The following is a 288358-nucleotide window of genomic DNA, read 5'->3' as shown; positions in this document are numbered from 1 at the left end:
GTAAAGGTACAGATAAAACTCATAAATGTACACCACAGAATTAAAGGTATGACTTTGCAGATTATACAGATATTGGGTATTTTTATATATGATAGGCACAAAATATTTTGCTTATAACTAACTTCCTGGTTAGTCATTCAGATAACTAACACTAGTTTGAGGAAAGGAACTACACATCTGGTGTTTGAAAGTAAAATAAACACTATATGAAGCCTTTGAAACAGAAAACATCAGTCCAATCTAGTTCTACATCAGAACTTAAGTAATATTTGTCTCTTTCAAATAAAAACAAATATTCAGGATTTGAATATTTGTGATATTTCAACACTGACTTTTCCTATCAATTTTCAGTGCTATTATCTCATGTTCCTTGAAAGATATTTGGCACTGATGGCCCAGAAGTCTGAATTTACCTTTATAGATATGACTGAGGCAGCAGGATTTCAAACTCGTTCATACTACTATATAAATTCATTGGAGTGCAAGTCAAGAGAAAAGCTGCTTCTCAGAAGTTCAACTGAATATTGGCAGTAAAATTCACACTTTAAGATTTGCCAGAAAAGCAAAAAAAAACGTTCATGCTGACATGCTTGGCAGTTGTTGGACTTCTGTCTTTTTTCTTCAGCAACATTTTGGTCAGCCCTCATCTATACTGTTTGTTTTGCCTATGACTGAGCTAGATATCTTGTTACAAGTATGCAGTGATGTATCTGTTCCTAATCCCAAACTGACAGTGTTACCAGTCACAAAGTCTCATATTTTAACTGAGTTAAAATGAAATACATATAACCAAGCAAAACTTTTATGTTCGACTTAAGTGGTTTTATCATTCTTGAGATTAATTGATGATTTATTGAAGTCTTAAGTGTAATAAATTAAAGTATCTCTGGTTTCCCTATTTTTTTCTGTATACCAGAAACTTCTATTTAATTTAACTAAGTAATTGCTGCCTTATATGCTTATTTTTCTCCCTTCACTAATTTCATATTATTAGAACGTGACTTTCTTGATGGCTCTGAGGAATACATCCATTTATCAAATGTACTGTGAAGAAAGTTTCAGCTTTCTATCCTTACCTTTTACTAATAGGTCTCCAACTTAATCTGAAATTACTGTCCAATGTGTTTTGTGACAATGGCAAACTACCAAATGAGACTCTTTCTCACTGAACTTTGTGAGAATAAAGAAGACAATTATTTCTAATCTAGACTGTCAAGATTCTGCTTACAAATATCTCCAGTCCCTGAGGACTGACAGTTTCCTATTAATGTTTTAAACCAACAGGGTACATCTCTTTAATTCTACAATGCATTTGACTTTCAAAAGGAAACTACATGTTCAGGCCTAGTCCATTCTTAGCTGCAATAATAACCATATGCCAGCATTTCAAGTACTATGAATATAATGGGAAACTATGAGAATATATTAAAAACCTTTGCCTTAACTACAGTCCAAGGATTCAGAATAAAAACTGTACACATTAAGAAAGCATAGCTGTAAGGACCCACAGAAACACTCATATTCCTCAGATTTAAAAGAGAGTATTTGTGCATATTTCACTCTAAAGGAAGACTTAGGAGTCACAACTTTGAAATACAGAATACAGGTAGTTCTGGGAATAAAGAATTCTCACTACAGTTGAGGTCGCTATTTTTCTCTACTTGAGTACAGGCACATGAAATAATTTCCTATGATACTGAATGCAAAATAAAATGCAAAGTAATTACCTACTGTTACTGATTTGCTTTTTGAATTAAGTTGTGATTATAGGGGAGAGGTTTCAGGTCTTAAACTAAACTTATCTTACAAGAAGAGTCTAGAGAAAGTAATGAGTTCAATACCTATACACTTCGAAGTTAGTGCTAGAGTTAGACACACTGTAGAAAAAAATCTAAATTTATGAATTCTAACGAGACAAAAATCGGAAATGCTCTGTAATTAACAAGATTAACAAGATTCAGGACATCACACAGACAAGTCAGTCTAATTCTATTCTTAGAAATACTTCGCTTTCATCTTTCTCTCAGCTGATCAGTCACAGCATCAAGGACTATTCTTGATGAAAAAATATATAGAAAAAATCTCACAACCCTACAAACCTGGGAAAAAATGAATGCCAGCCTGAAGATGCTGAATAAACCTGTCCATAGAAAATGCTAGAATTCATGAAAACAAGAAAAATGTTAGTAATTAAAACAGTATTTTAAAAAAGAAGAAAAAAAAAAAAAGTTAATGCTGCAATAAAGAACATAATAACCTGGTTTACAATATCTTTAGCAGCAGTCTATCTTACTTTGCAGCAGTCTTTCTTACTTTCTTCCCAGGTAACTGTATCTTAATTGCAACACCTTGCTAGATACATTTACCAACTACCAGTAACATGTTAAATCAGCAAATAATACGATAGTCCTTTGCTGCTCTGGCTCCAATAAGTCTGTTTATTTAGTCCCATAAAGAGAGAGCTGCTCACAGATGAAGTTTAGCTTTATTAACAGGGTTGGCTATCTTCTAGAAGACCTATCTTTTACATAATCCGTCCACCTTCCCCCCGCCCCCAAAAAAAAAATATCTTAAGCTACTGTCACAGTCCATTCAGTGATGGACTCATGATGGTTCGTTTACCTTGATCTCGAAGCACAAAATTAAGGCAATCAAAATGCCAAGGGCTTATAATTCAATCAAACTGTAACTTTATTATTTAGCCCGTAAAGCAGCACACAATAGAGAAAGTGGAGGAAAAAGGAAAGGAAAAGAAAGGGGGAAAGAGCTACCACCACAAGTCCAAAGTGTCCCTATGGTCTCAGGTCCCGAACAGAGTACTGCTGGTCCTCTGTCGTGATCCATGATCCTTTGGTGGGGAGATCTCAATGATGTTCAGTCGGGAACCATCTTTTATGCTTCTTCACCCCCTCTCTCTCCCATGGATTGAGGCCAATCTTTGCCTTTGTTTTGCAATCCAGGCTTAACTGCACAGGCCCAAAAAGTCCCCTCTTCACTTGCCAGAACTCATCTGTGCCTGCGCTGCCTCACATTCAAGGGTCTCTTACTTGTCCGCTGGGTGACCTCAAGACCCTCTGCAAGCCTCTATGAATGCTGCTCTTTGTTGGCCTTAGTAACAGGGAGAAGGTGGGGGCAAGTTTGGCTGAGGCAGCAGGTGAAATCTATCTTCTGGACAGCCGCTATTGTTACCTGTAGTCTCACGTCAGAGAGTCCTGTACAACGCCTTTCTCTCAGGTCTCTCTCCACGTCCTTGTACACTTCTTTCTATCAGGGCATCTGTTCTCCAAGTCCCTGATGGCAATGTTGAGGCAAATACTGTTCTTCAGACCAACTCTCACAGCTACGTCATCAATAGCTGCTAGTTCTACTGGGAGAAAACCTACAGGGACTTCAACATCTCCAGCACTCTACCTGTCCCACCAAAAGAACCTTCCATCATTAAACTTCTATAGTACAGATACTTCTAGAATGTGCCTTATTTCATCCTAAATTAGTTTCACAGAATGAAGCTTTCATGCTGAAACCAAACACAAAATATTTGGAGAACTGTGAGCTAAAGCTTTCTACTGGACTACAAAGGAAACCTACCTCTACTCTACTTCTGCTGCCTTAGATGGAGACATTTAGGACTAGATGAGACAAATCACAACCCAACTGTTGCCAGAGGGCTCACTGTCCATGAACCTACACAAATTAGAATCTTGGTTGCAGATATTCCTGACATCTCAGTAGCAAAAGCAACTCATTTACCACTTTTTGTTTGCAGGGCTTCTATTTCATCCCCATGAAAACCATGAGAGAGCTATCGAACACTGACAACTCCAAGCACCCTCTAGAATTGGATTTCATTTGTCTGCATATTCATGAGTACAAACAGGAACAAACTCACCTCTTGCAATATTAAGGCACTTCTGTATTAAGAGAGCTCTTTGAAGTTGTATGGCTTCAAATGGATTCTAGCTATGCACACACAGTTTCTTATGCCTTTCTGCTGTTTTCTCTTTTAACACCCATTCTGCTTTCAAACAGTCATGTTTTTGACTGTGGTCTAGGTTCTTTTAAATGTCTTCCTGCACTCCTGTATATTAATTATAGTATAGTGTATATATTTCAAACCAAACATACTGTTGCCATCAGAACAACTGTCCTACTGTGTCCTCTGCCCCAAATCTTCTTTCATTCAATAAATACTAAATACTTAGCGGGACAGTCCTTTTTACAAGTATTATCAACAAAACCCAACCAACCAAACAAAACAAAGACAAACAAACAAACAAAAAAGAAAATACAAAGCTAAAAACAAACAAAAGAAAAAAATACTAGAGAGCTTTGATTCAACTAGTTTCAGAAACATTCCAATCTATCTATCAAAAGTAAAGTATCAATTCGTGGTTCTTCAGCTCTTCATGTCAGCAGTTCTAAGTACTTCATCCTAGAGAAGTAATCCAAGCACTGTCTATATTAGCTACAAAGCATTTATATTCCATGTACTATGTGATATATCCAGCTTATAGGAGCTGTCATCCTTTCCTCCTCCAGGGTTCCATCTCTTCTGACATTCTACACAGTAAATCACACCCCTAAAAGACTACCTGTCCACACTTAAAAACAATGTGGTAAAACTAATTTCTGTAGAAAAAGAGGAGTCTGTGGATTTTGACTGAACCTGTGCAAAGTTACCATTCTCATTAGCTTAGTTTGTCAAAGATTTTTCATGAGTTATGGAATTAATAGAGTCAAGTCACCCAGCATCATTGTGGGAATTATATGTAATTGTCATTTAAAGATTAAAGAGATTGGCAGATTCAGAAATTTAACAGAACTTCTGTATTTTAATGGAAGCTTCCTGATATTTCTAGCTGTAGAATTATGCCAACCCAACATGGCTCTGTTACTGTGAATTTGTTACCTCTCCTAGCATACTCCTTATCTACCAGTGTTCTTCAAAACAGGGACTGTCCTTTGCTCATTTGTATGCAGCCGCTAACACGTCTCCCTAGAAGGCATCAACAGCTTCCTTGTGTCCCTTGAAGGCCATACTTTCTGCCACAGGAATAAAAGACAAGACCAGCTTATCACAACTCATTACATGATATTGAACTAACACAGACTGAGACCAGGATTGGAGGAGACAGGTGTCATTTACAATATTGAGACACTCGATATCACCAGTAGAACTACATAATTTTAAGCATTACCCTGATCAGTAAGTGTACAAGAAATAATAAAGGATTTTTAATTCTGAGATACAGGATTTAGAGAGAAAAATCATATTTTTATAAAATTAAGAGACCTCACAGCTTCTACATTATTACAAGTGATTTGTTAATTGCTAAGAACCAGACTTTGGATACACCAAAGTCTACTGATATTTCCAGTAGCTTTTCAAACCTACGTTATGTAGGCAAATAATATGTACTGCATATTGCATTAGGTGTAGATTAATTTCAGCGTTAAATCCTGTCCTTGTGCTTATACCACACTTATTAGGAAAGGATAAGGAGGGTTTTACTGATTCTATGCATGCACATAACTTCACATCTATTTAGGAAAGTCTAACTTTTGCATGGATTATCTGCAGAATTTACTACATAAATGCAGTTCTTTACTACACAAATGCAACTGCTACATACAGTATAAGTTCGCTCAGCTCTCACACCTTATACATGAGAAAAACCCTATACATGAGAAAAATAATTAAACTTACTACATCACTAAAACTGTCTAAATCATAATTGTAATTGTGAAGAAGTACAATCCCAATTTAAAAGCCCAACAGCGGGTGTCAATCTATACATAAAACACTTGGTATAAATACGTGTGTAAATTGTTTAAAGCGTATTCTGTGAGATTAGAAACAACCATTTGTGAGTGCCAGGTAAACACTGTTGTTAATGAGTATGTCAAAAGGACAAAATTCATCATAATCATTAGCCCAATATCTAGCAACTCCAGCTGTGCTCCAGGATGATACCAATAAGTATTATTGTGTTTCAGATTCATCAAGGCTTCAAAAAGAGATGAAAGGCTACCTATAGTTCAAGAGGTGAGATGACAAATACTTTCTCAGTTCCAAAAACTAAATTTTCCATGGAGTGACAGGCACCTAATGTAGTCAGTGGGAACTGAGTGCCTGGGTGCATCCTGGCAAATACCATCAGCTTTTACACAACAGCTGCACAGTCAGAGTGCTTGCTGTCCTCTACTTGCAGCATTACCACTCAGTCTTCCCTTTGTATGCAGTTTCTAAATCACTAATCAACAAATGACGTAAAGATGAGGAAGATTTTAACTCCTGCCATTAACTTGGGAAGTTGTCGTAGGTGTTCTTTATACACTGTTACTGAATAATAAAATGATGCGGCCCAAAAAACAGCATAGGAGACAATAGTATAAATAAAACCAATAAATACCAAATTACAATAACCAAAATGTTAATTGTCATCAGTGACAAAACAGCAAAGCTAAATTATTGTAAAATTAGTTCTTTGTGTCTTTAAAGAACTATTCTCTGTTAACGTATAGAAAGCAGTACAGGAAAAGTAAAAAAAAAAAAAAAAAAAAAAGAGCAAACCCATATTTTTCTGTTTGGCCAACTAATTCTGAAGAGGGGAGCCTGGGTTCCAGTCACTACCCCAAAGATTTTTTTCTGTTTTTAATATTCAAAATTAACCTCCACATAACAACTTAACCATAATACCTACAGCAATGATTTCTCAAAACACTGTGTTGATATTATCACGTTTTATTCATGATGCCATCCCCAGGCACCAATGAGGCTGTAGTGACAAGTTTTGGCTGCAGAAAGCCTTCTAGCTTCCCATAGCAGCACCAGCATCGCAAACATCCAGTGCCACCCACAGCCAGCAAAGCAAAGGCAAAACTTTTGCATTGGTGCAGTCTGGTTTTCTTGTCCCATGATTAATATGTCCTTGGGGAAAGAGGAATGTGTTTTATTCTCAGATAAGCAAATGTCAGTGGGGAAGCAATTGCATTTGACATTAAAAAAATATTATTTCAGAAAAACTGCATGCTGTTCATAGAAATAGTTTTAAACTTAGCCGGGGTGTTTCCAAAAGAAAAGCAGAGATCACACATGAAGCATCTGCCATGAAGAAACATCATAAAGCAGCTCATAAATTATTAATTTCATCAGTGATTACCAAAGAATCTCCACAGAATGCCTAATGCCTCCAGAGTTGACATTTCTTCTCCACTTTCTTCCTCTCCTTATTCATCCTTTCTTCCTTTTATCACCTTCCCTTTTCTGCATGTGTCCTGATCATCTCAGCTGTCTTGTCAGATGGTGCAATAAGGACATGACATGAATCATGTAAAGTTAATGTCAGGGCCCTGAGAGCACCAACTGCTTTCCCCCTTGCCAGGGCTTTGTTCTCTCCGCATCCCTTCCCACTGTTTCTCTGTGTGTGGAGATAGGCTTTTTCTCATCTGCACTAACAATTACTATCCAGAAATTATGTAGAGTTAGTAATTTTCACCATTCTCTGGCTATACTTTCTATAATATTTTCTCCTTAATTATTTTGTTCAGTGCCATAAACACGATTAAGTGGTTGTAGTCCCTGAACTCCAAGGAAAGGCAGAGAGAGCTGGGACTTGTTCAGCATGGAGAAGAGGCTGAGGAGGATCTTATCAATATGTATATACCTGATGGAGGGAGTAAAAAAGACAGAGTCAGACTGTTCTCAGTGGTACTGAGTAAAAGGACAAGAGGCAATGAGCACAAATTGAAATACAGGAAATTCCACTTAAATGTATGAAGAACTTTTTTACTGTAAGGGAGGTCAAACAGTGGAATGGGACACCCAGAAAGGCTGTGGAGTCTCCATCCTCAGAGATTTTGAGACCTCAGCTGCAGAATAGACTGAGCAACCTGCTCTGCCTAACACTGTTCTGAGCAGAGTGGTGGGTCTAGAGACCTCCAGAGAATTCTTCCCACTTCCCATCCTATGATTCTATCATTGCTATCACTTGTTATCACTCTTTGCTGAGGCATTAGATGATCTTCCTATACATTTGACTAAAGCATAAACATTTGACTAGACCATAGGCGATACTACTATTTTCAGTCAGCAGAATTTATGTAGGTCAAATATGGTAAAAGATCCAAGAAATTTTAATTTCCAGTGTAGAGTGTCCTTTATGCATACAGATACTCCGACAGAAACTTGAAAAGACTACAATTCTGACTTGTACATTTCAGAGATATTTTTATGGTCCCTACAAAGGGACACAAGCCTAATGAGATTAGTGTCTATATATTATGTTACACGGTATATCCAAAGTGTTATTTTTCTACAATCAAGTTAACTTCTCTCTTGTTAGAAAAAAAATATTTCTGGCAATAATACTTCTACAGATAACATCATACATTATTTGTGGACATAGTGGCTCCAACACGATAAGCTGAAAGTTCCTCTACATCTTAAAGTTTTGGCCTCTGGTAAATACTGACAGTGCATTTCATGTTTCCTTTCCAGCTGTCAGTATTTTAGATCTCCTTAGAATCACACACAGTTCCTGAACCCTCAAGCATCAGAAACTGTCCAAAAGTATGCAACTGAAACAAATTGATTTCAGTCTTTTCTACTGAGAACACATAGGGATGCCATCCCAACAGAAATTACTTTCTTCAATGTGAAAGCAAAACAAAACTCCATTTTAGTTGTTCTTTAAGGATAGGAGGGTAACTCTGGTTTATTCATACGCCCTTTCAGTTACCCACTTCTGATTTGTGTGTCCTGACTGCAGTATAGAAGACATTAAGAAAGGGAGAACAAATAGTTAACATATGCTCAACTATAATTATCTTCCATGGGAGTGTTCCAGAGAAAACCTCTTCTTCCTTTCTTTTTTGCTAGAAAAAAAAAAAAGATGGATAAGCTCAAGTGAACAAAATACGTTTCTGCTTTCTTCACCTCTGTGCATAGACATAGCAGCAATTCTGTATGGGGCATGAGAGTAGGGTGACTTTTGCTAAGAAATCTAATTCAGAGAGAGAAGCTATTTCTGTCAGATTTCCTGTATCTAAGACTAACTGGGCGCAATGCCAAAATATGTCATTACCCTGAGATCAGTACCCCACAAAGGCTTTTTTTCAAATTCTGCCCTTCATTCGGGAAGAATGTGATTCAGCATTGCAAACATTTTTCTACAGTTGGAATGGCCTTTTTGACATAAAGGCCCCAGAAGTTCTCAGAAATATTAATTTTAGGGTTGAGAGGCCATTTATCTGTCTTTTCACTTGGAATACAAAACACAAGACATACAATAATATCCAGATATTAGATATACAGGCGTGCTTATGTAGGTCTGTGCATGAGTAGTTAAATTTACAATCAGGGTTTTTGTCACAAGCAGTCATGCAGTAATACTGCCAATTTTTTTTTTTCACATCTTTAGTCTCACTCAAGTGACTTCTCAATCAGAATGGGACTAGTCCTAAATCAAATATTTGCATGTCAAGAAATAATAACTTCGTGTTCACAAATACTGCATTATATAAAGATACACCTAAAACCTGGGGCTTAACATTATAGAAAATGTGAGTAAGAAAGGATCTGTTTTCTTAGGCAGGGAACAATAGATATTTCATGTTGTTTGTACAAAAGTCTGTCTTCTGCTGATACGAATACCAGGCTGCAAACCTATTTCTGATCAAGTTCAGTAATTAATTTTAGTAACAAGCATGCTTTTTATCAGTTTTAAGAGCTTTTTCCAACCTCAGTGGTTTACATTATGTTAAACCTAGATAAGGACGGATATTTTTAATTTAAAAATGTGAAATTCTTGTATTTTTCATGAGAATATATGTTATTTATGATACTTCCAATTTCTTTTCATATAGTCTGACTTGAAATACATTGAATTGTTTCTAAAATATTCTCTATTTTTTTAAAGGTCATAAAGACACAACAAAGGATGAGTATGTCATCCTGGTTGAGTATGTGAATGTTATTGCTTTGTTCTATGTAATTTAATCATCAAACTTATTCATCTCATGAGACAGTAATTTTCCTTCAAGTGCAATTATATTTCACAGTATGCCTGCTGATTAGGCAGAAACAGAAATAATTAATCAGAAAATTACAAAAATAATTAATAATCAACAACATGTAAAGTAAAAAAAATTATATTCAACAGCCACTAAATAATTAGACCCCTTCATTTTCAAATGTATCCACCAAAGCTTAATAGGAAGCATGTACATATGTGCCAATAAAGAACAAAGATCATATAACCAGCCATTCAGAGTTTACATTTTGAATTGTGCAAAAAAGATGGGTAATTTTTTGCTTGTTTCTTTACAAGGCACAGTTCTAATAGATGATGTAGAAGAGAGCCTCTTGTAATATAAATATGTATTTTACTGCAAATTATGTATCAGCCTGCAACAATAAAATCCTAAAATGGAAAAATTAAAAGACATTATTAAAATAGAAATGGCTATTCTTACATCCCATGTAACAGTTCCACAGAATACCAAAACTCAAAACAATTTTTAGAAAATGAAAGCCTGGTCTTGCAAGTATATGCACATATACACATTCCTATTAGTTTCTATTAAGTTACTCAATGTGTTACATTAAACATGCACAATGATCTTTGCAGGATTCAGGCCTAAAACTCTATTCCTCCTAGTCATTATGTGACTTAGATGAAGAAAAGTTTTTTCTCATGGCCAAGGGTTTATAAATCAGAAAAGCCCAGCAGTATATTCAAAGTCATGATGAGAGAGAGCAAACAAAAACTATCATTGCAAGACACTGAAGAGTTCATTTAGATTAAAAAGTAAAATGTCAGATTCCCAACAGTTTGTCTTTCAGAACAATATTCATTTCAACATATGTAAATTGAGATGTCATCATACATACTGAGGTTCACCAGAGTCTTGATTCAGTTGCTCTAGACTGTTAGGTAACTATCAGATACAATTATGTTTGTAATCTTGCAAATGGTCACTGGCAATGCTGGAAATCCTCAGCACAGAAGTGCTGTTGAACTGAGTGGCTGTTCAGACTCTAGAGGAGACAATAGCAATCGAGACAACACAGTGATAATAGAGCTCCCCATCACAGGTTACCGATACTTGAATATAAATGAAATGTACAAATTAACCATGTCAGGTAGCTAAAAACACTATGGAGAAGTACAGAAAAATTATAGCTATACCAGCTCAGCAGTAGTAAAGGCTTCTTGACAAAGATACATATTTTTCACTGGATTCTAGAGACTAAATAAAGCAAAACTCTATGAGGAATAAAACGTGATAAGCCTGAAAGCACATCCTGCAGATGAAGTAAGATTTTATCAACACCAGCAAACACTTATCTTACACATATTTTTCTCATAGGTATAACCTTTTTCCATGAGATTTATCTATTAGCCTCTGCATAGTTAATAAACATCTACATACCTATGTATGTTTCCATTTCCCCATACATAGATATGGTCTCATGTCTTCATTGACAAAGAAGTTCTTAAAAGCCCTGAAAGTAACAAAATACTAATTCTCAAGGAAGAGTAAAGCAGTAAAGCAATATAGGTTCATCTCACACTGATTAGATAACATGGCTAAAATTAATCACGAGATTGGAAAAAACACAGAGAAGTAAAAAACTCAACAAGTTATCCCCCAAAAGAAGTAAAATACTGACTTACAAAGTAAATTTGAAACTCTTGACTTTACAAATGAATGTATGTCATAATAATCATTGTTACAAGCTATTGTTTCCAGTGTAAAGATACATGACATGCAATCAATCTAGACTTTTTACATGGATACCTGCACAAAACAACTGTGTACAAAATCTGTGTATTTACACATTGCATAATCAAATTAAATGCATGTAAGATTAGATCAGGCATTTAAAATAGCAAGAGATATTTTTAACTGGAAATATGCATTATATTTATGAAAATGCAATACAACTGAAAACACTTTCCATATCAATCATTCTTGTCATACTTCATTTCAATACTTCATTAGTATTGTTAATACTAAAAGATCAAAATTACATTATTAGTTTGCACATTGTAAAAGGGAAGAAGCAGTGTCCACTGCTACTGAGTGAATTACAAATATATACAAACTATTAGAAGGATGATATAACTGTGATGTGATGTGACTGAAGGTACTTGGAAGCCTATATAAATCAGGCTATTATTCAGAAATTCACTTCCAATATATTTATTTCAACTCTAGCAATACAGAATCAAGTTTTGTACTCTTAAACAAGGGTCTCAAATACCAGTAATACCGATTAGAGTAATAGAACTAGATCTTACCTTATGGAAAGATCATAGAAAATTAAGCCACATCCTGCAGTTAAAAACACAATGTACTCAGAATCTATAGATTCAGAATAATTTGTAAGAAGTGTAGAAAAAAGATCTCATCCAAAATCTTTGAAGAAGGGTGTGCAGAGCTCATAAATTGTTTTTAAAAAGCATTAAGTTCTGCCACAGATAGTACTATGAAAGACGCTATCTAATTTGTATCAGCTTCTGCACCTATCCAAAATAAAAAGTGACACTAAATGGGGCTATCACAACCCATATCATAAAACTGAAACATGGAGCAGTTCTACATTATTTAGCAAAAGTGTATACTACCCAGTTATGTAAGAATTAGTTCTTGATTTAATCCTTTAGAAATTAAGGACACTGCTGCCTAAACTCAGCCTTCTGAAACTTAGCCTAAGCCAGTTGGCCAAACTGCTTCTATACACAAAGGAGAAAGATGAGAATTTCTCAGTTTCAATCATTCCCATGAGAGATTTTTCTCTTTTTATTTTTCCTAATATGTTAATAACAAAAATACGATTTCTACTATGGAAATAACAGAGATGTCACCCCAAACCTGAATTTTTTTGACAACATTTAACCTTTTACTAGTGATTTTTGTGTTTGAAAAAGAAAATTAAAAACATGTGAAGCACCTTGATATTGGAAAAAGCAACACTTGGTCTGACTCTGGTCTCATTAACTCCTATAGATAAAGTCTATATTCTGAGCAAAAATAAAACTTCATGAAATGTGTCTTACAAAATTTGCATAATTCTTTAAAGATAGATTTGGGATTATTTAGCAGTCTTGATTTTCCAGTCTCCTGCTAATTTCTCTGCACAACAAGCCTCTTAGAAAAGACTAAAAGCATCTCTTCTTCTTCATTCAACACACTTCATAGCTACATTGCACCACAACAAAGGTGCATTCCTGTAATTAATCTGCTTTATACTATCCAGAAAGAAGCAAAAAGAAAAGTAGAAGTACAGTACATTTTAGGCATGGAGGAGGGAAAAAGGAATTATCCAACTTATTTCACTTCAAGTGTTGTGAGGTTTTTTTCTGCACTATGGAAGTGGCAATCAAATTAGTCAGGATTTAAACAGCATCAGAGCTAATTCAAACTTTCAAAATACAAAAAAAGTCACTCAAAATGTCAATGTAATCAGTCCTTTCATGAGCTTCACTGATCACATAGCTATTTTTTCAATATCTGTTGCATCAAAGTACCTACCTGATTTACTTAAATAATCATCAGCAATTAGGAAGATAACCTATATTAAATCTGAAAGGGCATCCAAAAAAATTGCATTTTTCACTGTGATCTATATGAGATATCTTTGTCAGCTGTAAAATCATATGACAGTGTGACTATTTTTCTGTACTGACAAAAACCCAGTGTAACTAATTTAACTCAGCAAAAGAGGTATAAACGGTATCTAAAAAAATACTCTTCTGCTAGTATAAGTCTTGCTACAGTTAGAGATGCATCTAATACATATGTTCTGACAAAGGCATTTCCATCAGACCCTTTCTAAAACCACAAACTTGTTCAGAGCTATTAATCTTAAACCCCTCAACACTTTGTTCTTTGAATTACCCACCTGCTAAATGTGATCTTAAAGCTGAGATAAAATTTGATACATTTTCAAAAATATTCATCTGCAAATGTATAGGGGGAAAAAGGGTACTGCTGGCCTGTCTGCACTTACTATCATTGTACCTAAAATAACTGGCAGGGGCACCCATATGCAAAATTCCCAATGTATTTCATTGTGTTCATTATTAACAGTTTTGAATAAAATCTGCTCCATATATCAGTGCAGACACCACAAAAACTACTTTTATACCAGAATGTAAATCGTACATATGGTCCTACATGTCTGTATGAAAGAAAGTATAAACCAAAGAAGTAGAACCCAAAACACTTCTCATTTTCCTATATAATTTAATCAGTCCCCAAGTTAGACCACCCATTGTGTTACTTCCTTATATGAAAATAATTAAAATTACAGTGCTACAAATTTGACTAATTGCATTAATATGTAACAGCCTGAATCAAAGTCTCAAGCTACATCTGTACTTCGAGAAGGGCAAGCAGGACGACTCAGGGAATTACAGGCAATTCATTTTAAGTCCCTGGGATGGTCATGCAGCAAATCTTCCTAGAAGCTGTTTCAAAAGACATGAAAGACAGATGTCTAGGAACAGCCCACAGAAATTTATTAAGTACAAGTCATGGCTGACCAATGAGATTTCCATCTACACTGAGATGGCAAGTTTTGTAGAGAAGGAGAGAGGAGTACCCTTGTAGCTAGACTGGCGAGATACATATTGGGAAACTATAAAGAGGCTATTTATCTGAGTCCATCTAGGTCTTACTCTATCTGATAGGGAAGTCAACCAAGATTTTTGTAGATCCATCTCAAGATAAGAAAAGCTTCTGAAAATGATACATAACTCTACCTTACTCATATGCAAAGTGTCACGATGAAAACCCATGGAGATTAGTTTAACTGAATTCTGTGCTTCCAATGGTCAGCACTCTTTCAGTATGGAAAAGGCTCTCAAATATTCAGTAAATACAGTGGAAATATGGACTATGTCAAGCTGCAATATAATTTATTTCTCTGTAAATAAAATGACTCATCTTCAGGACAACTTAATTAAAAGTATTCAGCAATATGTTAATCTTTGTAACTTTTATCTCAAAAAAAATCATGTCTGAGCATTACTGTATTTTACAATAGCTACTGGTAAGACTAACTGGAACCACTCTGGATTGATATACTAGCTGAGTTCAAGAGTTACTAAATGAGAATTTCAGATTTTGTTTGTAATAGTTACAGTCTCGAGAAATTAATATGTTCCACATTTACTTTGTGGACATTTACTTTGGCAACTGTTCATATTATCTGTCATGAAAAACAGTTTATTGTGTAATTTCCTAGGCACAAAAATGCAAATATTAACATGCAATTCCCTCCACTTTTAAAGTTAACTGGGTTTTTTTAAATTATATCTTCAATTTATAAGTCTAATGCACTCTACCAGTAATAGCTAATATTAATTTATGAGTGATATGTTAATTCATATTGTTAAGACTATAAGACTGGAAAAAATCTTTAATATTTAGTTTTGATATTATTTGACTGTTTCTCCTGATCAATATTATCAATGACTTACAGTTAAATAATGTAGCCTGTACACCCATCAGGACTGAGCTTGTTTACTTAGGCACTAAAATAGACAACTGCAACTGTAGAACAGTTTCAAGTAAACAGACTGAGAAAACAGGCTAGAGACAGTGTGGCAAAACAATACAGAAAATCAGGTTTGGCTTTTAATCAACAGTAAGTCACTGAGAGACACAAACAATCTGAGTGGTATTAGCAGTTCAGGCAATATTAAAGAGAAATCCCATTCCAGAAAATTGAGAAAGTACCCAATAACATTAAATATTTGTTATACACTTTTGTAGTTGAATTCTGTGAACTAATCAAGCCAGTAGATTGGACATATTGTTAATGCATTTATTCAACATTCAGTCTACGGATTTTTGTAAGAAGAAAAAATAACAATTTCCCTGTTATAATTACTATGTTTATCTTATGTTACCGAATATTCCACCACAGTTTTGTTTTGTTTTGTTCTGTTTTTCCTGGAAAACAAAACTTTGGAAAAAGTCTTAACTTGCTAAATTCAATGTAATTTACCTGAATAAAATTAACTGAAACATTAAAACAATTCAGTTTTGATGTCTTCAACAAAGAAAAGCACAGAATTATTAACTGGATTCTTGGTGGACCTCTGTTATTTAAAACATTATAGGGAAAAGAAATAGAACTCTAAAACTAACAAAATACAAAAATTTTAAAAGATACTGAATAACTGAAATAATTTGTCCTTGTACATGGAAACTTTACACTGGTATCAAACTAAACTAAATTTCATTCTTAGTTCCATATATATATTTTTTCATCGTATCAGCAAGGATACATATATTTTATTCCAAAACAAAATTATTTAAAGTGTTAGAATAGCAAATGAGTTTTAACTTTATTTCTGCACAGCGCAGAACTTTAAATACATAATTAAAATTGAGAACAGGATTAGCTTATGTCGTGAATAGACCAATGACAACCAATGGGAGAACAAGGGGTAATGGGTACAAATTGGAACACAAAACGTTCCACTTAAATTTGAGAAGAAACTTCTTCTTAGTGAGGGTGACAGAGCACTGGAACAGGCTGCACAGGGAGGTTGTGGAGTCTCCTACTCTGGAGACATTCAAAACCCACCTGGACGCATTCCTGTGTAACCTCATCTAGGTGTACCTGCTCCGGCAAGGGGATTGGACTACATGATCTTTTGAGGTCCCTTCCAATCCCTAACATTCTGTGATTCTGTGAATAATGATGTTTTCCTGGATTACAGGTTTCTTAATATGCTAGGACATATAGTTTTTAAAATTACTAATCCTAAAAGACAAACAATCCTGTATTATCTATTTCAATACTTAATTTTACTTGTCTTTTTTTTTTTTACACCCTCTAATGTATTTTTTTCAAATTAATCTTTATATTTAATGATGAAATTGCCTCTTCACAATGGATAATTCTCCAATTCTACTGAGCAATAGCTGACTTCGTATATAACAATGCCTACAAGAGTCAGTCACATTCACTGATTTTCTAATCGTAGGCTTAAACAGAATCTTACTAGCAACACTATAATGATTCTCCATTTCTACAATATATTCCTCATTCTTTCTGTAAGTAAAGCACTTCTAATAATAAAGACTTTCAAATGATACCTATTGTGTGAATCGTGCAAACATTCAATACTATCCCCTTAACACAAAATTATTAAAATATGCAAGAAAAACTAAAGTAAGATTACTGTTGTTAATAAATCTAAACAAGATTGCATTTGCTAGATGTCTGTAAAGAAATTATATGAACTATACAACGTGAAGTATTATTGTCAGTTGCCAGAAATATCCCTTTTGAAAAGTAAAACCATTGGATTTGAGGAAACTAAATGCTCAAAATCATGTGTCTAAAGTGAACCTGGCTGTGCACATTTCAAAATAAAGTTAAATCAGATGCTTCCATGCTAATTGGGCCTTGTCCCTCTAATGCAGTATTTTCCAAACATCTCTCTAATAGGTTTCATTTCTGCTCCCTGTATGTAAACAGTTACGTGTATGCCAGCCATATAAGCAAGAGAAACATCTACTCTCTCAGCTTCCAAAATAAAGGTGCCATCCTGAGTCAATGTATGACTTTCGCTTACAGCTGTAAAGGCAAGACACATCAATTAAAATGGGTTTACCATATACTAGCAAAACTGACCTACCATATTCTTACTCAATAGATTTGTTCCTTATCTTTATCCTTATCCTTATGTCGTGTTTGCTCATTACCTGCTACAAGTGAGATGGTATTATATCTTTATTTTATTTAGTAATGCAGAAATAGTGCAACTATGAAAAATTACCTGCATTTGACTATTGCTCATAAACTGTCAGCAGAATCTCTCACTAAGGGCCTCTTCCCACCAACATTATTTACTTCTTATGACGTCAAATGAGAAAATATGTCCCTGAGTTCAATCAGTTGTGATAAAAACAGAATTAAAAGATATAATATTATAAAACTCACTTTAAAACACAGCTGTTCTCCTAACATAGCATTATTTAGCTTCTAATTGCTAGATCTAATTAGGAAATTAATTTTTGTATCAATATTAATTTCAGTATTTTTAAATTTTGTTTAATTTAGTTATGTTCTTATTGAAAAAGTAAAATCAAATTATTGGAAAAAAACATAGAGCTACAAAATGGTTTTAATACCAAATGACCCTATTCCTAATTGAAAAAGAAAAGCAGTCAGTTGAAACTCTCTCCACTGGAAAACTGTGATTTTTAGTCACATTACATTTTCTTATAGTTCAATTTTCACATAAAATATTACCACTAAATCTACTTATTGCTCTGCATATTACTGTTCATGAGTATGACATTGTGCTTATCACCATACGCAGTTTTCAAAATCTTTCTAGAGGCATTTTTTCCAGGCTTTCATACTGACACAAGGTTTGGGAGCTATACAAATTCCAAATATGTCAGTACCCCCATATATAGCCTATAATGTAAGAAAAAACTGCATTCCAAAGCCATTACTTAATAACTGTTTGCTCATAACAATAGTCCAGATTTACTCATGCTAGAAATGTGATAGCATCTTCTGTATTATTGTTTTCTAGATGAACTTATGCCTCCATACACTTCTTCTAGCCTGATACTCAAGATCCTTCTGTTCAGAAAACAGTACCTGTTGGTTTTTTTTTTTAATCAAACCTTTTCCGGATTATCCTCAGAGGCAGAGTATCCACTTCAACCTATGCCAAAAAGGGTGCAGCAGTTAATCCACTGCATATTTAACTATAATCACATTATCTGCATTTTCAACATTGTTTACATTTGGAAATTTACACATTAAAAATGCATAAATAAATATTTACTTTGACATATGCAACTGCTGCAATCACAAATTCTTTTTCTTTCAATTTGCACATATATTTCTACAGTATTCCTACACTTTTTCTAAGAGTTAGAGAAATAAACTGAAGAGCTTTTTCTTCTGTAAGAAGTGTAATGACATGTGTCTTGATATTCTGAATCAATATTTCAAATTTTTGCCATAAATATGTGTGGTTATATTTGCATTTGTGCATGCATATGCACACTTGTACAAAACAAATACAGACAACCAAATTCTATCTTTAGATTCAAGTCTGAGAGCAAGACTCAGGTTTTGCTAGAGTCTATCTTCTAAATGCAAGGACATGGCATAAGTAGCTTTCCCTTTTCTTATGCAGGAAAATATAATTTCAGTGAGTTCAGCTTGTAGAAATAGTGTCAGTGTGCTGTTCTACAGAGAAAGAGAAAATAAACAGAGGGCTACAATGGTGGCCAGTAGTCAGCTCCCAGACTGAGAGAGTGTGTCCAGTGGGTGTTTACTCAATCACACAATGTGAACACAATTTCACTTGAAAGCAAATGAAAGAGACACATGACAAACTCCTTCATAACTCAGTGTCTTAGGATAATGTCATAAAGCTTGAGTTTAAATCCATTCAAACTAAGGGTCAAGACATGTAACACCTGTCTTGCCCTTAACAGTTCAGATGGCTCAACCCTGTCTTCAGGCTTTTGTGGAAAACGAGAATGAGATTTCCTATTTTCCACATGCATTCTATAGGAAGTCTAAGTGACTGTACTGTGATTACAAATTTCATTAAACATCATCATGGTTGAAAAGTAGATGTGGTATTTAAGATCATAAATCTTTGTGAACCCTGCCCCCATTTTTTAAAATCATTGTGTAAACTGTTAAATTAACTCAGCAACAAATGGCATTAGCCCTTCCCAAGTGGTTTCAGTGTCAGTATTCGTATGCTGCAGGTATATTTGTCATTTCCATAATCAAAACAGTGACAATGCTGCCTTTAAAATGAGATTTGTTTCTTTTTTTAATTCATTGATTTAAGTATACAAAGAATCAGTGTAGGCATTCCTTTCATCACAAGTAACACAAGGACTAATGGTTCAATGACCAAGAGATTGTGACATAGCAGCTGTGCTTTTCAGATTAATCATTATCTCATAAAGCATATATATAATACAATTTTGTTAATCTTACTGAAGTCAATGATAAAGCACACATTAATTTCAGTGAAACCAGGATTTCTGCTAGGGAATCCATCACAAGAATCCTAAAAGCTGTCTTTTCTCTTGCAACACTGTAAAAGAATGACTCAAATCTAAGACAGGTTTGTAAAAGACAAGTGACTATTAGAGGTAGAGTGAAAATAAATATATTCAGGCAGAAGGACTGACATAAATAAGCTTATTTCTATTGCTTCAATGGGTATTTACAAGAAAACCTCTGTGTTTGTATTGTATTTTAATTTTTGGTTGCAAAAGGAAAAGGTGGCGGTATTTGTATCCACAAGTTAAGTCAAATGGAGTTCAATTTTCAGTTAAAACTCGTTCCATGATGCTGCAATTCCATGAGTTACTACTGTAACTAGGACAAAAATCTGATTACTGAATCCTACAGAAGTCACATCATCTTTTAATAATATAGATGTCCTGAGGTAAATGTTTGATTAAAATTTCAGCCACATCGCAACCAAATAAAAAAACAAGCTCATGAAAGACTCCATTCCAACCCTAAATCAAGACAGGATTAATCAGTTTTGTGTTCAGAATCAAATACAAAATGCTTTATATTCTTCATTAAAAATCTAGCTTACATTTAAAATGTGCACACACTCCACTTAAAAAACAATTATATATCACCTCAGTCACATACTACTGTATGTGCTGTAACTTCTTCCACATTCTCAGCTGAAACCTACATATGTAAAAATCAGATTAAGTCTTCCTAATTTACAGAGTTTATACACTAGTCATTAAAACTTCCCTTTTTCTAGTTTCCTTTTACCTTTTATCATTAATTTAATTTTAAGGTTTTTTCCTTATATTTAACTTATATTCAATGGTAGCATACAAATAATGAAATACTAATTCTTTAATTTATTAATCAAAATATATACCAAAAAAAGTATTTACAGATATATTAAGAAACAGAAGTTCTGATCTGAAGACTGTGCTCAAGTTGAAACTCTATTTTTTACCTGAGGTGTAGGTACAAGCTTCAGTGAGCTTTTTGCTTAAGTAAGACTTTGAATATTTGGCTCAAAGTGTTTAAATAATGGACTATGCTAATTTCTTCTTTTCAAAGACATTCAACTTTTTATAAACTATTTAGCCAAACAAAAATGCTGTTCATGTATGAAAGTGAATTAGAACAACCATAGGGAACAAAAGTATTACAATTACAGTGCTAAAACCACTATAACCTTATTCCACTAAACTGAAAAAAACTAACATTTATCTTATTATTAGGTTATTGAGAAAACACTTATTTTAAAGAAGCAAAGCACTGGAATGCTGATTTTTTATCTTTTTAGAATTTACAGGAATTTCATCAAGAACAGTCTTAGAATTGTGACATCTTTATCAATGAAAACAACAAGAAAAACTTTCCTGCATTTTATTTAGGATTTTAACAAAACTAATTGTCCCTTCTTACTCTTGGCCTGGCACAAAGGCCAAGTGCTCTGGGCCATGTTCTGTTCATATTTTTAACCTGCCATCATTGCAACTTCATATTGACTAGCAGAGGACAATAAAGACTAGTATTTGGTCCACTGTACAAATGTTTAATTTTCTTTTCAATGTTATAATAAATGTTTATCTGTAAAAATACAGAAGCTATACTTTTCAAAGACAAATGTAAATGTGTTGGATTTGATAGAAAGGTTTTACACACAAACATTCATTGAACACACTGAGCAAAAAGGATAAGAGGCAGAAAAATAAAAATTAACTAGAAAGCTTTGTTTAAGAAGAATGCTGCAATATTTACAGAAAATTACAGGAATCTTATTAATTTAATTAAGTTAATAAAATAAATATATGGAAACTACTCAACTAAGTACATTCCAAAGAAAGTATCATTAAAAATAAAGATGTAACATTCTAACAATGCAAAATAGCTCTTATGAAAGGTTGATCTTATGCATATTGGTCCTCCAAGCAAAGAAAAATATTGATATAGTCCCACAGCTGTTTACCTTGTAATGAAGAAAAATGAGCATCATAATGTTGTATAACAAGTATACTCCAAAAATGAACACATGTTTTTACATAAATATTTGTGGTGCCCTCTTATTCATAGTCAACATTCTTATTTTCTTAGTTCACTTGTTTCTATTTTTTCCTCTGTTGTGATTTAACTGGCAGGCAGCTACACATCATCCAGTGCCATTCACTCATTCTCCTTGCTACTGTGGGATGAGGGACAGAATGAGGAAAAAAAATCAAACTCGTGGACTGAGATAAAGACAGTTCAATAGGACAGAAAATAAATTGAAAATAATAATGATGAAATTATATACAAAACAAGTGATATACATTGTAATAACTCACTACCCATTGACCCGTGTCCAGCCTGTCCCTGTGCAGCAGCCCTCTGGCCAGGTTTCTCCCTAGTTTATAGACTGAGCATGACATCATATGGTATGGGACATCCCTTTGGTCAGTTGGGGTCAGCTGTTCCAGCTGTGTCCCCTCCCAACTTCTTGCCCACCCCCAGCCTACTCATTGGTGGGGTGAGAAGTAGAAAAGGCCTCCGCTCTGTATAAGCAGAGTGCAGCAGTAACTAAAACGTCCCTGTGATAGCAACATTATTTTGTTCTAAATCCAAAACACGTCCTTGTATCATCTACTTGGAAGAAAATCAACTCTATCCCAGCTGAAAGCAGGACATCCTCTTTGTCTGTTGTTTTTATTTCCATCTCTGAGTTCTTTTAATCTCTCTATCTGTCTATCCCATGTTTTCCTGAGCAATTGACTTGCTACACTTTCCTTCTTCCTTATTCTCTTTCTCCTTTTATGTTCCCATTCCATTTTCTGGTAACTCAATCACATCATTTCCAAATACACCATCAAGAGTAATACACTGCTGTCTGGACTTGCTTTTATTTCAGCTCAGATTGCTGTAGTAAAGATCACCTCAAAAAGGTGGTAAACTAGATGTATGTAAAGTGGCAGCACATAATCTCAATTGGCCTTACACAGTGGGTAGTCAAATGGAAGAAGTAGGTTGAAAACAGCTTCAGACACACTAAAGACTAAAGTAGAAAACTAAGCTATAGAAGATGATAAAACTGGTGCTGTTAGAGTAGGCAACCACCTTCTAGATCAGGGGTATCAAACTCATTTTCACCGGGGGCCACATCAGGACTGTATAAATGTAATTTTAGGACTATACTGTCCTAAACATTTGGCCCTTTGAAGACAACCACAAGGCTGAAGTGGCCCTCGGTGAATGAGTTTGACACCCCTATTCTAGATGTTGCTGTGTTTTTTACAGTTATGACCTCCTGTTAAATATGGAGCAATTGGACTTTAATGCTAAAGCCTGTGTGAACTCACTAGTAAAATCTTCAGTGCTGATGCTACTTCATGAGCAGCATCTGTTCTGTGAATAAGCAGGTGACTTCACCTTTCTGTGCTGTCAATCTAGCACCTTTTGTGAGCTTTGAATTCCCTTTAAAATACAAAAGTAAAGATTTCTCTGTCAAAATTAGTTCGACCTGACAGATGATTTGAGTGAGAGATTTCAGAGATGGTGATACCTCATTGCCCTTCAGCAATCTCTGTCTCATCTGTGCTGAAACTGAAAGGCATTGGCATATTTAATCAGATGTTCTTGAAAAAAAAGAAACATAAAAGCCATCCTTTATCTCAATCACTTCCAAATATAAATAAAGATAAATAAAGCACTACAGCATCCTGATTAGTAGGTTTTCCTCTTATTTTCCTGTTTTTAAAGTATCTACTACTCGATTTGTGACTTACATGCTTGAGCACATATTCAGTATGGTATCACTAAGGAGATACTTAAAGGACAAATTAGCTGTTTTTTATACTTTTAAACAATAAGGATTTCATGCTAAAAATGATAAAAAGTTGCTTATTTATTGTAACTATTATTTAAAAAAAAAATGTGAAAATGTACCTGCATATAAAAGTCCCATTAATTACCCTATAATGATTACATTAAATTTAATACAATAAATTTAATGAATTAATGATTTAATGACCTTACATAATGATCATGAGTTAAGAGATGTAATCAAAATTTTTCATATGTGCTCTTCTCTATTCTTTTTTGGAGCTATACATGTGAAATGATCCTGTTTATCATTGTTTTTAATGAGAAAATCTATATGCTCTTAATGATCACTAATATGATTTCTAATTTCCATGGATAGATTCAGATATGTTCAGATTTTTTTTAATGACAGGTCTTAAGGGTCTGCAGAAAATATATATACATTAATTCAGCATAGCACAAAACTTCAGTACAACACATTCTAACCTTGCCAGAAAATAACAAGAAAACCTGGGTGTTCTCTTGAGCTCACTTCTGAGACTCAGCCTGCTATATACCATTCTGCTCTTTCTCTACCGTGACATTACCAGCCAAAAAGCAAACAAACCAAACAAGAATTTGTATGAGCTCATAGATGAGGGTTCCTGGTTTTATTCAACTATTTTGTCAGAAAAGAAAGGAATACTGGATTCATAAACCCCTCTGGTCCAGACTCAATAATCATGAGAAAACTTCTTAAATCTTTTATTTAATCTTACTTACCATAGAGCCGTGAGTTCAGTTTAAAATATCTAGCTTATTTTCCTCATGTTTTAACAAAACTTTAAAGACTTACTTCAAGAAAAAGCAGCAAGCAGTTCTACCCCAAAGCTCTGACCAACTCATGATCACATTTCAGAGGACAATAAATCTGCCTTAACTTTACCTCACCAATAAGCATTTCTACTAGCACATATTTGTCATCTTGCACTTCTGGTCCTTGAATTTCTTCTCCTGGTTCACTTGTTTTAAAGATACCTGATGCTAAAACGTAATGAAAAATTTTGCTTTGAAATTCCATGCTCAACAAATTCTTTAATAAAACTCTTCATCTCTAAATAAACTCCTCACCAAAAAATAGTGCTGACTCTAAGTATTTATGGAATTTTACCAAAAAAACCCTTCAGACTTAGATTCTGCTTTTAAGCTTAACTGGAAGCCCCCCCACTCCCCTCCCCCCCCCAATTATAGATAGAGATATATAATTAAATATACATTTATTTGTGGTGGATTGACCTTGTCTGGCTGCCAGATCCCCACCCAGCCACTATCTCCACCACCTCAACAGGACCGAGGAAGAAAATAAGATGGAAGTTTCATTTAACACAGAGAAAAAACAATACCTCCAAGTGGTTCTGCCCATTCACCTTATTCAGTCTTACCAATATAACAAATAGTTAGAGAATTATGTACTTAAAGACTTCAGTAAAATAATTATTTTGTTAATAAAACATTTTTAATAATAGATATGAAAAGTTAGCATGCTGCCATGTTCCTTCCAAAGGTACTTTCATAAGAGATTCTGCTTTAGAAAAGACACTTGATGACTGAAGAATTTCACATACTTTGTTCAATTAAACATAAGTTTTAGAAGTGGTGGTTTGAACCACTAAAACAATCGCATGTCCTTTTGAAGAAAGCCTGGCTGGCCAACATCCATGCATGACCTTACTAAAGAGTGTCAGATGCTTCATAAATCTTGGAGGAACAAAATGTTTTGCTCAATAGATGTGTCTGTTCAATCTGCAGAAAATATATATAAGAAGGCAACCATAGAAAACCCTGAAACACCATGGTGTATAATATTGGCATTTGCAAATCTGAAGGAGAGTTTCATTAGACTGGGACATAACTGTTTCTCTCTGCTTATAGTATTGTACTGAAAGAATTACGTGACTGAAACTCGATGTAGCACAGGTAAGAAAAATAGGAATTTTGGCAGAGGTAGGTTCCTTCACTATGGCTTCATTCTCTGCCAAATGCCTTTGCCCATAAATTTGCAGATTTCCAAATTCAAGATTATAAAAGAAGTAATAATTGCACAGTGGTGGACAGAAATATCTTACTTTACCTTCAACTAGACAAAAGATTGAATATTTTCATTTAAAATCTACTATTTAAACAATTGTCCATATATCTAGCTAGATCAATATATCTATACACAGTAGTTTTTCCACAATCATTCATAAGCTTTGGCTAGGACAGAACATATCAACTTGTCTTTTTCTAAACATATTATATCTGTGACTCATTACATTCTGTGCTGCATAGAAATTTAATTCAAGATTTTAATCACTTTCAAATAGCTAAATTTAATATTACTCTACTTAATTATAGTATTTGTATAAAAATCAAACAGACTTGGGAACTGCTAATAGAATTTTGAAAATGGCAGAAAGCAAATTATTCATTTCTCAGCTACATTTACGTCCAACATTATACTCAGATCCGTGAGTTAATCAGCATATTTTTTTAGATCAGACAGTGTCTAAATGGTAGTATTACAAGAGGCTGAAAGACAGTTCCATCTCCTAAGTTACCAAACACATGAGTATGGGAACTTTCCTGTTTGTTGGTATTGAAGTTACCCATCATTAAGAATGGAATCATTTATATATATAATGCATTCTGATTGCATATTTCTTATTTTAATAAGCTGAAGTTATTACTTAACTGGTTCCATTACAGCTAGAAACATGCTCACAGTATTGATTACTTAATTTCCCTCTGAGGAAATAACCAGGGCCTTCATCAACAGATAAAATACATGTAAACTACTCATAAACCCAATATCAAAATCCATCAATTTAATCCTTTTATGACTTCTAATACTGTAATATAAGTCAAAAATTTTAAAGAAAAACTTAAACTGACAAAGACCTAAGAACAGAATGTCATATGGTGACATAATGATTTCTCTAACAATTGCCGCAATATAAACCATTACTAAGATAACAAAGGTAAGATACAAAGAAAAAAGATGCATGCTAACAATCAGATCTACTCTAAATATATCCCAATGAACAGTCAACTAATTACCATAATATGAGAGCATTACAACAGACAAAAGAATTAAATTTGGTGTTTTATATCTGTTCTACACAGTAATTCCCAAGGGTGGCTGCTTTAGGATGTACCTAAGCATCCAAATGAATTCTGCAGCATGTAGACTCTTTTGTTGTCCCTGTCAACACCTAGTGAATTCCAATTACAAATTGTAAAAATAAATGGTATTCATTGTTTTTTCATTTGTATTAGAGCTGTGCTTATTTCTTCATATTACAAAATTGCATACCCTAACAGATTCTGGCATTTAAACTGAAAAATAAATAAACAAATGAATAAGTAATTTAGTCACTTATTTATTACTGAGAGGAAGTTTGATGAGAACATACCAACTGAAAATATCTTTTCCTACATCAAACCTACATGAAGTGTTTCATGCTCTTTAGTTAATTTAAATGAATAATCAGAAGTCATGCACTTTCGGTTAATTAGCCATTAAAAATAATAATCAAGGAACTGTGTGTGAAGTAAAAAAATTAAAATGAAGCTGCAAAACTAAGAGAGGTTAAAAGGAAAAGTGACATTTTGCCCAAGGTAATTTAAACAGCTCTTCAATAAGGGTAAAAATTATAGATACTTTCTTTTTCTTCATATCATGACTAAAACTCAACATGTAAATAGCAATAGTAAAGGCCTTTTGAAAATGCACAGACACTATCTCTCCAATACTTCAGATATATTTTCATAAAATAATAAGTTCAGACTGGTCAACACACAGTAGCAATACCTCACCATAAGTGATAACTACAGTAACTTTTAAAACACAGAAACAGTCATTTGTTACAAATTAGAAATAATAATGCTTAAAATGGTAAAAAAGAAAGAACAGCAAGTACAGCAAAAGTTAAATTGTAATCAAAGACAGGAACTTCTCAGTAAAACTGATGTCACTGTTGCAGTACAAGAGATGAGAAAAAGAAGACAGTATACTAAAGACTGAAAAAAAAATAAAAACCTGAATTCCATTTCTGCTTTTTCACTGAACCTGTACAGTCTAATGTAATACCAACAAAGTTACCAGTGAACTGCATGTTTAAATATTTTGCTTTGCAGCTGAGGCCAACATTCATCTCTGAAGGTAAATTGCCCTAGTCTTCCTCTGCAGTCAAGAGAGAGAAGCAGGCAACTCCAGGAGGGACAATTCATTCCTTACAGCTGCATATTGTCTGTAAGAAAGTAGTTCTATTAAATGTATTATCCATTCATATAGTACATGAGTATTTCTTCTCACCTGAGACAGAGCCATTTAGTAGTAGTGCAACAGTTCTACCATGGGGAAGCTACCATTCCACCTCCTCCACACATACTATGGCTCTAGTATTTGTTAAAATACGAGTACAACTATAAGGGTTTCTGGAAGAAGTTCACATCAGTCTTAGCAATCAATATTTCCCAGTTAAGGCAAGACTGTCTGAAAATGCACAAATTTTCAACGTAAGCTCTTAAACTTCAAGGTAGATAAGTTGATGACATGTGACAGAGGTTCATCATCTGACAAGCTCATCACTTAAACATTATGATGTAGGGGTGAGAATTCCAGTACATTTTCCAAACCATTCTTGTCTCAAAAACTTTGAAGTGTAAATGTGGTGTTACATTGATTGAGCAATACAGACCAGCATCACAGTCAATACTGCAGGCAGACAGTCGAGCACATTAAAAACTGGAGTCTTGATGGAACATACCCCTCAAAGAAGAGTTTTCACAGACGGTAATCAGGTTCTATAACTACTTCAAGGAGGTTTAGATCATATCCAGAATGGAGATTCACCTTAACATCCTGGCTGGTGAGTGTGAAGCTGTGTTTGATGTATATGCATATGGAGTAGAGCATAAAGAGTAACTTGGACACAAAAGAGCATGAGTTTCAGAGCTGCCAGACAAATGAAGGAATTGACATCATAAGGAGTTGAAATGATCATTAGAAAGATAAAGTTTCTGTTTTCTAGGCAGAAGCTATGTACAGCTCACCTGAAAGAATTCTGAGATGTGACTTCTATAAACTAATGCCTATGGACTGAAGACTCTCAAAGCTTTCTGGACTGCTTGAAGCCGATCACAATAACTACTTTTACTGACCAATTCCCTAGCTGTGTTAAAAGGATAACTTTTGCTTTCTGCAGACATGCAAAAACAGCTCTCACAACCTTTATGAACATCCTTAGTACTACTGATTGGCATCAAAACAGCCACTTCTTGGAAAACCATGAACCACTTGGATTACCCAGTGGTTCGATTGACCAACATTTGCAGTGTTGTGAACCAGATCACAATACTTGCTTCATCCAGCTGTTTGAAGCAGCATCCTTGATTTAAGTAATCCTCTTTCTATATAAGTCATTTCATTAGAAGTTCTGTAACTGATCAAATTGTGGGAGTACCACAATGCACCCTGAAATCTTGTTTGACATCCTAAACTGACACAACAAAGTGAAGCATAGACTTTTCTGAATACATCCCAACCTTTGTATTTCCTGACAGCAGGATTGAGACTGCTGGGGTCTTTATTAAGTTGCTGCCAGTGCAGAAAACTTCAGGGACAGGTTAGAAACTATAAAAGCCGGACCCTGACTGAAGGATCTGGGAATGGCTACCCACTGTCAGACTGAAGTTTAGGATGAAAGGCTCATTCTAAAATGACTAGATAATTTGGTAAAGCTATCCAAAATGTGGAAGGCAAGCGGATAGTAACATTACTGAGAGGGCCTAATTCTTTGTCAAATGGAGTGTTAATTAATGTGCCCTGCACATGTCCCCAGCAGGGAAAGTCAGTGTACCTGCTGAAATTATCTAATCTCTGTGGCTTTGGAAAAAATACAGTCAAATTAGTTTCTCAATTTAAGTGAAACTGATACTATCTGCATCAAAACTTAATACAAGTTCTAAGAGTAAGAATTTTCTTTAAATTAAGGGAAAAAAAAAAGAGTGAGTGACAGTTCAGATGTTAAAGTTTGAACCTTCTTCAGTCTCCTAGATAAAGTGTCACCAAAAAACAAACAACACAAAGAACATGTTGTCTAGAGTTTTCCAATTAAGAACACTAACTCTCAATTTAAATCCTATTATGGTACCCGATCTTTTAACTAGGGGAAAAAGTCTTGTAATATCTGTCATAAACCTACCAGTTGCAGAATATGAAACTGTGCAAAAACTTTAAAAATGAGGTAGCTGAGTAAAATAACCACCAGATTAACTCTGACTAAACTAATAAAAACCTTCAGATCCAATAAACAATGTACCATGACAAGCAGACAAGTTTATCACTGTGTGTTATAAGAAAAGCTATGAACCTTGACTATTTAGACTGAATGTTGTCATTCATAAGGATGTATCTAATCATAGAAAAAACATTTTCTTTCAACTCAAACAGCCATCCAGCATCCATGCCTTGATATGAAAAGAACTGAGATTTCAGTTCTGAATCTGTCTCACATGTTGTCCAAATTTTACAAAATCACTGTCTTCAGAGGTAGGGCAAGTCACTGTTGATTCTAGTGGCTTCTGTGTGAACCAACACAGGATTAAAGACCTCTGGCATCCTTCTGTAAGGATGCTCAGTATGTACCTTAACTCTCAAGTCCTCTTTCAGTGTAGACAGTGAAATGCAAAGATCTGACAGAAACATCATGAGAATAAACCTCTTGAAAGTCCACAGGCATAAATTAATTTCTCTTATCAAGTCATGTTATTCTGAAGACCACGCAGATTTCTAGAATCTAGAATTGGACTCAAAGTTTGATCCATCTCTGCCCAGAAAGTAACTGTTGTACAACCTGCTCCTGTAAGATCAGTTCTAGAAAATTCCTCTGGAATAAGGTCTTTTTGATCTACTCATCTGGAGGTGGATTTGCAGGATTCTGGAGTCCATGTAGGGGAGCCAAAAGTACCATAATAACAGGCAAGGAGAATTTTTAGGGTGATGAAAAGAGACAATGTCTGTAACAGGTTGTGTTTTCTCAGAAGATTTCAGAAGAAACTCCAGAACATACCTACAATCACACATACATAACAAGGGCAAGTGTAGAGTCTTGCATCTGGGCAAGAACAACCCCAGGTTCCAGTATAAGTTGAGGAACGACCTGTTGGAGAGCAGTATAGGGGAAGGGGACCTGAGGGTCCTGGTGGACAGCAGGATGACCATGAGCCAGCACTGTGCCCTTGTGGCCAAGAAAGCCAATGGCATCCTGGGGTGTATTAGAAGGGGGACGGTTAGTAGGTCGAGAGAGGTTCTCCTTCCCTCTCTACTGTGCTCTGGTGAGACCCCATCTGGAATATTGTGTCCAGTTCTGGGCCCCTCAGTTCAAAAAGGGCAGGGAACTGCTGGAAAGAGTCCAGAGCAGAGCCACAAAGATGATTAAGGGGGTGGAGCATCTCCCTTATGAGGAAAGGCTGAGGGAGCTGGGGCTCTTTAGCTTGGAGGAGACTGAGGGAGTAACCTCATTCATGTTTATAAATATGTAAAGGGTGAGTGTCACAAGGATGGAGCCAGGCTCTTCACAGTGACAATCAATGATGAGACAAGTGGCAATAAATGCAAACTGGGACATAGAAGGTTCCACTTAAATATGAGAAGAAACTTCTTCACGGTGAGGGTAACAGAACACTGGAACAGGCTGCCCAGGGGGGTTGTGGAGTCTCCTTCCCTGGAGACATTCAAAACCCACCTGGACACATTTCTGTGTAACCTCATCTAGGAGTTCCTGCTCTAGCAGGGGGATTGGACTAGATGAGCTTTCGAGGTCCCTTCCAATCCCAAACATACTGTGATACAAGTCTCAGGTGCCTTATCACTGACATCTAGTGCCCTTTCAGATACCCATGGAATCTGAGACATACAACAGGTGGGCTACAGGAATTTTGGAGCCCCACGTCACTCTGTAGCAGCAGCTGGAGCACAGGTAGGATACACTAGAGGATTTTAAACAGCAGTAGTTGTCTATAAGAATCTCAGAAGTCTATGCAGGCAGCAGAAAAACCTGTTCTTATAGAATACTCAAGATGTGGAAAGATGTTTCAGTAGCAAAGAAATAAAGATGAAAGTTTTACACAACACAAAACACAGAAAAGCTGCTTGATTCAGCCAGCTGACTGAAGGGAACTGAAAGGGAAGTATGTGCCATGTCTCTTTTACAGTAGCATAAACCACGGGAACAGGAGGAATTCTTGGGGCATGTTCAAACTGCATTCTCCACTACCTGTACGTAAGGAAATCATGGCAAGAAATGTGGATGTACTAAAACTGCTTGCATCTAAGAGGGAATGGTGGATGACTGAGGCAGGGCACTTTGAGGAGATGCCTGGGCTTGACCAAAAGGTCAACATGAGCCACAGAGAAAATCACTGTGACCCAGCTGTGATGTTGAGAATAAAAGAGGGGAGCTGAGATGCGTATTTTTTACACTATGTGTGTAACATACAGAGGAGACAGAGGGGAAATGCATCCCCACAGCAATTGCTGAGGCTAAAAGGTCCAACAATTGCACTATATACATTCTCTCAAAAGAGAAATAAATTGTCTGAGACAAATAGAAGATAATATAGTATAAGGTTTGGTGTTCAATATTTTGCAAAACTGTTATTAAAAAAAAAAAAAAAAAAGGAGAATACGTTAATATGGTTGTAAAAATCAGGTTCCAAACTAAAGAAATTATTTAACAGAAAAACCTACTCAATCTGTAATGCCTAGTACAGTGGGTTGTATGTAAAGCAAGAGAGAGCACCATATTTAAAGAATTAAACAGGTTGAGTTTATAAAAGTTTCTACAAATGGGAAAGTAAAATTTTCTGTAGTAAATAATGTGCTGTTTTGCAGTCTGTGTTGGAAAATAATATAACAAAATACAGTGCAACATTATTTTGAATCTGTAGTTTTCAGGAACATCGCTGCTGCCAGATAAACACTTTCAACATATCAATAGATCTGCATGGAACAGTTGCTTAGAAAGACCAAGAAAAAATAATTGAATCATTCTGAAAGTTAAGTGAGAAGGACATTTTTTCTAATCCCTGGAAGATTTTTGTATCACAAAGGCTTTCCCAAAATGAACTCTCTGAAATGTAAAGATTCTGATCCTTTAATAATTAGAGGAAGGATCTTAAACATAGAGTAAAAGATATTTTATCATCTCTGGCTTAGATGGAACATTTCCAAGCACAAAAGAAATAAACTTCTGTTAATGTCCTGGGAAATGAAGAGCTTTATCTAAGTAGGTAGAACTAATTTCCTTCATTTTACTTTATTTCTCTGGTGATACACTACAAGCTCAACATGTGATTTACCCAATTTTTTTATTACAAACTGAACATGACCAAAACCAAATGATAATTGGTAGAAACAGGTGATTCAAGAAGAAAGCTGCCTGAACTTATATCGTCTATCTACTCAAATATAGTTTTAAAACCCGTTTCACACTTGTAACCTTAATCTTGTCTTTACTAATTAACACTTGCCCTTTTTATTTTGTTGATCTTTCCTCTGCAGTTGTGACAATCTCTTCATTGATTCCTATAGCCTGGTGCATTAATTATTCCATTAACGCTGAAGTTTACTAGGACATCCTTTTCTTCAATACACACATGGCCTACAAAAATTTTCTAGAAAATTTTCTATTAAATATTGTTCTCTTGCTCTGTGTAATACAATTGCATATTAGTTGAACTCATGGTTCCAGGCGGTTGGAAACATGAACCCCCTTAATGTATGACTGACTACACTGAGGGTACATCCGTAAGAGAAAATTAAATATATATTTTAAGGAGTGTTCCTTTGGAAGCTTGAAAAAAATCCTGCTTTTGATAACAGGTCATTCTTCTTATATTCTATGTATAATCATAGGGTGGAACTTCATAATCTGATGTGTGTGATTTAAATGAACTTTATAAAAAGACAATGATAACTGAAAGATTGTGCAATTTTACTGGCCATATTAAACAGTTTGTATTTTCTCTTACCTGTGAACAACATCTAAACAAAGAAAAAAAAATCTTTCATTAATTAGGGCAAGCTTTTAAGAGTAAACCTCAGTATGAGAAATTTAATAGGTGACTTGATTATCTCAACATTGGGAAAAACACTGCCAAGAGGCTAAGAAGTATTTTTCTTTTGTAAAGAAAGTATAAAAAAACAGAAAGACAAAATGTATTAATTTGACAAAATGATGTAACCTGGATCATTATTAGTACTGCTATTTAGATTTTAATAGTTCGTTCTAAATCTTAGTCTGTTTCATTAAACTTTAAAACTCATTCATAAATATGCAGGATCACATCCTTAATGTGCCTGTCTGATATGATAGATGAGTCAACAGTGAAATACATTGTCCTTCAGACTTAAGCTACATTCTCTGCATACTGTCCAAAGAAGCTCTGGTGATTCCTAGCAGAAATAAAGTATAGTTGATTAAAACAGTTAGCAAATGATCAGTTTTCTTCATTGCAGTCCACGAGATGTTGTGTCCAGTTTTGGTCTCAGTACAACAGTGACATGGGCATACAGGAGCAAGGCCAGTAAAGGGCCACAGAGATGAAGAATGTATGTATGTGTAATGAGTATGTATGTGTTTATGAGAAGAAGCCAAGAGAACTTCAATGGGGAGCAGTGAAGGCTCAGGGGGATCTCATCAATGTGTAGAAATTCCTCATGAGGGGAGTAAAGTAAACAGATTCTTTGCACTGGTATCTAGACACAGAACAATGGGTACAAACTGAAAGAAAGGAAATTCCATGTAAGCATAAGAAACAATCTTTTTACAGTGAGGGTGGTCAAACACTGGAACTCATTACCCAGACAGAATGTGGAGTCTCAATTCTTGGAGATATCCAGAACCTGACTGGATATGTAGCTGAGCAACCTGCTCTAGTTGATCCCCCTGTGACTAGAGGTTTGGACTGGGTGACCTCCAGAGGTCCCCTCCAATCTCAGAAATTCTGTGATTCTATGTGATTTTCCATGAATGGCAGATTCTCTAAGCCCATACCTTCTTTTCCATTTTTTCCTTTTCTTTGTTCTCTTATTTCTTCTATGATTTCTCTCCCTTTCAATATAAAACATTCTCCTATATCCAGATTCCACTAAATCAACAGAAAAATACATTGTTTTAATCTTCTGTGTTGAGTACTACAATCTTCTTCCCAACAATTACATTTTCTCATTAAAAAACAAAAAAGGTAAAGCCACCATCTTCATCCCCTAGCATTACACATTCTTTTTCCTTGAAACTCCTCACCTCTTCCCATTACTCCATAAGTTTGTGTCTTTTATAGCTTCTGAAGATCATCCATAACTCACAACCTGTCCAAACATTCAAATAGTTCCCTTTCTACATCACTAATGACATCAATCTTAATATTTAATTTTCACTATTTTTTCATTAATTTTCACTCATTAAATCTTTTCACTTTTTTGATATTGCAACTCAACTGAAAATTACTTGCAGTTTCACCTTTTCTTACTAATAATTTCTTAATAACCTTTTATATTTTGAAATTACAAATGACACAACAAACTTACATGTTTACATTACATGTAAACATTTTCAGCTACTTTGTGCTATTTATAGTTGTTATCAAGAGTTCGGTGTTATATCCAGTCTCTCACCTAAAACGATGAAGCTTAGTACCTGATCTGACCCATAAGAAAGTATGTAAAAAGTAACTGATCTTCAAGTCCCACATTTTGTGAGCAGGATGCCTTGTCTTGTAACACAAATAAAAGGGGACTGGACAGAAAGCAGCATTTACTACATTTACAGCTAAAAAAAAAAAAAAAAAAAAAAAAAAAAGAAAGAAAACAGGCAACACTGTTTTAAAAGAGATTTTGCGATGTAGGCTTAAATCAGCCATTCCACACTGACAGCAGTGTAAACCTGCTTTAAAATGCTTTATAAACTACCTTCTGTGTCTTCTTCCACAACAAGGTAATTTTTAATAAATCATCTGTGTATATCAAACAGGAACCTGAAGCTGCTTCTGTGCAATATAAGGGATCTAACATAATTTAAATGGCATAAAAATTAATTAATATAACAATTCTTTATGCAGTTAATATTTAAATGCTCAATATTGAACAGCTTTCATCCTTATTTTTTGTGTGTAATATAATAATATCCTTTGTTGTTTCGAGACCAAAAGAATACATTTTAGTCACCTGTTTCACCTGTAAGTGGCAACTTCTTATATATATAAGAATATTGTGGCAAGCAAAATGTTTTCCAGGAGCATTTATTCTCTTTTTTTTATTTCATTTAAAAAAAAAAAAAAAAACTGGGGCAAGTCCTAGCACAGTGTGTCAAGTTTCAGCCAAGAGCAAATATTTATGTCTGCATGCCACTTTAAAACATCTTGAAGTCATAAAGGTTGAATTTGGAAGACGTCTGGGGCCACCTAGTGGAATTTTAGGTAAAACCGTGTAAAGCCTGGTGTTCATGTACATGAAATTCAGTTTGCCAGAAAAAGGTGACCCACTCTTCATTTTAACTTCTTTTTCCTCAAATATACAAGGTAAGTTGGCACAACTTTTGTTGGCAAAGTTTAAGGGAAAAAAAGAAAATAAAATAATTAAAAAAAAAAAAAACTATCCAAAGAACTTACTGTTAATGTAAAATACAAAACTAAAGAATGATCCTCTGAGGATAGATTTAGAAATTTCATCCCTAGAAACATATAAATCCATGGTAGACAAGGAAAATATATTGTATAGTGTAAGGCATGGAAACAACAGGAATTAGATACATGACCAAAACAATCTTCTTCATCTGCAAATCCTGTTATTTTAATTTTCCAATGGAAGCTATAGAGCATTCAAGAATAATTCCATCAAACAAGCACACACTTCCTTTCCTTGAAGAAGCAATTCAGATCATATGTCAGAGATATCCTTCAATTTATATTTTTTACCTTAACTCTTGATTTTGACTTTGGAATCATGTGTGATTTCCTCATTACAGAAAAACTGAATATTTCAATGTTAGGTTGATGGCAACATTTCACATACTGTATCTGCAATCTGAGAATTACCTTAGTATTGTATTTACTTCTGGGTGCAATTTAAACACTATTTACTTCAATGTGCAAACCTTTCTATAGGATTTATCATTATTATTTGAAAGATCTCCACAATACAGTCCCAGATAAATTCATACAAAGCTTTGAGATTGCAGTCTACTTACATACAGAGAGAATATACACCATCATCAGTGCTGTCTGCAAGCTTTTCCATTAAATAAATCCTAACATGAAGCATGGAGAAGTAAGGTATTATTACCTTTTCTGCTTCATATCCAACACTTCGCTCCCCCATTCTCGCACAGTTGGACTGTTGTGATCTTCCTGTGTGGGAAGTATCACAACTCCAAAAGGCGGCTTTGCTTGAATTTTGTTATACATGTTACTTGAGTAATGGAACTTGTTGTAAGGACTGTAGCCATAGTACATTGTTTCATATACTCAGGCAGGGTGACCAAAGGCACATAAAAGATAAATGTGAATTATTGTTCCGGTTTATTATTCAGGTTTATTATAGGAAGTTTATGGAATACAGGACAGAAGTCGATAGGAAATCAGGCTTCGATAGTTCATGGAATTAACTACTCAAATTTGCTGTTCTCAGCTCTCCACTGTCTTAGAAATCTGTGATGCTTTGTGATTCTGAGATTTTTTTTTTCCTAAATAACCCTTGGATTAAGAGTCATTTTACCGTATTTTCTATGATGTATACATGTTGTATCATATAACTTTTCCAAATACAATATAATGCTTTTTTATTTCACTAGCCTAAAACAATTATGCATTACAATACATTGTCACTTTCAACTTATTTCCTTCCTTAAGAATACTTTGGAAAAATTAAACCTACTGTCATGCCATACAAATTTAATTTAAGTGCATAGTATCTAAATCAAGATAGAAATTGACCATTTCAAATCACATCTGCTTAACCAGAGTTTCACTACATTCAGCTTTTAACTGAACATAGATATCTGGGAATTTGTTTATACTGTTAGAGTAGAAAACTTAAACCCAAAAGTAAATGGCTGATTTATAACATACTTACTTGATATTATGTGGCTTATTATAGATAAATTGCCATCTGGAAGGCACACGGATAGTACTATGAATTATTGGATTAATCTGCAGAAAAAATAAATCATACATCATTAGCTGATGCAAGATGTTTAAAATATTTTCTTCTCAGAAGCATTCCTTAAATGTAAACACTAGTCCCGCTTTCAAATACTGTCTTTGTTCAGTGCAATATGTTACTTGTCAGTATTTTGGAAAATCTGGCATACTTGAGGAATCCCAAGGTTTTCACTGTTACGTATCTTCTGTCCTCAAAAACCTGTGCTATGCTCATTCACCATTTATCCAAAAGACTTCTCTGTTCCGAAGTGGCTGACCCAATTTAATCAATCAGAGATGTTTCTGTCAAATGGCCTGACAAGCTCTCTCTCCCTGCCTCCACAGCACTTCCAATACTTGCAAAGGCAAGAAGTGAAAAACTGAGACTTGGAATCAAAACAAAATCCAAACCAGGATAAGCAGCAAAACGTTCACAGTGAGTAGGCTAGTAACTGTAAAACCTGTTTTCCCCACCTTCCCTCCCATATAAAACTTGTCCTTTGATGCTAAAGCTGCCAATGCTACATGAGAGAAAAAAAAAAAAAAAAAAAAAAAAAGTGAAAAATCAATGAAAATCAGCAAATGTGTAAGGCAAGGAATTCATTAGACGTAAAAATCTATGATCTCTCTTACAATGTTCATGTTGTATTTAGCCTTGAATCAGCCTCACTAGTTGTATCTATACCTGTAAGCAAAAAAGGTCCAGGGACTGGATGGCACAAAACACAAAATGGCTCATATCCACACCTGAACACTCTTCATAGGAAGTTCTGTCCTCCCCATAGCAAATGTTAACCTCAAAACAAGGACACTGTTTGAAACAGTGGCAAATGACATTTGCCAAAAATGTGTCAGGGACTACAATAACAGATGGGAAATTTTGTTCTATCACTTGCCAGGCCTCGGGACCAAGTCCTGGCCCTGGCCATGCTATTGTAGTACTAAGGTGGCCACTGAGTGTTGTTACAGTTCTATTAACAGATGGGGTGTACATTAACTACTTTTGGCAATTATGCAATTTTGTTTTTCATTTTAGTCCTCTAGTTTCCATTATGGCTACCATTTTTCTAGCTTTGAAGAGTGTTTATGGAGCACAAGAAAACTCTTAAACCAGCCAAATATTACAAGACAATTTATCATGAAATCCTGGTCCCACAGGCATCCACAAAAGGACATGTTACATTTACACTAGTGAATGAAACAGTTACAATACCTATTTCCCAGCCCCAAAACCATATAGAATAATCTGTCTAGTCCATAATGTTAAGCTTACTTAGTCTTCTGAACAAGATTCATGCCTATCGAGAATGGTCTTCGGTCTACCCTAACTTCCAGACTGCGACTGGGAATTGGAGTATGAACTGGCACAAGCCAAAAGCGTGTCACAGTACAAATAACTGTGTTCCAGTACCCAAACATATTCTAGGAGACTGTTTAATGTACTAACAAAGATGCAGCCAAAGGGAAACATACTCTGCTGCTGTGGAGTATAACTATTGCCTAGAGATCTGTTCTGTTCCTGGGCTCGTTTCAATAGAAGAGAAGGTACAAGAAGGGGAGAGCAATGAACACCTACGTCTCGTCACGACACATGGACAGGACACAGCTGGAGTGACTACCCCAGCCCAAGAACCGGTGTTCCCAGATACTTAAGACATCCACTCTATAATTATTTAGATCCGGTCTCTTTCAGTCTATATGCATAAACTCACAATTTCACTCTAAATATGATTTGAGAGCAAAATAATAATAAAATACAGAAAAACTGTCACTTCCAGAGTCATATTTTGTAAATCCTCTCTATTGACAAAGCGATCTTATATGGTACATCACAAACAACTGTACAAAGCGAAGCACTACTGTTTAAATGAGACCCAGATGTTTGTTTCACTAAAATAGCCTCGATAATACAGATCAAATAATATAAGTTTACTGGCAGGTTTTTTATTCACAGTAATTAAAATGTTAATTTAAAAAAGTATTACTATGGCATTTTACAAACTTGTAGTTTAGTAATTTTTGTCAAGTATGTATCAAGGCAAGAACCAAAATTTCAATAAATATATTTTTTTATGTCAAAGTTGCTTGGGAATAATTTATTTATTAATTTATTTATTCTCAGTAAGAATGGTACACATTCAGTGAAGCCAGCAGACTAGCCTGGTTCATTTTCACTGTATTTTCTGATTAAAGCAATGGCAAAGCCAGAAAATAACTACTGTAAATCTCTATTTCAAATCAAAATCCAATTATAATTCAAAATATAGAAAATTAACGAAGGCCTTTCCCATTTAACTGTTACAAATCCAATCCTGTTTGTCTTCACTGCCATATGAGAGGATGCAAAGATCTCATTCAGAATGATAATGACAAGCTAAGCATGCCCAAAGGAACTCCATATTCAGCGTGACCACGCTTTACTACATTTAGGTTTACAATCTATGACATTTACATTCTAATTTTGAATGTTTCTTATCCTCTGTAGCAGTTCAAATCCAAATAAGCTAACTTAACACCTGTGTCATCTAAGTCAGTCTCTTTGACTTCATACTTCATACTTCATACTTCATAAAAATAGGAAAGACGTGCTTACCTGGCATCAGTTTCAGCTGAGAGATGAAAACCATCCAAGATCAGATAAGAAAGAAAAAAAATCTTTACAGTGAGAGTCGGAGTTTGGACGGGGTGACCTCCAGAGGTCCCCTCCAGTCTCAAGAGTTCTGTGACTGTGTGATTAATCAGTAAACGTCATCTACACTTTACACTGTCTGAACTTCTGCTTTTACAGCCTACAGCAAAGAATGCAGAAGAGTAATAATAACTCTTAATTCCTAAAAATACGGAAAATATTGCTGGTAAAGTGATGTTTAAATAGTTACAAAACATGGAAAAAAGTTAAGACAAACTTCAAGAGTAATATTATCTTTGTATCCAAATTTTTACATAATGAATCTCAGGTAAATTGATATTATTATCATATCATATTCTTCCCTTAAATAGCATATTTTAACAGATAAACATAAATTATACATGCATAAAGTAATGAATGGTTATTTTTTCATAGTAATTTAAACAGGCACTATTCATAATTAAACACTTACTGTCATTTCTTTGCTTTTCCCCTCAGGCTTTTTAACTTCCATTTTAATGTAACTGTAGAAGAAAAAAAAAAACACAGTAGATAAAACTTGTTCATTTGTGTCCAAATGGAACAGACAGTCTGAAAATACTTTGGCCTCACTGTGAAATCCTTAATTTAGGATTAAGAGAGACCCTAAAAAGGACACAGGTACCATCGCTTCAATTTACCAGAACTGGAAACTAAATGTTATGCACTACCAGAGAATCTAAACTACTGTCAGGTGTAAGGCTCCCCGTGTTTAGAGGCTTTAAGACACTTCAAAAGGGTTACTCAGAAATCTCACTCTTTGGCCAGGAATTGCCTGCAGAGAGCCAGCAAAAGATAGATGCTAGCCACAGGTAACTGTATGAAATACACAAAATAATTTACTGAGACAAGCAGAGAGAATGCCCTCTATCAGCTCTCAGTCCTGATGCCAAAACTGTCCCTGAGGACTGCTGTACATCTTCTCATGACTGCAGCTAGTGATGGCAACACCCATCTTCAACACAGCAGCCTGAGGACTGACATACTGGCACAGAGTAAGTGTGATTTAAGTCCTGGTCTACAAGTTATTTTTTGTGATGCATGCTCTGTTGTATTGCATTTGTATGTATATGTAAGTATACAGAGAAGGAATTTTGTGGCTGGATTTACTCCACAGTTCCAGTACAGATTTCTGTAAGTGGTCAGTTAAAATCTGATATTTGAAATGGTTTTGGCTGTCTAACAGGCTGATCCTTGGAGGTATTACATTCTGCCATCTTATTTTTCAATGAAGTCTGACCAAAATTTCTGTGCAACCTTCAGTGCCATAGCACAGCTAAGCAACTGCTCATGCTGGATATGTAAAATAATCAAAATAATTTTGTTCAAGTTGAGACCTGCCAACTATTTAATATTGTTCATGAAAACAAGGAATTCCTTAATTTCACAGGGAAGTGATTGATTCCTCAACACAGTTTAACATCAGGTTAAAAATTCCCAACTTTCAAATCCACTGGAAATGCCAAAAACTAGCACAGCACTGCCAAAAATTGTACCAGCAAAAGTAAGAGAAGCACAAAAATGAGATGGAGCATGAGGAGACAGAGGAAAATCTTGTATTGGTTACTAACATGTCAGTTCATCAAAGCAGGTACATAACTTTGAGAAGGGCCGTGGTTGGGTTTTCTTACAGCCCAAATCTCAGAGACAACAGCCCCTGGTGTTACTATTATGGTGTTTAAGGTTTATTTGCTCAGGCCCTCCCTTTTCCACATCTCTGCTGCTACTGGCAGGACTGATGTATGAAGAGAACTTCAGAAATTTCAAGAAACGATGTGCATCAACTTCCGTTAAGAACAAATATCTCATAAAAAAATGAGCTATTCCATCTGTTTTCTAAATACTGTATAAAGTGTGAAACTGACGAGACTCTTCAATGTTTCTACTGTACTCCAAGGTTCTTCTGAGCAACAGTAAAACTAGATAAATCTTACTGGTTTTGACTAGCTTCTCTCTTGACAAAACAGAAACATAACAGAATTGTCCATACTTCTGGGAAGATTATTCACTATTTGCACAGAATTTCAGGATAAAATATGTAATATCCAAAAGCTCAATGATCTCTTTTGCTGAAGAAGAAAGAAGGCAGAAGAAAGAAGGCAGAAGAAAGAAGGCAGAATATTCTGCTTCTGCTTATAGTACCAACGTTACCTTCTCAGAGCTGGAACAACTAAATTTTGTTACAGAGTTACACATGAGACAGACAATTTTAACATCAGCACTGAAAAGCTTTGCAGGGTGACAAATTAATTACAGTATTAAAGAAAGAAAAAAAATTTTGATTAATATTATTACCCAGAGGAGCAACTTGGCTGAATAAACCTCAGGTGCCTTCTTCAGTAACCAATTTGCCTTTTCACTGTAAAGTGTGGTCAGGAAGCCTATTTTCACGCATCCTCTCTTCACTCTCTGTTTTGCATTTTCAAGCACGTTTTGGCTGATACACAGTAATTCACAATGATAAAATCCCAGTAAGGCAAAGGCGGTTTATAACCACGCTGGCAGTAGGCAAGAGGGCCAGGGCAGCCCTTTGCCTCTGCGGGTGGCATATAAGCCTCTTCAGCTGAGATGGTTTAAACTGCAAAGGAAAATCTTTGGGCCGAGGACAAAGACCTGGAAAGTACAGCCACTAGCAGGTTTTGTAAAGGTTTTCTGCCCTTCCTGTGCTGGCCCTTTCTCATCCCAGCAAGCCCAGGGTGGGCACCATGCAGCCCTGCAGCCTCCCCCCAGGTGCAGCAGGGAGGCACAAAGTGGTTTCCCACCTGCTCCTGTCTGGCCACCCAGCCCACCTGCTCAGCCCCAGGGAGGTTCTGGGGGCAACACCTGCAAGTGGTGAATGCCTGGCCCAAGGCAGAAAGAGTGGTGAAAGGAGGGAAGCAAAGGAAAAATAATAAAAATAAGAATGATGGTAGCCATTGTAACCAAGTCAGTTTGATGTGGAATGTTATCTGCATAACTCGGTCATTTCAGGTTGTGTGCATGTGGGCTCTGCCAGGGTGAGATTTACAAAGCTGGTGGGAGTGTTAAACCTCCTGAGGTTAAATGTTAAATGTCCTGAGTAACACCAAGAAGGGGAAAACACTGTTCTGGGGTTGATGTCACTAGACTGCTTCTCAGCTAACAGAAAACAAGCTTTTAAATTCAATAAGACCTACCTGAAATACAAGGCTTTTTTTTATTTGCATGAGTCATTCCTTCCTCCTATAGCATGTTTTTGTTTCATGTTTTTTCCTGTAATGGATGCTGAAGTGTTTCTCAAGCATTGAGGAGGTCAGGAGGCTTTATGGAGCTACAGAGACAGTGAAGAACAGAGGAGCTTAGCTGGAACTCATGCAAGAGGAGCCTTTCCCTTCCCAGACATTTACCACAACTTTAGAATGTCACTCATGGGTTCCTTATTTTATCTAGGTTTTCTTGACACTTCTACTTCCAGTAGGAAAGGCATCACAGAAAGGGATGCAAAGGACCAGAAGTCCTTACATGAAAGACAATCTCTAAATAAAGTTATTTGGCTAGTAAAACAGTGACAGATGAAAAACTTGATTCTTATTTTATAAACAGTGAAGAAGTGTCTGGTTAAATAGAAACACAGAAAATGGAAATGCAAATAGACTAAAAAACACGTTTTTATGATAGTATTACACACCACATCATAGACACAAGTTGTAGTGTGAACAAGAAAGGAACAGAAGACCAACTAGGAAGACCGAGTCATTTCTGTCATCAGATACTAGATATATCTGATTATTGGTAAGGAAGAAAAATCCTGGTTAAAATGCTAATCTGGCTTTGGAGATGTGGAATCAAATTGCGAATTTTCTATAGACTTCCTGTTTACCTGCTGTATATCACCTAATTTCTGCCTTATTTCTCTAGACAAAATATATATCCTAGCACTCGCTTGACACATAAAGAATTCTGAGCAGAAATATGTTAAAGATGAGGGCCATTTCACTACTTTAAAATGATATTGTTTTAGTTACACAGTTACATTATTATTTCTGAAGTTAGTAATTTTATATAAATATTCTCATGTATAAAAAAACCCAGACTATAGGACTCATACTTCATGTCACAATTTCTGTGATCATATATGTACATAGAACTAATCAAACTAGGTAACAAAACAATATTATTCATTCATAATTTTTAAATGTATAAAATATCCAGTTGTCCAATGATAGTTTGTTTTGATTTTTTTTTTAAATCTTCAAGTAATAGATAATTCACAGTACATCTTTCCATGGTGATAATGTTTATAGCCTAGTGCTATTTAAAATGCAAGTTTGGAAAACACAAGGTGGTATGGTATGTTATGTTGCATTTTACAGTGAAGTAAGTGAGATAGTAAATAAAAGAGGTCCTGGTTCAAAATAGTATAAACACAATAAAGAATTTGCATTCCATAGTTAGCCCAGGACTAAAGAAGTGACACTGCACATCCTTAGCTAATTCTCTTAAAGAAGCTTAGTTCTTTGTTTTTGTCTTTGCTGACAAATGCAGTTCCAAGCACAAAAGCTTCCTCGGCAGTCAAGCCAGAGTAGATCTGCCATACAAGAGGAAGATCTCAGGGGGAGATGTTGGAATAAGTGTTGAAGGAAAACCGCAGTGATACATGACACCTATGTGGCAAGAAATTTTTTCAAGCTGTCAGGATCTCAGCTATCTGAAAAGAAATGGGATGGGGGCAGATAGGCAGGTTTGCCCTACGCTAGTTCCCCAGTCTTCTTCTGGGGGTGATATTTCATTTATTCCTTCAGAAGCAGCTCAGGAATCTTGTAAGGAAAATGGTTCTCTGGATGGTTGCTGGCCTTGTATCCTATGTGAAGGATTTTAGTTCGGATAGCCAAAAGATGTGATACTCTTTAAAACCCCATTTATGTCAAACCCTGCATAGAAGTTTCACATATGTGGTAAAAAGCAATCAAATCAACAGCTGTTTCTTCCCTCACTCATTCCCACTGCCATCTCGTCCTTGATAAGATGTAGCTATTGCAACAGTACTGTTTTCCAAATGTCATACTTTATGGAATTACTTATGCCAATTATGAACTATGAAATCCACTTCCTCCTAAAATAACATACCTGGAGCCTCCACTTCACAATGTAATGATCCAATGGCTCTTTCTCTGTGAAATCTAGGACCTTCTCAAAAACTATTCTTGTACCTTGTTTGAGAATTAGTCTTTTATGTTGCTTCAGACATGCTGTTTGAATTGATATACAAGGAACACAGCTTCCAGCAAAGGAAGTTTTACCTCACATCAACAGACATTGCTAGTTGCTTACAGCTGGTAATGGATCGGTCATATCTGTTGAACAAAAAAAGATACATAGAGAATATAATGTAACTAAGACACAGAAATATACACAATCTGTAAACTTCAAATGCAAATACTATTTTTAGCCATTAAAGTGCAGCAACATTGAGATCTATGCACAAATGCAGATTGTGAAATAAAAATCAATCTATGGCTGCAAAGCAATCAAAAAACCCAAAACACATCCCAATTCCTTTTGAAAGAATCTACATGCAATCAAAACTTTGTGAAAGTATTTATATTAGATTTATTTGGTGTTTAGGGGTAGCATTCAATTATTAGCTTTGCTTCCACAAAAACCACCAGACTTAGAAAGGGGTGAATGGGAGAATTTTCTCAACCTTTAGATGTGAAAGCAAAAGTTTAATTGAAAAAGTCTGGAGAAAAAGTGTATGGCTAGCTTAAAACATAGATATGTATTATGTAAAACATAGCTAAGTACTCATAGTAAGCATGAACAATGGAAAAGTGTTCACTGGGATCCTGATCTGTGAAGGACAGACTTTAAAGATTTGTTTGGTTTTATCTGGACTTTTGGCCCAGTTCATTTTATTAAAAGGACCATTTTGACCATTCACACCAAAATCTAAATTTGGCTAATAAAATCATTCAGTTGCAGAATGTCAGTCTGGATGGATCTGTATTTTGAAGCAACCACTGTCAAGTTCAGGAACATTTTCAGAATTAAAAAATTTCAGTGCAAAGTAGGAAAAAATTATTGCCTGGCTGTAAGTGCCCATTGCAGAATACACTTCTTGCATCACAGAAAGTCCTCAGATATGCATGAAGCTCTTCACAGCACAGCGCAGGTTAAGTTTACTTACTGGTTAAACAGGAGAGTTCTATGAAAGCTGAAGCTCTGCATTCTCAGTGGATGAAAAAAAGCCATTACTTTCAGGTGTGCTTCATACTATATAGTTATTTCAAGTATAAGGCAAATTATTACAGCCATCATCTAAGAGCTGGAAAATATCACAATAAAGTTACTCAATTTTTTTGCTCTTTTCTATCTGAGTGACCACTGTTACATTTAGTCTGAATGGTATTCAATTCATTACCTGAAATCCTTTACCTTGTCTCCTATCTGACCATTTTCCATAGTGAGCAAACTGATTCTGGACTGTGCTTCTATGTTCTGCTTTCAGTTAAATGGAGGCTATTGGTTTACATTAAAAGAAGCTGAAGATGTTCATTCCAACACGTTAAATTTCACTTTCAATTCCAAAGTATTTTAAGTTCACCATGCTTACTTCAGTGGAAATTTTCTGTATCTAAATGTCATAAGCATAGTTTACATAAATAATGAAACCTATCAAAGGTAAGGTGAAATTTTCAATTGCTTCTTAAAGAGAGATGTCACGGAAGCACCCCAAGGTTAGTTTAAGGGACAACAGGGTCCAAAACAACTTTTAGTAAACCGGTGAGAAACAGGGTTTTAGCACTCCAGAAGTGACTTAAATACAGGTTCGGATATCAGTGGAGGAAAATTATTAAGGGGCAGCAACTAATACAACAGGCGGTCCACAGAGTGCATGCACATAGCTTCACCCAAAACAATTCCAGAGGTGTCTCTGAGTCTGGGAGGAGTACACACTTGCCTGTACACAGTGTGGGATTATTTCAAAGAGATACACGTACTCGTAGTGAGTATGGAAAGTGTACACTCGCAATTCTGCGAGGGTAAATTTATAATACACTCACAATCCTGCAAGGGTTAATACCCGTGCAAATGTGCACGGAATATTACACATGCTTATGTGGAAGCACGGGAGGAAAATACACTCGCGATTGTGTGAGGAAATAATTTATACACATGCTCGTATTGAGCATGGAAAGTTACGTGTGCAAATGTGCCCGGAAAGTACACGTGCTTGTATTAAGCACGGAAAGTACGTGTGCAAATGTGCACGGAAAGTTACACGTGCTTATGTGGAAGCATGAGAGGAAAATACGCCCACGATTATGCGAGGATTAATTTTACACGTGCTCATATTGAACATGGGAAGTATAAATACACTCGCAATCCTGCGAGGGTTAAGTTTTACTCACACCCGTGGTGGCAAGGCAAGCAGAGTCTCCATCCCGGGGGGGGGGGGCTCTCGGCGGCAGCATCTTGCTCGTGCTCCGAGAGACCCACAACAATGGGCGAGTCTCGACGAGAATCCCGTTTTTTATAGCCTGATCAGATCTGACTGTAGGCATTCCAGAAGCTTCTCTGCACCCCCACACTGGCTGTGGGTGCCCCTGAAGCCTCCAAACATCCCACACACTGGCCACAGGTGCCCAGCGGCTCACTGATGCCTGGGCACTCCCTTCTCCTAATGGCCCTGGCCAGGGTGCTCTGGGGCCAAACAAAAGAAGCTGTTAGCCTCAAGTAGCAGAGAGAGAGGGAGATGTGCCTACTCCTTCCATATTGAAGGAGGGAGGGGGAGAGAGGGGTGTTTGCATCCTGACACGAGAGGCCATCAGAAGGGTGAGTTGCCCAAAATATTGTTATGCCTCGGTTCTGATTCAGATTAGTACCTTTCAGAAGCTGTCATTATGGCAGTATTGAGGCAGCAACTGAATTAAATCTGTAATCAAAAAGTTGTGTAATCATAATCAGGCTTGCATAAATTCTTTCTCTGCTGGAAGAACAGTCACAGGCCAGAGGAAACATGTCTTAGAAGGTATCTGAGCATTTTCAGTAACGTGTTCATTGTAAAACCTACTTTACAGTCACTTTCACAAGTGTAAATGAAAGAACAGACATTGCAAAATAAGGTCCTTTGTTTTCAGACCTATATTACATGCTACTGAACCTGGTGTAATGTGAAGCCTACACATCTTGTTTCTTCACTACGCTAAATAAATAAATAAATAAATAAATTAAACTTTACTTGTTTACTTGTTCTTTAGATTTGGAGCTTATCAGAAATTTCCCAGCATCAGTCAGAAACTAATGGATTCAACAGGACCAAAGCATTCTGCAGGGATATGCCAATTATATTGCACCCTGTAAGGAAAATCTTCTCATTCTTGGCCACTCTGACCCCTCCCCATTTCCTGACTGCTTGGCTGCTAAAGCCCTTTATCCAGCCAACTCCTGTGTTGCATGATCTCTTGATATCTTTGGGGTTTCTGCGAGCAGACCAGTTGGCAGAATTCTCAGCTACCATCCAAACTTGCAAAGGAGCTGGTAAGGCTTACCAAAACCAGATGAGGATGTAGGAGCAAGAATACGAATATGGTTTCAATAATTAGCACATGCTCCACTGAAGTTTGGTCCCCACAGTCTGCTTAGTTTGACAGCTGAAGTGAGAAGTGAAGCGATAGAAGCTAAAGGCTTGGAAACTTTCACAGCATCTACAGTTTCAAAGACCTGACTGTCACCTTTCTGTATCTTATTGATTCACCCTCTAGAGCTATTTATTCTTCCTTTATGCACTTAATGGTTGGATTTTCTTCAGGGAACTTTTGTTTCTTAGCATATTGGATAACAACTAGAGGTTCCAAGCTTGCAGTGGAGCTCCATGATTACACAACCTTCAGGAGAGATAGACAGCTTATCCTACCTTTTTTTATAGCTAATATGCAGAGTTCAACTCATCTTACCTGGAGAGTTGAGATCCAAGAATAACAATCATGAGAGATAAAGGAACACAGGTAAAAAATACTAAAATTTATTGTGCAATAGCCAACTTTTGTGTAATAACAACATGACACTAGACACATGAACTACCTGTTTGTTTATGCACATCATGACTATTTTACCTTTCCCCTACCCTATTGGATTTATTTGGTTTTTTATAACATGCAAATTCCCCAGTCTTGGGCAAGATTTTAATAGACTTTAGTAGATGTTCTAATGGAGGAAAAAGCTAACCTTTTGTAAACAATGTCTATGAAAAAGAAGAAACCAGAAATTTAATTCTTTGTGAAAAATTGTATGTCAAAAAAACAAACAAACAAAAAAAATGCACCTACACATTTCCATTTACAACCAGGCACTTTTTCCTTTCAAAAGATTGTAACTTTGTGCCCTGGGTTCTTGATCTATAAAAGTGAACTACTCCTGAAGAGCACATGAAAAAGAAAATCCCAGTTAAATCAGGTTACAGAGGAAATGTTAATGTCTACCAGTGTCCACACATAGCCATGCGTGAAGTGAGCCTTGCTTTGAGCAGGGGCTTGGACCGGTGACCTCCGAAGATCCGTCCAACCTCCTCTGCAATTCTGCATCTTACTGCTAAGGGCACACAGTGCATGTCATGTCTGCCATCACAAAACCAGCCTGCCTGATAGCTTGTGTAATGGGGCCATTGCGGGAACAGGGGGATGAAATGGCCCCTGATATCCAGACTGAATGATGGGCTGGAAAGAACATTGCCAACCAGGCTCTGCCCATCGTTCCTCTGACAGAAACTGCTGTTGTTATCCCAGCAGCAAGAGAGCTGGATGGGTGTCCACACTTCAGTCACCCCATTTCAGTGTATTAACCACATCCACTGTGAAGAGAGAATTGTGTTAATATGCAAGGTGTGACCAGGAGTGGGTGAAGTGCAGCAACCTGTCCCATTTTGCCTCTTCTGCTAAGTGCTGGCAACCTCTGTCAGAAAAATTGAACAGGCAAGAGAAGTAACATTTGAAATTGCTGCAGCTAGATCTGTCAGAGCCTTTTCACAGGTTTTTGAATATAGACATGAAGTGTAATTTCTAGCCTGTGATCCCAAAGTCACATGCAGGTTTTCTCACAGTCATCAACTTCTGCATGTGTAATTCCTACTTCTAATATTTTCAGTTATTTCACATGGCATTTGCAAGCAGTTCAGTTCCAAGACATATATTTGCCTATAACAGCAGCCTATAACTGCCCTTTCTTTGGCAGACACCAGCTAGTTTGAGTTCTCCCATGGCTGATTTATAAATGATTCAGTAATGCACCATGAAAACAATCTTTTAATTATGACAGATTTAAAAGAGTATAGTCTCTCTTCTTCCATGCAAATGGATGTAATTGTGATGTTTCCTAATACAAAGCAAATTAGCAGGATATTTTTTCATCTTTTCATTAATAGTCTCTGTCGCTTCTAGGACATAACTCTATTTACTCCAAAAGCACCCAAAACCAGATTACGCTACTGACCTATAGTTTAAGGCGAAGCACAGGGAGGAAAGGAGAATGTTTTGACGAATAAAAGGTAACTTCCTTTTCGTGAACTGTGCTGTAAACTCTCTGTGCCTACTCTCAGAAGACAAGAACCTCATTCCAAGTTTTCAAAAGATGCAATATATATTTCAGTGAGTTATATTAGTAGAATTTCAACTTGTACATCTACTAAAACTCCTGAGAATGACAACATTTCTGAAATAACTTTAATTAAAGCAAAATGCTATACTGAAGAGTTCCAAGCTTTATTCTGATCTTTATCACAGCCTTGCAATGATAATGTTCATAAATCTGACGATTTCCTTGTGCCTTAGTTTCTCCCACATGTGAAACTAGATCATTACCTAATGTGCAGGGATGTTTGCAACCTTAATTTTCAGAGTCTGTAGAACACTTTTTGTTCTTCACCTAGAAACTGAAGTTTACTCTTTTTCCTCTGTCTTCACATGCTAAGTCATTCAGTATAGATCATCAGATAAATACTGAGATTTTCTGCTTTGAGATGAGCAGACCATTAAAAATCATTTGGTTAGCAGGTCCACAATTTTTTCTCTGCCATTTCATCAACCAATAAAACTAATATGCCTGGAACTGGTTGTTAGTTTCAAAAAGAGAGCATGTGTGTATTCAGGATAGCCTTTTACTATCCACGTGTTTTACTATAGGTACATACTAAAATCATAAAAGGCATGTAGGAGGTGACAACACAATTGTAGAATTTAAATTTTAAAAAGTTATATTTTCCTCAAGGATGCAATGTTGATATATACTTATGTTTTTATTGCCAAGTCATATTATCAAAGGATGTACTTACCACAATCATAATTGTTATTAGTAAAGGTGATTTCCAGAGGCCTTGGCCAGATAGGAAGCACTGTACTAGGGTTACAGGGCAAACAGGGTAACTCGATCCATGTCCTGCAAGGCTTAGACTCTAAGATGGCCCAGATTTACTCTAGAAAGTGTTTTTGTGCTGGTGTAGGACATTGTCTACATCAGAGATACAACAACAGATACAGGGAATTGCTGTGACCTTTCTTCACTCGGAGATTTAGTAATTTACTTCCAGGGGTTTGAGTGTCTGTTGTCAGAACTCTTTTGGAGGAAAACATAAAACTAAAGAAATGAACATGTGGAAGTCTGTGTGGAGGTTGTGGAGCTCGCTGAAGCCTTCGAAGAAAAAAGTATCCTGTCTTATCTCTGGCTATTCTTTTGGTTCAGTCTAACAGTTCATGCCAACCAACACTTACTTCCCAAGCAGGAGGACATATAGTAGTGTGGGAAAAGGAATGGGGCAGCGGCAGAGGAAGAAGAAATGATAGGGTCATACTCATAGTCCTGAAACACGGGAGCAATATCTGAATAGACTAGGAAGAGGGACGATTTACAATAGAGGTCTGTGGATGTGTGAGGTGCATGCACAATACGGAAAGAGCTGACTGCTCATGGTCAGATAAAGCTAGTTGGAGTCATGCTCATTACAAGCAAATGTGAAACACTACTTGAAACAACTGCAAGATTTCTTTGAAATTACTTTAGAAAACAAGTATTTAAGTTGGAACAATTCATTCTGGAAGAAATAAATCTATATTTCTATGAAATATAATTTAGCCTCTCAAAAATATTAATCAGAAACTAAAAAAAATTATAAATAAATAAATAAATAAATGGCAAACCAAACAACCCTATGCCTGTTTCCACTCCAGTATCCACTAGAGACAGTCTGTAGAGATCGAAGATGGAAAAATACTATGGAGATCCCAAAGTAGTTATATAGTTAGATATATATATATCTAAGCAGCAAGCAAGCGCTGCACTTGATATTGATTCTAAAAGGCCAAACATTAGCAGTTTGTGTTTCCTTATTTTTGAGTGATATTATATATGTGGGGGTGTAATCCTTTTGCAGTGTAAAGGCATATGGCTACTCATATCTCAATATTTCAGAAGTTATCCTAACGTGCTCACAACAGATTTCATTCAAGGCACATTTTCCTGGCTGCCTTTGGCCTATGTTGCCCCGAGCCAGGAGCACAGCACAGCACCAGTGCCTGCATCACCAGCCGCGGGAGACTCAGCCTGTTATTACTTGATTTGCCCTCGGTGCTGAGCCAGCCCAAGGGTGCCCGAGCTATAAATAAGAGCTGCAAGGGATTTGGATAGGAAAATCAACACATTTTGTGCAGCTACTGGAAGTCAGCATAATTGTGCATCCTTGATGCTGAGCAGGCATAGGTAGGAGGCCAGACCAGCAAACAGCTGACTGAGAAGACGACTAAATCCTTTTTTGCACAGTTCTGCTTCACACTCATGATCAAGCACTGTTTATGTCATGCTGGAGTCTTCCAGGAAAGAAGTCATAGCATCATGGCAGCAGAGAAATACGGCCCTGGAAGGGACCAGGAGAAACTACCTGGCCCAACGGCTTCCAAGAGGAAATGTGTGCCAGCCACAAAAGTATCTTATGGGCCTTTTGGGTTCCCAGCCACCACTGCTGGAAGTGGCAATTAAGAGGCAAGCGGAAGACAGCAACAGCATAGACTGATGTGGGGAGGGCAGGATGGAACAAAAAGGAAATAGCAGGGACTGGTGGCAGACAGGGAGGAGCAGGAGTCAGAAGCAGTACGGCACAGAAGAGGCAAAGGCAGCAGCAGGGAGGTTTAGCTACAGCAGTGTTAGGAATCACTAGGTTAGTCCACCCATCTGCAAAAGGGCCAAATCCGTTTGTCTTGCTTTTAAAACAAGGCCAAAATATCCTATATTTTGAGTGAAGAACATGGAAATATAATAAAAATAATAATAATTAATATTATTATAATAAAAATAATAATATTTTTTAAAGATAACACTGCTTCACTAGAAAACCTGTTTTAAAGCTTAACTGTCCCTTTTGTTAGATTTTTCCTGGTATCCAAACTAAACCTTGCTGGCTTCACATTTAGCCTATTTTTTCACGCAACATCATCAGTGGGCATTGGAAATGATTAGTTATCATCTCCTTTATAAGGAGCTTTTACATCTTGCACCATCAACTTCCTTACTTAACTATTTTCTAGATTAAATGGAGCTCTTAGTCTTACTTTACAGGTCATATTTTCCAACACCTACACAAGAGAAAAGCAAATAACTTCCTTCCATGTCTTTATATAACAGTACTTCTCTGAATGAAATTACTTGATAAACCATCAAATCTTCAAATCTTTTGCAATTTAAGACTGACGTTAAGCCTGAAACCTCCCAATCTTTTCTGCCTTTCACATATTTTTGGGGCATTTGGTGACTTTTTCTTACATACAATACTCTTCCCTTTCTGTTATTGTATTTCACTGGTTGATATCAGGCATTCTTCCATTGAGTAAAAATCAGTTTTAAACATGATCCTGTCTCCTACAGTTTTTACAATCCTTACTCTTTCATTACATGATTCTAAATATAAGTGTAAATATTGAACAGAATTGTGTTCAGGATAAATCTCCCAAAACTCTGACTTGAAATGTCCTCTGTTTTTTCCCCAAAGCACTGATAATGTTTCTTTGACACCAGATTTTAAAGTGCACTCCCTTCCTGGGAACTAATCAAAGCTGTTCCCTATTTGGCATGTGAGCACCGACAAATATCACATCTTACTGGTTTGCTACATCTACCAGATCGGAAAAAAAGTAAAAAATATAAAAGTGGATTTGACATGATTTGTTTTTGACAAATCCACAATGAGTGTCTCCATCACTTTATTATCTACTTGGTGCTTTTACTTAATTGTTTAACTATTTGCTCTGGTATCTCAGTTAAGCTCCCCAATATATTACTTGGTTTTCATTTTCCTTTTCTGTTTCCTTTTCCTTCCTCTTTCTCCTTCTCCTTCTCTTTCTCTCTCCTTTTTTCTTTGACTTTCCCTTTTTCTTTTTTCTATAAATATTCTTACTATATGAGAGAATCTCTAGGGCTCTGAGACCCCTTGATCCTCCATAAGCTTTTGAAGACAATCACTAATGGTTCAGTGATTGCTTGGGCAACTTTCTTAAGTGTTCTGTACCAAATTTCACCTGACCCTGCTGACTAGAGTATTTCTAATTCATCTAAATATTCTTTAACCTGCCCTTCGTCTCTTCTGGCCTATGATTCTTTTCCCCTGTTAAAATTAATTGCACCAAAGATCTGATTGCAATTAACCTTGAGACAGTAAATCTTTCAGCCTTCCCTTTATCATCACAACAGACAAAAGCTTTTACCATCAAATTAAAAAGAAATACGTTGTCTGTGTAGCACCAGCACCTCAGTAAAGCATTTTCATGATGCACCACCAGACATTTGTCCTCTGGGTAGTACAAATGCAGTTGTCCTCTCCAATAATGCTGCTGGATTTGCAGCCCACCTTGACCTTTCCCTGCTGATTAGCACTGACTATTGCACCAGGACCACACGATGCCTTCACACTCCTCCACAATGGCATTTTTCCCCAGCAGACACTTACAAGGGCAGAGATACCACACACACAGAGTGATGTCGGAGATTCTTTGCAGCATATACCTCCCCTGGTAGCCTAAACCCTTTCAGAAAAGCCACCATATCCAGATTTTGTTTCACACACACACAGGATTTTTTTATTTCTTTTGTATTAAAAAGTTATGTTATAAACACATTTATGCTCTGAACATACCTTTCACTAAGGGAAGACCCCTTGTGATCTTCCTGTCCAAAAGAGAAACAGCACTATGTTTGCAAGACCTAAGGCAATGAGCATGTCATAACTCTTCCAGAGACCTTTCAGGCAGTGTTCTCCTTTTCACCCCCATCAGTCATCTTTCCCTGAGAGCTTCAGGCTTGCCTTCAGATCTTCCTGAATTCCATCAGATCTTCCCATGTCCCCACCTGCATTCTTGCACTCTCCATGCAAAAGGGACCTTTTTCTTTTTCCACTGTTCCCTAGCTCACAGATTTAGATGAAGGGTTGAGGATCAGCTTATAAAAAACAGTACAGTCTTAGATAGAGCTGGATTACTGGGAAATGTTTGATTTTACATTTACAAGCAGGAAGTCTGCAACCTTTTTAACACATTCAATATAGTATGTTCCAATCTGGGTTACAGAGCACACCCACAGTGCTTCTCTGTCAAGCTTTTACTGCTGAAACTAGATAAGCAAGACACTCTGTGCATGGAAGTCACTTAAATGGTCTCTGTCATGGCTGTGCTTGTGGTTTTTTCTTTCTGCTGCCAATTGTCTCTCCTGGAGGTGCTACCCTGTTTCCCCAAAAATAAGACCTAACCCAAAAATAAGCCCTAGCATGATTTTTCAGGATTTTTGAGGATGCTCAAAATATAAGCCCTACTCCAAAATAAGCCCCAGTTACCATTTATTTTAAAAGCAAATTTAAATTGTGTCCAAGCAGCTATACATTTAAAAAAGTAATAAGTTTTGGAGCTAAAATTAATATAAGACCCTGCCTCATTTTGGGGTAAACAAGGTATTTATTGCTTTGCAACATAGGCTGGGAAAGGCACACATCACAAGTGGTAGGCAAGGAAGAAACAATGCCATGGAACCATTATTCTCTCATGCAAGAAAGAGAGGTAAGAGGAAATTAAGCTTGCCTCTGACATAGTGATTGTAACTGCCAAATTGGGAAGAGGAGAAAGGAGAGTTATTTTCTGCAGGCAGAACACTGATGTTTTTTCCCTGAATGTGACTCATGAGTCAGTACCACACTGGTTGGCGTGACAGAGCAGGCATCTGGATCTGCCATGTGACAAAAAGTCACCCATCGCACATCATGCTCTTCTAGTGGAGGTCACACCTCCTTCACAACCTCATGTAGCCTCTCTTCATAACCTTACACAACAGCCATAGCTGGTCAGCAAAGGAAAAATCTGAGTGGCAGTTACATATAATGGGGATTTTGGGGTGGAAGCTCCAGGGATTTGATGGGTGGGATTCACCCGATCAGACAGAAATGTCTGCATTTTAGCTTCTCACCTTGGTCTCACCTTAGGGAAATGGAAATAAATGAGGAGTCAGAACAAGGAACATTCCCATCCCAATTTAGACATGTAAAATAGGACAGATGACTCATACCCTGAATGCACTTTTTTCTCCCCACGGACTATGGAGTGAGCCAGTGTGACTAGCTCAGATGCACATCTCTACAGTGCTGATGTCTAAAACTACAGGAGATAACTCCCACCCAGCAAACTTGAGCCAAGGGTTCTAGCAAACCTGGAGCAGTTGGGGGAGTAAGAGGATCTGGACACTTCAATTTAAAAGTCTATGTTTAGGTATTGGCCTGTGTGCATGGAGCGTAAGCTCTCACAGCCAGCAGAAATCTCCTGTCAAAGCTGTCAGTGCTGATTAGCAGGGGCTAAACGGATCATGGTGATGGGCTCAACTCAGCTGCCTCACACAGAGGTACCTAATGCCCTTTGAGGCACCCCAAGACATCCAGCAAATTTATCCACTGCCCTCTGTTCAAGAGATGCACACATTTGACCTTAGCTAAGCAGAACATCTACCAGGCTACATTGTCTACCGTAGTGGTGCTCCCAGCACAGTAAACCCTATGGACTGTCACAGCAGGTGAACCATCCTCTCTCAGGAGATGGGCCAAGAAGTCAGGGATTGAGAAGATGCAAATCAACCTGTAAGAATAAGCTAAAAAACTATATAATTTGAAGAAATTTTTTCACAAAGCTGTTCAGGCTAATTAAAGGTAAAGTAAGTTCACCAAAAGACACAAGTAAGGAACTGCCCTGTTAATTATGCCCCATGATTGATTTCCCTCAATCCTTTTTACATGAAATACTACATTCTTCTTTTCTAGACTAATTTCATACATAATACCTTAGTTAATATTGATTTCTGCTGTGTGTTTGTCTTTGATTTCTTTTCATTTTCATTATATACCTAGCAATAAACCTAGTCTGCATAATCATCACCATATTCCTTAAGATATTTAAAAATTTCAGAACAGGTTTAAATATTCCCCCTATTCCTCTCTGTAATCTTATGACAAATTATTTTCCCCTGTCTGGTCACTATTAAAAGTGGACTTTTGTGAAGGCATTTATCTGTAGCCTCCAATCACACATATACATCACTTGTTTAAACAGCAGAGAAAGCCATTTTTTGCCTATATCGCATCTGAACTTAAATAAGGTAAAGAGTAAGGGAAGCAAAATGCAGCCAGTGAGAAAAGGCATAAAACGTTGTAAAAATGCAAACATGAAGCATGCATCCAGCAAAAAAAGTGAGATGCATTGGATTCCATCTTGCCTGGCTCTGTTGATGCCTCTTCCTCGCTCCCAGGAGAGCCAAGACAATGCCAAGTAGTTTTAAAAATTCCACGTTCATCCCTGGTTAATGATCTTGACAAGGGGGCAAAAGGGTATGGGTCCAGTGCAGGATTAAGTTAAAAAAAAAAAAAAAAAAACCATCATTTACATTCAAATTGCAGAGAAGTTGATTCACAGAGATACTTAGAGAAAGTTTTCTCTTGTAGAATAAGAGGTGTTCTAATGGAGCCTTTTCACTGCAGCCAGCATACTATCACCTGGACATCATAGAGCAGATGAGTTGTTCTGTGAGCAATAGGAGTAGGAAAGGCTGATTTCCTGTAGTATCTGCTACTATTATCTCAAGTCCTCAGTGCCTAAAAAGGATAAGTTCTAATCAAATCTTTCCTTGTGGTTAGGATTTTGTATAATCTGGCTCCAAGATGACTCTTTGGTGTTTAACAACAAATGAGTTCATGTGCAGCCGTTTCCTCAGGAGGGACTGAGGGAAATCTTTGTTCATTACCCACTTACGTTTTTACACAAAACGTTTAAAAACTTCAGATACCTGAGGCCTTCTGTCACATCTGGTTGAAAACGGCTAACAGGTTCAAAAGTCATTAGGAGGAGATACAGCATGTGTTCACATTAGTCTCGTTCTTTGAAAACCCATCTAACACTGATGGCAGGAGGAGCAGCCAACACCTGAGGCAAGCACTGCTAGATAATGATCTGCAAGTGGCACCAGAAACCAATTTGGGCCCATGTAAAACTGGCCAAATGTAAGGGCCACAAAGCACCAGAGCAGATATCATCCCTTGTGTCCGCTGATAGTGGACATGCCACTGAACAGCCTGGTGTCAGCAAACTCAGGCTCTGCTTCCTCTGAACTGTAAGTTCAATGTACACTGACTTCTCATCTGTTAGCGACCAGCCTATTTCAGTTTAATTTAAAACAGTGAAGCAGATTTGTCTCATAAGTTACATTTGTGGATCTTCCATTTACTCAAAAGCAGATGAGAAGTCAGTTAAATTGCTTATGACTCAAAACAACTGCACAGGCAAATGAATTTCCGAGATAATACAGTATGGAATATACAGTAAAAGTATATCATTAACTTTCTTTGTGGGTCTGACTAAATGCAAAAGGAAGCTTTAAGAAGAAAACTGAGGACACTATGGAGACCAGGACAGTAGTTTCAAAGAGTATTTTAAAAAAAGATATTAAGTGTTAAGCATGGTGTCAGCACATCAGCTGTAATGCATTTATGCTTTTGCAGTGCAGTCTTATGTGATCCAGAATTTATCTTCCACTTTCAGAAGCTTCTAAATGGTAAGATGTAGCCAAAAACCAGCATGTAAAAGGAATTGCCTATACCAAGGTCAACTATAAACTTTTCTGCTAACACAGTCAGGGATATTTAGAAGACATACTGAACTTTATCTAAAGTCACAAGTTACTATGTTAGTGGTTTTTTATCCAGGGGAGAAGGGAAGTGATCAGGGGGAAGAATCAGGCAATGCAATTAAATGAAACAAGCTGACATGTAGATGTTCAGGCTGCTTTGTAACAAGAAAGACAGTATTTTGCAGTTTTATACCTTCTTTTATTTCAGCGTGTGCTACAAACACAGTGAACTGAATGTATTGTTCAATTTCCCTCTTCCAAAATGTTTGCCTATCCTTATCATTCTGATCATGCTAAAGAATAAAGCAGGAAGAAAGTTCTATTCATGGCTCTTTAGATATGCAACAAATCTTTTCTTCACTAGATGGCACCCATCTACTCCTATGAAGCAATGTTGAGCATGGCAAAAAGCAAAGGTTTCATTTTCATAGAAGAATATAAAATGATTCTTTATGTTGAATGTTTTTACTGCTTCTTTGTGTTCTGAATCATACCCCTAGTATACTTTCAAAGGTAAAGCTTCACAGCATACATCTACTTCAACTATTTTATCTTCATTATTTGTGTCACAACTGATCATAGCCCAGAAATTTGCATGAGATGTTTCCATTACATCAGATGAGACTTTGAATAACAGTGGTCAGAATAATTTATAAACATCAAAATATCTCTCTCTTTACTTCTGAAATAAGCACAAATCTAGAATTTATGAAGATACTGTGCCAAATCCTTAGCAGGTATAAATCAATTTGGCTTCACTGAAGATAACTGATGCCAAGTGAAGATCTGCACCTGCAATTGAGATGCTGGCCTGCAGAGCAAAGCTTGACTTGTTTTCTTTTTCCTAACTTGAAGGCACGATAATTGAACTTATTTGGGCACACTTCTCACTTCTTAGTCAAAACTCCCACCTGGGCATTGGACTTAAAATCAGTGCATGTCTCTCTGTTATCAATCAAAATAATCTTTTCACAAAGAAGAGAAGAAAGCTGACTAACAACTTCAGAGCTGGAAAATCCGTTGTTCAGTACCACATCAGGGGCTGCACTCAATATCATGGTACCTCTGATGCAAGCAGAAACAAAATACTGCTGAGCTCCTTCGCATTGCCTCTTACTGCCACTAGATGATAGTATGGTGACACACATATCCTGGAGCTGCACACCACACCTTCTGTTGCTGAATTCTTGGCCTCATTCACACTTTAATATGTAAAGAATATACAGAAAGGCATCAATACTACATAGCCAGTCTTTGAATAGCAGTGCTTAATTATATCCCTAGTGATTTCATCCATTAATATACCCAAAGAGCAGTGGATGCTATTATTTGGCCATAGACACAAACTGGGCTTTATTTAGACACAGACATCATGCTAAATTGGTCACTTCCCTCTATTTTTGTAGCTACCCATCGAGAGCTATAGTGAGACATTTTGACAGAAAGGGCAAGATAATTATATTGCCCTAGCAGGAAGCAGGAGAATGGCTGGAAGTAACATTTACATTCTGCCTCATGGGCATCCCACTCACTGCCGGTTCTGCACATCCATTCTCTGTTTCTCCCACCTTTTGCATTTCATGTTCTCCCTCTTGAGCAGACTCAGCTCCTCATGCAATTGAAAACTTCCTGGCCAGGAGCAGACGTGCATCCAGAAAAACACCTTGAGCACACAGCTATCGTTCTCTCCACAAACCCTTTCTTTCCCAATTCACATACTTTTCACTCTCCCAACATAGCAAAATTAAAAACAAACTCTTCTTTCTCTCAGCTCCTCTGTAGAGTAAATAGTCAAAACCCAGTTTTTTTCCCTAAGTAAATCTTAAGACTCTGGTTTCTTTTTACCCACAAGAACAAGGTCAGTTCTCCTCTCAGTAGGCTGGATTGCCTCTCTCTGACCAGAAATTTGCACCCCAGGGCGAGTAGCTGGCTCCAGTCCTGCACAATAACTGGTGGTTTCACAGACACACTTGCATTCCCAGCTCCTCCAGTGGATAAACAGCCCACCTACTGGTCCATAATCAGTTTGAGAGACATGAATGCGTTGGCACCACAAGGCAAGCCAAAAATTGAAAACCAGAATTTCCAGTGAAAAGAAATTGACTCTTGGCACAAACTCACGCACACATTTATACTTGGAACTAAGTGAGCAGAATGCTTGAAAACAAAGGCTAAGGGAAGCACTTCAGAAAGCGTAAGGGGTAGATTCATGTATTACCAGTGTTTGCATTGCAGGCTAACTTTCTACTCTAGGACTTGATTCAGCCACCAGCATCACAAGTCACTGAGTTTCCCATAAAAACTAGATCTGGATACAGACCTAGGGGAAACCTTGAATTTCTGCTTTACTGGATATTTGGTTACTTTGACATCTTTTTGTTTTAATTTGGGATGAGAGTATGTTTTTAAAACTTTCATATTCAAAAATGCTTGTATTTGTTTTTTTCCTATTTAGTGATTGAACACCCGTAATAGTGCATAAACTGCTAGTTACATGGCATAATACTTAAATGAATCATTTTCAGAATCAGTAAGAATATTTTATACTAAATATTGGTTGAACTATCTATTGCTCAGAGTGTTCACAGTGTCATAGCAGTCCCAGGAGCAGAAACCGATGCAAGTGTCAAACTCTTTCAGTGTGGCAAAGAACAGAACTCTCAAAAAAACAACTTGTTCCCATTGGAAATTAAAACATAGAGAATACAGTAAAATATTTCAAGTACTGAACACTGCTGCAGACATGGTGCAAAACACTGTAACAGTAATATAAAAATACCATCTATGGGTCAAAATGAAGCTACAGATCTCAGAAATGAAATTTTGAAATATTTCAAAAGGAAACATCTTGAAAAACGTCTGTTTCTAAACCACTTTGTCCATTCTGAACCTTCATCATATTTTACAATAAAAATTGTTTTGATTTCATCATGTTTCACTGTTCGTCAAAAACTGTAACAAAAATGTCCAACTAGCTGCTATTTTATAATGCATATTTCAGCTGGCATTTCCTGAGCTTGTGAAAAATGCAGCACTCCGCTTTACTTATATGAATAAGGATGCTCTATATTCCATGTATAAATATTTATTTTTACTGTTCTTCTCTGTGACTTAAGAAAGTTTAAAACTTACAGCCAGGGAGAAATTCCGCTGCTATCCTGCCACCTCACATGAAATTGTATTTTCAGGGACAATCATGTCAGCTCTCAGTGAGGACCAGCTAGTTCACGAAGCATGGTGAACCAGGAGCTGAGCAGGATAACAAGGTAGGTGGGAGCAGCACCTTCCACCAAGTAGCCAGGATGCAGAGTGACAAATCCAGGTGGTGATCAGGGCCAGACATCGTCCGGCACTCTCCTGGGATGTCCACAGCAACACAGAGCTCTCCCCAGCAAAGAAGCTCCCTCCCCTTGGACCCAGTCAGCTAAATGCTTTACCTTTGCCAAGTCAACTCCTGGAAGGGGGATGCATATGGCCCTGACATCAGTCATACAACAACACAGCCTTAGAGTCTAAAGGTGTGGAATATAGTTGAATGAAATATGCCTTTTATGTGAAGAAGTCATTCAAGAGCATGAATAGGTGACTATATATATATTTAAAAAAAAAAAAAAAACAATTGTTGCTTTCTTAAAATGCAACAACATGCCCCTTAATTAAGAACAAAATAAATAAGGGCCATAGGGAAATATTTATAAGGAAAAATCATCCATCAAAAGTAAATATCCATCAAAAGAACAGTCTGGGAATCCTCAGTGCACGCTTGCCAGACAGACATGTTCCAAAGGCTTCCATAGAGCCACACAACATGAGTAATGATATTACAATGCAAGTTTTAATGCACACAGAAAACAGCCCAAACAAAACTAACTTCTCATTTGATTCTTTCCCAAAAAAGTAGCTCTAAATTCCACTGAGAGTAATGGAAATCTTACCATACACATCAGCAAGTTCTGTGCAGACTGAACACTACATGCAACATTTATTTCTGCCTCCAGCAAGGGTCCACCTATGAGGTTCAGCAACTGGAGGGTGAAAGAAATTATGAAGGGCTCAGTCATTTCCAATCCCTCCATCATTTCTTGCCCAGTTCCTTGCAGGGGTAAATAGCAGACGTGCAATCTTTGCTGCTTGCAGAACAGCTCAAGACCTTACACACTCACCTTGTTCCCCTTGCCCAAATAGTGAAATAAGGACCACTGCAGCCAGTGTACAGGGCTCTGACAATATAACTAATTTCTTTTCTGTCTTGTATATCAAGGGCTGCAAAAATATATTCTGAAGAACACAAAAACTGGGGGAAATGTTTTTTTCCATTGGCTTTATTTTTTATCTTAAATTTTAATAGAAATCGAGACTGCTTAAATGCTCTACACATCAAGGCAATCTTAATAAACATGGTATGACTTCCAGCTAAAATAGGAGCATTTGGCATCTGAAAAAGCCTCCCACCTCCTCAAAAGGCATCTTTTCACATTTCTGAGGAAATCAAATGTTACAACAGAGACTTTTAAAACCTGGGTAAAAAATAAACGTTTAGGAACTTCAGGACATAAATAATGAGGAAAGTTCCAGATACCTGGAACATGGGTTTAGACTGTTTTAATATAGCTACAATGATTTGACAAAAGTATGTTGAAGATTTAAATGGTTTCTGAGGATTTCTATAACAGGCAGGAAACAATCACCATATTCAAAAGGCGCTATTCTAAACAAACAAATTGCTCCACTGGAATTGTTAGCTCTCTGCAAATTCTGCAAAGAGCCTTTGAATATTAGTATAGAACCATATTTGCATTATTTAACAGATTTCAATACACAGTTGGAAGAATGCCTAACATATAGGAATCATACCTATCTTTATTAGCAAGAAAGTAAAGCAATCAAAGGACCCTTCATTTCTTAGAGTGATTGTTCTGGACCTGGGCTGATATTCAAACACTATAGGAATTCACGACTGATCTTCAAAATGAATAGCAAACATATATATATATAATGGACCCAAATCCACAGAGTAAATATAGCAAGAAAAAGTGTTTGTTCTTTTAGGTATATAATAATAGCAAATACTGTCCAACTGTGGATATGAACAGCATCATGTGGTCACTGACGGTTTATACACTACAGCACTGTAGAGCCAACATAAGTTGGTCTTGCCTTGCCGTAGGGAAATCTCTGGGACCACATGTCACATCCACTGTGGATATCCTGTAGACCAATCTCTCATAATGATGATCATACACATATTTTGATTACCAGGTTATACAAAGAATCATTTTTCCTTAAAATCATCTTAAAACACTGCAAGGTATTCCTGACAAAACACAGTCAGAGATTTTGTAGTCATCTTTCTATGCCTAACAGCAAGGTAAGATGTCATGCAACTGGCTCCTAGGAAAATTCAAAGTAATTAATAATTTCCTTTGTGAAATTATGTTGTTGTTGTTTTTAAAATATACATCACATTTTCCATCACAATCAATTGTAAATTGGGTAAATAAATTATTTGTGCAAAATTACTTACTACTGCTATATACATAATCAGGAAAATTTTGGAAACTTTTGCTGTTTTTCAGGGAGTCACTCTTACAATTTGAGTAAACATGTAAGTTGTTTTCCTACTAAAAGAAGCTATGAGCCAAAGTATTTTTATGAGATTTGTTGTCTATTTATGAAGTCTGCCTTAAATTGTGGAGGGCTGCTATTTTGTTTTGTAACCAGATGCACCAAGATTACCTTATACAAATGTGAAATGTGTTTACTTTAAGAAAATATTTGAGGCCTGAAATAGTTCATGCACTGAATCATTCTCTAACTAAAGAATACAGAAAACTAAAATCTTACTTTTACCTTTAGCCAACCAACCCCAAAAACCCATGTGGCTGGGATTCCTCTTTCAGTACTACATTATAAGAACTTTGTCCTCCCTTAGCACTAAAACTAGGCTTACATAAGTGTCTCCTTGTCACACATCTGTGAACAGTTTAATAAAGAAGCATAACAAAATTGGTAGGACTCCTGATTTGTTGGTTTGCTTTGGCTATTTTTGGAAAACAAAACAAAAACAAAAACAAAAAAAAACCACCAAAACAAACAAACAAACAAAAAAAAAGTTGTAACACCATCACATCCAAAAACCTTACAATAATATTTGTACTTATTAACTGGAGTATACAAAATATTTGCCTTGTTGCTGTCCCTGTAGCGCTACAAGCAATTAACATTTATAACTACAAATGTTACTAAGATAATAGAATATCAGGAATCTACTTCTTCACAAATAAACACTCTAACAGCTAGAGGCCAAACTCTGCCTTCCCTTACAGTCATGCAATTGAATTACTTAACTGTTGCGAGGGTAGAATTTAGCCCCAAACCACATTTTTATCTAAATACATCTGTTTACCTACAGAAAAAAAACAAGCTATGTCTTATCACTGCTCTTCCCTTCTGAAGGGTAAATACTGATATTTGAAATACCTACATTGTATTTACAGCTGTACAATACCGATGTCACATACTTGCAAAATGTCACTTGTACTCTATAAACATGGGGTAACTTGTTCAATCAGCTTAAAACCTTTTCTTAAAATAAAGAGCAGACAAGCTTAGACATTTTCTTTGTCAAATTCACACACAAAATACATAGTAATATGACATGCAACATCATTCCACCCTCCAGATGCCACCATCTCCACACAGTCCTCCTCATCATAAGCATTATTGGGCTCCCCACTGCGCCATTTGTTGAAGGTTTGCATGGGCGATCGGTCAGAATAGACAAAATTTCCCTCTTTCTCTAGGTCATTAATCCCAATGAAAACTCTGGTGAGCCCGGCTTGGTTGATGTACGAGGCAATCAGATTGTTGGCAGTCTCATCCTTGGGCATGCTCAGCGTCCCTCCTCTTCCGTGGCAGTAGAGCTGGGCTTCCTTGTACCTTTTCTCTTCCTTCACCAGCAGATATATCTTATTATCTGTCTCACGCACTCCGGCAACAGCTGCGGGGGAGGGCAGTGCTGAAAAGTGAGCACTCGCATTTCTATAAACCAACTTACTGTACACCCCAAAATAGCTTCACAAATCAAATGCGGGATGGTGAAGCTCTCTATGAGCAATTCCACCGGTAAAATGTAGCAATGAGAAAGGACAATATTTATATAAAATTAACCTACCATTTTTTATGAATTTTAATTCTGTTGTCAGCTGGGCCACTTGGATATCCATTTCGCCAATAGCCTTCCTTAGCTGGCTGCACTCACAAGGGATGCCTGTGAAATGATACAAATACACCAAAATCAAAAAGCTACCTAATTCAATAATTATCTAAACGATTTTATGAAAAGACCCAGCCTGGCAGCCCTGCAGAGGGCTGTGTCACAAATAACAGTCAGAAACTTTAGCCTTCACTACCCTACTACCCTACCCTACACCATGGTTCTCATGGGTGTCTGGGCTATGCAGAACCATGTTCACTTCCCATGAAACTTCAGTCCTGCATTAGTATTGCTAACCTAAACACCAACAGATATTCCCTGAAAAAAATATACAGGTTTTTTTAAAAAAGCTTTGTCAAAATTTCCCATTTTGACTAAAATTATTCTCTTCAGTTTTCTCCAAAGAGCACTTTTTCCACAGCAAAAATTTGCATGGCGTATTGTTCACTTGTTCCTCACAAGGAACATAACACAGCAGATCCAAAAGGCCAGTGTTCCAACCATGTAATGCACATAATTACCTGCAAAATGTAGTTCTGCACTTCCAAAAGTATAGAATTCACTGTACTTCTTCCAATAAGACAATAGAAAACTATCTATTAACCCCTAATTGATTTTGGTTTGACAAAGATAATGTGAATGAAGATACTAAAAGGATAATTATTACATCTATGACCTCAAACCTCAAAACGAGGATCAGTTACAGTATTTCAGTTCCCACTAATCTCCCAGAGTGATCAAACCTCTGAGACATTGTTTCAACAAATACACAAGTCCAGCAACTATGGCAGCTTCAATAATTTTAAGCAATTTGAAAATCTTTCAGTGAAATGTTACAGGGCCTATAAAAATACTCAGTTGTTCATGATTTCCCCCAGTATGTAAACAGACATGTATTTTTGGTGATGATGAATACATCTTGTAAAATCCTTCATATATGCAATATGTGTCATGGTTTACCTGGGTCACCATTAGGACCTGGTGGTCCTATGTCACCATTATCTCCTTTTTCACCTAAAAACATGAAAAATAATAGAAATTTAAGGCAGCTTTTTTAGTCAACAGTTCGTTTAGCACTTGTTTTTCTCCACTAACATTCAAATATGGAAAGCAGAAATATGTCCAATCAAAGATAAAGATTTTTCTGTCCTAGCCATTCCACAGCAAAAGGCCAGCAAAAGCTACAAAACTTGAACACAAATAATATGTACCAATATCCATTTTTTTACATCAATGAACTTCACAGAACCAACAAGTTTGGATACTCTAGGGGGAAAAGGGCTGGATATGCTACGCTGGAGCCTAAATCTAGACTCATAATCTAGATACTTAAGTAAACATTGGTCCACATGACTTAGTCAAAATCACATACGAAGCCTACAGGGTAAGCAAGACTAGAATTCAAGTTGTCTAGCTCTTAAAAGTCTGCCAAAATACAATGCAGCTTCCCATCTACTTAACTGTCCATATTTGTGTCATGGTGCACAAAGTTCCCTATTTAGCTTTAAACCAGGATTTTCACTCACCTTTAAGGCTTTAAATATTCTGCTGTCAGAACAAAAGGTAACTGGCTAGACATCTCAGTCATGTGGCTGACTACAGTGTGAGAAAGTTCCTATTATGGTAAACCTGAGACTCATTAAAAAAGTTTTTCAAGCCACTAAACTTTTCTCAAATATAAACGATCACAGGTGTTTCATCTGAAACACAAATGGAGAAACAAAGCATACCTTTTGAACCAATAGGACCAATTTTTCCATGCCGTCCCACGCTGCCTTTCTGTCCTTTGTCCCCCATTTCTCCTAAACAAAACAGAAACACAAAAGACATAAGACAGCAATGTAGTCTGATTCATTCAGATTCCAGCATGTTTGCAGAATCAGTTTTTACAATGAGTAAAATATGCTGTATCCCCAATATTATTTGAACTCCAGAAGTCCAGTTCACTCCTTATGAATAACTTACGTTTAACAGCCTAGACAGTGATTTAATCTTTGCAAAGCTATAGACGAGGCAGGCAGGTATAAATTAAAACGGATCTTGGGTGAGAGCCACTGGAAAAGTTTTTGCAAACTTTTCTCAGATGATCACACCAGAATTATGTTGAAAATGAGGGGGGATTCCATTCAAACATGGATCAGTGGATTAAAACTATCACGGAGTTGAGAAGGCCTGAAGGATTCAAGCACAACTGACAGTTTCACCGAATACTGTAGCTGTGCTGTAACTGAGGGCCAAATTTGGGCTTAATGTCTTATTTATACAATATAAACACAGTGGAAGCAGCCACATCCTCACTCTTTGTTCTTACATTTGAATATTATATTAATGAAAAATGAAAATTAATGGAAGTCTTACATAGACATATATACATATATACAGACACATGCACACGTTCAAAGTCTGACTCAAACCAGCAATGTTGAATGTTACTAAATTTAAAGACAGTTTTACAGAATACTTCAAAGTGCAGTTGTAGCAAAGGAGCTGCTAAAAAAATAATTTTCCTCAGCTGTGTTTTTACGAGTAAAAGGCAACTATCCACCTCTCAAGGTCAATTGTAATTGTCAACAAATCTGCATGAACTATCCACCATCACCTGTGTCTGTCCATGACGCATACTCAGAAATCTCATGTTAGAGAGCTTGATTCTCTTACTTTGTCTGACTGACCTCTTTTCTATTAGTTCTACTTTCCTGTGTGGTATAAAGCGAATATTAGAATGGCTTCAGGGGAAAAAGAATTTGCACTGGAACAGGCAGTTTCTTTGTCATCACTGTCTTCACAAACCAAGCTGAAGCTCTGTTACTAATAAAATGTGTGCCACAGTCCAAGTATTGTTGTCATTGATATGAGCTCCTCCGGAGCTCAAGAAATAAAACAGATGAAACACACTTATTATGTCATATGGCTTTTCTGGATGGCACTTCTCAAACATCATGAAAAATAATTATCTTAATGGTGTGAATATGAGAGAAGAACTTTAGCCTGTAATAGCAACACTTTATTCAACGCCATATCTACCATTCTCATCTACAAGTTAAGGGGATCAACAGGTGACAGAAATTAATAAGTACTCGAATAAATACAACAGGCTTACATGTGACTGAAGGTATTGGCTTAAACTAGGACATTTGTAATCAACAAACTTCATGTAGTCTAAGCTTGTCTCAACTGCAATTAGCTCTTTATAGAGATTGTTATTTCTAAATGACACTGTGGTTCTGGCATGGGTTTACAGAAGATTCCCTGATTTGTTTTAGGCAGACTTTCTGAGACCTGTGAAATGAGACCTGGCATTTTGTTGCACTCACTATGTTGTGAATGTGGCAAAGTTTGCCTGATGCTGCAGCTCCTCTGGCCCAAGGAGCCTCAGGAAACAATACCACATCTCAGAGTACATCAGCGATACTTTTTCTTGGGTGCAATGCCCAAGGAAATCAGTGCTTTGACATCAGATTTAGGTCTCTTTGTATCATGATTTCAAGAACAAACATAATCTGGAGATGGTGCAGCTATGTCATATGAGATAGGCTTCCTACTGTACCACACAGTATTAATGGAGAACAGGTATGGAGGGACTGCGGGGCTGAGAAGCCAAATATCTTCTGAGGTTCCCATCCTGCAGAAACCCAAGACTGGGCCTGCTTTAGGAAATACTGATTCAGTTTTTTCCATGACTGTCCCAGCTTAGATTGTTTTTTGCTCAAAGCAACATCCAATATGCACTGTTCCGCTACACAGTATCAAGGAATTAATAAGGCAAGTTGGGAGGAAAATCTACCATAGGGATCCAGTAACTGAACCTGTGAAAATTGTCACAACTCAGGCCCAGTTGTGGATCTACAGCAACTGAAGATCTGTTGTTTTCTGTTGTTACTGCCACTGGATGACAGTCACATATTTCCTTTATTTTTAAAATATTTCCATATTTTTAAAAGCTGGATAATTTTATGACAGATTTCATTAATACCTTTAACTTAAAAGTGTAATCAATGACAAGTTTCAGAACATAAACTGATCGCTACTGGCCTAAGAGATATCCTCTATATTACTCCATGAAGTTTCAAGCAACCATAACTTGATGGCATTTGTCAGGAAGAAATAATTTCCTCTGAATTGAGAGAAGCCAAATGTGTATGGCTTGTTGGTCTAATTAATTACTGGCAAGTCCTACAACCAATGACTTTGCTTTGTTTCCAAGAAGGATCAGATTCAGTCACTACTGGACATGGACTCAATTAGGAAATTTTAACAAAACCAAAAAAATATTTTACTCTTGTGCTATATATTCCTACTGAAAGAATAGAAGTAGTCCACTCAGATTTATGGACATTAAATAAACATATAGATATAATGCATAAATAAAATATAATACATAAAATTACTTCCCTTTCTCAAAAATACTGCTCAGAAAATGAATGACTACTCAGTAAAAGCCAGTAAAAGCTACATGATCTGCTCAGAAGTAGAAGTGTGTTATCTCAAACAACGAAGACATACATTAAGTCTCCTGTACTCATTAAAAGAACTGTTTGGATTTGGTTTCATCTTACTGTGACTTCTACTCCAGGGGCTTGCTTATTCTGCTTCTTCTGCAGAATAAATCACAAGGTTTCAAAAGAGACCCACCTGCCTTGAGGGTTTCAAAAGTTTTACTACCTTTTGTAAAGTCCTTTCTAGTGGCCCTACGATTGCCAAAAATGCAGTCTGAAGAGTCTTAATGAAATCAGGAAGTGAGAGCTGGAAAGAAATGAGGACAGTGAAGGAAATTAAGTCTCCATAGACTAAAAGTAGGAAATCTAACTGAAAGTTTGAATGGAGAATACAAAGCAAGTAATCTGTCATCTCTTAGATGAAGGTGATATGCACTAGAACCAATTACAGAAGACAAAGGATTTTGGAAGAAATCGAAGAGAAGGAAACTCTAAATTATCTTCTTGGTGGTCTTTTCAGGCCCACAAACAAGAGAAGAAATGAAATACCAGTGATGAATGGTGGGCTGTACAACCAGTGAAAAATGAGGGCTTTGGCTCTGTGCAACACTATAAATGGGGGGTCTTCATGCAGCAATCTGTTCAGAGAGGATTAATTGGATAAGACAAGAAGGTGTAAAAGCACTTAAAAAAAAAAATGTGTCGAAAAGAAATCCAGTAGAAATACAAATTCACCACATCACAGACAAATTGAATTGTGTCAAATAGAAGAAGAGAACAGTAGTTTACTAGCCAAACTTAAGGGTTTGAAGACAAATCAGATAGATATTCTTCATCATTTGACATAGTGGACATCGCAGACACCTACCCAACAATTATTGCAGAAGCATACCAAACCAGATCAAAGGCCTCTTGAATCCAGTGCCATCTTTGACAGCAGTCAACAGAGGATGCTTAGAAAAAGAATGTTAAGATATAGACCAAGCTTACACTGTCTTTCCCCCACTGTACCTGCTTAGTCTTACAGAAGTCAGTATGCCCAATGCAAACATTTAGCCTGATTTAAATGAGAATAAACAGTATTTTTAAAGGATATAATGATGTTATGGTATGGTGGTAATCTACATTCAGGATACTTACCTTTGTAGGACTATTGGCAAATGGAAATCAGAAAATTCTGAATATGCCAACAGACTGTTTTGTACTAAATATTCTAAATTATGCACACGACTGAAGTTTGGTGGTTGGCTAGGGAACAGTGGTTACAACACAGTTACATTTTATATGAACAAACAAGGGATAATCCCAGGTGACATTTTATGTAGCTGGGACAAATTAATTTCACCCAGCATTAGCCAGCCACCTGATAGTTAGGCTTTCAGCTTAAGCTATTTACCTAGGCTACCTTGGTAGGCAGTGGAGGAGACTGAGACAAAGCAATGATCCATTCCACTCATGTTAGACAGGTATTTTAATGACAAAGTACAACTGTAAAAGCTTTGCATAAGAAACAGGAAAAAAACAAAAAAAAAAAAAAAAGGGGGGGAACCATTATCAATCCATACTAAGTAGGAATCAAAGAGGACAGAAGATTCACAAAGGAAACTAAAGACAGTAAGAAAAAATCCAATCTAGGAAGGCAGCAGAAAAGTGTAAAGGATTTTAAAGTACATTCAAAACAAAAGAAATAGTATGGCCCATTCCTGAGTGGCAGAGTTTATATTCAGATACACACAAATAATTGCTATTATGAAACATGTCTTACCAGTCTTACCAGAATTACACTGACAACTTAATACCAAGCTTGTTCAGAACAGTGTCCCTCTAGCCCAACACCCTGATTCCCACCGTGGCAGCAAGAGGTGCAGCACAGGGAGACCACACAACCCAGCCACCATCTCCGGTCCATTGCAGATGGAGCTGAGCTGCTGAATCAGTCCTTCAGCAGCTTCAGTGAGTAGTTCAGGTATGATGGGATCTGGTGAGCAGCAGGTCACATCACCCACTGCTTTCATGATTCCATAACTTTGATTATATCCACGTCAGACTACTCCATACAGATGAAGAGTCTCAGCCCTTTCAGCTTCTCCTTATGAGGCAGCTCCTCCAACCTCTTCACATTTGTGGTGCCCATCTCTAATCTCCCATGTCCTTCTTGAGAGACAGAGGCCAGAACCACACTCATGTCAGGTGCATGTCAGGCTTTTACACAGAGCAAAATCAGCTGCAAGAATGAGCTTCCTGTTTTGTCCTTCCTGATGATGGACAGTTTGCTTTGGGGCTGCTGATAGTGGTTTCGGAGCAGTTCTTGAGCTTTACATGACACTGCTGTTTTTTGGCATCATTAATTATGGACTAAATTATGTATTCCTGATGTCCCTAGGTAATACATTTATTTACACTGAAGCCCATCTGCCATCTTTTCATCCACTCAGTTTAGCATGGATTTTCTCAAACTCCTATTGAGTTCAGGTAGAACTGAAAGACAGTTTTGAACCAGATAACCACTTTGTGAATCCACAACTGCCAATGTCAGGACTTTTACATGGAATCCTGCCTGCAGCACTCCTTAGCGAGCAATCAATTAATGCAAAAGTTGACTCAGAAATTTAAAGGATTGATTGATTATATATTAATGAGCAATCAGTAATACTAAAATATAAATTAAGATATTATTACCTCTCTTTAGAATTTGATTATACAAATGACTGAGCACTCTGGCTCCCATCCAGTTACATTAATGAGTCTTCTCTCATACTTAAGAGGCTATGCCTGTACTAGTAAACTAGATGCCTGGGACTGTTCCCTGGCAGTAGGAACCAGGTGGCCAAGAATGGTACACTCCGCAATATTAAATTGTCTTACGCTTCAAATCAGGGTAATCACTTGCAAGCTGTTCATTGTGTTAGCTCCCAAAATGTGCCCAAGAATTGTCTGGGAAAATGTTAGTTGGCACAAGCCAAAACTATGCTAGGGACTGTGCTAACACTGCAAAGGTAGAGACTGCTGAGTTCCATGTCCAAGAACAGTATGTGACTCTGCTTCGCATACCAGTATAAATGAATTAAGATGCATAAAGGCTGAAAGTAAAATACTAAAATAAGATATTTTCAAATGGTTATGGCTCTAAGAAAAATCATGGGATCATAGAATGGTTTGGGTTGGAAGGGACCTTTAAAGGTCACCTAGTCCAACCCCCCCTGCAATAAGCAGGGACATCTTCAACTATTAATATATTAGGTTGCTCAAATCCTCCCTTTGCAACATAAAGTGTCTTGAAGAAAACACTTTTAATGTGCCTTGCCTTTGATTATGCATTCCAACAGTAAATTCACCCTCTCCTCTTTATTTTGATTATCGTAAGCAGAACACTTGCTACTTTGGGAATATTCACAGTATTGTATTGTTACTGAAATACCTCTGTGGAATTTGTACACATGGAAATTTCAGCTTCACAGATAGGATCATGACTCAGTCAAATAATTGAGTTCACTCCCAACACGGGAGTGCACAGTGCAGCAACTAGGGCAAGTGGGGAAAGTTACATCTATTAACTTCACACCCCAAAAGTTGCACTGCAGTATACTCTATTTTTGTCTGAATCAGCCATTTCACATGATCCAGCACTCTGTGCTTTATATAAGGCCAATGCAGTTTTATATTCTGCTGATATGCTATGCATCATAATTGACCTATACAATTAATTAAAAGCAATGAGGAAAGTAAGTGGAATTTAACCTTAATCAGTGCCCAAAGACATCAGGATGTCTGATCTCACCCTGAAACATCAGAACACTCAGAAGTACATTCATTTCCAGTATGCACCAGAAAGTTCTAATATTTATCATCTTCTGAGCTACCAAAATCTGAAAATATCATGAGGAAAGCATAAAAGGATATGATAAAAATATTTGCAGGACTTTCACATCTTGAGATGTTCGTTTCAGGTCAAATATACCATAAGAAAAGCATTTCTTTTGCATGTTATTTATTCATTGATTGTTATATGCCTAAGGAGTTCAAAGAAACTAAGCACATTGTCTTGCCTGACAAATGAAACAAAGAAAGGGGAAGGGGGAAAAAAGAAAAAAAATATGACTTTGATTCTGATAATGTAAATTAACAGCAAAAGTAGAAAACTCCACAAATGTTGCAGAAGAATTAGTTTCCCTCATGTAAAGCATCACTTACTCAAAAGCAGAAAAATACACTGAAATGTAGCAGTTTCCATCAAGAGAAGGAGACAAATATTAGCCCAACAAGACAGGCTTTGATAGAAATACAGAGGGTCAAACACATGTTAACACAGTGACTGCAGTTTAGGCGACTGCGCAGAAACAGAGCTGCTGTGATCATCCACGTGTGCTCTTAGAAAGAGGCAAATGCGAAGTGACACAACAATTTTATCCATCTTTCATCATCCACTAAACTATGTTAATTAGTATTTATTTTAACCAGGAGCTTGTCTGTAGAAATTTATTACTATTCTAAAATAAAGCTGTTTACCAAATATTCCAAGAACATACCTGCATCAAGTCAAATCTGGATGCACAAAGGAAAGTGGAAAAAATATGTTGTTACAGAAGCAGTAAGAAATTTTGCCCACACTTAATTTCAAAGCACTTCCTGGAAAAATACCAATATAATATGTGTTAGTATTACATTTTCTTTCATCTCTTGTCTGCTTCAAGTATGTTTTCTTGTGGTGAGTTTTCAGTGTTTCTTCTTTCAGTCTCTTCAGAATTTCAGACTTTTGGAGGTATGGAAAAGTGGAAAATTATAATTATTATTAATCAAGCATTCCTTATGAGAATGATTTTCCAAGTAAATGCAATTTTACAGCATGAAATATATTAATGAAATGTTACATCATGGATTGTTCTGACTGAAAAAGTGTACATCCATTTCTCAGATGGTCCAAAACATTTTGAATGGATTTGACCAAATGCCAAGCTAGAGAAACTTGCACGATGGGAGATGCTCTCAGGCTCCCCCTGAGAAAGCAGTATGACCAGGTGCCCATCTCAAATACTTGTACAAAAATGATCAAAGCCTGAGAAACAAACAAGAGGAACTGGAAGTCTATTTAATGACACCAATCGCCCATGTATGGTGGGAGAGCCAGAACAACAGGAGTGCCGCAGTGGATGGATGTTGGCTCTTTAAGAAGCACAGGCAGCGAAGACAAGGCAAGAGTTATGCTCTGCACAGTGGGCACCTTGACTGCATGGAGCTTTGCTTCATAACAGGTGACTGGTCTGTTGAAAGCATGCAAGTCAGATTTAGAGGGGCAGCCAAAACCGGGAACATCACTGTCTTATCAAGAAGTGGGAGACTAGCTATTTCAGTATCTTCTGGGAGAGCAGCACCATGAGGAGCAATCAATGCAGAAAGTGTGGCAGGGACAATTATCTAATGCAGGAACTGTGTTTCCAGCTAGAGATGGTAGTCTCTTAGACCTCACATACCCTCTGGTTGTGAATATGACAGTCAACAGCAGCCTCGGCTAAAGTGACCATGACTGCCTCCATGAAATGACCGGTTCAAAATCCTGAGGGAAGTGAGCAAGGCAAGCAGCAGGACAAAGGCCCTGAACTTCTAGATTTTGGCTTGTTCTAGGAACTGGTAGGCATGATCCTACTGGAGGCTGCTATGGAGTGCAAAGCGGCCCTGAAAGAGCTTCTCAGTCTTAAGGCACAATTTGCTTAAAGCGTAAGAACTGTCCATTGCAACATGCAGGAAAATCAGTAGATAAGGCAGAAGGCCAGTTTGGCTGAACAGGGAACTGTTGACTGAGACCAAATACAGAAAGGAAGTATACAGGAGTTGGGTACCAGGTTACCAAAAGGTAACATAGAAGTATTCCTTGGGTGTGCAGGGATGAAGTGATGAAGGTCAAAGTTCAGCTGGAGTTATGGAAGGACAACATGAAAGACATGACAGGGAAGGCAGTAGTAAGAAAGAGACCAAGGATAACATGGGCACTCTGCTCAGGAGAAACGCAGCCTAGTGACAAAGGACACAGGAGAGGCCAAGGTACTTAGTGCTTTCTTTGCTTTAATCTCCACTGGCAAGGTCTGCTCTCTGGACTCCCAGTTCTTCATGTCTGGTAGCAAAGATCTGGGGAAGGCATGCTACTCATGGTAGAGGATGACTGAGTTAGGGACTGCTTCATCTGGATGTACACAAGTCCATGGCACTAGCCAGAAGGCATTCAACGGTGCTGAGAAGTCTAGCTGATGCAAGGCTGCCAAAGTCTAATCACCAGCTGATAATGAGTGCCATTCCTCAGTCCTTACCAGTGACAGGGAGGAAGAAGTGGAAGGATCATCTCTGAGACTGCAAAAAACCCCGCGCTGGCAGGAGTGGTTAATGTGCTGGAGGGCAGTGCTGCCAGTCAGAAGGAGCTCGACAAGCTGCAGGAATGTGTGGACAGGAATATCATGAGTTCAGCCAGATGTTTAATTCCTCACCTGCAATGCATTGATGAAGGCTGGCCAATGGCTGGCTAAAAAACTCCTCTGCAGAGAAGGACCCAGAGATTTCTGTGTACTCATACAACAGAAGCAAATTGGAGCCCAGCTGAGGAAGATAGTTTTATTCAGCCTGGAGCAGAGAAAGGTAAGGGAAAGGCCTAACTGCAGTCTTCCACTACCTACAAGTGCTTTGGAGAGAAGATGTGGCCTTCTCTTCTCAGAGACACATAGCAAAAGGACAAGAGGCAACAAATACAACAAGAAAAATTTCAGTTGGCCGAGAGGAAAAAGTCTTCCACAATGGCACTGGGGAACAGACCTATGAAAAAGGATGTGGAATCTCAGTCCTTAGAGATTTTCAAAAGTCTGTGGGACAAGCCCCTGAGTAACCTGATCTAAATTTGAAATCTGCCCTGTTTTACGCAGGAGATTGGACTAGATGAGCTGTTTATGACCTTTTAACCTAAATTATTCTGTGATACTTCTCTTCATGCTGCATTACCTTGTGAGAGCTGAAAGTCTAGTTTCCAATATTTTTTACAAAAGTCATCCTTGAAGGGTACATCTCCATAAGGGAAATAAAATGACTGAACACACATACCCCACAGTTTTTCTATGTGGTGTAGGGGAAAGAGCTCCAGCTATGGATTTTGGTCCCAGGGAAAACTACAGGTATCAGGCTCCCATAATGGCCCAAAAGAACTACACAGTGGATCATACATCATCATAAGGAAGTGTAAATTACCATTGTGACTGCTTTGAAAGGAAGCTTGTAAATTCAGTTTAGTAAAACTAACTCCATCATTCTGAATGTCAAATGTTTAATTTCAATACTGAAATAAAAGGTTTTGACTACACCAATATGATTTTTTTTCAGAATGTGCATCTCCCAGAAAACTTAGGAAGGTCAAATTTCCTCGTGCTCCAGGAGAAAAAACAAATGTGAAGAGAGAATTTCCTGAAAGACAGAAATGCAATGTTTCTCTGAGCTGTATAACTGAATACTGTTGAGAACTATTCCTCTCAAGAGCTCCAAATATTTTTGAACTACAATGCAAACAGCATTACCACCATCTTTCCATAAATATTACTGAACTGTGATGCAAGAAATGTGGAATCACTCATGGCCATCTCTGCCTATTATGGCTTACTGCCTTCCCTCAAGGGTTTTAATTATGGTATTGTAAGTGTTCACATCTACAAACATAAGAAAACAGGGAAATTGAGCCTCATTATTTTTCCCTCTGATCTAATATTTTTTCATTTGCAAAAGGCAAATTATGAAGAAGACATTTTGATGTCTTTCTTCACAGAGATCTGTCTAAAAAAATCAAGATTTTTTTTTTCCAAAATGAATCGTTTTGACCAGAAAGCAATAGTCTACAAATGAGTGCATGTGGTTTTATTGGTTTGGACTAGAATAAAGTTTCTTCACAGTAGCTGGTAGAGTGCTATGTTTTGCATTTGTGACCAAAACAGCATTGACAATACAGGGATGTTTTAGTTACTGCTGAGCAGAGCTTACACAGAGTTAAGACCTTTTCTGTTTCTCACCCCACCCCACCAGCAAGTAGGCTGGGGGTGGACAAGAAGTTGGGAGGTGACACAGCTGGGACAGCTGACCCCAACTGACCAAAGGGATGTCCCATACCATATGACACTGGGCTCAGCAATAAAAGCCGAGGCAAGAAGGAAGAAAGGGGTCATTCAGAGTGATGGCATTTGTCTTCCCAAGTCACCATTAGATATGATGAACCCCGGCTTTCCTGGAAATGGCCTGCCAACGGAAGCTCGCACACACAGCTTTTGCTTTACCTATTAAACTGTCTTTGTCTCAACCCACAAGTTTTGTCACTTTTACCCTTCCAATTCTCTCCCCCATCCCACTGGGGAAGGGTGGGCAAGCAGCTGGGTGGGGCTGAGCTGCCTACCAGAGTTAAATAACAGTACACAAAAGGGCCCAAAGATTATTTAGACACCCATCAAAGGAAAAGAGCATGCTCATCATCATTGCCTCACAAGAAAAGGCACTGTTTGGTCAGGAATGACTTCAAAACATCTTCAACAAAGTTACCTTTGTCTCCTGGAGGCCCAACTCTGCCTGGACGACCTGGAGCACCTTTCTCCCCCTTTTCTCCAGCCTCCCCTGTCAATACAAAAGGAAACAGAAGAATCTTATTAAATCAGGACTATTTTCTGCTGGTGACAGTGACAAGAGTATCAGCCTCCCTACTGAAAATAAAAACCTACTATAAGAAGAGGGGGAAAAAGTAAAAGCAGATGGAGTCTGACTTAATAGCTTTACTTAATGCACACAGAACAGTTTTCCACAATTGGCGTAGACACTGACAAAACCAAAGTCAATACATTACTGAAGTCTCATACAATGGGTCTAGTTTTATAGATGTTGCTCATATCATCAACGTCCAAAAAGTCCAACAGCACAATTCACAAATCGGAATAGAATAGCATAGCATAGCATAGCATAGCATAGCATAGCATAGCATAGCATAGCATAGCATAGCATAGCATAGCATAGCATAGCATAGAATAGAACTATTTCAGTTGAAAAGGACCTACAACAATTGCCTAGTCCAACTGCCTGACCAATTCAGGCCTGACCAAAAGTTAAAGCATATTGTTAAGGGCTTTGTCCAAATGCCTCTTCAACACTGACAGGCTTGGGGCTTCAACCACCTCTCTAGGAAGCCTGTTCCAGTGTTTGACCATCCTCTCAGTAAAGAAATGCTTCCTAATTTCCAGTCTAAACTTCCCCTGGCGCAGCATAGAACCATTCCCACAAGTCCTATCACTGGATACCAGGGAGAAGCTTAAGTAGAAGCTTCAGGCATTATAGAAGCTTAAGTAGAAGTATCGAGGAGATACTTAAGTAGGAACTTCAGAATTAGGGTCCAACTTGACATATAAACTTCTGGCTCTGTGTTCACCAAACATTCCCTGAGTATGTGCTAAGGACATCCTTAAGGCCCAAGTGAAAATGGCTTAACTGTAATCTCAAACTGAAAAAAAAAAAAAAAGCCATTTATGGAGTAAGGATGGATCAGGCCTATAGGAAGGCATTGCTACATCCCTTATTTAGAGGATCATTTTTAAGCATGAAAGAGTATCTCCTAATCCATATTCTCAGTTATATACTGTGCCTTTTAATCTCTGTGGTACAAACCACTGTGCATTGTACTTCCATGTACATGGATCATGCACATTATTATTATATTCAGCATATTTAAACATCAGTTTCTGTAAATATTTGCCTCCCTGGTGCCTTTCACTGGAAATTTAGGGATGCTTACCTTGTTTCTCTCCCTACTATTGTACTACAGTTGTAGTTTGCCATTGATAAAAAATTAAAATCTCTTAAACAAACTGAAGTTTAAAGAATGATTTATATAGCCACCTTTACAAAAAAAAATATATATTTATATGAAGGAGAAGAAAGCTCTATGGCTTCCACAGAAAATAAAAAGCAAACATCTAAAAGCCAGAGCTAGCACAAGAGACCTGATGCGCCAGCACTGTGTTTCTGCAGTGGAAAGCGAGCATTAGCTGCTCTCCGGGAAGCTGAAGGGAGCTCCAGAGCATGAAAGTCAACAGTTGTCGTGTTCCCCTCAAGCTCTGCTCTCTGGCATAGCTGGCAGCTGTGCTTCAGAAAGGGACCATAGAGACGACATGTAAAAACACGCCAAAACATGGTAAGTTTCAAATAAGCAGCCTCCAGTTCTCTGTTTCAGACACAGGTGGCTGTGAGCTGAACTTGATCCCCCATCTGTTATATTTTCCTTCTTCAGGTTGCCAGCAGGCTCCAGACCACCTTCCCTGATTTCAGACATGCAAAAATAGGCCATTCTCTGACCTTAATGAGGACAAACTTCACATAATCCCCAGTGAATAATATTGCTAGTATGAAACAGGCTATTATTTGGCACATTTGGGAACATCACTTTTTTATTATCAGGTAACCAATAGGATTTGTGTGATTGCCTTTCCCCCTTAAGGCTGGTTATAAGTTCTTTGCTTCCCAAAGATAAATCCTGACAGTGACTTTTCCGTGCTCTCTAGAGGCTGAGAGCAGGCTATTACAGCCTATTGCTTTACACGTTCTTCAGAGTGAAAGCTGTGCATTAGGGATCAATAAAATAGATCACTCTTGCTTCAGGCCATTACACTTGCCTGCATTTATTCCTATAATAAGATGACACTGCATTCCTTAGTGTGGGTGTTTAAGAAACTTTCCCTGGGAGAAGATTACCCCATTACAGGCCCAGCTATGGACTACTCTGCATTTTTTGGTTTGCTATTTTAAGCAGCAAGGCCTTGGCCAAGAGTGACCAGCAGTCCAGTTCAGCTTTGCTGTAATTCTCTATTTTTGCTGTATGTACCCTGAGCACTGTGCAAGCTAAGGAAGCAAAGCCTGTGCAGGTGTCATGGGCAACAAAACAGTTTTCTGTCAAGGAATTTTAATCCATTTAATTTATCACCAACTAACACTAACTTCTAGCTTTTGATTCCTGAATTAGGAAAAAATAACAAATTAACTTAAAGAAAGACATCGCTGCACCCTCCTTCTGATCTCCAGCCCCTGTGCTGCACATTACAACCAGTCCCTTGGGAGCAGGACACTGGGTTCAGTGCATTGTGGTCCCTACCCTGTGGCTCCGGCGTGTCCTCCTCCAGCAGCCACTGTCCCTTTGCAGCCGCACCTCTGGCTCAGTCTCCTCTCCATCCCTTCCTCCAGCCTTGCTGCATGCAAGAGCACCTTCTTTCTCAGCACAACCCAGTTCTTGCCCGCACAGCTGAGATGGCGCAGGACGTGCCCAGCAGTACTCCACAGCGTCATGATGGTCCACATCCCCAAAAGAAATGTAGCCTGTGTACTGAACTGAGCTCAGCAGGACCACGGGTACCAGGCACAACCCTGACACTACTACAAGTTCCTTATCCTATTGTCTCTGAGAGAGATCTTTCATAATTAGAATTACATATCTGAACATTGCTGTCAATTGGCCTCCTTTTCTGAATTCTTCGGGATAGGATTATGTTTGCATCCTGCCTACCTTGAGCTGTACCATCTACTGTAATGAAAATAGCACACAAAATATTAACTATGTGAGCTATTAAGCATTTCTTGGCTGGTGATAACTCTCTTTCATTACTCATGTTCTGTGTCTGAGTAGATGCATCATGTGGGCATGAAAAAAATGGTTTTATTTTATTTATGTAGCATCAGCTTTTTAATGTATTGTATATCATTGAGACTCTTAAGACAATTCCTGCTTTAGATTCTAGAAGGGAGAGAAAACAAGGTGGCAAACAAATAATTAAAGCTTTGAAGGATTGTTCCATATTGTTTCTTTTTCCGCAATAGTAGTAATTTCAGTCTCATGGGCCTATCAAAAGGAATGGGACTTTGGGAAGAATATGAGTGAGCAATGCAGTGAGGCTTCATCTTCCACCCCTTCTTCACACATAACACACTTTTCCTATTATTAATGTTGTTGGTTTTCTAAAACAAAGATCAGTCTGCTGTCTGGATTCTCAGAGCCATGGTATTTTTCCCTTCTATATTTCATCTTACTCTTCTATAATGTTGAAGTTATTAAAAAAAAAATAAAAAATAAAAAAAATCAGTCTCTATGACCTAAGCTTCTGACCTTAAACTCATTTGTGCCTTTTTCTATTCTTGGTGTCTTTACTGGCTTTGTTCATCTCCCAGTTCCAACTCCATTCTTATCTCATCCCCCTTCCGATTTCCCCTTTTATTCTGTGGATTCCTAATTGGCTTTGTGTCATCTTCTTATTCCTTTTTTTTTCTGGTTCTTTTTGTTTTGTTTTGTTTCTAGTTTCTAGTCTCTCCACTCAGTCTCATTCTTTGTGCCTTTCTTTTCTTTTTTCCTTTGAGCTTTTCCTGTTCTAAAATTATTTCTCCATTACACCCTCCCACGTTTGGGTACTTTTCCTTAGTGTCTCTCCTTTACCGCCCCATTTCAGCTCAATTTTCTGAACCACCTCTTAGGCTTAACCCTCTCCTCCTGTTTTTTCCCTTTCACATATCCATGGTCTTCCCCATTTCTTCCACTTCTTTTCTGTACCTGTTTTTCCCAAATCCCGCCAGGTTCATGTCCAGCAGTGGAGCAGGGGTTCTGTTCCTCCTTCATGGGAGGTGTTGCCAGCAGCTCAACAGAGGAGGAGATGGGGCAGATCTAAAAGCTGCAGTGACCAAATCCCACTGCGTGGGAGACGAAATTTGGGCATGCAGCCACATATATGCTCAGTTTAAAGGAAGCCTTGGACACCAAAATGGGTTGGAGTTGTGCCAGTGGAGGACAGTAGTATCTCATTACCAATCCTCTGAGCCAGTCCCCCTGATAGCATTGCTGGAGCACTGATAGCTTTTTAGGGATTTCACATTAACTGGGGCTGTATCAGGCCATTTTGTGCTTCACTGAATTTGTACATCAATCTCTCTCACTTTTGGAAGGCTCACATCTCATGAAGCAGAGTGAAATCATTAACACAGGATGGTTTTCAAGCCTCTGTTGTTTCCCGGCTCAGGACTGCCTTCTGACAAAGGGCCAGCATCCTGTACTGTTTATACATTTTAAAAATTTCTACTGTATATAACAACGGTCCTTTCATAAAGATGGTAATCATGGATGCTAATTTTGACTGGTTACACAAATAAGGAAACTAAGGCAAAGAAGTTACAAAACTCGTTGAAGCCTGTCAGCTTCTCTGGAATTAAAAATCATTTCAAAGCTTCAGCCCCCAATGCAGTGGGGTCCGAACCTTTGACTGATCTTCTGTGTGACTTTAGACAACACACCTTGACTGTGTTCTTCTCTGTGAGTCACATCAACAGTGCTATCTTATGCCTATTTTACAGCAAACATATCAAACAAATTAAGCAACTTCACTCAAGGCTTAGTCAAACCTCAGAAGACCTGGATATAATGTTGTTCTTTCTAACCAGAACATCTGCAGAAGGTGTAAATACTATTAAGACTTCAAAGGCCACTTACTGAAGTTAAATTTAAAAAAATATAGATTTTATTTTGCTTCAGGCATCTAAAGCTGCACCTATAATAATAATAAACAAAACAGGAGCACTGGTTTTGGCCCTGAAGCCAACTGGCCAAGCATGACTCACACCCTTACAGCCCAATTCTCTTGCTTCCATCACGGGGCAGCCACATCCAAACTGGGAAACATCTGGAGAGGGCAGTTTACACCACTGCCAAACCTGTGGCCAGGCTGTGCTTGCAATTTAAGCCTATAAACAACTGCAGGACAGAATGGAGCCTTTCCCTCACCAATCTATGAAGCAACCCAGGCAGCCCCTGCAGTCCATACTATGGTCCTCAGGGAACCCTGTCAAGTCCCGTGTTGTGCTATATAATATTTGTGGCATCAATATTGTTAGGTGAGTTTTGTGATACTACAATGCATAACTACCAGAAAAACTGGAAGGTTAATTAAGCAGTTCTTAAACAATGCCTTTTTTTTTAAATCATTAATTATAAACAGGTGGTTTTCATAAGGTTTTTTGTCCTTAGTTAACAGGTATTTCCCTGTGCTCATAGGTGTTACAGTCCAGTAGAAATACTATAGCTTCCATAACAAGAATTACTGTTATTGGCTAAACAGGCCAAGGATTTCACACTATAATGGATACTGTTGTTTTAAAATGCTAATTATTCTCAGCTGTTGATTTCCTATCTAAGGTACCTTAGATACTAAGGTACTAAGGTACTTAGATACTAAGATACTTTTTGATACTAAAAGATCAGTAATTTATTATGCCATCGTTTTGGGGCAATAGTTTGAGGGAATATTTGTAAAAATGTTGCTTTCATCAACAGAAACTACAGAAATGTCAAAAATCTAACTAATTTTTTGTTTCTTCTAAAAGGCACTTGAGCATTTAAAAATCAAGGGAAGACAAGCATAAGACTGGATAATACAAAAAATTTCCCAATACTACCTCACAAAATGGAAATGAAAACCTCCCCAGATACAAAGTAGGGCCTGATTTACCAGTCATGACTATAAACACAGAGAAAGCAACCAGGCAGCAGATCAGAGTAAGAAGCATCACAGGTCAGAAGCAAGTCTGGGAAACTTGGCATGCATTCTCTGAACTGTGTTCATTTTAACAGACATAAGTTCGTCTTACAAACCTTAAAATTCAATTTTTAAGGAAGCTACAAATTGGACAAATAAGAGGACAACTGCAAGGCACCTTCTTTGTTTCTCTTAGAAACAGTCAGGGGTGCAAATGAGCCTGTTAGAAAGAAAGGATTAGCATTTGAATGATGGAGTAGACTTCCACATTACCTTTGAGGCCTGGAACAAGAATTTGAACAGAGCAGGACTCCTCTGCAATATGTTGAGGATATCCAGACCTTAGCAGTGACAGGAAGGCAAGGCTAATTAGAGTCCCCAAGAAAACCAGATCTCTCTTCATAATGAGCACTTACAGGTCACTGACTCCTAGACAAAAGAATGAATAAACAGTTATAAGAATTCCAAAGACTTTCAACAGTTTCTGAACTGCAGCATCCTACTATGAATACATTTTTGCATGCCATAATCCACACATGATGAGCAGGATGTGCACAAGTCCTCCGAGCAGGTTGTATGTTCCACAGGCACACATGAAACATGCAGCAGCGTGTTCAGCAGTTTGTTTTGGTGTTAGGCTTGGTAAGATAAAGCTCAGAAGAAATTTAATTAAGAAGAAGGAGATTAAGCGATGCTAATAATAGGCAATTCTGTGTTCATGATTTCTCATTGGAGAGAAAGGTCAATGGAGAAAATCCAGTTCATAAGCTTGCATTGAAAAATGTTAGTACTAAGTTGCCACTTAGAAAGAGCACACACTGCTCTAGAGGCAATTCAGCAGACGATGAGACCAACCCAAAGGCCTGAAATTTCACTTCCCATCTACCTGAGCAGTGAAATTGTGCCCACAAATTGTCTGATACAACAGCCCTTTTGTAACTCATTGAGGGTGAAAGGGAGATAATATTTCACTATATCATGCAATAAAGTTACATCAGAGCCTTCAATAAATCCTGAAGAGATTCATCTCTGAAACTACCTTTGTCTAAGCCTCCAAGTGAAATGGCTTGCTTGATATTAGGCTCTGAAGAGATCTCTCAGAAAATAACAGTACAGAAATGGAGTTTGTGTGGAAGGACCATCGAAAGTCAATATTTAGGGAGTCTGTAGAAATACTCTTTGACAAAAGTGTTATTTATGTACTTCTGATATGCTTTTCCAGTCTTTCTGTCACCAAGGCTCCGGACTACACAAACAAGCTGGAAGTCATATGAGGGTTTCAAAAGAAAGTCATATATCATATATCATATTTTATAGCCATGATACAGACATGTGCATTTTACATCTAAAGCAAGAAGATTGGGTTATATTACTCTTCATGCCCTATTTCCTCCAAAAATAAGCCAAGTAAGATTAGGCACAGGTGTGGGGTCCAGTGGGGCCAGTAAGTGGGTCTGTGTCTCTCAACATGCTGGGGGTCTAGAAGGGTGGATCTGTTATTTTGGTGATGGCCTGAAGGATTAAGTGCACTTCAGCAGGGACAGGAGATTAAGGAGCTTCGGGGTGAGAATAAGCTGTTAAAGCAGATACCAAAACATAACGGAAGGAGCAAGATGGACAGACTGCCCTTTGCATGCAACAAAATTCAATTTGCCTGTACTATTAAAAAGCCTTGCTCTAATTTTAAATTCCACCATCAACTCTGATACATTTAATAAATGCCTTAGCAGTAAGACTAAGTAGATGACTTTGGAGTTCAGAGAATAAATTATCCCTCTGAATTGCTGTCTAGTATGTGCTTCCATTATCCTCTAGGAGATAAAATTAGTAGACTGCAGTGGGATGGGGTCAGATGGAAGCAGATTTTCTCTCACTCCTCATGTGGAGAGGGAATGGCATGCGTTATGGGGGAGATTGTTCTGCCTCACAACAGCCTTGTTGCACCATGTCTGTGGCAGGGCAGTGGTGCTCCACAACACACTCCCCAGTTCTCACTGATCGTCCAGGTTCAGGGCACAGACTACACTATGTTGTAAGCCCCTTTTGACTCCCCAGTTTTCCTTCCAAAGGAGAGCAAAGTACAGGAGGACCACGGTTCAAAACGGTGGGGTATAAGCTTGTACCTGGGAAGAGCTCCAGGGTCAAGGGATCACTTTATATGGTCATAGTCTAATGGACTACAGTGAGGCAGGAGATCCCAGGGAAAACCATTGGTTCTGGGTAATCCTCCCATGGAGGAAGGGAAGAACAGGGACTATCTGTGGATTTTCACAGCCATGACATGCTATGCTCCTGTACCAGAAGAGGTGTGAACTACTTCATAGACAAGCTTTGTCAACTAGAAAGAAGACCCAGGAGAGTACAGACCCAAAAAAGGAAGTTTCCACCAATTTGTAATGTAACAATTTTATTTTCAAGACTTCTGTTTCAACATCCTATTACCTTTTAGTGTAGAAGGTGACAATATAGACAATCTTGGAAGATATGCATTTTGTATTCTCACCATCACTCCTGTCAGACTACTAAGTACTAATGTCATTTACAAAATCTCCTCTCCTAGCTTAGGGTGCTGGTTCTGGACAACACTCAGCCATATACAGATGCTTTTTTTTTTTTTTTTTTCCCCTTTTCAAGAGTGCTTAGTTCCCAAAATTTTGCTTATGCTACCACAACTAAGATGACTGCAGCTCATTTGTACATGTCTGAATCAGCTTTAAAATACATAGCTCAGGTATTGCACAGAAACCCAACAGAGTTACAAACCTTGGCTGCTCAAGTATTTAGGTCCTATTAAGTTTTTTCACAATTGCAGCAACATCACTCAAGGATTCTCAAGAATGCAGTCAAAATTGATTTTGCCACCCAAAGATGAGGAATCAGAGCTGGAGGAGAAGGCACATCTTAAAGGTGGACACAGAAGACAGCAGTAGTGGTGGGGGTGACGGGAAGAGTAATGGAAATTTGTACATAAAGCTTTTAGTGCAGAAGCAATAATGAGCCCAGCTCCCAAGGGCTCTGACAGACAAAACTGGCAGGAAAATGTTTGCTGTTACTGTCCTCTGCTATGTTGGGCTGCTGCCTGCTTGGTCCATGCACAGGACAGACCAGGTCAGGCCACTGGCCAGTTTACAGCTATTTTCTAAGGTTATACAAACTATTTGACCACAGTCTTCTATAGATTTGAAGTATCAGATCTCTGTGATATCTTCTCCCAAATATCCTCATGTGCATCCCAAACAAATCACTTCACATACATTAAGCTTGAATCTGGCCACATCTCCCAGAAGGAGATTCCTAACGTCAGCATACAAGGCACTGTCTCTTGGTGTACTTTGTGACCTAGAGGAGCTCACAGTATCCACAGTGGATGGTTCTGTCTCTTTTTGCCAAGTCCATGGTTCACAGTAGTCAGTGAGAAAAAGAGGGAGCAACAGAAACTAGCCAAGAGGAAAGGCTGAGGAGAAGGGTGTTTCTCCAGATCTTCCTTTCCAAGGCTTTTAGGGCCAGACTTGTCACTAGAACAATTGGTGCTGGTGGACTGGGAAGTGAAGGGGTTCATTGCAAGAACAGGCTTCTCGATGCCAAGTTAGATATGAACTCTTCCCTATGTGGGAAAGCACTGAGTTGTTGCATCAGCCAGTCAGGAGGACGTGGCAGAGACTCAGGCCTGGAAGTCTCTTCCAGAAACCTGAATGTAGGTGTTTAACCTTCAGCAGTGGTCAGCTTTGAGGAACAGGGAGTGAGACCATCCTGAATGACAACCGCATTGATGCTCTGTGGGCTGAGCAGACAGACACGGGTCCTGCCTGCCTTGGCCTGCAGCTCCCACCCCACAGCCCAGGAGAGCACCTGGCCACCAGCCTGCAGGACACCGCAGGCAAGGCACACCACCTTTTCAGTGTAGCAGGGGCACTTCAGGATCCAGAAGATCAGACAAAGAGGCTTTCAAGCCAAGTGGTTCAGATACACAGCTGAAATCCTGGAAATGAGGCAGTTTCAGCACCCAGCTGAGCACCCAGCAGGCTGATGATAAGGACTCTCAACAGATAAGTCAGAAATGGGAATGAAATGGCCTGAGACAGAAGAAGGAATTGAAATTAGGAAGGTGCTCCAGTCTCTGCATTAGTGAAAAAAGAGGCAGCATCACCTCCTCTGGCTGCATTTTATGAGGTTTTAGATGTATCCAGACTACAACTGAAAGATCAAAGCCTCCAGGTACTTTAAATATTAATCTGCCTTTGCAAACTCCTACACAGCTCAGAGATGAGACAGGTATCCAGCAGCAGAGAACTGTCAGGGCTGCTGGTGGTTCTGTTCAGCAGCCAGATATGAAGGATTTTCTGGGGAAAACAACACTTTCAATGAAGCTTCTACACATTCCCCCTACCTGCTGCTGCAGGGCTTACAAGCCTCAGAGACCCAGGGGATACATCTCAACCTACCTCGACTCACAGAGAAAAGGGACTCGTTCTGCAAAACAGAGCTGCTTAGTGTCAGTCAGGTCACAACACCTGGACCCACAACAAATACTTGGGAAACTACCCTGGTCTGAGAAGAACCACTAACAGAGGAAAACTCTGAAGAGTTTGCAGATTAAATATTTCAGAGAGTCTGCAGATGCAGTGAAGGGACACAGTAGTAGTAGAAATCAAACCAAAAGCACTTTGGATATCACTTTCTCCACCTTTTCCTGCTTTAAGAAAGAAACCTTCTCTTCTGCAGCTAAAATTGCCTTATATGATTGTGGCAGGATGCAACCCCCCCTCTCTCCCCCTCCCTCCTTCAATATGGAAGGAGTAGACACATCTCCCTTTCTCTGTTATGTTTGAGGCTAAGAGCTTCTTTTGTTTGGCCCCAGAGCACCCTGGCCAGGGCCATTAGGAGAAGGAAGTGCCGAAGCGCCAGGGAGCTGCTGGGTGCCTGCGGCCAGTGTGGGTGATGTTTGGAGGCTTCAGGGGCACCCACAGCCAGGATGGGGGTGCAGAGAAGCTTCTGGAATGCCTACAGTCAGATCTGATCAGGCTATAAAAAACAGGACTCTTGTTGAGACTCCGCCCATTATCGCGGGTCTCTTGGAGCACGAGCAAGATGCTGCTGCCGAGAGCCGCCCTCCCCGGGATGGAGACTCCGCTTGCCTCGCTGCCACGGGTGTGAGTAAAATTTCTCCTCGCAGGACTGCGAGTGTATTTACACTTTCCGTGCTCAATATGAGCACGTGTAAAATTAATCCTCGCATAATCGCGGGTGTATTTTCCTCCCATGCTTCCACATAAGCACGTGTACCTTTCTGTGCACATTTGCACACGTACTTTCCGTGCTTAATACAAGCACGTGTACTTTCCGTGCACATTTGCACGTGTAACTTTCCGTGCTCAATACGAGCACGTGTATAAATTATTTCCTTGCACAATCACGAGTGTATTTTCCTCCCGTGCTTCCACATAAGCATGTGTAATATTCCGTGCACATTTGCACGTGTATTAACCCTTGCAGGATTGCGAGTGTATTATAAACTTACCCTCGCAGAATCGTGAGTGTACACTTTCCGTACTCACTACAAGTATGTGTATCTCTTTAAAATAACCCCACACTGTGTACAGGCAAGTGTGTACTCCTCCCAGACTCAGAGACAGCTCTGGAATTGTTTTGGGGGAAGCCACGTGCATGCACTCTGTGGACTGCCTGTTGTATTAGTTGCTGCCCCTTAATAATTTTCCTCAACTGATATCCGAACCTGTATTTAAGTCACTTTTGGAGTGCTAAAACCCTGTTTCTCACCAGTTTAATAAAAGTTGTTTTGGACCCTGTTGTCCCTTAAACTAACCTTGGGGTGCCTCCGTGACAATGATTGAAATAAGAATTTGATCTTCACGTATGTATTACAGCAGCACCTTTCGTTTTAAAATCCTGGAAAACTCCCTGCCTTTCTGACCTATCTTCAAGTTCTTTCAGACCCAAATTCATAAAGGCATTTAGAAAACTAAATCCCATTTAAACTGGTGTCAGCTTGTTTTTTCAAACACTGTCTTAGCCCTGCTATTTGGAATATCTTCAGCATAAGTAAAAACAATGCCAGAAAGAAACCTAGAGATGTTCGGCACTTGTAAAAGTATGAACATATTTTCGCTGTCTACACAGGGGCCAAGAGTCAAATTCTCAGCACTTATAATGGTGGCCACTCAATTAACATAAGCTGAAAGCTTTGGAGAAAAATGAGAGGGAGAGGAAGAGGAAAAGGCAGCATTTATATGGCCTTTCCTAAAAAAAAAAAAAAAAAGGCAAAACGCCTCTACTGCCATTAGGAATGGAAACATACCAGTGCAACAGCACAACAATTTCAAAACAACTTTTGAGATCTGTCAGCTTTAGGGAATCTGCCTCAGTTGCCAGGACAGAAGTTTATTAAGCCAGGCTTCAAGTGACAAGTCCTTGAGAGATCATTGGAGAATCCCCAAGGCACCACAGGCTCGCTCAAAAACGCTGGGGGACTGGCCAGGCCAGCTGGCACCCAGCACTCCTCTGGCAACCCCGCCTGCCCCCAGCTGTGGATGGGAAGCCTGGAGATCCCTTCAGCCAGCAAACACCTCGTGCATGAAGGCCCTACATGTGCCAGCAGCTGCTCCATAAGGGCTGGTGGCTTATTGCACACCATTGTTTTGGACCTAAAAGCAACAACACAGATTATTTGCCTAGTTGAATCCAAATGACTGAGAAATGCAAAAGGGAAATGATGCTCAGTGGCATTAATGCTCAGTCAGCCAACAGATATGGAGTGGCTGTTATCCTTTGTCCTACGGGACTCCTCTTTGAGCTGTTTTTATTTCACTGTAACCGAGTTATTTTCACTCTTACTATTTTTAAAACCATTCTTAATTCTCAGGGACCTGAACTGAACTATCTATATTCTGTATTGAGTGCATTCCTGGTACAGGCAGGCACACAAATCTGCAGAGCCACACAGCCACATTTGGTGGGTGATTTTCCCAAGCAGGTTTCAGTCAGCACTACAAACACATCAACAACTTTCAACAGTTTTCACTCCCTGACTTTTCAAGTCCTCGTCATCCACATCCTGACACCTCCCAGAACGATCTGGCAGCCTGTGTATCCTCAAATGCCCCGGCAAGCCTTAAGCTGCATCCTAATGCATGCAACACATGCCCAAGAACTCATGCCAGTGAAATGCCAGGCTGGGACACAGACCTCATGTTATTTCAAACATTTTGAAGAGATAAAAGCCAAAAAAAAAAAAAGTCCCATGCCTGTAAGGGGTAAGAGCAGTACCCAGTACCCAGTTCAGGTCAAGGATAGGTTTCTGGGGGAAGTGGGGAGAGGCAGAAGGGACAAGACCCCAGCGCTGTGCATGGAAGCTGCTTTTCACCCCTTGGCCCAAGGGCTGTCATCCTTCCCCAGAGAAGATGCCTTTCACACTGGAGATGAAACCTGTGTCACCGACCTCTTCTTTCTCCATTATAGCCTTGCTGATCATCCTAGCCTACATGTTTTGTGTAGCTATGGTTTTACTTTATGTAAGCATTTTCTCATTTGTCCTCACAGCTCCCTTTTGCATTACCTTGAGTAACCAAGAGTTCACCATTTAGCTGGAATATAAAAATCAGAATCAATGATAAAGCTGCCTAAGCAATGGGTGATCATTCTTGTAACATTGCAATGCTCTGAAATTAAATTCTACATGTTGATTTAAAGGTTAAGGCAACAGGCTTGAAGGATTTAAAAAATAATCCCTAAATGTTAATACCATAGAATTTTAAAAATGAGGACCATAATTGCTGTGGCTACGCGATCTCTGTGAAATCTATGGAGCATGGAGTAGCATAAAGCAGACAACACATTTCATGTCCCAATGATGCTGAAAAACACAGTGAGGTCTGCTGCAGAGGGCAAAAGAGAGATTCTAAGCTGATGGGAAGCTAACATTACCTAAAAACCTAATTGATTGGAAGTCATTGCTTAGTCCCCAAAGTACACTTAATTCTGGCTCAATAGAGCTATTTCCTCAGCTGATGTTTGTGAGGCATAAGGCACTATTAGTTCTGACTGTACAGTGCAGATGCCCTTGTCATACATAGGAATAGTAGCCTTACTTTTCATCAAGAAGCGTGTTTTTAAAAATTGAGACAAATTTCTTGCTGATGTAGCTCTGTTGAAGTCAATGAGTTTATGCCAGAATTCACTTGTTATCATCTCTGCTTCAAATATAAAATCAGGGCTTCATCAAGGGTGAAATCAAAGTAGCGCGAGAAGGGGGCAAGTATGTTTTCAAAAGCTGTAATCAGAGGGAGATGAGACCCATGTGACTATGACCAGCTCAGCCTACATACCTACGAGGTATGTAAAGTTAGGTGAGGGGAGTCCCACCATGGCTAATTAGCTAAGCTAATCTACGGGAAGGCTATCAGCAGCCTGGCTCCCGTGCTGCAGTCCCATGCTCCCCTCCCCTTCTCCGTACTGTCACCAGCCACCAGCTGATCCCATCATGAGCTAGCACGGGCTGCTACACCAGCAGAAAGCTATTCTTCTTTCTGTAACACTATTTTTCGGTTGATTTAGTTCTTTGGTCCCTGGTGAGAGTAAAATGGCCATTATTCCTGTGAAAAATGTTGCCAGCCAGGCAAAGAAATGCCCTTGGCAGCAGCTGAGATGGCCTTCGGTGAGTTACAAAACTCTGCCCTCATGTGCCAGCAGCATACAGAAAACAGAAAGATGCATAAGTGAAAGAATTAAAGGGACTAAATTCACCAGGCACAAAACCCAGCACATAATTAGAGTGGGAACATTTTAAAAGGATGAAAGATACGGCTGCAATGGAAAATTATATCCAGTGAAAGATACAGAGCATAGGAGATACAACACTACAAGGCATTTTGCAATAGCATGCAAGCTACCAAGAGTCATGGAAACGATCCAAGAGTGTTATCCTCAGATGACAAGGACATGCTTCTTAGAATGATAACTGCAATATAACAAAACACAATGGTACATAGGCATGCATGATAAAAATCTTGCATTTGAACTGGGGCAGTGTCAATGCAATTTCAACAAAAGCTCATTTTTATTCTCAAGCTGGGGATCTGCAGAGAGCAAATAACACTCTACATGTGCTCGTATGCTGAACCTTTCATACCAGCTCCCATGAACCTGGAAAAAGGAGGGAAAGAAATTATATCGGTGACACAAATACCAACAATATCTTCAGTAAAATGGACAAGCCTCAACACAAGAGAAAACTGAGCAAAAATCAAGCCTCACAGGAAATACAGCCACAAGTATTGACTGGACAAGTGAAGGGTGAACTTGATAGCAACAGTACTGTTCAATGTCCTTTCACTCCTGGAGCCCTGAAACACCTTCCCAAGTGCAGATAAAGGAAAGAAGACAAAAGGAAGGGGAACCTACCAAAGCAGGTCCCCAGATAAAATGTACATTGGGCATATAGAAACGCTTGTAGAGGCAAAATGCAATGGACAAAACCAGGTTTGTATGGATCTGATGTGACTGAGTAAAAGCACATGTGAAGCTATGTGGTTCCTGCAGATGACCAGACACGAATGACATTCTCAGAAGCATTTTTATACTAGTATGCTACAGCAGACTTTTACTGATCAGTCTATATCATTGGCAATGGTCATGATCCCACTTATAAGGAATGCCAAATGGAAGCCAGCTGAAAGAATATCTTTCAGCACTAAAACATTTCCCAGTGCAGTTCTTATACCATGACATGTACATTTGTCTTTGCCATATACAATGCACTGGTCTACAAATATTTAAAAATATTAAGAGTACAAGTGATTGCATGTAGGTTTGAATGCTTTTGACAAGCTTGTCTTATTTTGAAAAAGAAATGTGAATTCAGAAACAGAATGTGCAGAATATGATTTGCAAACAAGGGTGTTTATCTGAATTCATGTAAACTGAAGGTGCTGCTTCCCTTATCCATATGCCAAGAAGCTTCTGCTACCAAAATATTCTTGAGGATGACAATGCTTCTGAGATTTTTTTTTTTTAAATTAAAATCCTTCCATCTAACCAACTTTTTTTTAATAATGTACCTTTCTAGGGAAGAATATTACTTACTTAACATAGCTTGTTATAAGTACTGGCATCTCTACCTGTTTTGGTACTCAACAAATTCCCTAACAGTAGCAGCAGATTAATCTTTCGCACAGCTACAACATGACCAGAGGCCAGTTGTGCACAAATTAAGGAGCTGCACATTAGCCAAGCAGTGGCACTTGAACATCAATGTGTATCTGTTCAGCATTTATAGGACACTTACAGAAACAACAACTAACGCTACTGCTCTGATTATGCAGCTGCTAGTAAAAGAAAAGGCTTTTGAGGTAAAGACCACACTGACCTTGCCCTGGCTGAAATCCCGGCATCTGCCAACTGACTCAAGCAAAGGAAGAATGAACTACATACGAGCCTTGCCACAGTTATTCAGTCCTGCCAAAAAGGTACAGAGGAATCATCTCCAAACTCATCAGAAACTCCATGTATCCAACACTGTAGTTGCAACATTTAATATCATCTTCCCTAAAATCAAGGAACAATGTGAATGCAATCACATGCAAACTAAGTGTAAATGGGCAAACACATGTTTAGAGAGTTGCTTAGAAAGAGTAAAAGCAATTATGACCAAAACCAGTAACAAAGCACGTGACAGACCCTGGCATCGAGTGCCAACAGATTTGTTTTACACAAGAGGAGGCACACATGTTGTTGTAGCTGATACAGCAGCTTCCCTGGGAGGATCAAGTTGGTGTCACTTACACAAACTTGACACATGCCATCCAGAAACTAAGCTCAGTATTTGTAAGACATGGGATGCCCAGCTGGCCTCTTTTCAGATGGGAGGGTTTCCAGTTGACAGTACAACTGACTCAGCAGCTATAGAGCGTGCTCTTCTTCAACAGTGTATTAAGTTCTCATCATAGCCACAACACTGTGGAAGTAGATGTAGCAGTGGGCATGGTCTGCATAAAAATCAAGGGTCATTTAAAGCACTTCCGGTGCTTTACCTAACTCCACAAAACTTGTGAAGATAATGCAGTTGCCTCCACATATGATACATAAAGAATTTAAACTTAAATAGTCCAACCTGAATAATTCTGAAGATGTGGCACTCAAGACATGAAGATATTTAGAAACTGGTAGAAATTCTCACATTCCGCGTAAGGAGAATGTCACAAGGACTTCTTTAGACAAATCAGGTTCCTCTTTGTGATTTCCTCAACAAAACAAGCAAAGATTATCTGTGAGTGGTCTGTAAAGAAATATGCCTTGTCCTTTCAGGAACTGCCCTTGAAAATTCAAAAGAAAGAAGGTACTGAAAAAAACCCTATTATTTTTCCTTGAAGATTTAAGCTTTAGGATTATGTTCAGAATTATTTAAACAGAGTAGACATAAGGAAATAGCTATGTATGTTATCTAGGGATTTTGGACTAATTTTGAACTATTTAATTATAAATTACTGTTGTATGTTCATGCATTCATGAAGGTTTTATATAACATTTATAAGCAGACAATGACTATAGAGTGTTTGGCACTCCACAATTAAATTAAAGGCAATTCTGACATGAAGGTACTAAACAGCAAAGGAGGAAAACCTCCAATAAAGAAGTTTTTCAGCTACAGCTCATATAACAGCTCTCATTACATCCTCTCACCTCAGCTCTGCATCAGCTTTAAAATGCGAGTTCATTACACAACTAGAGGGAAACTTTGCAAATGCATCTGTGGATGCTGCTGACAGATCCACCACCCTGGAGTCTCCTCAGCACACACAAACAACAGTTCTCTTGCTCTGCAACAAGTTCTCAGTAACTGTTTTCTTTAACATTTCTTCTACATAACTCCACTAACCAGTCACCCATTATAGACCCATTTTCTCATTAAAACCCTTCTGCCAAGAGAGCTCATTGAGAAACATTTTTCTTTTCCTGTGTAATAAGGCATTTTTTGCTGTTTCCTGTGCTAGGTCTCCATTACATTCTTGTCTGATGTTTTTATTTTGATTGGCTGTAATTATCATGCCATCCAACATTGCCAGCTCCTTCAGATGTTATTTTTTTAAAGCTCTTTGGTTTAATTCCCAAACATTAGATGATCTCTTATAAATCCTTCTCTGATGACAACCATAAAATTCTACTTGTATTAAATAATGTCCTTACAAAAACTTCCAGGCTTTCTTGTCTTCCCTTGACTCCAATATAATCAGCAGCCTTTGGTGTACAAGACCCATTTAAAGAAAGAAGTGCTTGTGAAGCCTTTAAAGATGGATGCAAGATTTTTTGGTGACTCCTTTTATGAAGGTGAACGATTTATGAACCCTTCAGTCTCTGCACAGAGCCTTCTTCGGCCAGCCAAGCACTGCCTCATGTAAGCGTCATTGTCCAGCCCTCACAGCATGGAAACGAGCAGGCTGCCCCGAGCATTCAGACCAGATGGAGACCAAATTAACCCCTGATCCATGGTCTCTTGGAGGTCCATAGACTATTTCTAAGGAGTCCACTAAAGATTAATAAATGCATTACTATTATGAGCAAGGTTCAGTATCTGATAAAATCATCAGTACCATTACAGGATAATCTGGAGGGACCCACAAGTAAGCCTGAAAAAAAAAAAAATCACTCCAGCTGAACCTTAAAGTGCTATCTGTAGTATTTCATGTTGTTATTATTCAAGCTTATTCTCCAGTTAGCAACTCATACTAACCAGACCAAAACAAAATAATCACAGAGTAGGCCATACTTAAGACCAGATGGGCGCAAGGAACCTTTGCACAGCTACAGACACAGCTTCATTCATCTCTCAAAAACCAGCCAGATTTGAAGCGGTTTCTCTTTCCACTATCTTTTGCCCCCATTCTTCACCCCTAAACCTCCAGATGAGAGCTGTTTAAGCCAACACTGGTAACGCTATCAGTGAAATCTATATCTGTGGCCTCTTTCCAAGTCCAAACAAAGCACCCAAACCCTTCTCCTAACAATTCAACCACCTTAAGAGGCAGGAGGTGCCTGTGGTTTTGTCAGAAAACTTAACTTGGGTGCCTAAGCTTTTCTTTCTGTACACACTAGAGGTGGCCAACATTTTGCCTGAAGAGAGTAACTATTCCCCCTACCCAGCCCATTTCTGTCCATTAAGGAAATGCCTCCAAACTCCTTCAGTATCCCCTAAGCACGGCGTCAGCAGGAATGATAATAGAAAACACTGCTATTCCCTTCCAAAACATGGTGGGGAGATGCCTCTCTCTTGCAGACCATCTTCTTATGGGAGTGTTCATGCCAAAAGAATAGACCTCTGTGGACAGGTTAGGCTTTGTCTTTTTTCTTTCTAAAATCAAAGCTGTATCAGCATCAGAAACTGTCTTGGGAGCTGTGGACACAATCTTCAATGTTCAGTGGTCCCACTTCCAAATTACTGTGTTGGTTAGTGATGAGGACACCTTTCCAGCAGATGGGAAATGGAGGTTTGAATCAGTGCAATGAACTGGACACAGAACTCCCGCTTCCCAGGTAAGTCCTCCTGGCCAGTAGATTATTATTTGACAACTGTGTAGCAGCAGCCCATTTTTCAAAGAGAACTGTAAAAAACTGTTTTTTCAGAGCCAGTTTACAAAGTCTGCATGCCTAAAGGACAACTGGGCACGTATATTCAAGATGAGGTGCCAGCTTCTGGAGCTCACGTTCCTGCAGGCACCTGGCACGGAAAGCGGTGGATTTACCCACTCCCGCATCCAGCAGAGGGAATCCCGGAGCATCTCCTCACAAGCATTTTCCAGCCAGCTGCTGTGGCCATCACACACTTTGCTCACTGTGGTGAGGCACTTTCTTCAGCACTTAGGTCTCCTCCATTCACTCCATATAGCATGTAAACATTGTGGATTCTTGGTCTAGAGGCAGGTGTCTAACTTGCAGCATTATGAAATTATTTATTCAATACCACGTTTCATTCAGGTGCTTTATTGTTGGACTAGATAATCTTTAAAGGTCCCTGCTGACCCCAACCATTCTATGATTCAGTGTAGGAGAAAACCAATATAAACTCCTCACCATCTGTCTTATTGCTTTGTTCCGGCCTCTGGGACACCTTCTGGACCTCCTAACCAATCTTCTGATACTGTTTTGAGGAAGCAACATCCAAACAGTCACAGTGACTAAGGATCCTTGGATCCTAACAAACAAGTGAGAGATTGGTCCAGTGATGAAGAACTCAAGCAGACCACCTTCAGTTCTCTTCTTGTTTAGAAACATCTTACACAACTATAAGCAAATCAACCAGAACTATTTTTTTAAGGCACTTAGATGGGTAAGATGAGACCTTGCTGGATTTTCTAAACCACAGCTTTCTAAAGCTTCAGGCTCCTAGCAGGTTGTTTTCCATTTCACCTAAGAGTTTATCTAGCTTTCAAAATCCAGCCATGCTGCCTCACAGCTTTCAGTTCTCAATATATAAAATGGAGCATTTCTTACACAAAAGTTGGCAGAAGCACTAACAAAGTCTTAAACTTTTAAAAATACTCTCTCCCTTGCACAGGTATTTGTGTAGCTAAAACCATCAAAAGGCTTTAAGCCTTTCACTGACACATCAAACCCTTCTGAAGGGTCCCGCTCTCAAAGCCCACAAAGAGGACGGTCTATAGCTCACATGCAGGCTAGAAGGAAGTGCTCAAACTTTAAGAAGGTGCCAGCTGGTTATCAACCAGGAATCCAAGGGGCTTTTCCTACAGTGCATGCCTTAGGAGCTCAGTCTGTGACCTCTTCCACAGGACCACCTTTCCCAAAATACATCCTAACGCCCCTGTCATCGAGGGAAATTAAAATAGTGAGACCCTGACCACAGGGCTTTACGGGAAACATGGTTCAGCTGTGAAGTTCAGCCAGTAGTGAAATGCAATGCAAAGCACAAAATACACTTCCCAGGAGACACCATGAGGATATTTTTGACTAAACTCTTCTGGTTTTCAGCCAAAATACTTTGACAAAAGAACTAAGCTACCCCAGAAAGCTGACACTTTTCTTTAAAAAGCTACTTTGCCAAAAGCCTTCTGACTTCAAAAGGATTCTAGTTCAAGAGTTTTTGGACAGCCCTAAAGATGACTAAATAGAGCTTTAGAAAGAGTGTAAAATCACTCAAAAGTAATTACAAAAAACAGCCTTCAATGTAACATACAATTTATAAATCACACAATAGATTCTGCTGCTTCCACACTGCAGTTCTCTGCTGACTGTAGGACTACAGCATGTTTAAAATGATATTTTGACTACAAATTTACATTACATATTCTCTTTCCTGTATTAATTAAAATGATAATTTCATTTTAACAGATACATCTAAGAACTTTCTGAAAGACAGTCCAAACATTTATAAAATAAATACTCAACTTGGAAGTATTACTTCTTGTCTACAACTTCTGCATACCTTATTTACACTGCATCCATAGCATAATAAAATTTTAGGGATATGTCTAACAAGCTTCACAGATTTAAAAATTCTAATATCATTGTTAGAAGTGAGACCTTTAAAATCAGTGCTTGTTTTATATTCTCTGATCATTGTAATGCCTTAAATGATCATGATCATGTAAAGGATCATATAACTATGAAATTTAAAAGATCTTGGCTACAGAGAAGGAAATGGCAAGAGCTTCCTGCTAAATTGTAAAAATCTTTCAATACTCAAGGATCAAAGTTGTAGTATTTCCAGCCCAGAGGTTCCTTCTTTTTCACTGTGCACCAAGTGAAGCTGGGTATTTCTGTTCTCCGCAGTGATTTGATTTTGCTAGAAAACAATCCCCCTCCTAAATTTCACTGCCTATATTGAGCACATACATATTTATGCACAGAGGTCAGAATGGAAACTCAATGGTCCCTTTATGAAACCTGCTTTTCATATCTCACACCTAAAAAGCAGGGACATGGCCTTCTGGTTACTGAAGTACAGCTTACTCTCATATTCCAGCTCATTTATACCAAGATTTTATATCCTTACATTTCATTAAGTATTCCTGTATACTGCTTCCACCTTGATTTGTTTTTCACTGAGTTTACTTTTAATTACCCAGTGGTATAATTTTAGTTCTTGGTGGTTCTACTGTCATCTGTTTCTTTTCTGCAATGTCAGTCTTGGTCCCTTGCTTTGCAGCTGCATTAAAAGCTCTTTTTTTTTAAGTAGAAAATAGCCAGCTGCTTGGGAATAAAAGTAGAAGGATGGAGAAAAGCACTTAATATTTCCAAAATTAAACTGAGATATTATCTGTTACCAGTAACCACAACCCACTAATGAAATGCAATAAGTTTCTATTGTAGGAAAATTTAAAATTCATATACTGTTTTGTCCTTCCCTGCTCAAAGGAAAGTGAGCTCTTCCAATGGCATTTATACATTTTAAATACAAGCCCCACACTAAACAGGAATTCAGTGATCTTACCCACACGGGTGCTTCTCAACAGAAAGGTCCAACATTATCTGACAGAATCAAGCAAGTTCCCACTTTCCTTACCTTCCTGCTACGTGAGGATTGTCAGTCACATTCTGCCACTTGCAAAGCAGCCCCCTAACGCACACCCAGACTTTTTCCTCTATGGGCTTCTAAAGAGTAAAAGTACAAAAGTCTCTTACCTTACGGTTGCTGAGAAAATGGGAACTGCAGAACGGTCTGTGCCTGCAGGGATACTGCACAGATGAACCTCATTGCTGCTGTTTACAGAAGTCTGACAGTTTTTAATTTGAAAAGAGGTTGTCTTTTGCTTTTCCACAGTTCAACAAATCAGACAAAACAGTTGCAAGTGTTATCTGTAAACAGCTTCCTGTTTGAAATAGATCAGCTGTCCTGCAGGACAATAATTAGGAAAGAAGTGTGGGAAAGCTGAAGAGGTCCATGATGTAAGCTTTTTATTTTGGGAATGTACTTTTTTGGGAATGCACTCTTACTCTCCCCTCCTCCTCTCTAGCAGAGAACCCCTTTTTAACCATTTACATCTATTCAGCTCTAAGCCCTGCATTCACACTGCCCCAGCACAGCACATTTCTTGCTTTGCTTCAGCAGATATGAAAACACACAAAATGCAGCACTGAATGCGAGCATCTTATGTGGATAATTAACACACTCTCCCGTTACAGAAATTCTCTCCATTCTTGCAATGTGCCATAGCATTCTTGACTTGGTAAGTAAAACATGCAACTAGTTCAGAGCTGAGTCTTAATGCTCCACAAGAACATAAATGTTAAATTATCTGCATGGCAGGCTTCTTCATGAAATCTTGGGGCTTTTGTTTTGTTGTGTTTTTTTTGGGTTGGTTGGGGTTTTTTTTGGGGGGGTGTGTGTTTGGTTTTTTTGTGTTTGTGTTGGTTTTTTTTGTTTTTTAAACACCTTCTGATATCACTTTCTGTGCCAACAGGAGAGGGAAAAAAAGGAGACAGAAATCCTTCGCTGTAGCTTCCAAATGCTTGGACAATTCTGGTTTTCATCTTAAACAGCTAGGCTAGTCTGAGCCCTAGGTAAACCACAGTACTCCACATACACAGGAGCAGGAGAAAATTTGGGTGAGCTGATAGTGGGAAGTGGGATTTTGAGAACACCCCCCACTCTTTGTTACAGCAGTTTATACTTCAATAGATATTACTGGCTTCACTGAACTTCCAGGGCAGAGTACCGCTTATGACTAAACCAATTAATACCCTCTAATGAATAGCTAGTGTATTTGTAAGGCTGTAGCTCTGATAAGCTTCTTCAACAAAAGAGGCTCGCAAACTATCAGTCCCCACCCCACGCTCACGCCACTGGCCCCGCTCCTAGTTTCTCCAGCGAGGGTTTGAGGGGTCGTGCTGCAGACCAGAGCACCCAGTGGGACGGGAGCCTGCAGAACGCCCAGTATGTGTCCTCTCACAGAAGACCAGGATGGGAGCTGTGGCAATAGCAGGAGGTTCCCTTTCCATCTTCCACAGTCCTAAGACCAGAAAAGTATCAGAACACCAAAAAGCTATTAGACTGAGGGACTAGAGTAAGTTGTACCAAGACCGCATGCGTGTGTGTTGGCTTTTCTACCAACCTTCTGATCGGCTCTCGCAGGAGATGTAGGTCCACTATACTGAGGATTCCAGGCTGCGGTACAAGTTGGTGACACACGGTACTGATGCACCCTTCTCCTGCTCTGCTCACAACATATCGCATCCTCTCTCCCAGTCTCCCCAGCCCTGGGGTGTGCAACCTCCTACCCCACCACAGCTCCCAGTTACCCAGCCCCACAGCACCGCACACACTGAGCAGCTTTGCTGGAAAAGACAACAGAAACGGGTACTGCAGATACCAGAGCACCGCAGACAGAAGTAGTGGTGCCTCATACTTGGGAGTTGCTGTGGGCTACCTTCATAAAGGCAGACTTTTCCCAAACCACCCTGTTCCCATGGTGGGCTACCCTACCTAGCTACCCTCCCCCACCGCTGCTAGCTGCTGTATTTTAACACACACCAAATGGTCATGAAAAGAACTAATGATCACTTTCAGATTACACCAGTAAAGAAAGGACAAAATGGTAAAACGTGAACTGTTTAAGTACCACACACCTCTAAACTGAAAGTTCAGTTTTATGCATGCAAGCCCCAATAGTTCAGTGGGAGCAGAAGGCAATTGCAGGATCAGGCCCTTCCAGCACTCTGTTGGCAGCAATTTGCCAAGAGAAATGTTTGATGTAAAGAATGCAGTAAAGTGACTGCAGTCCAAGCCTTTGAAGATCATATTACGATGGCAAAGGCAACATCCATTTACATACATATCTACCCTCCCTATAAACACAGGCAAATAACTTCGAGGCCAGAAACAGAATTCAAGGGAGAAATAGAGCCATTTCAGAGAAAGTAGTAAAAAAGGTAGGATTAAACACTGGGGAAACAGAAGTGAAAAATAAACACAAATGACCAGAGTTCAAAAGGAAAGGGCAAACGCTATAAATGCAGTGAATGTGTTTTCTCTAAGAAAGGGGAAAATGAGCAAGAACATCGTTTTCTTTCACCTAAGAGAGAGAAAAGGGCACGCTCCCTTTACAGAAACACGTAAGCATCCTTCGCCCACCCAGAAAGCCAACTGGAAGCTGTGTGGCCACATGGGTGCATCATCTAAACTTGGTTGCTGTGGGCTAACTGGGGTATGGGGTGCACAGACTTCACTGGAGCAGCTCAAGCCATCACCAGGTCACAGTAACTGTTGGCTATTAAGTTCAGTTTTTCATTTTGTTAATATGCCTGTCTGAAAAAACTATTAGCAGTTTGAGAGCTAATTCACAAGTTTTTCAGCCACACTTGCTGGATGGAGAGGCAGAGCCTTCAGAGACTGGGGTTTACAGCAAGACACATGAGCTGCATCAGCTCCCTTGGCTTGACCCACAACCCAACACTCACCCAGTCTTTAAGTTCAGGTTATATACCACATTGACACAACTGTAAGTGGAAGTTGATTGAAACAGTTCAAAAAGCAACCAAAAACCTGCAGAAGAAAAGCAAATTGGTTCTAGAAGGACAAGAACAAGACTTCTAACAGAAAAAAACCCCATATTTATAAATTTCAGGAGCCTTCAGGCAAATTCTTCTACTCTTTCCACACTCACTTGGGCATTATCTCTCTATCTAGAAGAGGACTGAATATAATACCTGTGCAAAGAAACAATGGCTACTTAAAAATGAAAAGATGACAACACCCTAATGCTCTCCTTCATTTGGCAAAACATCCAATGGTATCAGCAACATTCCCAATTACATTTCCCCAGGGAATGAAAATTGCCAATACCCGAATTCCTTAATAAATCAGTATGAATTCAATTGCTGGAGCTCAGCTTATTGCAGGCTGTCACAAACGCTGTTCCAGTTGTTGAAAATAAGGGCTGCCTCGTTAACGAGCCCTCAGCAAGCCTCCCAGGGCAAACTCCTGAATGAGTTAAGGAGATGCAACGGCTCCATGACTGCTCCATGAACAGATTTGCACACCAGCACACTGTGTGCACCTCTCCCCTGCTCCCGTAATGACTTGTCTGCTTCCTTTCAGCTTCGCCTAACAGTAGTTGTTAAGCCAAGAGAATAGGAAGCAACTTTACTAAACATCAAGACGCACCTGGGAACAAACAGTCTGTGTCACTGCCGCTCTGAAGATACCCCCAGCGCCTCCCTCCTCAGCGCAGCCCTGGGGCAGCGACACTCCCGGAGCCACCCCGAGCACCCTCGGGGCAACACGCAAGATGTATCGCGGGAAAGGTCAGTGCACAAACAGCAACGCAGGTTTGACTTTGTAGCTGTGTAATCTAGCCTTCAATTCCATCCGCGGCATCGCACTAATATTTTTTTGCATAAAATTTCTGAGCAGCATTCACCACAGCAGCTGTATGGAAACTGCTTTTTCTGTTACTCCTCACCTCTAAAATTGGGATAATCTCTTCAGTGCCTGGCTTTAATTCTATCTTTGCTGCTCCAGGGGCAGATCAAAACTGAGCCAGACATGTCAGCACAATAACCAATACTGAAAAATATTAGCTATTAATCATTTAGCAACACCTAGCAGCAACCGCCCGTTGCCAAGCTTAAGAATGATTTTCCTGAAAAAAAGAAACAGTAACTGGAGAGTAGAGAAGGGGAGGGATACCTGAACTTGCAGACTGTAACAAATCCAACAAACTTTTTCCTCTTGATCACAAGACATAAATAAGATCCTTTACATGTATCTCTCTGTAGGGAACAGAGCACTAGTACAAAGAGATGTTCGTGTCACTTCTTGCTCTCAGCAGAATGCAGGTTTTTCACATGAGCAAAGCCACCTCGTTACAAAGGGGTCAACCACTCGCACTGATCAAATGCTGCAGTCAGGCCGTCTGGCAGACAGGAAAACTCACGCTCCCCCAGCGTAACCACCAGACTTTTTTGCGAGACTTCACGACTTTCTGTAATCAATATCTTATTTTTTTGTCATTCTGGTACACCTCTAGAGACCTAGAGAGCACACCTCACAAAGAGGAAAAGCTCTAGCTTTTTGGCATTGCTCTGGCTTTTAGATACCACAGAGATTCAAACTTGGGCCTCCTGCTTATAAAACAAAGGCATAGGAACAAGATTCCTTCAGTCTGTAATGCAGGAGCAGCAGGATTTCCTTTTAGCACTGCTCGTGTGAGGATCACTACATTAAAACTTGCCAGATGCTACCACTTACACTTAAGGGGGGCTAATCAGACATGACATTATCATGCATCAAATTATCATACTAATACAACACAGGTCGAGAACTTACCACCCAAAACTTCAAACAAGTTCTGCCACACTAGATTTGTAACACATTTACATACCTTCTCAAAGGGCAATCAACAGGGAGCAGCTTTCCTCACAAACAAAAATACACAAAGACATTTGTGAAAGGATTCATATGGAATAAGCAACAAAAGCTTTAATATCAGGTGCAAGTCTCAAGAGCACCTAACAGGTGGAAAGCCCCAAGAGCACCTAACAGGTGTAAAGCCCTCTTCTCATTTTGGGCTACAACAGGAAAGAATCAGTCTTTTTATACTCCTCAGTATGTGTATGTCCACACTGACACTGCCCATGTACTACTGCTGCACAGGGCCTTGGTACAGAATGCCCCATTGCTTTTTTGCGCAGACCAGCTGATGAACTGAGGAATCACGCATTCAGAGTTCAACTGCACTAGCACATGAAAGGTACAGGAAAAGTCTAGTATGGTCTCATATGGAGTCTGTTTGGGTTAAGGTAACATTTGACACCAGTATTCCCACAGCCTCATAAGCACTTGACCAGATGGCATCAACTGACTTTCCAGATTGCAGGCACTCACTGGATGCGCTTGTCAAGGGACAGAGGGAGTTGTCTGACTGTATCACTGACACCAACACACAAGGGAGCCCATGAATAAAGGTAAACTAGGACTGAAGTCTTTTGCAAAGTACACAGCCTGGTATTTTCATGACACAAAATTCCACCTTTATTTGCTGCTTAGTTGACGTAAGAACCATAAATGGCTTTGACAGCCTTATCCTTTCACTCAAAGAATTTGCTCATGAGGCCATCATGGGCCTTTGCATTTCTTACAGTTCAAAGGGCTTGCAACAAGAGCCAAGAAAAATCTATAGCCAGCTGGCAATGCCTGGGAACATTTGCAATCTTCACATGCAGTTTACTAGATTTCTCCTCCCCACTCACCCCCTCCCAGTGCTTCAAAACTAGAAACGCTACTGACATTTTTATTACTATGAAGAGATCAAATCTGAGTTACATTTCACCATGAAAGGGGAAACGCCATCTACTGAAGACTGCTGTCTGAGCATCACCTCTTCTTGCAGATGTTACACAGCCCCAGCAGCCTCACCAACATCTAACGAAAGGTAGTTGACATCTGGTACGTCTCCGTATATTCCCCAGACTACTGCTTCCAACTCCCACCAGCAAACCGCTACTTGCACAGGCTACCATCTGTGATTCTTGTAGCAGCAAGATTAGTAACATGTCTGACTTGAGATTTGAATTATTTTAAAGGGGCTAGGGTGGTGGTGTTTCCAACCTGAACAATACCAATTTTAACAATGAAAACTTGAATTCTGAAGTTCTCCTTCTGCTGTAAGATCTTTTGTAATTGCTCTCCACAGAAGTAGCCAGGATTCGGGGTTATTATATACCTACAACTCCCCTCATCCAATTTGAAGGGAAGCTGATAAATTAACTTCTGCTGAATCATCCAAGGCGAACAATAAATAGTCAAGCAATAAATAACAAATGAAGTTATACTCCAGAGGCAGAAGTTTGAAAAGGAGAGAGAAAAAGGCCTTCAGGTAAGCCAGCTTCTTTAAAGAAATAACCTGTGTTTTTGTGCAAACATTCAAGCCTTTTCAGTAAGCAGCAGGAAATTAACTGCTGATTGCAGCAGCGCACATGTGTTTTCCTTGTTCTCTTTGCATGGTCTGCACCAGAAGTTACAGCATACTGCTATCTGTCCTGCCAAACAGAAGTTATGGCATGACTTAAAAAGCTTCACTTTTTCAATGCAAAAGTGACACAGAACTTGTTTTAACCTTTTAGTTCTTCACAAATGAAGAAAATAGGTATCAAATGGGAAGCAAACAAAACCACAGTAAATGGGAAAAGGAAGTAAAGGTACAAAGACCCTCAGTGGCACTTGTTCTCCCATCTACTCTCAGGTAGGAAAATGGAAGTTATTAAGGGCTCCTGGTACACAGGCTATTATCTACTTAGCTCTCCACCTAGTAGGCTGTCTCAATAATTAGGTGCCTTTTACTGTATTAAGCACTTAACTCCTAAGTAACAGAATAGCCTGTTCAGTACAGTGAAGTACTAAATACATATAAATTGCTCAGAACATATGCTTACCCAACTCCACACTCCCCTCTGAGCGAGAAAAAAAAGGTTACTTGCTGAAAGTGTTTCTAAACATAGATATCCAAGTGAACAATGCATTATTTTCAGGACACTACCACGCAGCCTTGGCTGCTGGGATACAGCTGGTCCTTCCCCACCTCTCCCCTGCATCACCAAGCATATACTGAACTACGTTAAAACACCATCTAGAAAGAATGCAAAACATGCCAGCCCTCATGGCTTCACCCAGGCATATCTGTCCCTGCCTATTAACCATGAGGAAGGTTACCCCAACACTGATATGAAGATATACATACTGCTAATACATGGAGATAGAAAAATCCGTGATTTCTGAAAGCAAGATTAATGCTTAAAATACTGCAGTTTGTGTCCAGCCAGGTAATCAAGCACTCAGAAGTGAAAATGTCTCCCCATTTCATGCTGATAAAGGTGAGAAACTAAGGGACCTGCTTTTAGGTAAGAACTTGTTTGGTAATTTTACCACTTAAAAGAGCAAGAAAGTTACCTCAAGTTCAAATTATACCTCGTCCAAAATATTTCCCCAAAATTCAAACCCCTTTTTCAGATGTCATTGCTCCATGTTTCAGAGGTCATACCATCTGCTATGTGGAGTTCTTCAAGTGTCAGGAACATGCAGGTCTCCAACTGGTATTCTTGCGTGCAAAACCTGGGAGTTCCACTGCTCTACAGTAATTCTACACATTCTCCCCAAAAAGGTGAGTGTCAACATACTTATTTTTCTATGCCGATTCTTTCTGCAGACTCTAGACTCTTCTCCAGAGCCGTGTTGCAGCAGTGCCAAGAACAACCTAAGAGAGGTACCATTAAAATGCTGGTGACTTAACACTTTGATACACAAACGTCACCCATCCAGACAGGAGAGATGTCCCATGAACCAGTAAATCCCCATCTATGTTTATGGAATTTGAAATTTAAATGAAATTACTCTGTTATATGAACAGTTGTTTATTCAGCCATTTTTTGCACTTTACAGCTGGAATTCTGGAAATTCAAACACCACATCTTTGCCTGTGAGCTTCTTGTAGACACCAGAAAATGTTTCCACCTGTGAAGACAAACAATCTTGTTTATACATGCTGTATAAGGAAGTAAAATCTATGTTAACATATTTCAGATACTACACTATTTCCCACTGCATCTTGACTATAGAGTGAACTCTCAGGCAAATTATTTTCTTCTAGATTAAGGTAGCTGAGCATTTACAAAGAAGACATATTTTCTGGAGAATATTTTGAATTTATTTCATAGGAGACCCAGAGAGCTGAGCTGTCCCCACAGAAAAAACCTAAGCAAAGAGATTGGGGACTTCAGGCTGTATCAAGCACATCTGTTTAAGCTTAAAACTAAGTGCTTCACTTAAACAAACAAAACCAAAACAAAACCCACAAGCAAACAAAACAAAAAAAAACACAGTAAAACACTCTCTGTTCCCAAGAGGGAACCAATATAGCTACTTTACAACCCAGGGATTTTGTGAAATTGAACTAGAGCTTTAGTTCAAAACTGTCTTGCTCATCTTCAGCATCATACTCCAAATACAAACGGAAGCATCTCCCTCGCCACAAGCCGAAAGGCAGCCCATCGCTCCCTTGCACACGCAGCCCCTTAGCTCTGTCAGAATGCCACCCCAGCCCGTGAGAAAGTAAAGCTGTTTCATTTACCTTGTGTTCAACATTGTTCTGTTGTGCTTTGTCCAAATGCACTTTTATGAGCCTGCTGCCGTCCAGTTTTACACGGATTCTCTTGCCCACAATTTCACTTGGGAAGACCAGGTCTTCAAGAATGGCATCGTGCACTGCGGTAAGCGTGCGGCTGAAATACCACATTTGTATCATTAAAATACGTCCTCTCGCCAAATTTTCCAGTTTGCCAAGGCTTAAACCTTTCACAGCATGCTTTACCTGAAAATTCAGTGGTGTGTTTCTTGACAATACCACACCTTTTCACAGGTCATGCAAAAATAAAAGCTAAAGTCTACACAGAGTGCAGAAACTTAATGACTGCATGAGGGGAAAAATGTCAGTAGCCAGGTTTCTGACCTTTTAGATCACATGTTACTTTGCATCAACAGCCACAAAACATTATTTTATTTCTACACATTTAAGGAATATTTTACTTAACTCAGAACCAAGTTATCCCAACTGCAATTTTGACAGCCACACTCACAGGAATCATTTAAGTGTGCAAGTATTCTTACTTGCACACTTAAACTGAAGAGTATGTTCATAGGAGACCCAGTCTTGAAAACACTGGTTTATTCATCTGCCTGAACACCAATGTGTTACAGGAAAAGTCTACCTGGTAAGTTTAGTTCATGCTTAGAAGACTGATATCAACATTTTTCTTCTTGAACTGTCCAGAAGTGATCCAAAATAAGAAAACTTAACCCAGGTTACTTTCAGTATGAGTCTAAATGACCAGTAAGATGTCCAGCTTCCCTGTCTGCATTTTCAAGACGGTATCACTAGGAACCAAGTCTACAGCCAATGTCTACAGCTGCATTTTAATTTTAGAAAGACTGGGATACATAAGGGAGACAAACATCAATCACACCTCTATGCTTTGCAATATATACATATCACAGTTTTACAACAATACTAGTCTGGTCTAGCCTCAGGCTGAGGAAGGGACAGTCCTGCACACTCTCCTTCCCTTTCACTCAAAGTGTCAGCCTGTTAATCATATACACCGATGCCAACTTCTCCATCCCCTGTGCAATACTAGTTCTTATGTAATACAGAGTCCTCCAAAGGCAGGACTGCAGCTAGATAAGTACTCTGAAATTGCACTTTTAAAATCCATGCCTGAAGAATTCAAAATACAATAACAGACATAACACAGGTATAATACTGGGGCTGGGAGAAGTTAGAGGAACATGCCACATGTCAGAGAGAGGACAAACTTTGAAGACACAGACTACATAATGATATAATAAGATAGAGAACAGTATAGAAGAGGCATTGACATCCACACAGATACAGCAGTGTTGCACATCTAGCCATAACAAATCTAGATGAGAGCCAAGAGACCATTTAACAGAAATGACTACGCTACTGCTGTTAAACTCATACCCAGCAGGACTTCACACCTACAGCCCTCCTCAGCTTCTCTCCCCCTCATTGCACCCTTTCAGTGTGCCAGACCTGCCTTCTGTACACCCTTGTAAGCACAACGTGGTAACAGAGACAGCACGTTGGTATTTCTTAATCCAGTATTGCTGGCTAAAAATTCACTACAGCTGTAGTTGGAAATAGAGATGGAGTTTTAAGAAACGCACCACAGTGCCCCAAGACAACCTTTTTACCGCACCCTTTAGTAGCCACATGGCAGATACTATTTCAAGCAGTAAGAGAAAGGACAAGACCATCCAATCACTTGAATGACTGCTCAAAAACTGAACATTACTTGACTAAAGTACCAAGTTACAAAAGAAAGCTGACATAATGCATCAATACTATCTACTTACCTCCTGGGACGCTTTTGCTTGTTTTTTGTGCGGCTTTTTCTTGTTGGCTTGGGCAGAATCCTCCTCTGTTAAGAGAAAAATAAAAAAGGCATTTTTCAGTATCAAAACCAAACCCCCACACATGCAAAACACATTCCTGAAACACTGAAAAGGGAGACTTAAGCATGCCCAAAGCCACAACAGCATTAGAATCTGATATTATGTGCAGAAGGTGAAGTCCTGGTAGTAATTTATTTCTCATCTACTGATCCTGTAACCAGTGCACTGAAATAAAACATTTTTATTTCACACCTCCTGCCCCCATGAATACAACCAGCGTAGTTTACTATGTTGTATTCACAAACTGAACACACCTCTTTGGGAACAGAAATTTCAAGGAATTTTACAATTTCTGATACATTGAGCTTACTACTCTGCTTCGCACCAGAGACAATCTCAGTCCCAGACAGCTAGGTGACAACTGAGATCGAAATACTACTTTAAGTGATGAGATATATTACACAATCCAGATCAAACCTTGGCTTAAATGTTTCAAAAGCAGCATCTACTGGTATTTATACCAGCTTATTTTCTACTTCCTCACCCTCAAGGGTACATGTTTTAAAACACTGTTTCAGATACAGTTGTAGCCACCTGTGGTACTTTCTACAAACACATCACAGCTTCTCCATGACTGTACTCATGATGGGGTTATTGTAATACAAACTGGGCCATGTCATATTCAAAAGCAACATTTCACCTACGGCAGAACTACCCATATTCCCTTCTAAAATGCATATTACTAAACTGACAGGGAATTCTCAAGCACTTAAGTGAGCCAGAGGCACTTTATGAAAAAAAAAAAAAAAAAAAAGTCTTCTTGGCCACATAAAAGATCCAGGGTAGGACGCTCTGGCTCTTAAAATTATATTACAAAGAATTTTTCTGTAAAAGAGCTTTAGTCTAACAACTGTCCACTCTGCAGACAGATCTCCAGTTTGTCCAGCTCTTGGTACTGCCCAGAGAGCCCTCTATCACCCTTTTCATGGCTTCACTCCTTCCATAAATTTAGAGCTTGAGTACGCTTTTTCCTTCCTCTTCTATTAACTTGAATTTTAAGTGTTTAGACTACGCAAGTGTAAGTAAAGCTCCTATTAATATTTGCTCCCTTTTATTTTCAGGCTTTGCTTCTCAAACTTCTGAAGTATTAAAGAGAGTCCAGAACAAGAAAGTTATATTCTCCTCCAAAAAGTTTCACATCTCACCAAGTTTACAAAGCCTTGGCTGCTAGCTGAAATCATTCAGCTTACACTCGCAGAAAAACATTCATTACATTTCCTACTGGTACGAAAATACATATTCTATCATGGTTACCTTGAACAGACAAGACAAGAAGGGTAGTAGCACTGGAACAGGTTATCCAGAGAGGCTGTGGAATCTCCACCCTTGGACGTTTTCAAGACTCAGCTAGACAAAACCATGGCTGACCTGATCTAATGTTGGCAACAGTCCCATCTCACACACAAGGCTGGACTAGATGACCTCCAGGGACCCCTTCAAATCAACGTTTTTATGATTTTAAGTGTTTTACCTGAGCAATGAACACCACATGCTTCCCACTGAATTTCTTCTCCAGCTCACGAACTAGCCGCACCTGAATCTTCTGAAAAGATTTTAGCTGAGGAACTGGTACGAAGATAATGATGGCTTTTCTGCCACCACCCACTTCAATTTCCTGAAACAGAAGTAGAAGCTAACATTATCTAGGGGTCAAGAAGCAACATTTGGTTTGATCATGACTCTTCTGAACATAGATATTTGATAGTCTTGCTTATTATTTCGGGGAAAAAAAAAAAAAAAGAGGAGAGAGCAGTACCTGTTTTAAATGCATTTAAGAGCAAGCATTAAACAGAAAAATCTCTGTCAGAGCACTTGTTCTGCTGTAAGAGAGTGGCTGGGCAACCAATCCCACCACTCTTTGCAGGGTCACATCCTCCGAACAGCAAAGCTCATTCTTTCTGCAGGATGGGACTCAGATGTCAGAACCCAAACTATACTGAATGTTTACCATCACACCTGCAGTGATGTGATACACGCTGATAGGAAGTTTCACAAATTCCTAATGCAGATTCTAGACAAAGTTTACAGTAATAAATCTCTTATTCTTGAGCTACTACTTGATGGAAATCATCTTCTGTCCATCACTTGCCAAGGTCTGTATCACTACTCACAACATTTCCCTCCCCTCCAAATGCCAACAGGTTTACATCACACCAACATGGATTACTTTTCCCCTGGTTTGTTTCTCGAACAGTTGATCAAAACCAAAGAAGTTTGTACAGGCTTAAAAGGCTCTTGTCCTATAAACCTAACTGCAGGGACATCCTCATTCTCCAACAGAACAGAAGGCTGAATTGTTTTTCACCAGCTACGTTCCCACATAAACAACAAAGACATTTTAAAAACTCCTCACTGAGGACAGTACGGACTGCTGTACTTCGGCAGTGAAGCAATTCTTCTGAAAGCTCCTGAACTCATTTATCAAGCTGACTTCTGCATTTCGAGATTCTTTAATTTAACTCTAAGCACTCATGCATCTGCATGTGTGTGCACACTAGTGGGCCTGAGCATGAATCGAAAAGCAATCTACTTAAGTTTTTGTTGACAGCAACCAGCTTCAGAAGTTACATCTAGTCTCCAAGGCTGATAAATTCTAGAACTAATTTTCTTCCTTCTTTTCCACTAATTTTCTCCTTCCTTTTCTTCCTTAACATTTTGCTTGCCTTTATTAACTAAAATTTATAAACAGGCTAACCTATGCGACCAAGTCTGTTTATTATCTTGATCCACCTCTTTATCTATCACTCGATACCTAAAAAGAGGATTTACAACTGATTTGACCAATAGTATTACAGTTTACATTCCTGACAAAGATTCTGCAATGCCTACATTGCCAGCCAATACCCACACACGGACCGTCTCAAGCCCAATTCACAGAGACAAAAAGTAGAACCACCATTTTTAAACACATTTGATTAAAACACTAGACTGCCATTTGAGTTTTTACAATAACTTTTCAGTCCAGTTTATAAAAAAATAACTATTACAAAATCCTACCTGTTAACAACAAATACCAGAAGATAAATCACAACAGCATATAGGAAAACAATCACAGGCCATAACAAACAGCTAAAGACATCATTTAAATAGTATGTTAACATTCACAAAAATTGAACACACACACACACACACACACACACACACACACACACACACACACACACACACACACACACACACACACACACACAGCAAATCAGTGAGAAAGTCTTTGTGGAGAAGGTCTGTCCTACCTTAGCAGCTGTGATATTCAACTCCCGCAGTTGAGCCTTTAAGTCAGAGTTCATTTCCAGCTCCAGCAGAGCCTAGGGAAGTGAAGTTGCAGAATAATCCATTATATACAGCTCAGTTTATAGGAACTCTTGAGATCAAAGTCCGTCCACACTGCCAGAGAATAGCTATATAGTTTTTACTAGAGTCAACAAAGATTTAACTTCCTGTCAGTCACACTGACAGATGCAACAAGTTCAACTGGTGGGAACACAGGCTGACTGCTCCAGTTCCTCAGTAAAACCAGGAAAAAATACACATTCACACTGCACCACTCTCGAAGTTGAAGCTCTAGACAAGTGTCACAACACTGTCTCCATAATGTGCAGCTACTAAGCAGCAGAAAGAAAAGACACATACCTGGGATATACCAGACTCGAACTCATCTGGCTTCTCGCCATTAGGCTTCACTATCTTTGCGCTAGAGCTGAACATGGCCTTTCTGCAACGCAAAACAACATTCCAGTTGTCACCAGCAACATGTCTTCTACTACACACACAGCGAGACCCTGCAATCCAGCTACTCAGCCACACGCTTCAAAGTGAAGCGAGGGAGAGCCCACGAGCCCCAGCACAACGCTCCGGGAGCTGCCGACCACAGCAAGTAAGCACCGTCACGGGGAACGCGGGGCCTTGCCCAGCGCGGCGCTGCGAGGCACCGGGGAGGCTGCCCGGCCGCTCTCGGAGCCCCACGTGCCGCCGAGCAGGCAGTCTGTCCCGGCTCCCGGGGTTCCGCGCCCGGCCCCGGCCCCCTCCTCCCGGCCGGCGGCTGCTGCCCCGCCGCAGCGGCCTCCCTCGGGGCACTGCCGCGGGAGGGCGGAGGAGAACCCCGCCGGCTCTCCTCCCCTAGCACCGGGCGCCCCGCCGACCATCGGGCCTCGGGCAGGCGGTAATCGGGAGCATCCCCACGCGGGGCTGCCGCGGGGAGCGCCGCTGGACGCCCGGCGCCGTATTGCGGCGGCATCGAGGAAAAACGCGCCGCCGCCACCGAGGCCCGCGCAGGGCCCGGCACCCACCTCTCTCAGCGCCGGCCTGGGAAAAGGGAGAGCTCTCGCGAGCGCGGCTCAGATCGCGGCCCGGGAAAGCACTCGCCCCGCCCACGCAGGGCTGAAGCCAGACCAGGAAGAAGGGCAGAACAGATACCTGCGTGAACCGCGAGCCGACAGCAACTTCCGCCAGAGAGAAGCCGGACTGGATGCTCAGAGTCCTGGCGTGGCGCCCGCCGATGAGGTCATCACCAGCTGCTGGGCGGGCGGGGAGCGGGCAGAAGCTGTGGTCCAGCACATGCGCAGTGCGGGTGGCAGTGGCTGGTGCGACTTGCTGTCGTCCGTGGGATCTCTTCCCGCCTCTCTCCCTGTCCCAAGGGTTCTCTCCGTGCCACGGTGCGGGAAGGAGAGGGAGGAGAGCCTGCTCCGCTCAGTCGCTCGTGGTTATGCCAAGCCTTCGCCGTCACTTGCTTCTCCATGGGCCCGGGCGGCCTGAGGCGGCCCCCGCCGGCTCGCTGGCCTCAGAGGCTCCCGGCCGCTCCCCTCAGGCTGGAGTTCTGGACCTCTGGCGTCGGAGTGCTGCAGCCGTGAATAGTCACTGGGATCTCGGCCATGGCAGTGCGGCTCGGTTTGCTCCAGCAAAGGCAGAGCCCGCCAGTTGAGTACGTCTGCCTTTCTGTGGTGCGCCTCACCTGTGCAGAACAGCAGCAGACACTAGCTTTTTCCTTCCCTCTCTGTTTCATCTCCACATTAATTTAGTGGGCCGAGAGTTCACCTGTGATGTTCATGCAGCCTTTTCAAGGTAGAAGAGACCTGCCAGAGCGGTGTCTGGCACAGTCACCCATGACATGCGGCAAGGCATTGTGTCTGAGAGACACAGCCAAAACCACGCCAGGGAGCATTCTGACAACCAGCGAGATTGGCAATCCTGTGCCAGCTCCAAACTGTGCCTGGGCTTTGTTTTGTGTACCTCTATAAACATGAGCTCCCATTTGCTTCTGCTGACACAACATCGCAGTGATCACAGTTACTAAACTGTCATTAGAGTAGAAATAACACACAAGTCTTCAGCTGTGTTCAGGTGCAAACTCAAGGTATGGGAGTCCTGGGCTCCACTTACTCTCTTATCTCTGGAAGCACTTTATTGTATATTGTGTTATTATATAACAAAGAAGACACTATTAAAACTTCAGTTGCATGCTGATTAAAAAAAAAAAAAAAAAAAAAAAAAACCACAAACAAAACAAGCTGTACTCTAGGTACAAAAGAAGTCACTTGCACATTGAATCAGGTGAAAGTGCCTGGCTGTGCATGTGAAGTGGAGCTAAAGCCTTGCCTTGACAAAAGGTCCCCACCTTGATGTTTCCCTGTTGGCTAATTTAGAGAGGTTGCCCGCTCAAGGGGAAGTCCCACGCAGAGGCAGGTGTGCAGCTCTTGGCACACACTGTCCGGAGAGGTTAGGCACAGGAACACAGTTCAGAGCTCTGGTTCAGTGCTTAGATTCCCTCACTAATCCTAAGAACAGCCAATTTAATCTGTAATACCACATTCACTGTTATTATGTAATAGGGTGTGTAAAGTGTATTACTTAAAAAAAAACCCAGTAGTGGAGTAAGAGGCTCCTGCTGTAAGCAAAAAACTGACAGGGACACACCCTTCCCCCAACCTAAACAACTTTAGCATCTGCAGAAGGCAGCCTGTCATGTTTTCTAATTTTTGTGGGCTTTTTGGTAAATTTATGATAGCCAGAAATGCAGATTGTTCAGTTCCTGTTTTTCTCCCAAGTCACTCTTCTTTCCTTGCATGTATTCAACGAATGAGAAAAACTGCCTAGCTCATACTGATGTCCAGGATTAGTATTTATAGAGATTTGAAATTATCTAAACAGTGATGAGGATCTGATTGAACAGTAAAAAAAAGAAAGATAACAAGTAATCATCTCAGCAGTCCAGTAGTCCAAATTCAGTTTATACTATGAAATTGTCTACGAGAGAAAGAAAAGGTGGTGTGCAGATGGATGAAAATTGGAATGTTCAGAGCAGTAATGAAGAAATAAAGATGCAACGTGACTACCTACAGCTTCTCATCCCCATGTTGTTAGTGCTACTGAATAGCCCAGGATGCTACGTAAGAGCAATGAGAGAAGATGGTGTACAGAGAGTTTCCTTTCTAACACCAACTGTGCATTAGGGGAAGGATGCAGAGCATTGAGGTCTGTGTGGGCTTTACCCAGTCAACAATGCGTTGTATCCAAAGCACCTGACCGGTTTTCAAGAATCATTGTAGAAATGTAGTCTTTAAAAGAAGTTATGTCACTACAAAGTGGTGTAATTAATGAGGTTTTCATGCGGTGCAGACTCAGAAAGGGCAGGGTGAAGAAGTGGAAAGAATAAGTTAGTCAGGTGTGTTACAAAAGTGTCCCAGCAGCAATAGGACAAGGTGTCATGATGCCATGAATAACGTGATTTAATATAAGGGAAGAAACAGAGCACAAGGCTTGTCAGTGTCATAGGGCTAACTCTAGAATCAGAGGCAAAACCAAGTCTATTACTAGTTCATTTATCTGAAAGAGGCTTGTATAACCACAGCAAAGCTTCAGAGCTCATGGGTGGGCTGTTCCTCTAAGTGTCTACTGAAGACTGCGATGATGTGAGGGGATTATTGCTTTTCAGCTTCACTGACACATTGTTTTACACAGTTCTAAGAAGGAAGATAAAACACCTCCTTTTCCTGTTTTATATTTTTAATCGAGGTAATGAGATGCAGTATAACTTACACTTGCAAGGTATGCTAGATAAAGTGACAGCCTAGTGACCCACCTACTTAAAACCCCAGTTTTAAATAGGAAACACTTGATTTGGGTCACGTCAAATTTTCCTTTAAAAGCTTATGTATGGAACCACATTATGATTAAGCGTGTTTCAAGCTAAAATATTTATCAAAGAAGATTAAAATGCTTAGCTAATGTGTACATTACATGCATTAGTGTGCGACAAAGTAATCAGCTAACATTTACAGTGAATTTGAGTAAAAATGCCCTACAGACACATCCTTACTTAAGTGATGAGTGTATTTTTTATATACATATATTAAGTCCTATTTCTTTTCTGCAGACTCTCAGTTATAAATACAGAAATGGCTGTCAAGAAGATATGTTAATAAATTAATAAACAAGTTTGGGTTCTAGTGGAAGGAGAAACACAGGACCAGTAAAACACAGCTGAATTTATAGTGCAGTGTGTTAAGAGAAGCGCTATCAGGCCATGGCTCAGTGACCACTCTCATTCAGCATGGTGCCAGCAAAACAAGGGGATTTGCTCTCTTTTCCTTGAGCTGCTTATTCCCAATACCTCAGCTGTGGTTGCACAAGCACTCATGCAAACTTTGGTTTGCCAAAAATTGGCTAGATTTGTATATCTGATCAGAATACTTTACAGTGGCTACACAGCGTTACCATGTATAAACTGTGGCATTAATTACAAGTGCAAAATCATTTGTGAAACCCACTTTAAAGTCCTATCCATGTATGCATTTACATTATTCTGTATTCAGATGAGGAGATCTTTTGTGACTGGACCCTTCAGCTTTCCAAGTGGGGACTAAATGGCTCACTTCTTGGTGAGTCTTCATACTCACTTCACAAAACTGTGGCTTATGGAGCCTGATATGTCCTCTCTGCCCCAGGCTGACTGAAAAACGCCACAAATCCACTAGTGCTACAGCAGCCAGTGGGCAACTACCATGAAGAAGGCCCAGGTATCGCTTAGCCTAGCTGTGCTAAAATGCCAGCTGTCACATGAGGAAAGGGACATGTCTGTCCTTCCACTGCAGCACAATAGTAAGGAAAAATCAGCAGCAGAGGTGCAGCGGTAAAGTTGGGGCTCACTGATCACATGCAGCCTCAGTTTCACTAGCTGGGAGAAGCAGCAATGAAGGTAATGTGTGTGATACTCAGTAAACTTCAAAAATATATTTGTTTTTTCCCAATTTGAATCTGAGTTCTGCGTGTTGGTCATGGCAGCAGGAGAGTTACTGTTCAGTCTTTGCATGTAAATTGGATGTATGAATCTGTCTGTCCAACCACAGAATTAATGAGCATAACAGAAGGTCTTTTCTTTCCCTATCAGTTACTGCTCATTGCTCCTTTATTATGTCTTGCCCAAAGAAGACTACGAGTAATATAAATGTGTAAACCTGTAAGGAATAAGAAATCTATCTACTACAGAAAACCATAATTAAAAGAAAAATTACAGACAGGAAGCAGTGAAAAGCCCAAGAGCCTCAGTGGAAACCCTTACAGAGATAATTAATGTAAATAATCTTGACCTGAGAAAATTGTATGTAAGCATTCTGTAAGTAAGAATAATATGAAGTCTCATGCATATGTTGAAAGAAGCAAGAAAAATGTGGTAATTATGATACAACCCTGACCAAATTGTTTCTGTATTCTACCAAGGCCTGTCAAATGCAAGAGCTCTTTGGTTTTGTTTTGTTTTTCTCAAAGAGAGGTGTCATCTAACGGATAACAGTAATCTTGAGCCTGCCACTGCTTTTGCAATGGAAGGCAAAATTAAAGTCAGTTTTTCACATCCTTGACATTTTACTAGGCCACCCTTGTAAATCTGGCTACAATGCTCTATGGCTCTGGCATCTTGAGGTGGGGTTTGTGGTAATACACCCAGATTAGAGCTACAGGAAAACCCCAGCAGCTGAAAACACAGCAGCCTGCACACATTGAGTGTTTCTGGGGGCAGTCATACCTGTGCCCTCATCTTCTGTGCTTTGATCTCAGTGGCAGCTCAGCTGAGACACTGAATTCAGCACACACCCAGACCTCCTGGCTTTGGTCTCCACGTACTTTATGCTCCTGATAGGAGAATCCATGACAGCAGGTTGCGGAGGGCAACAGTTAAGAGTTCTAACCCGTGCGCTCAAGGTGGTTCTTGTTACCTCAGAGGCCATCAGGGTACAGGGCTCAGCTGGAACATGCTGATCTAGAGCCCTCGATTTAAATAGGAGGGTGAGAACCAGTTTAATGACCTTCTCCAGCTCTAGACCTGTGAGCGTACCCAACATGTTGATGCTTGTGCCATGTTTCAGCCACAGTCCTTCCTCTGCTGCTCATCAGGAGGAAGGACGTGGGGACTATGCAGCAGCTGCTAGGGACAGTCACTCTTAGGCGGTGAACCCTTTGTTTTAACGACTTGTTAGGGTCCCTCAGCTCACCAGAGTTGATTGCAGGACTGGGACCATGATTTGGGCAGTCAGGGGGAGCTTCAGCTGGGGGCACCTGTGGGGTTCCATTTGTTCTGTAATAACTGGGGCTTTCCGAATGAGCCGTTGGTGTAAACTGCTGTGACCTCGCACATCTCGTGTCCTTCCCAAAACAAAAGCTGCTTTTGTTTGGGCTTTTAAAATACAATTGTTATGAGGGCGGAACAAAAGCAAACAAGAAAGCCCACCAAAAAAAAAAAAGCCTAAGCCCTGGGCGCTTCCAGTAAGTTTGGCCTCACTCGTGGCCCGTACAGCGCCCTCAGCGCGCCCTCTCTTCCGTTGCTCCGCCGCGCATGCGCAGGAAGGGCCGGGGCGCGGCGGCGCGGGGTGCGGTGGCCGGGCCCGCGGGGCGGGGGCGCGCATGGCGGCGGGGCTGCGCCATGTTGCGGTGGCTCGTGGCGGTGCTCAGTCACTCCTGCTTCGTTTCCAGAGGCCGCAGCATGTTCTACGCCGTGCGCAGGGGCCGGCGGACCGGCGTGTTCCGCACCTGGTAAGGGCCGCGGCCGGGGCAGCGCGGGCAGCTGCCGCGGGCCGGCTCGGCCTCACCGCCGCCCGCTGTGTTGCAGGGCGGAGTGCCAGGAGCAGGTGAACAGGTTCCCCTCCGCCAGCTTTAAGAAGTTCGCCATCGAGGAGGACGCCTGGGCCTTCGTGCGCGCCGGCCTGCCGGGGCAGCAGCAGCAGCCGCAGCAGCCCGAACCCGCAGGTAGCGCGTCCTGCCCTCGCCTCCAGCTGCCCGGGCGGGACAGGAGGGCGGTTCCCGGGGAAGGCCGGGTCGGAGGGAGGCCGTGCTGCGCACTGGCACATCCCGGCTAGCTGCTGCATGGCGCCTGTGTAAACAGTACGGCTTCTGTTTCTCCTCCTCCTTATCCTACGACGGGCGGGATGGTGGGTGCCGCGGTGGCCCTGCGGACACGGAGGTGGATGTGGCTGTGCCGTGCAAGTATTTCTGTAGGTGCTTGGAGAACATTGCCTCTACCATGCCCGTTTTAAGGGCCATTACGTGGGTGTCTCCACTTCGGTTTGGTCGAGGATAAAAAATGACTGGTGTACACTGTAATATTTTTTGCATAGTAGTTTGGGGAGTGTCAGTTTAACAGACTAGCATTGCTAATGAGTTTAACAGGCTGGCATTGCTAATGAATGAACTGTTGGCCTTTAGAAACAGTTGTTTTGAATAAAATTGTGTCTCAGTTGAACTTGGTGTTGTGCTTTGTGTCTTCTTTTTTTTTTTTCTTTTGGAAGAGACACATGGTCCTTCAGCTGTAACCCAGGAAAATGTTAGCCAGAGAGAGGAACCAGAATTAAACGTCTTGTGTTGCAATGCCTGCAAAAGGCCGTATGAACAGTCTACAAATGAAGACCACATTGCAAAACGTGTAAAACATGATGAAGTATACTCAGCGCCAACAGTCAGCGAAGATAAATTTTCATATATGGGTAAGCTCTTTTGTTATTCTTGTAGTTCTTTTGAGTCCTTTGCACTTTTTCATAACTAAAAATTGTAATTATTAGATATTTAGGGAGGCTTCTGTATGGCAGCACAGCGCCCAGCATTATGTTGTTTCTTTTTAAAATAGAAATGTGAGCCATGATATATTTGTTCACATTGTTTTTCAGTGTAATGTTAATGTGCTTTAATGGATATCAATTTATAGATTGGTCTGATCATGATACATGTGATTTTATGTGTGTGTAGGTTACAGACTATTTAAATACAGATGTTGCTAGGAAGTTTCCGTGTTGACCGAAGAAGATGGGAACTGTAGTGAGAACAGGGGAAGAGATGTTTCCTGAGGCTGACTGTTTTGGGAGCAGTGAGGGTGTGAAGCTGTAGTGGGACTTCTGGTGTGCTGCATTTACATGGCTTCTGTAGTTAACTTTTTGAAGGGCTCTCTGGGATGGAGATTTTGGGGATTAGCCTGCTGGCAGACACTTCTTTTCGGTTAAAGAGCCTACATCCTTGAAGGTGTGCTTGAACTTCTGCTTTTGGTAATTTGTTTGTAGGTGACTTTGCAGTCGTTTATACAGATGGTTGTTGCTCAGGTAATGGACGTAATAGGGCACGTGCTGGTATAGGTGTCTACTGGGGACCAGGCCACCCTTTGTAAGTAGCTGGATGGATTCTTTTGTCTTTTTTTTTTTTAGTATATACTATTGTTTGTTTTATGTGTGATGTACAATACCAGCCTTCTTTTGAATATGAAACGGTGCTAATGAGATTCACAGCCCTTTGAGACTAGTGAGTTACTGAGGGGAAAAGAGAAAGCAGCCTCTCTAGGAAGTAAAAATATGGAGAAAGTCAACTGGAAATAATATTTTTAGGGGCTGAAACTATGATTTAAGTAATGCAGAAAGTCTTAAAATAGGTGTAGGTGTGCACAGAAGACAACAAATATAATTGCATATTGGTGGCAAGGCCACATATGAGGGTTGCACTATGCAGATGGAAGTTAGAGCTAAAATATCTATTTATCCTACTTTATAAAAAGAAAATGAGCTATATTTATTTTTCTAATGTGTAGTCATATACACCATTCTGAATATTTGAGGAAACTAATCTGCTATCATTCCTTGGACACAGAAATACCAGTGAAAGACTTCCTGGGCGGCAGACTAATCAAAGAGCAGAAATACATGTAAGTAGTAAATGTCCTAAGATGCTTCTGCATGTAGAGTTTAGTAGCACAGCCATTACTATTTCAACTCTGGCCTTCAGAAAGCAGCAATGGAGCTGTGGAGGAAGTATACAAAATATCAGGAGTTACGACTTTAAACAAATTGTTCTCTTTAAGTTAAGTCTCTTTATTGGTTTTGAACAAGGTAGTTCACCTTGAGAATTCCAGAATATCATTAGGCCAAGCACAGTTGTTTAAAACAGCCTTGCTTTAGGAAAGGTTGATTCTCAAATCCGTGTAGTATCCCTTGCAGTTTTCGTGTGCACATCTCAGAGCTTGGGGTGAGGGTTGCTGAGTAGCAGTTAAGACGAGAATCAGTTTCTTATTGTGACAGGATTAGAATATAATATTCCTTATAGAAATAAAACAGTTGTAGGCTATCTGGAATAACTGCTGTTACTTCTGAAGTAAGCTTTTGTTGGCAACAGCAGGTTTAGTCTTCCTTTCTCACCTCATCTTAATTCTGGTACTGCTGCTATCCTGCACTATGTGTTTCGAGATAAACTGAAACAGGGAATCAATCTGCTTAAAAACTACAAGAAGCTTATGTTAGTGAAGGACAAACAGAGGTGATGGTGGTGTGCCAGGGATCAAACTTGTCACTGAAGAGCTTTTCAGCTCTACATCCAGACCCAGCCATTTCTCCCTCTTGTAATATTTCATAGCACCAAAAAAGCCCCAGCCTTTTAGGGGTTCCAGACTGTTGGAACTGGCATGAAGTCTTCCTCCTCAAAGTTATGGAGAAAATGTGTAAAACTTAGTGTGCAGTTAATAGAGGCTTTGATAGAGAACTGGGCAGAGAGCTGCTCATGCAGTACAGAATTGGGCATCTGAATATTAGTAGGGTGTTTTGCTAGTGAAACTTAAGTGACTTTCTGTTTGCTCAATTCATTAAGTGGTTGTCTGCGTGCATAATTTTGGGAACCTCTGCTCTAATGCATTTTGATAATCACTGATGGAGAGATTACAGTAATACTCTTTGCAGTTCTGTGTTAGCATTGGGTACTTTGCTGGTATTTTAATTGCATGTGTCAAAAATCATGTTCTGAACTGTGATTCTATTGAAATGTTTTTAAGGCAGCCTGCAAAGCAATAGAGCAAGCAAAGAGTCAAAACATCAAGAAGCTAATTATCTACACAGATAGCAAGTTCACTATTAATGGTAAGTAAATGATTCTAGTTTCCTGATTCTTAAAGACACACTGTATGCGATGTTGTTACATAAGGCCCAGAGAACGTACTAAGGCCTGGGGACAGGGTTATAGTCACTGGGGCTGTTCAGCTTGGAGGAGACTGAGGGGAGACATGGTGGCTACAGCTTCCTCACAAGGGGAGGAGGAGGGGCAGGTGCCATACTCTTCTCTCTGGTGACCAACGACAGAACCGGAGAGAATGGCAGGAAGATGTGCCAGGGGAGGTTTAGGTTGGACATCAGGAAAAGTTTCTTCACCCAGAGGGTGGTAGAACACTGGAACAGGCTCCCCAGGGAGGTGTCACGGCCTCAAGCCTGACAGTGTTCAAGAAGAGACTGGACAACACCCTCAGACACATGGTGTGAACTGTGGGGTTGTCATATGCTGGCACAGGAGCTGGACTCGATCATCCTTGTGGGTCCCTTCCAACTCAGGACATTCTATGATCCTATAAGGAAGGGAATGCATAGCTTATTTCAATACTCATGAGTGCTTGGGGAAAAGACTGTCACAGGGATTACCTGCTAGAGATAAAGTGCCTATTAAAGTAAAGAATGACAGAAGTAACTAAAGGACTTTTGTCTTAAGGCATTTAGTGTGACACAAAGTCTTGTTTGTGTATATTCTGTTAAGGATGTGTGCAGGAAAGTACTCAGAAGTTGGTGTAGTGACCCTGTAGGGTTTGGTTTCATTTCTTTGGGTCGGAGAAGCTGGCTTAATACATAAAAGTGAAGGACATTCAAGTTTCCTTACTTTTTTACATGTAGACTACACTTGCAAACTCTCAGGCTAGACTGGAATATTAGTCAGAGTTTATATATGTTCTGTGTGTATTTAAGGTTTCACTTTCATCCAAAGATGTGGAAAATTTAATTTTATTTCCTAGAAATGCTATGTGAAGCAGCAAGTAGGACGTAATTTCTGAATACTTCTTCCCCTTTCCCCCAGATTTTCATATCTTACTCCTGTGATAATTCTGAACTGCATGAGTATTTCTTTGTGTTTCACAGTTTTACAAGAGAGTATATGTGTTAGCTGTTTCCAGATCACTTTGAAAGTTTTTGGTTTTGTTTTGATTTTTTTTTTTTAAATAACAGTAAATGAAAATCTACTGAAACTTTTGATTGAAGATTAAATGTTCCTCTTTCACACTTCAGTGTTGTGGTTTGGGTTTTGTTTGTGTGGTTTTTTTTGGTTTTGTTTTTTTTTTTCTCGAGGGGTGTGGGGGAATGTGGGGAGATGTGAATACCTTGTTCTTAAGATAATTTCCTATGCTTTATCTCTAACGCTGAAGGTAATTATTTGTTTCATGGCTTGTTATTAATGAAGCAAATAAATGGTTTGTATTGTTAAAAATCTGTATGTCTTTTCCTCCAAGTAAGTAATTCTGCTTTCCAGAAGCTCCCCCCTGATTTCTGAAAGTGGAGGAGTATGAAGGAAGAGCATCAGGCTTTTTTGTTTTAGAAGTAAAATATAACTTACCTTGAAAAACTCTGATGTCACCTTAAGTAGCAATACCCTAGAAAGGACAGAAGGCTACTGACTAGGAACAAATAACAGCTAGTCAAGGAAGGAGTTGCTGGAGCTGTCATGTGCTGCTTTTTTCACATTCTTTTAGCTTGCATATGCATGGAAGAGGTTCTGTCCAGAAGTGAAAAGGGTCAACAACTAGTGCTCTGTCCTCCTGATTCTAGTTCATAAGTTGAGGAAGGGACAGTAAATGTTAAGAAACAACTTAAATGAATTTTCCATTGCATCTCCCTAAGGATCATCTTGTAAATCTTTCATTTGGGTAGCTTATTTTCTCAAAAAGATTTAGGTATAGCATTTCCTATAGGAACAGAATATGTGTGGGGTTTTTTTCTTTGTATGGTGTTTTTACTTAGAATGCCAGAAATATTCTGGAAAAGGGAAGAATAAAAGGAAGGGTCTCTACTCTTCAGGGCTTGGTGTTGCATGCTGATCTGTAGAACCCGACTGCATCATTTGTGGAAAGAAGTTGTTCAAAGCATTAAGGAGCAAAGAAACATCTTTGCAATTCTTTGCTTTGTGGGAGAAAGTCTGTATCGTCTTGTCTGTGAAACTGGTGTTACAAAGAAAGAAGTTGTGTGGAATAAAATTCCTGTTAAACTTAGGTATGAGACTTAAGTATGAGGGAGGATTATAAGAATCTGTAGGTGTAATGTCTTAGTCTCTTTGTTTTTGCTTGCAGTTTGCTCTTATGTTTTGGGTCACTGAGGTGACCAGGTTCCATTCTTATTTAATCAAAGTTATTCTGTAAATATGTCTAGGAGTTATTTTTCGAAATACTAGAGGAGGAGGCTTGTGGTTAAGTATAAATGTTTTTTCAGGTTTTGTGTGCAAGATGGGTGATTCTCTGTTTAGCTTAGGTCTGTCATTAAATCAGTAAGGATGTCTTACATTGTCGAAACTAGCAAAGATATATTTTAAAAAGTCCGTATCTAAGGAGTAATACGGTAGATTTTCTGGCCAGAAAGGGATGGCTAGAATGTTAAATCTCATTCTGTAGGTATCTGCTTATGTGGTCCTTCTCTGAAGGATTCTGTTTAGTGTGCAGAAGCCATAAGACAGGTGACCATCTGTGTTTCCTCTGTGCTTGTGTGTCTCCTCAATTTGTCAAAACAAATAAAGCCATAGATTTGTTCTAGCTTACTGTACCATCAAGCAAATCCTTACCTTCAGTTTATTGAAGTTTGTGTCATAGTTTTGTGTGTAATGCATGTATAAAATTGTAGCATTTAAATATCTGTTCAGGAAAACATGGTTGGGTAGTTCAAGTAATAATGGAAAAATACAACCCTGAGAGACAGTAGTAGAGAACCAGACAAGAGTATCTTCTATATGCGGTGTCTTTGCCTCAGACTTTGTATGGACTTAATGTCTGCTAAAAGGCTGTTCGCTCTATCTTGATCCTTACTGGCTACTTTCATAACATTTTTATGGTAATGCTCCCTTCATGTAGGTATTACAAGCTGGGTTGACAACTGGAAAACAAATGGCTGGAGAACAAGTTCTGGAGGAAGCGTAATAAATAAAGAAGATTTTGAAAGACTTGATAATCTATCAAAAGGCATAGAAATTCAGTGGGTAAGCACCTCATTTCTTGCACCTCATTTGTTATCTTTAATGACATCTTACACGTGCTTCTTGAGAAAACTTGCCAGTATGACTATTAACTAAGAACTTTATAGAGCATAATATTATTTTGCATCCACAGGTAAAACCATAAATACGGTGAAGTTGCTTGTTTTATTTAAAGCAAATAAGCAACATAACCTAGGCTATTGGAGCCAGTATTCCACTTATTAAAATGTTCGTTTATATTTGTTTCCTCTCTCTTATTATTACTTAGAAAACGCCTGCAATAATTACTTTGTTAGTACTGTTAGTAGATTAATTTCTCTTGGAAATCTAAGCTAAAAACATAACTGTCTTTTTGAGTCATAGCTCAATTTCTGGGTTTACTTTTCAGAACTCTTAAGATGCTGGTTTGTTGGTGTAACTCAATCACATTAATGTCTTCAAACTGGGAAAACTTGAGTATAATCCTGGATAAACTAACTCTAGTTTTCTGTACCTTAACTCTGTTTTTTATGAGAAAACTGAACATAGAAAAGTATTCAAAATACCGATTTTTAAGATTTAAATTGCTGAGGTCTCAGATAAAGAAGTAAACCAACTTCTGTACAGGTATTCCTGGTAAAGTGTTTGGGTTTTTTTGGGAAAGATGTTTTATTTCAGGAGGAGCAGTGTATGCAGGCACTTAATTACAGTGATCAACATGCTGACGTATGGGGTTCTCCATGGGCTGTGGTGTGGCTGTCTCCTCCAGTATGGTCCTCCATGGGCTGCAGGGTGACAAACCGCTGCACTATGGTCTTCTCCACAGGCTGCAGAGGAATTTTCTGCTCCAGTGCCTGGAGCACCTCCTCACCTCCTCCTTCACAGACCTTGGTGTCTGCAGAGTTGTTTCACATATTCTCACTCCTCTCTCTCACAGCTACTGTGCGGCTTTTTTGACCCTTTCTTAAATATGTTATCCCAGAGGAGCCACCAGCTTTGCTGATGGGCTTAGCTCTATCCTGTGGTGGGTCTGTTGTGGAGCTCGCTGGAACTGGCTGTTTCTAGTGTGTTGGTACACTCCGGTGTCTTCTCACAGAGGCCACCCCTGTAGCACCTGGCCCAGTACCAAAACCTTGCCCTGTAAGCTTGATACCATCCTGTACACACTTCACACTTGTCCCCTCTCAGATCTTGGCAAATGGCAAGCTTGATTTTTCTTCCTCTCCTTCTTCCACCACACTCTTTCACCCTTACTTCTGACAAGGTGGGGCTTAGGGGTGAAAGTGCTTTCAGTTACTAATTGAAGGATGGATAGTTAAGCCATCTGAAAATGAAGGGATTCTTTTCATACCCCGTTTCTGTACCCTAAGTGAGTGCTGTAATCACCAAGGCTGTTAGTGGCATAGAAGCCTCTGGATTTCTGGGAAAAGATTAACTTGGTTTGAGCACTGAATGCAGAGGGGTTTTTCTCTGGCCTCTGAAAGTGGGAATTTTGAGTTGAAGCTGTTCTCTGCATTTCTTAAAGGCTGGGTTAGGCAGTCCTTATCCAATTCACTGCTTCTCAGAAAGGTGATTTTTCATGATTTTCCAAGAGTTTCCTAGAGTTAGGGAGACTATGAACAGTCCTGGGAAGAACACATAAGGACTAAATGTGAGGAGAGGGCAGCTGAGGAGGTGCTACTATACTATGAATGAAAGGGCGGTGCGTGATCAAATTTCATTTATGTACATTTTTCTTGATTTCTTGCATATCTAAAGCTCCTATACTTTTGTCCTAACAGATGCATGTTCCCGGTCATGCTGGTTTCCAAGGCAATGAAGAAGCCGACAGACTAGCAAGAGAAGGAGCTAGTAAACAGAAGTCCTGATACACCGGGACTAGAGACTGTTGCAGTGGGAGGAAAAGGACTAACGTCACAGTGACAACTTGAAATGCTATAATTGCTTCGGAGTTGAACTTTGAACTGTACTTCTTTCTGGTCTGAAGTGTTAAATATATACCAGACTTCTAGGAGAAAAAAACCCACACGTGTTCTTCTACAGCATTTGTTCTACAATTGAGTCAATATCTACTTGATGATACAGGGTGTCTGCTTTTTCTCCATCTTACTGAAGGGCCGTGGTCAGTGTTTTTAGTTGTCTTGTAGACTTCTGAATTCACTGTAAAGACAGACGTCTGAAGAAGTAATATTAAATCTTTATCTTAAGTCTTCTGTATTTTCATCTTAGTGAAATAAATTATAATTTTTTTTTTTTTGTACAGAGGTATATATATTAACAGCCCAAAATAGCTGGGGGTGAGGGAACTTCAGGGTTGATTGGTTTAGTAAGAGGTCATGGTGTTGTCCATTCATACGCTTTGTCATTCTGGTGCTAGCAGTAGCCCCTCTGCAGGTGGGCTTGTAACACTCACCTGGGCCTCCCAGTATCATCAGTTACAGCATCTGTAGTTTTCTTTATAATGCTGATTTGCAAGGTAGTGTGAACAAACTAAAAAGCCAGGTCACAAGAAGTCTTGAACAATGAATTTTTACTGTTTTCTCTCTAGCTGCTTAATGTCCAAGCTCTTTGTTTTCTGGCTTCCTGTTGCCATTAAGTGATTTTTTTTTATGCATACTGGTTCACATTAGCATTATTAGTTCCTCTTCAGTGTTGTCCCAAAGGTAATAATTGGCCATTTTGTCTGAAATGGAACTAGAGGATGATCAGCTTCTTCAGATCTTCTGGACGTCAAGTGTTTGACTTTTTTTTTTTTTTTCCCAGTCAATTATGAGATTAATGGAATGGCTAATGTGCACTTCAATTAGAGAGTAATTACCAGTAATCCACATAGTTTTACCTTCTGTGCATCTACATGGGAGGAGCAAACAGGTCTGGTTTGTTATCTTTTGTCAACTTTTTTGTAAAGTACCTGCATACCATTGAAAACTAGGGCTTAAGCTGGAAGTCACTGATTGTTGTTAATTACTATACAGAATGGTGGGGCTGCTGAAGCTTGGTTTCTTGAAAGTTCTCCTGCATTATCATACCTTTACTGAGGCAAAGTATGAGCTTTTATGTATTTAGAGTCACGTGAATTGTGATAGAATGAGGAAACTGGCTAGCTAGCGGTTCATAGATGAGTGAGGTTTTTAAATGTGTTTTCTGTCATCCAAAGAGGGACAGTAAAGTTCATCTAGGGGTGAGGTAGATTTTCCCCTTGCTTCTTTTGTATATATGCACACAATTATACGTTTATTAATTTTAGGAGTTTGGCTTGAAGAAGAACAGCCCATCCTCCCTGATTGGATCTCTAGTTGGGGCAGAGCAGTGTCACCAAATGTACTGAAGAGGTGGCATCTAATCTGCCTAGCATGCATCTCCAGTTAAACGCGTAGATCTTTACTGTGTGGAAATATATATATATATATATATAAAATTCTTTTTTTTGCAAAGCTTCTGCTGCAAAAAGAAAAAAAAGTGTAGATAATGGTGAGTAAATCATAACATCCGTGTAATACTGCGTTTCAGCAACTTGACTGCCTGAATCTAATAGGTAGATTATAATAGGAAATCTAGTAAGAAAGAGTTATGTTATTTTGATACCAGTGTTTATCATTCTTACTCTGGCAATTAAGGTCAGAAGAAAGCCGAGAGTAAATTGCAAGATTAAGGCTGATGAAAGGGTTGAAAGTGAATGATACTTCTCAATGGGACTTACTAGGGGCTGTAGGACCAACAGGGGATGTTGGCTGTTGAAGTCAATTATTTTAAAGGAACTGAAACTTCAGGAGAGGGTGTTGGCCTGTAGCAGCCCTGACATGCAGTGGGCAGGTGTTAACTTCTGCTTGGGTTTGTAACGTGCTGCTTAAAGTCATGTGGACAGTACCAGGATTATACCAGTTTATCTGTAATGTCATGGGGCTCGCAATTGAATTTTATCCAGACTCTATAACCAGAAATACTTATAGATTGAATACTATGCATTAAAGGGTTCTGGTAGCATTTCTGAGAAATAGTGGTTAAGCCATTGGTAAGTATAAAACTTTTTAGGGAGAAGAAAAACGTTTGAGGGATTGTTTCCTTTTTCAGTTTTTGTTTGTTTCTCTCCATCCTTACATTGTGTTTGGCTGTTGGTTTATTTACCATATAGATTCATAGAAGCATGCAGAACTGTGGAGGCTGGAGGGGTTTGCAGGCATGTATGTTGTCCACCCCAGCTCAAGCAGATCATCTGGAGGTCGCTCAGGATGAGAGTGCAGGCTGTATCTCTATGGATGGCAGCATGTTTTACTGCTCTTTCCTTTATGTGTTTGTTTATTTTTTCCACGTTGTGAGGTTGCAATGCAGGCCTTTGAGGCTGACAGGCAGCACTAAGTTCAGTTGGAGCACTGCTGCCGGGCAGACCGGGGTAAGCACAGCTGTGCTTGCTGTGCGCTGTGAGCCCCGCGTTACCCTCTGGCAGCAGCTCTGTTCCACGGAGCGCTGCGGCTGCAGATGAGCCGTGTCACCCGTGCCCTTGAGCCCACACCTGCACACGGGCTGCGCGCTCACCCAGCTCAGCGTGCCAACGGCACCCGGTGGAGGCTCCCGCCACAGGCCGCCTGCGCGGGACCGCTCCCGGGCCCTGCCCCGGCCCCTCCACCCCGCCGGGGCGGGCCGCTCCGCCCAGCCCGGCCCAGCGAAGCATGGTGGAGGCCTGGTACATGGACGAGTCCCCAGAGGACCAGCGGGCGCCCCACCGCCTGCAGCCCAACTGCCCGGTCAGCCTGGAGCAGCTGCGCCGCCTCGGCGTCGTCTACCGCAAGGTGAGCGGTGGAGCGGGAGCCGGCGGGGCCAGACCGGGCCGCTCGGCGGGGCCCGGAGCTGACACGGGCCGGGCGGGGCCTCGCGGGCCTGGGGGCGGCGGCGCCTCGGGCCTCCCCCGCTGGACGGGGAGAGCCCCGGGGAGGGGAGCAGCCCCGGGGCCGTGAGGCAGCAGGCGGGTCCCCAGCGCTGTCTGTGTGGGGCTGGGCTGGCCGCAGGTACCTCTAACAAAGCCGGCGTGCCTTGTGTGCCCATGGCAGACAGCCGAGCCGCCTTTGGAGCAGCCTGCCCCTCACTGACACTCCTGACATCTGTTTTCAACTTAGTACTCTGCATTGCATTTTAAGCTATTGTGTCTGAATACAAGTTTTTCTTCCCTGCCTAATTTTTAGTTGGATGCAGATAACTATGAGACTGATCCGTGTCTGAAAGAGATTCGGCAAGCAGAAAATTATTCTTGGATGGATATAGTAACCATACATAAAGACAAGCTTCCAAATTATGAGGAAAAGGTATGTGAGTCTCTGCTTTAAATGCAGATCTGCAGGCTGACGTGCAGCCACTGCCCAACACCTGCACACCGGAGCAGGGCCACAAGGATGAGGCTTCCGTGTGTAAAATACATCCTGTACTGAAATTTTGAACATGAAAAAAGCAGTTTTGATATTGTTTTAAAAATAACAGAAGCCCTTTGCTTCTGTGGGTTGCCATCAAAGGTTTTAAGGATAGTTTCCATTATTGTCACTTCAAAACTAGAGTCCCACCAGCAGAGCCCCGCCGGTGCTGACCTGTCGTGGGACAGCCTCCCAGGGTGAAGGCAGGCTGCCGACAGCTGGGCACGGCCTTTGAAGGCTGGAACATCCTAATGGCTGCTTGCAAAATACATCTTCTGAAAGTGAATGTTAACCTTGTGGAATCGGAGGGACGTGTTCTCTGTACAGGATGATTTTTTTACTTTGGGATTCTGGTACCTTGGCTGTTTCATAACAGCTGAATGCGAATGGTGCCAGGCTCTCAGATGAGCCTCCCAGAAGGACCTTTGTCCTCCTGGCCCCTGAGTGCTGGCATGCTGCTCTGACCTGAGGACAGCAACCCTGTGGTGCTTCCGTGTTTTCATTAAATTTCCATTTACCAGGTGGTTTTAAGCCTGTTGTCTTACACTGGTTTTAAATTGATGATAAAGTGAATTAGGTAGTAACTAAGGTTGCCTGGGTGGGCTCTACCTGGCACAAAGATGGGCCATTATTGACAGGGCATGTGGACTTTTGGTCACCTTGCCATGCTGGATCAGTCCTGGCCCAGGAACACCTGCACTGCTGGGGCTAAACAGTGTCCAGACCTGAGCACATGGTAGTACCTGGCATTGCACTGCTCTCTTTGCGCTAACCTGATCAGGTCTTTGTTAACTGAACCTTTAAAGTGTCTTTTGTTATGTGCTGTGAAATGCACAAAGAATTCACCATTCTGGAAACAACGAGAATGTGGCTGCTGCTGCCTGGGAGTTGACAGCCAGGAGCTGGGGCTCACTGTGCAGGGGTGGGCATGACATCCTGTTTACATCAGATTGCCACAGCTGGGCCATGTTTGGCAATAACTCCATTTTCACATAGAGTTGCAGCAGCCTGTGGGGTAAATTCAAGCCTACAGCAGTGTAAATGAGGGGGAATAATCTGTAGCTCTGTTTTATTTTTGCATGTCAGGAAAAAAAGTTGCAAAATTATCAAACTGAACAGCTTCAAGAACTAAATCCTGTGATGGGTAGCTTTACCCGCCTCTCTCCCAAATGGGTGTAAGCATTACTGTTATTCAGAGACTGGTTGTGTGCAGATATAGCTGCTGTTTCTTGTCAGAAAAATTCCTGTCTTTCAAGGGAAATGTAGCAGCCTACTTAGAAGTGTCCTGAGGTCTGTCTTGTCTGGCTGGATTGGCCGTTTTATCCATGTCGATCTCATCTGTTGATTAAATGACTGCAGTTACCCTTTGAAAACCTTTGTCTGCTTTGCCACATGATTCTACCAGATTTCTTTGCAGTTTTTCTGTGTTCAGCAGTTTTAAGAGATACTTGCTATTCCTAGATAAAAACATTTTATGAAGAACATTTACACCTAGACGACGAAATTCGCTACATCTTAGATGGATCTGGCTATTTTGATGTTCGAGACAAGGATGACAAATGGATCCGGATTTCCATGGAAAAAGGAGACATGATAACCCTCCCTGCTGGCATATATCACCGATTTACGCTGGATGAGAATGTATGTTGTTATAGATTACTGTAAGTTTTGATGACAAATCCATGAGACTCTATATCACATTAGTAAGTACATGCCCTGAGACTTGCAGTTCATTAGCAAAACATATTAAATATGAAGTAGGAATATGAAAAATACTAAATAATTCACAGCATCTGAACCTTTCATCTCCCGGTCACAAATCCAGATTCCTCTCATCAGCTGAACTGCAAGTCATTGCCACGTGCTATCAGTAGCGGATCTTATGTGGCAGTGGCAGAAGATCCAAGCCCTGCGGCTGTCGCTCCCACAGTTGCCCCTGCTGTTGTTTGGGGTGGAGACAGTGTAGATGGATCCTTCTCTGCTGCCTTGTTGTGTCTCGATGAGGACAAACAGAGCATATCTGTGTCCAGCAGTGGCATTTTTCATGAGTGTTTAAATCTTTCTTTCCATGAAGGAGAATTTAGGGTCCAGAGCTGCTACTTGCAGCTTGTGTGTGCTCCTGGCTTCACAGGAGGTGACCTGCTTTTGGAGGATATTCTGGTAGTGGGACTGTGAGACTGGCATGTGTAGGCCTGATCTGTGTGTCCGTCCTTATGGGCTTTTATAAATATATAACCTCAGTGTTACCCCTGGAAGATGTGTGCTGTCTCCTGTGTGGCAAAATTCCATCTCTGGTACAGTCTTGAGGACAGTATAATTTCGAATCAGCTGTCCAGATAGCAGTTACTGTATATGTAAAGATGGGATGTGCTGCTTTGATGAAAAACCCAACTTTTCATGTCTGTGTTTTGAGATCCACTACAATTGCTAGTGTAAAGTTTTTTCTTTACAAAGAAAAAATGTCAGGGTTGAGCCTACAAGAAGTCTTAAATGTTTGTCCTCTTCAGGAACTTTAGTCCAGAGGTGTCATCATCAAAGTAAATTCTTTAGGTACTTTTAGAACTTTGCATTTTGCAGCTAAGTTCTTCAGGTACCTAAGTTAATTCTTGATGTTGCTGAGCACTTGAGTGCAAGATAAGCACTTAGCAGGGTTTACAAAATAGGTAGGGTCTAAACTTGTGGTGTAGTGAACAAAAGAGAGTTTCCCATAACTCTATGTTTGGAGCGCTTCTGCAGGACGTAAAAGCTGATTTTCTGCTGCCAGAGCTTGAGTTCTGCGCTTGGCATTCTTTTGATTAGCTGGCGGCAGGGGCCGTTGCTTTTTCTTTTGGAATCTGGAGTCTCTTCTCTTCCCGTAGCATTAATTTTTGGCTAGTTACGCACTCCCCGTTCAGCTTTTATAGCTCTCACTTTAGAGCTTCTGGTGTTGCTCAGGCATTGTTTAGCCGTCTTGGGGATTCTGATCACTCTTGTTTAACTAAGCAAGTAGGAATTAGATGCTGTATTGCTCAGTATTGTGGATCTGGTGCAAAGTGATTTGCATAAGACAGGATTTTTTTCATTTCTTTGAAACAAGGAGATGTACTGTCTCTGCCTGACCTGGAGGCACAGGTTATGACACAGCATATTGCTAGGTAGGTGAAAAATCTCCCACTGCAGTAGCTGGGAGCAGGAGCAATGGTGTAGTGGCACCATTTCCTAGAACATACGAAGCTTTCAGTCAGTCTTGAAATAGTTTCAGAAATTGCTGCAGAAGTGCAAATAGAACAACTTCAGAATTAAGACCTCATGGTAAGGAAGTCTCTTGAATTACTTATGACTTCTTGTTCTTTGACAGAATTACGTGAAGGCAATGAGACTCTTTGTTGGAGAACCCGTCTGGACACCATACAACAGGCCGGCTGATGATTTCCCTGCTCGGAAACAATACCTGAAGCTTTTGGCTGCAGAAGCACAGTAGTGGTGCCTGAGACCTGACAGGTGGAACAGCCTGAAGCCCTGTCAGAATTAATGTGACTGGTGGCTTTTCACTAATTAGACTTATATTTACATATACACTTAAAATCACAGAATCATAGAAAAATTTAGGTTGAAAGGTCATTTGGAGGTAATCTAGTCCAACCTCCTGCAAAGTACCATGCCAACTTCAAAGCTAGACCAAGTTGCTCAAGACTTGAAGGTTTGGAAACCTCCAGTGGTAGACAGAGGTTCCACAGCCTGTCTGAGCACAGGGTCCAGCACATAGCCGCTCTTGTGGACAAGCACTTGTTCTTCATGGCCAACTCCCTGCTTGCAGTTTGCGATTGTTGTTTCTTGCCCTTTGATTGAATGCCTGAGAACAGCCTGACTGTCTTCTCCACAGTCTCTTCTCTAATGGGAAACTGTAGTTAGGTCTCCTCTCAGCCTTCTCCGGGACAGACAAAACCAGTGCTGGACTTGCTGCACTCTGAGTTGTTAAGAGAGATGTTCAACATGCTTTGCCCTAATTTTGACTACTGAGGAATGCCACATGAATGCCACCTGACTTGAACCACTGATTGTTTTGAGCCTGATGGTCGAGAAGTTTTTCACCCACATTGTAGTTCAAATTCTCAGTCCAGCTACAAGGCTGTGGTGGGACATGCTGTCCAAAGCCTTGCTGTGGTCATGGTGAATGTCATCCACTGTGTCCCCTCTGCCACCGAGCCAGTCCTGGCCTCTTGGGTGGCAATCAGGGTGGTCAAGCAGAATGTGCCCTTGGTAAATTGGCATTGACTGGTTGTTCCCTGTTAGCTGGTATTTCACGTGCCTGTAACAGTTTCCACAAAGGCTTATTTTGTAATTTTCCTGGGGACTGAATTGAGGCTGACCAGCCTGTAGTTCCCCAGATCCTTTGTCTTGCCTTTTTCCAGTAAAAAGGGCTTCCCTGGTCACTGTGACCTTTCAAAGCTGCCAGCAGCCTTGCAGTGACTTCAGCCACGTTTAAAGCTACTCAGGAATCCATTTTCTAACCTTTTTTTCCTTGATATTTCTGACAGTTAGAATTGAGAGAGGTGGGCTACATTAATATTCATTCTGCTCTGAATCCATGCTAATGAACTATGTAGGATTCTCTTTTTAATTAAAGAAAATAAAGCTTGCTTTATTCTTGTCTAAAAATGTTCACAAGATAAATTTGCATAATCGGCATTTTAGTATGCAGCTTCCCTAGTTCTGCCCTGGTACATAAAGCTGTGGTTTTCTCTCAGTAAAATGTGACAATTTGCTCTTGAGTTATTAATAAAATTACTTTGATTTGGGCATGCTTTTTTTGTTCCTTGTGCTGACGGTAAGGACATATTGAACAACAGTGTTACTGTAATTGGTAATCAGCTTTTATTCCCTGTGCTGCTACTGACTTGTTCTGTAGCATGGGACAGATCATTAACTGCGTGCCTCAGTTTCCTTAGCTGCGAGATGGAAAAGAGCAGATTAGACACGCTGGTCCAATTTTTCATGGACACAGGAGCATTTTGGTATGAATTTGCTCTTCACAATGATGTCAGCACGGCAGAGGTTCTGCTTGCTCCAGCTCTTCACGGATGAGGATGAAAGCATGGGCTGTGTGTTGGTTGCAGCTTGTGTGTGGATTTCAGCTGGATACCATGTGGACTCCTGTCTTGCAGCTTCCTGAATAAACACAACTGTGGAAAGAAGATGAAATTGGGGCTTACATGAATTTTCCTAAGGTAGCAGACAGTAGATAATTCTGTAGGGTGTGCAACATGGCCATTTTTCAGCAGGCAATGTTTTCTTCACTATGTAGCAGCCCTACGTTAACCGTCTCTAAGTGCTTTATTTCTGTAAAAGCATTTCTAAAAACAAGGCTGCACTTTTGAAGTGAAACTGCACTAGCTTTTATTTTAAAGTTGGAAAAGGTGAGTAAAAAACGCACGAGTTTATTGGCTTCGTGTCTTGGGTTGCACGCTGGACAAGGTGCCAGTGGAGACTCAGTTTGAGGGAGGGGTGCAGGCGCAACCCATGCTTGCCACGTGCAACCCCCCCTGCACTCCATTTGGTCTGGACTGGCTTCTGTGCAGTGGTTTGTAAGCGTGGCTGAAAAATCGGTGCTCCTGGCAAGTGCACATTTTAACTGCAATCAGGCACACGTGGGCTGGGCTTGCGCGGGCGCTGTGCTGGGTCAGGTGCTGCACCCCCAGTTCGGGGATTTGTGTGTCACTGGCCTGGGAGCAGCACTTGAGTCCCCTCTTGTACAGCACACTTGGGCACCCTGGTCCCAATATAAACTTTGGGGATTTTTTAAAGTACAGTTACAGGAATAAATGACAGCTACTGCCTGTGGCAAGTTTTATTTCTTTGACTTACGTGCCACAGAGAATTGTGTTTCCACATGCAAAGTAAAAATGACTGCTTTCTTCTGGTGCTGGTCTCACTCCCTGGTATGCAATCTAATTCATACTCCTCCTGCTTTTGTTTTCTTTTTGTTAAACGGAAGTCAACATGAGACTTTCCACTCCTCCTCCATGTCTCTCCATTTTGAAGTCTCTTGCTGCAAAAGGAGAAGCAGAAGCAGGGTCCATGGGCTCTCAGGAACCCCATTTACTGCACAGCCATCCCATAACGGACTGGGGGAGCGACTGTGAAGAGCAAGCAGGTAACACACTCTTCTTGAGAGAGATTTACGGTTTGGAGGCAGCAGTGAGGGATGGACAGTGCAGTGGCTGCCTGCAGCAATGGCTTTCAGCAGCTCACTGATGTAGGGTGTGACCTGGAGAGCAGGACTGAACCACCTTGTTTTGTTGCCTCTCTGGAGAAATATATACACCCAGTACAGCTCCCATCTCCCGGCTGTCAAGTATAACACACGATCACAGCGCTAACGTTCATTCATCATTTTCATAGCACAATGCATTCTGCTGCTGAGAGGTGGTGGGGGCTGTGGGGGTCTCACTGTCTGCGCTTTTGAGACCATGCCCTTCAGTGCTATAGGTGTCTTTGAAAGGGTGAAAGCTTTGCTCTCTTAAAGTGCCTTTTGTCAGCCAGGAAAAAAGCAATTTGGGGCCGGTATAAAGATTCTACACCTGTGAAGAGATTACATGGGAGATTACACTGTGAGGAAACAGCTGGGCAGAATAAAATGTTAATAGAAAACACTCCAGAGAGTGGAGAGGAGGGAGGGAGTGAGTATGTTCAGTTCCTTCAGATGAAAATTGCAGTGCATTTTCATGGTGATTTTTTGTGTTTCTTTGTATGTGGTTTTTGTTCCCCTCCCCTCCACCCCCATCTAAAAGAGCAAAGCTAAATCAGTTTTTGGTCCAAAACCATGGGTCTGTTTTACTGCAGCTAGTGGAAAATCTCAGTGCATTGATGTAGTATGAAAATTTATGCCAGTGGTTCCAGCAACAACACTTTGGCAGCATTAACTCAGGCAAGGGAAATATTTCAACTCCTCCAGGATTAAAGTTTTTTGTTTGTTTGCTAGTTTGTTTTTAAATGGTAGGAGAAGTGGTAGCTGAGGGGTTTGCAGGCGATAGCTTTTTTGGTACCTGTGTATTATTTTCCACTTCAATCCCAACTTTTCCCAAGTGGCATATACCTCAGTTTCTCATGATCTGCTTGAGAGAGCAGTGGCCTTATTTTCTGCCAGTAAACTATAAGAAAACTGTGGATGATCAGTGGGCTTTTAAATAAATTAGGTGGACAACCCGATGGCTGCAAAATCTCTGACGCTGCCCTCCCTTGTTATGTGTCCTGGGGCAAGTGTCTTTGGCTGATATCCTAATGCAAAGACATTTCATAGCCAGTTAGTTAGACTGGTAACATCCACACCAGGCACTGAGGGGTGCCTACAAATGAGTGTAGGAAAATGCTGACAGCGAACCTGACAAGTATAAAGTCTTCATGCACGCGGAGCATCTCTCGGAGGAGACGCTCTCCTGCCTGGTTCCTGACTCTGGGATTTAGTTTGCACGAGGAGCTGCTCAGAAGGGATGGTTTCCTGACAAAGGCAATCATGTAATATCAGCTGGCAGGCGCCACTGCGCGTAACAACCAAGGTGGCAGCTGAGCTTTGAAGAATATCCCTAGTAGCCAAATCATGGATTTAGGTATTTGGCCAGGCAGAGGCTGGGGACCTGACCTGTGCTATGCTGGAAAATGACATCATCTGCCTGGGTGCCTTCCCTGTGAAAATTGTAGAAATTCTAACATTCCCTTTCCTCTCCCTGAAACAGGGTTACTGCCAGTTGGCTTCTGTTTCCTGAAGCCAAGAGACACATAAACTCATCAGGGGATGAATTATTGTTACAAGTTAAATGTTCCTGGCTCAAGGATCCAGATTTGAAGTGATTTGCTGCACTCATTGTGACTTTACAGCTTGATTCCCAAAACATTTTGTGTGTTTGCAAAGAAGCATTCTGTTGTACCTGCAATTTGCAAACCTAATATTTATGTGACTGAGTCACTAGCTCTAATTTTTTTGTTAACTGTATAATAAGACAAGAAGCAAAATTTCAAAACCTAAAATGCCTGGGCAAAGATTCAACAGTGAAAGGCCTGTGGATCTGTTTCAGTGCTGGCTTCCCCTACTGCAGTTCTCTGGGATACCTGTGCTAATTTTGAAGAGTGCCTCTCCATTTCGTTCCCTTCTGTGCTGCTTCTCAGGGTACTGGTTGATAACTGTTGAGCCTGTTATTAAGCCACATTGGCTGGTGGAAAATTGGGCTGGGTGTGCTCTGTGCCCCTGTGGTGCTCTGGGATTGCATTTGTTCACTGACACAGCCCTGAGCAGCCAAGCCCAGCTCTAGGCTGTGGGTTCCCCTGTAGTCACAGGCATTTGGGCCTGGAGAATTCAATTTGGGTCTACCCTGAGGTTTATTTTTTTTTCCAAAAGACTCAGACAGCTTAAAGCTGACCGGCTGCTGGTGGGAAGGAGGGACGCTGTTCTTGGTGATGTGGTGGCCAGGTTACCCACCAGCTGCCACCGCAGCCCTGGGCTGGGGCTCAGTCCTGCTGCCTGCGCCTGTGTGTGTGCCAGTGTCCCAAGTACCTGCTCAGAGAAATTGACTCTGGCTGCCGTGGTTCTGCCTATTTGGAATAAATTTAAATCTGTATGTGATGCTTCAGTCCTGTTTTCACACATGGCTTGATTGCAAATTGGAGAGGGAATGTGCGTTTCTCACTACAGCTAAATACGACTGGAGATGGGGGTACCACGCATCTTGCAATCTTCTGTTGAATGGCTACGATGCATGTGGTTGATTAAGAGCATGAGCTGATGGACAAATAAGACAGATGCACCGTAGCTATGCAGGCAGGCTATTTCCTGCTTACTCCCCTCTCCAGTTGGGCTTGAAAGACACCTGCAGCAAATGCCTCAGAGGAGGATTGTCTGTCCACCACCTCTTAGAGCACTGCAGTGCATAAAACCTGGCGGCCTGCCTGGGCAGGGTGGCTATTCCCAGCACGTCCTCGTGTTGAAAGCCTCGGGATGACGATGACTCTGAAGCGGGTGTCTGCTGGCTTGGGGAGCTTTTCCACCGGGTCAGTGAGCTCATCCAGCTCACGCACGGCTGCACGAGGGCTCTTGGAAAAATGGGGTAGGTGCAGGAATGATCGTCCTTTCCAGTACGCTGGCTGAAGTCCATTGTGGAGTCTCAGGCACATCTGCACATGCCTTTTGGGGAACGTTGAATGGGTCCAGTCCAAAAACTGAGGCACCAGGAAAATGTAAATGACCAGCTGGTTAAGGGATGCCTTTATCACCTGAACTGCAGTTACGTACCAGAAATGGCAGATAGATGCTTAAGTCCTTTTGAGGATCAGGGGCCCTGTGCATAATGTAATTATCTGAATGTCTGAAGTACAGCTTCTTTGCTGCTTTTAATAAAAGAAGAAATTTAAATGCAGAACTTCTGTTAAGGCACATTAAGCTTTAAGACTTGAATACAACAATCAGCTCATTCAGGCTGTACTTTCCACAGCTTTTCTCACTTAGCCAGATGACACATGCATGCTGTGTTTTAGAACTGAGCTCTGCCCTCATTTACACCAGGAAACCTCATTAAATTCAACTGAATTCATTGTATTTAACAGGATTGCCTGGTGTAATTAATGTTTTGAGGACAAATTTTGTCCTTAGCTTTCATGCTTTAACACCATGTACAGCATTCATATGTGTAACTGGCTGAATACAGGAAATGCAAACACTTCTATGTATGTTAAATCCAAACCATAAACTGACATTGACACTCTTCCTTGCATTTTATAAACAGTTAACAATTTGCATACATCCAGCAGTGATAATATGCCTTTGCATTTAAATTTTAATTATTCTGCAAGTCTACCAGGATGTCACTTGTTTAATGGCTCACTGAGCTTAGAGGTCACCCAGTCCAAGTCTCCTCTACTGGCGTTTTTACCCAAGTAAAAGCTTCGACTAATAAGAACACAGCAAACATACTGAAGTGAGACCTAAGTACTAATACATATGAATTAGAATTTAGAGAAACTTGGAGAACAGGGGATTATGTTTTCAGAGTGTTTATTTTTTAATGGTTGACTCCGACTGGGATGGTAAATTTTTATTCTCTGCTGATCAGAACGCAGGCTGTCACTTACATGTGCAGGGAGTGTAAGGCACTACTGAATCAAAAAAGGAAGCATTTTACTCCTTGACTGAAAAAAGGCAAGTGGCTTCAGCATGCTGGAGGATGGTGGATCATGCTGCTTTCACTTAGAATTGGACAAGACAAATCAAGCTTCCTGAAAGCGTAGACGATAGTATAACAATTTAACGTGACACCGGACATTCAGCTAAATGCACGGGAATCTCTGTTATATTAATTTATATATAATTGTAAATTTTTTTAACTGAAACCACAGAATGGTTTGGGTTGGAATGGACCTCTGAAAATCATCTAGTTCCAACCCCCCTGCCATGGGCAGGGACACCTTCTGCTAGACCAGGTCACTCAAAGCCGCATCCAACCTGGCCTTGAACACTTCCAGGGATGGGGCACCCACAGCTTCTCTGGGCAGCCTGTTCCAGTGCCTTACCACCCTCATGGGGAAGAATTGCTTCCTTATATCTCATCTAAATCTCCCCTCTTTCAGTTTAAAACCACTGTCCCTTTTCCTATCACTAAATGCCCTGGTAAATCGTTCAGTGCTCTCAAAGTCTTTGAGAGCAATGGTGGTTACATACCGGGATTTCTGTCTCCTCAGAAACCCTATGCCCAAGAAAAGTGACGTATGCTGAAGAAAACACATTACTAAAATTATTTATAATGAGTACAGTAACATACCAGCTCAGATTAATAGTTGTGACAAACAGAAAACTACACTGATCTTGACTCAGTTCTAACAACGTGAACTGAGAATTTGTCCAATTACTGTTAAAGCTTGTCTAAAATCTTAGCAATATTTAAAACAAATGTAAAACCTCATAAAGAGCAAGGCAAAAGTAACTACTTTTATTTCCCTGTATTTTAATATTCACCCAAGAGATGTAAATGGTATTTAAACCCAACTAAAGCAGGTGGTGCTCAATCTTTCATTTTTAATATTGGTACTTTAGGACAAGACTACCCATGTGCTGCACTAGTTTAATTCAGATCCAGCTGTGGAACCTGGAGGCCAAGCCAGAAAAGAGAAATATCAACTAATTTAATATTTTTTCGTTTGATTGATACATAACTAGCTATTGTTTCCGTGCGCAAGTGTGACCCATAAAACATGAATATCCTGTAAAAATGGAACAAATTCTGTCTCTTTAAGCTGCAGGGTTATGTCTTTTGAGGTGATTTTTCGGCATCTTCGTTTTTTTTTTTTTTTTTGCAAGTCCAGCTTGCAGCAGTTTTCAAACCACCTGGTTTTTGAGGACAACTGTTGAGCCCCTGTACAGCATCTCCGGTTGGACAAGCACAAAAAATTGTTTAGTTACTTAGAAAACCGGCAGGGGCATTTAAAGATGGTGAGAGTAATTGATGGATGTGGTATAAAAAATGTAACAAATACAGCTACAGAATTGTCCCATGGCACTGATTTATGACAAGAAGGTATTCCAATTGCTAAACATTAAATCTCAGAACAATAGAAAAAGACCAATGAGCAGATGTATATATTGTATTAATGTACAAGGAATAAAGAGTATCTGGATTGTGTCTTTTCATTATAGATGGAGAAATGTGGGCAGAGATGAGAAATACACCGATACCACAGCGGTACTGTGATTCCAAAAATCTGCGTTCCAAGGGATGACAAAATCAGTGTGTGCCCATCCTGTCACATCAGTGCTGACTGCTTGGTGTCCTGCTCCGCCTCACCCCATTTGCTCCTGCTCCATGTGGTGTGACCCTCAGATCCCTCTGCCTCGGGCTCTCCATCCTTTTCCCTGGTTAATACTTTCTGCACCGTGTTTTCACTAGTTAACAGAGGCACTGAGCTGAGATGAGTTGTGTTTCCGCAGCGTTCCTTTCTCTACCCAGCAGAACGCCGGAGCGGAGGAGCTCTGCCTGTCTACACCCAGAGGAACCCCCAGGTTTGAGGGTGTGCATGAGGAACACAGCTGTAGTAGAATAAGAGCTGAAATACACATGCACAAGGGTTCCTACAACCACCTGTGGAATCTGCTGGTGACATCCCAGTAGAGATCTTGGGAATAGAGAAATTCTCCACTCACACCCACAGCTTTCCAGTATCCAAATGCTTTAATCTGAAAGATTTAATGGTATCACAAACCCAAGAAAGTGTAGGGAGACCATTTGTATAATTCAGCTGATGCAGTCCCTTGTACTATGGGACATTCCTACTCTGGGCGACTGTATGAATCCCTGACATGCCATCTGGACATGGTCCTGGGCAACCTGCTCTAGGTGGCCATGCCTGACTTGGGGGGTTGGACCTGGTGATGTCCAGAGGCCCCTTCCAACCTCAACGATGCCGTGATTCTCTAAGGTGGTTATCAAGCCACCTCCTTTGAGAGCAGTGGACACACAAAGTTATGATACTCAGTAGTCTGATGGAGGCAAAATGAGGCACACATAGTAGAGGCAAGTGAATCGCATTCAGAATTTCATTTCTATAATGCACATACTGATATTCTGTCAATAACTCCTGGCTGATGAAATTAGCTCATGTGATTTGCTCACTCATTACTGAGAAACTGTAACAATGATCGAAACAATATAAAGTCAAATTCAGTTTTTCTTACAAAATTAATCTGAGCAACTGACTATATATAGTACACTGTAATGAAGAATAACTAGACAGTAACAGACTTGTAGGGATGAAACTGTCTCTAGGTCAGCACAAAGTCTTCACAATGACAGGACTGAGAGACAACAGATTCTGTAGTAATGCCACTGAATATTCATAACTGAATAGATTTTATTTCACATTTATACATTAGCAAGAGTATATACAATTTTAAAAAAATCAGCCTTGCTGAGAACAATTAGTTGAAATGATCTATCCTAACTTGAGACACTGAGTATTAAAGCTGTCACCCTCTTTGATAGCTACAGCTTCCAAAAGCGCCTGCTTCTTCTGCATACTGCGGGATGACTCCAGTTCATACATCGTGGTCAAGTTGAAGAGAACACTCTCATGCAGGTAGTGTTTAGGGTCCTGCTGAACCATTCCTTCCAATTGCCGGAGGGAATCCTTCAGTTTTCCCAGATAAAGAAGGCAAACAGCAGCGTTGTTGTTAGCCTAGATAAAAATATATTGTAAATAAATAAATAGATGTGTGTGTGTGTGTGTGTGTGTGTGTGTATATATGTATGTATGTATTTACAAGTGGTGAAAGAGAAGGAAAAATAGAAGTCTAGCGTCTGGAGTTACAACAGATTTACTATGTGCTAAGAATTACTATTTTGTGTGTGTCTGTGCAAGTAACTGAAATACATTATCAATCATACAATCCAATCCTTTTCTTGTTATTCTCAAGATTTATCCTGTGCCAGTAGGTCCTGCTGACTTCTAGGAGTTTAAACTCTGAAAGACAGAGTCTAAAATAAAATATAAAGAGTATAGGACATAAGTCAGTTAATTTTGAAAGTCAACTGACACAGATTTCAGAAACTACATGAGTCTCTGCATGCTCTCATTTTCATATGTATTTTTTTAATGACATTACTGTATCTTCAGAAATGTTCTTCTCTCTGGCTTACATATACAATATCCACATAGGCAACAGGAAGAAATTATCACAAAGGCATCTACAACTGACTGCAAGTAAATTCAGCAGATAGGGCAGTCAAAATACATCATAAATGATCCATTTTCTTTTCCACGCAAAAAAGGTTTTATGAGTTACCAAAGAATTCCAACAGTACAAAGTCATATAACCTGTTCAGCAGCAGAAACTTTTGCACTTTCTGAAAGCTGCAGCTAAAGGAAGAACACAGCCATTTCAAACAAATTATTTTTCTTTCTCTTCAGGAAACCTCACTGATCTCGTGCCATTTATAGTACGTACTATTTACAGCCTGCAACACAATGCAGTTCATGTGTTTCTTAAACTCAGTCCCCTCTGTCTTTAAATGGCCTTGGAACAGGCTGCTGGGCGACAGCGGACTCGGTTCTTAGGAACGCTCTTACATGACGGTGCACTGAAAGCTGCCAAATGTAGAAACCCCAAAAGTAAATAAACAGCTCTTCTCTGATCTCCCCTTATGATGGGAATCCAAGGCTCTGACATACAATGTGTTAAAAATGTCACTTTTAAAATTACAATATCCCTTCAGTGCTGTGTGAAATCAAGTTAATCTTACATACACGTTGGCAGCTGCCATTTATTTTTCTGGCATGCATGTCTATGCTAAAACCAGTGAATTTTTTTTTAAAAAAGTGCTTTTGCAAAGATCCTGTAAAACAGAATGTTTTAGAATTTCTACATGCATGCCCAAGTATTCATGCCCTTCATATAGACCGGTTCTTTGTTTCCCATCCCATTTTGTATCACATCCTCATGTATGCTAAAACCCCTTTGGCAGACATGCCACATCCAATTTTTCTATAAAGCTCTGAGCATACTCTGGGTACTAATTAAATCCACGCATGAAGCATTACAAGAATAATTTAGGTGTTCATTATAAATGTAGCAATTCGGAGATTTACCACAGCATTTGATGAGTCGATCCTTAAAATTTCTGAGAAAAATCGATGAGCTTCTGCAAAATTATTCTGACCAAGGTGAAGAAATGCTCTAGAAAGTAAGTGACATGAATGAGTTCTCCTCAAAAACCCAAGGTGATAATATATTTTAAAAAGAATGGACATCATTTTTTATTTTTCCTATTATAGATGTGAGAGTTTCTGACATTTGCTCTTCACGGTGTAATTACAACCAGCAAGGAGACTCTGATTTACAGACAAATGGAATGACAACTTGGACCATTTGGCTATTATATATTCTGCCTACCAAAGCAACAATCTTCATTGTGTTTTTATTAATTTAAATGCAGATAGTCTCTTCCTGGAATTATTTCTTTTAATGAAATTAGCCATGCTGTGTAATTTTCAGAGAACTTTTGAATAGCATTTTCTAAATATATTAAGCCAATGTGCTAAACATTACAAACTGAGTCTCCCATCATGCAGCTCGATTTACTACAGTGTGTTCCAGCGTTCTTTGAAACTCCAGGCGGTAACTCTACTAGCAGATCTGATTGTAGGACAAGGGCCCAAAATAGCTTCTCCTCTCCTAAGAGTTATTTATGCAAATGCATATTGAAAAAGCAGAGTGAAAATATGCAATGCCTGGAAGAATAAGAAAAAGCTTTGTAAAATCAACTGAAGGATCACAATTTCAATCCAGGATAATATGACTGTACCAAGTAATACCGATCTCCTGGGTCTATATGCCATTCAGTCCCACTTATGACAGATGTAGTTACATAAAAGAAAGAGAATGGGATTGTCTCAAGGGTAGTTTAATGCTCACAATGCATACTTTGCAAAACTATATTTTAAAGTTTCATTTAGCTATTAAATTATCTACCTGTTCATTAAAACCATAATTTGGCTCTGTAGTCCATCCAATTTGGGAGTCACTTTCTCAACATCTTGAAAGTATTTTTCTGCAGTTTTTATGTCTCCAATCTAGACAGTAAAATCATAAGAAAGTTACCACAATAAGAAGAAAAGATATCCAACTTGATTATACCTATTACAAAGGATACGAACATGAAAACATATCAAAGTCCAATATCTAATTGTTTGGTACCTATCTGACTGGTTCACATCTATTATCAAACATGGTATTTGAAGAGCCACGTTAAGATCATGACAAGAACCCCAGAAGAGCATGTGGTTCTATCTAAGGCAGCGTTTCTCAGCTGTGGGTTGTGGAGCACCCACTGACTGTATGGCAGGGCTGCCCCACCTCATTCACCTCTTTTGCTGTAACCCACTCCACAGTTTATACAATCAGCTGAAAATGAGAAAAGGTCAGAGTTACTTCCTGTGAGACTGGGTGTTAGTCTGCAGGCAGCGAAGAGGATGCTGCCCAGAGGCAGGAGCCATCAGCGGGCAGGAGAACTGCCGGAATGCAGCAGCCTGGTAGTGTAGGACCTGTCCTCGGTGAACCCACACTTACGGGTCACAGCTGGGGACTTCAGGATGACTTCAGTGCATGAGACTGAAACATGTCAGAAAACAACCCCAATGACACAGGTCTCTGATGGTATCGGGGAGACAGTCCATTTGCAGACTGAGAAATACTGGTGAGCGGCTCATGCAGGCTGAAGGGATGAGGGATGTGAAAACTGGCATAGAGAGGAGCAGGTTTTATGGGAGGAGGGGATACGGAAGGGCACTTCTGGAAAGGAAGAGGTATTCCACCTAATGGTATGTCACATACATTGCTATTTGAGATGAAAAAAATCTTTGATGAAGGTCCCTTTGGTAAATAAGTTAGCAATGTGCATCTCATAGAAGGATAACTTGTACTTTTGGTAAGGTTTCACAATAGTGTCTAGTTTTGGGCTGCAGAGATGGAAGGAGAAAAAGACTTAGTACTGGGTACAATACATCTGTCAAAAGGAGCACAACTAAACTCATTCAGGAGCATAAAGCCATGGAAACCAGGCAGCCCTCAGATGGGGAGATTCAGGGGGCCCTCAAGAGTGATCACCTGTCTGTTCAAGGACAGCACCAACATTACCAAAAATGTTTGACAAATGTGTTGAAGTCTCCCTAAAGCTCTCAGCTAGTGAATATTACACAGCCTCCTTAGGAAACTTAATCCAGAATTCTTAAATAGCCTTAGCATTAGAAAATACACTCTATCTTGCTGCAGCAACCCACCTTTTCATCCCATCTATAGCAGTACAACTCCTCTGTTTTAACAGCCTTTTCCATACTGGAACATTTTCTCCTATGTTTCCTCTTCTAGAATGAGAATCAATTTCCAAGCAAATCAGTGTTCACTCCTTTCTCATAGGTAATGCTTTTTGGATTCTCTGAACTCTCTCCTGTTACTTCATGTCCTCCCCAAGTGCCTGCTGATCTCCAACTGAGCTCTCACCAGCAGTGAAAATGGAAGAATTATTTATATTTCACATGTGAATATGAAGTTTGCTTTTATGCCACAGTATTTTGGAAATCCTGTTTGTTTACTCGTGTGTAGTTTGCTTACCCTTAGCCTAATTCCTGTCTACCGAACAGTGTCTTGTTAGTTCTTTCCCATTTTGTATTTGTTATTACTCTCAGTCTTTGGTCGTATTTTGCCTTCGCTGTTTGAATCGCAGCCAATTTAACATTTCAGTTTCTCAACTTGTCAAGACTATTTTGCATTCTGATCTTGCCCTTCATAGTGTCTGTATCACTCCCAGCTTGGTATCATCTCTATGTTTTACAAGCAGGCTTCTAATTTCATCATACAAGCACCTAACCAAAAAATACGAACACTGGCAAACCCTAGAGATCCTTGTAGAAAAGATCATCTAGCAAGTCCTTCCAGTCTACCAGCGAATGACTTTCCAAGTACACTTTTCAGACACAGCAATCATCCATCTTAAGGTCTCATCTAGATTTCTTCCCAACTTGCTCATGGGAGTATCATAGTGGGAGTATCATAGTGGCAGTATCCAAAGCCTTAATAACATCCCTAATATAATAGATACTACTTTACCTCTGACCACAAAACCTCTCCCTTGACAACATAAAGAAATTATTATTCTTTATATTTAGGGCAGGGGTGTCAAACCCATTTTCACCGGGGGCCACATCAGCCTCGTGGTTGCCTTCCAAGGGCCAAATGTAATTTTAGGACTCTATAAGTTACATTTATACATTTATACATATATCCCCTGATTTAGGGGATGATCTGATTGAACACTGCACTCAAAGATGTAACTTTCATCTACCAAAGCATTTATGGAATATCCACTAATACTCTATCTGATGAAACAGATGCATTTCTTCCAGATGTTACATAACTGGACTCAAACAAAGCAAACATTATTCATTCTTAAAACTTACACATCAGTTATAATGACAAAGAATACAATTTCCCTCTATAAATACCACTAAAGGTATAAACCACCAAGAAGATAATCACATTTAACTAAAAGATAATACTGGCACAAGTGTAATTGAATCTGTCCTTGAATATTTTTAGCCTGGAAATTAGAAGGAAGCCCCTAACCATGAGAATAATCAATTTCTAAAGCAAACTACCAGTTTGCTCCACTGGGAGCTTGATGAGTCCAAATATGCTTTGAGACTAATCACACCGTATTTGTGATCGTGAAGAGTTCTCATTTCTTAGCAGCATCTTGTATCTTCTCAGCAAACATGCCAAACTTTTAATTCTCATTTTTATCACGGAAGGAAACAGTTTACTTTTTTTTGGCAGAACAATTAAAAGAAAGAATTAATTGCAATTAGTAATTAAAATGTTAAATATTTAAAGTGATCTTCATCACTTAATTTTACTTAGTTCATAAAATGTGATTTCAGTATCTAATAATAATTAGCACTTGGAAGAAAAATGAAAATTCCTCTGTTAAACTCAAATAATCATATCCTCTAACAAGGAGCCTCCCATATACTATGTGCTTTAGTTTGTTGCTTGTCTGGAAACCAAGCTCTCTCTTCTCAGGGATATAACCTGGACAAAAAAAGGAAACTCAATTTTTTCCTAGCTGAAGGCAGCCATTACATAGAGGAGTTTTACCATTAGTTTTAGGGAAAGCAGAATGTTGCTCTTTGATTAAATTATTAGCATAATTTTCAACAGCATATTCTCTGCTCACAAATGTACATGCATGTACTTCTAATATTATAGGTGCTATATATCTCCTAACTTTATCTAATACCACATGGTAGAAGTTGGGGTTTTTTTTGACCACTGTCTCTACAATTTGATACCTGCCCTATAAAAACAGTTATAGTTTTAAATGCAACAATTACTCACTGCATAGCTGTTAATGGCAATATTACCTAGCAGATTTAGAATAAAATGCATACCTGAAGGAAGATCCTTCCAATTCCACTCAGCAGCTGAGGCTCTTGCTCTGGGTAGTATTTGATGACGGTGTGATAAGCTTCTACAGCGAGCACATAGTCCTAAGGGGTGAAAAGCACATGACCAGATATTTAAGTTCAGCATTCTTTAGTCTTTGTGTTTCCTTCTCTTTAATGAAATATTCAAACAGAATTAAAGTAACTGCAACTTGTCAGTGGGACAGAATTTTTATCTGTCACAGTAGGGACTAGTAGCTCACTATATTGGCCTTTTCTCAGTTATACTGGAACTGCATACACAGAGGAGCTTTTTTTTCGTGTGTGTCTGTGTGTGTTTTGTTTTGTTTTGTTTTAAACTAGATCATATTCTGTGCGTAGCTAAATGCCAAGAACAAAGAATCTGAACATTTACTCTTCAGCTGAGATTATGATTTGGAATGAAAATCCAAAGCCGCCTGTGTCACTACGGCATACACATTTGAGAACTTTCTCATGTTTCAAGTATGTATATAATTTACACAGTTTAACAAACTGTGTTCCAAAGCTTTGAGAACTGCTTGTGCATGTGCTCTTGTGAAAAATGTAATGTGACAGAAGCTGCAATTCACGCACAACTTGAGATGACAAACTAGCACTGCTGCCAATGGAAACAAGGCTTTTTCTATCCCTCCACCCAAACCCTCCTTCCCTTCTACCATACTATCTAAAAGGAAAATGAGCAGATAATCTAAACAGAACAATGATTTGGGCTAAAACTAAGTGAGGGGTGGGCTGGTTCTGAACTCCAGAAAGCTTTGCAACTGACCCCCCACCACCTGCACAAAAGACTGTGCTGAGTGGCAGCTTTGAGACCTGCCTGCTCAAGATGCAGCGCGATCGTACCCTCCACATAATAACCAGTGACAGAGGATTAAACAAAGTCATGGTCCCATTTCCCACAGGAAAGAAACCTCCATGTGACTAGTTAGTGCAGTCATAGAATCATGGAATGCCCTGAGCTGGAAGTGACCCACGAAGATCATCGAGTCCAACTCCTGTCCCTGCATATGACAACCCCACAGTTCACACCCTGTGTCTGAGGGTGTTGTCCAGTCTCTTCTTGAACACTGTCAGGCTTGGGGCCGTGACACCTCCCTGGGGAGCCTGTTCCAGTGCTCCACCACCCTCTGGGTGAAGAACCTTTTCCTGATGTCCAACCTAAACCTCCCCTGGCACACCTTCCTGACAAACCCTCAGGTTTGGTCGCCAGAGAGAAGAGTTCGGCCCCTTTCCCCCATCCTCCCCTGTGAGGAAGCTGCAGACTGCGATGAGGTCTCACCGCAGTCTCTTCCAGGCTGAACAAACCAAGTGACTTTAGCCACTCCACATATGGTTTCCCTTCCAAACCCTTCACCAACTTCACAGCCCTCTTCCGGACACTCTCCAGTAGCTTTATATCCTTTTTATCCTGTGTCACCCAGAACTGCACACAGTGCTCCAGCTGAGGTCGCACCAGTGCACAGCAGAGCGGGACAATCGCGTCCCTCGCCCGGCTGGCAATGCTGTGCTGGATGCACCCAGGACACGTTTGGCTCTCTTGGCTCCCAGGGCACACTGTTGGCTCATGTCCAGCTGTTTCATGGTTAAACAGCAGTAATTCCGTGATCTGGGCAGTAAATGACTCGGAGAGCCTGGCTACATGGCCTTTGGCTGCGACACACGAGGAACGCTGCTTGTGCGTTACGTGGTCTGGAAGGCACGTAGAGGTTCGGTCACAGGGCTGCATGAGCCACAGCTCCAGCTTTAGGGAGCGATCCAGAGCGGAGACAGAGGAAGCTCCTGTTTGCTTAGAAAAGCCACGGATACGCAAAGACAGAAGCCTCTCTGAGCTGTACAGGTTTGGTGCTTCTTGACAGTCCTGCCCTTCAACTTAATACAAGAATTTGTAGTGGGTGTCAGGAAGTCAAAGACATCAAAGAATAATCTTTAAAAACTGCACAGACATCTTGGGATACTCTCTACCCTACCATTTTTCCTGGTAAAATTAGAGTGCTCATTTAACTTGTCCCTAATGTGATCACAGCTACTGGTAAAGGTACTTTTTCTTCATCTGCTGCTTAGTCTGAGGAGGCAAAGGGCCCCAGCTGTAACCAATTTATTTTCCTGAGGTCGCACTTAAAAGGACTGAAACCTGCTTGACCTGTGCACCAGGTCACCATTTGGAACATAATAATTGTTTCACACACAAAAAAAATCAAGATAAGTCTTTGGAGTCTGATCTGTATAGAAGAGAAATGACATGTCCTGTAATCACAGAATCACAGAACGTTAGGGATTGGAAGGGACCTCAAAAGATCATCTAGTCCAATCCCCCTGACAGAGCAGGAACACCCAGATGAGGTTACACAGGAATGTGTCCAGGAGGGTTTTGAATGTCTCCAGAGTAGGAGACTCCACAACCTGCCTGGGCAGCCTGTTCCAGTGTTCTGTCACCCTCACTGAGAAGAAGTTTCTTCTCAATTTTAAGTGGAACCTCTTGTGTTTCAGTTTGAACCCATTACCCCTTGATCTACCGTTGGTTGTCACCGAGAAGAGCCTGGCTCCATCCTTGTGACACTCACCCTTTATATATTTGTAAACATTATTGAGGTCAACCCTCAGTCTCCTCTCCTCCAAGCAAAAGAGCCCCAGCTCCCTCAGCCTTTCCTCATAAGGGAGATGCCCCACTCCCTTAATCATCTCTGTTGCCCTGCGCTGGACTCTCTCCAGCAGTTCCCTGTCCTTCTTGAACTGAGGGGCCCAGAACTGGACACAATATTCCAGGTGTGGTCTCACCAGGGCAGAGCAGAAGTTGACTTACACAGCCCAGGAGGTGTTCTGCAGGACCTTTCTTTTGCAAACAACTTGTATATTGTGCATATAATGATTAATTCTGAACAGTTAATCATTAACATTTAGAGTTTATTCCAATTCTAGTGTGCTATGCCACATTCATGCTTATTGGTAATGGAAAGAGTCCAGACCAAAGACAAAAGGCCATACACAGAAAAAATATTTATTTAAATTCTGATTTATTTAGTGTTCAGAAGCCAAATGTGATGAAATTTATGCTACCAAAATTTTTCATTAGTTTATCACTTAAGCTCAGTTTTCACTGTAACAGCTCTCTCTAAAGGAATTAATTGATCACAGAGTCAGGTATGCTAGGTAGGCATAAAAAACTTGCACTAAGGACCCCATGAACTGGCTCCTTAGAGGAACCCCAGCCACACTTGTATTAGTTATTAATACCTGCAAGAGCATCATTTATAAAATCTGAAAGATTGTATATGACCGTGAATTTTATCCCTTCAAGCATAAAATGTATTCATTGGAGAAATAATTCTATTACAACAAATTCTAGCTTTTGTGCTCAATGTCTTCCATGCTGTGGTCTAAAGCTGCCCCTCACTCTGCACTCAGTTTGACGCTCATTCTGAGGCTCAGGCTGCACCACAAAGGTGCAGAGAACACAACCACGAGGGATGGGGCTTTACAGGCACATCCCCAGACTGATGCACAAACAACTCGCAGGAGATCATGCAGTTAAGCTGAAGGAAAAGTGCTTCTGTCAGCTTAGTTTACAGCTTAGTGTGAACTGACTGCAGAGAAGTCAGAGCCAGAAGCAGCTGCACGAGGGGGCACTGTCTGCACAATGATAACACCACAGGCGCCCCAGTGCAGGCAGCAGCAAGCAGCCAAATGGCATCTTGGAGGCCAACACTGCCAGGGCTTCGTGGCCCAGTCAGGCAAAAAACCCTCCTCTCCTTTTGCATTCCCTGTCAAATGAGGTGGTGGATCCCTGGAGACATTCAAGGCCAGGCTGGACAAAGCTCTGAGCAACCTGATCTAGTGGAAGATGTCTGTGCTCATTGCAGGGGGGTTGGACTAGATGACCTTTGAAGGTCCCTTCCAACCCAAATATTCTATGATTCTATAACTGTACATCACCACATGTATTATCATAAGGAGTACATAAACATTCACGCCTCCTAAAATATGAGAGTATAGGTGAAGCTTTAAAGGTCTATGCACAGTATTTGTGGATTTGGCACCCTGATGCCATGCAACGGCACAGCACACAGCATCTGCGCTTATCTACCCCATGCCATGCAGTACTTGTCACAGGAACAGGACCCACTTCTTCCAGGACATGACAAGGGACTAAGTTATGTATGTCCAAAGCCACCCCTAAGCCTAGGAAAGGATGGCCCCAGGATGAAACTGTAGAACATTATCACAATATCCAGGCTCACTTCTAAATACAACCTCATTTTGTAGCTACTGCAGGATCCCATAGTGAGTTTTAAACACATTTACTCTTTCCCCCATACTATCCTGGAAGCAGTAGCAGATTTCTAGAGTATCCCCTACATGTGTGACACTATTCCATAATAAGTTATAAAAGCATCTCATCTGACAGCTCCTTCTGAAGCAGCATGTTGTAAAGTAGATGAGATTTACTCTCATTTACTAAAGACTTATTTTTCATTCCCACCTTTGCTAATGTGACGTGGTATAAGAAAAATTGTCTATGAGAATGATGAACAGATACCCTCCCAAAGGAGTGAACTCTTGGTTGACACAAACTGTGGTTGTAAGGAATAAGACATATCAGGTACTGTCAGAAAAAACCCAGTGACTACAGCCTGTGATCTTACAACTTAAAGGCTGGGCTGATGTATTGTCATGGTCTTTAATTTCTCAAGATTGAGAGCCTACAGATTTTCCACACCTTCATTAAAAAATCTCAAAACAAGGACTGAAGTCACACAAATCAGGATATGAATGAGAGTTGGTCTGTTGTTTTATAATTCAATGTCTCTTTTATTATGAAAATTTAGAGCTAACATTAAATATACTCATTCAAAATAGTTCTAGTGAGCTATTTTATCTATTGGAAAATGGCAGGTGGGGCTTGTTTTTCCTTTGATGTATTGCAATATAACTGTATTTCACTTAATAGTCACTGCATTATACATTTTCATGTTTCCCTCACCACCATCTTAAGTACTTAAAATATTAATTAAGAGATATTTAGAAATAAGTGTAAATGACCATGACATGTAGAATGCTGCAAGTAGGTTCAATAAACCCTAGACTAAAAATCAGCTTTAGTCATACAAACTGTATAGTTCATAAAGACTATATTTTGGGAAGAGAGGACAGGTATAACTTATCCTTCCTCTCCATCTAGTGCACCTGTGGAAGACCAGCCAGGCAAAAGACATGATGATTCATGCAGTGTTTCTCCTTTAAATCAGAGAGGAACCAGAGTCCTTAGGCATAAGTCCCTTGCGTCATTAGTACAAGCTGTTTCCTCCTTTGTACAGTTTTAATTTGTATTAGACCCAAACTAAAATCAATTCTAATGCTTTTGTTTTCACGAAGGGCAAGCTCTACAACAGCTAAGACAACCCTGAAAGAAATCTAAAAGTGCAAAATGTGCTGTTAATTAGAGTGCATTTATAATATATATGGAAAGTACTTAAGTGTTTATTCCTCAGAGAGGTAAAAGTCTGGTAAGATGGTGTCAAAAATGATTTTAGCTCAGATGAAAAGAACCTTAAAAGTTTTCAAGACACTTCCATGGTGATTTAGTAAAATGACAGATGTTTTACAATTGTTGAAATGAAGCAATGCACATCATCAGTTGCATTTTAAATTAACATTCCCTCATGCTGCTGTATTCAGGGTACGCTTTCATAGTGACTTAAGCCCCCAGCTCCTGCAAATGGGAGTCTGCAGTGGCACGTTACATGGCCTCCCCTTCCTGCTGTATTTTCACCTTGTTGCCCTTGTTCACATGGAACGAGGCAAGCCGATTCAGTGAACTGAGATCCACAACTTCTTCAGTTTTGTGACTTGGTTTAGTCCCATAATGGTGCATGGAAGGAAGCTAGAATACGTTTAAGAAAGGTTCTACAATGAAAAGGGGATGAGCAGGAAAAGCCCATGCAGTAGGACTGCCTTAAACTGCTACTGAACGTGTCATGGGTCACACACCTCCAGGGACATGGGCAGACATCAGTGCCTTGGAACGACTGTCCCAGGGTGAGGGAGGCGCGTGGTTCATCTCCTGTTCCCACAGATCACCTGTGCAAGTCTTCTTTGTACCTCACCTGCTACATCCAAAACCATCTGCCCCTCTTTTTCAATAATTTAATGAGATCTTTAGCTATGAAGCTAATGCGGGCATATTTAAAAAGACAAAAATCACTGTGCTTCATAAACGGCATTCCCAGAGTCAGAAAAGTAATGCAGAAAAGCAATGATATGAAATAAACCTAATTAAAGTTGAGGATAACTGAAGTAGATTTAAATAGTTATAGGCCAAACATCTAATCAAAGTATTTTCATTTTCAAGACTCAGTCCTGACAAGATTCTTCCCTATTACATACTACTGAAGATTTTTGGCCAAAGAAAGGGATTAGTAAAAACAAGATAGTATTTTTATTTTTTTATACCAATGTCACAATGTTTTACTTTAATAAGTGATTATTATTAATCTACTAATAGCACAACCTATCCCATTTGCCTAGTAGTACTTGGGGATCAAATATGACCATACTGCAATATTGTGATTATTCACTAGATGGCAATAGATGGCACTGAAGTGGAGAATGAAATCAATTGAGGTGATTTTTTTCTCTTTTTTAATTACATACACTTGAAGTACTTGAATAAAAACAAACGCAATTTTTAAAATGTATTACACAACGGCAAAAAAAATTATATATATATGGAAATCTGTTCAATTAATGTAATTGTTCATGGGAGAATTAACTGTGTTTAAATATTATTTGAAGAAACATTGAATTCTTTAGAAGGTGGAGAAGATGATTATAGCATTGCTGCATGTCAGAATGGTCTTAAAAATTATTACATTTAGAAATAACCAATATAATTGTCTCACAGAGGATCTGTCACATAAGTGGAAAAATTAACTTCATGTACTACTCTGGTTTCAAGTGCCACATGACTATATTTGAAAAATCTTTCTTAAAAACTCTCTGCTCCTCCATACAGGGATATTTCTGAAAACTGAAAGACTCACAACTGCTCCGTAGCCAATGCACTGAAATGCAAATTACAGACGGAAGTCATTATGCATTAACATGCGGTTGTGGGTAAACAGAAAGTTATTGTAGAATGCTAAATTTCTAACTTAACAGCTGTGAGATAGGCCCTAAATACAACTGGTCTTGAGAAGTATCTGAGCTGCAGTATTTTTGAAGAACTATTTCCAAAAAGGTGACAATTGGTATTCACAAATATATTTCTACTACTAGAAGAAAAAAGCACAAACAAGACCAAACTAGGAGAAAGGTGAGAACTGTGCATGCACGTGGATTTGTGTGTACACAAAAACACTGTAAGTGTTAAAAACAATTCACAGTCAAAATGAAAGTGAACTTCTTGAAAAAATATATTACCAGCATTTTCTTATTTATATATTCTACTTCGTTTGGGATGACAACTCCTGCTTTTCTCCACTTCCTTTTTCAAAAAGAAAATTCCCTAAAAACTGAACCTACATTACATATCTCCTTAAAAACACAAATGCTTACTAATTCTTAGAAATACCTAAAGTTTAACGGAAGATTATTTCTGTTCAAAACAGAAATGTTATGATCACAATATTATTATGAATACACATTTCTGTTTTCCATAATTCTCATAAAAAGGATATTATACTTCATGTACAGCAGTATTTGGATAGCTGGATCATATCTAAAAAAATGCATGCTTTTTGAGGTATTGTAATATTAAAAATGGAGCCCCGTTTGGGAAGTAGCTTAGGAAACATCGGAGGGTCAGGTTTGTCATGACTTTGGGCAATCAAAGAGCAGGGAGCAAGGAGTGCAGGTCTTGGCCTGTGAAGATGATACTGGTGACAGCTCTGCTCTGAGGCTGTTGCTGCTGCTAATTGATTTGTGAAGCACAGAGAAGCTCAGGAAAACAACAGTTTGTTGCATGCTCAGAATGCTGATATCCCTGCTTCCCTGACCATGACATGCATGCCAGAAGAAGTTTCATTTCTGTTTCTTGAGTACAAGGAGAAGCTCAGTGTTGTACCAAATGTAGTAGGATTGCTTCAAAAACAGCAACCAAGCTACAAAAAACCCCAACAGCAGAAGCCAGTTACTTTTGCTTTTATTCCTTACTCTTCTGCCTTTACCCACTAGTGAGGATTTAAAGTTGAAAGAAGGCATCTTACAAATGAGATAGGTTGACAAGGGAGGATGTATTTAGATGTTCTGGATCTTCATCATATACAAAGGCTACAGTATTATTAATTCTCCCAAACAGAGAAACATTCCTAGTGCACAGTTTGAAAAAGACAGAGCACATAATAGCTTTTAATTACAGCATTTAGTTAAGTGTTTGAAAAATTCAATTTAAAAATGCAAATTCAGTATTGTTATTACATGTTCTCCAGGATTATTTGGGGAGAAATAAGTGCAGATATGTTCCCAAAGAACATTACTGCAAATGGTTATCTATTAAGTAAGACATTATTAAGTCTAATTAATTCTTCACTAAGCAAAGCCTCCATGTACAGTCAGGTAGTCTTCCCTTATCTATGCACCAGCAATTCTGCACTTTCTCTGACATTCTATTCTGGAATATACGGTACCTCTGCAGTTGCTGCCACCCACGTACCTTCATCATTAGCAGACAGTTTGCCATGGAGTACATCACCCGGCCCAGACGCGACCTCCACAGCTGAACAGAGGCTGCAAAATAAGAGCAGCGTGTGAATTCGCACAAATAAATTAGAGGCTCTTTCTTGCCATCAATTATTGGTCCTATGAATTACGATTTTGAAAGATCCTCCTCGTTAACACCACTGGGTTTCAGACTAGAATTTTTAATTGTCAGCCACACTGCACCATCAGACAGAAAATTCTGCATCTTTGAGGAAAGAGCTCAAGCGGCTCTGGGGACCATTCACAATGCAACAATTTGGAGCACCAGACAACCGCTCAGCTTTGAGCTCAGGCCATGTATTAAACACTAAAAGAAGCCACGCATCTTCCAGTATCAGAAAAAAAGGTGCATAAAAATATTCAAGTGACAATAAGCCTCAGTTTAAAAACATGCAATCTACAGCATTAAATGTGGTAAACTCAAAAATCAAACACAGCTAAAATGTCATTTCAGAGCCAAAACACGCAGGGTGAGAACCGTCTGCGTCTGGGACTGTTTGTGCTTGCCTCTGGCTTAGAGAAATGCTGGAAAAAAATCTGCCAAGCCTGTCTGCTTTCCCCACGCTCCTGGAGCCTGCAGGCATTAAAAGCTGCAGCAGCAGATTTCTCTCTCTTGCTTTGCAGACAGACTCGTGATGCAAGAGAATGGTTCACACAGATCCTTATTCTCTCCTGTGTGACAGTACCATAGATCAATGCTAGAAATATTCCTCTAATCCTCAAAAATTAACGTTAGACGTATTAATTTAGTAGATTTGGAAAATAAATGTATCTCAGTCAATCAGCTGTCAAGGTCACTGTAATGATTGGAAAGGGAGGGAGGAAAGGGAGAAGAGGCTCTTTCAACATGATTGTGATAACTGAGACCGCTCATTTGTATCAGTAATGTAGTCTCTGATGGAAGCATGGCAGGTCACATAGATAATTCTTTCAGCACACATAAATGCCATTACAAATAAGAAGAGTGGTGAAATGTCTAGTCCCCTTCCTAAAATATCCTTCAATCCTCTCCAAAAAACTCCTTCAATCCTCTCCAACAACAAAACAAAACAAAACAAACCCAAGCAAAGCAAACCTATTCTGTGATTCTGTGAATATTCCCAAATTACCTCTGTCAAAAGAGGGGCATAATGTGTGGCCCAAGACTGAACCCAGTATTTCATCCACTGTACCTTAAAATAATTAATTACTCCTAGCTTTTGTTTTAGAAATTCCCCCTTGACAACACGTCCCTACTTCTGTTAATGGAGAGGATGCTGTAAACCATGAGCAAATATTTTATGCTACATTTCTGTTTTTCTTTCCTTGTGAGTATCTGTAAAACCTGGACATAATTAAATAACACTCCTTTATAATTTCACTTATGTTTATCTCTCCTTTTTGCATGTCCTCATAGTTTGATAACCACATTCAGCTTTTTAGGACTCAGGTGACAATAAATGAGATGCTGATTCCTGCAGTGGGGTTATCTAGATTTCCTGTGAACAATCCAATAGCACCAGCTCCGGTTCTCAAACAGGACTGCAAAGCAGAGAGACCCGATGTCTGCAGTCTGTGCTGTAATATAAATTGAACAGGAACCTGATCCGGAAATTCTGCAGCTCAGTGGGATGAGGCTTCTTAGCACAGGCAGAAAGGGGTTAATGAAAACCTGCAAAGCAGTAAACATCATTGAAAACCCAACAGCCCACCACTGTGTGTTACTGAGATGCCTGAAACCCACTCTGCAGGTCCACACAGCTGTGCTGCCGCTCTAAGCATTTGTTTTTCCTTGTTATTTATCAAGGACTCTGCACTCCACACTGCCATTCATTTCAATAGGAGCTCTGTGCACTGAGAAGTTGCAAAATTGGCATTTTATAGAATGCGTTACCAAGCAAGTGGTGCAATGCTAAATCTCTCTGCCTGTTGAAAAACTGGCAAACGAGGCGCGCTGTTCCAGACTAGAGGAGATGTACGTGATAAGTCGATCGGAGTGGCACCTTCTTACACCAGCAATAAGGAAATTAGATGCTAAGCATAATCCCCATAATGAATTAAGGCTGTCTTCACAGAAAGTTAATAAGGTTTGCTTCAGTTAGTCTCACATGAAGAAACGCAAACCCATTATCAGCCTCCTGGAGCTCCAACCGCAGCAGATGAGCAGACAGGGAGAGGACCTGGCTGACCTCCACAGACACGAGCAGTCAACAGCCTCTGCAAAGGTCCCACGGGCTTTTCCGCAGTCTTAAACCCACAGGCAGCTGCACAGCAGACATACAAAGATCTCTCCAAATTTTCAGCAGCCTTTTCCCTTGGTAACTACTAGCTGCTGCTTTTCTAACCATGCCTCCTCCTGAGCTCATCTCAGCTCTAAAGCAGAAGCAGAGAGGAAAAGCAAGGAGCCAGAAACTCAACAAGAGGCAGGCTGCAGGATTATGACACAGCCAGGAAAAAGTCCTTGTACCTTAAAAGGGGATCAGAGTCTTGATTTTACAGGGAGGGAAAAAAAAAAAAATATGGGGACAATAGGGACAAAAATGAGGGTAGAAAGGGGTAAAAAGGAAAAGGAGGTAAAAGAAGGGAGGCAAGAAGAACAGGGAAAACACAGAGAGAACAGAAACTTCCAGAGTGCTGTGGATAATTTATACTTTTCCTATCTCTTTTGAGAATAAATGTATTGATTTAGCTATTTTGCAAATGCCTTTATGATACATGCTGCTCACATGTGCGTTCACTTTTTTAGGACACGTCTAGATGGTGCATTAAGTTAAAGCATAACGACACATTAAAGCTGCTTTACATCCAGTCAATCTGAAAACCAGGCAGAAGAGTTCAGACAGGTCTATGTCATTCCATGTACATATCATTTTAGGAATTTGTTTATAATAAAACTAACTCTGCTAACAACTATATGCAGTCTCTTCCTACCTCAGAGGCAGACTTTTACTTCGCACATCCTCTACGTAAATGTTATCCTAGAAATAAGTTGGTAAGATTTCCTTAGACTGTTAGCTGAAGCTGAAAGGTTTGTGTTGTCTTGCTATGATGTTTTTAACTTTCATACCACTAGGCACCATGAGTGGTTCATATAACCTGTAGCAATGCCAAAAATGTCACATCCTGTCCAGTTCTTATGTGTACTTGAATGACCTAATTAGTACAAATTCCATTAAAAAAAAAAAAAACAAACACGCTTGGACAATTAATTTGTCTGGATGATCTTTATCCAGTAACGTATCTTGCACTACTGAAGTTAAACAACTAAGATAAAAAGAAAAGGAAAAAAAATGCATATAAAATAATGAAAATGGTGATGTAGATGAATACCATCTAAATCTCATTGTAAAAAGTGAAGTAGGTATTTCAGGAGCCTAAGTACATGCAGCTGCAGTGAGACTTTGCCATCTATGCAGGAGCATCCTAAGCCAGTGTAGCCCTTGTATGATGGCAGTTTGATCTAAAGAAATGTAGTGAATTTCAGACATAAGGACCAAGAGGAGTGAGCCAAGGCTTAAGATGAAACATCCATCTAGCTGCAACAGCAATACACTTACATATTAATCACTAAAGGACAGTAGTCATGGTCTTTGTTTCTTCTAAGTAGGAAAAAAAATGGATTTAGGGCACTGGTTTGATCAAGGGCAAAATTGTCAAATTAATACCAGCAAACAGAAGTACAAGGTGCATCATTTCAGAGGCTGAGTAGGCTATGAGACTGCAAAAATACTGATTTAACAACTCTAGGGCAGTCCTGGGATAACTTCAGGTATACTTCAGCAATTGATAAAAATACACTGCCTGTGAAAAAAATCTTTAAGGAATACCTACCTTGTCTGTTCTCCTGTGTAATGTTAGTCATACTTCCATCTTCAGCTAAGCCTTGTTCCAAATTTTCTAGTATCTGTAGTAAGTGTTTTAAAGTAACCAACATGAGTTTAAACAGCACTATATATTAAATACCATATATGTACAATGGACAGTCTATATGAAAACCAGCCCGGGCAGGAATGCTTCACCTAGGCACAATTCAAAATTACTGATTTTTACCATTGCTAGATCAATTGCACAAAGTAAGAAGGCCATTGTACAGTAGAAGAATATTAGAGCTCAGGTTTATGATACTTACAGAATGCTAAATATCAGCACAATCTAGGGACATAAACATTTTGTTAAGCAAAACATGAAATATGCTTCACCAAAGAATGAATGCTAATGACCACAAAGAAAGTCAAACTGATTTTTCAGAGAAAGCAACTGCCTCTTGACTCTCCCACCCTAAGTATGGGCTCTGCTTTCATCTTTTTGTCCTTAATGAAGCACTCCTCTTAGTTCTTTCTGCAATTGCCTTCTCAAAGTTTGGGTTTTATTCCTTCTTTTTATTTATTATAGATTTTAAATTGTGTAAACTGTTGAGTGAATGAAACATTTGTTGTGTTATTGGAAGAATGAAAATGTATACTTAATGAAGCTTGTGTCTTCAGCACTTTTAAAATAAACATGCAAGGTTCCATTTGAAATGCAAGGCAACTTTCCTTTTTCTAATCCCATTACAGATTCTCTAAATTTGTTTACTGATTCCCACAGATCAACTCATTTTTCCTGTTACAGATTTATAACTTTGGGTGTTATACTTGAAATTTCCTTCAGATACCATTAAGGCCACTTGCACTTTAATCAGCTGCTGTGGTTAGCTGATGAGGAAATACAAGACGCTTCCTCGTCCGGGGACTGAGTGCACTTCTGAACACAGACATCTCAGCTTCTGTCAGTAGAAGAATTTTTTCCTACACCAGCAAGAAAACATATGAAATCCTCCAAAGCGGAGACAGGCAGAATTAATCTGGCTTCAGACAGCATGTTGGTGCCTTCTACAGCCAATGAAGAGCAATTGGTACCCCCAGAAAGCCAGTTTGTGCCACCTATTTTAGACATCTTAAGGTGGAAGGAATTACCTTAAGAGATACCAATCTCTTCACAGACCAGAGTAAAAGCTTGAAGTGAGGTGCCATAAACTTAGCTACAAGGGACTTATAAGCAAGGAGAGACATATGATGGAATAACAGCAGTTACCACATGCCAGCTGAGCCAGGGTAATTTTCCCAATACGAATTGTTAGCCCATGACAAATACAAGGCAATGGGATTTACTGCACACCTTGTTCGCCAAGGGCGAGGTGACGTTGCCTCACCTGCAGCTCTGGGAGGCTCTGAGCACACACCAGGAGATCCTGCGGCTTTGCTGACAGGTGGCTATTTATGAGATTGCAGTGGCACGCCAGCGAGACTCAATCGCGGCCCCACTTTCAAAAGCAGCGTAGCCACTTAGAAATCACTCACAAACCACAGCACCACATCAAAGTGTTCAATGCCTGGTGTATAATGAGGTACCTGGTCAGAGGAAAAGCATTCTCTCCCACAAACCAAAACCACCTTAACGTCTATTTTCTGTCCAGTCTAAGAATCCTGATCTTCCTCTTCCCCTGGCAAACATCCACTGATCACTTCTCATTCTCAAAAGGCTCTGAGTTCTTACTCTTTAAATGGTCTAAAACCAACAATGGTCTAAAACCATCCATGAGACACACTGTCTTGCTTAAAAAGACAACCCGTTTGTTTAACACCCTTCTCTGAAAATGTGCTCACTAACATCATCAAAAAAGAAAGAATTAGATATTAGCATACAATTACAGTATTACATTAACTATTCTGTGACATTTCTTGGGGATATCTAGCCATCACCTCAAGCTCAACGCAATTAAAATAGTACTTGGTGCTGATTTGAGGCTAATTTTTTTATTCCCCAGGTTTATCTCCTTTTGCCCTTAAGTACATGAATATCATCCAATATTTAGGTATTTCCCCTGTTTTCCAAGAATTGTTTAATAATATTAATGATTCACGTAGTTCTTCAGTATCTGGGTTAGTCGGCAAGAAATGTTTAATTTTAGCAAATCCCCTCATCTCACTTTTCAACTGATGGTAAACTCTTTATTCGAGCGATATCACATAGGATAGCTCTAAACATCCTTTTCTGTTTTAGAGAAATACGATTGAATGCTTCTGCAATGCACTTTAAGCATCAGTTTTACATAGGACCTGTGCTTTTTCTTGTATTGAATATTTATGAACATACATGCTCATTATTTCACTGGCTAGTATTATTTCACTGAGCCTTCTGTTTCATTCGCTATCAATCGCCTCTATACTGTAACTACTAACCTATACGCACCACCATTTGCATTCCTAGTTTCCCATCCATATGTATCTCTTTTTAATACTTTACTTCTTGTTCCACAACTTTTCATCAGCATTTAGCTTTTTACCTAAAATAACCTTTTTTTGGTGCTTCTGTAATTGTGGCTTTTGGGTACTCTGACTGGTGCAGGATCAGTATTATTTCTACAAACTCACCAAAATAGGTGTAAAGACAAATACCCCCCAGACTGAAGTACCGTATGAGAAACAGAATACTTATGTGACGTTAGTCACTGAGCCAGAACTGGATGTTGCATGAAAATAAAAGTCAAAACCATCAGTAGCCAAGAAACTGAAAAGTTTCCCAATTTAGAAGTAAGCCAGCAGACCAGATGTGAAGAGCGTGTATGGAAAAGCCAGGGAGGAACACAACTACTCATGAAGGAGACTGGTGGAACTACAGAGGGAGTGGCTGGTGGACACAGGGCAGAAAGTATTTTTGCAAAGTTTTGCAGAGGTAACACTTGGAGAGGCTTTTCTAAGGAGCAAGACTGTTAATCCACTCGCCACTGATCCACCTACGTGTTAGAAGAGCCCCGTACAGCTCTGCCACTTGAAGGATTAGGGTTAAAAAGTGAAATACGCTGCACTATGGGATGTGGGCATTTCCAGGAGCTCTCCCCCAATCAGCTGGGGAGCTTAAGTATATGAACATGGGAGGGGTTTACTTTAAGCCTGACTGTCGTTCTTTTCACATTTTGGTCTCCAGATAAGCATTTATTAGCATGTCCTCAGCATTATGAGCACTAAAGCAATCACGCCTATGTTTTTAAATTAATATTTGAAAAGAACAAGCCCTTTTGTGATTTAAATTACTATTGTTACTGCTTGGCTGTTTGGAGACCATTTATTTCAAGGTGGACTTACAAGGACAACAACTCGTTGAGGCAATTCATGTTGGGAAGACTAGCAATAAAACAGGGACAGGAACAATTTCATTGGATTCCTCCCCCAAGCTATAATAGGCATTTGGCACTACAGATTCTCTCTCCCAAATGCTGTACCTATAGACAGAGATGTAAAATATCCAACCAGATCTTCATTACAAATTTGCAGGAACACTGGAAAAGGTAAAAATTTTATTGTTTATACACGAGAAATGAAAATGATGTTTTTGCACTCAACCTCCAATCCTGCTTCAAGTACCAGAAATATGTAAGAAGATGGGGCTGAAGAGACTGAGTTAGCAAAATCGTAACAAATAAGTATGGTTAGATCGTTAAATTAAATGGCTAGTCCATAGTTGACAATCGTCTGTAGAATGCATACAACAAAAAGCAAGAGGGAATTTAGCAGGTTAAAAGGAGGCATCAGATAGGAAAAAAAAACCCCACAATTACATTAAGGAAGAGAAACAAAACAGAAGGACAAATTTTCTTATGATAAGAATGCTTTAGCATTAGTCTGGAATAGCCTCCCAGGGGATGTGGCCTCAGCTCTGTAGGCCAGCTCATTAAAAACTGGAAAACAACCTTGTGTTGCAGAGAGACAGACTAGGTGAGCTAATAGGTCTTTTCTGTCTTTCTGCTTTTAGGACTCCAAGATCATCTCATTTGGATAATGACTATTCCTACGCCCTTCTGTAAATACAGATGACCAAAGATTATTTTTCCACTTTTAAAGCAGGGAAGTAAAACACTAGAGGCTTTTGGTTGAAAGCTCCCCAATTAATTCTGTTATAAACCGAATGGTTCCCAAGTGTCATATACAAATATTAAGACTAATGAGTGTACATCCTTTATGTTATTTTCTTGGTTATGCCATGGGTTTTCATATGTATTACACACTTTATTCTTGAACAATCCAGGTGAAATCAAGATTATTAGACTATTAGCATTCTGCACAAAAAATTAAAACATATATCTAACAGATGTTTTTTGTCAGCCAACCCTGACTTCAAGTGGTTAAATTATCACCAATTGACAACTTTAAATACATATTTATCTTTACGAGCTGTCCTTTTTCACACTCTTCCTTGTACAGTTGTCTTTGATTTGCACCAAAAGACAAGGTATTTAATTGAATGCAAACAAATGAAGTAATCTGCAACGAGGTGCCTAGAATAACTAATCAGAAATATTCCCTTGAGAAAGATGGTATGTTTTATTTGTTCGGTTGTAGTTTTCTGTGTACTGTACTTTAGAAGGGAGTATCCATCAGCACAGACAATGGCCTTCACTGGCTACTGCATCCTGGCTCTGGTGGAACCTATCAGAAGCAAAGGGAGACTTGCTGCCCTTCGTGTCTTGTCTGGCAAAAGCACAACAGCAAGAGAAGTACATTGTCTACTGTTTTACTCCTTTTAGTAAGAGCTACCACAGAGGAGGACATACCCTAAAATGGAAGAGGAATTTAATTGCTTCTATTAGTGAGCTCATTATTTGTATCAAGATGGAATAAAAAAATGTCATCATTTAAACTTAATATTCTTTATAAGGACAATAAAATGTATTCCTTAAACACCAGAAATGTTAGCGTACACAGAAGGTGCTACCTTGGCGCAGATTATCTTCATGCTATGCAGTCTGTCCAGTGACTCCTGAGGATTGCCGAGGTACTGAGGAAGTTCAGCATGTAAAATCCGCATGGAGAAAGGAACCATGGAACCTAGAAACAATTAATTTTTTTAAGTGTGTTTGCTATAATGTTCAGTTTGTGATTTGTCGACATTTCACAAGGTATTTCTCACTAGCGTATACTAACACGAAGTCCATTTTACCTTCATATCTGTCTCCTAATAAAAGATGTGAAGGATGACAAAATAAGCAAACTTTTTCTCAGCTGTACCATGCAAAGTATTGTAAAATGTTTTAAACAGGTAAACATATATGTAACCATAATCAAGAAGGCAAGGAAAAGGTGCATCTAATTCAAATTTTCTAAACCAAGCTGTGCATGGAAGTACCAATGTTTCATTAAAGATTTTTATAAACTAATTAAAATGAAGGATTAAAAAAACAGAAGTTTATTCAAGTTGCACATACATCACTACTCCTAACATTTAATATTTATGCATATTTTACAATCAATGCAGAAGAAAGAAGATTAAATTATTGGCCTTAAAAGCATCCTTGTGAAGAAGTTATATAACCAGCACAGGCAAAACCACTTCATGTAATCCTTTTCCAAATAAAACCAATATGAAGGGCCCCTATAGTACGGAAAAAAAAAAAAAAACCAACAAAACAGAAAACCAACATGAGTGAAAAGAAATAAAAATGGTATAATGAAGAAAAAAAATACTATAATACAATCATTAAATATAAAAATATATTAAGTCCTCTGGGACTTTTTTGTTTCTTTTTTCTATTAATATCCATATGCTTGTGTAAAGGTCTGAGGCCATGATGCTGAGCAGAGACCATTCCATTGCTCCAAAGATGACTTTAGTCTGAGTTTTACTTCATTTATGTTCACTCTTCCACAGACAGTTACTAAATTACTCTATACTGTGCGACTGACCTTCATAAAGATGGTGTATTTTGTGTATTTTCTGGTTTACTGAAATAATCAAAGAATAGGGAAAGAATTTTAAGGAATATTTGGGGAGAAAACCAAATTTCTTTATTTTCAAATTAGTTTACTTTTATCTTCATTATTATTATAATATTTACCAAAGATCCAGTCCTCTTAAGTTCATGAGCATCTTGGGTGACTTCAAGGGCAGTTTCAGGGGCTTTAGGGACTCCCAGTGTGTGCAATGTCTTGCTTTCCGGTAACTGCATATCCTGACACACAGGCAATACTGAACATAAACTAAATACTATTATTAAAAAGAAACCAGAGATAGTATAATGGGGAAATAGCCTCACAAAATACCATCCTACAATTCTAATATTTTAATATAAAATATTTTCTTACTTTAGACATATCCTAAGGGGATTTTCTCTCCAGTCACTGCTTGCCTCACCTTTTCTCAAAAATAGGACTCAGGACCTTTTTAGAAAGACTTTTGCACCTGTTCTTAACAGGCTTTTATGTCAAAGAGTTAAATGCTATATACAATGAGTCACTGCCTCTAGACATCTTTTTAAAGGTTGACAAAATTTTAATCACAAAACTCACTAATTAATGACCTTCAGAGTAAGCCACTTACGTCTACATAAATTCTCTTTTACCAGTGCTAAATATTCCCCATGGCTTCCATGACTGCTCTGTTCCCATAACGGATGTACACATGAGTTTCATGAACATGGAACGGAGATTAAGAAAACAAAACTGTCTTTGAAAGTCTATTAAGAGAAGGTTCTTCAACCTGTAACAAAAGATGTGAAATATTTTATATATGTACCCTGACTAGTACTTAGCATGACACGAGATCACATGTGGGCTGAACAACAACGAAAAGAAAGGCAAAAATAATTTAAGAGTAAATTCCATGCCAGAACACAGAAAAATTGCTTTGTAGACATGTTGCGAGCTTAAGAACCTGCATTGCAAACCTAAAGAAAACAACGTGACCTGTGGCTGGTTCTGTCTCTACCACCCCTCTGGTGACCCGGTACTAACTCCACCACCCAACAGTAATCCTGCTAAGAAAAGCAGTGCCTAAAACCAGATAGTTTGGGACTGTCCTTTTGGACAAAGTAGTCCTACTTTACTGCTAATACATGAACCATGCACCTACTTCTGCATTCGCTAGGACTTCTGAGGCAAAGGTATAAAATGGAAAAAATTGGTTCATCAGTAAAGCTCTGAAAAATCCAGGACATAAACCAAAAGGAATCTAAAGTTTTAGCAATATTTTTGGTTAATGACTGTGTTCAGCATTTTCAACTCTGAACAAGTTTGTATTGTAACAGTCTCCTGTAAAATGCGGCAGAAGGTCAACTCGATAAATACTCATATAGAAAAACTGAACTGGTAACAAAACAGCTCAACATAAGGACAGACGGATATTTAATGGAGCACAGATGAAATGTCTTGCATTATCCATTTTTATAAAATTTATATAATGTATTGTAAAACACTTTGTAGCATGGCATATTTTGTAAAGTATTGATCTTATATCTTACTGAATGAAGCTGCACTATTATGATCCATGCGAGGGGAAGGAATAACCCATTACCAATTTACATCATCAGAAGTGGTGTCAGAGGATGTCAGAATGATGAATGTGACTCCAGGCCAACTTAGACTCCATAACAATCTGATTTATTTCCTATCATAACTAAGACCTCAGTTGTAATAGGCATTCAGAACTATATTACTTTGAAATGTACTTTATTAATCTATTTTTTCTCAACCACTTAGTATTTCCTTCAGAGCATGTGACCAAAAAGCATTGCAGTGTTCTCCTCAGTAGGTACATCAAGTGTGATGACAGGTCTCTCAAACAGAGCCAGAAGTTTCTGGCCAACAGTGTAAGGGTACTCACTGTAATGACTTTTCAAACCAGTTTATATTGCTGTTTCACACAGGAAGATCTCAAACTCTAGCATCTGTTTCTTCTCTTTCTATTTGAAAGTCATGACATGACTAGTATCCTGCCAGAAATTTTACTGTGAGCATCCAGCAAATCTGTCCAGAGAATTTGTGTTACTTACTGCTTATTAAACAGGCTGCTAACTTTATTTGAAACGTCAGAAACACCAACCGTTTCTGTCCTCTTCATCAGTTTCCCTGTAATTCTTCTGAATAGTAGATTTGTTTTTTTTTTGAAGAAAGTAAAAAACTGTACACGTGCTTTCAAACAAATGTGGTAACTGGGGAAAACACAAAACAAATGATCTTTTACCACTGGCAAGGCTGTCTTACCACTCCATGTAAACAGTATTTTGTAACTTCAAGTCAAATCAGATGAGCAAATTGCTCATAAAAAACCTGCTTATCCAAGTCACTCATCCAAACTTATTCCTTAAATAATCTGTTTACAAAAAAGAAACTCTGAGATTTTTGGTTAAGTATGTTTTCCCAGATACATTCCTGTCTCCAAGTAAGTACACTCCTGTCTCTCAGTTAAATGATACAAGGTATAGAAAATATATCTGAGTTCCTAAATTAATAAATGGATTTTCTGGTTATAAAAAATGACGATAAATTTACTTTAGATTTGGTAAAGCTTTCAATGAGTGCTATTATATAAAGTGCTAATACAATTTACATTCACTTCTCAAGAAGAAATACATTGCAGTGATACAAAATGCATGTGAAGAGATCTGCTCATCAAAACAATTCCGTAACTCCTGGTTAACAGTTGTAAAAACTGACAACACTCCCTTCCCCAAAGTACACTGCTGCCATATTGTCTCCAGCATCCAAAATCTGAATTTGCTATTTTCTCAAACTAAGAAAATGGAACAATCACCTTTGAACTTCTCTGAAACAAAAATGTCAAGTAAGAGCCTGAGAGAAGCAACAGCAAATTACTAAAAATCTTTTCACAGGGTGGATGGTTATGAACCTTTGTTCTCGCAGGAATCAGCAAGGTGAACCTTGTGCGACCCATGGAAGAGAACACTAAGACCATGATGGGTTTGAAATGCAGCCCAGCAGAGCTTCATGGGGTGAGGAGGAGATGGAAAAGGCAAAGGAAAACTGTAATATGACTCTCGTGAATCTTCATCAAAGCCACATCAGTTCACTGATAAAAAGGTAAAAAGCAAAAAATAAGAGAATCACAGAAAGTGCTGACTTGGAACAGTTAACTCTGAGCTCACCAAGAACTCACCAAGAACTTTGGTTTAAACAAAAGGACATGGATTTGTTGTTTTACGATGTCACCATATCATGTTGCATCAAAGGCTCCTCACTGAGCCTTTTTCTGCTGAAAAAACAACAGTGGGGAGGAGCCCATTCCTGTTAAAAAACACATGACAGAAAAGGAAACTCCACACAAATCTACAAAACCAGAGGTTCCACTCTGTCTTGCAAGACACAGAAGCTGAACCTTTTGGTAAGCATTCCCTAACATTTTTATATTAAAATGGTGACAAATGAAAAAGGGTTGAGATGTAAAAAAGGTGTGTCCGAGATTTTAGAAAACACTGTAATTTTCATTTTACATTGTCTAGGTTAACAAGAAAACAGCTGGGAAGACATACATGACGTTTGTTGATGACTCTAGTAGATCAGTAATAACAGTGTTACCCAAGTCTGAAAGGCAGGTTGTAGAATTCAGAGTACAAAATTTAATTAAAAAGCAGATTAAGAGCAGGGATAAACCTATGCTTGCCTCAATAAACAGAGTTACATTGGGGAAAAAACAAAACAAGAAAGTAAGATCGACTACATTAACGCTAAGCTGTAACAGTCATACATGTGCTTGTTAGATTAAGAATGACATTATATTGTCTGAAAGGTTTCACCTCCTTGCTTATGATTAGGCCACATGTTTGAGGGACACAGCACAACACATATGTCTTTGTAATAGGCTCCTATATAACTGTGCATATCTATTCCTGTGAAATCCCAGCAGGGATGAAAGAATTTTATATAAACACTGGATTCGGGCATGTGCCGCCTTTTGCAAAATTATTTGGAATCAAACTCATGTCCTCTATTATATCTCACTCAGTACTGAATTTAACAAGGCACCATGTCAAGGAGATATTTAAAACAAGCAGCATATCCTGTAATTAAAATGTTTACTGAAAAGCAGTGAAGGGCTGATTTCTAAAGAAGAAAAACCCTCTTACACAGCAAAACCACGTCAACTAAGTTTAGACGATTTCAACAAAAGACAATACCCTACAATTACTGCTATGTATTAAAATTTTATTTTTAAGTTAAGTAAGTCTTATTCTATCTTGATGTTTTGCAGTTGACCTCTGTTGCTCCTCTTTATGGGTTCCATAATAATTTTATCTATTAAAAGTTCATAATGGAAAAATGGTTTAACACTTCTTTTCTCAGCTCTCACTCTTAAATTCAGTAGAGAATCTTTTTCAAATAATATGATTTTTGATTGTCACTTTGGAATGAATTAATCTCATTGATATACATATATAATCATGATACAAAAGGCAAAACTAAAAAGTGAAAAAAGGTCTGCTGAAAGGAAAATGGATACTCCAAAAGCATGGGAACAGATGGAATAAACAGTAAGATCAGGTAAAACTTTCTAAGACCACTGATTTCAATTTCTATTTATTTATGAACAGCTGCACATTTTCATAACTGTCGTAAGAGAAACATCACCTCATGTCAATCAAATTCGAACTGCAGCCCTCCTCTGCAGCCTTTTTAGAGTAGGAAAAAAGAGAGTATTCCACTGGCTACCTATTTTATCTCTGTATTTTCTTGTTGCAAAATAAGTAACCAGGAAGGCTTTCTGATCTGCCTTCTACAGCTTATTCAACAAATCTTAAATACCGAAAAGTAGTAGTAGGGCAAATTATCATTTGTTGATAGTAGAAAGTGTGATCTTATGGCAATAAAAAACAAACCCTTTCTTCATTGGGTAAAAGAGCTACAGAAAATTCAGTTTCAGAAAGATATTCTGCTTTATGCATATGTAGGCACCGAAATATGTATATCCTTGCATTTTTATGCTCGCACACACTTTTACATACTTCTACAATAGCATATTGGTATAATTGATAAGGAGATTTTAAAGAGTGATGTTGTAGTAATTTTGAATCCTAGTCTCACTGTCAATTAAAAGTACACTTAAAAATCCAGATTCAACAGACCAGCTTCCGAGCTCTTATTACTTTCATTCCAGAGAGACTGAAGAAGAGATAGGAGCCCAAATGTTTGTAGTCATTGGAAGAAAATGTTTTGAAAATTGTACCTGAAATTGCATGTTTCCATATACTACACAATTTAATTGCACATGACCTAAGAACACAGATATTCTGAATTAGGATTTGATTTTGAAAGTTTTCAAAAACACTTTTTCAGTAATCTGGAGTTATTTGCACTGAAGCAAGGAAAACATAAGACAAAGAACGCAGAAAAAACCTGCAACAATTGCCCTACCGCAAAGAGATCACCATAAATCTTAGCTACTGGTAAGTGTAGTAAGGTAGAATTTAGAAATAAGTTACTTTCTCGCTTTTTAAAGAAATACTGTGTAAAACTAATACTGTCTATGAGACCACGTGGCCTTGGCAAAGAAAGCACAATTAAATACTTCAGCAGCACTCTACCCTCTTTAAATTATACATACATTTCTTCACTAAAATATCTGTTATTTTAGAAAAAATTGTATTTGCAAGTCTGACTACTCTGAATAGCCAACTGGAACCACAACAGTTGAATGGTATTTATTCAAGTCATATTATCTGATTTCATAGGTAGATGGTAGCTCTGAAGCAACAGAACAGCGAATTTAAGGAGACAACAGAGAGATGTACACAGTACTGTAAATAAAATAATTGGCAAACCAGTTCCTCTAGAGGCTTTAATGTGTTTTCTACTGCCCAACATGAGCTTGAACGAAGAACTCTTCTGAGCAACTGCCAGGACTGAACCAGTCTGAGATGGGACTGTAAGTTCAGGCACAGCAGTATTTGTGATAACATATGAGAAAACTATTTTTTTAATTTGTTTTATTTTTTTAATTTTTTCCCCACACCACTTCCCATTCTGCTACAGTTCTCTCACTAACCAAAAGTGGATGACAATGGGAAAAAAAAGGCCTTTATTTTATAGCATCATCCAAAACCATGCTGAGAAAAAAGGAAAAGAAGCTTCAGCAAGGCTGCCCCCCACTACATGGACAAGTAGGAGAGAAAAAAAAAGGAAAACAGTAAACTCAAAATGGCCAAATGTCACTGTAAGGGAATCACTATGTTTACTGTGAAAGTGCATTGGAGGTAATTTCTGCGATCCATGCCTGTCCTTCCTTACGGCACAGAGTGACACGGAGCAGCAGGACCAAGCTTGGGACCAAGCAGGCTGACCTTGCACTGCGCACAGTCCACTGTATCACAGCCCCCTGTCTGTAAAATGCCTTCTGTGGCTATCACAGCTGAATTCTGGCTGATTATCCTCACAGTAAGAGCAGCATCTCTGCATCAACATGCATATGACAAGTCTCCTATTATGTCTTTTGCTATTTTATAAGCTTATTAAATGCAATAATTATTATTATTACATTTCACCTTAGACATCAGCACTGAAAACTTGTTTACAGCATGGGTTTGAGTGACAGTTCGAGACCACGTATGATAGGATTCCTTTACGGGGATCTGAATTTCAAAACTGCATATAAAACAAATTAAGAACACTCCTTGAGTAAAGAAGGACACATTAAAAATGAAAACTCACACAGCCAATTATTTTTGTATCAATTTTTTCATGTATTTCTGCTAAAACTTGAACTACAGTGGATATCAGTAAAGTCATAAAGTAATGTAGACCTAGTGTAACATGCTAAAGCAATAGGTGTGATGTCTAGACACACTACTTGGAGAGAAATATATACATTACATTTATAATTATTTTTTAAAAAACTGTCACTATCCACCTGGAAGTGCCAGAATATTGCAGCACACACTCAGGTATACCATACCACCTATGGTTGCAACACAGCCACACTAAAAAACCTGATGCTAGAATTAGCAACAAAGTCAATGGGAAGGTGTACAGTATGAATGAAATTGGTTTCTAGAGCAGATACAACTAAGTATTTAAACATATGTTCCTTATTTAGGCACTTTGCACCAGACAACACAAGACAGATTTCATGTTAGAGGAATACAGATGATGCTGTGTCATCACAAGGATAATGGAAAGAGCAAAGTACATATATAAACCTCTGGTCAGGGGAATAAAAGGCCTTTTTTCACTTGCGCACAAGTTTGGCTGTTTTTTCCTTCATGATTCAAAATAAATTATTCTCAATTATTGAAGCTTTAGAACACTGATTTTGGTAGCATTAAGTTTCCTGCAATGTACTGGTCTATTAACCAGAAACAAGACCAAATTATCTCATAAAAAGAATGAAATGGCATTTTAATGTTCTATTTTAATTGTTGGCTCTAACTCTTCCAGAAACACATGGGCATTACCAATGCAAAGGATATCTCAGGTTAGCTGATCTACCACATGAGAGAGTTTATAAGTATCATGAGGAACACAGAAACAAATAATATGAACAGAAGTGGGTCAGACTGTGTAAATATAAAGACACCCCCCCTCCCCCCCCAAAAAAAAAAAAAGCCCTGAAATTCTTTAGTTATGAGAAGGATGACAAAAATTCAGCTTTATATACCCCACAGAGTACAATGGAGATGTGCAGGAAGCAATCTGGAACAGAGTTCCTGACCTAAGTATCTATTACAAACCAAAAAAATTATATATATAATTGGACTTTTTGGCTTCTGTCTGGAGATTAATTTAGAACAAATAAATCCATAACTGAATAATTTTAACATTTTACTAGAAGATAAGAATGCTTTGCTCTCTGCCCCGCATCAAACACGAATGACCAAAGAGTGACTTAACCAACTCCCCTGACTGACCCCAGGATCCCAGCAGATCCCCCCACTTGGTGCACACCGACAGGCCATGGAGGTGACCGGAGGGGACTGTGGAAACCAGGCGAGGAAGGTTCAGAAAGATGAGATCTTACCGCCATGGTGAAGACAACAGTAATGGGATCCATACACAGCATGGCTGCAAATGCCATACAAAACCTCAGCACAAAACAGAGATTAGTAGCATTGCCAGAAGGGAAAGAGGAAAATTAAGAGGATCGTATTGCCCGTGTTAAGTTAAATTAATGGAAAAAATATCTTCCACTCCTCATACATTTACTTGGAATTTAAATGCTCTGAGGTATATTTCTAAGAGATTAATGGGTGAGGGACTATCATCACCACTGTAAGAAGCTCAGGTATATAAGCTTCCCCTACTTCAACATAGAAAACACAGAAAACTTTCTAATTTATCACATTTCTTATTATGAATATTTTGAGTACAAAGAAATGATGCAAAATGTTATTTGTATTACAATTAATGTGTACATTATTTATATCTATACTCTCATTTCTTAAATTGATTTTTAAGTGCTTATTCCATTTATATACCATGAATCAAAACTAACTTGTTGAAACAAAACTCCTCCTTTTATGCTTGTTACGCCACAAAATGATACATAAAATTACCAAGTAGCAGTGTATTGTGGATTCATACTCATACATTCCAATCAAAACATGAGTGATTTATATCTACTTTATTATTTAAATTAGCTAGTTAACGATGCATGTATACTACATTTCTTTATCCATAATCCAGCACCATGTAGTTTCATGCTAGCCAGAAGAGAATTGCTTGTTCTCTCCTACATCCCTGCAAATAACATCTCTCTCTTTCCTCACAACTACGTAAGGAAGGTTTGATAGCTGTTCCCACATCTTCATCACATTGTATTTACATTAAATATCTACAACCAGCAGGTCAGCTCCATTTGACCTTGATCTTGTTTTCTTTACTGATGATCAGATTATGGTCCCAGTTGGTATGATCAATTGTTAAAAATAAACTGAGGCATGTAATAATGAAATAGAATATTTTCCATATGCTCATCTTTTTACCACAGATACCTTCAGAACTCATATGAGGGAGCTACAGTGGTTGCGTGGCTGCTGCAAAGATGGTTCAGTCACAGGTGCCTGTGACAGCTGGCCAGACTCTCCAGACCTGTTATGCCCTCCGGCACGAGGACTGAAACGCCTCAAAAGCTGACATGACCTGCAAGGATTATCTTCTTAGGCAAAATAACTTATTTTTAATACTGAAAAAGATGTGGAAACACACATACAGCCTGGGGAAGATGACTTCTCCTGTGCAGCACTGCATTATGTGCAAAGTTGCCAAAATACAACCAGATCCAAAGAACTGTCCAATCTGATGACCAAAACCCTCGCTGTTAAAAATAACACAGTTCCTCCCCAGTGCACTGAATATATTCAAGGCAAACCATGAAATTTTTGCCTGTGATTGCCTGAAGCATGAGTAAGGTCATGGGGATTTGTTCTAGGCAGTCCACATTGGCTTTGCTGGGCTACACCTGATCCTTGCATCACTAAACAGATGAAAAAAATCTTCTGCAAAAGATCCTAAATTTGCTTGACACCAGCTTCCCTTCCTCAGAGACCTCATCATCTCTGTATCTTTACATTCCTCCTAATTGAGATTACCAGCATCTTATGCAAAATGCACTATACTTTTTCCAAGAGAGGAGCTGCATATTATAACTGTTACTTGCAAGCATTTTATTATACATTGTACTTCAAATATGAAAGTCAAAGAACAGTAAGATCACTCAACTTTATATTTGTATCAGAGAGTTATTTATTTCTAAATAACTGATTTAGAAAAAATAAAATTTCAAAATAGCCTGAACAAGAGTAAAATTGCTCTTGAAAATAGCAATTTCTCAAATTCAGACTCCTGGAGGGTGGTAGAGACCTGGAACAGGCTCCCCAGGGAGGTGTCACAGCCCCAAGCGTGACAGTGTTCAAGAAGAGACTGGACAACACCCTCAGACACATGGTGTGAACTGTGGGGTTGTCATATGCAGGGACAGGAGCTGGACTCGATGATGGTTGTGGATCCCTGCCAACTCAGGACATTCTGTGATTCTATATCCTGGGTAGTAGAACTATCTGGTTAACCTGTGGGCTACTGGGAGCAGTGCAAAGTAGTGCATTTATAAACTGCTTACAAAGAATTGAAACTGGTGGTGTATGGGATACATAGTAAATTACTACTTTTTATTTAGTTACAATTACTAAGCAAATAATATTACATTTAAGCAGTTTTAGTGTGTGCATTATTGTTTTTTAGTAAAGAAAATAATCAAATTATCTCTTTTTTTAATAATCCTAGAAATCGGGAAATCCAAGGAAATAATACCTGCATTAGCACGTGTGCATGGACTTGTGAGTGTTAAAAATAGTATATTGATAGTACCTGGATGAACTGAAGAAGAGGAAAAGCTTGTAGATTCTGTTTCCACAAACTCATCACCTTTCATAGCCTGTTTTTGGCTAAAATGAACTTAAAGTTTGGGTTTTTTAAAATTTCAATACCCTAGAACTAAACTGCTTTATTATATTTACTTGTGCAAAAACATTCCTCTTTGAAATCAATACTGTATCATCATCATGGAATACATTGCCTACCTAAATTGTGATGGAATAGTTTTACCCCTTATTGATATTCCCTATCGCTACCTCCATAAGGCAAACAACACTTTAACACAGTAGTTAATCATGTTCTTCTGTGGGGGGGGGAAAAAAAAAGAAAAGAAATAATCCAAATTTCGCTGATGCTTTAGAATTAAAAAAACCTGAAATCACTGTTTTATAATGACTGGTAAAAATGACAAAAATAAAAAGCATTTTATAAATCAAGTATCTTACCTTTTCGTCCGGGGTATACATGAGGGTAATATTCATAATAAAGATCAGGCTGGTCTAAATTCCCAAATGGTTCAAATTCCATTTCTGCATTTTGGAATAGATTCAGTTTTACCAGCAGTGCCAGTCTCACAAACCACAGCTAAAAATTAATACATATAAAAAAAGGAAAAGACCAGGTCTGTTATCAGCTTCAGTCACAGCCACATCCAAATACAATTTCAACTTTCTAATTGTTTCTGATAAAGCTGAGTAAAGGGTTTCTATGTTACTTACTGATAAGAATCAGGATTTATATTTACATGCTCTTTAACAGAATATTTTCATATGATCATTAAAACAAAACACACAGGACTGATGCTTTAAGTTTTAATTTTTTGTAAAGGTATTGAGATTTTGAAGATGAAGTTTAAAAACTAGCCTGCTTCAACATTAGAACACCCTCTCTAAATTGACTTGCATGTAAGAATTATCAAGCTGTTTTTTGTTTTTCCAATCTTACGCATTTCTTAAAATCTAATTTTACTTTAAAAATATTTTGTTTAAGATGAAGACCTATTTTTCATAAGCAAACAGAAAAAGTTACATGCTCCAATCCTTCAATAAGCTCAGTTTTCAGGTAACAATTAGGAAAAGAAGTTTGATTGTGTTAAAAACCATGCCACTGTGAGTATTGTTGGAAAAATGTGACAAAGGTGTATCTTTAGACATACCTGTAAAGAATCTGTTGTATGGTTAGTAGGTAGCCCACTTTTTTTATAGCCTTGACCATGTGCAGTTAGAAGCCGCCCACACAAGTCAACTGCTGCCCTCCAGTTTTTACTGCTCTGGGAAGAAGAAAAGAGTAAGTAGCAAAATCATAAAGTCCCTAAAATGCATAACTGCTTATTTTGCCTGAAGCAGCTACATGTACCCATCAGTAATAATGACAAGGTCAGGAGAGCTGGCTGGAGCGAAGCAGAATGTCATTTGTCAAAGCTGCACATCTAATTAGGCAAAAAGTGAAATCAAGCATGAGAGTGAGTTAATATTACCAGAACACGAAAACAAAATAATATACACCACCATATGGGATTCTAAACTGAAAGCTCTATCATGTTTGCTGATTTACCTGAACATACTACAATAGTCACAAATTTGCTTTCTCTTTAAAAAAAGAAAAAATTGCCAGCCATATTTCAATAATCACATTCAAGTTACTCTACTGTCATAAAGTATTTAACACCTATTCCTACCTCAGTGACTTTAGTATTACAGATTATAACCCCTAGTGCAGTTCATTTAATGAAAATAGACTTTCCTAACATAGCCCAGAACACACAACTTCTGTCAATTAAGAACAAAGGATAAGAAACAATTCAATGCATAAAATGATAAATTCAGAACAATAACAATTGTTTCACCTATATCATTTAAACATTTGAATTTCCATCGCATGGCTAACTTAAAAATATTCTTATATATAGATATATATTTATTCATAAAACAAAAACCTTCCTAGTTAGACAAGTCAAACTGTCTTGTCACACTGTCATCCTATTAATGCTCTGCCTTGTATATGCTAATGCAGGCATGTAAATGGCTAACACTACCAAAAACTTAAAACACATACTAATGCCCCACAGTCTTTAAACTATCATACTTTTCTATGATACAAAAGGGTTTTTCAAGAGCCATGTATTGTTGTTCCCAAAAATACCTTTTTTCAAATATTTTCTTAAATACGTAAAAAATATAAATGTAACAGAAAACTGGCATATTGCCTGGTGAAATGCAAAGGAATAGAATATATTTTTATTGGTGGTTGCAAAGTTCAGGTGCTCACCTTTAATTGGTATCTTATTAAATCCTCTCCAATGTTTAGAGTTCAGAAAATATGTCAGTACAGCAAACAGTTACACAGAAAAACTGGCTGAATAGTTTTCATCACTCTCTGGCCCCCATTTTGCAGCCATATGGTTCAAGTGGCCACTAGAGAGATCACCGTGCACTAACCACCTCATCTCTCTCCCCTGCATTGTCAAATCCCAGACAAAAATCTGAGCTCCACTTGAAATGTAGAAGTCAGTTGACAGCAAGACCACGAAGCAGCTCCTGAGACATCTATACTCTTATGGAAGAGCAGGAATTGATAATGCATTTATAACATCCTTTAACATAGGTCTGTATCAGCTTAGAAAAGCAGAAGGACACTGACATGGGTTACCTGAAATTTATTCCACTTCTGCAGAGACAAATTATTTTCTTATTAACCTTAGAACAGAAGTGGACACAGACTCTAAAACCACTCAACTTTTCCTCCCAAGGGAGAGTTAGGATCCAACAATAATAACGATATATTTATGAGAAACTTAGGTGCTACAACTTCTAAAATTCTATTTCAGGCATGGACAAAAAATACTTTTTCTTTATAGAACAAGACAGGCAGGAGAAGCAAGTCTGGTGACCATTGTAAAAACAGTCCTTGCTGGAAAATGAAACATAATATTCATCATTATTTCAAAATTAGAGCTGCCTGCTGGTTATGGAGCATAATTCTCTGTGGAAGCTTAATAGATGGCTGCTGGTAGAGTAACTTCATCTGAAACTGGCAGGACACAGACTTGGAGTTGTGAGAGTTGCTAGTCCACCAGAAATCTTTATGCAGTTATTTCAAACATGCCTCAAAATCTTGCTGGTCAGTCACTTGCACATTTCTTGTGGTCCGCAGCCAAATAGTCCTTACAACCTGAGTCGCTTGTTCCTGAAAGTAATAGGGATGAATTTTGCTTCTAAGAGGCTCAAAGCAAATATGGATACTACAGCTGTAGATATAGCATCAAAAATACTGAAAACCATGTGAAATGGAGCTTATGAGTTATAAATTCTGCTAAATGCACATCTAAAGATCTAGTGATGCTTCTAGTCCATTTAGTCAAAATTAAACGGAACTGAGATATTCTGTATATCCCAATATCCTCAGTAAGCCTTGTTTTCTACAAAGAGGGATGAAGGAATGGGATATAGGGTAGAAAATAATTCCAGCAACTAAAGCTAGAATTTATTAGTTCAAACACAAGAATAGCACTGAAGGTGTTAAAGTTTTTAGATTCAGAAATGAAGAAAACTTCTAATTGAGTAAAATGGCCCCAATACAATCCAAAACTACACTCTGTCTGGAAAAGCATTTTTTGTATATCTTCCTTTTCTAATACAGTGTCCTAAGAACTTCAATTATCAGAGTTTTCACTATATCTGACAGACTGTGTTCTCATTCTATTATGAAGACATTCGCCAACTTGTACTGAAAAAAATACTAGGGAATATTAAGAACACTGAGGACTGGAGGAAAGCAAATGTCACTCCAGCCTTCAAAAAGGGCAAGAAGGAGGACCTCGGTAACTATAGACCTGTCAGCCTCACCTCCATCCCTTGGAAACTGATGAAACAACTTATCCTTGGTGGCATCTCAAGGCATATCAAGGATAAGAGGGTCATTAGGGGCAGTCAACATGGCTTCACCAAGGGGAAGTTGTGCTTGACCAACCTCATTGCCTTTTATGAGGACATAACCAGGTGGACAGATGATGGTAAAGCAGTGGATGTGGTCTACCTTGACTTCGGTAAAGCATTTGTCACAGTTTCCCACAGCATCCTTGCTACTAAACTGAGGAAGTGTGGACTGGACGATCGCGTAGTGAGGTGAACTGCGAACTGGCTGAAGGAAAGAAGCCAGAGAGTTGTGGTCAATGGGGCAGAGTCCAGCTGGAGGCCTCTATCTAGTGGAGTGCCTCAAGGGTCAGTACTGGGACCAGTACTATTCCATATATTCATCGATGACTTGGATGAGGGAATAGAGTGCACTGTCAGCAAGTTTGCTGATGACACCAAGGTGGGAGGAGTGGCTGACACGCCAGAAGGCTGTGCTGCCATCCAGCGAGACCTGGACAGGCTGAAGAGTTGGGTGGGGAAAAATTTACCAAAATATAGTGAGGGCAAGTATAGAGTCTTGCATTTGGGCAGGAACAACTCCAGGTTCCAGTATAAGTTGGGGAATGACCTATTAGAGAGCAGTGTAGGGGAAAGGGACCTGGGCGTCCTGGTGGACAGCAGGATGACCATGAGCCAGCACTGTGCCCTTGTGGCCAGGAAGGCCAATGGCATCCTGGGGTGTATTAGAAGGGGCTGGTTAGTAGGTCAAGAGAGGTTCTCCTTCCCCTCTACTCTGCCCTGGTGAGACCCCATCTGGAATATTGTGTCCAGTTCTGGGCCCCTCAGTTCAAGAAGGACAGGAAACTGCTGGAGAGAGTCCAGTGCAGGGCAACAAAGATGATTAAGGGAGTGAAGCATCTCCCTTACGAGGAAAGGCTGAGGGAGCTGGGGCTCTTTAGCTTGGAGGAGACTGAGGGGTGACCTCATTCATGTTTATAAATATGTAAAGGGTGAGTGTCATGAGGATGGAGCCAGGCTTTTCTTGGTGACAACCAATTATAAGACAAGGGACAATGGGTGCAAACTGGAACACAAGAGGTTTCATTTAAATTTGAGAAGAAATTTCTTCACAGTGAGGGTGACAGAACACTGGAACAGGTTGCCCAGGGGGGCTGTGGAGTCTCCTACTCTGGAGACATTCAAAACCTGCCTGGACACCTTCCTCTGTCACCTCATCTAGGTGTTCCTGCTCCAGCGGCGGGATTGGAGTAGATGATCTTTCGAGGTCTCTTCTAATCCCTAACATTCTGTGATTCTGTGAATAGCTGAATACCACTGTCTAACACGTAACTGTTCCTTGGAAGTCTCCTCATGCAGGTCAATTTTGCTTGATTTTCTGATTACAGGTGAACAAACATCTTAGACATATGATTGCAGAAGTGTTCATATTTCTACTTTGTATACAACACTGTACATTGTTTTCCTGAATGAAAGCAATGAAGCTCAAGTGATGCAAAAAATACGGCTAATACACAGGTGGAGTTCTTTTGTCAAGCAAAGAGACTGGACATCAACAGAAAAAGTGTTCAATGAAAAGGGAACTCGCCTGGTACACAGAGTATTTATAACATTATTCAGTTGCTCAGGAAAAAAATTTTGACTCAGAGGTAAGCCAGTTGAATTTTATCCAATAAACTGATGCTTTTTAGTGTAGAAATGTAACCTCCCCCACAAGCTCCCAGATGCTGTTTGTGCTACTTGTGTCTCACATCTTCTCCCAAATCAGCCACAAAAACATTGAAATTGCTCACTGGTTTAGGAGCACCTCCCCATATTTTGAAGGGTGATTTCTAACTTAAAGTGAATATGCATGCCATACCATTGAATCAAAGTTTGTTATATTTGAAAATATATGAAGAGCACAACATTAATCACATGCAAAAGTAACAGTATATGATTTTTTTTTTTAAATAGACTCAAAGGGAGTCATTAACTCTACATGTGACACCATTAAAGTGATTAAAATGTCCTCCTCCACTCGCTATGACATTCTTCTCCCCTGTAAATTACATTGGTAGAGCACTTTCACATCAGTTAAGAAAGTGCAGTTAATAACGCTTTCCTGGTCTAGCAGCTTGAAGAAATGATTGCAGTTAGAACAAACATTGTGTATTTTTAGTGGCAAGATACAGGTGTCTTTTTTTAGGTAGGACAACTATCAAAGACATAATTTTCTTATGGCTGCAAACATCTTACAACTCAAAATAACTGAAAAGTCTCTAGTAAGAAATACTGTGCTATTTGTTCAAATGAGGGTAAACAATCTAAAATATGGAATAACAGGAACTAACATAATTGCAGCTTGCACCTTGTATGTGTAACTTTTATTTGCTGCTGTAAAACAAAGCAACACTGTGAAGAGAAGCTCTTGTTTACATTTATTTGCTTTACAGGTAAATGCATATTCCTATACCAGATTAATGAAACTTTTCAGAAACTGAAAGTTAAGATTTTCTGTTTTCAGTTAAAACATATAACCACTTAGCCTCTACACATGTGTAACTCTATTTACAAGTTATCATCTCAGTGAGCAGCACATGGACTTACAGAATTACTTTGCTGGACTGCTCCAGCAGTCTGTAGCTCTTCAAAGCTCCAAAGCTGTAAAACTAGGTCACCTGCACAGCCTCCCTACCAGTAAATATTTCCAATTTACTGTTACCCATACCATAGCAGAAATTTAAATTGTGTAAGTGCAGATGTTCAATAGACCACCTATCCCTCTTTGGGTGACTGGTATAAATCTCACTAAAATAAACTAGAGACCAAATTCATGTTAAAAAAACAATTTTGTTAGCTAAATTTAACAATCCAAGTTCTGTTCCTGGTGTACAACTATTTGTCTTAGAAATGATGCCTCTGGTGGTGGTCTCATCAGAAAAGGTGCACCTTCCAGCTTACAACCTTCTTGATAACATGTTTTCTGACAACTAATTGTACTTAAGAAACTTTTGCAGACTGTTGGCACTGTGATTGCCCAAAAAGGACCGACCTCAGTCTCTTCACATTCTGTGCTATGAGCACTAACTTCACCTTACCTACAGAATTGTCTTTTAACCTGTACAAATAAATGGTTTTTTACTGGAACTTTTATAAGGGAGGCAAAATTTACTACTCAAGGGTGTACACTGGAATCAATCATATTTAAGATATTTTGTGACTCCGGAGAACAGAGCTGGTATCTGCATTTGAAGACATAATCTAGGAAGTACTGTCAATATCAGAAGAATAACAATATCAGAATAAAGAATAATAGAAAAGGTAAAACATGTCCATTAACATGGAAAGTCACCATATCATGTGCTGAGTTCTAGACAGTGATAATAAAAATATGTTAGCTTAAGTTGCAAGAGCTTCTGAGAAGAGCTACTAGGATGGTAATGAAGACATCCACGACGAGATTACTAGAAGATTTATTTTTGCCTTTATAAAGAAAATCTGAGAAGTGAAAATGTCACTGCTGTCTACCCATACAAAGTAGCCAGGCAGAGAAAGGAAACACCGCGAAGAGAAAATGACTTAAAAAGCAACACCAGATCAAAACATTTAAATTGTTGTAAACAACTTTACCTTTGATTAGAAAAAAGATTTTGAGAGAGGATTCATTAGAATTCCTTGACTAACCACCAAAGCAATGAAGTTCTGGAATAGCCTTTTAAAATAGTAGCAATGTATCTGTATTTGTTAAAACAGCCAAAGAAGCTACCAGAAGCAATCGTATGGTAGAATGCAAGAGCTCCGCAGTTGTAGCTGCAGACCTGTGGTATGAAGATTTGTGATACTGATGAGCCATTTAGCCTGCTTTCCCCATTCACACAGGATAAAAACAGTAACCAGATACAAACGAAGCACTTGCCCCTGGAACAGACAGGCTTAGAATACTGCTTTTTCTTTTCTTCCCACAGTAAGAGGGAGTTTGCTCAAGTTCATTAGATAATGTTAACCTAACAAATTTCTTCATGACAGGACTTAACATTTGCTTTTGGTTTTGCTGCCACTGGCACCTTCCTACAGCATGTGATAGTTCTTGAGGCTTTTAGATGGGATCCCAGATTTGCATCTCTAGATTTAGTTGTGACCAGTAACCGTACTGATTAGGTCTTTTGAGACTTAAAGAGTTCAGACATCGGCTCACGTGTAAACACCTAAATAACAGGTCTGCAGCTGAAGTCTACCCTAATTCTATGCATTTCTCTTCTGTACTTTGGACCCCTTTGAAATAGAGACTTTTAAGTGGCTCTCCATTGCTGCAAGAGATTGAACCGGATGACTGAAACTATGTCATTCATTCTCATTTTCATGGGTAGTTCACAGGGATACCAAACAAACGGCTAAGGAAAAGACCTTAAATTTATGGAAACTGTATAGCAATATTCCCAACTTTCACTAATTTTTATCCAGATGTTAATGAAAATACTACCTGTAAGTGGACCTTTGCTTTAAAAGATACATTCACTAAACTTATTTGGTCAGATACTCACTCATAAAGAAAGTAAAATTGGTGGTTTGTAACAGAGCACTTATCATGTGTCATTCTGGACTACTGTGTATGTAAAGAGCACATATCTTTTACATTAATATCAGATAGCATGTGATTGTAATGTTTTTAAGTCTGAAACACCATTTACCTGTAAGACAATTGCCAATCGGAAATAAATTTTCCACATTAAGAATTTCAGAAAAAAACAGCAATGTTTGCAAGGAAAACAAGCAAACAAAAATAAACCTACAACCACAGTCTAATTCTTATCATAAAAAGAAACAGAGTTCTGCAAACAAAACTGAGAAATAGTTGTACTGCAAACTCAAGAAAAATGAACCGCTAATGACTGGAATCTTCAAAAACTGAAGAACATCCTGACTATTGGCTCGATGGCTGCAATTTTACCAAAAAAACCCTTCTAATAAGACAAGTTTTTTAAAAAAATCTGCTATAGGTAGAAAAAAAACTGATGGCTGCAGATTGCCTCCTATTTTCTTTGCTTTGATCCTAAAAGCCTTAACAGTGCTCTTCTGAAGCTCGAGAGCACACTCAAAGCTGAAACAGTCTCAGGGGCAGCACTGCAGTGAAGGTCCGTGTTGCTCTGCAGCAGGGAATGTTTTGCATGGACACACCTACCAGGCCAAACAGAAAAACATTTCCCATACATCAAAACTCGTCTTCTGGAAGAGGGAAAGGAAGTGCAGTAGGCTTTTCCTACGTAGACATTGATAAGGACAAGATTTCATAATAAGATTTTGTTTTCCCCTGCCAAACTCTCAAGTTAAGCAAAACATTGAGACGAATAGAAAAAAAATCTGTCTCCAGGATGAGATCACAATCTGTTTTTTCTCATTTAGTTTCAAAAATTCTCTCTGAATTCCTTTAACAATGCTTGGGAAGACCACCTAGAATTTTCCTAACATGACAAAAAGAGTCTCTTTTGGAGCTTTATATGTAACACAATTAAAAGATTTTAAATACTAAATTCAGACTGTCCTAGCACTTATAAGTACTCACTGATTTTCCTCAGTAATTTTTCTTCCATTTGAAAAAAAAAAAAAAGCCTAAAATATATTGGCATTTCAACAGATTAAATAAGTAATAGTAATGAGTTTCATATGGAAACACAATGGTTGAAAGAACAAGGCAAAGTTCACAAGGCTGCTAGATGCCACTATTTCCAGGTCCAAAATATTTCCATTAAGGAAAGGATTTTACCTTAGAGAAAATTAAGCTTTCATTTGGAAGCAATTTAGTTTAGGCTTCCTGCACGGAAATAAAAAGCTAAAGCAGCTGAAACTGTAACATCAGCTTTACTTATATTTACAACAACCGGTATGTCTTACCTTTTGTAAAAACACTAAGGTGAAAACACATTAAAAAGATACACAGACAAACAAAAAAGACATTAAAATCTGTTTTGCAATCATTTACCTTACATAAAATTCACAATAACTGATAAATTTCACAATTCTGATAAAATTCACAATAAGTTAAAATTACCTTTTTTATTAACTTTTACATATTAATAAACGTTTACTATATCATTTAAAACCAAATATTTAAACCCCATTGTCACCGCCACTAAAAGGTACTGTACTTTGGCTAGTACTTTTGCAGGATCATGAATAGACTGATACGTGTACTTTTTTTAGGTTCTCCTCACATTCAGTAGCTCTCAATTTTCTTGAGAGAAGCATGGCATTTAACATACATTGAATTACAAAAATTGTTACTTACAATTAGCTGTTTCAAGCCCACAAATGACTGTTCCACAGAGTTGGCGTTTAAAACTTGTCTCTTCACCGCAGCTTGCTCACCCAAGAAACGAAGCATTAAGTCTTTTACTGCATCTCCCTTGATATTCGTGGAACAGAAAAAGAAGAATCATAACAGATACTTATAAACATTATTTTAACAAAATAAAATGTTGAATTAAAACTGAGCAACATTTTTTTTTACCCATGAGAAATGCCTGTTTTCCAGTACTTTTTGTGTGAAATGAATACAAATGCATATATACTTACAGCATTTTAATAAAAACTTCTAGATTTACTCCACATTATTTGCCATATTCTTTTTTACAATGCATAGAAACATGCAAGCTTATTTGCTTCTCATAGTATTATCCTTCAAAGATCTTATAAAATACTCCTCAAAGATCTTAAAAAAGCACAGTAAGTTTTACAGGTTTTTATAATGGCTATCGATGTCGAAAGGGGCAATCTACTGACAGAATATAAAAGTGCATGTGATCAGTTAGCCTTTAGTAACCACAGAAAATACATTTTGAGAGATCATAAAACCAAGTAAACTGCAACCCTTCAACAAGCATTCTTAATTTCAAAAGAATTAACTGCAGGAATCAAGAGAAACTGGGTTATCTGAGCTCAGTAATTTGAAGACTTCAGACGAGACATTTGAACCAGATTTCTAAAGTTAGATGAAATTAATTCTATGATTTACGACAGGGAGCAGCTAAAACGAAGAGCATCCAAATCCAGGTTCCACTTCCAGCTTTGCTAGTAATAAACTGAATAACTGTGCCTCAATTTCCCCTTCTCATCTTTGTTCAACTATCAATTTCTGTGCCTCCCTGTCTGTTGGCTAATGTTCTTGTGGTTCTGTGTACTAGAGATTTTCAACATGTAATCAAGAAATTCAAGCTTAACATCAAGCAGCTACTGGAAAACTGTTGCCCACACACTAGCAGATACTGAAAACTGTGCTACTGCTGCCTGCACGCTCTTCAGGCCAGTATGGAGTGCAGGACAGGGTCCTCATCTTGTTGGGACTCTCCACATTACTGTATAGAAGAGAAGCCCCTGTGGTATCAGAAGTCACCACATGCCAAAAGCTGGTAACATAAATTATTTCTGTAAGACTTTTGCCAGTCTTGCGATTTTATGTGTTTGTCACCTAGAAAAGCAAACATCTGAAATGAAGCAAAAATATCAGCAATGTATTAACAATATATTTATTTTTTTATTTTTAAACAGAAAGCAATTTATAACCCACGTTCAGCCAGAGTAAAGATCTGTCTGGTTCATCATCCTGTTGGCGAATAGCAGATGTTTGCAGAAACATTGTCAGAAACAGGATAAGCTCATACTGGTCTTTCCCATCTTAAAGCAGCCAGAATTTTATGACCCATATGTGCCGGGGGACATATTTCCTGCCATTTTAAAACACCCACTGAAAGATATTTGTACTGGGTCAGCTGGGATAGAGTTAATTTCATAGGTGGCTGGGAGAGGACAGGACAGTGGACCCAAACTAGCTGAAGGGATATTCAATACCATATGACGCCATGCTTAGCATAAAACTCGGGGAGTTAGCTGACGGAGGAACACTTGCTGCTGCCAGAAGAACACTCGCTGCTGGGGCGAGGCGCTGCTGTCCAGGATGCTGTTTGTTTTCTCCCAGTTGGGCAGCACGATCCTGTTGTGAGTGCCAAGTGCAGTCCAGGTCGCTGGTCTTCCAGGATCAGCAGTGCAGGACCAGTGTTTATAGTCGCTGTCAGGGTGATCACTACTTGGGAGCAGATGGTGCATTGGTGTTGCTGCGCTGTGAGCAATGCACTGTCTATCCCTCACTTTGTATATTCTTTTGTTGTTATTGATATTGATTCTCTTTTCACTTTTACTGTTCTGTTAAACTGGTTTTATCCCAACCCACAAGTTTTGCCTTTTGTTTCCTGATTCCCTCCCATCCAAGCGGGGGCGAGGGATCAGTAAGAGAGCAGCACGTGGTTCTAGTTGCCAGCTGGGGTTAAACCACAACAACAAGCCCCCCATGACTTTTGTCTTGCTCAGTTTTTGGTCTGTTTTTCTCAACAAAAGTACACCTGAGGGCAATGAATTCTACAACTTAAAACCAGTTGCATAGACTGCAGAACAGTAACTCCTTTTGTTATGCTTATTACTCAACAGTGCATTTGCCATAAAAAGGCAGCAAATGATAATCCTCTCTTTACATTGATTCTTTTATGAATTTTAGATCACTATTGCTCTTGCAAGTCAAAAGGTCCTCTTCCTTTTAGCTACCACTCACAAGAAAACCTCTGCACTCCTCACCATTCCTCTCCTCTCTCCAATTTGTTTCGATTTCACTATATTTTTTCAGGTCTGTGGTAGCTAGAGTGGCATTCAGTATTTATGAAGTTAAAACAGAAAGTGAATATGCAAAACTGTAAGAACACAAAGGAATGTTTACCAAAATTCCTCTAAAGAGTATAAAAACATTGACTTGAAGAACTGAGGCAGAAAGCAAGCCAGAAGGCCTTTTGCCTAAAAAAAAAGGTGAGCTGCATAAAACACAGTAAATCTTAGCTATGATAAAGATAATGGATATTAAATGTTTGCACTTTCCCCATGGACAGTAATAGGAAATATGTTTGTGTTTTCTGCCTAGTTTCTTGAGGAATGAGACTGCAACTACTGTGGTACCACATGGAAAAATTTTACCTCTAATGCTGTCTAATGCTGTCACCTACCGTATGAATAAACAAGACCTCAATCTTTTGGACAGAGAAGTCTGAAGGATTAAGAAAAAACAGTGTGTGCAAAATGACATAAATACAAAAAAATTTTTAATTCCCTCCAACAACACTTTGGAGAAGGAAACATTAGCAATGAACGTAATGAAACAAAGGCCACCGTGACAGCAGACAGTAACTGATGAAGAAAGGCGTAATGGAAAGAGCATAAAAAGCAGTACCCCAACTTGTTCCCACACTCATAGAACACAGGTTCAGACAATTTCTTTCAGACATAAATAATCCAAAGTTTCAGACATAAATAATCCAAAGTAATTAAAAAAAAAAAAAGTTTATTGAATGACCAGCAAAAAGCAGCATGCAGCTGAATTGAAGAATATGAAGTATTTTTCTTGGTGTGATTTATCCACTTAACTTTTAAAACAACACACTTGTAATAAGAACAAACACTTTCTGAGTGAGCAGGAGAAAAAAAAAAGGGAATGAGCTCTTCAACACGTCATGCAAAATTTCACTCCTTCCCTGAAGCTCACTTAGAGTTCATTTTAAATGCACTTTTCAACTAACTTCCTCGTCAACTGCATGCAGCCTAGTTTAACATCTAGCATTGAAAACATGACTCCCACAACGTTTAAGTTAATATTTCAAGTACTCCACAATTACGGTTTCAGTTAAATACAAAATTTGGAGTACTATAAGCATTTAGAACAATGATACCAAACTAGGGAATGTCAGGTCAGTCAAGGCGTGCACTCAGGCCACTGCAAAGCAGTAACTAGAAGGGAACAAAGCTGTACAAATGTAAAGCACTTCAAAACTCGTTCCTGCTGACATGTCTATGTGACTGCTTACAAATTATAACCAACGAAGAAAGAAGCAGGATTTCGCTTTAATTCCATTGATGATGTTACATCAGGTCTTACTGTAGAAATACATCACATGGACATTGCCATAACGTCTTCTTTTCAAGTACGTACTAACTGGTAGTTCTGCATATATGCACATGCCCGGATTCAGGGAATCATCAGCACAAGATAGCCTTCAATCCTTAAGTGGACTGAGGAAGGTGAGAGGGAATGGTTGTAAAAAAGGAGGCCTGCAATAAGGAGGACCTCATCCTTGGGGCCTGCAGAAGGGATCATTTCTGCTGTCCACCCCATTAGCTGTCAGAAGGGCAATACTGCACACTATTGAATTACTCATCAAGGTCTGAGGGGTTTTTCAGGGAGGGTGGGAAGGACCCTTCCATTTTTTTTGGAAGGAGTGGAGGAGTAGCTTCCTATTAAGTGTTTTCTTTCATACTAATTACTGGGTTCTCTGACAATAAACAAATGTTTTAAGATAAAGCTAACCCAAGAAGTAGCAGCAGCATGGTATATGTCTAAAACTGATATAATTTGTTGTTTATGATGGAAAACTAATATTGTCAGATAATTCAGCTGCAAATCTGGACCTGATTCACTCCAGAAACTTTTCTGATAGTTCCTGCAGATTGGAAAGTTCCTGCAGACTGCTCTCTGCTTATATTTGACTATTGACTGATAAGCTTTGTTATGCTACAATGTATCCAAAACCTCAATGTATCGAAAACCTCAACACCATCTCTCTAGAAAACAATTCTATTACCCAGAGGAATAGATATGAAAGAGCAGGATTAGTGCATTTCAAGAAAAAAAATTCCATGACTATAGTTAGCCTTGGTTGAGTAGCCAGGACTAAATTGCTTCATGAGAAATACTCAATATATCCCAGTGAAATTTCTCAAATTTCTGAAAATACGTTTCATGCCTTCTTACTAGTTGGGAACTCTGATAGAAGATAATGAAATTTATTTCCACTACTGTGTTTTTCCCTTCACGATCTCATCTGGAGTTTTGCCTTTAATTTTGGGATTATCTCTTCATGGTAGCTTGCTCAAGCGCTCCATCTTTCCTACAGGTTATACCTTTCCACTGCTTAGGGAAGATATAAACGACACAATTTCAGTCAGTGTTAACATTAAGAGCACTGCGAACTAAGTACTAAGTAGTAGGGTCAGAAACTAACCGAAAATACTTTAAAAATACAACCAGCTTTGGGTTCTGTGACAATTGTCAGCAATGGTTTCCAATGTACACAACAAATTTCACTGCAAATAAATATGATCTGCCAACTTCATGTATGAGTTGACAGCAACATTAAATTTTCTAATAAGGACTGAAGTAATTAAACATACGGTGACCATCAGCAACAATATGAAGCACTATGATATACAGATTATCAGACAGCTCTTACACAGTAATTCTAAAATATAACCATACACTATGATACAATAGTAGACTCTTACCTGGATATTATCAAATTTTAATCCAGGCATGGTGAGATTCTCTTTATCTATGAACACGGTGCTGTATTGTTGTGTAGCAACTGAAATTAGAACATTTCTGGTTTTCTCACTGGGAAGCCAAGCATCATTTCTTCGATCTAGTTCACTCATATTTAAGGCTGTGGCAAACGGGTCATCACTTCCAGCAAAAACAGCTTGGATTTGTGAGAATGGCTTGGGGGACTGAGTTATCTCTAGAGATGATGGTGGATCACCTGGTTCAGGTCTCCCATTTCCCACAGTGAAAGTAGAATTAGATGAAACACGAGAACTGTCTCCATGATTAGAAAGAGAGGACATTTGTTCTGGAACTGAAGTGCTCGCGTTGGGGTTACTAACAGAAATAAAATTGGATGTGGTAAATGAATCAAAAAAATCAGAAGCTAATGCATTAGTGTTAACGGTATCGCCAAAGAACTTGCTTAGACTAGGACTTGGTTGAACCACCTGTGGATTAGACTTCACTGGAGTCTCAATTATGCTACTAAAACTGGGAGATTTTACCATCTGAGGCTCAAAACCGTCAGGCAGGAACAACTGTGGCTGGGTATTAACATTGCTTGCTTGGCTGAAGATGGTACACACAGGAATAGGCTCAGCCTCAGGAGACGGTTTGCTAGTACTGAGTGATGATATCTGGTCCTCAGGTTTGCTTTCATCAATATTATTTGGCTTTGTTTCAACAGGAACGCCATTTTCCAACTTTGGTTCCTCCTTCACTGCTTCCTGAATTGATTCTTCCTTTAATGATGCCTGATCATCTGTTCCAATCTCAGAAATGTCTTTGGGTGTTTCTTCATGTTCAGTTTCACTCTCATTACTTAAAAACTCTTCTTTATCTACTTCTGCTTGTGGTTTTTTATTATTTTTAGCTTCCATTTGTTCTACAATCTCTTGGAGACAACCAAGTTCACCTGTGTCATCTTCACTGTTATTTGGAGAATCTGATATAATGACACTTTCCATCATTTGTTCGTTCAGTTTATCTACAAAGTTATTTGAATCTTCTGATACAGTTTCATTCCCTTCAGACTCAAATTCATCTCCACCAAGATCAATGGTTTCCTCATGAAAGAGAAGTTCTCCCTGAGTTTTCTGTTGAACTATGTCTCTGCTGTCATCTTCATCTGAGGTGGTTTTTGCATCCTTAGCACTACTTTCATTATTCTCCATGGTAGCTGAAGAGGAAAGAATCCCCACCAAAACAAGTTATTAGTTATATTACTCAGGTTTTGCTCAGCTGTCGCACTGAAATTCCTAAGTATCATAGAAACACTGAAATTCTAGCTTTAAAAAATACAGACATTTCACTATTTGATACCTTTCATCTAATATCTGCCCACAGAATAAATTAATCCTGGAAAAGGCTATCTCTTCATCCTGTTTATAAATGGCAAGAATATTTGGCTTAAAGAACAAATGCCTCCCATTTAACACAGAAACATATTTCTTTACTGCTCGCAAAGGCATGATCGGTCCCCACTTCAGAGAAGCAAAGGCGGAGGGGGATCACGACTGACACGAATGCCCGTTCCCAGTGCCGGCTACGGACCCCAGTGGCAGCCGCACAGGCTGCGCAGCGCCAGCGCTGCTCCCGCTCCCGTCGCCCCGCGGCCCCAGCCGCGGGCCCGCTCCGCAAGTGCGGCCCCGGCCCAGCCTCCAGCGCCCCGCGGGATCCCGGCCCTGACCGCCCCGCGGCGAGGAGGGGTGAGGGGCCCGGCCTCCGCCTGAGGCAGCCCGGGAGGGCCCCGCCGCCCTCCCTCCAGGCCGGGGCGCCAAGGTTACCTCAGCACCCACCCGGGCGCGCAGCAGCCACGCAGCCCGCTCACCGGTCCGCTCTCCTCACCTCCGCGCCTCGGCGGCAGCTGCCCCGCTCCGCCACCGCGCCTGCGCCGCCAGCCTGACTGGGCGGGACTGCGCACGCGCGAGGCCACCTCCCGGAAGCGGCGAGCGACGGGCAGCGCCGAGGGCCAGAAAGGCGGCGGGCGGCAGGTGTGCTGTGCTGAGGGTCGCCATGGAGGACGATGCGCCGGTGATTTACGGGCTGGAGTTCCAGGTGGGTGCTGGGGGACACTGAAAGGGGGTTGGCGGGTGTCGGCTTCACCTCTGGGAAGGTGATGGTTGCAGGGCGAGTGGTGTGCGGTGGGGCAGTGCGGTGCTTGGCGAGCTGCGGGGACCGCTGGTGGGGGCACCGGTGTCCCCTCACTGTCCTGAGCCGGTACTGGGGACACCTCGGCTTGTGGTGTTTCTGGGCACCTGCCCGTCGCGTTGGGGTTTTTGAAGGTGTCTGAGCATGGGGCAGGAGTTGGTACCTGCTCAAAAACTTGCTGTTTGCAGGGCAGGTGTGGGGGCCCAGCTTGGCTGGTGGGAGCCTGTGCTGGCACCCACCTGGGCCCCTCGGGAGGAGTCTGTGTCTGACTCTGGGGTGGTGGGAAAACAGCAGTAGTCTCAAAATGATTCTTGGAGTTGTTTCTTCCTTTTGAGAATTTTTTTTAAAAAGGGTTTCTGTGAGGAGAGGGCATGAAACTGCTTCTGATAAGTTGCAGATTTTAGTTGACTATACCCAACTGTAAAGCTACTTGGTGTTTGGGGGGCCCTTGCTATGGGTTCTGTGTCTGTGTATTTGTCCCATAGCACAAATCTGTCCATTGTATTAGTGTTTATGGCTATAAGGAAATGGGACTGTCTAACTTAGGAACTTATTGATCCTCTTCATAGAGGAATGTGAGTCTCACGTTTAATAAAGATTCTGCAAGTTCTGGGAAAATAAATATCTAGGTAGATGGGGTGGTGAGAGGGACACTGATCCTTACTCAGCTTTTATGTGTTCTCTTTGGCAACAGCTGGCTTGTCGTTGTTGCTATTATAGCAGTAATAGGAGGCGCTGTGTTTCCTTTGCAGCTCACAGAGCAATGTTTTCTTTTTACAGTAGGTATAGTAATACAAATATGTACATGTGCACTGTTTTTTAGGCACCTCTGTTAAAGTGCTAGCAGAAAGTAATATATGAAGGTTCTTTCGAACAACTTTGGATGTCCTGGCTACTGAGTTGTGTGCTCTGTAATCCTGACTATACCAATAGATTTCCTTAACAAATTGTGTATTTATTTGGTTGTCCTCTGGTATAGGAGCTAGTGTGTAATATTCACCTGTACTAAATGTTAAATCTACTGAAGTCTGATAATATGCTGTAATTTTGTGATTGGCTAGAGATGGCTGTTACTTGTGCTTCAAAACTGATAAAACTTGAACTTATACTGTTCTGCAAATGAGATTTAAGTATATATTTCTTGTGCTTAATAAAATTAATGGTTTATTTCTAGTAGGTCATATATAATGTCTTTCAGAAATTTTGGAAAGCTAACCCTGTTGTCTGGGATCTCCATGGACCTGTGCCCCATACCTCCCCAAATCCTACATCTCCTACAGACCTCTTCTGTTCTGCAAAATATGTAACAGGGCTGTTTGGGAAGATAAAGCAAAAGGACTAAGAGGGGCTGTAATCAAAGGGAATTATAGTTAATACAGATCATTTAGAGAGAATGTGAGGAAAGAAATAACGGTTTATGACTAAATAGAAAAGGAATATAGAAGTGAAGGCTCTATTTCTGATCTCTATTAAATGCCAGTGTGGCTTTAAAACAAATGGCATCTCTGTACTTTATGGAAAAGGCTCTGGTGGAGAGATTTAAACTGAAAACTGGTCTGTTTTTTTTCCAACTTGCATCTCAAGGTCTGATAAGAAAGAGTATTATTCTTTTTAAGCCCGGTTTCGTCTGTATTGCTAGACAATAATGGCTAGCTGCATCATCACAAGTACTTCTTCTTTTCAGTGTGTAACAGAAGCAATGTGACTGAAAGCATCTCTTCAGATGAATTTTTCAGGCTGGCTTGAAGAATTTTGTTGTTTTTTCTTAGATTTTTGTTGTTGTTGTTGTTGTTATTTCTAGTCTTTACTTCAGCTCTATGATAAGCTTATTCAAAGATGAGATTATAAATTAATTAAAAGACAGAGGGATCTTCTTAGTCTTATTACAAATAAAAATTGTATGTGACAAAACCAGGACATCTAGGAGCTACATAAGGGATTGCAGACTAAGAAGCTACGCATGGCTCCAGCAGTCAATAAGAAACTGTCTTCAACCACTGCTGTGTGATTCTTTTTGTGACTTTTTTTTTTTTTTCAAAAGTCAATATGCCACCATAGTTGCTCTGATCATCCAACTGTCGTGAAACTGAGAAAATTATAGAGGAATGGGTGGTGGGAGAAAATGTGAGTTGCTGCTTGAATTGAGGACTGAGTGATGTGACTGTGGATCATCAGGTTAGACATGATGAAGAATTTTTTCACAATGAGGGCAGTAAAATACTGGCACAGGTTGCCCAGAGAGGTGGTAGATTCCCCATCCCTGGAGATTTTCAAGGCCAGGCTGGACAGGGCTCTGAGCAACCTGATCCAGTTTAAGATGGAGGGGACTTGGACTACGTGACTTTGAAAGTCCCTTCTAACCCAAACCATTCTATTATATGATTATGAATATGGTGCAACAGCAGCAGCTACAGAACGTTTCAATATGGAAAGCTGTTCTTCTGAAAGGAATCTTAGTAAACTTTACCAGTATCCTGAACTATGAGAATATGGTAAATAGGGTCCTAAGGGTATCACTAAGTGTTATGTTTTCAGTGAAATTATGTGCTATTAATACTTGTCCAGTGTAGAGTTGACCTATGCTTACTATCTAGCCTGGAGTACACAGTATTTCTACACTGTGTTAAATAGTCCTAATTTTGAGGTATTCACAGTTTTCCCCATCCTATTATTTGAGTCTTTAAACAGTGATGTTTTCAGTAGGTGTTTAAGCACTATGGAGTGTCTGGAAATGCTGTATTTGCCTTAGTTTGAGGTTGACTGGGTGATGCTTGTACCCCTGGAAATGGGCTGTCCAGGGTGGGTATTTGGCTCTGTTGCAATGCCGACTGTGATTCCTGGGGGAGCAACCTACATATCGCTTGTTTAAAAGCGTGCATAAGTTAGCCAGCATCATGCTGGAAGGCAGGAGGAACATTGCTTGTGCCAGAGAGTGATAATTATAGAGCATGTATTAAGGACATTTAATGGATTTTGGGGATACCAAAATATGGAACTGAATTTCAGCATGCCAGATACTCCTACTGTGTGTTACATGTCAAAATTCCATAGACTTGCAAGGGAGATGCATGAGAAACAGGAGGGAAGGAAGGACGGACGGACGGACAGACAGCAGAAGCCTGCTGGCTGACCACAGGGCTGTGCTACACAAGTACAACTTCAGCTGCACCCCAAGACTGGTGTCTGGCTGAAGCAGGCTTAAAAAGAGCACACAGCTGCTTTGTCAGAGTTTGTGTACTGCATTGTGGTCCTGTTGTGCTTCTTGAATAAGCAATACTTGGCCCATACTGTATTGTCAATTAGTGGTTAACAGGTTTTATGCATCTGAACAAGGACTATTGATTTTTAGGATTTTCTTGCATGTTTGCAAGAGTAAAGTGAAACTTAACTTCCCTAAAGCCAAATATGACTTTTTAGAATAAGAGACTTAAAGCAGTGCAAAATGCAAACTTAAATAGACTGGTCACAGGTCTCTTATGATGTGTGTGTATATATATATGTACAGTATCAGTATGTATTGAGAGCAGCTCAATTGACCTACCTTTGGAGGAAAAGGCTGGTGTAGGTTTATTAGAAGGAGAGGGGGAAGGGGACTTTTTGGGAAGATACGTTGCCTCAGGCTCTGCTGTGCTCCCAGTATGGGAGTGGAGCAGGTCTTGAGCTTATACCTCCTATCAGCAGTGGTGTTCTCTTCCCTGGGAGAGCTTTTGTGGTCTCTTGTGGGTTAAGAGAGAATGGTCTGTACAGAATGTAGATAATAATTTCGATACAGCTTTGGAGATGTCTTTGGAGGTTTTATTTTGAAAATTGAATCAGTTTGAGAAATGGCGTGGTAATGTCTTAGTGAAATTCCTAGCTTCTGCCTTGGTCCTCTTCTAAGATGACTTGCCTAATGAGTGCCAATCCTGTATATTTTAATCCAGGCTGAATGTGATTCTCTTGCTTGTTTTGCTGTCAACCTCTCCAGGATCCTTCTTGAGGGCAGCATTTCAGCTGGGAGGACTTCTTGTGGAACTTCAATCTAACATACTGTTAGGCTTCAAGTTTTAGTAGGGGGGAAAAAAAATATATAAGTGGCAAAACTCTCTTAACTAATCACCCAAAGATCTTCATAGTGCGTGAATTGGGTAGAAACTATTTCTTTTATGACCCTCAAGCAATTAGCAGGATTGTGATAATATTAGGTATGGTACACACTAATGACAATATGAATATACAGTTGTGTGAAGTTGAAGGAACTATTAAAATAGGACTGTTACTGTTATGGTTCATGATAAATTAACAGTGACAGTGTGAAAGTGGGATTTCTAAGGATGGTTGTGCTATGCAAGGCTTTGTGTGAGGATTGCATTTGTTGCTGTGGGAGTTTACGGAATCTGTCAGACTTTGGAATAGGGTCAGTGAAGTAAGTATGTCATTGGTGGGAATTCTCGTGCTGTGAAAGACTTGGAGAAAGCAGCTGTCTGAGAGCACTGAAGGTCACCTGGGCATGTGTGCTGCCAGCCTCTTCACAGAATGAGTCACTGCAGCTTATCACAGGCAGTGATAAAGGGTCTCCTGCTGTGATGGGGAAACACGGCTGTCCTACCTAGGTAAAGATCAAAGTGTACCTACTTGAAAATTGAAATTATGCCAGAAGGTAAAAGTAATATTCATCACGTTATCAGCCTACAGCTTCTCAGGCTGGGGGGGGGGGGGAGCGTGGGAAACCTTGTATTTTGCCTTTAGAATGGGGCATCAGCAAAGCCAACCCCCCTCTCCTCCTTTGTCGGTTCCCACCCTTCCAAGTAGCAGTATACTGTTTCTAGTTTTTCACAAGCAGATGGTGAAATAACTTTAAATTCAGGTTTGGGAACTGCAAGCCAAACACTGGGGTTTCTGCACATATTGCAAGCCTGCTGCTTATTAGTACAGATTGATTGTATAAATTTCAAATGATACATGGGTTGCAGAAATTATTTTGGTTATATTACACAATGCAAATATTCAAATGTTGGGGTCAGTGTATGTTTTCTTGTTAGCTGATACCAAGCCAGTGCAATGCATTAGCGAGACAAAATACAGGGTGTTCAAAAAGGTGGACCCAATTTGAAATCACTGTGTCTCTCCAAGCAGGACTGCCCATGGATGAAAATCTTACCACTTGAAAGGGTGGGGCATAGAGTTTCAAATGATGACTCCTAGATGCCTGGTTAAACTGTTTGTAAGTTTTTTCTGTAAATGTGACATGTTGCCATTGAAATATACTGCTTTGAAATGAGGTCTGTCTTTTTGAAACACCCTGTATGTATTGAAGAAGTACTGATCCCTTTTTCTTTGCCCATTAATGCCCTAAATAGTAACAGTCTAATTTAAAACAGAAAAAAAAAAAGTATTTGATATTTCAAAAGATGTGGAGAAGGGGAAGTTTCAGGAGAACGTACGAACCAAGTGTAGGGATTCAGAGCAAAACAGTTCCATAAAGCACTTTAAACCAACCCTCTTTAACTTTTTCAGGTTTGTCATTGTGTTCCTCTGGATCATCTCCTGCTGTTGTCAATGTCCCTTCTCTCTGCAGGCTCTGTCCTATTTCTTTCTCTCAGAGGTTTTTATTATTCTGCAGTTGGTCTAAATTGTCATGGCAAGGTAGAAGGTGGTCTTTGCCTGACATCCCACTGAGCTTGGTGTGGGCATAGACATGATGGCCGGTCTCCAGTTAGTCTTTCTTGCGTTCTGTCACAATGATTGCTGTCATGCTTGTTTTCTAGGTTTTTGCATGCCCTTTGCATTGCATAAATGTATGTTTATTTTCGCTGTGGATTTGCAGTTAAGTCTTTGTCCTTTTCCTTTGCATGTGACGCAATTTCAGGACCTGTTTCTAAGACAAGGGTGCAACTAGTTTATGTGTTGTCAAAGCTGTGTCTTAATCTAGCGTGAGCTCATTATTCTTTGACCATAATTGCTAGGTACTAAGCATGTGTGCCCAACAGCAATAGCAAAACCTGAGTTTCTCTTGACGAGTACATCTGTGTAGTGTGCTGCTTTTTGGTTTTGTGTGTGGATTTTTTTTTTTCCTTTTTGAGCAGGAGTTTGCTCAAGTCTTTGTTCACACATGCCTTTGTTTCCTTACAGTTAGTGGTGGGGGTTGTTTGTTTGTTTTCCTTGGATTAACTTCTCCCTGATGCATAGCTTTACCTGTTTCCCCGTCATCATCACTGGATAGAAATATTTAGTCGTGTTGCTGGTTATTTTTCTTGTCTGATGGAAACCGGTGTACATAGTTGGTTAGCTAACCCATCAACTTCTGGGAACATCCTGCTAACTTCTTATGAGTCAGGTTCTATTGTTTTTGTTTTCTTTGCTAACACTTTAAGGATAAAGTGTGATATTAATTAATGTGTGTCAGCTTTTTGATTTCCCTCTCAAAATGATTTTGCTATATTTTCATCAGGTGACTTGGCAGCCTTCTGCATGTGATAGGATCTCTTTCTTTTGCCCACAGTGAGCTTAACAAAATTTAATTCATAAAGGTGCAAGACTGGTTCCAAGCTTTCAGTCCTTCTGTGAATCATTCTCACAAATGTTTTTATGAACTGATAGCCAGTTTGTGAGATGTGATAGTGTTCTTTTCATTTTTCTCTAAAAGTATCTCAAAGTAGGCAAAATTAGGCATTTCTTTGTGCAGGAGACAGCTGACCATTGAACTGTTACTTCTGTTATGAATCAGCTCTTCCTGATTTATGAATGCTTGAGTTTGAATCTTGTGGTTTATGGATGTTGTAGTCTTTTATGACAGTATAAACAGTAGTGTATTTCTTGTTGTAAAATGGGTTTAAATGTTTTTCTCAGGCCTTTTTTTTTTTTTTCTGCAAAATGAGAATCAATTTAAAAATATTTTAAAGAAGGGATAGAGAAGTTGATGACAAATGTTACCATGTATTGACAAAACTTTATTTTGGGCACTTTGTGTTTAACCTGATCCATTTTTTGAAAGCAGCATGATAAGACCTACTCAAAAGGCTTTAAAAGGGGTGAAACCACCCTTTTATTTCCTTTATTTTATTGAAGATCCTGGAGGAGGTTTCTTCTATTTGACTTGTAGAAACAACAGAAGTTTGCTTGGTTGAAAGAGATACATAGCCGTTAGCTTATTTCTAATGTTTTCTTCAAAATAATTGAAAACACATCTGAAATGAAAAGGAGCTCTCACCAAAGATCTGCTGATGTAAATACTGTTCAACCCAAAATAAAAGCTTTTCTGCAGTCTTCTTAGCGAACTTTGGTTATTTCTGTCAATCATAAACACTGTCTAGGCTTGTTGTAGGTAAGTGCTGCATAAATAATAAAAGAGTAGAAACAAATCAGGATGAATTCACACTGATCTGACCTGCATTTGAGTATGTTTTGAACACAAACTACTCACTCATGTTCTCTAATGCTTTTTTTTTCCTATATAAATGTTATGGTACTAGCCCATACTTCATAGGCTTAGTTGCATTTTTCACTTTTTATACTCAATCTTAAACAAAATGTTACATTATCTAAATCACACGATTCATGCGTATGCTGGTTTCAGCTGAGATAGAGTTAATTTTCTTCCTAGTAGTTGATATAGTGCTTTACAGCTTTTCATCCTGACCTGGGAGAGCACAGAAGGTTCGGAGGGAACACAGCTGACCCCAATCAACTGAAGGGATATTCCATACCATATGACATTGTGCTCAGTCTATAAAGCCATGGAAAGAAGGAGGAAAGGGGGGACACACATGTTTAGAGTGATGGTGTTTGTCTTCCCAAGTCACTGTTCATGTGATGAAGCCCTGCTGTCCTGGAGGTGGCTGAACACCTGCCTCACAATGGGAAGCAGTAAATGAATTCCTTGTTTTGCTCTGCTTGTAGCTTTTGCTTTACTTATTAAACTGTCTGTATCTCAACCCATGAGTTTTGTCACTTTTACTCTTCCAGTGTTGTTCCCTATCCCAGCAGGGGCAGTGAGTGAGCGGCTGTGTGGTGCTTAGTTGCTGTCTGGGCTTATACTGCAGCAAGGTGCAAGATAAGAAGCATCTGCTCTGTAGGAGTTCAGAACTTCAACTGAAAAAATGAGTTGGTTCTTACTGTTACTACCAGGCCATGGCTTAGATTGCCTTACTTCAGAAAAATCAAATCTCTTCAAGTTGGTGTTCTAGAATTAAATTGTTATAAAGTTATGTATTGTGATGTATTTCAACTATTCCCTTCTAAGCTTCTAGTCATCCCTCTGATGCTAATGTAAAAACTTTTGAACAAGATTATATTGAAGGTAAATGTTCTTGAATCCAGAATATAATCATTAGCAGCTGCACAAGGGGTGGCCTTGAGAAGGGTCATTCAACAATTACCTGAATCCTTCTGACGTATTTGCTTATAATACAGGCTTCAGTGTCTGAAGAGAGCTATTTCATGTCAAAAAGGATGTGAATTTTAAAGGTTTGTTTTCTGTTTCAACAAAAAATTCACATTGATCGGTAATATTAGGGTATCTTTTGCATGGGAAGTAGTGGATATTCCTCAGAGCTTATTTATGGTTGCTAAATGGGCCTTTGTGTGTTAGTTTATATCTCATTTACTCAAAATTAGTGAAGAGAGTCTCTACTAATGACTAGTGCAAACTAGCAATTGTGATTTTTAGTTCAAGCTATACTTTATTTTTCAGTGTCTCCCATGGCCTTTAACTGTTTTGCTTCTCTGAAGACTGTGGTTGGTGCAAGTTGCAGAAGCAAGGCAGGGAGTCTAGCGTTCTCATCAACAATAATAGAACAAAATAATGAGATTATGGCAAATTCTCAATAGGTGAATAACAAGTTATTTTTCCTGTCATTCAGGCAATTCTTATTCCTAGTGGCCTGGAGTGGAAAAGAAGGGATTTGGTTTTTAACTTTCTTTTAAACTTGGTGGTTAATGGTGAGAAAAATAATTCATTTTTATGCTGGCATCAATCTTCAGCCTGAATGGTTTGAAAACTTCTGAAAAAACAACCTCTTCCTTGGATATTGTAGCTAATGTATTTAAGAATTGTCCACTGTTCTATGGAGGTTGTTAAGTTAATAAGAGTATTAGTTTGGAAGAACTGCTATAATATTGGATATTATCAGTGTTACAATGAAGGCCAGGTACAGTGTTTAGCACCCTGTCTATTCCGTTCACCTCACAAATGTGAGAAATTACACTACTAATTATATCAACTAAAATAGATCTAAAGGGCAGGAAAATCTGGGAACTGTAAAAACGTAATGCTTAAAATCATAATCGATGTGTAAACTTCAAAGATTTTTGCTGAAATTAATGTATTGTATTAATTAGACTTTTCTAATGGTTTTCTTCTTCCCTAGGCACGAGCTTTAACACCTCAAACAGCAGAAACAGATGCAATAAGATTCTTGATTGGAACGCAGTCTCTTAGATATGATAATCAGGTAATTTTTCTGTCAAATTTCAGTTGTAATTTTTTCTTTTTTTTTTTAACTTTGTTCTGATATGATTCTTCCTCTTTTGTCCCCCCTGTTGAATGTGAACATTAAGTGATAGTCAAATTGAAGACATCTGTTAGTAGAATATAAAGATATTGATAAGAAAAGTAGGTGAATGAAAGCTGTGTTTATTTTCTGAAAATTAAATTACTCTTCTAAATTGTATGACTAAATCAGATTGGTTTAGTAAAGGAACTACCATATTTTTGGTAATTTAAATCTATAGATTCTCCAGAGGCATTTTTAAACCGCAGAAGAGATGCAAAATAAAACAGAAGTCTTTAAGCCTTGATTGCATCTAATGAGACTCCTGGTACATGCACAGTTCTATGTATGTCAAGCTTCATAAACTGGATTTTTCATTATTAATTTTTGGTAATCAGCTATGTCCGTTCTGATCATAAGTTTAAAAACAATTTAAACTAAAATTTGAGTGACTTTTATGGCTCAATTTCTATTGGGCTGTTTCTTCTGTAGTTAAGAGCACAACACTCCTAATTGCACAGCAATCTTAGTTTTTGTGGCTGAATTGCAGTAAATGCCTTCATACTGAAAGGAGCTCTTGAGGCCAGCAGGATTAGCAAGCTGTACAGAGTGTAGGTGGTGAGGGTTTGGGAGTGTGGGAGCTGCAAGTAGTGGCCTCTGAGAAGATGCCAGGGGTTGCCTCTGGAAGACATGGTTTGTTCCAGTGAACCTTCCTCAGGACACAGCTGAGCCAGTCAGCCTGGTGCCATCTCTGTGAAAACAAAGGGGACAAAATGCTGGAGGAGCAAGCAAAGACTGCAAAACAGCAGAGGTAAGAACAGAAGGTACTCCATAGTGGAACAGGTGTAGCAGGTGTCCACTGCAGCCTGTGGAGTACCTGTGCCAGAGCTGGTGGATGTTCCAGAAGAAACCATGGCCCATGAGGACTGCATGCTGGAACAGAGGAAGAGAGTAAGATGGAAAGAGCATCGGAGAGAAAATACTGTGTACTGACTGCACACACCAGTGCCCCACAGCCCCCTGCACTGCTTGGAAGGGGTTAGCAGAGTCTGAAGTCAAGTTAAGCCTGGGAAAGGGGGGAAAGAAGATGCTGGTTTAAGGTTTGTCTTTTTCTTTCCCACTTTCCAAATGAGGCATTACATTTTTATTTTATTTAGCTATACATTAATTTACTGAAGTCAAGTCTGTTTTGCCCGCGACAGTGATTTGTAAACGATCTTCCTGCCTTTAACTTGGTCCATGAGCTTTCTCATTCCTATTCTTCGTATTTTTTCTCTGTCCTGTTTGTGGGGAGCAAGTGGCTGGGGGTGAGAGTCTGTCTGTTAGCCAAGGCTGACACCCACCATAGAAGCTCCTAGAATGGAGTCACCTACTCTTCTGAATCTGCTCTGTAATGGACTGTGCAAAACTAACTCAGAACGGTAGCTCTGGGGGATGTGAGCTGTTCAATTCCCAGTGAGGTTTTGAGTTTGTTACTCAATAATAATACTGGATGAGGCTCAAGGAAAGAAATAGGCAAAGACATAAGGGGGGTGACATTTTCAGTTTCTTTACGTTTCAGGTAGTAGTTGCTGGACCAATAGCAAAATAAGTGGCTCAACAAGCTTGGATAAAAATAAATGTAGAAAACTGTATTTTTGATTGTCCTATCTCAGATGGTCTTCACACATTTGATTAAAATGTGGTTTTCTACTCTGGTTCCTGCATTTTTTTTTTTTTTTTACTGATTAGTTCAATTAATTAAATCCTGCTATAAAATTGTAGCTGGAGAATGGTTCTCACGTATCAGTTTATATCCAGCAGATCTTCAATAATTGAAATGTTCTGATTTAACTAAGTTGATTGAGCATATACTACATGTTTTAGAAATAGCTGTATATACACATATGTTAACTTGGTTGAGTATACTTTTCTTTTTCCAATGAATAACATTAATAATGGAAATGCACGATGCTTCCTAGGGTATTAACAAATGTTTGGGTGTTATTGGCCTTTAGCTGTGCCTCAGGCCATCAGCTCCTCTCAGCTAGTTGCTAATTCCCAAGAAGCGCCCTGGGCCTCAAGTCATTATTGCTTAATTCAGCACTAGGTTCTCTGGATTTTTAAAAAAAACTTTTTAGTTACCTAACCTAACTTATGAGCTGGCTTGCAGCGTCTAGTGCTTGACCAAGTGCTGCACAGTGAGAGGTTTCTTATGCAGCAACATCATGTACAGAATGTTTCTTCCCTTCTGGTTGTGGACAGGTGGTGTGCAAATAAACGAGCAGTAGTTATACAGCTGACATGGTAACTTCTGCCTTTTTGAGGTTTATTGCTCTGTGAAGCAATTTAGGCATTCATAGGTGATCTGGTGAAAATATTTTGCTGGTAATGCTGGTATTTCAAAGCAAAGGATAATGTTTATAAGATTGTATGTTCTGTCAGTATTTCAGATTCTAACAGATTCTAGTACTTGGCACTTGGTTCTCTTAACTTGCTGGAAATGGTTTAAGTAACTTCTTTTTGATGCAAGATCTGTGTTCTACAGAGTGTAGTTTTACAACTTTTGTCCTCAGTACTTTCAGCATTGAGAAAATGGCTTTTCATACTGTTGTTTGTTTGATGTACTTACTGTTTGCTTTGGAAACATGTGCGTGAAGTTTACATCGCTTATTCTTTCCTCATCTCTCTTATTCTCAGAACTCTCCAACTTATTTTCGGTCTTGTATTTTAGAACCTAAAATACTTATTTTCATGGGTTACCTTAGAGCATGGCGTTATATAGTCACAAAGCAGGGCACTGGACAAACTAAAACTGCTCCCCTGTCTCTGCTGCCCATGAGTACCTGATGAAAGAAAATGAATTCTAGAGATTGTGTAATTGAAGAAAAAAAAGATAATTTGTGTTGAAAATGGTTAGTTTTAGTCTCCCTTCCTTAGTAATTTCCTTGGCAGTTAGCAATTCTTCCAGATTTTGAGGAGAACTAAGTAGTCATTTATTCTCCTTCAAATCTCACTACTTTTTCCTCAATACTTAGACTTCCGTTCAGTGGGAATTTTTCCCAGTGTAATTAGAGCAGATTAATAGCTCACTTGTGTAGTTACTGGTAATAAAATAAATTACTTCTAAGAGGTGTGTTCCACAAGAGCTACAATTACATGTCATTAACCATTACGCTACAGTCATGTTGAGAAAGCTATCTGTGTTTACTTAGCTTACTCAGACTGTTTTCTATAGAAATCATCTACAATGTTCGTATGCTGTACTAACTAGCCCATGTAGCTCATTTCTGCACTCTATTAAGAAAAGTTAGGAAGATCATGATTCAATAACTGAAAGATAACACCCCGTGGAACTGAAGTTTGTTCAGTTCTGTCAGACAATTATTATAGGTGAATATTTCATCCTGTAAATATTTGTCTTCATGGCATCACCCTGGTACTCTATTTGGTACTAATACACTTTCATAGATAATTCTTTTGTCCTTAGTATTTGGCAAAGTCACTATTCCATATAATAAATACAATTTTGTGTATACAGATTGACATAATATCATTAGCAGAAAAACATTGGGTAGCTCTTGCAGTTCTTTCTGTAAAGCTGATCTACGTTTTCTGGGAGACTGTTTGGCATAGCTGTGAAACATGTCATTTTTCAGCTACAAGGGTATAAACAATATTCTTACATAAGAATTACACCTCATTTTTTCTAGAACTCTCTGTCTGGCCCTTTAATTGTTTAGCTGCATGTTTCAGCAGAGTTTCCAGCTATCCATTATGTCAGCTGAAGGAGAAACGTAACAGCACAGGGGAAATTGGTTATTTGTGCCTCCAAAGGGCTTCAGATGGGGTAGAGAGAATTCCCTTCACTTCTTTGCTGGGTGACCCTCTTAACCTGGTTAGCGTGGGTAGAAAACATGTGTGACTGTAGTAAATGGGATTTAGATTTTTGGTCACCTTCAGGGACTTGGGTTGAGCTGCCAAAGGAGACTCCAGCCACTCCAGTGGAAGGTTGCAGTCCCTCACTTTTGTTTGGATAGTTGTTAACAAGCACGTTTAGCAAATCTGTTTATGCCTTACATGAGAAACTGAAGTTTTTATTTTTAAATGACAACAGATCTTCACATGTTTCACACCCTTTCTCTGTTAAATACCTGATTCAGTAAATTTCAGAGATCCCCTTCTCTCTGTTATGCTAAAGCAAATTGTAAGTATTTTGCTGTGTAAAAATAAGCACAGGAGTTGCTCTTCTTGCCATAAGTGTGTTCAAAATGTTTTTCGTTAGAGTTGTGAGTATGTTGCTATTCTTTACCTTCATGTTTGTGAAGCTTGTGAAGTAGCTGTTTAACTTGTCAACAGTTTGAGTTTTAAGTTTATTCAGAACATCAAAATGTATGTGATTAGAACAGCGTAGAAGGCTGAATAGATGATGTCTTTCAATTTCTATTTTAAAAAGACAACAAAAATCAAGGGATGAGGTTAAAGTGATCTTTAATGGTGAAATGAGCAAGAGCTTTCAGTATAAACAGAAGCTTTTGAATTGGGATACAGAGAATAGATCAGACAGGGGGTGTACAGAAAGCCAAAGTAAAGTCAAACAATAGATAAAGGTAAGTGATATTACTCTGGAGAGTTTTGAAAGGCAGGAGGGTCACTCCTCAAGTTGGACAGGGAGATGGTTGTGCCGTTGGTGGGGCAGATGGATAGTGCCCCAATTACTGCATAGATTTCTAAGTTCGAGGCAACAAATGAAGTCTGAAAAACCAGCTTGCTAATAAGCTACAGAGGTATTTATATGCCTGGGATGACACAGTGGAAGAACAATACAGGTGATGAGGGTCCAGCATTATATTTGAAGGGGGAGCTGCTGATGACAGTGTTTGGAAGAGAAAGAAAAAGGTAACATGTAAACTCAGCCCTTAAAAAAATAGTGTGTAATATTACCGGTTTAGTTTGAGACCTATTTAGCAGCTTATGTATTTTAAGAAAATTTTTGGTAATACTGTGTAGCTAAGATTTTTGCAGTGATTCAGTAGTTAATTCGGTAGACTGAATTCAGTCATTATGATAGGATGTCTCTGGGCTCCCCTCTTCATTGTTCACCCAGCTTTGCTAATGGATTTTTAATGAGGATACGGTTCTCTAAAAATTGTGGGTCTTCTACCATTTATTTGTCCACTGTTGAGCTTAGTGGAATTAGTCTCATGATTAAAGTTACTTGTGTATGTTGTGCCAGATTAGAATCTTTCTCTATTTCTTCTATTTGAGGCAACTGTAGAAAAACTACTAAGTAAAAATAGGGAGGAAAAATTAGAGTAACACAGACCTATTAAAACCAAAACTAACCAGCGCAAACAAAAACAAACAACAAAAAAACCCAATCCCCTACTCCTCCCCCCCAGAAAAACCCAGACAAATCAAACAAACCTAGCTGTGTCTTTTAAAAATACTATCTATATATTTAAACATTGTTTTTCTTTATCTTTCAGTTTGATGTCTTATTTTTCCATTTAGTATAACAAGTATTACAGATTTATATATTGTCAGAGATACTTGATTGCTGAAGCGAACTCTCAAAAGTTTCTCACCATGTTTACAGTATTTGTTTCGAATGAGAGTCCTTTTCCTCTCTCTCCTTCTTTCTTTGTCAGATGTTTGAATTTGATTTGGATACAGGATTGGTGCATCTGTTTAGACTAAGGATTGTACTGTTATTTCTGTTTATTACTGTAAGAAGTGTTGAACTGCAATTCGAGTGGCTTATTTACTATTAGCCATAAAATGAAAAATCACCTTCAAGCTTTAAGTTGCAAAATTGAGAATAAAAAACATTGTATTTCCTCAAAAGAGAGAAATTGCTTGTGTTTTTCTAGAAAATTATGTCCTGCATGAAATCAATGATATAGTAAATTGTTAGTATAACAATTAATTAAAGGAGATATCGGTTATAAAATTCTCATTAAATTGTTCTGTGCAGCCATTGTGTATAATTAAGACCCACAGGAAAACATTTGAAACCCTAATGTTCTCTTTTATTGTATTTGCAGATTCACATCATAGATTTCGATGATGAAAATAACATTATAAACAAAAACGTTCTCCTTCATCAAGTAGGTGAAATTTGGCATATTAGTACCAGCCCTGCAGATAAAGGTGTACTAGCAACCTGCTACAATAAAAGTAAGTCTGTTCTAACCATGTTAAACTTGTTTAAGTGTTTTGATATTTTCGAATGTGCAAAGATCAAACATGTAGCTATGTGTAAACGGTTTAAATTGGAGTTGTCAACACAGGCATTTTTCAAAAAATCTGCCGTATCTTTACCTGTACATCATTTGTCTTGTATCCTTAGGTCATATTGGTTAAAAATTTACTTTTGCATTCATGTCAAGGAAAGGAGCAAAGTAAAAGTATTACTTGCCTGATTAACGCAAAGCATGGCAGATAAAATATACTCCTGTTATTTTAGGCTTCATTTTTTTAAATTGTTTTATATGTTTGCTTTTGAAAGTAGAAGGTAAATGTCTTTCAAAACAGCTTTGTGCCATCATCAAGCTCCCTTTAAAATTGCAGACAACGTTTGTATATTATGTTATTTGTCATATCTTTAATGCAGATATGCCCACGGAGAACTATAAATTTTTACCTAAGTATCTCCTCAGAAGCATCAGGAATGTTCCTTGTGTAACCTAATGCTAAGTGCACAGCTGTTGAGGTTGAGGATCTCTGCGCATTTCCTAGGTCACGCAGGTCTGAAGATTTTCTGTCATGAGGCTTGACAAATCCACGTGTGTCACTTGGGGAAGGGAGTACTTTTTCTCTCTGACAAGCAAGAAATCTGTGCTGTCAGTTGGAATAAATATTATTTATTCTAGCAAATATTAGCCCATTCTTTCATGGAAATACCGTCCAAGAATATAAGAATGAGGTAGTGAGTTTCAGACTTCATGCATCTGTGGACAGCTGTAGAGATGTGAATTCTTGCAGCTCAACCTTGTGGCTATGTTAGAGAGAAGATTCTAGGATTGCTTGGTTCTCCTAGTTCTTTGGGGTTGGAATAAAAGTGCTAAAATTTGAGTTTTTTTCACAGTTATTGTGTAAATCTTTCAAATACTATAGAAGATCAGTAGAGTAATAAAGAGCTTTTTCTGTTTGTGTGGGGTTTTTTTTATTGTTTTGAAAATCATATTGGCCTGTTTTTTTGATTACTTTTTGCTCTCTACTTGACTTACTGGATGCAACTTCCTCACCTTGCTAGTGATCCACGAAGCAAATGAGAAGGCAGTAATTGGACCTGAAACTGTAAAGTTGTCTTAGTAATCCTCTGGCTAGTTTCAGTGGAGAATCTGAGAAAACACTCTGAAGTCTCCTTTAAAGAAAACCAAAAGGGGTTTCTGAATTTCTTTCTCTTGCCTTTCTAAGTTGATTATGAGTTTTTTTGTATTTGTTTTTCTTATAGAATATTGTAATTCATAGAATAGTGTAAAACACTTAAAAGAATTTATCCCTTTTTTTTTTTTTTCCCTGTGTAACTGAACAGCAAGGTATACGATATGGCTTATCAAGTCCAGTATTTCATGTATGTAATGTATTAGTTAATGTTACCTAATCTTAATTTATTCTACTTGTATCTATTTTTGAGCTCTGATATTGTTCTAGAAAGTAAAATGAAAACAAGTAATTTAACACTCTTTTCTCAAAAAGACCTATATTTAAGTTTTGTCTTCCTTATAGCATGTTATACCAATTCTGTATGGCAATATGCATATTAATTGAAAATTCTATTTGGAAGAGAGCTTACTGAGAGTGCTAGAATTGAGCTTCTATCCGAATACTTTAAATTTCTTTGAGATTTCTGTTTTCCGTTATTAGATCTATTAATTGATATGCATGTATTCTATTTTAGCTTCTTTGTATTCTAGATTTAGTTTACCTAGTTTCTGAACATTATTGTTTCTCAACAAGCTTTATTGTTTGTACTTTGTGCATCTTCATTTAGAATCATCAGCCAAAAACTTTCTACAGAAAACAAAATCTGATCCTTAAATGGTTATTGATTACTCTAAATAGCAACCTACAGAACAGAAAGCACACAGCATGGGGTTCTAATAGTAACGAATACTTAGTTTAGCAAATGACTTATTTCAAGCAGTAATGCAACCAAATTAAGCAATTGCAATACATGAAAGTATTTTAAAGGTTTCATTTGTTTTCTAACTTTAAAAAGACTCTTAACTGTTTTCCTCACTGAAGTACCAGGCAAATGAGATGATCCTGTCCAGAACAGTTGTAGATATTGTGACTATCTCATGTCTGAGCCCAATATTTCTGGTAAATCTTGACTGGTTTTGGAAATACAAGACTGACGAAATGTTACATGTGTCTACTGTTCATAACTATCTTTTGAAGTTGCTTAAATAAATGGTAAAATGTGGCATTTAAAAGAAGTGGAATCATATACTTTGCATTTCATAGCTCATTAAACTAATGGAATAGGGTGAAGCACTCATGAAAACTTTGAAATTTCCTCTTTTATACTGGGAGAGATGTTGAGTTTTCTTCTACTTTGTCAAACTTATAGATATTTAGCAAAAGCAGGCTATGAATAAGGTCTTATTTTACTTCATGAGAAAAAGATGTAGTATGTGCAAACAGAACACTTTTTTCACTGCTCTACTCATTTGTTTTTTTGTCTAAAAGAAGAATCATAAAAACATTTAGATAGGAAAAGACCTTGAAGGTCCTCAAATCCAGCTGTAACATTGCACTGCCAAGCCCACCACTAACCCATGCCCCTAAGTGCCACTTCTATGTGTCTTTTAAGCCCCTTCAGGGATGGTGACTCAACCACTTCCCTGGGCAGCCTGTTCCAATGCCTGACAATGCTTTCCATGAAGAATTTTTTTCCTAATATCCTATCTAAACCTCCCCTGGTACAACTTGAGGCCATTTCCTCTTGTCCTATCACTTCTTACTTGGGAGAAGAGGCCAACACCCTCCATGCTACAACCTCCTTTCATGTAGTTGTAGACAGCAATAAAGTCTTCTCTCAGCCTCCTTTTCTCCAGGCTAAACAGCCCCAGTTCCCTCAACTGCTCCTCATAAAACAGGTTCTCGCCAACCTCATTGCCCTCCTCTGCACTCTCTCCAGCACCTCAATGTCTTTCCCCTGCCGAGGGGCCCAAAACTGAACACAGGATTCGAGGTGCGGCCTCACCAGTGCCAGAAGAATGCCTGTCATATAGAAAGTTTGGGAAATATCATAATGGTTGAACTGAAAGTAATACTGTGGTACCTACTTTGAAGAGAGATTTTTGAGTCTTGATCAACTTTTTAAACGCATTTTGCAGGTAATGATAGAGAAAAATATTGATTCCTGAATAATTTTTTTGTTTTAGTGTTTCAGTCATTTGGACTTGCTGTTCTTCAATCTGCAGGTTAATTCTTTTTCTAGAGCTGACTTATGCAAGGTACAAGGTTTCTTTTTAAACCTACTTTCCCCAGACTTTAGCTACTCTTTGGTTTTTGTTTTGTTTTAATTGTAGATTTTAAAAATGCAATGAAAATAATCTTTCTGCAGTATCCAATTGTTATCATACCTTGTAAAATTGAGACACTCAAGCTCTTTTTTTACTTAATAACTACTTGACAGTTAATACTACTGCCTCAAAATTCAAAGACAACACGAGCAGTCTTGTTGTATGCTTTGAAATACAAGGGATCTGATATTGTTTGCTTCTCTTTTCTCTTGTCGGGATAAAACTTAGCAAAAATAATGTAAAATACAAAACTCACTAATTTCTGCTGAGTTCCAAGAACTGCATGATGGAAGCAGATATTCTAATACAGCTGGTAACAGCAGGTTGTCTGTGGGGTCAGGAATCAAATGGAAAGCTGTAAGCCTTGTGTGTGTTTGAGAAGGATGCTGGTATAATAATGTTTGGCAGTTTTTACTGTTCTGGTTGAGAGGAGCCTTGATGTGATGGGATTATTAATAAAAAAAGTTTTAAGATCCTGTTAGATGGGGTAGTTCCTATGTTTGTGGTTTTGTTCTTTATTTTTCTTCAAAGGAAGCATTTTAGCTACTTAAGTATGTTGTGGAATTTTACAGATCTGAAACTTTTTTCATGAGCATGAATATGTATATATAGATTTTTTTTTTTTTCCCCCTTATGTATATACAGCATCTGCTTCCAAAGTCGTAGTTATGAGGCTTTTTTTTTTTCCCCACCGATGAGTCATAGAGGTAGGAAACCTCCTTCAAAAGGAGTGATATTAATGTTGAAACAATCTGCCCCTGTCACTCTCTGGGAGATTTCCAGCTAGATTTACACACACACACACACACACCCCTCGCCCTGACTTCATGGATACGTCAAGTCTTTTTACATCTCCTTGACATGTATAAATGAAAGAGGCATAAGGAGGTAGAACTTCAAAAGCAGATTATTATTGGTACACCTACTGAAGAGCAAAGTAATGTGGAAAACCTGAATGTAATAGCTAGGTTTCTATGTCAATGAAAATTGGTTTTCTTGTTGTCCGCTAGATTATTTTTTTCCAAGTGCTGACTTATGATAAATTCATGTGTTTTTCCCATATGTGGTTAAACTTGCAAGTGACCAGAATTCAGTCATCATTTTGAGATGAGCTTTCATTTTGAGAAACTCTAGGTGGGATCTTGCAAAAGTACCAAATATAGCGACTTCAACAATTGGAGGCAGACTCTCCACTCTTATTTTTGGCAGACAGGTCTAATAAGAGTTACTGCCCTTTTACATAAAGGCTGACAGAGTATTTACTGGCGTATTGATTCTGCGATCTCTAAATTCTTATGCTTTCAAGAACAGTAACTTCCCTAAAGAGTAAAATAAGGTGTCTTAGATAACTTTCTTGTTCTTAAGAAGTCACAGAGAAGTCTAAATCCTTGCTGAATATACAGTTTGGGAACTATGTTCTCTAAAGAATGAATAAAGGTAATTTAAATGCTGCCCTATATTCTTCTAGTTCAAGATACATTGCTAGGGTATTGTGATATAAAGTAGGTTCTAAAAAGAAAAAAAAAAGACAACTTATTTTCTCTCAAGTCAAAACCCAGGAAAACCCATTTTCTTGTTAGCATCATAATTTACTACATTGATTTCTGATTTTGACATTAATAAAGTCTTATCTTTTCATTCTGGATGGTAATATTAAGTAGAATGATACTGGTTCTAATGCTATTGGAAGAAATGTATCTTTGGATATTAACTGTAAATTGCATTTTTCTAGGCCATTTTGTCCTAATATAAAGACAAACCGGTGCAGTTATCTCTGCACCCCTCCTCATGCACGCACATGAAAAACACTGATTTAGAAAAATTGTGTAATCACAAAGGGAAAACTTATTCTTACTCAATTCATGTCTCAATTATAATTCTCCCCTCCCACCAATGCTGGATATATGACTTACAGAATTTTGTACTATTACTGCTGAGGTTACAGGAAGATTATTTTACTATCATATGATAGGCTTACTAGCTATGTGTAGTCTTGCCTAACTTTCAGCAAACATCAGAAATTTACTGTGTTGGTGGCACAGTACTCGCCTGTACTACACATTTCTGACATACTCAGTGGTATCATATGCTAGAAATACATTAAGATTGTTCCTGTGTAACTCGCATTGCTAATAAACAAGATGTGTAGTTGGTAGATCTAGTAACTGATTGGAGGTGAGATTGTTTTTCTGCTTTTTGTCATTTGCTACCTTCACCATAAAAAAAATTACTTGTCTTATATTCAAATGGTATTCTGGATGTAGCCAAAGCATGATAAAACATTACAAGTGATTTAGTAACAGGTAACATTTTCTAAGTTTAATTTTTGTATCTCTGTTTTAATAAATAAATATGACTTCAGAGGGTTTTTAAACAAAGTTTATGGTGGTGGAGAGGGAGAGACCAGTGTAGCAGCTGGTGAACCTAGTGACTTTATTGTATTTTAGAAATGTATCTGGATCCTTCACCTCCATGGTTTAAAAATAAATAAATAAAAATCCTTACACATGAGCTACCAATTTTAGGCAGTCATTACACTGAAAAGTAACTTTTTTTGCTAATGTGTTTGGCAGCTATTTGGTATTGTGAGCATCTCAGTTTCCATAACTGAAGGAAGGAAAGGGTATAAATATGTGAAAGTAGCTAGGTATAAAAGGGGGAAAAAAAAAGGATTAAACTGTTAATATCTTTGAGATGGGGAAGAGGCTTTGTAAAATTAATACTTGAGATATCTAGATGAACTTATGCACCGTTAGTTTGGTTTTGTGATACTGATGCATCATTTTTCCCCTCTATTGTAGCAAGTCAATTGTATTAAAATAGGGGGTAGGAATTTTTTCTTGAACAGGATAAGATTGCTACTTACAGCTTAAGGTACGTAAGAATTAAGGGGAAAAATAATTTTAGTATCTTTCTAGCTTTAGAAGTTAAATCACATTGTTCAAGTTCAGTATGATAGAAATTAGGTTTTTAAAAAAGCTAAAAAGATTGTTGACAGAAGGGTACAAAGTACACAGAGTTTTGGGTGATAATAAAAGTGACAATAAGCTAGAGTGCTACAGTTGCATTTTAATTGCTTAATGCTTGATCTCTGAAAAGCTATATGGACCTATTTGCCTCTGATATTTTATTAATATCTTAAGCTTGTTAAACAAAGCAGAAATCAAGTCTTTTGCTTCACAGTGGCCCAGAAATAAAAAGGAGAATTGTGTATTTAGTGGAAAAACTCTGTCAGAACAATTCTAGGAACTTTGCAGCTTCATTTTTTGCTAGTCTGAGTAGCTGTAATCAACTGAGTATTCATTTTTTACTTTCATTACAATGTGACAGGAGTAACACTTTTAAAAACGTGAATAAGAAAGGTGACAAAGTAATTAAGGGGATTATATCATTTTAGTAGAAAAGCACTATTAAATATCATAAAATAATAATGGTGGGGTGAGGGTCAAGAATGTACCCTCCAAAATGATATTAAAAAAGAATAATAGTACACTAAATATAAGTTTAGAAATGAAGGAAAATTAGTGTGCAAGAAATTGGTAGTCATCAAAGATCTGTATACACCTGCTAAGGGGGAAGTAATTTCACATGTGTATCACTACTAAAAGTTTGAAAGAAGCCTGCTTCACTATTCAAAAGGGCCTCCTAGCCTACACTAGGAGAAATGTTTCATTGTGATGAGGTGAAATGCCAAAAACCTGTATGTCTTGCATATGCTTTGTTTCAGACAGAACTTCAGAAATTCATTTTAATCTACTCTCCTGTTTATACTTCCCTCCCCTTCTCTCACCTGCCGTTTTAGGATTCTGTTAAAATGGGAGTAGACTGTTTCCTAAGGACTTACAGTGCTGTAGAAAGTAAATGTTAGCTGCACCATTAAAGGAAGAAGAAATGCAGAAGGATTTTTCTGTAGACCATTTGAAGAGTTCTGCAGCCATGCCAGTTTTGCCAGCAACAAATTGCTGCTTCCTGAATGGCATAGGTGTAGTCTCTGCACAGCAGAATATTTGGTAAAGGGAGTAAATGCTCATGAAGTGTTTGGGAAAAACTATCATTCTAAAAAAATAATTTTGTTAAATATAAAGGGAACTCTTAGTCCAACAGTTTCTACTTAAATTCAGGTTTTGCAAGGAATAAACTTTGGTTAAATCCTGTAAGAAAAAAATCTCAGATTTTGCATTGTTCTGCGTAAGTGTCTTGCTCTATTCTCATCTCTTTAGAATGTCAGTGAGAAACTAGTGGTTTGTTTCAATTTTTATACTGTGATCACCAATTACTTGACTAGTTACTAGTTGGGAAATAGAGAAATGATTCAGACTAAGAATTCTGCATTGGTGGAAAATATGGTATGCCTGCTGTACCTCTAATTGGATCTCAGTACCTATCTGCATTGCAGTAGAGGTCTTGAAGAAGTAATTAAAAGCAGCTACTTTGGTGTTTCTCCTGCATGCAGGTGAAGGAAGTATTTTGTGGGACAAAAGTAGATGACCTTATCTCAGGAGCATGACTGGTGTGGCAATGCCAGTGTACTGTTAACTGTTGCACGTATTATGGGATAACGCTTGCAGAAAGACAAGGTGAAGGAATGAAAGAAATGGTAGAATTGAAGAAATAAGAAAATTCTGAAGGAAGGAGATCTCAAAGGTATGCAAGGGATATGTCGCTGAAAGGCCAAGTGTGTGCCTGCAGACATTTGTGGAAGGCAAGCAGGTAGGAAGTGGAATGCAGCCTTTGGGCAATCAGTTCTGTGGAAGGCTGTAGAAATCTTAATGAAGTAAGATATGGTCCTTAGGTGTTAGCATTTTGTAGGTGTTTTATGTACCATTTAGTGTCTGTCAGTGGAAAGATTGGTTATTGTGACTAAATAACTGCCTGTTTTGTGTTTTATTAGTGGTTTCTATTTTGCATTTTCCTTTCTTTTTACCTATGGCAACTACCCCTACTTTTCTGAGACTTTATGTTCTTCTTTCTTTCCATGCCATCTACTGAAATGGTCAGGGAAATAATTTGTTAATTCTTGAATTGTTGGGTCTAACTTTTATATTTGCTGCTTTAAGATGAGCAGTGAGCTAGAGATTTCACTGATCGGGACTCTGCTGGCAAACTAAACAAGATGTTTGTTTTGATTGCTTATGCAGCTGTGAATTGGGCTGCGTGAGTATTTTCTCAGCCACAAGAGTACCTTTACGTATTTGAAAACTTGAAAATTAGAATGTGACATAATGGGCCACATAAAATAACAGCATTCAAGTTTGATGTTTAGAATGATTTACTTCAATGGTATCAAGCACGGTCAGAGCAGATGTGGAAGGTGTGGGTGCATGAGCTATATCAACACAGAAAATGATTTAAGAATGAAACAATCCTTATGTGCTAGCTTGTAAGGGATAAAACTTGCTGACTGTAAGAATCTTAACATTGAATAATCAGTTTTTGGTATCAGACAGCTTGCTTCTCTTGGTGGCTTTATTTGGAGTGAGTTGCCAAAAGATAAAGTATCTGTCATGGTTCTCTGCAGATTGTTATAAAATAGACAAATTGTTTTGGAGAATATGTTGTAGGAAAACATGTAAGTACCTCAGAAGTTAGACAAAAGTCATCATAAAGATGTATATGAAATAAATTAATGTATGAAGACCTGGCCAAGAATTTCTGGTCTGCTGATCTCAATGGAATGGTGGTTCTGTTGTGCAGCTGATTCCACAAAATTCAGAGAAATAATTTTGGGGATAATTCGGTCCTTCTAGAGAAGAGGGTATTTTGGAACAGTTATCCTTTCTGTATAGTACTTATCATAGAATGTCCTGAGTTGGAAGAGACCCAGAAGAATCATGGAGTCCAACTCCCGTCCCTGCATATGACAACCCCACAGTTCACACCCTGTGTCTCGGAGTTTTGTCCAGTTGCATCTTGAACACTGTCAGGCTTGGGGCTGTGACACCTCCCTGGGGAGCCTGTTCCAGTGCTCCAGCACCCTCTGAGTGAAGAACCTTTTCCTGATGTCCAACTTAAACCTCCCCTGGCACATCTTCCTGCCATTCCCTCAGGTTTGGTCTCCAGAGAGAAGAGTTCGGCCGCCTTCCCTCCCCTTGTAAGGAAGCTGTAGACTGTGATGAGGTCTCGTCTCAGTCCCCTCTTCTCCAGGCTGAACAAACCAAGAGACTTCAGCCACTCCTCATAAGGCTTCGCCTCCAAACCCTTCACCATCTTCATGGCCCTCTTCTGGACACATTCCAGTAGCTTTTTATCCTGTGGCACCCAGAACTGCACACAGTGCTGCAGGTGAGGCTGCACCAGTGCAGAGCAGAGCGGGACAGTCACCGCCCTGGCACGGCTGGCAATGCTGTGCTTGACGCACCCAGGGCATGGTTGTCCCTCTTGGCTGCCAGGGCACACTGTTGGCTCATGTTCAACTTGCCATCGACCAGAACCCCCAGATACCTCTCCAGAGAGATGCTCTCCAGCCTCTTGTTTCCCAGTCTGTATGTATTTGTTGAAAACGGAGGCAAAGAAAGCATTAAATGTCTTGGTTTGTCTATGTCTCTATTTATGGGGTGACCATACTCATCAAGTAATGGGCGGATGTTATTTCTGCCTTGTCTTTTGTCATTAACATATTTTAAAAACCCCTTTTAATGTCCCTCACAGTACTGGTCAGCTTTAACTCTAATTGAGCTTTGCCCACACAAATATCTTCTGTACAATGGTGAGCAGCATCTCTAGTTCTCCCATGATGCTTGACACTTATAGTTAGTGCTATGAGGTGGTCATGTTGTAACTGGGATTCCTAGGCATTGTGCAGGTATATCTTAAAGAATGCTGATGACTTGAAAGCTTTACATTTCTTGATTTGAAGTGAATATTTAATTACTGGGTATTAGGTGCACACATTCATTGAGGCAAGTTATTTGTCTAACAACGATAATTATCTATTTTGTCTTGGAGCTCTTGCTTCTGAAAAGGATGCTTCTTTCTAGCTGCTTTCGGATGCCAGATTCTGAATTAACTGGTGGATTAGAGCTCTCTGCCAGCATGGTCATTTCTGACTTTATAGAAAGGTTCCAAGTATTCTGGGGTTTAAGAAATGTTCATGCCTTGACTATTTAGAAGGGAATAATTTGTACTCTTATAAATAAATGTCAGTAGTTGTTTTAGGAATTGCTTGTGATTCTCTTTTACCCACGGTTTTCATAGTCGAATGATCTTCAGCGCAACTTTGAGAGACATTTTTATTAAAAAAAAAAAAAAAGAGTAAAACCAAAACAAAAAATAACAAAAACAACAACAAAACAAACAAATGGTTTTACCAGTTAAAATAACCAAAATGACTTGATGATTTTAAATTCCACTTGCTGACTTGTGGAATAAAATTGCTTAAAACAAAGAAAATGGCTCCTTAGGAAGACACAAGTCCTGATGCTCTAGGGCCTGGGGTTTTGATAAATTCAACACAGTGAATGAGAGTTCCTTCAAACTTGGTGTAGCTTGGCTATATCCCATTTTCACAGATGTGAAGCAAATTACTTCACCCATTTTTAAATTAAAAAAAAAAAATTAAGTAGGCAAGTCATATGATTTTTAATTTGTTTGTACTTTGAGCAATATATATGCATGCTTATGTAAATGAAAATTTATTACATACTACTGCAGATTCTTAGGTAGACTTATTACATTAATAAGCACCTATTGTACTGATGACACCAGTATATACTATTGCATTTGTTCTGACTCATTTGTTGTTAATGAAACTAGAGATTTCTTTCAAAGGAGGAGAATGTGATTGTGGTCTATCATTTACAGAACTGTAAAATCTAAAAAAGCTGTCAATGAAGGTCTCTCTTGTATATCTATATATGCAAAAATTTTGAAAATCGGTTTGTGAAAGGAAAAAGAGGGTCATCACTGGTGGTTTCTTCTGTTCCCTTCATAAAAGCTATCAAACCAATTCCTATTTTTTACTCATATCCTTTCCACATTTCCCCCCTTAAATCAGATCATCTTGTCTTGATGACTAGTTAACCAGTGAAAGTGTCATCCCAAATGTGGGGGCTGATGAGGGAAAGGCCATTGATCAGTCCGTTTTCAGACTTCCATTTTTATTGAGCAGCTATTTACCATCAATGACTGAAAAAAAAAAAGTAGAGGAATTTTAAATAAAGTACACCTTTCCACGTAAACTTGCAGTTTACAACATTGCATAAGCAATATTCTCTATCTCGCATTCCTCTATAATAATGGGATTATTTGCAGTTCACCTGAATGTCATAATAAGCTTAATTACTTCTCCTAACAATCCAAGTATGTCTTTGGTGCTGTAAATTAATCCAATGTATGTTTCATTCCCTGTCTGTACCTTCCTTTTGTTTTGAAATATGGCTCATTTAACAACTGGTTATCACAAAACCTCCTACTAATTCCCTGTCCATTTCTACTTTGGGGGTTAACAAGAGAAAACAGAGAGTTGCTGAGCTACCATTCCTACTTATCTCCAGGATCAGGAGGAAAAGGAACCTAGTTATCCTGATTTGATTATTTTCATGATAACCGTGCCTGTATAGAGTTAAATTTATTGAATGGAACTATCAGTTCTGGTGGAAAAGCTACAGAGGTGAGGAGAAAAAAAAGTAATGACACAATCACTTCTGGTTAGTTAGTGTGAACTGGTTTTGGTACGAAGTGGATTGGTGAGATGTAGCAAGGCATTTTACTTTCGTGCTGCTGTTTCTGTGGAAGTTAACTTTAAGTATATAAGAACAACAAAGGGCAACAAAGATGATTAAGGGAGTGGAGCACCTCCCTTATGAAGAAAGGCTGAGGGGGCTGGGTCTCTTTAGTTTGGAGGAGACTGAGGAGTGACCTTATTAATGTTTATAAATATATAAAGGGTGAGTGCCATGAGGATGGAGCCAGGCTCTTCTCGGTGGCAAACAATGATAGGACAAGGGGTAATGGGATCAAGCTGGAACACAAGAGGTTCCACTTAAATTTGAGAAGAAACTTCTTCTCAGTGAGGTTGACAGAGCACTGGAACAGGCTGCCCAGGGGGGTTGTGGAGTCTCCTTCTCTGGAGACATTCAAAACCCGCCTGGACATGTTCCTGTGCGACCTCACCTAGGCGTTCGTGCTCCAGCAGGGGGATTGGACTAGATGATCTTTTGAGGTCCCTTCCGATCCCAAACATACTGTGATACTGTGAACTACCTTTACCTTTTCCTTCCAGAGGGAATACTGCCAACCTGTTGATCAAACCAACGATTAGTTTGTCTGTACCAGCACTGTGACCCCTACAGCAGCAACAGGAGATCCTATGTAGAACAACGTAAACAGGTTTGTAGGCAGGTTTACAGACAGGTCTGTGATCCCTTTTTGCACTACTTGAGACTGTCTTCTGCCACAAACATTTGTAACATTAATTTTCAGTCTGCTACTCACTGGCCAGACTCCCCACCCTTTCTTTTTAAACTTATCTTCTCCTATTTCAGTGAGTGCCTCTTAGTTCTAAGACTGCAAGATTTAGCCTGTAATATTAGTAGAAATTTTTTCACCTTGACACTGCTTTTCTCTTCCTGAAACTTAAGTCATGTTCTTCCCAAGGTGTTTTCCGTGCAAATAGTCCAAATCTGTTGAACGTCTTATTAAAGACAGCTGTTCCATCATCTTCATTTAATGTTGCCTTTCTCCAACTCCATGCCCTCCTTTAGATGCAAATACCAGACTTATACTCTGTATTTGAGGCTGTGAAATGATCCTTTATTCTCAGTGCCCTTTGTAAGGATGTCCAGTGTTTTGCTGGCTTACGTAGCTGCTGCTACACATTAGGTCAATCTTGACTCAAAAGAGCTTTTTTTCAGAGTTATAACTACTGGTTCTGAGTGCAGCATCACATTGGAATGGCGTATTTTTCTCTTTTGTATATAGAGAAGCTGTTCTGTCACTTTTTTGACCACCAAGGTTTTTGGGGTCCTTCAGTTGTTCTCACCTTTGGCATGGCATGGAATTACCTGAAAGTGTCAACTCCTAGTCTTACAGGAGTTGACACTGTGACATAAAGCACTATTTGGGCAACTCAGGCTGGAATGCCTCTTCTGCTTACCCTTTTGGATAAATACATGGTTTAAATCCATGGGATAAAGCAAGGTTAATTCCTTTCACTAGGAAGAGAAAAAATGAAATTAAAAACCAAAATCTCTATGAAGTGTAACAATACCAAGATTTGTTTTTAAGTCAGGTTGTTACCACTGCAACAAAAATAGATTATGTATGTAAAGTGGGTGACTAACAAAAGCAGTACTCTTGAAGTTGATTTAAAAAAACCCCTTTCTCAGATCATGTTGAAATTGAATACTCGAAAAATAAAATTCCATGTTACAGTCTTCTTCTGTGTTTGTGCTTGCCCCTGCTTCTCTTAAGAATTCAATTTATTATTCTGGTCCATTGAAATATATGTGGAAACTGATTTATTTTCATAGTGCAAATATTTATTTCAAGTCCTACAAAACTGGGTTCTGCGCTTGGATTGCATGTAGGGACAGGCAAAGCCACCAGAGGGCAAAAGTGGGAATGGAGAAGACTGTTACCTGCAACTTTATGCATGCGGGCAGGCTTGTGTGCAAACACATCCGGGTTTTCTGTTTTCTTGTTCCAAACAAGTTAGGAGCCACTTTGGAGTGGATATACTCAATATAAATAGCTTAGTTTTGTAGATCCAGAATATGCAGGCATACAAACACAAAACTGCTGTTTAATTTTGATGAAAAGGAAAATAAAGTTTGCATTTAAAATCCACTAATTTAAAACATTAAATCAGCCATGAGTTATGGCTGTCTGGTGCGTTGCACTTATCATACAGTAAACTTGTGTATTATAAAAAACTTCCTGCAGAGGAAATTAATCAGTAAGGGTATTGGAAATAATGCTGCTGCTGATGCTCTCAACTGCTTCGTATTGATGACAGCAGGAGACTTTACTGGTCTCACTTCACTTTGCTGTAGTGAAAACCCTCCAAGTCAGGAAATCACTGCACAGCTCTGGGAGATGCTGCAGCCATTAAAATGTGAAGGGAAGTTGAATGTGTCTCTCTAAATATTCCCCAGTGCTCTTCTCAGCAGTACTGGCGGGACAGATGGAAGAAAGTTTATTCTTGTAGTTTGAGGGAAGAAGTAAATGTTCTCCTAGTGTTCTTTGTAGCTGGTGCCTGTTGTGGTTTTGTGGGTGTGTGGGTTTGTTTTGTTTTTTTAATTCTAGCTGTTATATGTAACTTGTGTTCCTTTTTAAGTACTCTCCAATATGGTTTTAAGTGAAATGATTGGCTATCTGATCCATTTGGTAGAAAACCACTACAGAAGTGGTGAAGGGCTTGAGATTTTTTTCCATGGTAGTTACTGTTCCAGTTTGAAGGCCTCTGTGTGTAAATGTATCTTATGTTCAGTCCAAATGACAGGTGACATACCTGTGTTATCTTAGTCTGTACTACAGTCTTATTCACCTGTATGACTGCTGTGTAAGTCAAGCTCAATAGTGTCTCAGCCAGTGTGGAAGAACAGGTACATAGGGAAAAGTGTAAGAATTGAGAGGGTGTATATAATATAATTAACTTGAAGCACAGATGCTTGTTATCCCTTGATTTAAGAATTCATCTTTATTTGACAACCATTATCAGGATAATTGTAATGTTTGTGCTATGAAGCAAAGTAGAACTAATGTTAGAAACAAGAGGGAGGAGCGAGAATGACTGAAATTGAAGTATTACAGGATGGTCATGATGTTGAAAAGTGCTTCTAAAATACAGAAAGTGGATAAAACGCTTCTGAATTAAACTGTCACTGGGAGAGAATCTTAAATTATCAGGATGCTCTATCCTTCTGCATTAGAAGGTTTCATTCTCTTACCCGCTTTTTTGAAAGATAAGAGCAAGAAAAATGTGGGTTTTTTTTTTCTTCAATTTCTAGTAGCTTTTTAACTCAAAATTTTCAAATACTGAACTAGTATAGTAAACTGAAAGAAAACATTTTCTCTCTCCATTTCTAGTCAATACTGTTATTGCAGTAAATGAGGTTTTGCAGCTACACAGAAGGTCTTCCAGCACGTGTTTAGGGATTCTTGTCCAACTAGCTTGTTAATAAGTACAATATAGAAGCTCACTTTTCTCTGGTTTGTATTAGATTTTGGAGTTACCCACAAATCATGCAAGTGAAACCAAGTATACTGTGCAAGTTCCTTCCGGTAAACATTAAGACATTTTACAGGTTTACCTTTTTCACATTCTACTTTTTGTGGACCTCTTTCTGCCATGGAAGGGCAGGCTGCTTCAGCTTCCTCAGATCCCATCTTGCTTGAAAGCTGAAGAGGCTGAAGGAGAGTCATTTGCTTCATAGTCTCTTAAGAGAACACTAAAGAGTTTTTAATTTTTTTTTTTTTTTCTGACATATCAGCACCACAATTAAAGTCCTTACCATATCCTAAATATTTAGCCAATTGATAATTTTTTTTATAAAGGAGCAAATGTAGAGTTCACTCTAGTAATCTGATAGCACTAAATCTTTAGTGTATTCTGTTCTCTGTGGTGCTTACATGAAAACATGTTACGAATGTTTTGAAAACTATTCTAGTTTGAGGAGTTTTTCCTAATGTTCAGGGATAACTTACACAGTTTAAGATAATTAAGGTTTTAAGTGTTTTTTAAAATAAAACTTCTCCAGGTGGTCAGTCCCCAGTGTGTGCTGGAGCATGAGATTGCATTTCACTGTGTTGAACTTCATGAGGTTCCTGTTGGTCCATTTCTCCAGACTGTTGCAGTCCATCTGGAGTTCCCTGAGCTCATTAATGAAGATGTAAAATGGTATTGGCCCCACAGTATTTGTTCTTTTTCTTTCTCTGGACTTTCTGGATGTGGTAGCTGTTGGTATTGAGGTGTCAGGTAAGTGGAATTTAACTTAAAAAAAAAAAAACCACACAAGTAACTTGTTTCTTGTATTAGTAAAACCAGCATTTTTATCGTAGGGTTTGTAATTGACTTTATGAACAGAACATCAAATGATACTGTATCTAGCTACTAATTGTTTATAATTATTTTTTCTATTAAATATCTGTACTTGATGTGTGAGCACATCTGAAAGATAGCTACCCAAGTTTGCCAGACAAAGATTTAAGGAGCTTATGACTCAGAGCGAAACTCTCAATCACAACTAATTGCTGGAAAAAAGTCTGTGTGTCAGTCTGTGTGTCTGAGGTACAGGATAAAGTGGAGGCTGGGAAAGGAAAGGCTGGTGGAAGGGGTAGTGGACCCACCTTTTCAGATCAAGCTGGTGCTTATAACTTGATCTGGTAAACTTGGGACAGCCAGATAAACTGCTCGCATTGGACACAAAGACATTTGTCCTGTTTGAAGGAGGTTTCCATGAACTGTCAAGTTATCCTATTTGTGTTTGGAACTCCCATGGAGTAGAATGGGAATGTTAAAGGTTATTGAAATACAATGTTGAATGTGCAGCTGTCTAGTGAGATGCCTGATCTGATTGGGGGATAAGTGGTTTACAGCTCCCATTAACGTTTTAAGGAGTATAGTATTTTATTAGCTCATGAAACATCAAGTGGGAACCTTATTGCATTGCTGTCATCTAGCCTTAACTGACAGCTGCCATGGCTTTGGTGATGGAAATGAGTGCCTCCATTAGATTCCTGCTTTTCCTTTGCCCTTTTTTGTGTGTGAAAGTATCAGTGTTGGTAATAGTGTTCAGCTTCACTGGCCTTTGTGATGATGGAAGCCAACATGTAAATCATTGCCTTTTATTGGTGTGTTGTGCTGCTCTCCTCAGCACAGGGTTAAATACTGCAATGTTTTTTACGTGGCCAGCTGATCCCTTGCTGCTTGTGTGGCTGCCTGTGTTGCAGTTACCATGTGCTCGTTGTAACAGTAGCAGAAAGATTATCTCAAACAAACAAAAACAGCACTAGTCAGTGCTAGTTTCTCCATTCTTTTCTACTCTGTTAAAATACCTGAAGAGATATATCTGAGGTATCAAATGAGCCATAAGTCGTTGTTGTGACTTAGGAGATCTGGTCATGTGAAGTGTCAGAGGGCAAACACGCCTGTTTGTGCTGCTGAGCAGCTTTTACAGTGTTGTAGCCAAATTCTGCCTGAAAAGCAAAGTTCAGCTCATCAATAGAGAGGTGGCTGCAGTCTTTCACTTGGGCTCTCCCTGTGTGGCAGAGTTCCAGACATGCACTCAGTAAATTTTTTAGCTCCTTCCAATAGATACGTATCTGCAGAGCATATCCCCCTCCAAAAGGTATATGCTGGAACATTGTCTGAAATAATCTCTAAATAGCGTAAGAAACATCAGATTTTATTTAAAAAGTGTAATTTATGCCTTCTCCAATTTTTCAGCCTGCTTTCTGTGGGTTCTGTCTCCTGTTTCCATACAACACAAGGGGTGATTTACCTGTCTCTCCATGTTGTGCCCCGTGCCTTCACACACTTAGATTGTTCTCTCTGCGTTTACTGTTCAGCGTGTGAGGTTTTTAAAACCTCCTTACACATCTGTATGTACAATGCAAACATAGGAGCCTGTTGCATAGAGACTTAAGCAGTATCTGTGTTGTATTGGTGTGCAGTAAATGTGAATTTATGGTCACCTGTGATCTGCATACTAACAAGAAGGCTGATGTTTATGTGGTGCTTTCCACATGTTGGAGAAATGAGACAACAGCTAACTATGGAAGATATCCACTGTACGGAAGTCTGGACTGTTGCATGTTACTGTTTTTCTACTTATTACTTCTACTTTCAGCTCCACTTGAAAATATATTTCTATTAGGATACAGAGTGAGCTGCTGTGTTATGTTTCTGCCCTGCTTCTGTGTTTATACTTTTCAAAAAAATCAAAGGCTGTCTTTTGGTAGCTAAAAAGTGCCTCTAAGTGATGAAAAGAAAAATTAAACTGCCTACAACTCTTTATTCCTGCATGTATCTCATCTTGTGTATTTCAGAAAAATGTAATATGAAAGAATACACAGGCTTTTAGCACAAAAAATGAAATTCTTAATCCAGAAACAGAATGGTGTGTTGTTCCCCCGCCACCCTTCTTTAGCCTGTGAAGTACATGTTGTTGAATAAATAGAATATGGTTTGTCTTACAAATTGACTAAAAAGGCTACAAGATTATTATTTTTAAAGTAGATATGTACTTCAATAATTTGGTTTTTATTTCTTCATTTTATTTAACTAGGAGAAGGATGTTTACATTCACTAATGAGGAAGAGTGATAACTCTGTCAATGGTAAGAAGGAGGCATCTGAGTGCTGGCTGCCTGTTCTTGTCACACAGAGAGCATTAATGGGCACCAGCTGAGCTGTAGCCACAGCAGCTTCACTGCTCCAGCCTCGCACAGCAAGAGCTGCTGTAGAAACGCTGCAGAAGGGCCTCCTGTGCAGATTTAGCAAGTATACACTTCAGCTGTTGTTCCCTGGGCAACAGGATAAGCGCAGCCAGCTGGCTTTGCACCACCTGAGCTGATTAAAGAGCAAACCCTGTCAGGCACTGATACTTCAGCTCTTCCAGCCTCAGTGTGAATGTCTGCAGGCAGTGATGTAGGAAGCGTTGTCATTCGGGTTTCAAGGTTAAACACAGGGGAATGAAGTACAATGACAGCAGAAAGTAAAATGAAAACATGGTTCCTGTAGGTACTACCATCTGATGTGTAGAGATATTGGTTAGAGAAAATTAATTTTAATATACTGAATTGCTAACATACATATAAAATGTGTTTTGAAATTATTAAAAAACAGAACAGGAAACTAGCAGTAGCCGGCTTGAGTATATTGTTTTGGGAGAAGGAAAGACAATAAAGAGTGATTTATCATATGTGTTTGGTTAAGAAAGACCATAAAAATGATCAAAGACAAAGATTAAAATGCTTTGTAAAATGATATAATTAGGGAGGACTGAGCAGAACTGGATCTGGTCTGCTTTGGGTGACTGCTGTAAGCTTTTGGTAGGTCATCACTGTAGTTGTTACTTCATGTATTTTTATATATATGTATATGAATATGTCAGAGCATTCTTCAGTGGCATGGTAGGGTTTATTCAGCAAATGGTGCCAGAAGAATGAAAGGTAGAAGATGGAACAGCAGCGAACTGTAATGTTGACTGATGTGGACCTGTACAATTGGGATCAAAATCCACTTGAGTCTGTTGGATGACAGGTAGGAGGGGTAGGTGGTAGCGTTTCTTGTATGTTTATTCTTACACTTTTCCATTTGTATTAATGCAACATCTACTCAACACTTTGCTCAAGAAGGGGATTAACTAGTCAAAATCCTGTTTTAAACTTTGTTATCAAATAATAAAGATTGGTTTGTTTTTTTTTTAATCACTCCTATTAAAATAGGTTTATCTCTTTTTTTTTTTTCCTGATGTCTCTGTTTACTGCCTGTAAAAGATACTAACCTTGCTTTTTGAGAAATTATTCCAGTGGGTGAACTGTTGGCAGGCAGAATTTGGACAAACAGTAGTGCTTAATTACTTTTATCAGGTTATGGATGTGCCTCAATTCACACCTAAAAGAGGAAGGTAAACAGAGCTGGTGGGTTTCTATGTGAACTCAAACATCTTTGCTGAAACTGCAGAGTGTTGATTAGCATCTACACTTCTGATGAGGATTTGGTTTTTCTTTTATATGCCGTGTATTTTTTGGTTTTCTATTTAATATTTGTTCTAGTAGTATTTGATGATGGAAGTGTCATAAGTAGTTTCAGGTGGGGTGATTTTTTTTTTTTTTTTGTTAAAACTCAAACTCTCAAGCTTTTAAGTAAAATAGTTTCTCTAGCTGGCTTACAAAACCAAAACAAAAACAAAAACAAAACCTCAAACAAACAAACAAAACAACAACAAAAAACTCCCAAAACAACAACAGCAACAAAAACCACACCACCACAAAAAACCCCACACATACTTGGGGAGGGAGAATTTCAGTAAAGAGATTCAGTGTGAGAAAACAATGAAGTTACAGGGTTGTTTTCACTTGGAAAATCACTTACAGCTCCAACATTAAAAGTATGGCTTTTTATTCTCAATATAGAACCAAACAGAAGTCTAAGTGAGAACACTTAATTCTCTACAGTGACAGACTAGACTGCATCTTTCTCGTGCAGCTATTCTGATTTATTGCATCAGTCATCCAGATATCAATTGGTTTTTTAGTATGTTTACTAGGGTTGCATGTTATGTCCTTTTTAAAGCTGTTATTTATTAAAGAGAATAAACTGTGTCTTTCAAGAAGTCTGTATAAACAGATTTTTATGACACCTTACGTTCAGTTGAATTCTTTGTAGCTTTGCAGTCTGTGGCATTTTTTGAAGAAATCTTTATAATAATTTTGAGTGACCTAAAATTTGAGGTACTTCTCTCTCTGGAGATGTGGCAGAGCTCACTTTTTTTATTATGTAAGTCTTTAACTGTAGGAATTGCTGAAGCAAAATCAGGGGTTGTGCGAAGATTGTGTGACAATCCCTTCTAGCTTAAATGTCTGCAAATTTGTTGAAAATTGTAGTTTTCCACAAGGGCAGTAATGACTTCCAGCAAATGTATTGCATCTGAAATCAGCAGGCTGTGCTCTTATGTCCACGTTATTCTTCTTGCATGTAGTCCCGAAATGATTGTATACTTGTTAAGGAATGTCTGCTGCCTCCTGCGTTACAGCAACAACAGTACAGCAACCTGATCAGGTGTGTGTGATTTAACTTTATAAAGGAGTAATGAGTATTTGTAGGTAACATTATGTATGTGTTTCTTTTCAAAATCTCAGTAATACTTGCTGATGTGTTTACCTTTCAGGCAGACTTTTTTCTTCTTGGATTACTTCTGTCTCAGAGGCTGTTACTTTAAGTTGGGGCAACTCTCCAAGGGGAATGGTGTTTGGAGAAAGATGAACAGGATGCTTCACCTGTCCACAACTTCTACTTTTTTTTGCTCTATTGAAACAGCTGGTGGTAGTGGAAAGCTGAAAATTGTAATAGCAATAGCCCTCATTGAGAAGTCTTTTTGAGTGCTGCAGTGAAAATTGGTATTGACTTGACCAAGTTGTGACCTTTTGCAAATTGCACACTCTGCATGCAGAGAGTTTTCTCACTTGCTCAACTTGTAAAGTAGGCATCTGAAGAGGGCCTTGTGCTCTGTAGCTGTGGTTATATCTCTTAGGCTTTGGCTGAACTTTCCAAAGTTTGTTTCCTGCAGTTGGTTACTGTACCCTCGTTGCTGCCAGGGATGGAAAAGTGGTTTCCAACTGTGTAAATAGTTTTAAGGAAGGTGTAGAAGCTTGACTTAAATAGACACTGTGTGTTTTGCTTGGCTTGCTTTCTTTTACAGAATAACTAGCATTGTCATTTAACTACTACACTCATATAGGTTCTTAACATTTTTAAGAAATAATACGAGAATGGTAGATAGAAACATTGTCAGTTTGTATGTGTATGTGCAGTAGGGTGATGTGAAGATCGTAAAAGAAGGAGAAATCTGGAGTTTCTCTCTGCCTGTAGGTTTTCTAGGTAAGCGATGGCACTACAGGGGTTGTAGTGAAATTACTTAGTGATACTGCATTTTAAAATTTTAATATGATCACTTGGGAAATAAGACTACATGGGTAATTCCACAGATATTGTGTACTGCTGGCAAGCTTGTCATACAGCCATGAGAAGCTTGTTGTGGGACTTGGATTTCTATGCAATGAAAGTGTTTGGTGTTTTTTTTTTGTTGTTGTTTTGGGGTTTTTTTTGTCTGTATGTTCCCGTAGGTTTGTTGTTAGTGGTTATTTGATTAAGAGCAATTGTGACCCACAAAAAAACCTCCGCTTCACCTGTCATAATGGAGTGACGCTTTTATTTGGCACTATGCCCTCTCTTCTACCAGGTAGAAAATGGTATATTTAAAAAGTTTTTTATATAAAGGGAAATGAAGCCTTGCTTAAGGCCAGTCATATCTAAAATTACTACTACGGTAGGATGTGGCAATTCTATTTTGATTTTATGCATCTTGGAATTATAAAGTATCAGAACTATGGATATATTTGTCCAAAGTTTAAAACTAGAATCTGAAGATTTGCAATGCATATACAACCGTTCATGATGGATGGTCATTCAGTGGCTGGACAGTGGTCTGTTATTTTTCCAGGAGCATCTTCAAGCCCAGCTGAACACAGAGGGTGATGTCTCTGCCGAGTTTTGTGTGTGTTGGGATTTAGTGTTGTCCCTTTCTGTTGCACAGAGAATTTTGTCCTTCACCACCAGTCCAGATGAAAGTGAAACATGCATGGAATGGCACAGAATTCTGTATACGATGCTCTGTGCCAACTTGTACTTCAGACCATTTTACCAGTTGTTTACAGGAGTATCTATGGTTATAAGAGGAAGCGGAGATAATAGGCATATTTTATACATGTACAGTGGTAACGAGAGAAGAAACATTTAGTGAATGCCAAGATATAATTAAAGTATCAAGAGAATTTTTCTATTTGTAGCTAAAAGAAGTGACAGCTACCTCACTGAGCTTTTCTTAAAAAATTATTTCTTCTTAATTATTATTATTTCTACTTTGCTAAACATAGACAGAAGAAAACAACTAATTTCACTACTTAAGAAAGAATGAATGACTCCTGTGCTATTGGGATCCATACCAAGTTTGATAGGTATCCTTAATTTTAGAATTGTATGTTAAATGTATGTGCTAATATACAAGATTTAGAGCATTTTCAATGATAAAAAAATAAAATTTAAAAAATGCCTAATAGACTACGTAATAACAGCCATTAATTCAGAAATCTACTGTGGTTAAATTATATTTGAAAAAGATAAGGTTCTCTTGCATTCTGGAATACCTGCATTCTGGGCTCCAAGGAATGGCATAGATAGGTCTGCAAAATGTGGAAATCTGATAAACTTGTTTTAACTACTCAAAGAAATCTCTTCTGCCTGGAATATCAACATGCACTTCAGTGTTGCCCCTTAGCAGCATCTGTAGTAATAACTTGGAGACAAATACAAAATCTATGTAGAATTACTGCATACGTTAAACTCAAGCAGATACGTTTAACTGGTGGCTTTTGACAATTTTCAAAACAGCAAAGTATTATAGGAGCCTGGGTGACATCAAGTTTCAGGGGGACTTCAGTGTGTGTGTAGATATATACACACACACACACACACTTTTTTCTTTGAGTCTCCCTCAATCTGCAAAACAGTGATTGTTTAGTTGTTTGTGGGTTTTCAATTTAGAAATCTGATTGTGCAAGAAACTAAGTATTTTTTTTTAAAGTTATTCATAAGGACACACCATCAGAATTTCAAAATATTCAGGTTTTAAGAAGTTAAAATGACATTTCGAGGCTATGTTAAGACTCATGTTGCTGTGTTGAGGGGAAAGTGGCTTAAGAAATGTATACTGTGTTTTACATTATTTGCTTTTGTGGTTCTCTGCTTAGATGTTGATGACAGTGGACAAGCAGATGCTTTATATGCATGGTACAGACCTTTCAGTAATTATAATCTACCAGAAACTTCTTTGTGGTGTTCTTTAATATTTTCTTACATATTGAGTATCTCTGTGAAACATTTGATAAAGCTCACCATCTTAAGCTATATTGCACTTTCAATTTAGGTTATTTATTATTTGTATGGTGTCCAATGTATGCTGTACATTCATTAGCCCTGTGCTAACGAAAGGTAGCTGTCTGCTGCTGCTTCCTCCTCTTCGTTCAGTAATACATGGATTTAGAATAAAGGATTTGCTTCAAATGATTAGGAAATAGCTGTTTAGTTACCATACACTACAATCAGAAAAAGTTCAGTTATGTGATATATAAGGGTTTATCCATCATCTCTAGATGTAAGGAAGTTTGCAGAAGACGACAAGTTGGGCAGGAGTGTTGGTCTGCTGGAGGAGGGTGGGATGGCCTCACAGGGGGATCTGGACCGGCTGGATCATTGGGCTGAGGCCAATTGTATGAAGTTCAACAAGGCCAAGTGCCGGGTCCTGCACTTGGGTCACAACAACCCCAGGCAGCACTACAGGCTCGGGGAAGAGTGGCTGGAAAGCTGCATGAAGAAAAAGGATTTGGGAATGTCAGTTGACAGCTGGCTGAACATGAGCCAGCAGTGTGCCCAGGTGGCCAAAAAGGCCAACAGCATCCTGTCTTGCATCAGGAATTGTGTGGCCAGCAGCACTAGTGGAGTGATTGTGCCCCTGTACTCAGTTCTGGTGAGGCCCCACCTTGAATCCTGTGCTCAGTTTTGGCCCTTCATCATAAGGATGTTGAGGTGCTGGAGAGAGCTGGTGAGGGGTCTGGAGCAGCTGAGGGAACTGGGGCTGTTCAGTCTGGAGAAAAGGAGGCTGAGGGGAGACCTTATTGCTGTCTACAACTACATGAAAGGAGGTTGTGGTATGGAGGGTGTTGGCCTCTTCTCACAAGTAATAAGCAACAGGATGAGAGGAAATGGCCTCAGGTTGTGCCAGGAGAGGTTTAGATTGGATATTATGAAAAATTTATTCACCGAAAGGATTATCAAGCATTGGAACAGGCTGCCCAGGGAAGCGGTTGGGTCACCATCCCTGGAGGTGTTTAAAAGACATGTACATGTGGCACTTAGGAACTTGTCATTGTTAACGGTTGGACTCAATGATCTCAAAGGTCTTCTCCAATCTAAATGGTTCTATGATACTGTGGTCTCCTGATACTGTATTCAACTTGTGTATGCTAAATTACTATGGAATAGTTATGTGCATCATACATATGTTTTATATTTAGTACAATAGATCAAATAACTAGTGCTTGTGTATTCTGTATTATGTGCTTGAACTTAAAGTCCTCTTCCTACCCCAGTCTCTTCCTCACAGAAGTGATCCTTTTCTCTTACTGGTTTGACCTAACTACCTGTGTTTTTTATTTATGTGGCTACTTTTTAAACACACCTGCATTGTTGTATTTTGGGCTTATTTACTATGTATAACCACGTATCAATTGCCTTTTGACCTATTCTCTTTTGTTTGGGTGCCTTTTTGCATGTAAAATATCCAGATTTCCAGCCTTTATAATAGACACTTTTTCCCTCCCCTTTTAGTGTCATTTTACCCTAAGAGGGCCTTTTTCAGGGTTACCATCCTTCCTCTTGAAAACACTCTCTTCACAATTGTTCCTCTTTTCCACTCATGTAAGTTGGTCATGTCTGCTCATAGCTTTGTAATCAGGCACTTTACACTAAAAATCAGCTAAAATGTACTTGGAGACAGAAAACTGAGAAAGAGGATTGCAAAATGCCCTCGGAACAGAAAACGTGTCATTCATTGCTGCCGGTTCTCTGGACTGGTTTAGCACATTCTTCAGCAGGTAGTTGCTCCCCGTGCCTCTGCCTGACGTCAGTGTGGCTGGTTTCTTTTGTTCCCGCTGCGGTGGGTAATACTGACCTGTTCATCCTCTCTGAACCCTGGACCAGCAGCTGGAACGATGTGAATGTACGCGGGGATGCTCTGGTCTCCTCCCATTCTGTACTGCTACAAATTCTTATACTGGGTGATAAGTGATGCCATATAGTGTGTAGATCATACGGTATTTTCTCCTCAAATCTACACTTGGCTTGTTCATCACATGTTGCAATATTTTGCTATGTGCATGTGAATTCCGTTTGTCTTTTGGAAGCCGTTTTTATTTGCTACAATTAGAGGAGCAGAAAACTTCATTTTGCAATAAACAGTTAGTAGTAGTAAAGAACACGACATAATGCTATAGATTCAACTGAATATAGCCCTTGAAATGAAAATGTTAAAACAATATCTAAATCCTGATTGTTAAGGAATCTGGCAATGTAACTTGTGGGTCATTTTCATTAACATCAATATGGGTCCTGAAGCTCAGAAAACTTGCCTCCCAAAGAGTTATTTTTTCATGAGCACTGAATTTTGCCTTCAAATAGGGAGAAGTGCATTAAATGCATGATAATTTTGAGTTTTGCAGCAACTTGAGTGCTAACTTGAAGTCTGGGTCTGTATTCACATTTTGTGTTCTTAAAATTCATTTTGGTATAATATTTTTAAATACTTTAAACAGCAGGTGTGCATTGCTTATAGATTTGTGTAAATGTTGGTGCACTGTATACAAAATATGTCTCCCATACAATGATCTGTTGACATTATTCTCTGTTGCTTAGCTTCAGACAGTAAAGTCATGACATGTGCTGCTGTTTGGAGGATGCCGAAGGAATTGGAATCAGGCAGTCATGAATCCCCTGATGATTCATCAAGCAACACTCAAACCCTGGAGCTACTCTGTCACCTTGACAACACAGCCCATGGCAATATGGCCTGGTAGGATTCTGCATATTTTATACTCCTAGAAAAAGCCTAAAGCTTAGACCTGGGCTGTTAGTTTTGTGCAGATTTATACTGTAGAAGCTGTGCTATACACTTTAAAACTAATCCATCTTAAAAAAAAGAAAAAGTACAAATTGGATTTTTAATCCCAGATGTTTCATAGATTAAAAACATTTGTTATCATCCTGCAAACACATATGGAGTAACAGCCTGTGTACTGTTTTAATGTGTTTCTCCCCACCTGCCCCCATCTAAAACCTTTGCACAAAGGTATAGCATTTAGCATGTCAGTCTTTTTGATGGAATATAAATTTGATGTTGCACTTCAGTTTTTGTTTTTCAGTCAGCTGATTTGGAATAAGTGCAATTAATTTGTTGTTTGCTAAGGATAAGAATTCAGTATATTATGTGATGCCTACTTAACTACTCTTTTCTGTTGCCTAACAAAAGACAAAGAGAGCTACAGTACTGCAGATGGTATTACAGTGGTTTGTTTTCCTTTCTGTTATTTAAAAGAAAGTTAAATTTTTCTGTTGTGTATTTGCAAGTGTTTTGCCTTGTGAGTATGTATATGACATGTTCCCACTGCTTCCTGAACAGATGCAGGGCAAAGAAACGTTAATACATTCAGTCCATATTTTACAAAATACAATTTTGCTGGATGTAATTTTGGGACCACCTGACCATCTTCTACTGGCAGGAAAAGTTGAAACCATAAGAATATGGTTTGCTGTAGTACCAGGAATGTCTGTCAGAATATGGAGTAGGTGATCACGCATGTTGTACAGTACCCTTCACAATTATTAGAGAATCTTAAGAGCAAAATGTGGAATAACACAGCAGATTTTTGTAAATGAAATGTGACAACTCTGAACTGGAACCAAATAAGGATAATGCAACATCTACTTCGGATTTTGCAGTGCCTTACATGAGAGTAGAAAAGGTCCTCTTTGGTTTCTGTATTCAGACACCTACTATGTAATGTATCCCTCATAATCTCATTATACTTCAATATATTCTAGTAGGAGTAATTGTAAAATACATCAAAAGAGAACAATACTTGAAATCAGTCTCAGTTGCTTTACAAAACCTGGCTGCATAAAAGTTTCTATTCATTAGCTAGCTAGTAAAAAAAAAAAAAAGAAATAATAGTTCTGCTTTATTTCTTCATTTCTTCTGTTAAGAAAGCCTGATAGTTGAAAATTGATCTCATTTCTGTTTCTAGTATCATGTACTAGGGAACTAAAGGGGACTTGTTTTTTCCAGGTCTGATATGTCACGTATTGGTTTTGCACAATTGTTTACTGTCATTAAGAACTAATCCTGTGTTTCCTGACCTTTATCTCATCACCTTTGTGGAATTCTGTGCTCAAATGTCTCTGAAGTTTCTTCTTAAAGCTTAGCAGTGACATGTTTAATATCAGTATCTCTTCTGTGAACCAAGGCCAAAGCAGCATTTCCAATTGATTGTAACTAAAATCCTAAACTTTCCATGCATGTGTCTGAACACTATTCCCTTCTACTTCAAGATCTTTTGAAATAATTTTTTGGTCTTGGCAAATCCTTTGGCAAAAATCTGATCTCCAGGACATTGCAGGCAGTTGAAAAAGAACTGTGCATTCTACGGTTCTATTTCATCTGGGTTGCATGAGTTACTTTGTTTAAAAATAACATCTAACTATTTGCTTTCAATTACTGAGAATTTTTTTTAACTGCCTCTGAGCTTTAAATCTGGGACCCATCAGAATTTTTACTCAAACACTTGTATGGTATAAAGAGAGTTCAGAAAATGAAGGAGGTCTTTAAATTAGGCAAACAAATAAGCCTATTAATTGCTCTGTTTGGTTTAAGCTCAAGAATTTTTTTTTTCCATCCTCTACCTACTGTTCCTCATATGAGCCAAAATGCAAAGATTTTGACTGCAAAGTTCCCAAGTGAATTAATTACAGACTGAAAACCCCCAGAGATAAATGGGGATTTGTAGTGGTGGCTTTTTTAATTAAAAAAAAAAAAAAGCTTTTTCATAAATTCATTTTGTAGATAATGTATGTATTCACACAGCGTACACCTACATAACCATAGGTATGTTGCTCTATGCAATGTTTTAAGATTCAGCAGTTAAAGGAGCTTGCCATTGGGCATCTTGCAATAAGTGGCCCAGGGTACAGTCTGGATAGGAGAGGCCAAGGAAACAGGGTAGCATTTAATAAGATTTTGATTACTCATCTGAGTGCAGCTTTGGAGGAATCCTTGAAATTGTGTCTGTTAAAATCCTGAAAACTTCTATTTTGAGTAGCCTACTGTTCTACTTCTTCCTCAGTTTTTCTACAGACTTTTTTGATAGTTGACTTGACAGGATACTCCTCAGAGAAGGAAGCTACTACAGGCCATGGAAGAAAGTGTAATCTGTGAGATGTTGAATTCGGAACTCAGCAGGGACTTTTTCTTTTGTCAGAAGTAAAGGTGCAAAGCTGGAGTTTCTCCGCTAGCATCTACTGGATGCGGGCTTGCCTGTATCTGCTTAATATCCTACTTTATGCTTTCCAAATTTGGCAGGTATAAAATAGGGTAGATGCTGCTCAATAGCAAGGTATGTGCTGTGCTTCAAAGAGAGGGGGAACAAGCAAAGGAAGCTGGATGGTGGTCCATGGAGTAAATCTGGAATAAGTTAAAAAGCAAAATAAGTAAGGGGAAAGTGTTAGATGGACAACATAGGTACAACTGTAATGGGGAAATGAATGGAGATTAGAGAGACAAGAAAAGTGGGAGCTCAACTGTGGGAGGCCTGAAAGGTGAGGAATGAAGTATTCACCTTTTATGAAGAAAACAATAGTCAGCTGCTAAAAAAAGTTGGAAGGGAATGAATATGTTAGGAATAATGATAGCTTATTACATTAAGCTTTTCTGCTTGCTGAAATTGAATTTTTTTTTAGTGTATCCCACTCAATCGATCTTAAATATGGACTTGCAAATATTACCACATCTAAGAAATTAGAGAGGAAGACATTTTTTTTGAAGTTTCACATGTTTCAAGAACTTGAGGGTGTTTATCACTAAAATATTAAACCAGAATTTTGGATTCACAAAGGATAAAATTACTATAAATGAGTTAATCCCACAGACCTTTTTAAAGTACTTATATTTTACATGGTATTTCATCTAACATCTCCAACTGGAGTACTGAGAAGTACCATCTCTTCTTTGCCTTTGTGATTGCACAGTATGGAGCAACCTCATCAAGGTCTGCTTCCCACAAAAGTGCAGGTTTGCTATGTCAGTCCTTTCAACTTGAATGGAAGTTGCTTTATTTAAGATACCTAAGATACTACACATAACATTATTGCTTCAATTTCTTCATATTCACTCTACTGATTAACACAGTCATCTGATGAAAGATGGTATTTGTAAGTAATGCACTGAAGACAGGTGAGTATTCCAGAAATGAAGTCCAGAAGTGTTTTACGTATTCTTTTTGGCCTTTAAAATAGTATTTAAAAAGAAACAAACAAAAAAAAAACAAACAGCAAAAAACCACAAACAATCAAAACTTAAAATACCCCAAAATATTTTCTCAAAGCAGAGGGGGGAGGGAGGAGCGGGGAAGGAAAAAAAACCCCACTAAGTGAATCTGAAACTCAAAAGAGGAGTGAAAATGGTGTTTTCCATAGCTTGGATACTTTCACTTTGTAGTCAGGTGACACTTTGGTTTCTCATTATGATGTTGGTAACACTAATTCTTCTGTAGTATCCCTGTGTTAGGATATACATGTTAAAATTCTGCCTTAGTGTTTCATTAAAAACAAAACAAAACAAGTAACAAGAAAAACCAACACACCACACACCCCCCCCCCCGCCCCCCTCCTACCCCACTCCCCCCAATACTGTTTTTGCTGTTCCTTTGAATGGGAGTGGTGATTTTCCTCAACTAGCAGTGCAGATCCTAGGCTATAATACTTCTTTTCTTTGGCACATATTTCAGATCATTGAAGAAATGTACTGGGATGGAGATTTTGTTTTATTGGGGTTTTCCCCATAATCCAACCATTCAGATGGCCTGTTTGTTACAAACAGCAATAAATTAGCAAGGATAGATTTTGCCATCTTTTGGAAAATCCCACATATGAAAATACTTAGATTCTGTCCCCCCTCAAAGCGGTTATGTGTTTCCTCTAAAATAAGTCTGCAGAGGTTGCTTTTGCCCACTCCAGCTGCTTCATAAATAAGCTTATTTCAGACCTTAATCTTTACATTAGTACATAGAAAAAACTATTGGCATTGCATAGCCTCCAGGGGCTCTGCAGGACTTTTACCTGACAGCTCCCTGTGCTTTCCTGACAGGCATTCGTACTACTGAAAAGTTTTTCCTAGGTTGACCACCTTATCGATCTTTAACAGACAAGCTGGTTATGTGATTTTTTCCCTTTTTTTTTTTTTTAAGGATATGTCACATCTATAATTTTACATTTAGGGGTTTTTAAGCCCTGTTCAAGTGACAGAATGGCAATGGTGACCCTGGCAGCAGCTCCTCCAACAGCAATATTTTGTAGAATGGTAGAAGTTACATGGCCTCTGTCTGTCAGCTTTACACACAGATTCACTGCACCCCACCCCAGTTTCATTAAGAAACTCATGTGCTGGGGGGTGGTTTCTCTTCTACATGTGCTATTCTGTATATAGCAATTAACTCTGGCTGACAGTAACTTATCATCAATGCCTGCTCATGTGAAATGTGTTACTCCTCCTTTCTTTGAAGTTTCTTTTTTTTCCTCTTGGTGTTAAGAAACAAGGTGAAAACAACTTTTAATTCTCATGTGGATCTTTAAACTGTACATACTTCTCCAAATAGTTTTTATTTGACTCTTTGGCCATGTTTCTTGTCGCAAACATGTTGTCAATCAATTCTGTTTCATATTAATAAATAGGTTTCAGCTCCTCAGTGGCTTGTTCCTAAAACTGATGTAAAGATTTGTCTGTGTAATAGTATCTGCAAATACCACCAGCAGATACGCAGCTTTATGTTTAGTAAAGTGCTTTTTCTAGCATGGGATCTGGAGTTCAACAGGTACTGTAAACTATGCTGCCAAAACACTGCATTCCTACAGTAATTTAACTGTGCATACTCTAGACCTTTTGCTATTGTAGTTATGTCACAAAAACCTCCTGCAGTTACAGTGCATTCTGCTGTCTTGGGACACATATCTTACAGGGACTTGTTCTTAAACACTTGCAAAACTAAAAAGAACTTGCAAAATGTTTTAGAACAGCTATTGAGTCCTCAGATATTTTAGCCATCAGTAACAGTAGAATAATTAAAATACTACTGTAAAATATGAATTGTGGTAATGTGAGAGAACCTTAACAAAACTTTTGCAAGACCTGTCCTATATGTAGACATGTATTTAGCACTTGAGCAATATGGGAAGGCTTGGATGACACGTAATGAAGCTAAAAGGGTTTTGCATATTTGCCTTAGAGTATTGTTTCTGAGTGTTTCTGCCATAATATTGAAGTATTCTTGTTTTAAGTAGTCCAATATTAATTACTTCAAGTAAATAATTTCTTAATCTGTTTTGTTGTTTAGACTGTATGTGGTGTTTCATAGAATGTATAACCTTTCTTAATTAAATCCAGCCCCCCTAGAAAAATGTCTTCTCTCTCCTCCAGAAAAAACTAAAAGAGAATAAAACAGCCTCCCAGAAAAACAGCACCCAGAAAGGAAAAAAACAAACAAACAAAAAAATACTGGGAGATCAGGACTAGAGCATGACTAGAGAAGTGATTGTGCCACTGTACTCAGCACCTTGAATCCTGTATTCAGTTTTGGGCCCCTCATCATAAGAAAGACATTGAAGTACTTGAGAGAGTTCAGATGAGGGCGATGAAGCTGGTGAGGGGTCTGATGAGGAGCGACTGAGGGAACTGGGGCTATTTAGCTTGGAGAACAGGAGGCTGAGGGGAGACCTTATCACTGTCTACAGCTACCTGAAAGGAGGTTGTAGCAGAGATGGTGTTGGCCTCTTCTCCCAAGTAGCAAGTGATAGGACAAGAGAAAATGGCCTCAAGTTGTGCCAGGGGAGGTTCAGATTGGATATTAGGTAAAAATTCTTCACGGAAAGGGTTGTCAGGCACTGGAACAGGCTGCCCAGGGCAGTGGTGGAATCACCATCCCTGGAGGTGTTTAAAAGGCATTTAGACGAGGTTCTTAGTGGCGTGGTTTAATGTTAGACTCGGTTAGGTTATGGTTGGACTCAACGATCTTCCAACTGAAGTGATTCTATGAGTCAGTGATCTTTTGGTAAGCTGTGTTTTGTATAGTAGAGATGTTATAAAAATATCTTAATAAACCAAAGGCACATTAGTCTTTAACAGTAGTATTCTGGTCAAACCAAACCAGTGCCATAACTTCTAGCCTAATGGAAATCACCACAACAGGGGAAGCCAGGGGTTATAACCCCTTCTTGTACCCTGATATCATTATAACTTTATTTAACAGCACTTAAAAGACTAGGAAATATGTTGCTTATATGTGATAACTCATTTGTCAGTTACTTGGATTGGATAGACAAAGTAGCTGCAGACAAAGCTGGGACTTTTTAGGAAGGACAGGCAGGGATGATGAGGAGGAGGGTTGTCTGGTCTGTGGGAGAGCTGATGGAACTCTGCCTGGGGAGGGATAATGAGCCAAATGAGAGCTTGTGAGTAAGAATTAAAGGGCAGACCACTATGGGTGACACAGTAATACGTGTATGCTGCAGGCTACTTGATCAGGAAGAACAATTAGATGAGGCCTTCTACAGACAGCTAGAAGTAGCCTTGTATTTGCAGGGCTTGGTCCTCATGGGAGACTTCAACCACCCCAGTATCTGCTGGAAGGACAACACAGCAGGGCATAAGCAATCCAGGGTGTTCCTGGAGAGCATCATTAACTTCCTGACCTAAGTGACAGAGGAGCCAATGAGGAGAAATACTCTACGGGACCTGATAATGATAAAGAAGGAAGAGCTGGTTGTGGATGGGAAGGTCAAAGGCAGCCTTGGCTGCAATGATCATGAGATGGTGGAGTTCAGGATCCTGAGGACAGAGCAGGGCAACAAACAAGCTCACAGCCCTTGACTTCAGGAGAACAGACTTTGGCCTCTTCAGGGATCTGCTTGAATAAGTCCCATGGGATAGGGCTCTAGAAGGAAGAGGGGTCCAAGAAAGCTGTTTAATATTCAAGGATCACCTCCTCCAAGTTCAAGAACAGTCTATCCCAACAAGCATGCAGTTGAGCAAAAATCCAGCATATCTAGTGTATGCTGGATATGCTAGTAAGAGGCAGACCTTAGAGGGGAAAGCAGTGTCCTAAAAATCTAGTGTACCTTTTATGTCTTTGGAATCAGAACTCTTTCTGGAAGGATGAATTAATACTCTGCATCTGTCTGGAATAAATACATGTGACAACAAACAGACAAAATTAACCCTATAATATAATTAATCAACTGTGAGGACTTGTCTCCAATACCAAATTAGCATGGAGAACCCCCATGACCTTGGTAATAAATTATTTCGTAGCTTTTGTCAGTTAAATTCCTATGTAGAGTCTGTGTAATCAATTTGCATGAATTTGCTGTTTTAAGCATTATTAATACATAAACCCATGGCCAACCAGACAGAGGTCTGAGGTTGTTAATGAACTATGAAGATGTTCACCTGTTGGTCATCACTTTAAATCATGAGTAGCTCAACAGGAATTTAATACTTGTTTCTACAAAATGGGTATTTACGAGCTCCTACCTAGAATCAGTGAGTCCTTTATCTTGCTCTCTTGTAGCAAAGTCACTACCATGCTTTCTATTACATTGTGAACTCTTAGGATTCAGGATGTCTTTATTATGTTTACATGTACATAAATGCCTTTCCAATGCTGAAATTAATTTGGCCCATAAGCAAGAATCACAGTTCTTTTTCTCACTATAAGCATGTTCAACAGCAGCTGCAGCAGACAAGGAGATGCAGTGAAGTAAATACAAATATTGATAATGATCCTTTATTATTTTGCCTTCTGCTTTATGATTTTTTTTTTTTAAAAAGACTTTATGGAGTTGCCAAGACTGTAGTATGACAATTTAAGGGGGAAGAATAAAAAGGCAAGTGAGTTTTCTGCATCACCTCCTTGTTGGGTTACTCTTGTATTCATTTGTACAACAGTTTTATTTTTCTGAATGTAAAAATAATTTAAGAGCCAGGAAAAAGCCCAGCTGTCTTTAGGGTTCTTGTCCAAAATCATCTTTAACTTAATTTCTCATCTTCTTAGCAACCTCTTAGCTAAAAAGGCAGCTAAGATAGATTCACCTTACCTTTAGTTTTTTTAGGAAGCCATGGTTCTTGTTTTACTGTATCTTGAGGAGTTGGACACCAAAATATATCTCAGTGGCTGAGAATTTTGAGACAAAGCATAATTTATATGTGCTTCCTGCAGCATGGACTTCAGTATGCTACAAAATAGCCAGAATAGCTTTCATTCAGAAAAGTGGCCACTCTGTAGAGCGTTTGGGTAAGGAGTAAGAATTGTGGGTTCCAGGTTGTCCTCAGTCTTTTCTCCGTGTTCTTTGAATAAAGTTCTAATCACCTAATTAGCAGAATCACCTGTATATTTAAATCATTGTACTGCAAAGAAGCAAGGATATTTGAATCCATAACACATGAATTTTTTTGATTGGCTGCACTGAGGCTGCAGGATGTTCTCCCAAGCTACTGCATGTTTGGGTATATTTTCCATTTTGCAGTGCATGAGAATTTTCAGTGTAGCAAAATTTTTCCACTTACAGAAATAAACGGTTGTCACTTCTGTAATTATGGTTAAGCAGTAGTTAATACTTGCTTTGTCCAACACATTGTACCTGACTGCAATTCACATCTATGAAAGCATTTGCATGTTGCTTTATTCTTATTTAGTCTATAATGGAGAACTTGGAATTGTTCATTTGTAAAAGCTCAGTACGTTAATAAATGATGGTGTTAACTATCTTTTCAGCATAAAGCACAGATAATAGAGTCCTTTTATGTGTGCACTTGAGTGAATATTTTAAATTATCTTTTTACTAGCAAAACGTTCTCTGTAGGATTTATTTTTTTTTTTTACCAAAAACTACTAGCTAGAAGCTAATTTGAAGCATCAGGAGTCAGATGATAACAAAACAGGGTAAAAGGCAACAAATATAATTGCTTGTCTGCTGTTTATAGATTATATGAAAAGCAGCCATGAAGTTGACACTCAGTTTCCAAGTGGCAGCTGTGAATTTGACAATTATTTTGTCATTTCTGAAAAGTATAAGCATCAGCAACTGTTGGTACACTCAAGAAAATGGTATTGCCTGGTTTATCTGATTATCTGGTTAATTGGTCAAACTCGATTTAATTGTCTATAGTTAAAACTATATCTACATATATGCACTTTCTGTAATAGCTAAGAAAAATTATAGACTTAAATAAATATGATCAGAATCGACTTGAAGATTTTATTTACCCATTCAGTATTGTGACGACACTGATGTCTTTTAATTTCACTTTGGAAAACTGGATTGTGGAAGGTTAGCTGTGGTCGCATGTAGGTTATACTGCATTAGTTTTTTTTTATCCTCTTACCTGTTTATAAAATGTTTTCATCTCTTTGAATTATCTAATTGATTTATCTGTGCAGCAGGACTACATGAAATTCTGAAATACCCATGCCAGTACCAGTTGGTTACTTCTCATTATTATGGACAAAATGGTGGTTGAACCTGTAATTGAAACTGCTGCATCATTTTTATTATCAACACTCATTTTCAGTTGCTTATAAGGTTTTCCAAGTTGTACCACACAACTTTAACAAGAAACACTTTAGAAGATAAAATTGGCATTACTACAGACAAAACACCCCAATTTAAAGCAAATCATAGAATCATTCTTTTTCCATGTCCTTGTTAAAATACGTTTAAAAACATGATGGTAGTTTAATGTGCTAAATGAAGTGATTTTGTCCTAATACAAGAGAGCTCATTACAAATAAATTCTTATAAGTAGTTAATCTCCATGGATTGACAACAAAATAAGGATGCAGGTCATGGTTCCAGCAGAAGATAAATGCAGAATCTTGTCCTTCCTTTGATCTGCTTTCTTGCCTTAGGGAGAAGTTCAGTGGGTTCACTAGTTATAGTTCCAGCTTTATCAGCTACTTGCTGTTAAAATTTTCTTTTCTGGCATAGTCTATTTTCATTGCATACTTTGTTTTCTCTGCAACAGCAAACAGGTGTAGCCATCTGCCTTATATATCTAATACTTTTTTTTTTTATTAAAAGTGCAGGGGAAAAAAAATGAACCTGTTCATGGAAGAAGCAAGAGAAATTTGTGTGGAAGGTATCAGCTGAGAATGACTAAGGTTGTGGTTCACTTATGATGTGAAAAAAATAGTGTCTCACTTATTTCTGTTTCCTGCAATTTCCTATTTTCTTTTCCTTATATCTTATACCGTAAGATTAGATCAAGTCACATGGCTTAGATCTGGGGCCAGCAAGGTCATACCCACTGTCCGAGGAAGGTAGGAGTTATGCAAAATCGTGGATAAAACAGAAGCATGCGTAGTGTGCAGTACCAAGTTAGGAAGGTACCTGGTGGCTGCTGAATGTTGGGCTTGCTTGCTGTGCCTACCCATGCAACTTTCTGTCATTTCTTCAATCCAAATGCTGAATTGATTCATGCAAAAAGCTAAACTGACTAGAAAATTGACTTCTAGTCATGAATTCTTGACAAACCTTGACATACTTCTTCATATGTACACTAGGGATGAGAACAGCACATCAAATGCTTTTGAGTGACTTAAGGTTTTGTCTAGAGAGGGGAGGGATTTTCTCCATGTAGCTATTCATAGTGAAGTTGTCATCTCTGCCTTCAGCGATATTGTCACTAAAAGATGATTCAGAGGTTGCACAACTTTCTTTTGAAAGTGCTGGGTATGGAAGCCTGTTATCATCAAATGACAAGTATTATTCCTTTAACCTTACTGATGCCTATAGCAAAATTAGAATTTTAGTGCATATAGAAGAGAAAGCTCTGGGGAGACCTTATAGCAGCCTTCTAGTTCCTAAAGAGGACCTACAAGAAAGCTGGAGACAGAATTTTGACAAGGGTATGGAGTGATAGGACAAGGGGTAATGGCTTTAAACTGAAAGAGGGTAGATTAGATATAAGGAAGAAATTCTTCCGCATGAGGGTGGTGAGGCAGTGGAACAGGCTGCCCAGAGCAGCTGTGGATGCCCCATTTCTGGAAGTGTTCAAGGCCAGGCTGGAGGCTTTGAGCAACCTGGTCTAGTGAAAGGTGTCCCTGAACATGGCAGGGGTGTTGGAAATACCTGACCTTTTGCACTACTTCCAACTCCAACCATTCCACGATACTCAGCTCTGCTGTCCATGCCAACTGGCTTGAATATGCCGCTTCTTATAGGCAGAAGTAGAGATGAGGACTGATTTTTTGCATTCCTTCATGTATGGCACAGAACTGGTGAACTGCAGATAAAAAGTGTATGTCGTTGAGTCACGATGACAGCTGTTGGACTGGAAAGGGTTTGCACCAAGCTCTGAGGCTTATGATTTTTCGTGCATCTTCAAAAAGGATGCACTACAATACATATGAAGAAGAACTTTGAGGTTTCAAGGTAAAGCACTCAAAAGTAAGTGTATGTCAAGGTCTGGGTTTTTTTTTTTTGTTTGTTTTGGTGGGTGTTTTGTTTTGTGGGGTTTTTTTTGTGTGTGTTCTGTGTATGCAGAATGACCTCTCTACAATGATGTAATCACTGTTTTGCATTATTACTGTATGATTCAATATGCAAAATGGATGGCAAATGGAGTAAGGATTTTCAGCAGCTTTCTCTTTATGGGTAGGCTAGCATCTAGGGAAGCTGGATTGCATTCCTTTTTCTGACAGATTTAGATGGGATGTCAAAGGACACTAGGAAAAAAAATATGTGTACATTAGCACTGACTAAAAGATTCCATAATGAAGCCTATGTCTGGTATCACATAGCTCTTAAGTAGCTGATGCTGCAATAGTGTTCAGCTACTATATGTAAAAATTGCTATATTGCTAGTTAGTGGTGAATTTTGCAGTTAAAATGTGATGGATTTCAGCTGAAGGAAGCCATCAGGAATATGGTTTCTTATGTTTTGGAATAGATTAAGTCCACAAAGTTAAAATGGCTTTCCTAGTGCATATTCTGATTGGTTTTAATGTTAGGTTGTTTTGTTTTTTGTTTTACAGCGTTATGTGGGAACCAATGGGGGATGGTAAAAAGATTATTTCACTGGCTGATAATAACATATTATTGTGGGATTTGCAGGAAAGTTCAGCTGAAGCTGTGGTAAGAAATTCTTTTTTTTTCTTTTTTACAAATCATGATATACTTGACTGTAATACAAACAACAACATTCACTAGTCTAGAATTTGCTAATTTCTGAACTACTCCTTCAGAAATATCTTGTTGCCTTTAATGTGGGTAGGGGAAGTGAATATCAGTTGTCTTGAATATGAGTGTTTAAGAGTAGGCCACTTTGTATTTTGTATCTGTTGCTAGAGGTTAAATGTTTTCCTTTTTCTAGAGTTGCCCTTAAATCCCTACTGGTTTAACAATGAGTCATGTAAAATAAAGTGATGCTAATTTGGTGAATGTGTATGAGGGGAAAAACTGGTCATCAGTAAAGCCAAAGATTACTGAATTCGGGTAACAGTATATTAACTCATGTTGGTTAATATCCTGCAGCCTTCTGCTTAATTTACAGCCTTTGTATGTATGAGCATAATATACATTTCTCTGTTGCCTGTGTAGTGCTTTGATTTCTCAGTATGAGAATCTTGTAATGAATTTCAAATCTTTTTTTTTTATATTTTATTTTGCTGGGGATTTATTTACTAAAATTTTGCGTGTTGTGTCTTCCTTTCGCTATTCTGTTCCTCAAAACTAATCTCCTTGCTCTGTCACACATATTTCTGAATGTAACTATGATTTCCATTTTCTTTTTCTTCCATTGCTAGAATTGGAAGATCTTCCCCTCATTTTGGAGGGGTTGGACTAGGTGGCCTTTAAAGGTTCCTTCCAACCCAAACTATTCTGTGATTCTGTGAACTGCGATCCACATAACTTTGGAGAGGACTAGACTCTTCTCCAAACTATATGTAATCTCAGCTTGGTTTTTGGAAATCATTATTTCTGTCCTCAAACCAATATTCAGCTTGCTGATCCATTCAGTATTTCAGTTAGCAGTCCTTACCTATGACATTTGGTTTTTTCTTGTTTACTTGTATCAAATATAACAAAAGTTAAATTGTGCATCAAAAACCTACTTCATCTAATGAAGCTAAGACTGTGAAACCAGATATATCAGACCTTGACTGGCATCTTTAGATAGGAACATTTTGAAACTTTTGTTAAAAAACATAGTTTATGGAAGTTAGGAGGGTCATTTGAAAATTTTTACAGTCAGATTCTCCAGAAACCTGATGCAGAATTTGTTTTCTCTATATTTCTGTCTAAAATAATCTAGTATCTTATGTGAGTGCATTGCAAATTAGGATTGCTCATGATTAAAATTTTACTTGGAACTGTTTACCATCATCACTTTTCTGTCTCAGCAATTTTGAGTTACTCTTAAGCGATATTTGCTTCATCACTAAGTCAGTGACCACTTTTAAAATGAAGTTTTAATAGTGAAAGTTCATGGAAGCTTTGACTCTCAGAAAACATCTCTAGGCATCTAGATCTTAAGCCAGGTGAATCTCATCTAAGGTGATGGATATTGTTGCATTCCTGTTGAATTTTTGTCTTCAACAAATTTATTGAAAATATGTCTGTGGGTTCCTGAGTTAATCAGAGTCCAGCTGAAACAGACTGAGGAAAACATGAGCATCTCTTTAAAATGCCCACCATAGACTTTCTAGTACTTACTAAGATGACAACATGAAGTCCAGTATCACAGGTTTTTTTCCAGCCTAGAATCTACTGCTGTGTGTTTCTGAAATCTTTGAAGATCACCTTCTTCCTAAGAGATTAGCTGCCTGTTAGGATAAGTAGAAGGCTGAAAACCAATAACTGTTCTTCTGTAACATTTTTAGATTTACAAAAAATTATGTAGGACTGACAAGTTACAGGAGCAATGAGTAAAAACAAGAAATTCTGGATCAGAATAGGACAAGGGAGCATGGGCTTAAACTCTACCAGGGGAAATTTAGGCTGGTTATTAGAAATAAATTTTTTACAGAGAGAGTGCTCAGACATTGGAATGGCCTGCCCAGGGAGGTGGTGGACTCGCCGTCCCTGGAGGTTTTTAAACTGAGATTGGACATGGCACTTAGTGCCATGATCTAATAAATGGACTGGAGTTGGACCAAGGGTTGGACTTGATGATCTCTGAGGTCTTTTCCAACTCAGTTGATTCTGTGGTTCTGTGATATTTAATTACTGAGATGACTTTCTGTTTATGAAAATAAGCAAAACAAAACAAATATCACTCTACCCCATCCTTTGCTGCTATGGTGTTTACAATGTGAAAAAAACAGATAGCATTGGTAGGGATAAGCAGTAAATATGTTTTCCATTTGGTTATCACCATGTACAAGAGTTTATAGGCCAATAAGCTGTTGGTGAAATAGTGATTTCTTCCTGTGTCTATCCTGTTTATAAGGGATTGTTGAATGCAGACTATGTCATAACCCCAAAAACCACATCATTCCCATTTTAATGCTTTTTTGGCCAGAGTGTAAAAACACACTTTTCCAGTATATTAATAAAAAAAGCTTTTTGGTCCTTGAAAACAGGTACAGAACAGCCTATATGAAAAAAAGAGTCTCTCACCAGCATTAAAAAAGAGGCATGAGTTTTTTAGTTTGGTTTCCTGAAGAGAGGCCATGGAAACTGTTCACAGTTCCATTGGAGGTTGTAGCTGATTATGGTGCCCTGCAGGAAATTCCTGCCAGAAAGTCCAACTTTAGTTTATATGCAGGTACACAGGATGATTATTTAAATCATAAAAATCATTGTATTTATTCATTAGGATACAGGTTTTCCATTTTTTGTATGTCATAGCCACCTGATGTCTTACTACCTAACATGCTGTTCTAGCCAATGGTAACAAAACAGTAAGCAGCTAGCAAACATATATGTTCTGCAGAGGGGAAAAAGTCTTTACAAAGTATTCTTGTTCCTACAGACTTATAACTGAAATAGCAGTGTGTGTGTGTATACATTATTTGAACGGAATAAATCAATAGCCTAGGATTAACATAATAAAAATGTCAGTGTGTTCTGATTTTTTTCTGTTTTTCTCAAAACCATGAATGGTGTTCAAGTTGAATGACATTGTCATCATTAACTAAAAGTAGGATCTGGTCCACTGTGTGTGTATCAGGAGGTATTCATTACACCAGTGCAGCACTGACCTTCTTGTTTTAAGAAAAAATTTCAATTGCTACCCTTTTAGCTAAGTATGCTTTCTAGGCAATATTAATTTTAATGGCAAGAAGTAAACCCCTTGCTGCCCTTTATGGACTTTTCACGTTTCTGAAAAAATTCACATAAAACTCAATTGTAGTATTAGTGAAAAACTGAAAATACATGCGTCTGTAAAATTTTGCGGATGCCGAAATTTCTGCTTGTCTACACTGATCAAAACTAAGTCTTTTATTGGGTGCATCTTCTATATGTGCCTGGGATTTACAAATCATTTTGTTTAATTAGAATTAGCCTGAAAAAAATTATGGTTCCTGATATTTTCAGAGCTGCTTTGTAATAAAATTACTGGTGTGTTCATTCTCTGAATTATCTGGTCAACCTGTCAGAGGAAATATCTACTAACCATAACTTACTATACAGCTCTATGGTGGGTTTTTTGTTGTTTTTGTTTTCTTTCCTTTCATCATTTTTTGCTAACTTTTTTCTTCATTCCAGTATTTAATATGGAAAGATCCACTTCTATTCACGTTAAGATAAGCTTCTCCTGTCCTTTTGATCACTCTCCTTATTATTATTTTGAGGACATTACCTTCTGGGGTGAAAGTAATCTTATGCTCACTGCATCATTACCTTTTGCAATTAAATTAGCTATTCTTTGCCATTTATAATCATTAGCTGAACTCAAGAGAAGCCCAGCCAGTCTACGAGATCTGGGTAGATTCTGCTGAAAATCTGACTTCAGGTCAGATGTTACCAAGTCACTAAAACTCTTCCTTGCGTAAATGCAGTATGTTTGGAATGGCAGATGAAATGAAGATGTTAAAAATACAGATGTTTTTCTGCTTGTCTTATTATTTCACAAAGAGGAGGAGTAGAGGTGTAGTTTTGATCATTTTTTTCCAAATGATTGATTAGATTATTCTTAGATTTAATGTTCCTTCTGGATTATTAATTAGTATTTAACGTACAGACAATGTTAAATCAAAACAACAGTGACATTCCAGGTAAGAAAGAACATCTTATGGGGAAGATTTCACAGTGTATCTGGATGAAAGTAGCATATACAAATATAGAAGGATGTTAGGAATAAGCATGAGATGCTTTCTTGGCAAGATGGCTGCTGTTCCTCAAGGTAGGAAATACATTGTGGAGTTTAGTGGAGAACTTTGTAGAGTGCCCTGTGATTGCTGCAACTAGGAAAAACACAGATTAATTAAAGAAGGGCAAAAACTGTCTGAAGGAAAATGAAAGAGAAATTATTGGATCAGAAGGAGGATTGAAGACCAGTTCTTAATGAGTTGGTGTTGTGATCGATTTTGTTTAATGGTTTCGTTTATGACAGCATAGAAGTAGGAGTGAAGGAGAAAAGTTGCTGATGACAGAAATTTGGAACACATCATCAGTGTATAGGTGTAACAATATATTTCAGAGGATGAACTATCAGCTCTTGATGTTTAGTTTAATTTTTATAACATAAAACAGAAGACTTGTGTTTAAGGATTTTTTTCTTTTCTTTTTTTTTTTTTTTCCTTTTCTGTGAGTTAAACTCAGCACTTAAAAATATGTAGATTCTGTTACTTGACTATTCTGAGGATGACTCTGAGCTGCCAGTATGATGAGGCTGTTTGAAAAGGCAAATGACTATAAGATGGTTCAGGAGAAAAGAACAGTTATACAGTTATGGAAGGACTAAGTGATGTGGTTGCCTGCAATGGGAAGAATTGAATTCAATGAATTTAGAGTCATCATCAATATTTCTGTTTCTGTCAATAACAAACCAGAACAACAGTCATTAGAAAATGTGAATCTCAGAATAGTCTTTCAATGGCTTTATTACTGTCTTTATTACAAGGACATCTCCTTAAGGCCTTCTTGAGATCTCCACACAATCTCCAGCATGCACAGAATTTTGAACCATTTCCAGTTGATAAGGGTATGGTTAAAAGCAAAATAATAACATGTAATTTCTGTCAGTTAGGTTAGTAATCACTGCCACGAGTTAACTTTTCGGTTGATCCTCTTTAGAAAGTTTAAATATTTATGGCCTTAATTGTTTAAGATGTCTTCGCTACCTGGTCTTCACTAAGGAGGCAGTCAAGATCAAATAAGCATGTGTGGCATAAGCCTATGTATATTTCATAAATGTGATAACAGCTGCTTTAGTGGTTTTGTCTAGAACGTACTTGAACTTCCATCAGATTTTCAGTTATACAACCTCTCAGGTAAGATGTGAGAGTTCCTTAGTGTTCATTTTTTTGTGTGTGTGATTCATTCTGTTTAAAACATAACTGCTGCTATAGGGATAAGAAAATGAAAGTTATTTAATAAATATTTTTAAAAGAGGCATTCAGAAGTCAAAAGGCATGTTTTCTCATTTATCGAGTAAAAGACTTCTAGTTTTTTAGCTTTCAAATAATTTGTGTTTAAAAAAAAACCCACAGTGTCTTTTATGTACTTCATATTATAAAGACCATTTTTGTTCAAGAAAGGAAAACGAAGTCATTTCATTAAAGAAAATGCAGAGCATCAATGTATAGATAAATGTTTAGTATACTGCTGCACTTGTTAAGCCTTTAGAAATTTGCATCTTTTGCTCTCCTTATAGAATGATTGTCATTCACGTTTTTTCTAATGGGAAAATCTTGAAACTAAGATACCAATCTGTGTACCAATATTACACACTCTACCACGTGAACTGATTTTTAATCAACAGAAAAGAAAATGTCGTCTTTTTAATGTTTTTATGCTAGCCTTTATTTTTTTTATAAGAACATTCCTTGAGTGTCACTGATAACTACATATACACTAAGAAATGTAGCATTTATTTAACTTGTTACTCTTTTCATTAACCAGGAAGATGTATGTATTTCTAAATACATCTGGAACATTCTCTATCTTAGGACATGTTTTCTAATGGTTTGTGTCAAAGTCTGAGGAAAAAAAAAACAACACAACTTTCAAATGCATAACACTTTTATTAATTTTTGGTCATTCTATCTTAGAGCTAGTTCATACATTAATAAAAATGCAACCAAGCTGCACATATAAAAACTTATTTTATAAGTGAAGATAGTATAGTGAGGGAACAGAACTTCATGTTTCTGAACACCATTTCATTCAAAGGTCTATAGAACTGTAGAACTGGTCCTCTCACATAATTTTTTCAGAATATGTTGTGAGAGAAGAAAAGTACAGCCCCATCAGTGGAAAAGTTGATAAATTCTGCCATTTGTCTGCTTAATGCTGCTGAGTTCTAAGAGTGGTTACATTGGTCCATGTCTGAGTCCATCCAGCCCTGGTTTTCTGCTTGAAACAGTGGCTGTGGCAGACCCCAAGGAAAAGTTCAGTGGAGCAAATGCGTTGGATGTGCCCTGAACACTCCAACAGTCTTCTGTGCTTTTCAGTCCAAGGATTTTTTTTTTGAGCTTCATTGGATTTGTCTACTTAGTAATCCTCCATAGATCTTTCTTCCAAGTACTTTCCTGTTCTGTTCTAGAACATAAGTAAAGCTTGGTGCATTCAAGTGTCTTTTGTCAAGGAGTGCACTGGGTGGAGAACCACCTTCTTGTTTACTACTGAATCTGACTTCTGTGGCCGTCAATTTGATGGCCTGTAGCTCTTGTTTTAGAAGAGAGCATGAATTGTCTCCATGCTGCTTGTGACTTTTCAAGATAATTTCTGTACCTTCCTAGAGGTTAATACATGCTGAGGTTTCTTTTTAAGGATACTGCCTACCCTTTCTACTTTCCAAGTCAGTCCTTATGGGATCAAAATTTGAAGCAGAAAGAGGCATTTGAAGTTCCTAACTGATGTTGTGTTTAAAAATAAGTTGGAGTAATTGATGTTTTCGTTTGAATACATAGAAATCACACCTTCAAAGCTAGGATAGACTTTTTAATATTGCAGATATGTTACTTATGTACAACACCATCCTTCATTGAGGATAACAACATATCTGGTCATACTACACTGCTTAGTTTTTTTCAGAACCTTTTATTTTTATTTCAAATCATTCCTCTGGTGCAATTCGAGTACCTTTTTATTATTGTTCTTGCGTCCCCAGCATTAGGCACTGATCCGCTTAAGCACTCATGAACAGTGTTAAATCCTTCCTTGTTCTGATAAACATTTTACACAGTTCAAGATTTCATTTTATCAGACTTTTAAAGTCTGTGTGATGTTCGTGCAATGGCAGAGCAATAGCTAGTTCTGTTGTCTAAAAGCAAACATTGGCTCTTACTTCCTTTTTTGTTTTTCTTACAATAAGTCACATTTTTTGTTAATAAAATATTGCAATGAGTTTTTTTCCTTCAGTATCCACTGAGGCCCTCAGAGCTGTGTGTCTTCATCTTCCGGGCCACACAAATCCAAATCCTTATGTGAGATTAGTGTCTAAACCAGACTTTTTTGGTGTTTTCTTTTCCTCATATAGTCAACTCTTCTGCCTTTAAAGAAGTGGAAGGAAGACTTCAAGATTAAAAAAAACTTGCATACCTGTCCATGTATTTAGGTATCAGTTAAAGCTAGAATGGTTTTTGGAACCTGCATTTGTGATTCTGAACTACCAGCTTTGTTTTCTTTAAGCTCATTTGTTGGATTTCCAGAGGGGAGACTTGTGGACTTCCTTGCGTTATATCCAGATCCCTTCTTCTATATGAACATTTCCTTCCCTTACCTCTTAGCTGTCCTTTAAATCTATGCAGTTTCTTTCTGGCTCATAGAAGCCATATAAAAGAACACTAGGAAAACAACCAAATCAAAACATCTTATTCAGTAACTCTGGGATTTCATGTTAGTAACAGAATTCCACCATGACTTGATTGGGAACTTGGCTGTATACATAGTTGGACGTTCATGCAAGAAAACATGTCATTTAATTCCTGCAAATACTTAAGGATTGCTTAGGAAGGCAAGGATGACTTGGCCAATCTTACATGTGTGGGATTTTTTTTCACATGTTATTAAGAAATAGCACAGCATGTGTGTGCTGGCCTCACTTGCAAACTTTTGGCTGAAAATTTAAAAATATTGATCTTATTATAATAGGTTAAATGATAAAGGTTGAAATCAAGACTTTAAAACAAAACCAGGTTGTTCAGCCTTGAGAAGAGAAGGATCCGGGGAGACCTTATTGTGGCCATTCAGTACTTAAAAGAGGATAGAAGGATGGGACAGACTTTTGAGCACGGCCTGTTGTGATAGGACAAAGGGTAATGGTTTTGAACTAAAAGAGGGGAGATTCAGGCTAGATATGAGGAAGAAATTTTTTACAATGAGTGTGGTAAAATACTGGTACAGGTTGCCCAGAGAGGTGGCAGATGCCCCGTCCCTGGAGACATTCAAGGCCAGGCTGGATGGGGCTCTGAGCAACCTGATCTAATTGAAGATGATCCTGCTCACTGCAAGGGGGTTGGGCTAGATGACCTTTAAAGGTCACCCAGACTATTCTATTATTTCAGTTTTACATTTAGAATCGTTGCCAGCTTTGTTTCATTGTTTTAGCTCTCTAGTTCTGCAGCCTTGGAAGGGAAAGGACAATTAAAATTTACTTCTGGAAGATGGAGTCCACACCACAATTGTACACAGATTGCAACAGCCAATGATACCACTGTTCGAGGATGGGATACACGAACCATGAGGTAATGAGAAATTGCGATCTTTTATCTAAAAAAGACAATCTCCTTTTTTTTCTCTCTCTTTTTTTTTTTTTTTTTCAAACTTGGCAAAGAGGTTTCTCTGTTTTTTCCCTTTAGCTTCAGTTCTAACTTGTGTGTTGAGTTTTACTGAAATATGTACTAGTGATATGTTCAATATATAGGCATTACTTGAATTAAGCTGTTCTGTAATTCAATGCAAAAATGACCTAACATCAATCCTGACTATGCTATGAACTGTTTTCATGGCATACTCTTTAAAGGTAACTTTAATCTCTGAAGGTAATTCACAGTGTAAGTTCACTCTTCACTTTTCTAACAACTAGTATGCTATACTATACTATATTAAAGATTGTAGTGTGCTAGTTTTATGAAACTACTGAATCTATCAAAATCATAACCAAATCAATTAAGGCTTTGAGTATACCTACTAAGGTGTTTTTCCTCCTGCTCAGTTGTGGTTTTGATAAGCAAAGGAGTGATGTTGTGCACATCTGTTGCCATGACTACTAAAGCCTGTGCAAGCTCTTTTAAGATATGCTTTATCCCCTTAGCACATCGTAATTTATCACTAAAGCGAGAAGACTGATGTCTGGTAATAACTTTTGTTGCCTTAAAGGGGGATGACTTTAAATTTAGTTCTGTGGTTCCTGCCAGCTCAGGGGTGTAGCAATAAATTCCCATGTTTGCTAGCCTTGTCTGGTTTTGCCAGAAAGGTTTATTTAATTTAATAAACAAAAGCTAAAACCACAAATACAATAATTAAGTCACTTCCTGTATGCTTGTCATCAGATCCTGTTCTTTGCCCTGTAGAAGGATATATAAAAATATAACTTCATATATATATATATATATATATATATATGCATACACACTTTGTGAAGACTCTTTTAAATGAAGCGTACAAGAGAGGAAAGAAAGGTCGAAGGAGAAGGGTTTTTTAAGTTCCTTTTTTGATGTTTCGTAGTCGTCCTATTCTCAGCATATAGCATGCAGACCTTAAAATTAAAACCACTATTTCTAAGGAGAAAATGTTAAGTACAGTCAAGTCTGCTTCATCCTCTGTGTCATTAGAAAAAGCATCTCCATCTTGCATTAAGTGAATACTCTGGGTAACTTTCATAAAAGATAGTCCAGATATTAACAAGATCCTCAATGAAAGGATGGCTTGGTTAACAAAAGCAAACCCCACAATTCTATTTACTTCAAGTGAAGCTCAGATTAGATAGTCCTTGAACCAATTTGTGAGTGATAGGCTGTGGTAAAGAGCTGTTTGCAATGTAGTTGAAAAATATGTGCAAGGATAAGTCTCATCTGCAATTCCACTGTAATATGTCTAGAATGATGTGAATATTTGATCATGAGGCTAGAGGTATGAGTTTAAAGTCGGTGCAGTGTAAACTGTGGCAGTATAAGAAGCAAAAAAAAAATGGGGGGGTAGGAGGGAGGAGGAATCGGAGTAAACTACAGTACCAGCAAAGAATAAGAGGAAAGATACTAAAGAAGTAGCTAGAATACCTACTTCCTTAGAGTGTGATTTGATAGCTGTAAGATAAGAGTGAATGATTTTGCACATAGCAAACAAAGTGGGGAGGGGGGAGAGGTTGGTGGGAAGAGTCCTGGACTAGACTAGGAAGCAATATTAAACAGAGAAGGGCTTGAGAAACAGAGTAGACAGACACTAAGCTGAATGGATTCAGAGAGATAATTTTATCAGGAAAACTCAGACTCAAAGACTAATTTCTGAAAACATAGAATATGAGAAAAGAAGATGAGAAGGTGGAGGAAATGTTCCTGTGATCTGGCATTAATCTTATAAGTGAGAAATTCAGTGTAGGTATTATTGCTGTAGGGAGGATGGTAGATCGAAAGACAAGAATGTTCATGTTTGGGAAGGAAAAGTATGAAGTGGTCAGAATAATAGTGAAGCTGGGCTAAAGGCTTTCATGGTAAGCACTATTGAATGGACAGTGGTATTTATTTTTAAGCCCTTACACATATTTTCATGAGCAATGCAAGAAGGAAGTGAAAGGTGCAATGAAGGAGGAAATAAGTGGTTCGTTGCTGCAAACATTTTCCTATAAAGATACTTCAAGAAATTAAAAGGAATCATTGATTTCAAATCCCAGAATACCTGATAGAAAGGCATACTTAAGTGATCTCCTTAATCTCTCAAACTTGGAGCAGGGTGGTGAAGCTGGGTATCTGCGTGATATCCCTTATCTCAAGAGACTGCTGCAGCTGTCAGGATAGGGCTTAGTATAGGCCTGGTAGACTTTGAATCTCTCCTTATGGAGAAACTTTGTTTTGTATTAGTAGCTGGGTATTAACATCATGAGACTCCTCTGGTATTCAGAGGAGAACATTCAGTGCAGGAAATACAATTTTGGTCACTCTCTTTTCTGAAGAGAAACATTTTTCATTTAAAAAAAAAAAAAAAAAAGAAACAGTGTTGACAAGATCTAGTGAAGGTTGTAGGAGACTGTCAAGTCTAAGCAGAACATTGGTAGATGATGGCTTGGAGAACACACATGGGAACAGGTACAACCTTTTCATGAAAGAGGTAATGCAATAGCGGAAACAACCAAACACAATCCTAAGCTTAAGAGACAGGTTATGGAATGTGATGTTTTGAATAAGGATGCTAGGTTGTTATCAGTACTACAAATGTTTTCTGAAGTGATCCAGGTGCATGAGTATGAGCATGTCTGAGTAGTTTTGGGCCACAGGTAAATTAATGACAAATGCCAGAGCTTAAGAAGGTAAGTCCAAAATAAAGCAATAATAAAAAGCTGTTTTTCATATCCGTTGACTCCCTTGCATTTCAGCTTCTCATATAGAGAGAACTAGATGTCATAAATACAGAACTGTCGTGCCTACTTAGGGGTGGAGAAACTTGTATCTGAAAATAGTGCAGTTTAGTAGCAGACATTTCATAACAGTTGTTGGAGAGCTGTCCTGGAATCATCTGGAGTTACTGTTTCCTTTTAGCTCCAGATGATCCTAATACAAACAAGGAAAGAGCAAAGCTTCAGCACAAGCTGAGAAATCTATACAAGTCACTGTTGTTAACAGCTGGGATTTCCCTAAACTGTGCACTAGCAATGGAACTCTAGGTCTGCGGGTGCTAAGGAAATTATGCAAGTTTCCAGGGAAACAGATTCCTGTCAGCAGAGTGCAGTTAGCCTTTTATAGACCATTTAATTTTTTTAATGTGTTTTACAGACAGATATATTGCATAGAAAATGCACACGGACAGCTGGTACGAGACCTGGACTTTAATCCCAATAAACAGTACTACCTGGCTAGCTGTGGAGATGACTGCAAGGTGAAATTCTGGGACACAAGAAATGTCATGGAACCAGTGAAGACACTAGAGGAGCATTCCCACTGGTAGAACAAATTATCTGCATGCTGTTTTGTGGGTGGATGGCTTATGTAATTTATTCAGCTAATTATTTTACTGTTTAGGAACAATACAAACTAACTATGTTTGTGCTATTGTGAATAATCATTTTTCTGCACTGAGGAAAGGTTTCAACATGTGAATGTTCCTTCTGTAAATGCAAATTAAGAGTTTAGACAATGATAGTCTAATTGGCAAGAAAGTATTATTAACATTGGGAGATAGGGTACACCTTTGAGAAACACAACACAGAACCTGAGTTGTGGGGGCCAGCTGGGACACAGGTGTGCCTGCCCACATTGAGCCTGAGCTGCTGCACCTGCTGTGCAGAAAATCCCTTGAGCTGTTTTGGTTGCAGCAGCTGCCATCAATCCTTCTGGTGTTGAATGGTGGAAATGCTCAATAATTCAGCCACACTTTTTTCATGCTCTTTGCAGCCCTTAAGGCAGAATATGTGAGTGAGTAATTTTATTCTCCGAGATAATATTTAAAGCCTGTATCTACCACTCTGGCCTGTGGCTGGAGCAAGGAGAGAATCTTGTCTGACGTTTGCAGACTTCAGTGGTTAAGGAAAGATGAGAAGTTCATATTTTATAAAATTTGGATTGGAGTAACTCTTGCAAAATAAATCTGGACCCTGAAGCAACTTTGAGGGGAATGAAGATGTGAATTAACAGAAGCAGCATTTATACTTCTTTACAGAAGATTGAAAGAAAAAGAATAAAACAAGAACCATAAGATATTCGGTATTAACTTGATGCGTAAAATGTAACAATTGAAGAGAAATATAATCCTACTTTTGTTTTAGGGTCTATTTTAAACTTTACTGTAAGAATGTTGTGAGATTTTTGTTTAACAGGTTAATTCTAATCTGTATTTTGCTTTGGGGAAATTTTTATATTTGGAACTTAACTATTTATCTGACTTGCCAAACAATGAGTTGGCATGTACCCTCATGGAGTGATACCACTGAATGGTCTGTTTTGTTCTTTGAATTTTTTTTTCCAAAAATTATTTGTTGAATTTTAAAGACACCACTTAGGAAACAGATGATGTGGAAGTTTAAAAGCCAACTGAAGATGGCAAAAAACAGTCTCTGGAATGAGGCATGTCACTTCTATGTGTTTTTATAACATTTAAGTCAAATATCTATTTTTAGTGCTGTTTTTTAAACCAAAATCATTTAATGCAGATGCACTGCCTGCCAAGAATAAACTCTTATTCTTTCTGATTTCATTTTTTAGGGTCTGGAATGTCAGATACAATCATTCTCATGATCAGCTGATCCTTACAGGAAGCAGTGATAGCAGAGTTATCCTGTCCAATATGGTATCAATTTCTTCCGAACCATTTGGTCATATGGTAGATGATGATGAACTAAGTGACCAAGAGGACCAGCATCAAGAAGAGAAGTATGAAGCTTTCTGAGTTTTATGCAGATGCTTATAGTTGTATCTTTTTATTGTAGTGGTTAACATGCTATTCTTTTTGCTGACTAGGATTTTTGTATACAGGCCTTTCAGGTAAGAAGTTCTAATTCCTACTTCGTTTGTCTTTACTTGGAGTCTTGGGTGGAAGACACTCTATTAATCTGGTTGGCATTGTCACTGTATGTTCACTGGTAGGAAGGTGATGGTGATGCTGAAGACCAGTCCTGAAGTCCACTGCATCAGTAAAAAGATTCACTTTAAGGGAGATCGGGATCAAGTCAAGCACGTTCAATAATCTGGGTTAAGTGACAGTTGAAAATCTGCCTTTTGCATTTTCTGTGTATGTATTCTAACCTTTAGAAAACATTACCTGTCTAATGGTGAGCTCCTGCACAGGCAAGAAGGGAAGTATATATACATTCATTTTCATAAATTTAGCTCTTAGTATTGCTGGCTGCTCTAGAAATCAGTAACTCATTAGACCTACTTCAGGCAAAACAGAAGTTTGTTTTTGAAACTCTTGGTAGAGAATAACGGATGTTATTGCAGGTTAACACCATCCACTCGGGTGTGTAACAGATCGTGTATTTTGCATGTGAATTTTTGAGGGATGGGGTTTTTACTAAAGAGTTAACTGAGATGGTGAAATAATCATTTTTAATCTTCCATTTTTGTCTGTTTCCAGCTTTTTCATTGTACAATATGTGATGCTTGTTTTCCTCTCTGTACTTTGTTAATATAAATGCATATAGGGAGTTCTGTAGACCTACTGTGGGCTGAGGCTTTCTAATTTGGGGCTAGCTTATGAGGTGGTCTTCAGCAAATTCTTCCTTTACAAAGTGAAGACAATGGTATGACAATGGCAACTCATGTAAAATATTTTGAGGCAAACAGGCTTTAGTCTGCATTTTTCTGTTCTTTGCAACTGTGACTATCCATGTTCTACATGTCTGTATTGAGCAGTTGTTTTGTTACTTCTGTTAATTTATTGTAATAGTCAAAACTGTCTGCAATGAATTAAACAGGCTACCTCCTGAATTATCTTTTTAAATGAAGAATGGTCAGAGGGGATGAAGAACAAGGAAATTGCAAAAAAAGATCCCCCAGTTACTCAGCTGTTTATTTAGAATTTTAACTGAAACATCTAGTCAAGTTGTTTACTTCTCTAGTTGCATTTTTAAGGTTGCTCATGCACCTTTATTTTATTAATAAAGAAGCAGGATTGCTCCAAATAGTTTTGATATTTTGGTTTTACATAAAGAACTTGGAAACTTTTTTTTTTTTTTTTAGTTTAAATGGGGAAACTGTCCCGTATATAGAAATGGTTAATTTCAAATGTACAAAATGTCTCTAAAAGCAATAGATGATCTAAGTGCCTGGAAAATCAAGGTGCATCAAATTAAGTACCTTGAAAGCTGCTCACATCAACAGTACATACTTATTTTTCAGAATGTAACTAAAGTACAGCATTTTAAATATGATGTACGATTTGGTTCCTTACCTTGGGCTGGGGATTGCAATACTGCTCTGGGTGGAAGAAAAAATTAGCATTAATGGAAGTGAGAAAGAAGCTACAGGGTTTTTTATATGGTGAGACTGTAGTAATATAAATATCATCATAAGTAAATAGTGTTCTGACAGATGTTGTGTAGTAGGTTATCTGGAGTTCTGAATGTATTAGGCTGGGTAGGGTTGCCTCATTAAAACACAAGTCATCTTTTCTAGAGTAGGATTTTTTTGAAACCATAATATGCAAAGCAATATACAACACGTATAATGTACCTTTGACTATGGGATGCACGTAAACCACATCATGAATGACTTGTATTGTAATGATGTGGAGGCTTTGCATGTTCCCAGATGCTTTAAGAGTATCAATACTGCATTTGCTTTTAAAATATATGCTTTTCAGCATATATTTTTCCCTATAAAACAAGGGGAAGCATGTTAGCTTTTGTATAATAACATTTGCTTGTTCCTGTGAGAGTCTTGTTTTGTGGTGTGTTTTGTTGTTTGTTTGTGGAGTTTTTTAATGTTTTTGTTGTTGTTCGGGTTTTGGTGGTTTTTTTAGCTTGTTTTTTTTTTCAGTCTGCCCCCTTGTTGAGTAGAGCTGGAAGGATGTTTTCAAGGTGCTCACCACCAGGTCAGCAACAGATGAATGTCTTTTTTGGTTCTGGGCACACTAATGAAGCAGGATGTAGCAGCTCTTGGGAATGCTTCTTGTTAGTCAACCACTACAGCCAAGTGTTTAGGCTTTAGTACCCGTTTCCCTCCTGGAGACCTCTTTGAAGAGTCAGTTGCGCCATTCCATGGGTCCCGTCTCTTCTGTAAAATACAGGGATTTGTTGTGTGATTTGATGGGGTTTGGGGGCTGTGTGTTTGTTGTTTTTGCTTGGATATGTTCTAGGCTTTCAAGAAAGTGTTATGTTCTCACGGGGTTTATTTTTATTCTGTTTTAGAGGACATCTGTTTTGCTGTTGAATAGCATACAAATCTCGGAAGTGTCTTTTGGGGAGGTGTATCTCAAAATACACCAGGAGGAGCAGGTGTCTGTACAACTAGTATCTCCAGTCAGTCACCTTCAGACTGAGTCACCAAATCCTTTTCCAAAGAAGGCTGAAATATCAAGTGCAAAGAAGGGAAAAGACTATTTCTTCTTGGGCTACCTATGTTCTGAATAAAATGACTTGTAAAAATGCTCCTGGGATTAAATATTAAAAATGAAGAGTATGTACTAGTTGTATCTTCAAAGTTGTTTGTTTTCTTTCCCTACTTAGCAAAAATGCCCATATTTTCTAAATGTTGACTTCCAGTTCTACTCTACACAGCTAAGACTTCTGAAGTCTTTAAGACTCGTGTTAATCAAGTAATGTCGGTTTAACTGCCTCGTTGTTTGACTGTGCATGAGTCTACTCAATCGCTTATTCTTGCTGAACTTTCTGTAGTAAATGCCTAGTTTTTAAGGTACACAACTGAAAAATAATTACTTGGAGATTTTTTTTTTAAGAAAATTATACAGATTCATTGAGTAATGAATAGACAACAACCCAAAAGTTGCTGTTTCTTGTTCTTACTAAGGAATTATTAGTTGAGGTTTCTGCTTTGTGTGTTTGTCCATGTGTATGTTGACATCTTGGGGAATATATATGCTCATATCTTTGGGACCAGAACACTCTTGAGTAGCAATATAACTAGGGCTGTCGCGTATTATCTGTTGTCTAGGTCGAGTGACCTTCAGTTCTTCTTAACCGCTGATTCAGATCAGAGCAGCCAGTTGTTGTCTGTCCCCTACTTTTTAACTGCTGTTATCGTTTCTTCCATCAATCACACAAACGTACAAGCAGCCTTCCTGTATCACACAAAGGTATTCCTGGCCTGTATCATGTCTCTGATAGTGGCCAAGAGGAATGATTATACAAACAGGAGAAGGAGATAATGCTTCCCCTGGGTGCACATCTAGCCCCTGACGGTTTGCAGCTCAGGGACCTTTACTGCCTTCCGAATCATCTTTGGAGAGTTCTGGTTCTTCCCTTTAGGATTTTCTTTTGCCAACAACCATTTTCTCGAGTTTCTCTTCTCACTGTGTTATTGTTTGTTCCAGCATCGTGCATGTGCTGCCTTGGTGAAATGTGTCTACGGGAAATACACCAACTGTGTTTTCTTGCACTGAATAAGGCAAGGCTTAATGGCTCTCTATTTGGGAAGCCCAAAGCCTCTGTCAAAAGTAGATAGTCTTAAAAAGATGATCAAGCTGCCCACAAAAAGGAAGTATAGACATATGACTAGAGGAGAGCTGTGGTATGTTCTGGTCAAGTACCTAGTCTGAACAATTTAATGCACAGTAAAAATATAGCAAACAATTAGTTGAGAAATGGGGAGTGAAACTCCTTTTTTTTCCTAGCTTTATTTCTAGCATCTTGATCCAGATGTAGGAAAAAAGTGTACAAAACAAGTGAAAATAGAACAGTTGAGGTGAGTATTTAGGGTGTGTTTAGTTTTCATCCCCAAAGCAAAGCTGGTTTGCCTGGGTAAGAACACAGGGAGTACTATTTGATGTCTCACTTCGAACGAAACGTTTTAAACATGGGTTCATCCCACATCTATGGATGCAAGTGATTAATGCAGGCTTCTCCGTGGCCTCTCTTTCTTTAACGGTTTTGCATTCTGATGTTGCAAGGACTTCCTCCCTGCAACACTGAACTTGCCTGAATTCCAAAGCTCCCAAAGGTGTCTGTCAGCTCCAATTTGGTCATCTGCAGAGTACTGAGAACTGTCTTCCTCCGAAGGGAGGTCATGACTGTCTTATATATATTTTCTTCGTATTTCAGTCATCCAAAATCCTTATGTTAGTGAGTGAGCATATATTTGGTTGCTCTAACGTTTTAATTCTACATTTCTATTTCTAGCAAAAACTACCGGGTTTTTGCAGTTTAATGTGACCATCTTTACTCGCCACTCAGGATTCCTTTTCTTTAGTTACTGCACCATGTTTGCCTTATCAGTTTGAATTTTAAACTCTGTTTGCCTCTGTTTGATATACTGATGATACACAGCATGAGAAGATCGTCTACTACGTTAGGAGCACCATCAGCAAGGTACATGCTGCATCTATAACGTTTCCATTCTTCATGACATCCCCTGCCAGAACTTTGGGACGAGGCTGGTGGAGGACTTGCTTTTTAAGAGAAAAAGCCTTTTCTGTATCCATACAAATGAGAAGGCTTATATGGTCAATAGGATTTTGAGCTTAAAAATCAGTTTGGAAAAGGAAGCCATCCTTAAACTTTAATTTTGCAGAATGAGCTACCTGTTCTCTTTGGGGTTTACAGGCTTAAAATGTCTGCTGTGTTTTTGCTGTCAGAAGACATTACTAAGGTCAATATGCTGCCTTCTCCCTTTTGCTACATTTTTTGACAATAATTTCTAAGATTTACCTTATCTTTGTTATCTTTGAAGACTGTACCAGAAATGCACATTAGGAAATACTTTTTTTTTTTCCAGTTTTTTCCAGAAGTCTTATGTTACAATAATTGTCACCATACGTGTTAGCTGCACTGTCCTTTGGCATGAACAGAACAAGATCTAACACAGGCATTTCCAACCATTTTGCATTGAAAATGAGAGGTGTAATGGATTTGATCCTTCCAGGACAGAGTATCTCATTGAGACAGTGAAGTGTAGGAGCATCTGCAGCAATTGGAATGGACCAAAGAGAAAACGGTGGCTGGCCTCTCTGTAGAAAATATTTCCTTCAAAAGTCCATTTAAAGGAGATGGTGGTTTGTACTTTTTGTGTTAGAAATGTGATTCGAACCCTTTGGAACAGTAAATAATGTGGTTTCATGATAGTGCATACGAACTGTGTGGTCTAATTTAACATCTTCGAATACATATCCGTGACTTCACGAGAGTGAATTGCAGGTGTTGGTATTTTTAAAAGTATTTGCCAAACATTCATGATAAGGTAAACTTCCAGAGTATTTTTCACACAGCTGCCTATAGTGCTAATTTGGGTGATATTTTGCTTCTGGTATTTATGTCTCAGAGAAGTCTAGAAATTACAGGATTATACTATGGAATCAACCAGGAATCTCAATTAATTAAAACATCTTAAACAGTTTCTGTTTTGGGGAACACCATTATTCAGTGGTTGGCTGGATATGTAAGAAACTGGACCAAATCTAGTGCAGCAGCACTTTCCAAATCCTGGGCTATTCTGCTTTTTCAAAGGGTCATTTATCTGTACAATTTATTTAGCCTTAATCAGCAGATATACCCTCCTTAATTTATTTTGGATATTAGGACTACTGTGGTACTTGTTACGTGGAAATATGCATTTCCTGGTTTTAAAGATGGGAAATTACATATTAGAGAGCAGTGTAGGGGAAAGGGACCTGGGGGTCCTGGTGGACAACAAGATGACCATGAGCCAGCACTGTGCCCTTGTGGCCAGGAAGGCCAATGGCATCCTGGGGTGTATTAGAAGGGGGGTGGTTAGTAGATCGAGAGAGGTCCTCCTTGCCCTCTACTCCACCCTGGTGAGACCACATCTGGAATATTGTGTCCAGTTCTGGGCCCCTCAGTTCAAGAAGGACAGGGAACTGCTGGAGAGGGTCCAGCGCAGGGCAACAAAGATGATTAAGGGAGTGGAGCATCTCCCTTATGAAGAAAGGCTGAGGGAGCTGGGTCTCTTTAGTTTGGAGAAGAGGAGACTGAGGGGTGACTTTATTAATGTTTATAAATATATAAAGGGTGAGTGCCACGAGGATGGAGCCAGGCTCTTCTCGGTGGCAAACAATGATAGGACAAGGGGTAATGGGATCAAGCTGGAACACAAGAGGTTCCACTTAAATTTGAGAAGAAACTTCTTCTCAGTGAGGTTGACAGAGCACTGGAACAGGCTGCCCAGGGGGGTTGTGGAGTCTCCTTCTCTGGAGACATTCAAAACCCGCCTGGACATGTTCCCGTGCGACCTCACCTGGGTGTTCCTGCTCCAGCAGGGGGATTGGACTAGATGATCTTTTGAGGTCACTTCCAATCCCAAACATACTGTGACTGTGATACTGTGATTTTCCTGTAGAAGCTGTTTTTTCAGTAATATATAGATCTATATATATATAGACATATATATATATATAATGCTTACAATAGATGAATGCCCAATTATTATAAATAAAAATTGTGGTCCCGTACAAATATCCTTGAATTCTGCCTTGTGTAACAGGGTGAAAAAGTAAGTAGTGAGTTGCCAAAGCTTATCAGAAATAAAACCTTACAGTTCCTGAGTTTTCTCCTGTAGTTACAGGGAAAGGGGCATCCACAGGGCTTGTTCTGGAATCCAGTGGCACGCATTTCAGGATTCATTTGGGTTGCTGCAGTACATGTTGCTGCTTTATTAAGTTACATCTACTTCATAGTCATTTTTAGATTAAAGAGGATTAAATTTTGGCTGTGATGAGGAATTAATGATTTTTGGTGACTCCGGAAAACTTACTTTATTGCACACTGTGGCGACAAAACAGAATTGCAAGCACTGCAAACTTAAGTGGCTGTTAGCATGAGAAGTAATTGGAAATAACAGCTCACTACATTAAAAAAAAAAAAATTCAAGGCTTAACAGGCTTCTCTCTCAAGTCTGTAACACAATTAACCTCCAAGTTATCTAGTAAAATGAAAACTCTTCACCTTTCATAGGAGAAGCTGGTAGGGGTCATGCTATGTAGATAAGATTACAAGGAGAAAACAGTCCCATGTCAGCTATGTAAGGCACAGGTCTTAAATTTCTGCAGGGTGTAAGTAGAGATTACACATTTCTTACTGTGAGTTCTCAATGATGGAAGAGTTTGATGCCTTGTTAGTTGATGCAATGCAAGAATTTTTATAAAGAGAGAAAAAGGTGTTTTAGTCTGGACAGAAAGTGTCTTTGAAATAGTACAGGAAAACAAGGAAGGAACTTTTTAAGGGACAGGGAGACTTAGGACGAGGAAGAAAATAAATTGCCAGGCATAACAAGTGGTTGCCAAGTGTGCTTATCAAAGATAGTCTAGTTGGACTGCTCCGTCAGGGGATCAATAGGCCAGGCACCTACACCTGTGGTACACTAAACTAGCTATAGCATCACAACTACATTTTTACACCCATAACCTGCAATTTTTATGTAAAACCAGAAATCTCTGTGTTTTGGCAACAACCTGAATTATACATGTTAAAGTAGGATAGAAGAAATTTCGCATACAGCTCTGTACAGGTACTCTTGCTGTTTCTGAACTTCTCCAACTGGGAAAAAATTTCAGGTCCTGAACTCTCTTCCCTGTTTCAAAACCTGCCAAATATCTGACTTAATCCCAGTATCCAGTCCACTGTGAACGGTCTCCTGTGGCTGGTGTTACCCGTCTATCCTAATAAGGCAAATAACCTGAGCATTGTCATCAGGAGGTGGTAACTGTGAAATGCAAAGTTTCTGAGATAAGAACAACGCTCATGAAAGTATAGCAGTGTTCTTTTAATCGTTGCTGCATTATGAATAGAGTATTAGAAAAAGTACACTTATCACTGCTATGATGCGTTAGGCTCTGAAATTACATAGCTTATGTTATGAAGAAATAAAATTTTAGAAACTGATAAAAACAGAAGGATAATTTAAATATCTTAAGACGTTTTTGTCTATTTAGATAAACACAAGTTTTGTATGTATTCTGCTAGCATATACTGTGACCAAAATAATATTTTTTGTAGACTCTGTTTACATATATATAGACATATATATTATTTTATTATATATATTTTAAAGTATTTGTTACCTTGCATAAATAAAAGTCAGTGTCATAGCGGTTAAGTCTGTAGCTTGCATTAACCAAATTATACTTAATATCTGGAGAGTCAGGAGAGTCTGAGCTGATTCTTTAATAAATAAAATGTGTACAAATGTATTGAGAGTCAATAATTTGTTGTGGGACTCGAACTGATTAATTCTAAGTATAATAGATTCATATAGATTCAAAAATAATATCCTCAGCCTATTCTTGGATTGCCAAAAAATCACACACATAGCCAAAATACAGACAAATCTGAGGTGTTTTCTTGGAAGTCTCTTAGCATGAGCTAATGTGATCTGTCTCTAAGAGACTCCTGTTGTGAGGAAAAAAACCCACCACAAACAACCTTGTTCGTTCTGTGTGTGGTTTGGTTTTGGTTTTTAGTTATTTTGAATAGTCTTTCACGTACATGAAATAAATTCTGCTCTTTATTCCACCAGCAGAATCCTTCTGGGCTTATTAGCCTTTAAATTATGTAATGGGTAATCTGTTTTCATTCATAGTGTTTGTAAAGGAAGATTATAGACAGTTTGTTTTGGATCTTCTCTACTGTTCCTGAGACGTGTCATTCTGAGATTATTTTTTTCCATCCTGTTTTCTTGTCTAGTATCTAGCTCTGTTACACCAAGTGATCACTTCCATTAGGATTTTCTCAGATTCTTAATATCTGTCTCAAGGCTATGCCATTCTTATGCACTAGTAGTCTATACATAATATTATCATAGATCTGTGCTATTTTAAACAAAAAAACCCTGAAAAGAGAGGAACCACATGGAACAGCATGCTTTCTTTTTGTGGGAGGGCACAAAGTTCCCTTCATACCCAAAAATAAATTTGGTGTATAGGCAATAACAAAAGACAGTTAGGAATTGTAGTTATAAATTGAAATGCCAAATAGAAGTTCATCTGCAGGCTTCTTTCCTGAACACTCATTCCCCTATGATTTCTGTAAATTAGATTAGATTAACAGTGTTATTTAAATGAAACACGGAAACAGCTCTGAGCATACAGAAAGTAGTATAATCTAGAAGCTTATTTGTCCTTGTTTATCCAGCCTTTGGTTAACTGAGACTCCTGGTTAACTGAAAGTCGGTCGTGTCCCCTGACAGCCATGTGCACTGTGCATTACTCCCCTGCTCATCCGGAGAGACATCTGAAACCTTTGGAATAATGGAGTTGTGGGTAAGTGGGTGAGCACGGCGTGAAGCACATGGCTGTCTGGGGACATGACCAACTTTCACTTAACCAGGCATGTCAGTTAACGGGGAGTTAGAAAAACACATCGCAGGAGATGAAGTGTCTGCGTGCGTCTGTGTGTTCATTAGCTCTCTGCTGTTAGATGGTTTGTATCAAAGTACGTATTCAGGAGAATTGCAAAACAAGCTGCTTCTTTGCAGTTAACCAGGGACTGCCTGGTGTTTGTGCTGTGACCTTCTTTCGTTAGTTGACCTTAAAAGTAGCATAAGTAAATAATAAAAGTCCTTGAAACTAAATATCTGAAGCTATTCTGCAGTATCAGACTGTTTTTGGTTTATTCATTCAGTTCAGTTTTAATTGCGATGTTAGGTTCACAGCTGGTGGGGCTGGCTAGGTGGAGCAATGACACCGAGCAAGCGATTCAAATGTGATAGAATATCCGCTTTGTGAGCACAGGGAGCTGTGCTTTCAGAGAGCGGTAAAGGGCAAAGAATGGCCAATAACAACACTTCATTTCTGTGGTAGCAGCATCTGTTTAAATGATTGAGTGGCGTTCACGGGGCTCTTCAGCTTTGCTTTCTATTAGGAGGATTGCAGCTGTAATACAAGGCTGTCTCTGGGAGGCAGGGGGATGCTTCTGAAAGGCTGACTGATTGCTGTCAGACAGAGGTGATCCTCTGTGGGCGACGGAGCTCTAAGGTCATCCTCTGAAAACTCACCTACCCCGTAGCTATGGAATAATGTGCTGTGGTGTTGCTGTGAGAGGAGGGACTGACACTGTGAGTGGAGGGAGCAAGGGCTGTTCTCCGCTAGCAGAGCACAATTGACGACTCTGGGGGGGGTTGGACTTCAGAGAATAGCCTGAATCTGTGTTTATATATTTGCAATGCAAAAGAGAACCTGTCTCTCGTGATGTAGGTGACCAGGAGCTTGGGTGTTGCGGTGAGAGGTGAGGTATACAATAATAGATGAGAATCTGGTGTTGGTATAACTCTAGAAATGAGAGGAAAAAAAAAATAAATCAAAGCATTCAGAGTGATGCCTCTATTTCCTTTCCATTTTTCTGGAGAGAATGTGTTCAGGATGGCAGCAGAGGAGTGACTGTGACATTAAGGACTGCAACTTTTTACCTACTTATGTGTCTCTAATAAGATATTTTAAGAATTCATTTAACAACAGAGGGGGAAAGGAAGGGATGGAGCATGGTGGGAGAAAAGCTGTTGATTAAAAATGGGTGTTTAAGTGCATTTAGGTCACACCCTGTGGTTTAACTTGCTTTAGAGAGAGAGAAATGCTTAGCGTAGGTTCTGAGAGACTTGGGAATGCACTGAAGTTGAAAATAAGAGGTACTTTGTCTCTGCAAATGGAGTCTTTAATATTGACTTTGCTGTGTTATCTAAAACATAGGTACATGCAGGTGTCTGGTGTAAAGTATTTCCTTAGGGTCTGCTACCACATTCTTATACTTTAAATGGTAGGTTGCATATCTAGATGTTAGTGGTGCTTTATAATGCCTTTTAAATTGTGTTCACAGATCCTTACCAATTTCTTTCTTTTTTTTTTTATTTTATTTTATTATAGGGTTAAAGAGCCCCTTCAGGACAGTGTAATAGCTACCTATGAAGAACATGAAGATAGCGTATATGCAGTTGAATGGTCCTCAGCAGACCCGTGGCTGTTTGCCTCTTTAAGTTACGATGGGAGACTTGTGATTAACAGGGTTCCCAGAGCTCTTAAATATCATATACTGTTATAATTTGTTTGGATTCTGATGGAGTTCTTATCTTGATGTACATAAATGGTAGGTATTATCTAGGGGTTTTTTTCCATTTCTATTTTTAGTAAGTATAAATATTAAAAATTTGTTAAAAATACCTGTACTAATATAGACACTTTTAATTTGTCTTTTGTATTTGCCTTGGAAAACTGTGATGCATTTTCGGAAGGCTGTGCTACTCAGATTTTTTTTTTTTTGCCGGGGCTAATAACTTTGTGAATTATAAAGTTTCTGGAGATACTGGGTACTTCCCATGCTGCTGTTGCTTTATTACTTCAGCTTTTGCACGTATAGTGGATTACAGAGGTGTTATGCTGATATAAAACTGGGACAATGTAGGGTGCATGTAGCAGAAGTGACCTACTTGTTTACAAGAATAATATTTTCCCTTTCTGATATAAGCAGCCTTCTGCTCTTAGCTAGGCCCACATTCTGCTAACTATTCTGGTCATTCTTCAGTGTTTAGAGATAGAGATACAGTTGGGAACGGTCTTAAAGGCTTTCTTAATTCAGTCATATATTTTAAATGCTTTTTCTCCTGTTTTGCCTATCGTAAGAAGAAATGTTAATTGTGAAGGTGAAACCTTCAAAATATATTTTTCATTTAAGCCTTATGGTAGTATTAACAAAGTACCATCCTTTAATTTGCAAACTAAATGCAACTTTGAGCTACATGTTATTGGGAACATATTAATCTCTACTGAAATCTCTTATTCTCGTGTAATGTATTATCCCATGTTTATGGAACTTTGTTGTGCTCTAGTGTATTTTGAGGGACTCTGGAGCTATGCCATTGTTAACCTGAAAAATCTCTTCAGTATTCGTAAGTAGTCTCCTTATCCTTTTGGCCCTATGTCATTCCATACTGGCATACTCCATACTGGTACGCTGGCATGATGCTGCAGGCTTTCAGCAAAGCTCTAAACAGCCTGAGCTATATCCCACATTTGCAGTACCTCACCTGGCACTGGTGACTCTCTTGTTACAAACGCTGAGAAAAGGCAGGTGCTGTTCGGCAGGAGACTGCGCAGAAGACTTGAAATGTAGATGGAAGGCATGGTGAAACATGTCTGTGCTTACTGACACCTCCCCCCCCCCACCCCGCCGCGTAGCTTGTGTTAGGATGAAAATTCCACTGCCTTTTCATTGTGTACTCAGACCGACCTCCGCAGTAATTATTCCCTGTTACCTTTTCATCACTATTATTTCCCATTAACTTCAGAACGTGGGTATGTATGACGGTGTTAGTTCTGGTGCCGTTGTGTAAGATCACTCTGAAGAAATGGCAAGAACATGGGATGGAAAGATCAATACCAGCCTCTTCCCATGATTCCTCCCGTTACTATGGCAACTGTTGGTGTTAGTGTTGAGGGACAGCCTGCTGCTCACCTCTGCTTGTCCTTACCCATCCTGGGTCGAAATATGTCCAAATGTGATTTGTTGCGTAGACACTGCTGCTTCTGTGAGAACACGCTTTGAGAGCGTGACTGACTGCTATAGGCCAAAATGTCCGGAAACCACGGAAGTTTAATTCTATTTCTGGTTTTCTTAAAGAGCTTGTTTGGAAGGATTCATAGAGTGAAGTAATCTAATTAAATAATCTGTACTATTGTTTGTATTTGTGTTATGATGCTGCCTGCCTGCTCCAGAGTGAATACACTATTGGAAATTCTGATGGTCTGATTTTCTGCGTTAATATTTTAAACTTGTGCTAGTTGAAATTGTCTCAGTCTGTAATTAGGCATGAGTTATTCACCTGTATACTGTAAGAAAAATTACATTTCCAAATCAGTAGTGCTTCAGCTGTCTGAATATCAAAATCCTTGGTTGCTGCAGCTTTATATGTGGAGCTCTCAAACTTCAGACACAAAACCTTATGGTGGGTTTTGTTGGTTTTGGTTGTCTGTGTGTGTGTTTCCATGTCCCCTCCCAAAAAAACCCTGCAGTATATCTTTGGTATGCAACAGAACTCTTTAAAACTTTCTTCACGTTAGCAATAAGGGTCTAATGAAACGTCAACATTTGTGGCTTGCAGTGTGAAGGTGACAGGGGATTACATAACAGTATGTGGGATTTGATTTTTTTAACATGTAATAAATGTGGGACAGATTTCAGACTAATTTTGATGTGACTATTTTCTTTCTTTTAACAAGTTGGAGAGGTCTGTAAACAAATATCAAGAAATATTTTATTTTGTTTAAGTTTAAAGTGTGTATAATATCAATAGGGAAGAAGAGAGGGGATGAACACTGGTCAGGAAGGGGCGTAGCAAGTCAAATTTGAATATGTTACAGTAGAATCAAGAGAGCAGGAAGGGTTGAGTTCTAATCATTTTCATCTGTCTGTAAAGCAGGATCTGAGCTCTATGCACAGCCTTGGCAGCAATATAGAAATGACCTTCAGAAAGGGAAGACTTTTGACAAGGTTTCATCCCAGGCTGTTAGAGAAAGCAAGCTGCTGTAGGGTAAGAGGGAGGGTTCAAACATAACTGGTTAAAAGATAGGAAGCAGGAATAAATCATCACATTTCTCAGCAAAAAGAAATTACCAGTGAAGTCTTGCAAGGATCTGTGCCTAGGCCTGTGCTTTACAGTATACTTGTGACCCTTTTAGAAAAAGGGCTGCATAGAAATATGGCAACGTTTGCAGGTGCTGTTCAGAGCAGTAGAGATGACTGAAGAATTATGGAAAGGCCTTGTTTTACAGAGTGCCTGGATGATAAAACAGTAGATGAAATTCAGTACAGGAAACATGAAATAACAGATATGGGAGAAAACATTCATCTTGCATGGCTACTGGGGACCGTCAATATATGGCTATTACAGATTGGAAATAAGATCTTAGGGTTTTCATAGATCTTTAAAAATGTCAGCTTAATAGAGGTTAAAAATTTAATTAAAATGTTGGGAATTAGCAAATAGAGAATAAAAGAAAGTGTTGTTAATCCATTAAATAATAGATATTTATAAATCTGTGGTGTGTGTGTGCATCTTGAATGCTATGTGTAGTTCTGGTTTCTTCTATCTCAAACCCAATGTAGTAAAACTGGGAAAGATTTCAAAGGAGGGTGACAGGAGTGATGAATAGCATGCAACACCTGTATGAGGATAACTAAATAGACTGAAAGGCAGATGGTTGAGAGGGAATGATAAAAGTCCATAAAATCACAAGTGGCAGAGGGAAAGGATGAATAGGGAATGATTGTTCACTGTCTCTCCTGATACCACAACTAGAGGTTATTAAATGGAATCTGCAGGTGATGGCTCAAAGCATACAAGATGAGGTGGGTCTCCACAGGCGTGAGGGTGAGCTGTGGCACTTGTCTTTAACAACCCCTTCCCCTCGCAACAAAAAAAAACCTCCTGAAGAAACAACACAAAAAATCTCATTAATGTTAAAGTTAACGTGACTTGAAAGTAACTGAACTGCTACTTGTAAGATGAATCCATTAAAGGCTGCTGAATATAAAGGCAGCACCTCTGGCTTAGAAAATCCTTTTGAACCATGAATTGCTGGACACTACAAAAAGCACTGGCAGAGAATCCCTGTGTGCTTGTCCAGTCTTTGCTTACCTCCCTGGACATGTGCTATTTGCCACTGAAGGTAGAAAATGGAAGTTAAAAATAATAATTTATTCTCTAAAGCTCTGTCTCCAGTGCTGAGACAGCATGTTGCTCCTGCATGTTTGTCTCGCACCTGTTTCCTTTGGTTGCGAGTTGCATTTGAGGGGATTTCAAAAAATACTCATGTCTGAGTTGAATGTCATATAGAATCTCAGTATTATTTCTGGAAACTACTTTGTTGCAAAACACTCCTTGGCAGTAAGACTGTGGAGGCAAGATGATTTCTGTACAGCAGGGAGTCCATCACCGCTTTGGAAGTTCAAATCATGTTCTAACTGAAATCACAGCACTGGCTTGTTTCAGTGTCTCATAGAGTCACATATCAGAATTGGTAAGCACATAATGGTTGTGTTTTCAAACCAGCATCTCTTAAATTATTATTCTTTTTTTTTAAGACTGACTCCAGGTAAGAAGCTTTAATAAGTTTTGGTTTGGAAAAAGGGAATTATGGTATTCCTTAAAAATGTCAGATGTTGCTATCTTAAAAGTTGTTTTATTCCACATCTGATGGTGAAAATCTTTTCTTTGTCACCAATGTAATATACATGTCTGGTATGGAATTGCAAAAACGCTTGAGATGTGGAATTTTTATTCCACATAAAGTGAATTATTGGAGGAGAAGGGAATTGATAATATTTTTAAAAGGTTCGAGCATGATATAAATGAGGCTGACCAAAGTCAATACGAGTCTTGGCCATTTAATGAGAAGCTTGAAGTAACAATCTCTTTCACTTGAACTAAAAATAGTCCTTACATAAAATTATATTTATACGAGGAAAACAAACCCCACAGATCTCCAAAAAGCGAAACCCCTCAGTACTGACTTGAACTTTACCTGTGGTGTCAGTGTTAAAATTAGCCTGGCCTGTACTGGAGCCCATGAAGTTAATGAAGTTGTCAGCATTTGAATTAATGAAGAACATGTAATGGAATAGGATGGGTAGACTTCATGTTTGCTCTAGACTAGTGGTGTCAAACTCATTTTCACTGGGGGCCACATCAGCCTTGCAGTTGTCTTCAAACGGCCAAATGTAATTTTAGGACTGTATAAATGTAACTACTACTACTACTCCTAACTACACTGGACAAATTCTCCTTAACTCATACCTTTTCATTTCACAAAAGTGAGTGAAAATAAGAAGCTGTATGATCTGGATTATACTTGACGCTAAAATTAGGTGAAAACGGTGCTTTGTAAAGAACTAAGCTGCCTAACTATTGTATTTGCCAGCTGACAAGAGAAAGCATTGCTTCTGTGTTTGTCTTTTCATTTAAAATACCCAAGTCTTATAGTCCAGTACCTCTTTGCAGTGTTTGAGACTGAAATTTTACAGCTACAGTATCATCTGACAAGAGTCTGACATGGTTAGACACTGTGAGGTAGAAATGGCTTTGACATAACTGAAGCAATGAGAAGGTAATTGTTAATAGTGGTGTTTGGATACAAGCTCATAGTGCTGTAGAGCTGCTATTTGACTTCACAGAAGGTATCGAGGGGTGGTGTTCTTATTAATTTTTCTAAGGAATACAAAGAAAGTGCTTAAAACTTTGTTGTGGAGCCTGTGGTATGAAGGCCATTCTGAGGCTGCAGAAAGTCTATGATTTCTGCAATAGCAAGTGGAGTGACTGAGAGAAGAGTGCAAATCAGTTTTTAGAGAAGCCTGTTCTTCCCATAACAGGAGCTGCTGGGTGTGAAGCTGTGGACACTCTCCAGAACAATTTGCACGTTGCGCCTGCTGGTTCCTCCTGCCACTTCGATCAGTGAGGAGCTGGTGAAGGGCGAAGAAAACAGAGGTTTGGAGGAAGAGACAAAGGAGAAGAAAAAGTAAAAGGAAGACTGACAAATACAGAGTGAAATGTGAATTGTGAAAGATCAGGGGAAGATCAGTTTGGAAAACAGGAATAGGAAAGCTGGGATAAATTGGCAGTAAACGAAGAAAAGCAAAAGATACAAGGATAAGGAGTGAAAAACTAAAAAAATATTTGTTCACTTGTTTTGGCTATGATATTAAAGGTCCTTTAAAATCTTCTGTGTTATTCCTCCTGTGTTAACTGTTTTAAATGCTAGAGAATTGCCATTTTATATTGCAGCCTTTTAGTTCTGATATTGGAGGTGGTTCATGCAGGATAGTTCCTGTCAAGTTTTTAACTGATCCATACGTTATTAATCTGAACTTGTTTGTTTTAAGGGGTCAGGATTGTTAGCTGGTCATTATTCTTTTCAGAGATCAGGCTGCACATGTGAGCAGCTGCAGTCTGTTCTGGTGCAAAGTTACCAGATTGGGTAATGAACCCGAGGGAGCAGGATCCTGTAAGAAGAGCTGTAAGAAAATTTCAAGTGGGCTGTTTCTTGAGTCACGCTATTTAGATCTGCAAAAGCATCTGTTTATGACAGACACTGTTTATCCCCTTGTTTATGACTTCAGGTGAGTATCCTAGTCAGAATAACTCAAGATATTATATGTGATTAATGAAGTATCTGAGTCACATCCTCCCTTACAGCGAACAAATTTTGATCTGTTCTTGAGAAAATCCCCCCTGTTCTGGTGCGGCAGCAGCCCCAACTTCATAAAGGGGTTTTAGTGCTCCAGCACAGAAGGTTGCTTTGGGGAGAAAGAGATGAATGAGTCTTGCTAAATCCAGGAGCCAAGCTCCCCGTGTGGAGATGCATGGCAAATGTGTGGGTTGCTGTTGCCCTGGAGCTGCAGTAACAGCTGCCAAGCAGCTGGGCTGAGCAGAGAGGACCTCTAATGTACCTTCTCAGCAAATTGTCCATTTATTCTGATGCTGCCCCGAGTTCAGGATTTTGGCAAGAGGAACTATGGAAAAACTTTTTAACAGGATGAATTTAGAAGAGTATGGGAAACCTTGGAAAACCCAGAGATACTACATGCTAATTGGGAAGTCTGGATGAGCTGAATCCTGGAGTGGTAATAGATTTGGCAGACAAATTCTGTGAACCACTGCCAGTTTCTAAAAATTTGCAGAGGACTGAGAAGACAAAGTCTGGAAAACAGCAGAAGTGCTATTGGTGTTTGGAGCTGTGTGGAACAGCAATGCACCAAGTTGGATAAGAAAACATGTTTCTGAGAGGAAGTTTTTAGCCAAATTATTAATGTTTTATTTGCCTTTTTTAATTAGTGTTTTTTGTTGTTTTGGTTTTTGGTTTTTTTTATATATATATAAACACCAGTCAAAATAGTAACAAATACCAGGAATGATGTGACCGCATCCATGCAACAAAGTGCAGATTATCCATGGTGTTGCAAAAAATACCCAGAATTATAATCTGAACATTTGTATTATTTCCCTTACAACTCTCTGTTCTCCAGAGAGGATGGGTGGAAAGTAGTATATAATTGTAACTTGTCTCCACACACAGATTAAAAATAAATAAATAAATAAATAAATGTACATTTTCTCATAGTTTCTTACAATGGGAAAGTGTTTCTTCTAAAGAAAACAATGAACCATCCTTTGACTCTGTTCATGGAACGTTGGGGGGGACAGGAATACCTGGAATTTGCCTTTGCAGAGATTATGAACACTAGTGATTTGTGGGGTAACACATTCACTTCAGTACTTTCATCTCAGTAGACAAGTTATCAGTATTTTACACAGAAGTTACCTATCTAAAACTGCTTCCAATAAAGGATTATTGGACTCAGGGCAAGGATATACCAACACAAACAGGAAAGCATCATCTTAAAATTAAGAATATTTCCTTCTCCGTAGGAGAGTGGCTGTGTAACACGTTTATTTGCAACTACAAAAGAGTTAGGCTTGGGTGCATCCAAGTCTGCTGGTAGCAGCTGCTACATAAATGGAGCCATAGCTACTTTGATGCTGCTACTTTGGGGTTTTTTTGGTGTATGTGTGGTGGTGTTTGGTTTTTTTTTTTTTCTCTCTAGAAGTCAATCTGGGTGAAATGGGAGAAATCTGGTACATATATTATTATTGGAAGTCTGTTAGGAAAAGCACAAATGGAAACTTCATCACAATGAGAGCTGTTATTCCTTCACAAGGCGAATACCACAGAGCTTCAACAACTGTTCTGACCATCCTGTCAGTTGTGAGTGACAGTTACTTGGATTCGGTTTCCTAGATACATGCATATTTCTGATCTGTGTTTTTATAATCTATTTACAGTGTTAATACTGCTTGAATATCTTCAGTCTATTGTTTGAATGACTTGGGTAAATACTGTACAATTTTCAGTTGCAGTTCACAAGCAGTGAGAGAGAGGGAAAAGCTGCTTTTGTTTTTAAGTCTTCATGCTTCTTTATCAGGAGGTATTGTGGTTTCTATTCCTGTCTCCTATACCTCAAGACTCAAATCACAATTTAAATTCTACAGGTTTTGGCTTGGTCATTGCTGAGGGCAAAGAAGAGCTACGGACGAAGGCCGAACATGACTGACGTGTTCAAATTCATCAGAAAATAGAGTCAGCTGGAGAGAAACAGAGTAATTGTTGCTGTGCTCCCTCCCTCACTGCTTGCGCAAAAAGATGTAGGCTGCGGGGAGGAAGCTACCTGAGGTTATTAAGATTAATACTGCTAGAAATTCCAATCAGCTCACACAAGGCTGCTCCTCAAGGCTGTCAGGTGCTTACTGCCTTCTCTGACTCAGGCGGGGCCACGTCGGTTTTGAATTTCCCAACAGAGATTGCTGTGATTTATGAGTTTAGGAGGCTGATGAATGTGGTTAGTTGAAGTGTTCGTGAAATAATTGAATCAGAATAATTTCAGTCAGCTGTGCTCAATTTATTTTCTCCAATAACCACAGGAGGGTGCAGTTTTGAATTGGGAGCTTCATCTCAAGGATTCCTATCACAGGAAAGACATTGTGGAATCTGGAAAAAGAGCAAGGTATTTTTGCTGCCAGGCCTGTAGGACAGATTTATGAGCTGGCTTAAGACCCATCAGAACTGGAGAGTAAGTACCTTGAGCTCTTCTGGTATTGCCCCTAACAGAGGCTGAGTCACTTCTGGTTT

At 38.9% G+C, this 288358-nt stretch overlaps 6 protein-coding genes and 1 long non-coding RNA gene across 15 annotated transcripts; 3 read left to right on the top strand and 4 right to left on the bottom strand.

The window, feature by feature from the left end:
* Positions 1-34978: 34978 nt before the first annotated feature.
* LOC309437999 lies at positions 34979-40786 on the bottom strand. Its single transcript, XR_014183704.1, has 3 exons — positions 40662-40786; positions 38001-38077; positions 34979-35020 (listed from the first exon to the last, which is right to left on the bottom strand). It is a non-coding gene; the product is annotated as an uncharacterized lncRNA (long non-coding RNA).
* Positions 40787-64184: 23398 nt separating this feature from the next.
* On the bottom strand, positions 64185-102912 carry COLEC11 (collectin subfamily member 11). Of its 2 annotated transcripts, none has more exons than XM_082049966.1 (7): positions 102734-102912; positions 86360-86515; positions 80082-80153; positions 68826-68897; positions 68056-68109; positions 67054-67149; positions 64185-66897 (listed from the first exon to the last, which is right to left on the bottom strand). In XM_082049966.1, the coding sequence occupies exons 2-7, from the start codon at positions 86487-86489 to the stop codon at positions 66488-66490; spliced, it is 834 nt and encodes a 277-aa protein (XP_081906092.1). In that variant the 5' UTR covers positions 86490-86515; positions 102734-102912; the 3' UTR covers positions 64185-66487. The 2 variants fall into 2 exon arrangements, with proteins under 2 accessions (XP_081906092.1, XP_081906093.1); XM_082049967.1 differs by having other exon boundaries at positions 64185-66879.
* A 7530-nt stretch (positions 102913-110442) lies between these two features.
* RPS7 (ribosomal protein S7) lies at positions 110443-117439 on the bottom strand. The gene is made up of 7 exons (XM_082049968.1): positions 117365-117439; positions 116709-116790; positions 116312-116383; positions 114550-114693; positions 112980-113044; positions 111175-111325; positions 110443-110558 (listed from the first exon to the last, which is right to left on the bottom strand). The coding sequence occupies exons 2-7, from the start codon at positions 116781-116783 to the stop codon at positions 110481-110483; spliced, it is 585 nt and encodes a 194-aa protein (XP_081906094.1). The 5' UTR covers positions 116784-116790; positions 117365-117439; the 3' UTR covers positions 110443-110480.
* A 5463-nt stretch (positions 117440-122902) lies between these two features.
* RNASEH1 (ribonuclease H1) lies at positions 122903-131820 on the top strand. The gene is made up of 8 exons (XM_082047851.1): positions 122903-123098; positions 123175-123311; positions 123851-124045; positions 124613-124712; positions 125190-125244; positions 126361-126445; positions 129460-129584; positions 131342-131820. Exons 1-8 carry the CDS (start codon positions 122989-122991, stop codon positions 131426-131428), a joined length of 894 nt encoding a protein of 297 aa, XP_081903977.1. The 5' UTR covers positions 122903-122988; the 3' UTR covers positions 131429-131820.
* A 2348-nt stretch (positions 131821-134168) lies between these two features.
* On the top strand, positions 134169-139738 carry ADI1 (acireductone dioxygenase 1). The gene is made up of 4 exons (XM_082050087.1): positions 134169-134347; positions 134738-134857; positions 136421-136600; positions 138297-139738. Exons 1-4 carry the CDS (start codon positions 134228-134230, stop codon positions 138417-138419), a joined length of 543 nt encoding a protein of 180 aa, XP_081906213.1. The 5' UTR covers positions 134169-134227; the 3' UTR covers positions 138420-139738.
* Positions 139739-147498: 7760 nt separating this feature from the next.
* Positions 147499-199919, bottom strand: TRAPPC12 (trafficking protein particle complex subunit 12). Of its 3 annotated transcripts, none has more exons than XM_082050084.1 (12): positions 199861-199919; positions 197976-199192; positions 192892-193008; positions 183911-184024; positions 183201-183339; positions 171377-171489; positions 166457-166529; positions 162600-162673; positions 153917-154015; positions 150444-150544; positions 149561-149648; positions 147499-148150 (listed from the first exon to the last, which is right to left on the bottom strand). In XM_082050084.1, exons 2-12 carry the CDS (start codon positions 199185-199187, stop codon positions 147908-147910), a joined length of 2373 nt encoding a protein of 790 aa, XP_081906210.1. In that variant the 5' UTR covers positions 199188-199192; positions 199861-199919; the 3' UTR covers positions 147499-147907. The 3 variants fall into 3 exon arrangements, with proteins under 3 accessions (XP_081906210.1, XP_081906211.1, XP_081906212.1); XM_082050085.1 differs by having other exon boundaries at positions 199800-199883; XM_082050086.1 differs by having other exon boundaries at positions 199812-199879.
* Positions 199920-199967: 48 nt separating this feature from the next.
* On the top strand, positions 199968-285395 carry EIPR1 (EARP complex and GARP complex interacting protein 1). 6 transcript variants are annotated; one of them, XR_014183644.1, is made up of 12 exons: positions 199968-200070; positions 209511-209594; positions 215660-215792; positions 242342-242498; positions 254782-254881; positions 263468-263604; positions 266845-267012; positions 268270-268437; positions 268525-268548; positions 268651-268795; positions 270544-270598; positions 270915-271160. XR_014183644.1 is itself a non-coding variant. In XM_082048610.1 (10 exons), exons 1-9 carry the CDS (start codon positions 200029-200031, stop codon positions 279720-279722), a joined length of 1164 nt encoding a protein of 387 aa, XP_081904736.1. In that variant the 5' UTR covers positions 199968-200028; the 3' UTR covers positions 279723-279767; positions 285045-285395. The 6 variants fall into 6 exon arrangements, 5 of the variants coding, with proteins under 5 accessions (XP_081904736.1, XP_081904737.1, XP_081904735.1 ...); XM_082048610.1 differs by lacking the exons at positions 268525-268548; positions 268651-268795; positions 270544-270598; positions 270915-271160 and adding exons at positions 279548-279767; positions 285045-285395; XM_082048611.1 differs by lacking the exons at positions 270544-270598; positions 270915-271160 and having other exon boundaries at positions 268651-269851.
* Positions 285396-288358: the final 2963 nt, after the last annotated feature.

This window comes from Streptopelia decaocto, assembly GCF_964273445.1.
Source record: "Streptopelia decaocto genome assembly, chromosome: 3".
NCBI lineage: Eukaryota > Metazoa > Chordata > Aves > Columbiformes > Columbidae > Streptopelia > Streptopelia decaocto.
The sequence above is the reverse complement of the archived record's forward strand: the minus strand, read 5'-3'. Positions and strand labels throughout refer to the sequence as shown.

Coding starts and splice junctions, on each gene's coding strand:
- COLEC11 (XM_082049966.1), bottom strand. CDS start 86,489: ATGAAGAGAGATCTGGTTTTCTTGGGGACTCTAATTAGCCTTGCCTTC. Junction 68,110..68,825: donor TGGTCCTATTGGTTCAAAAG/GTATGCTTTGTT, acceptor TCATGTTTTTAG/GTGAAAAAGGAGATAATGGT. Junction 66,898..67,053: donor ATTAAAATTCATAAAAAATG/GTAGGTTAATTT, acceptor CTCACTTTTCAG/CACTGCCCTCCCCCGCAGCT.
- RNASEH1 (XM_082047851.1), top strand. CDS start 122,989: ATGTTGCGGTGGCTCGTGGCGGTGCTCAGTCACTCCTGCTTCGTTTCC. Junction 125,245..126,360: donor ATCAAAGAGCAGAAATACAT/GTAAGTAGTAAA, acceptor AATGTTTTTAAG/GCAGCCTGCAAAGCAATAGA. Junction 126,446..129,459: donor TAGCAAGTTCACTATTAATG/GTAAGTAAATGA, acceptor CCCTTCATGTAG/GTATTACAAGCTGGGTTGAC.
- ADI1 (XM_082050087.1), top strand. CDS start 134,228: ATGGTGGAGGCCTGGTACATGGACGAGTCCCCAGAGGACCAGCGGGCG. Junction 134,348..134,737: donor TCGGCGTCGTCTACCGCAAG/GTGAGCGGTGGA, acceptor CCTAATTTTTAG/TTGGATGCAGATAACTATGA. Junction 134,858..136,420: donor TTCCAAATTATGAGGAAAAG/GTATGTGAGTCT, acceptor TGCTATTCCTAG/ATAAAAACATTTTATGAAGA.
- TRAPPC12 (XM_082050084.1), bottom strand. CDS start 199,187: ATGGAGAATAATGAAAGTAGTGCTAAGGATGCAAAAACCACCTCAGAT. Junction 193,009..197,975: donor TAAAATTTGATAATATCCAG/GTAAGAGTCTAC, acceptor ACGAATATCAAG/GGAGATGCAGTAAAAGACTT. Junction 166,530..171,376: donor TGAAGATAATCTGCGCCAAG/GTAGCACCTTCT, acceptor CACTTACTACAG/ATACTAGAAAATTTGGAACA.
- RPS7 (XM_082049968.1), bottom strand. CDS start 116,783: ATGTTCAGCTCTAGCGCAAAGATAGTGAAGCCTAATGGCGAGAAGCCA. Junction 114,694..116,311: donor TGAATATCACAGCTGCTAAG/GTAGGACAGACC, acceptor CTTCTGTTTCAG/GAAATTGAAGTGGGTGGTGG. Junction 110,559..111,174: donor AGAACAATGTTGAACACAAG/GTAAATGAAACA, acceptor TTGTCTTCACAG/GTGGAAACATTTTCTGGTGT.
- EIPR1 (XM_082048610.1), top strand. CDS start 200,029: ATGGAGGACGATGCGCCGGTGATTTACGGGCTGGAGTTCCAG. Junction 209,595..215,659: donor CTCTTAGATATGATAATCAG/GTAATTTTTCTG, acceptor TTGTATTTGCAG/ATTCACATCATAGATTTCGA. Junction 254,882..263,467: donor AAAGTTCAGCTGAAGCTGTG/GTAAGAAATTCT, acceptor TCATTGTTTTAG/CTCTCTAGTTCTGCAGCCTT.